The sequence below is a fragment of the Schistocerca americana genome, chromosome X (genome assembly GCF_021461395.2).
Source record: "Schistocerca americana isolate TAMUIC-IGC-003095 chromosome X, iqSchAmer2.1, whole genome shotgun sequence".
NCBI lineage: Eukaryota > Metazoa > Arthropoda > Insecta > Orthoptera > Acrididae > Schistocerca > Schistocerca americana.
This window is the reverse complement of record NC_060130.1, coordinates 607,957,251-608,245,608: the sequence shown is the minus strand read 5'-3', so window position 1 is coordinate 608,245,608 and position 288,358 is coordinate 607,957,251. Positions and strand designations below refer to the sequence as shown.

The following is a 288,358-nucleotide window of genomic DNA, read 5'->3' as shown; positions in this document are numbered from 1 at the left end:
TCGCATGAAGGCGTCGATGTCACGATGTTGGAGTAAGAACTCTGTGACGGAGTTGGCGAGTTGAGCTTTCAGAGGTATACACTTGGATTGTGGACGGACCAAAATGTCACAGAGAGACATGGGGGCTGTAACAAGTGGAGGTGAAGGAACCTGATACCCATGTGCCGAAAGTATGATCCAGCAGCACAGCAGACTGGATGTCTGGTTGGTAGGAGGCCAAAGTGCTTAAAGCAAGGACAGCACTCTCGACATCCACCACGTGGAAGGTCCACAGAATCTTCAGATCAGGAGTGAGCTTTAGCAGCGGGGGGGTGGGGGGGGGGTGGAGGGGGGTGGGAAGGTGATGGAGGGGGGGGGGGGCTGGCGGCAATTACGAGCAGCGTGCCAGACGTTCGTTCGCATAGAACCAACACAGCGGATAGGTGGGGGGAGTGGACAGAACATGAAGGTTCGACAACTGCCACTGCACTCAGGTAGGGATTGGGGAGCGTGTAGTGTGGTTGGTCTGCTGCTAGGTGGCTGTGCTGCTCTGTCGTCTGAAGCATGAGATCCCACATGACTTCTCAGGGTGGACGAGGAGGAGGGGTAGCCATATCTGAAGCAGGACTGTGAACACAGCAAACAGAATCCGGTCTTGCAGAAGTGACGAGCTGGTGGTCTCACGTCACAAGATACACATGATCCGCGTGCCGAAGTCTACATTCTAATGGTTCTGTAGATAAAGATAAGAGTTCTAGTTGGATGTTGTTTGCAAGCTTGACATCCAAGTGGCTCACCAGGCAGTGTCCGAGAGGATGTTAGGATCGACAAGGGCATATAGGTAACGTCAGAGTTGCGAGGTAATCCGGTCGCCAATGTGTTTCACATGAAGTACATCATGAAGCATCTCCTCCAGAAACACACTTGACGATGATCTGCCTTGCGTTGAGGTACCTGGCGGTGGGGGGGGGGGGGGGGAGAGGGAGTAGGAGACGGGGTCTGGATCACATCGCTGGTAAGTTCGAAGTAGGCATGTAAATGTCCAATAAGAGCGTGCGTCATCCCTAGTGATGCCGCTAACGTCCATAACAGAGTCCGCCTGAGCGAACCATGTGAGAGGGCTGTTCTTGGTGAGAGGGCTCTCAATGGAGCGAGGGCGACGTGCAACAGCACTACGGTGCCCGACGTCTTGGCCGTAATAGGGTAGCGCTTCGGTGCGTCAGACATCATAGCAGATGCAGAAGGCACGGATAACATGGGCGCGAATGCGGAAGACACGACCGGCGCGGTACAGATCGTCGTGGCCATTATATCGTGAAAGAGTCCACAATGTTCAAATTGAGCGGAGGAAGCGGCACTGCCCGAAGGCTAAAAAACGACACTAGTCGTGAGGGGTGGATGCTTGCGTGTTGCACAGTATGATGCGGGGATAATAGTCCTGGATCCTGTCTGATCACCATTTGTTCGAGTTGGCCACTCCTGAAGATCCCAAAGTGGCTGCCGCCGACGGGGGGTTCGTGGTTCGGGGGGGGGTGGGGGGGGGTGGAGGGGCGACGGCCGAACCACAACCAGGATCGTGAAGGCGGCGTGGAAAGCGGTGTTGGACATACTTTCGGCGATACTCCGTACTGCACCCGAATATAGAGATTGGCGCGCAACGTCCGCTATGTAATACGACGAGGCACTGGCAGTGGGAAACATTGTTCACAACAAACGGCGATAATCACTCGCGGCACGGAAATGCACAATGATTGTAGGTACTCCTGTACTAAGTCGTAGTAGAAAGTACTAGAGACAAATGTTTCACTCATATACATTTCATTAACAGAGTCTTTACGCAATGCTCGTAGCATTTAAATAACGACGACGTACAAAACATGGTTGAAAGCACACACCGTAAAAAGAAATCAAAGAAGTTCGTCCTCACTGGGACTCGTGCCTAGTCGACTGCCGCCACACACTAATTATCCTTCTTCACAGAAAAAAAGCAGTATGAAGATATTGTTCTTGCTTTCCTCCGAAAAAAGTCCTGTTTCCGGAGAACTTTCTCTTTCCTGAAGTTCTCCCTGCAGTTTTCTAAATGGCTCTGAGCACTATGCGACTCAACTTCTGAGGTCATCAGTCGCCTAGAACTTAGAACTAATTAAACCTAACTAACCTAAGGACATCACATACATCCATGCCCGAGGCAGGATTCGAACCTGCGACCGTAGCGGTCGCTCGGTTCCAGACTGCAGCGCCTTCCATACGTGGAAAAATGTTTGGGTTGCCTATGAAACCATGAATATACCAAGGCGTTCTTCTCCTCGTCCGAAGGAAATCGACGGCCACGAATGTCTTTCTTCAGGCACCCAAAAATATGGAAATCGCGTAGCGGGTGGGGGGGGGGGGGGGAGTACCGGGACCCTATGGAGGATGTGTAAGGACTTCACAGCAAAATTTCTGCATGTAGTCGAAACTACCTTGGCAACACGTGAGCGTGCGTTATTCAGCAACAGAGTGGATGCCCTATGTTAACATTCCTGGGCGTTTGAACTTGGTGGTGCGCTTCAATTTTTGCAGTGTCCACATACTACTGTCCTTTAATTACAGTACCGTGTTTTGAAATTAGTAACACAAAGAATCTACCAGAACTTTCACGAGTAAACATACGAGACGCACACTTCTGGGCCACTAAGTTAATAAGTACGTTTAAAGAAAAGCAAATATTTATCCCATTATCAGTAAGGACGTTTACACAATGTGGCATTCTTAGGTTGTATACGATGACGTAACAAAATCTGGACTGGAGAACACTCAGTCACATTGGGGATAGAACAGAAGAAAAGCAAGGTGATTGGAATTTGTAAGTCCTTTTCCATTATCATGCAGACACTTAGGAACTAAGAAGATAAGAAGATAATCATAAAAAAGAAATGGAGAAAGTAAAACATATTTAACAGTCAAAAACAACAAACAAATTGTTCTTCTACTCAATCACAAAAGGGATCCTCAGAGCCAGTGTGATGTTTTTTTAACATATCACTGTCCAACTTTTAGATTCACTACAGAAGTTGTCACATTTTATAGAAAAATGTGCCTGTACGTCACATTCTTATTCGAGGTCCACTTCTCTCGAGACTTAAAATAAATCCACTGAAATAACGTATCATCCTGCTTCCAGGTTCACTACCTGATCAAACGTATCTGGATAACTATTAATGAACATTAATATAGGGTGTGTCCACCGCTCGCCTTTATGGCGGCTTTAATTCTGCTGGGGACACTTTCAGTGAGTACTCTGAGTGTTTCTGGAGAAAATAGAAATATTGAAAAAGGTAGGAAGAATTTTCTGTTTAGGAAAAGTGACAAAAAGCAGATTTCAGAGTACTTGACGGATCAACACAAAAGTTTTATCTCAAGTGCAGTTACTGTTGATCAGTGAACAAAGTTCAAACCATCGTACAATATGCATTAGATAAGTATGTGCCAAGCAAGATCGTAATAGATGGAAAAGAGCCACCGTGGTACAACAACCGAGTTAGAAAACTGCTGCGGAAGCAAAGGAAACTTCATAGCAAACATAAACACAGCCAAAGCCTTGCAGACAGACAAAAATTACACTAAGCGAAATGTAGTGTCAGGATGGCTATGCGAGAGGCGTTCAATGAATTCGAAAGTAAAGTTCTGTGTACTAACTTGGCAGAAAATCCTAAGAAATTTTGGTCTTATGTCAAAGCGGCAGGTGTATCAAAACAAAATGTCCAGACACTCTGTGACCGTAATGGTACGGAAAAACAGAGGATGACAGACTAATGCCCGAAATGCTAAATGTCTTTTTCCAAAGCTGTTTCACAGAGGAAGACTGCACTATAGTTCCTTCTCTAGATTGTCGCACAGATGACAAAATGGTAGATACCGAAATAGATGATAGAGGGATAGAAAAACAATTAAAATCGCTCAAAAGAGGAAAGGCCGCTGGACCTGATGGGATACCAATTCGATTTTACACAGAGTACGCGAAGGAACTTGCCCCCTTCTTGCAGCGGTGTACCGTAAGTCTCTCGAAGAGCGAAGCGTTCCAAAGGATTGGAAAAGGGCACAGGTCATCACAGTTTCCAAGAAGGGACGTCGAACAGATGTGCAGAACTATAGACCTATATCGCTAACGTCGATCAGTTGTAGAATTTTGGAACACGCATTATGTTCGAGTTTAATGACTTTTCTGCAGACTAGAAATCTACTCTGTAGGAATCAGTATGGGTTTCGACAAAGACATTTGTGTGAAACCCAGCTCGCGCTGTTCGTCCACGAGATACGGGTTCCCAGGTGGATGCCGTGTTTCTGGACTTCCGCAAGGTGTTTGATACAGTTCCCCACAGTCGTTCAATGAAGAAAGTAAGAGCATATGGACTATCAGACCAGTAGTGTGATTGAATTGAAGAGTTCCTATATAACAGAACGCAGCATGTCATTCTCAATGGAGAGAAGTCTTCCGAAGTGAGAGTGATTTCAGGTGCGCCGCAAGAGAATGTCGTAGGACTTCGTCTCCGCCGTCGCCTTCCGTGGTTCACATTCCCCACAACAGGCTACAGCAGTCCACTCACCCCACTGCCGCCCCACACTGAACCCACGGTTATTGTTCGGTACGGCCCCAGTTGAGCCCCCCCCTTCCCCGGGAAAGTCACCGACTGTAACCTCAATGTTTGCGTGGTAGAGTAATTATGGTGTACCCGTACGTGGAGACCGCCGACATGGTGTAACTGAGGTGGAAAAAGGGGAACCAGCCCTCATTCACCAAGGCAGATAGAAAACCGCTTTAAAAACCATCCACAGACTGGCCAGCACACCGTACCTCGACATTAATCAGCCGGGCGAGTTAGCGCAAGGGACCGGCGCGCTTTCCCGTTCGGATAGCAGTGCGTTAGACCGCACGGCTAACCGGGCGGGCTAGGTTACTATAACTACCTGTAGTTATTTTTAACTTAAACTTCGATGATTTTCTCATAAACATCGTTTACATCAAACCTATTATCTGTATGTACGCCGAGAAAGAAACTGAGCATACATCAATGTTGTTTCATTTCGGGTAAAATACGGATCATCTTTAACAGTACGTCTAAAATACGTAAACTGTTGCCAGATTTCGGTACACCGCCTTAAATTCGAATCTAACTTCTTTCCAGACGGCCCCAACATTACTTCCAAGTAATATTCAGGAGAAAACGAAGAAATGTAGTTCATAACAATCATCTTAAGAAAAGTAGTTCCCGTGCTTCTATTAATAAAAGTTGTGAAATAGTTGCTTCTCTCGTTTATTTTTTAGTGATTTCATGGTATATGTGTCGGATCAGAGACATTTTGCAGAGATTATGAAGACAGCAAAGCACAGCTTCAAGATTTCTAACCTGCGAATCACACAAAAACTGTTCTTTTAATTGAATATTCCAGTTCAATTAGTTCCGATAAAATAATATCCAGGGTAAGAGCAGAACAAACACACAAAACTTGAGAGTGCAAGACATAATTGCTCACGGCTAAGATTTGTACATGCTTTTACAAACCACGTTGAGGTGACTGTAGCTTATTCTTCCCATATTATTGTTCTTCCTGTGCCGTAGATTCTCTGGCGCAGGTTTCCTATACACTGCGCAGTATCATAAATGTATATTTTTAATTTTGTTCCATTATTTCCCTTTAAATTTCTGGAGAGTTCTGGCAGTTAATAGCTGCAAATCTTTAGAGAGTTTGTTTACAGTTGCAGTATTTATACAGACATCAAAAATCGTTTTGCATTACCTCGGTACCGAGAGTTCCGGAATCAGTACAGAAAATTGGAATAGAGATCAACATAAACATCATTTCCGCCGTTTTTATTGCTCATGAAAACCACACATTGCATCTTGTACCACCATACACCGAGACCTTTAGAGGTCGTGGTGCAGTTTGCTGTACACACCGGTACCTCTAATACCCAGTAGCACGACCTGTAGCTTTAATGCATGCCTGTATTCCTCTTGGCATACTATCCACAATTTCATCAACAGACTGTTCGCCCAGCTTGTCCCACTTCTCAACGGCGAAGAGGCGTAGATCCCTCAGAGTGGTTGGTGGGTCCGTCGTCCATAAACATACCTTTTCAATCTACCCCCAGGCGTGTTCGATAGGGTTCATGTCTGTAGAACATGCTAGCTACTCTGGTCGAGCGATGTCGTTATTCTGAATGAAATCATTCACAAGATGTGCACGTTGGGTCGTGAACTGTCGTCTATGAAGACGATTGCCTCGCCAATATACTGCCCATATGGTTGCACTATAGGTCAGACGATGGCATTCACGTTCCGTACAGCCGTTACTGCGCCTTCCATGACCACCACCGGCGTATGTCGACCCCACATAATGCCACCCCAAAACAGCAGAGAACCTCCACCTTGCTGCACTCGCTGGACAGTGTGTCTAAGTCGTTCAGCCTGGCCGGGTTGCCTCCAAACACGTCTTCGACGATTGTCTTGTTGAAGGCACACGCGACACTCATCGGTGAAGAGAACGTGATGACAATCCTTAGAGGTCCATTCGGCTTGTTGTTGGGCCAATCTGTACCGCGCTGCATGGTGTCGTCGTTGCAAAGATGGACCTCGCCATGGACGTCGGGAGTGAAGTTGCGCATCATGCAGCCTATTGCCCACAGTTTGAGTCGTAACACGACGTCCTGTGGCTGCACGAAAAGCGTTATTCAACATGGTGGCGTTGCTGTCAGCATTCCTCCAAGGCATAATCCGTAGGTAGCTGTCATCCATTACAGTAGTAGCTCTTGAGTGGCCTGAGCGAGGTATGTCATCGAGAGTTCTAGTCTCTCTCTACCTCCTCCATGTCCGAACAACATCGCTTTGGTTCACTCCGAGACACCTGGACAATTCCCTTGTTGAGAGCCCTTCCTGGCACAAAGTAACAATTCGGACGCGATGGAACCGCGGTATTGACCGTCTAGGCATGATTGAACTACAGACAACACGAGCTATGTACCTCCTTCCTGGTGGAAAGACTGGAACTGATCGGCTGTCGGACCCCCTCCGTCTAATTGGCGCTGCTCATGCATGGTTGTTTACATCTTCGGGCGGGTTTAGTGACATCTCTGAACAGTCAAACGGACTGTGTCTGTGATACAATACCCACAGTAAACGTCCATCTTCAGGAGTTCTGGCAACTGGGGCGATGTAAAACTTTTTATGATGGGTGGATATAGGCGACTACTTTCGAACCTTATAAGTTCATTTTCAAGCCTGGCCTACTGAGGCAACAAAAAGCAATGCATTGTTGCCATTGAACAATGAATACAAAAGTGGTAATGCAGTAAAAAGCACAAATGTAACTGAAATTAATTATTTGAATACAAACACACCTGCACTGACAGTGTCTGATCTTAACAATAAACATCAAAGTGGCAAAACACGCTTTGTAAATGTTTACACATTGAACGCCACAATCCACACATACCTTATACCAAGCCAAAATCAAAATGGAGGTCAAAATAGCTAACAGCACCAGGAAACTTTCGATGGAGTTTGCGTTGCACCTGACATTCAAGTGCACATTCGCAGCCAATGGGCGTGCCTCCTTTCAAAATACTAGTGTCGCGTGTGCCTGTTACATATTCGAACATGAGACAAGCATTTCATGCTCAAGTGCGCGTCCACTACCAATGGACACAACAAGTAGGGGGCATCGCAGCAACTTTATTAATCAGTCACATCTAATATATAGCACAATGAAAGATATCGCATTTGTTGCTCCATTTGTGGAAGGGGGAGGATAAATCAAGAGAAGTAATTTACTATACGGACGAGTGCCTTTGTCTTAGTGTGTAGGGAATGTTGAGTCATCGAAGTGGAATTTACTGATAGTAGCTGCTAATTCAGCTTTTGTGAAATGAAAAGGGAAGAGGGCTTAGAGCCGTGATATGAGAAAATGAAGCGATGAGAGACTGACATATCTGATTTGACGAGAGAGGCAGATTTCACAAAGACTTTTAGGATCTGGACCCGGAAGTTTTTGAAGTTAACAGTGTTATAGGATGCTACGAATATGAACTTTTAAGGGTAGGGCGTTGAGGATGAGACGGCATAAACATGGTTTTCCATGTCCTTGATTTTTTTGTAGGTGGTAAGACAGGAGGTGGGAGCCTAGTATGAGTTAGTTGTGGTGGACATTAGCCGAATTGGTAAAGCATTCGTGTTGTGAAAGGTGTGTGGATGCAGAGGACTAGAGGTCGTGTAGGTATTTCAGACTAGAACTTGGCGCTTTAATTGTACCAACATATGCCTTATTTTGTAGTTTGTAAGTTGAGACCCAGCGATCCTCTTCACGACATCGAGTTTCTGCTTTCCATTTTCAGGGCGTACACAATACGCAATTAAATCTCACTGATGATGCTATTTATTCATCCTGGGATAGGTCCCGTGAAATATCATAGCACGAATTGTGGCAAAGCTACACAATTCTGTCCATGCAACTCCTTTCCGGTTTTGGTCCAAATCTCATACCGTGTAAGAAATATAAAGACAGAACAGGCACTGAATATAGAAGGCATATCTACAATTTAAGGGGGGTAGGACGTCAAACGGGCTGACTTGGAGCAGGAGAGGCATCTTGGGACATTTTAATTTCCAGTGTCTATACTCTTACAAATAAATTCATAAAACTTTGTCAGCATCACCAGGAAGGATTCAGGATTCACACCCATTGCAGTGGAAGTTCGAAAACATAACAAAATAAATTTTTTTACGTGCGAAATTTCATCTTTTTCTCACTTACTAATGGCTGCATTTGTTGCTATAGGTACACTTTTCTTCATAAGTTAGAGAGATTATTCGATGAATTTTGCACAGCATACAACCCATACTGACAGGTGTATGAAACTCTAGAATTTATTTAATTTATGAAAAAGCGAATGAGCTGTTATATTTTAAACTTCACGTTTAGAAAAAACACAAATTTTCTAGTTAATTACCCCAATTTTTACCACAGTTTTTAATAGATTTGTAAAATTCTAGAGTTTCGTACACCTTTGAGTATGGTTTGTGTGCTGTGCAAAATGCATTGAAGAATCTCTGTTACTTATGAAGAAAAGTGTACCTATAGCAACGAATTCTGCCATCAGTAAGTGAAAAAAATGATGAAATTTCACATGTTAAAAAAATTTATTTCGTTATGTTTTCAAACTTCCACTGCTGTGAGTGTAAATTGTGAATCCTTCCTGGTGATGTTGACAAAGTTTTATGAATATATTTGTAAAAGTATAGACAGTGGAAATTAAAATGTCCTGTGATGCCTCTCCTGCTCCAAGTCGGCCCGTTTGACGTGCTACCCCCCTTAAGCCGTTTAATGGCTTCATTTTCAAAATATCTATTTTAACTATAAATTATGTTCCTATTTGGGCTGAAATTGCTGAAACACAATCTTTCACATACATGGAGACATTCACAATGAAATGTAGGAGATTAAAAATTGCTTTTTAAAATCAATTTATGATTTTCCTCATCAGTCTTGTGCATTCTGATTTTTTTTCAGATTTCCTGAATAGCAATTTATGCCCTACAGACTGTTAAGTAACTGTACTAGAATAAGTGCAGTGGAAGTCTCAAACACTGGTTTACTAACAGTCAAAACGTAGCGTTCAGATGTTAAGATTTTCAAAATTCGAATTACATAACAAATGCTTTGCGTTTCGATGTATACTTAGGTTTCAGTTTGATATTAGCAAGAGGGTCACAGTTCGAATCATTTGTGCAGCTATATTACTTTTTAAAATAATTCAACGCAATGTCTCTGGTGTTCTGAATTTATGTGATTTTTAATGTGAAACAGCGTAGAATTTAGAATCTTTCGGTCTTTGGCGAACTAACTTTATGTAATTTGTAATTTGAAACAGCATAAAATTTAGAATCTCGATTTTTTGACATTAGGTCAGCCGACGATACTTTTTAGTAATACATTACTAATCCTTTTCTTTGAACCGGAATTTCCAATTGAATTTCAGTCATGTTCAGTCCGTGTCTAAGTTGTGTTTCTCAAAATTTTAATTGTCTGGTGTTGAACCACTGTACTTTTTGTGTGTGACGATACTTTTACTTATTAACTGAGCGAGGCGGCTCTGTTATTGAGACATAAGCGGCTCTGTTATTGAGACATAAGCGGCAGTGCCACAGTGGTAACACCGGTTACCGCGAGTTTGCCGACATTAAGCGCTGTCGAGCTAGGCTAACACTTTGATGGGTGAACGTCCAGGTCTGCCGAGCACTGTTGGCGTTCGGGATGCATTCAGGCTTTCTGTGACAAATTGAGAAGCTGGTATACTGAGACGTAGCGGCTTCTGTCTGGTAAACAGACAAGCCCGGGAACAGCAGTGCGCTAACCACATGCTCCTCCATACCCGCATTCAGTGATGCGTTTGGACTGAGGATGACAGGGCGGTCGATCAGTACTGTTGGGCCTTCAAGGCTTGTTCATACGGAGTTTAGTGAGTTTTAAGAGTGAGACTGAGATCTCTCTTTGGTCATTTCGATTTAAATTTCCAGCGGTTTCCCTGGATGAAATACGGCGAATGCCGGGAAGGTTTCAACGCAAGTCACCGCCAATTTTCTTTTTAGTACAAGTATAATGACTAAATATTCCTTCTAACAATAACGCTGTCGGTGAACCATTAAAATACTACTCCACTTCCTTTTCTGCTTGGTACCCTATCTTTATTATCTCTGTATACTATATTAATATAATATTGTCCATATTGCACTGTGAATAATTACCACAGAGAAAAGGCGAGTTTAATTTTCCACCGTACGAAAGCAAGCCAGCTGGAATACTATAGAATGGACCATTTTCCTTTTCTTCAATTGCCCCAAACAATATAATATTGTGATACATCTCGAAGGACGTCTCGACAGCGGACACACAGAAAGCTTTGGAAATCAAAGAAAAGCGATCAGCGCTCTTCTTGCTGTGCCAGAGACGTAGCGCACATTTGAACTATATCCGTGCAGGAAGGAAGTTGCCTCGTTCCTGACGTCAGCAGATACGACAATCAACTGAACGAGGCACGGTTCAACAATTGCATTTGTGCTCCCAGCCAGACAGACACGTTAGCGAAATGTGCGGTCAAGCTATTGATTGTGTCAAGATCCCGTGCTCCTCGTTCCCTGCGGAGATCGAGAACGTTGTAATAGATTTTTTTTTTTGCCTATCAAAACCAGCATTTCGGCAGAAGATTAAGCTCATAATGCGTACCGATATGTCTTCTGCATATTTAGTGCTTCACGTGATGTTCAGACTGAAGGCCTGCACATGAAAGTAAAGTCAGCTTATTCGAGATTTAATTGCAAGATTTATAGTGAAGAATGCTAACATTGTTTAGGATGTGATGATAGTCCTTTAACCGATATTTTTGCGAAATATTTAGGGGGAACAATATGCATTGTAGATATTCCATATTACTTTCATAATAATAAAACACAGAAGGTGAATATAATTTAAAGCGGTCGTTCCTCGTATGATACTTAAACCCATTTGAAGTAAATCTTGATAACTTGATGTATTTACTGCCAATTCTTTGAGCAGGAACATTGATATTACTAGTGAAAATTATACCATAAAACTAATTTTGTGTGCCTCGAGAAAATATTCCAATTCAACCGTTAGGGCTTTTAGAAAGTCGTTGAGATGTATTAATCCTTCAAATTCGCCACGTGGGGCATTTAAATACACTATTCGGTTAGTAGTGTTGACGGGAATAAATAAGCTAGTCATTTCTCCAACATATGCAGATACTGGAGTCTCCTTCAGCGCCGCCGCACAGTACATTGTGCGCTATTGGTTAAGACAGTGGTCGGGAAACAATGTAGTCAACTGAATCTACAACATGTTGTTGTTGTGGTCTTCAGTCCTGAGACTGGTTTGATGCAGCTCTCCATGCTACTCTATCCTGTGCAAGCTTTTTCATCTCCCAGTACCTACTGCAACCTACATCCTTCTGAATCTGCTTAGTGTATTCATCTCTTGGTCTCCCTCTACGATTTTTACCCTCCACGCTGCCCTCCAATACTAAATTGGTGATCCCTTGATGCCTCAGATCATGTCCTACCAACCGATCCCTTCTTCTGGTCAAGTTGTGCCACAAACTTCTCTTCTCCCCAATCCTATTCAATACTTCCTCATTAGTTATGTGATCTACCCATCTAATCTTCAGCATTCTTCTGTAGCACCACATTTCGAAAGCTTCTATTCTCTTCTTGTCCAAACTATTTATCGTCCATGTTTCACTTCCATACATGGCTACACTCCATACGAATACTTTCAGAAATGACTTCCTGACACTTAAATCAGTACTGGATGTTAACAAATTTCCCTTCTTCAGAAACGCTTTCCTTGCCATTGCCAGCCTACATTTTATATCCTCTCTACTTCGACCATCATCAGTTATTTTGCTCCCCAAATAGCAAAACTCCTTTACTACTTTAAGTGCCTCATTTCCTAATCTAATTCCCTCAGCATCACCCGACTTAATTAGACTACATTCCATTATCCTTGTTTTGCTTTTGTTGATGTTCATCTTATATCCTCCTTTCAAGACGCTGTCCATTCCATTCAACTGCTCTTCTAAGTCCTTTGCTGTCTCTGACAGAATTACAATGTCATCGGCGAACCTCAAAGCTTTTATTTCTTCTCCATGAATTTTAATACCTACTCCTAATTTTTCTTTTGTTTCCTTTACTGCTTGCTCAATATACAGATTGAACAACATCGGGGAGAGGCTACAACCCTGTCTTACTCCCTTCCCAACCACTGCTTCCCTTTCATGTCCCTCGACTCTTATGACTGCCATCTGGTTTCTGTACAAATTGTAAATAGCCTTTCGCTCCCTGTATTTTGCCCCTGCCACCTTTAGAATTTGAAAGAGGGTATTCCAGTCAACATTGTCAAAAGCTTTCTCTAAGACTACAAATGCTAGAAACGTAGGTTTGCCTTTCCTTAATCTTTCTTCTAAGATAAGTCTTAAGGTCAGTATTGCCTCACGTGTTCCAGTGTTTCTACGGAATCCAAACTGATCTTCCCCGAGGTTGGCTTCTACTAGTTTTTCCATTCGTCTGTAAAGAATTCGCGTTAGTATTTTGCAGCTGTGACTTATTAAGCTGATAGTTCGGTAATTTTCACATCTGTCAACACCTGCTTTCTTTGGGATTAGAATTATTATATTCTTCTTGAAGTCTGAGGGTATTTCGCCTGTTTCATACATCTTGCTCACCAGATGGTAGAGTTTTGTCAGGACTGGCCCTCCCACGGCCGTCAGTAGTTCCAATGGAATATTGTCTACTCTGGGGGCCTTGTTTCGACTCAGGTCTTTCAGTGCTCTGTCGAACTCTTCACGCAGTATCACATCTCCGATTTCATCTACATCCTCTTCCATTTCCATAATATTGTCCTCAAGTACATCGCCCTTGTATAGACCCTCTATATACTCCTTCCACCTTTCTGCTTTCCCTTCTTTGCTTAGAACTGGGTTTCCATCTGAGCTCTTGATATTCATACAAGTCGTTCTCTTATCTCCAAAGGTCTCTTTAATTTTCCTGTAGGCGGCATCTATCTTACCCCTAGTGAGATAGGCCTCTACATCCTTACATTTGTCCTCTAGCCATCCCTGCTTAGCCATTTTGCACTTCCTGTCGATCTCATTTTTGAGACGTTTGTATTCCTTTTTGCCTGTTTCACTTACTCCATTTTTATATTTTCTCCTTTCATCAATTAAATTCAGTATTTCTTCTGTTACCCAAGGATTTCTACTAGCCCTCGTCTTTTTACCTACTTGATCCTCTGCTGCCTTCACTGCTTCATCCCTCAAAGCTACCCATTCTTCTTCTACTGTATTTATTTCCCCCATTCCTGTCAATTGCTCCCTTATGCTCTCCCTGAATCTCTGTACAACCTCTGGTTCTTTTAGTTTATCCAGGTCCCATCTCCTTAAATTCCCACCTTTTTGCAGTTTCTTCAGTTTTAATCTACAGGTCATAACCAATAGATTGTGGTCAGAGTCCACATCTGCCCCTGGAAATGTCTTACAATTTAAAACCTGGTTCCTAAATCTCTGTCTTACCATTATATAATCTATCTGATACCTTTCAGTATCTCCAGGGTTCTTCCATGTATACAACCTTCTTTCATGATTCTTAAACCAAGTGTTAGTTATGATTATGTCGTGCTCTGTGCAAAATTCTACAAGGCGGCTTCCTCTTTCATTTCTGTCCCCCAATCCATATTCACCTACTATGTTTCCTTCTCTCCCTTTTCCTACACTCGAATTCCAGTCACCCATGACTATTAAATTTTCGTCTCCCTTCACAATCTGAATAATTTCTTTTATTTCATCATACATTTCTTCAATTTCTTCGTCATCTGCAGAGGTAGTTGGCATATAAACTTGTACTACTGTAGTAGGTGTGGGCTTCGTATCTATCTTGACCACAATAATGCGTTCACTATGCTGTTTGTAGTAGCTTACCCGCATTCCTATTTTCCTATTCATTATTAAACCTACTCCTGCATTACCCCTATTTGATTTTGTGTTTATAACCCTGTAGGCACCTGACCAGAAGTCTTGTTCCTCCTGCCACCGAACTTCACTAATTCCCACTATATCTAACTTCAACCTACCCATTTCCCTTTTTAAATTTTCTAACCTACCTGCCCGATTAAGGGATCTGACATTCCACGCTCCGATTCGTAGAACGCCAGTTTTCTTTCTCCTGATAACGACATCCTCTTGAGTAGTCCCCGCCCGAAGATCCGAATGGGGGACTATTTTACCTCCGGAGTATTTTACCCAAGAGGACGCCATCATCATGTAATCATACAGTAAAGCTGCATGCCCTCGGCAAAAATTACGGCTGTAGTTTCCCCTTGCTTTCAGCCGTTCGCAGTACCAGCACAGCAAGGCCGGTTTGGTTATTGTTACAAGGCCAGATCAGTCAATCATCCAGACTGTTGCCCTTGCAACTACTGAAAAGGCTGCTGCCCCTCTTCAGGAACCACACGTTTGTCTGGCCTCTCAACAGATACCCCTCCGTTGTGGTTGCACCTACGGTACGGCTATCTGTATCGCTGAGGCACGCAAGCCTCCCCACCAACGGCAAGGTCCATGGTTCATGGGGGGGATCTACAACATAACGACTGTAATATCTTCTGAGTTTCGAATTTTTAAACTTATGCTATATAGTCAGGTACATAATTATTAACTTAATTAGGGTACTACTCACCTCCACTTTGTTAAAAACATGCTCAATCTGACTGATGTACTTTTGCTGAGATCGACCTCTTCCATTTCTCCCATCCGCACTCGTCTTCTATACTTGTTTCGCCTGTAACCTGTTTGTCATCCCTTCTGCATGTCCACACCATCACAACATACCTTTCTTAGTACTCGAAATTACATCTTCTTTCACTCCACATCTCTCATTAATATTCACTTAATAAACTTGCTGCTTAAGGTTTATTTACACTGTAGGTGCGTTGAATAAAACTTGGTATCATACTTAATAACGGTATTTTTTATTGATAAAATTAAACTGGAAGCTATCCATAAAATTAAGTCATAACGATGACTAGCCGACACTAATGTGAACAATGGCCTTGCACGTCCTTGGAAAGTGTGTGTAAGTGAAGTTTGTATGTAGCTGTTGTTAATTTTAGCCGTGATTCCGCGTTCTCATCAGTAAAATAACTTCTCAATTTACTCTTCATAAGGTTGACGCTTGAAATGTATTGTTCGCATGACTATGTAGACATGAATAAGGAAAGAGCGGCAAACGCAATTTTTTCAGCTGATTGTGTAAGTCAAAACTACTATTTCAGGTGCTGAAAATCAACATATCTTCCTTGTCGAGGTCTTTCAAAGCAGCCCACTTGTGCCGTGAAATAACAAATAATTTATTTTTCTCCAATATCCACTACCATACAAAGACAAATTGTAATTTGAGATTGTTGCCAAAAGTCTGGAAAAGTCCTAGACTGATTTACTTCACAATTTTACACGCTACTTAAATATACATTTGAACCGCCACAAGCTACAAATTTTCGTATATATATGAAATATGTAGCCAGTGTCCAACCGAAAATTTATTGCAATATGGTGTAAAAATAGGAAAAATGTCGGTCAAGAGCTTTTCGAGATATTACTAACAATGTTTCCTCTTTATGTATTACATGTATATTTATATACCATATGTACTGAAAACATGTAACCTATGTCAGTCTGAACATTTTGTGGAGTATCGTATAAAAAAATCTGAAATAATCAGTAAAGATCTTTTTTGAGCTTTCTTCTAACGTTTCCTTTTTGTGTATTATATACACACTTCTACATCACATTTATTAGTACATTAGATTATAATGTAAAAATTTTAACTAAACAGGTGAAGAACATTTCGAGACTTTTGATAACAACTTTTCCGCTTTATATATACCATACATATTTGAAAAATGTGTAGCCTACGTCCGTGCGAACATTTTTCTATATACATACTTATGCACTGTATATACTAAAAATATGTAGCCTGTGTCTGTCCAGACATGTGTTAGACTACCACGTAAAAATTTGAAATAAATAGGTGGAGAACATTCCGAGATCTTTGCTAAAAACCGTTCCTTTTTATATTGTACACACACACACACACACACACACACACACACACACACATATATATATATATATATATATATATATATATATATATATTGTACACACACACATATATATATATATATATATATATATATATATATATGTGTGTGTGTGTGTGTGTGTGTGTGTGTGTGTGTGTACAATATAAAAAGGAACGGTTTTTAGCAAAGCACACACACACACATATATATATATATATATATATATATATATATATATGTGTTAGAGATGTGTTAGAGATGTGTTAGACGAACATTCCGAGATCTTTGCTAAAAACCGCTCCTTTTTGTATTGTACACACACACACACACACACACACACACATATATATATATATATATATATATATATATATATATATATGTGTGTGTGTGTGTGTGTGTGTGTGTGTGTGTGTGTACAATATAAAAAGGAACGGTTTTTAGCAAAGATCTCGGAATGTTCGTCTAACACATCTCTGGACAGACACAGGCTACATATTTTTAGTATATACAGTGCATAAGTATGTATATAAAATCTATATTTCTGTATGAAGTTTAACGTTGTTACCAAAGATCTCGACATGTTCGTAACAGATTTACCTCAAATTTTAACACGATAGTTTAATAAACGTTTGCACGGACCTAGGCTACACATTTTTCAAATATGTATGGTATATATAAAGGGGAAAAGTTGTTATCAAAAGTCTCGAAATGTTCTTCACCTATTTAGTTAAAATTTTTACATTATAATGTAATATACTAATAAATGTCATATAGAAGTGTGTATATAATACACAAGAAAGAAACGTTAGAAGAAAGCTCAAAAAAGATCTTTACTGATTATTTCAGATTTTTTTATACGATACTCCACAAAATGTTCAAACCGACATAGGTTACATGTTTTCAGTACATATGGTGTATAAATATATATGTAATACATAAAGGGGAAACATTGTTAGTAAATATCTCGAAAAGCTCTTGACCGACATTTTTCCTATTTTTACACCATATTCCAATAAATTTTCGGATCGGCACTGGCTACATATTTCATTAATATACGTGGTACAAAAATGTATATATAATACATGTAGAGGAAACGTTAGCCAAAATCTCGAAAAGTTCTCAAACACTTTATTAGAAATTTTTGAACGATGATCTCATAAAAATTCTAATAGACACTGGCTGTATATTTTTAATTATATGGAGTATTTAAATACATATTTAGCAGGTAAATCGGAAACGTCGTCAGCAAAAATCTCGAAGAGTTCTTGACTGTTTTTCTCCAAACTGTTACACGGTGCTTTACTGACATTCAGACGGACTTCGAATATACATTTCTTTTAAATAACAATTTACAAATTTTCTGTTAAAACCAACGGCGTGACGGAAAGTGCTGCGCTGTGAAAATGTGTAGTTTCGTTTCCTTTCCAGCAGTCAATTTTAACAGCGATATCAGGGCATTTAAGCAATTAGACAAATTGTTTCTTCCACATGTATTATTTCTCCTTACATATAATACAACAATGTGCTGTTTTGTTTCCTTCGTTGGAGTCGCTCGTAAGTGGAAAGCGGAATGTTGTTTTTAAAGCTTGTCAACTTATGATTAGAATGCTACTGTGCCATGGAATCTAAGCATGTCGAAACTTTGAATTCCTATCCGTTCACAGATTAAAATTTGGAGAAATATTGTTATTGATGCTACTATCCTCGCAGATCCAGCAGATCGAGAAGTATTTCCTATACCCTTCGTATTAATGATACCAAGCGATTTACCCATTCAATTTAAGTGAACTCATTTCTCAATAGAGATTTCGTTTGATATAACAACAAACAAGGCTCAAGATCAGAGAGAGGGGAAGAGGAGATGGACAGAGAGTGGGAGAAGGTGAAATTGGACAGTGAGAGGGGTAAGGAGGAGATGAAGAGAGATTGGGGTGAAAGGAGGAAATTGACTATGAGAGGGGGCGCAGGGGGAGATGGACAGTGGGAAAGCGGAGGGGGAGGTGAAGGGCGAATCGGGGAGAAAGAGGAGGAGATGAAAAAAGACAGGGAGAAGAGGAGATGGACAAATAGAGGGTAAAGAGGAGATAGACAGAGAGAAGACAGGGATGGAGATTAGGACGTATATACAATTCCCATATATATTTGGTAATTGCCAAGCATTGTAGGGTTCGCTAGTATTTGAATATAACACAAAAACATGTTCAAATTTCGACCTCAAAAATTTTTTGCTTTTTAACTCCAGCTATTACATTTCAAAGTGACCAGAGTCAGTATTAAAGAGAGGAAAATTAAATTCTTTTGCAGTAAAATTAAGAGTCTTTTTTTCACAAAGCCTAATATCATTTGCTCTCTCTGAGTTCCTGGAATCTGTTACAGCTTCCCTCGTATTTAAAAGTGTTGTTTCAAAATAGCAAATGTTCATATCAGAATTATTTTCTTCTCGATGTTTCGACAAGTTTCGAAAGTGTATTATAGTTTCTTTTTCAGAATCTACATCAAAGCGAGATAATTTGTTTATAATGAAATAACTTCTTCCGACATCAAAACAAAAAATTATTTCCCCAGTATAGGTTACAATTAAGCTGATTTCGATGAGACATAACGTCTACCATGAACTAAAGTCTTTGTATCCACTGATCATTGATTAGTTCACGATAGTGAACATTCTTCTCAAGGAGAAATGCTTTAATTTCTGTTAATAATGAAGCGAAAAGTTTCAAAACGCTTCCTCTTGAAAGCCAACGTATCTCATTATGCAGCGGAAACTTTACGTACTCACTCTCCTTTAAATCAAAAATTCTGTAAAATAACGATGATCAAGGGTTTGAAGCCTGTACGTGCACGCTTGGACATGGTGTTCCCTGGGAGGGCAACATTCAAAGGGCTGAAGAGCTGCATATGGCTCGTGAGCCGCACTGGGTTAGGACAATAACTCCCGTTTAGTTCAAATCCTTAACGAAAAACCTGATTTAGATTCTGCGTTGTTTCCGAAACTGACAGGTATTACTTCATCCCCTTCTTTGTCCATTCCTAACTTGTATAACGGTTCCAATGACTTCTATGACTAAAGAGGGCAATTTTAGATCTGTCCCTCTGTCATTAAGGCCACGGTCATTGATCCGTCACTAATAATCTATGAGTCATGAAGGTTTTTTTTTTTATCCTAACACGAGGAAAAACTTTCATGTTATGTGAGCATGCAGGAGAAAGACTAAGAGAGCTACTGACTTCATTAATAAACAGAATAATCCAGGAAAATGCCTAATAGCTGCTTACTCCCTTCTTTCAATGTTTCGTTGCGTTTTTGGTGTAAAGGAACATCAAATGAATCCAGAATCCACTGTTCATTAACTAGCGATGGTCAACAGCTACAAAGCGTTGTGTTTGGAAACTGAGAATAGCTGCACCAAACACAGTATTAGTTCAGAGCTATAGTACCTATGATTTAGCATTCTGAAATACCTCGTACGCTTCTCAAAAATGAAAAGGAAGATGAGGTTTTAACGTCTCGTCAACAACACTCTTAGATTGTTCTAAAGATGTTGAACCAAATAGGCTGTTTCTTTTCAGAGGAACCATCCCAGCTTTTCCATTGAGTGACTTAGGGAAACCCGGAAAACGTAAATCTGGATGGATGGACGCGGATTTGTTCGTCGTCCTCTCGAAGGCGAATCCAGTTTATTAACTACTGCAGCACTACGCTCGGTGGTAAGGTTGTGAGCACTTCCTGTAGTGAAGGAATACGACTTCTCAAAGAGCTTAATTACGGTCTGTAGGCAGTGTGTTGCTGCACAAAAATGGAAGCAAACTACAAATTGCAGAAATGCAGAGTTTTTTGAGGTACATCGTTGAACTTAGCAAGATACATGATACTGTCTGGAGAAGGTGTATGCTAAGTGTCAGTATTGGTCTTTGGAAGGAACTACAGGGTATTCATTTACAAAGGTGCTGTGACATAGCAACAAACACAGATGAGCTCCTTGGCATATACCTACAGAATTGTATCTACTTAATCTGAGGCCTGGCGCCTTATATGGCTCGTGTCTAGAGCCTGTGTATCGGGAGAATGACTCATGCGTGCACAGTGCCAGATGGTACGAACCGGATTCAGTCGAGTATGTATCTCTTAATTTTCATATTCTAGAGGACAGCAGTGTTCAGACACAGTGAAGAAAACACTTGACTCGCATTCGGGAGGACGACGGTTCAATGCCGCGTCCAACCATCCTGATTTAGGTTTTCCGTGATTTCCCTAAATCGCTCCAGGCAAATGACGGGATGGTTCCTTTGAAAGGGCACGGCCGACTTCCTTCCCCGCCCTTCGCTACTCCGATGAGACCGATGACATCGCTGTCTGGTCTCCTCCCCAACAACAACCCCAACCCCAACAGACAGTGAAGAAACAGGTCAAGGGAACGTTTTTGTGAATTATTATATTTCTTTCTTGAAAGGTTTTTTTTTGTTTATTTTTGTACAGTTTTGTATATGCCTTTAGTAGTGTGAATGATGCGTGAATGTGGTCTAAAGTAAATATGTAGATCATTGTTCTACTGATCAACGATGTACGAACTGGCGTGAGAAAGTTTCAAGACAGTGTGAATGTAGACGACGGGAATTTTGTATAATAATACGTTAAGTAAATTTATCGTAAAAGGAAAGCTAATTCTAGTGCAAATGATAATATTTAATAACGTAAAGTTAATCAAAACATCATAATGTTAAATATTTATTTCAGGAAAAAGTGAAGTTCGATAGTATGTTATTTGTTGATTGGTTAGTCATGAAAAGCGCGGACTAGCGCAGGACAATAATTTTTCTCTATTGGCCTTGAAGAAAACTGACCAATCAGAATGGAGTATTCTTCGCGCGTCTTCTCTCTTGGAAATATAGTGTTTACAGCAATTTAAAGTAGTCGGAGCGCAGCCTTTCAATGGTACGGTCGTGTGCAGTATGAGCTCTGAAGGAAGTTATAGTTTGCCGGTTTTAGTTTTGCTACATGCCTCAAAAGTGCTTTAAAGTGAAGGCCTTTTTATTCTGGTGGGCCTTTTAGAAGGTACGGATTTTTTAAGTAAATTTTTGTATAACAAAAAGACAGTAATTCCGCGTGGCATATTGAGCAGATCGGTATCCAAAAACTTGAATGCATTAGACACAGATAAACTTAATAGTGTGGCGAGCATTTTCATTTAAGAAGAATCCGTGCTTAGTAGATATTCAGATTTCGGGAAATACGTTACCATAAACTTGCTAACGTGAATGAAAGACTTTCTGCATGACAGTGTTAGGATTATCACGGGTTTGGCAGTGACCGTTTAATTCTTCACTTCAAAATATACCGAAGTTTTGCCAGTATTTTCCTGTTCTTAGAATAGTTACGTTGTATGCAGCCTGGTGCGACTTGCAGTACGGTAGGTTTCTGCTCGGCTTTCCTACCGGCGACGTGTTGCTACAAGTTCAAAGGTAGGTGCAGGTAAAGGACGAAAAGGAACAGCACCGCCGCTCATGGTGCATCTGTGCCAGCAAAACAATTAAAAAGCCGTTGTACATTGAATCCGTGGTTGAGAGAATTTTTGTGAAAGACCGTATAGTGAACGATAGTGAAAAATTTAGTAAATTTGTACATGCGGAATTTTGAACGGAACCCGTTTCGTGTCGCCGTAGAGGCTTACAAGTAAGAAGAAAATGTTAACAGTCACAATAATAAAGACGGCGCATCGAAGCAACAGACGGCGTCATAGCGGTATCAACGACCAGCAGTACGGCAGGGCGAAGCTGCCAACTTACACGACAAGCGGGGACCCTGAAACTGGTACAGCAGAAGAACGAGGTCGGACTCGAAGTTTCAGCACGCTGAGGCTGCAGCATTCAACGAAAGATAAGTTTGTTACAGTTGTTGCGTGTGTGTGTGTGTGTGTGTGTGTGTGTGTGTGTGTGTGTGTGTGTGTGTGCTGAGAGACTGAGTGACATGGAAAGTCATAAAGATTCTGTAAATACGATGGAGGAGGAAGGACTCTCATTCAGTGTAAGTGCTTTACAAACTAGCACGCCTCAACAGAGAAAAGGAGTAGATGTTAAAGTAAAAGAGGAAGTTTTTGATGATATTTGTTTATTTACGGGCAGTAGAGTAGAATCTGCTTCAAGTACGTCAGTTAATGTAACTAGTGGGGTTAAAGTAAATCCTGAAAGAGACATTAAGCATGAAATCGGTAACAACCAATTGTGTGATGACAGTGTGAGTAGTGTTAAGGAAACAAATGTGTCAAATGTGGGTATCAAAATTGACATAGTACCTGTGGAACATGGTAAACAGGAAACATGGAAGTAGGCAAGAAATGTTTGCAGCATTAATAGGTTCTATAAAAGATGGACATACTAATTTGGCTGAAACAACTGCTCAGAAAATTGGAAAGCAAACTAGTTATTTTTATGAAGAAATTGAAAAGCAGACTGCGGTTTTAAAAGAAATATGGAAAAAATGATTTGAAGTAGTTAGAAAGTAAAGTGGATGTCAAAATTTTTCAAGCTGAGAATAGCTGCCAACAATCCATTAAAACTGTAAAAAGTGAATTAACAGATGCCTTGAAAAAAGTGGCTATTGGAAACAAACAAAGGATAGATTTGATAAAAGAAAGTGTGCAGAAAGGAGAGGTCAAAATAGCGACGGTAGGGTCTATATGTGTAAATGATCACAAATTGTTAGACAGTAAAATCAGTTCTGAATATGCCAAATGTATGAATGAAGTAAAAGGTGGGTCTGACCGAGTGGGTGTGCCTGAAGAAAATGTTCTCCAGCTAACTAACCCGGTAGAAGAAGTTGAAAATAAGTTGGAAGACATAGCAGTAGATTATGCCAAGTTGAAACTAACCTCAGACATGGAACTAACAGTAGTGGGTGTAGTTTTGTAGCAGAATCGTCTGAAATATGATATGTCGCTAACAAGCAGCATTTACGTTTTGATCCAACAGGAAATATATATATATGCAAAAGAATGTTGGAATGACTTTGCAGGTGTACTATCTAGTTTGTGGTCGACAGACAAAGATAGGGTTTATTACTTCTGAATTCTTGGGAGAGGCTACAATTTGGGGGATTATCGCTACTGAACAGTAAGATACTGGCGAAACAAAATTACGGCAGCTCCGACGGATGACGTTCATAAATTTATTAGCTATTTGGAGAGAGTTAAGAAGTTGTTGTATGCGGAGGAGCGTGCAAATCTTAATGTCAGACCACCAAAAAGTGCAGAATATAAACCTTAACACAGTTGGCGTGTACCGTGGAAACAGCAGGAGCAGAGGGCAGTGAGGTGGCGCTATCCAGCAAATGATAGGCGAAAGAATGGGGAGCAGGTGCACAATTATCGATCGTTTTCTCTGGTTCGAGAGGATGATGTTGCACCAAGGCGGCAGAAAATGGGGGTAAAGGTACGAAATGGTACAGAATCCCAGAATCCATTACTCTAAATGTCCTCTGTGAAAGGGCTAGCGTTTACAAGACGGGAAGTAGTAATCTGAACCCGCTACCAAAACCCTCTGTACGTGTTAGAAATAAACAGACAGAGATTATAATGTGACGAGCAGAAGAATGTAGTAACAACAGACGAAACGAGCTACATAAAAACCTGAACATTTAACGTAGGTTTAGGGGATTTTTTGGACAGACATAAACAAAATAAGCACTGTATTGCAGACGAAATTGGTGATGTATTAACGGAGAATGTGACAGAACCTGATTGCCAGAAAGTCTTTAGCAACCGAGTTGAAGTCTAGTCATGTTCTGGGGAATGAAAAGTACAGAAGCTGCAGAATTACGGGAAATTAATTATGTCAGTTTAGAAGAAATACTAGCGTCTATAAATAACATTTGTGAGGCTATAAGGGAGAGGCAGGACAATGGTGACCGAAATTGGGGTCAGTCAGATAATTGTGAAAAAAAGGAGGAGAAGGAGGAAAGGCAGAATGGCGAAACGCCGGAAGAAATTTTGAGCGGTCATTAGTGGACAGAATAGTTAGTTTGGCAAAGAAAAGTTCAAATGGTTCAAATGGCTCTGAGCACTATGGGACTTAACTTCTAAGGTCATCTGTGCCCTAGAACTTAGAACTACTTAAACCTAACTAACCTAAGGACATCACACACATCCATGCCCGCGGCAGGATTCGAACCTGCGACTGTAGCGGTCGCGCGGTTCCAGACTGTAGCGCCTAGAACCGCTCGGCCACCCTGACCGGCCAAAGAAAAGTGATGAGGGTAATTCTGGTAAAGAGAAATGGGGGTCAAATTGTAAAGGAGTGAACTGACGGCATAAGTATGTTAGTGTAGGGAAATGAAAGTAATCGGATATGACAAGTGCAGTTAAAAAAAGGAGACTTTGATGATGAAAACTAAAGTTCAGTGGTCAGGAAAATGCGTGTTGTAATGCTGAAAAGGGATATATATAGTGGCCAGATAGTTAAAGGACGTTTAACAAATATGACGAAAAATGTACCTGGATATAGCTGAAGAACATTTATTATGAAATGAATATGAATGAATATGGAAATTATACATACACTGCAAATAAAATTTTGTATTCCTGTTCAATAGTGGTACAAAAATATGGAGAAGAAGTGATGCGAAGAGACAATGTAAAAAACTGCTTTGTGTAAATTGCTTGTATGAATTGCTTTGTGTGGAATGTGTCTTTCACAATTAAAATTTATCCAGTTGAGTTACAGTAAAGAAAAAGTTTAAGTTTTGCTTTCAATAGTAATTCGTTTTATAAAAAAAATCTCATTAAGTCTTCTAATGGAAATAAATTATTGGAAAAATTTTCTAGTGGCTTTGATCTTGCTGATTAAAGTAAAAGAAAAAGCAATAGTCTGTTAATCTATTTTCATTTGAAATCAAGTTAAACGAAATATAAAATCTGTAAATAATTTCTTGTAATAATAAATGCTTGTGTATTAGGATGTACGTAAATAAAGTAGTCTTAGATGGAAGTACGGTTTCAAGGACAACGGTGTATGTAAACCATGGAAGACAAGATATGTGGAGAATGGAGGAATGTTATGGACACTACAGTGCAAAGGTGCCATAATCAAAAACCAGGGAGATTTATGTGACGACTATAGTGATGTGCTTGAACTAAGGTAGGATAAAATACCATTATGAAATGGAAGGATACAAATTTCAGCGCTTTTAAATAAAGAAAGCGAACAAGTACTTAACCTCAAAAGACTTTTATGAAACATAAATTTAAAAATCTTGAAAAAGTTATTAAAATGTTCAAAATTAGTTTCGAAAATTGGCATCAATTTTGTCAAGGAAGAAATGATATTTCATAAAAAAATTAAGAGATTAGGTTGGGTTAGTTGTGACTGCCAATTCCGTGGTACGAAATTTGTGATTTTAGTTTATAAGAATGATAATTTTTTGAAAGATTTAAAATTTGAAGCCACGATCGATAATTTTATATAATTCTAAAATTTTTGAAAAAAAAAAAAACTTTATAATCATAGGGGGTGTGAGGTGTGGCGCTTATATCCCTCCTATCTAGAGCCTGTGTATCGGGAGAGCGACTCATACGTGCAGAGTGACAGATGGTATGAAGTGGGATCAGTCGAGTACGTAGTTCTAAATTTCATCCACCAGAGTACAGCAGTGCACAAAGACAGTCAAGAAACAGGTGTTTTTGTGAATTGTTCTGTTAATCCCTTGAAGGATTTTTTGTTTATTTATGTTTGTACAGTTTTTCGCTGTAGGAGCGGGCGTGAGAAATTTTCAAGACAATGTGAATGCAGACGACGGGAATTTTGTATCATAATACGTTAAGTAAGTTTATGGTAAAAGGAAAGCTAATTCGAGCGCAAATGAAAGTAGTTAATAACGTAAAGTATAAACAAAATATCATAATGTTAAATATTTATTTCGAAAAAAAAACAGTTCGAAAGTGTGTTATTTGTTGATTGGTTAGTTATGAAAAGTGCGGACTAACGCGGAAGAATAGTGTTTCTCTATTGGCCTTAAAGAAAACTGACCAATCAGTACGGAGTATTCTTCGCACGTCTTTTTTCTTGGGGATGTAGAATGCTTACAGCAGTCTATGGCAGTCGGAGCCCAGCTTTTCAATGGTACAGTTGTGTTGAGGTCCGAAGGAAGTTATAGTTTGCCGGTTTTGTTGTGCTACAGTCCTCAAAAGTGCTTTAAAGTGAAGGCATTTTTATTCCGGTTGGCCTTTTAGAAAGTATGGATTTTTTAAGTAATATTGTGTACGACAAAAAGACAGTAATTCCGCGTAGCATATTGAGGAGATCGGTATCCAGAAACTTGAATGCATTAGACACCGATAAACTTAATAGTGTGGCGAGCATTTTTATTTAAGAAATGTTGTGTCTAGACAAGACAGCCTAGACACAATGAGAGGAAGCCGAAAGGCACGCGCTACGCTCACGCAGATGGGCGTGAGGTCTGAAACAGGATACGTAATGAATGCTATAAAGAAAAGTACGTAGCTTCTGGAATACTTAACTTTAATCCATCCTTTTGGTACATCTGGAGATTGTGGCGATACAAGTGAGACTCTTTAGATACATGCAATGTTACTAATGGCGCCTTGCTAGGTCGTAGCCATTGACTTAGCTGAAGGCTATTCTAACTATTGGCTCGGCTAATGAGCGAGGCTTCGTCAGTGTGCATCGCTAGCTACGTCGTCCGTACAATTGGGGAGAGTGCTAGTCCGTATCTCGAGACCTGCCTTGTGGTGGCGCTCGGTCTGCGATCACACAGTGGCGACACGCGGGTCCGACATGTACTAATGAACCGCGGCCGATTTAAAGCTACCACCTAGCAAGTGTGGTGTCTGGCGGTGACACCACAAGAAGAATCCGTGCTTAATAGATATTCAGATTTCGGGAAATACGTTACCATAAACTTGCTAACGTGAATCATAGGGTTTGTGCATGGCAGTGTTAGGCTGACTTCAGAATATACCGGTTTTGCCAGTATTTTCACCTTTCATTCAAAGTTAAGGTCTTGTCCAGATTCTCAGAATAGTTAAGTTGTATGCAGCCTGGTGCGAGTTACAGTTCGGTAGGTTTCTGCTCGGCTTTCCTGCCAGCGATCTGCTACAACGAGTTCACAGGTAGGTGCTGTTAAAAGGATGAAAGGAACCGCGCCACCGCAATTTCAATAAAATAGAAATTATTGTATGATTTCATGATTATGCATTGTCATCAACATTGCATGTAAGTAAACGATCAAGGACCAAATTGAAATTAACGCTGCCGTATTTCGCTACAAACACAGTGCATGACTGCATGATACTCCAGTTTACGCATATGAAACAGCCAGATACACGTACTTTAAAGCACGATATCAACAAATATATTTGGCAGAGGAAGGTTACACTTAAATTATTGCACATATAAAAGTGTAACCCAACTGCCCACTAAAACAGTAACACAGGGATGGGTAGCAAATAATGAAATTTTTCTCATTGTGTGTATAGAATACAATTAAATTTGTAGGTAATATGTTGGTATATAAGATACAAAATTTAGTAGTTGTTAGTAATAATTGAAGTCTATCCGCTCATGGGAGTCCAGTGTGGGCTGTAATTATCGTACTGCAGCAAAACGTGTCAGGTATGCTAATGCGTTAATGCGGAATCGATGTTTCTAGCATAAATCGGTTCGGCATTAACACATTAGAATATGTACAACGTTTCGCTGCCATATGATAGTTACAGCTCACACTGGACCTCTGTGAGTAGCTGCACTTTACTTATGACCAAACGGTACACAGAGCTGACACTTCGGGCAGCAACGATGCAACAACGGCTATAACCCAGCGGGGCCTATAGTCGAACCGAGCTTCGATAACAGATACTGGTAAGTCATACCATGGTGCTTCAACTCTGGTCCAGAGTTGATCAATCGAAGAGGCGGACGAGCGGTTGTGTATCAGTTTCTCGGCAAACTGTGAACAGTAATTTCCAGTGGGGGGAAGCTCTAAAGGACGAAAGCCGAACGCACTCTATAGCGAGGTAATCAGTACAACATGCGGCGTTGTGTCGTCTTGTTGAAAGATAACGCCACGGACATCTGGAAAATGCAGTACGACCACCGGCCTTTGCACATCAGAAGTATAACGACTGCTGTCAAAATTAGTACCTACACCAACCAGAGATTATCGTTAGACTCCAATAGTGACGAAAGGAAGATGCGCGACTTGAGAGGGATACGACCTGTCCTCGTGCCTTATATGACTCGTCAAAATCCACGCACTCTCTTACCCTTTTGGAGAATATATGCGGTATTTTTGTATTTTAGGATGCTTTCCATTATCTGTTGTCGTTTAATACAGAGCTGGCCATTAAATTTTCAAAGCAGGAAAGATAAAAAATAACAGATTTTTATTTAATGGGCGCATACATAGTTGTAGGATGAATACATGATTAAATGAGTATCCGGAGTGCGAAATTTAGTATACAGAGATGACAACTCTGGCTCCAACAATGATTCTAATCATGTTGGGAGTCTAGTTGGACTGACCATGGGTGACTGATACGGGTATGTCGTTCTGTGTCACTTCAGCTTAATGCCAGAGTTTATCAATGGTTGTAATTTGTGAGTGGTGGTGTACAAATACACCCTCACTGGGTAATAAATGTGGAGAACATACCTGGCAGAGCCGGCCGCGGTGGTCTAGCGGTTCTAGGCGCACAGTCCGGAACCGCGCGACTGCTACGGTCGCAGGTTCGAATCCTGCCTTGGGCATGGATGTGTGTGATGTCCTTAGGTTGGTTAGGTTTAAGTAGTTCTAAGTTCTAGGGGACTGATGACCACAGTAGTTACGTCCCATAGTGCTCAGAGCCATTTGAACCATGCCTGGCAGAACAACGGAGTAATATTCTCCGTAGAAATGCAGGTCAGAATTGCACAGGAATATGTGGTCATGCGTTAATTTGTTGAAAATTAACGTCATAAAAGGTGGAAGATAAGGCACAGTCACCGGCCTTAAAACTTGAGGAATGTAGCGCATACTGTCGACATCACCGGCTTTGCAAACCAGAGGCGATCGAGTTGTGTGCCCAGTGGTACCCCATAACATCACACTAGGCTAGTAACGTAGTAAAGCCTTTGATTATACACTGAAGGAAAAAAATCGCAACTCCAAGAAGGAGCTGTTCCACGTAAATGAAAGATAGTAGGTGTGTTTCCACATCTGAAAAATGATGTCTATTCAAATTACGCGCCCGTTGCTTTAGAGTGACGCTAGTAGCGCCTCTATCAAGTGTAAATCAGGATTGCTTTCAATTCACGCTGTAATGGTCGTGAGCGTCAGTTACCTTTGAGTTTGGACGTGGTGATTTGTTGTTACTCAAGAGCGTTTTTAAGGTGACAAACAAACCATTATCAACCCCTCACTGAGTTTGAATAAGGTCGTGTAATAGAGCTACTGGAAGTTAGATGTTCCTTCTGCGATATTCCAGAAACATTTGCCAGGAATGTAGGCACTGCACTTGATTGCTCTCAAAGGTGATCACGAGAATGTAGGTCGCAAAAGACCGGATTCTGAACGGTGACGTGGTACTATCGGGAGGGGAGACCATCGTGTTCGGTGCATCTCATTTGCGCATCTTACTACGTCTACAGCAGCAATTTGAGAAGCAGTTGGCACCACATTGACTCAGTGAACTGTTACAAATAGGTTACTTTAAGGACAGCACCGAGCCAGATGCCCTGTAATGCGCATTCCGCTGACGCCAAACCACAGCCATTTGCGATTTCAGTGGTGTCAAGTGAGAGCTCATTAGATGGCAGGCTGGAGACTTGTCGTGTTTTCTGATGGAAACTAGTTCTGCCTCGGTGACAGTGACGGCCGCATGTTGGTCAGAAGGAGGCCGTTTGAGGGCCTGCAACCAACCTCCCTTTGGCCTAGACACACTGGACCTACACCTGGAGCTATGGTCTGCGGAGCGATTTCGTATGACAGCAGGAGCACTCTCCTGTTATCCCACTCACCCAGACTCAAATCTGTGCGTCAGTCTGGTGATTCTACTTGTTGTGCTTCCATTCACGAACAGCATTCCAGGGAGAGTTTTCCAATAAGATAACGCTAGTCCACATACCGCTGTTGTAACCCAAAATACTATACAGAATGTTGATATGTTGCCTGGACCCGCTCGATCACCAGATTTGTCTCCAATAGAGTACATATGGGACGTCATCGGATGACAACTCCAGCGTCCTCTACAACCAGAATTAACTGGCCCTGAACTCCATCCCACAAACTGACATCCGGCACCCGTACAACACAATGGATGCACGTTTGCATGCTTGAATTCAACATTCTGGCGGCTACACCGGTTATTAACGTACCAGTATTTCACATATGCTTTGGTGTATCTCCATCTCACATTAACCTGTGATCCTGCAATGTTGATCACTTAAATATGTTACGTAGACAAATGTATTCCTCAGTTTTATTACTCAATATTAACTATTTCTTGGTGTTGCGATTTTATGAGTGTGACTACACGAATGTTTCGACTGTAAGCAAAATATTACCTTTTGACGGGTTACTCTAAGTTCCCGTTTCTGTTTTTATTTTTTAGAACAATTCAACTATGTTTCATCTCGTATGTATTTCAGACACTTGAGGATGGCTACAGAGCTGAAACTGTGCAGTAGTAAAGAATCCAAAGTAAAATGATAGTTTAATCGATCTAGCGATGGCCATTCTGAATATTTCTATTTAGTGTAGATTACTGCAATAAAAGAATAATAGCATTCATAACCATTTTATCATGTGAATTATTAACAATCTTCGCCTAATTTTGCTTAATGAAAACTACAAACACTTCAAGGCAGATTAAAACTGTATGGCAGACCAGGAATCGGTACCAGGACCTTCACCTTTCTCAGGAAAATTCTCTGACGATTGAGGTATCCAGTCTTCGATAGCTATTATTCGGTAGAGCATTTGCCCGCGAAAGGAAAATGTTCTGGGTTCGATCCCCAGTTCGGCAGACAATTTCAGTTTGCGAGGAAGTTCGAAGTCAGTGTGTCCTTTGATGCAGGATAAAAATTCATTAACAAGATCTGCAGGAGTTCATCAGTAGCTAAATGACATAGCCATGGACATCATTCGTGGTTTTATAAAATCGCCGCAGTACAAAACCTACGGTCGTTATTTCAGGTTGACCGCCTACCTGTATCCTCGTGTCTTTGTCGTTATTGAAAACAGGGAATGAGGGTTGATTAGTTTGTATCTTCTTTGTCTCGGCACAGCCGACTTTTTTTTTTTTTTTTTAAAGGATTATTGGAGTGTCGTTGTGGCTGACTCCGCAGAACTGACAGGCACAATCCAAACCAAATAGCTCTTACCTTTTATTAGCGGAGAACAACGGATGTACACGCCTACTGGGGTTACGGAATTGGAGGGTTGTGCGCTACTGTCAAGCCGGCAGCGGATTTACAGTAGCGGGCGGCAACGCCGCATTTCACGTCGCGCGCGTTACTGACGTCAAAAGCAGCTATCCGCCTTCAATTTCCGGTGGTACACCACTTTTGTGTCTCGTTTCTGCGTGCTGCTTTTCCAGCAAACTTCGTCGACTGACAGCACTGTGAAATGCGCATACACGCATACACTTAAGTTCATTACATTGAAATTCTCCTGACTTTTTTTGTTATTTTACTCTTTGTGCAATTCCAGGATCCGCTCTGATGCAAATCACTTTTTTTTTACGGAATCTAGTTACAGCTAAATTTCGTCATTTTGAATGGGCTGTTATTCTGAGAATCGCGAGGAGTACAATAAAATGCATTGAAATTAATCTGTTTCTTAGTAATCCTATGCCGATATCCTTCACTAATTTTTCTGTTTATTCAAGAACTATAAAACAATCGACTTAGAAATTAGCATGCCATCAAGAGTATGGTGGCATGCCATGTTATAAAACAGAAAGATATGTTATGTATATTATACTGAGTTAAAAACTCAATAATAATGTGGCAATCGCAATGGAACTACTTTCGGTAAAGTAAGTCGAGCATTTTTTCATCAAAACAGACTCAAAAATTAAGTATTTTTAGTTGAAGACACAGACCGACCAAGAAGAGGCTAAAAGTATTTCATAAACTGGAAATCATGCCAAATTCTGTACTGCCGGCCGGAGTGGCCGTGCGGTTCTAGGCGCTACAGTCTGGAGCCGAGCGACTGCTACGGTCGCAGGTTCGAATCCTGCCTCGGGCATGGATGTGTGTGATGTCCATAGGTTAGTTAGGTTTAACTAGTTCTAAGTTCTAGGCGACTGATGACCTCAGAAGTTAAGTCGCATAGTGCTCAGAGCCATTTTTTGAAATTCTGTACTATAAAAACAAGTTGCAGACCATAAGCTCATCGAATGCGATCTTTTAAGTTTTACATAGCCGCCTCCAAGTGACATCAATGCGGATTTGACTTGCTAGTTGAAATCTCTCTCGCGGCAGGCGTCAAAATCGGAAATCAATTTCAATTTCCGTACTGTGATAATTGTATATCTCGCAGCCGATTCTTCTGGTTTTCCAATCGATTAATCCCTTAATGGAAAACAGAAGCATCCACATACGTGCACACGCTTGTATTTCTGATTAACGTTTCTCCTTTGATTTCCGCACTGTTGTTTTTGGAGGTTTTGTTGATCAGCTTTCCAGGAGTAAGTGGGCACGTTAAAAGCAGTTTGTAGTAACCAGCATATTATTACTATCAGATGAGCTGGTAACATTTCACGGTAACAGATAAATATCTGAACCTGTAATTTCTTTATTGGCTGGAATATCCGAAATTACTTCGTGGAGTAGCATCATTAATTCATATCACTCATGAGCTCGAATTCTTATAGCCCTTGAAATCAGTCGATATGATGACTGAACGTTAATGACATTTTACAAAATCCATCTCATTGAATTTTAAGGCTTATTTGACGGAATCACACGTAAATAGTAGAATAGTAAGAAAGAGTCAGATTTTACTTTCAGTTGTCGTAGAGGAGTTAATAATAAAATATAAATGAAAGTATATACGATAGAATTTTCACGCCGGTACGCTATTTCTAGAGCGTTTAGAACAGTGTAAATCAAACGCCCTCTGACGTTCATCCCTATCAAACTTCTCGTAAACGGTTCCGTAAAGACTAAAAATCCTTTCTTGTACATGCTCTTGCAACGATAATAAAGACAATAATAATAATTGCATATATAATCTTGTCAGCGAGCTTAATTACATTTGAATTTTTGCCCTTTTTTCGACGTTTCCTCAAATTACTTTTTTATTTCTCCTGGTGAAACGTTACATTTACTTAGTGAAAACTGCAGATACCTTTATGTAGATAAATTTATGAAGCTATTTTTCTTTCGAGACGTTTCGACTTACACTGAATCATATGCGAAACGAAATAGAAGAAAAATTCAAGTTTTCACAGCTCTATGGTAACAATATAAAGGACCTACAAAATACGAAACTGACTGTGAGACATTTAATTCAGATATCTGAGACAGCAGACATCATCTTACATTAGAGATGACTACAATGACATGCAATAAGCGTAGCAATATTTAGAAATTAACGATTGCTTTGGTAATCTTTAAAATTGCAACAGTAATTTAAAATATAAATGTCGTCTGTTTTCTCTAAATCTCTACAACTTGTAGAGTCCGCTAAAACTTAAAACTGTGAATACGTAGAAGTTCTAAACTTCAATTTAAGTGAACAATTCTTTTATACAATCACAATACCCTGTTTTGCTGAAGTTACTCCCGTTTCGCTTCTCCACCATCTCTTTTTCTCTTTAGAGACATGTCTCACATTTGCCGAATACAATATGTTCACCATTCGCCAAGTGAAACAGAAAATGTCTGCCTTCTGTTAAGTTTAATGCCTAGCCGGCCAAAGACAAAAGGCAATGACTGCCTCAGTGGATTTGAAAAGAACCCCTTCGTAAGAAAGTAAGTGGTGCTACGCAGTTATAAACACTGAGTTTTACCCGGGCTTGCTTGGACGTCGAGCGGTAGGGGTTAGTCAACTTTTACTGAATTCAAAGTTATACTGTAAAAGGAACTTATCTAACTTATCTAACAGAAGAATTAAACGAGCACTACTTCTGAACTTTCATTCCACACCGTGCAGACTGAGGTGGTCTTTGCGTGTGCTGAGGTAGTTATTTAAATATGACTAGACCCAGCTATCTTCCTGAATCTTCTGAAAAGTCAGCTGGCACTATATCTCAAATAATACAGTTGTAGGAAGAAAACTGTTTCGTAATGGGGACAAACTTTATCGCACATTTTCTAATAAGTCTTCATCAACTACAATTCTGTGTTGCTGTACCTCAGCAGTGTAACTACAGCCGTTAACAAATCTCACCCTACTTTCTCTAAGTCTCTTATAGCATGTTCCCGAGAAACTACATCTCCTGAGGTAACTGTAAGCTGTGCAGACAACGCTGGATTTCGTCGTGATGTTAAAGCCTGATATCGGTCCTTTTGTGGAATGGGTTCTCTTGCTCCACCTTGCAGTGGCGACTCTGCCCACCTCTTATCTCTCGCAAACTTCTACAAACCCTTGAAATGAAATGTAGCACGTCTAACTCTGCTGACAATGCTATCTACGTCTTGTCTGCTGAAAGAAGTTCAACGATTAAACCCTGAAAAACAGTCTATAGTAGGCGTATTTGTGGCATTACGTGTGAAGCTACACTAACAGGTGAATCTCATATCTATCGGAAAGTGGAATGTTTCTTCCATACACGAGAATAATGTTCGTTAGGAAATAATGACGGTAATACAGTGATAGCTCACAGTTTCTCATTTAGTTTTCCTTTTTCCACTGTGCTTCTGACTCTAAGCACTATTTCTGCATGAAATGATCACATCGTCGACAGGAGGTTAAAGCCTAATTTTCTACTAGTGCCTTTTCACTTCAGTTTGTATTCACTAGCGTTATTATTTGCATATGCTTGTTCGTCATGACTGTAATAATTACACATTCTGATGGTAAACAAAATCTGCAACCATCCATTATTCTGATTTGATGTAAGTTTTATTAAAGAAATGAAATCTCGCGAAGATTGAATAGTACGTTTCCGAAATAACACTTTCTCATATACTTTTACGTTATTTTCGAATTAGGCCTACTGCTATTATTATCTCATTACATACATAAACAAAAGAAATGATAAGAACCATAAAATGAAGAATTCCTCAGCATAAATAGCTTTTACCATGAACTTTGAACTTCTCGTTCAGGTAACTGGTTCACGTAATTTGTTGAAAACTAAAAATGTGTGTTTTGCAGTTCATCGACATTCAAAGAGTCTGTCTCCGGAGATATTCGAGCACTATGCGTAATGAATTGTGATGTAAGCCTTCTCCACGCCTCACATTATGTAAGTTACAGTAATTTAGCTCAAAAATAACCAAAATGGATAATCATAACGTACAAATAATTAAGAAATGATTAAGAAATACACAACAAAATTTATAAAGTTTCCGTACGAAGGGCACGCACAATTTTATCTCATATCTTAGGCTGGTGTGGCAATCATAGAAGAGAATTATGATTATACTAAATCCAGAAAACATAGGTGCACATCATGTGTAAACTCTCTACAAGAAAACTACAACAAAAAGTGAGGCAGAAGCAGAGCGAGATAGTCTCAAAAGAAGAGGAATCGAGTACGTTCTTTCTAAACGAAAACGCCTCGCTAAATTATAATGCAAAGTGAGCAATGGGGTACACAACGAAGGTATTGTTTAATATTGAGTGTTCCTAAATGGAGTTACGAACTAGCAGTAACTTCTCCGAAATAATTCTGATGATAAAATCTCTTCATCTGTAAATACTTTATTTATAAACACGAATGTTTCGCAGCATTATAGCTGCATCATCAGTTACAGTAAATCAAGCAACGTTCAGATTAAAAAAGATAATCGGGTGATCCAGCGTCCATAGTCAGCAATTTTTCGCTGTGTATCGGGCGTCAGTTATAAAATAGCATAAAACGACGTAGAGCCCGTGATACGTTGCTTTGACACCAGGAGTACCTGATGAGCAAACAGGTCACCATATATCGAGAAAGTGATCACTGTAGCGTTACATGTTGGTTTATGCTATTCTATAATTTACGTACACTACAGAGCAAAAAAACTGCTGCCTATGAACACGTGGTCATGCCATTCCCTTTTCTAATCAGATCTTGACTTTATTTTATCGCACCTGATAATGCAGCTAAAATGATGCGAACCCGTTGGTGATTATTTAAAGTATTTACAGCGGATGTGGTTTTATCTTCAAAGTGATATATCCAAGCTGTGGCTGGCGTTTCTTTTTACTGTTTATCTATGTATTATTAAGTGTTACAGCGTAAGTTGTATAGCGCGTTGGTACCACTTAGGATCCGTAGATCTAAAGGGCTGATTTAAGTGAAATCGACTCATCCTGATTTATGTTTCCTATAGTTTCTCAAACTTAATTTAGATCGACGCAGTGATGATCTGGTATACGAAATTCCGTTCAGCGGAGCTCTGTGATGGGTGATTTATTTATTGATGAAGCTTTAAACTTAAAAATAAGGAGTTACTAGAACAGTACATATTGTGTCTTCAGCGTTGTTTGAAAGCTGAGAAGTTCTGAATTAATTTTTACTGATACTGAAAAATTGATCAGAATGAGCGGATCTTCGAATTAACAGTCGGAATATACGGGCTCGTTTGTAATAATTGTCACTTCCGGAAAGATCAGTCATAATACAGGGTGTATCAAAACGAATCATCCGATTTGGCACGGCTGTATTTCTTAAACTAATAAACACAGAGAATAAATTTTGTCTTTTGGTGAACGGGAAACTCAAAAAGCTTTTTTAATCATACCTTTTCATAGGTGTTCAGTATACCCCCCCCCCCCCCCCCCTGGGGGTGCACGGCATATGTCAATGCGGTATTCGAATTGTTCCCCCACCGAAGCGAGCATGTCTTGAGTTACAGCCTCCACAACTGCTGTTATGTGATGTCTCAGTTCATTCATTGTTGTTGGTAACGGAGGCACATAAACAGTGTCTTTTATAAGTCTCCACAAGAAATAATCACGTACTGTCAGGTCAGGTAGCCCTGGAGGCCCGTGACGTAAGGCTGACTCATTTGGTCCAGTGCAACAGATCCATCGTTCAGTAATCCTTTAATTTAAAAATTCTCACATTTCCAGACGACAGTGCGGCGGGGTCCCATCTCGTTGGTAAGTGAACTCGTTCGAATCAGTCTCCAACTGTGGAAAAGAAAGTTCTCAAGCATATCGAGATATGTGCTACCTGTAACAGTGTTCTCGGTAAAGAAAAAAAAAATGGCTCTGAGCACTATGGGACTGAACAGCTGTGGTCATCAGTCCCCTAGAACTTAGAACTACTTAAACCTAACTAACCTAAGGACATCACACACATCCATGCCCGAGGCAGGATTCGAACCTGCGACCGTAGCAGTCGCGCGGTTCCGGACTGTGCGCCTAGAACCGCGAGACCACCGCGGCCGGCCGGTAAAGAAAAATGGACTATACGCCTTCTCCTGTGAAACTGCACAAAGTACATAAAATTTTGGGGAATTCCTCTCATGTTGTACAACTTCGTGTGCTTGCTCTGTGCGCATATTCTCACATTTCCATTTAAATGGAGTGTTGCCTCGTCACCAAACACCAAGCGTGGAAGAAAACTGTCATCCTCCATCTAGCCAAGAACGACATTACAGAACTCCACACGTTGTTGTTTGTGACCTTCACGAAGAGCTTGCAGTAACAGCATTTTGTATGGTTTCATGTGTAAACGTCGACGCAATACACGCCAGACGTACTTTGGGGCCATGTTGAGCTATCGAACTGCACGGCGAACGGATTTTTGCCGACTCCTTGTGAAACTATGGCAGATGCATTCGACGTCTGTGTCACACACTCGGGGACGGCCCGGCGATTTGCCTTTACACAAACAACTTCTTTCTCGGAATTGTTCATGCCATCGTCTAATGCTCCATGCTGTAGGAGCATCCACATAATTCCTAGCGCGAAAGTCACGCTGAACAGTTATTACTGAATCGCACTGCGCAAAACGTAGAACACAAAACGCTTTCTGTTGTCCCGACACTACTTTTACTAGAACGGAAGTTGGTGCACACCGTTGCTATTTAGCGGGAACCATGTAAATTTCGAGAGTTTGTTCTTTCCAACAGTACGTTCTTCACGCACATAGCTCAAGTAACGTAATAGTTACGATTTTTTAAAATCGAATGATCTTTTCTGGTACACCCTGGATTTCTGCTTCATTGCATCATAATCTAAACGTAAATTGTTAAGCCAATAAAAAGTTACTGCTCTTTTTGTAAATGTGATATCCAGTAAATATTCGTCTCAGCTTCTCTTCTAGGATACGAATCATGTCTTCAAACTTATACGTTAAGATTCAAGGAATCAGTGTCATCCTTTGTTACCTGTACTGCGGGAAGCAGTCCAGTATTAAATGCCTGGGACCGTAACACTTTTTTGTGGTCCGACTAATTGGTTGTCCGCTATTTGGGCGATGACACCCTCCAAAAAGCCACCACTGATTTCTTTGCACATCCCTCTTCTACTTCATTAGTATATGATGTGGAGTTGTCACGGAGTCTTCGGGACGTTAAAGTTAGCATGTTGGTTTAGGTTAGATACAGTCTTCTGCAACTATAATGAACGTCTCATTAAAAAAGTGCGTTTCGCTTTATTCTAAAGCGCCTTCAGTGCTCGCTGTAACAATACTCCGTTTTCTTACAATTTTGTGCACTAACACACTAACATCATGTACACTCCGCATGCTTTTAGTTACTACAATAAACAGTATTAATTTTTATCGTTACTCACGATTCATGATTTTAGCACACAAATTTGTTAGAAAAAAAGAACGATATTGTTACAGTAACTACTGAAGATGTGAAACTCGTTTGGTCTTAATAAGACTTTCATTGCAATTGCAAAAAACGGTGTTTAACTCATACAACTTGTATATTTGCAACTGCGAAAAAAAAGGCCGAAAAAGAAAGGAGACAACATGTTAAAGCTAACGTTTCTTCTTGTGGCCTTCAGTTCGAAGACTGATTTGGTGCAGCTCTACATGCTAGTCTATCACATGCGAGTCTCTTCATCCCTGTATAGCTATCACAACCTACATACATTTGAACCAGCATCTTATATTCAAACCTTAGTCTCCCTCAACTGCTTTTACCGCCCTCATTTCCCTCCCCTGCCAGACTGACAATTCCTTGATGCTTTGGGATGTGTCCTACCAATCAATTTCTTCAATTAGTAAAGTGGTGCTATGAATTTCTTTTTTTCTCAATTCAATCCAGTAACTCCTCATCTGCTCCTCATCTATCTACTCATCTAATCTTCAGCATTCTTCTTCTTATTCTCTATAGTCTGCAATTTTGTTATTTTACATTTATAAAACTAAGAAGTTCGCTAGTACGAATTAGGATTGACCGTACAACCTGACAGTTTTCTTGCTCTGGTATTTTGTTTGCATTTTAAACAGAAAAATCTTAAAAATGTTTTCTGAACAAGTTGGAGGTGGAAAGGAAACAGAGGAAAGCTAATTCACATTTAAATTACAGTACACGAGGACAAGAAGTAAAGGTGTGCACCCACCCACCTACCATCCAATACACACACACACACACACACACACACACACACACACACACACACACACACACAAACACGTACCTTCCGACAGAGGAAGGCCGTGAGACTGGCCATAGGTGTATACGAAATATATACAGTGTAGCGAAAATGACGATTTGCGGCGGGCTGGGACTTTAACCCAGATTTGCCTCTTATCGCGAGCGGTGCCTTACCGTTAAGGTATACGAGCGCGCTTCACGGCCAGACCAAAACATCATCAGCCATGTGTCTACAACCTGCACTCGTACATTCGTTATGTATATTCCGGTGTAGAAACGACATTTTTATGTAAGTCCTTCCTGGTGTAGTTCGACAAATACAATATTGCAGTGCCTGCGTTGTTCAAAGTAGGATGCAATGTTCCTTCGGACGTGCATGGACGTCCAAAGGAAAATTCCATCACACTTCTGGACAACACAGGAGCTGCAATATCGTATCGTAATTATCACGGTTGCTCTTTACGTCTGTGAAATATCAATGGAAACTAATAATAAATAAAATATTTTCCACAATTATCCCCCTGAGTGACTTTTAGCCATATATATATATATATATATATATATATATATATATATATATATATATAAATTTTTGTACAGTGGTAGGGGGGAGTGTCATGAAAAGCAGACTAGAAATCCTCACTCCTCGGGTCTGAGTGTGGGAGTCGGGATCCGCTTGAAGGACACTTTTTTATGTTTTTCTCGAATAACTCGAAAACTACGGCCTCTACCGAAAACATATCCCAGTACAAAATTTAACTACATTAAATGTCCTGCAAAAAGTTCCTATTCATTTCTTCTACGGGACTAATAGTTCGCATTTAGCGAAGAGGAGGATATGAAAATCTCGGGAGATGTTTTTAAATGTCAGCGTAAAACGACGTCGTTAGGGGCAGCTGAAACAACCTGAATATATATACACTCCTGGAAATGGAAAAAAGAACACATTGACACCGGTGTGTCAGACCCACCATACTTGCTCCGGACACTGCGAGAAGGCTGTACAAGCAATGATCACACGCACGGCACAGCGGACACACCAGGAACCGCGGTGCTGGCCGTTGAATGGCGCTAGCTGCGCAGCATTTGTGCACCGCCGCCGTCAGTGTTAGCCAGTTTGCCGTGGCATACGGAGCTCCATCGCAGTCTTTAACACTGGTAGCATGCCGCGACAGCGTGGACGTGAACCGTATGTGCAGTTGACGGACTTTGAGCGAGGGCGTATAGTGGGCATGCGGGAGGCCGGGTGGACGTACCGCCGAATTGCTCAACATGTGGGGCGTGAGGTCTCCACAGTACATCGATGTTGTCGCCAGTGGTCGGCGGAAGGTGCACGTGCCCGTCGACCTGGAACCGGACCGCAGCGACGCACGGATGCACGCCAAGACCGTAGGATCCTACGCAGTGCCGTAGGGGACCGCACCGCCACTTCCCAGCAAATTAGGGACACTGTTGCTCCTGGGGTATCGGCGAGGACCATTCGCAACCGTCTCCATGAAGCTGGGCTACGGTCCCGCACACCGTTAGGCCGTCTTCCGCTCACGCCCCAACATCGTGCAGCCCGCCTCCAGTGGTGTCGCGACAGGCGTGAATGGAGGGACGAATGGAGACGTGTCGTCTTCAGCGATGAGAGTCGCTTCTGCCTTGGTGCCAATGATGGTCGTATGCGTGTTTGGCGCCGTGCAGGTGAGCGCCACAATCAGGACTGCATACGACCGAGGCACACAGGGCCAACACCCGGCATCATGGTGTGGGGAGCGATCTCCTACACTGGCCGTACACCACTGGTGATCGTCGAGGGGACACTGAATAGTGCACAGTACATCCAAACCGTCATCGAACCCATCGTTCTACCATTCCTAGACCGGCAAGGGAACTTGCTGTTCCAACAGGACAATGCACGGCCGCATGTATCCCGTGCCACCCAACGTGCTCTAGAAGGTGTAAGTCAACTACCCTGGCCAGCAAGATCTCCGGATCTGTCCCCAATTGAGCATGTTTGGGACTGGATGAAGCGTCGTCTCACGCGGTCTGCACGTCCAGCACGAACGCTGGTCCAACTGAGGCGCCAGGTGGAAATGGCATGGCAAGCCGTTCCACAGGACTACATCCAGCATCTCTACGATCGTCTCCATGGGAGAATAGCAGCCTGCATTGCTGCGAAAGGTGGATATACACTGTACTAGTGCCAACATTGTGCATGCTCTGTTGCCTGTGTCTATGTGCCTGTGGTTCTGTCAGTGTGATCATGTGATGTATCTGACCCCAGGAATGTGTCAATAAAGTTTCCCCTTCCTGGGACAATGAATTCACGGTGTTCTTATTTCAATTTCCAGGAGTATATATATATATATATATATAGTTCGCATTTAGCGAAGAAGAGGATATGAAAATCTCGGGAGATGTTTTTAAATGTCAGCGTAAAACGACGTCGTTAGGGGCAGCTGGAAGAGGATATGAAAATCTCGGGATATATATATATATATAGAGTCAGGTTGTTTCAGCTGCCCCTAACGACGTCGTTTTACGCTGACATTTAAAAACATCTCCCGAGATTTTCATATCCTCCTCTTCGCTAAATGCGAACTATTAGTCTCATAGAAAAAATGAATAGGAACTTTTTGCAGGACATTTAATGTAGTTAAATTTTGTACTGGGATATGTTTTCGGTAGAGGCCGTAGTTTTCGAATTATTCGAGAAAAACATAAAAAAGTTTCCTTCAAACGTATCCCGACTCCCACACTCAGACCCGAGGAGTGAGGATTTCTAGTCTGCTTTTCATGACACTGCCCCCTACCACTGTAAAAAAATTTACGACTGCACGAATTATTTCGCACATTCTACCTTTTTAGGCCTTCACTAACTAGCCTTATTATCCCACTGACTTAGTAAACTGTAAAATTGAGGTTTGTGTAAAGATTACCTAACAGTTTTGTGAATTTTAACAGCATAAAATGAAAAATTACATCGTTGTATACGTCAGGTTTCTGACTACGAATCTACAGTGCTTGTAATGGTTAAGTTTGGAAAAAATTTTCGACGTAATTAATTTTGGCGTAGCGTTTACAAAGTCGCTTTCATTACCCTCCGGTGAACGTTTAAATTAATAATGTTAACGGAATAGCCGACTATAGCGGTGAAGTAATAGTCCAATCAACAGAGACTAAAAAAGGTCAAATATCGGGAATAGTTCGTGTAGTCGGAATTTTTATTTTTAAGTGGTTGGAGGGAGTGCCACGAACAACACACTACAAATCCTGACTAGTGAGGGACGAGTGTGGAGATGGACGTGCGTTTTTATGTCGCGCTTGTATGTTTTTCTTGACTTACTCGAAAACCGTGACCTCCAGCGAAAGCGCATCCCAGTACAAAACTTAGCTCCATTGAATTCTCTACAGAAAGGTCCTATTCATTTTTTCTGTAAGACTAATAGTCCGAGCGCAGCGAGCGAGATAATATGAAAATCTCGCGCGTGGGTTCTTAAGGCCACATTTAACATTGCGAGTTGGCAGCGGGAGGAACAGCTTAATTTCCATATATATAGCACAGAGGTTTTCTGCAAATGATAGTAGGCAGAGCGCACGTAAGTTTGTTGAATGTTTAATGCTCTTAACTCATGTATCAATCGAGATTGTGAAGTAAATTTATTAAACGGAACGCTTGAAAAGATGAATATAAAGCTTTTTATTGTAGGCCTTGAAATTTTTCACTGAAGTATCCAAGTAAAGTACTAAAACTAAAAGACAACATGACCACAATCAGCTACTGTGGTATAAACTCCGTTAAGGTGGCCTCCCAGACTTGGCTACGTTTTTATATAGAGCAATACCATGGGCCTATACTGCTAAATAAAACGGATTTCCTCTATTATGAGACATAGGTACAGAGCCATCTACGATTTTTGTAAGTTGAACTAAGTGTTATCTTCCAGCGTATAAGAAACCGCTTTGGAAAACTATTTCAGTTGTGTGTACTTCGCCATGTTTAAGAGAACAGCTTTTGTGATAAGTAGCAAACAATCTAAAAGTTTGATACAATGACGAAGCCTGGCATGAGACTCCCACTCGGCAGTGTTTACACCACAATAATCGATTCCAGCCGCCTTCTCTTTCAGTTTCAACGCATTTCTTGTATATTTTCGCGAAAAGTTTCAATGCGAACACTAACAAGCATTCTACCACTTTAATCGCCTTTTCAAAAAGTTTATAATGCCATTGTAAAAGTATACCGTACCGTTAAACGTTCAAAAAGATTACGTGCCCCTTTAGCTATCACTTGCCCAAAACCTCGTTGCAATATATGAATCGATTGCAAAATAAAAGGGGCGTTACGTCTTACGTACTCACCCTGTATATATATAAATCATCAGGAATAACAACAAGATCTGTGTTTAACATCTTCTTCGTAGTACACATCACGTCAGGGGCTCTAGTACCTGGAACAAGTTATCTGATTTTACAGCCACAGTTCGCCAGTTTCAGTTTCGAAATACAGGATGTAATATGAAATCTTTAACTTAAGTCCAACACTGCCTTCACGAACAGCTCACAGGTCAAATCTACCAAAGTCTCTGTGCATTGTAACAATATGACACTAAATACGGATTACAGAGTTTTAGCTTTTAATGTGTAGCCACGTTACTAAGAGACAAGTTTAGGTCCAGCATTGTCTCAAATCGAGCGACCCGGAAAAATATGACATGTCTGTAACACGTGTCAAGGAACTGATTCCTTATAGCTGTTCGAAGGGTCGCCTTACATACACTCAAATTGCTTAATATGTAAGCATTATGTTTTTCTTGGGGAAACAACTGTTCGAAAAATTTGATAGCAGAAGTGAAAAAAGTCTCAAAAAGTTTTGAAAAATTGGAAGTGTCGGTTGTTGCAAGCAAATTTTTTCTCAAATTCTCACGTATTACCGTCTTTTAAAAGTAAATGATCATTTTTCTCATATGAACGAACAAGCTGCAAATGAAGTCGTGTTAGGATATTTCTAACATGGCATCACAGGGGCATAACTCAGCAACATCATGATGTAATCATTATTCTGTATGTCGGAATATCGAACAACTCATTTTAATTATTCAGTGGAATCACTCCATGCGAGTTATTGATTTGTGGCTACGAAGTGAGAGAGGAATCATAGCTTTCACATTTTTATTTCCGTGAATGTGTACTGGGTAATGGCTGCTCTATCGATGTAGCACTGAGATAAGGTGGGATACTGTTAACCTGACACTAAATAAGTGAGAGGCAGATTATGGCAACCAGATAACATTCTTGCAGAGAAGGCTTCCATGTCGGTGTCATTATGTATTATACAAAAGGAAACATGTCTCATTTTGGGAAGGTTACAGGAATCCGTGTAAAATTTAGAGTACATTATAAAGGTTAGTCAGGAGCAGTTTGTTTGGAAGCAGGCGCCAGCGAGTGCAACACAAAGCCGATGTGACTGTAGCTCGTCGCTCTCGAGCCGAGGTACCCGCGTGTCAGGTATCAGTAGGTAGGGGAATGGGGATTCACCAGTGTGGGTGGCTCCACTTCGACCCAGCCCTCCCACCCTCCTCTTTCACGGAATGTTCGGCGTACGTGAATCTTCCACTCAAACCTGTAGTGCGTAGGCTACGCGAGGGTTGCGGGGGCGCAAGAACTGCAGGCGAGAACGGCGGGTGGAGGGTAGAAACGGGTCGCACGCGCGCCGACGCCGCTCGCTGATTGGTCGCCGCGGGCTTCGATAGCGTCCCGGGCGCTCATTGGCGGAAGCGCGGCGCGGCACTGGGGGTGGGGGGCCGGCGTCGGTAGGGGCCGGCGCAGCGCAGATTATAAAACAATTTGGCCGGAGCGGCGGCACTCGCAAGTCGACCTCCGGAGCCGCAGGCGCAGCGCAGAGCAGCCCAGCCAGCCGCAGCAGCATGGTCCGAGCTTGTGCACAGCTGGCGCTCACCGCCGCCACCCTGGTCGCCTTCTGCGCCGCCCTACCGCAGACTGTCATGGCCATTGACTTGAGTCGCCTGTACGGGCACCTCAGTGCCAAAAGGAACGGTGAGCATCTCCCGCGACAAGCACCACAGTGCACCAACAACGCACAGAAACTACGAGCTCGACAATGATGTATCTTACACTGTTGCTCACTGTTTCACACTTTGTTGGTCTGTTTCTTTCCTTTTTTTCTTTCCGTTGTCTTTTCTTTCTGTTCTCGACGAGCCACCGAGCACGTGGCGACGTCATTTTGCTTTTAATTGTCACTATTTAACGTTTGGAGTGTGATATTTTGTGTTCCATTACTGTCTAATGCCTTTCAGGGTAATGCACACCCTGCGTACAGCACTAGCACGTAAATCTGGTATTGCAGGATAGTTGTATTTTTTACCGATTTGGTACTAAATTCATTAAATATATCGGTAACAATAGGAACAATCCTTATTTAACGCAGCTGAGCATTTATCACTGACAGAGTTTGGTACACACGCAGATTAGATTCAAATGTCTGTTACTGCTACCAATGTACGCAGGGTATCGACACAATACAGAGATAACAGAAAACATGTCAGTAAATTGTGAAGTCTTCACTAGCTGTTATCAATTAATCAGCGTTAATCTTTCGTTTCATGTATTGTGATTTGCTCAACTATCAACTTTTTTTCTTTTCTTCTTCTTTCTCTCTCTTTTCACTATAAAATAAAATAACAGAGAATACATTTATATGTCATCACAACAAATTTATATGTACATAACAGATAAAAGTCTTGAAACACTATTGTCACACTTTGTTGCACTTTTCTTGCACCTCACTGCACCCGTACCCGTTACAGCACCTTCTGGACAACGCACCTCACTTCGCACCGCACATGTGATCGCATGCATGGGAAATGTCTGCAAAAACGATGTGGAACACTTCGTAATTTATGTCCTACAATTTAAGACTTTGTTGCATTTAAAAGTATATATTAAGCATTTTGTGCTGATTGTTATCTAAAGAAATTATGATGCACATTGTAAACTGAATATTTTTGATATCTGTTAAAAAAAGCTTTTCGTGTCTGAGAGGGATAGCCTTTTCAAGATGAGTTATTTAAAACCAAAGAAACAGTATAATGCTGTGGCAGTGCACGGGCAAGTACATTTTGTGCCAGCGAATTTGTTGTAAGTAGCAATAACTGAGATGACTGTTTCCAAATCACATGAGACATTTTCGACCAGCTGGACTGTGAATGGAAGAGAACAACAGGTGCTGGAAATGACAGTCTCCTGCCTTTTACATTGGGATGATTGAATTAAAGAGCTGGTCTAGGGGAGAGCTTCGTCTTAAAGGAGATATGAGTTACTAGATAGCTTGGGAATCACAGCCTCAAGGCGGGGATCGATAGATCCTGGAAAATAACCTGACCCCGGGGATTGCCACGGCGGGAGCAACAGTTGGCCTTCTGCTGGCTGGTCTTCCCGGGCAAGCTCTGGCGTTAAAGTTGATATCCTACTGCCATTCGTTGGCCTACGCATTTCTCTACAAATTCCCTTATCAAATAGTCCCACTTTGACAGCAAATATTGTTTTATATGTAAATGACTCCATACGCGACGACCTGGCAACTCTACGTATCTGCATGAATCGATGAGAGGCTCTGATAGTCGATGACAATTTGCCAGGTACCGTTGCGTATGAAGTCCGACGTGAAAGAACATGTTCAGAAGCCAAAACTGGTAAGTACGAACCAATTTAATTGTAAACTACTGGTAATAATTTCTATACTATTACTTTTTACGAGGAAGATGAGTCAATAAAAGCATTTAGAACGTAATATGCGGATAACTGGCCTTCAAATTGAGCACAGCGTACTATTGCAACGTACATACGTCGGTGCGTTCGCATCGACAAACTAGGGTATTATGATAATTGGTCATCTTTGACAAGCCATTCCTCAGATACTTTAGATATCAGTCACTTTTTTCCTCTCAAAATTTACTCCTGTAACTTGTAATCACGTTCTTGTACTCGATGAAGCGGTTTTTCCCATCTCATTCTAATACAACAAAGGAAAACGTACTGAAGATAGTTAAGTTAGGATGAGCTTATTCATAAGAGGACATTACTTCTCAAAACGTCTCCAGAAAGCTCCGTATCAATACTAATATCTGGTAACATAAAGAATAACCTAAAAATCAATGTCATGTCGCTCATGTGGACGATGGGTTGGCAAAGATGACGAATCATCAAAACATATGCAGCCAGAACAAAACGTCTCGGATAACAAATCAGTTCTGCATAAAACCAAGTGTTACGTTGTAAAATTTGATTTAGGCGCAACAATTCATTCAAAGCTGTTACTTAAGACGACGGATTGCAGTAAGGCCTAATACTTCGGTCAAGCCCACTGAAATATTATCCTACACTTTATGATGTGGTGTAGGCAGTCGTAGACTCGCGAATAACGATGATAAAAGCCGCTTAACGTGCGCGTTCTTGGTTATCTGTCTGAAAGCTAGAATCTGCTGTTGGTCTTGAAGGCAGCTGTAGTTTGGACTGCTGGAAAGAAATTCTGTGACCGGGCCAGTCCTGCTCTGCAGGCTTGTCTTCAAGACAGGCATCAATCGTTATCAGCGAGTAGCTTCACAGCCCACTGAATAATCTTTCTTACATGCACAGGTATCTCTGATACATCGAAATATTACATTGTTCCAATCACAAGTCTAACGTCCACTTAGACACTGAATAACGCATAATTGGCCGTTTCCTCAAACAACTAGCTGTGCCGTTTTTTTCCAACGTTCCAGTTTCCTAGAAATGAAAACCTTTTCACAATTTTCATTGACGTAAGTTTGGTGGAAAAAATAATATGTAGAATAAAAGTACACCTTCATGTTATCTAAGGTCATCATTAAAATCTACTAGTTATATCACAGACGGATATTAGGAAAACAATAATTTCTAAAACATCCATGGGGCTCGATCCGAAACACTACTTAACACTTAGTTCAATGATTTACTACACCAGTATTTTTTTTATTATAATGATCTTTGTTGATCTTCCACGGTTGCTGCAGTTAAGCAAGTACCGCGTAACGGGCAGTTTCATCGGCGATGATGAAAAGTCCCACTCTTTGTATAGTTTACTTTCGTACAGAATATCGAACACTGATGGAGAAATGATGATAATATCTTCCTTCGTGGTGCGCAGCATTAGGTAATTTCACCCTATTTTGCATGCATACGCACCACCACAGGCACTACTACGCACGTACCACTGAAATCCTCCTGGTACATTACGCAAGAATTTGGAGAATGATGCAACCTCTGCTGCAGATGAAAATCCATACTTGATTTATTGACACAATAGAGCTCAGTAGTTCTGGAACAAAATGATCGTCATTTACCTCTTGCACTGGCATGGTTTGCTAACGCACCAAAATTTTTATTGGTAATTTGTTTTAGCATGAATTGCAAAACATTTACGATTCTGTACGATAACTGTACTGATTTCATCCAATTATTTTACTGAAGTGTGCATGAATGGAAAAATTTTAAGAAAGAAATGGTTAAGAAGCGTGAAATTCAATCCTATTTTTCCGTTGGAGATTTTCTGTAAATCATACAGCTATGTTTCAGTGTGTAATAATCAGATGGTTGCCAATTATAAGAGATTAGAAAAGAACGATGTCATAATTACACTTTATGTTTGAATGATATGGCTACTAGGAAAACAATAATTTCTAAAAGAAGGACATGTTATATCAATAGCTTAAAATTCAGTTTTATGTTTTCACAATAGATTCTTTTACCGAAGGGACAATAAAGATGATGTCTGTTAAACACTGGGTTCAACAGTGAGAGTGAGTTACCCACAACGCATCTTCTGTATAGCAGATATTACAGGAAAGAGTTCACACTGTGCATAAAACCATGATATCATTGCGGTTAGCTATACAGGATGTTTGTTTTAACTTGAGACAATAAATATCTCGAAAACGACGTATGGTAGCAAAAAACGATCAAAGGGAAAAGCTAGTACTGCTCGAGCGTTTGGGATCCCTATCAGGTCGGATTGAGGGAGGACGTAGAAGCAATTCAGAGGCGGGCTGCTAGATTTGTTACTGGTAGGTTTGATCATCACGCGAGTGTTACGGAAATGCTTCAGGAACTCGGGCGGGAGTCTCTGGAGGAAAGGAGGCGTTGTTTTCGTGAATCGCTACTGAGGAAATTTAGAGAACCAGCATTTGAGGCTGACTGCAGTACAATTTTACTGCCGCCAACTTATATTTCGCGGAAAGACCACAAAGATGAGATAAGAGAGATTAGGGCTCGTACAGAGGCATATAGGCAGTCATTTTGCCCTCGTTCTGTTTGGGAGTGGAACAGGGAGAGAAGATGCTAGTTGTGGTACGAGATACCCTCCGCCACGCACCGTATGGTAGATTGCGGAGTATTATGTAGATGTAGATGTAGTATTAGTGAAGAGGACATCTGTCTGTGCTATACCACATCTCCGTGTGCGGGGTCAGCTTTGTACGTTCAGATGCGAACTCCCATTTTTTTTTATATATATATATATATTTTTTTTGCATATTCGGATTCTACGCCAAAAAAAAGTACAGTTTACTGAAGCCATTGTTTCCCATTCACTGTAGATGGAGCTGTTAACGACAAATAACTGTTTTCACAATTAAGAACCGACGCATTTGATTCTACATTTCATTTACGATGTAAATGTAAACCTTTATGTCCTGCACTTTACTCCACAATAGCTGAAGAGGCATTGAATCGCGATTTGACTGGGCGCTAGATAGGTAGAGGTGGGCCGGTAGCGTGGCCTGCCAGGTCACACTACCTTACGTGGCTGGGTTTTTTCTTGTGTGGGGTATCTGAAGGAAAAACGGTATGCAGAAGTACCTACGACCCGGCAGCACATGTATCTACATCTACATTGATACTCCGCAAGCCACCCAACGGTGTGTGGCGGAGGGACAGAACGTATCAGAAATGCTTGCACAAACATTCCACCAGACACGATTTTACGTTGTGTACATACATTCCAAGCACAAATTAATAAATGCATCGAAATTGAAGGTCATCAGTTTGAGCATTTATTGTAAGTTACAGTTATGGTGGGAGACAAGGGGACTCACCCAAATCAAGCACTCGAATGGTGAGAGGCAAGAAGACTTGTCGGTATCAACAATCCCGATGGGAACAAAAAACTATTACGTCCATGATGTTGTTCTTGGTTGACGCTAAACGTAGTTTCTAACCAGCCTATTGAAACGGTTAACCATAATGCGCTGTACAATAAAATTTGCAATACTAATATAAATTTAAAATATAAATATCAACTGTTAGAGCGCAAGGTATACATTTACATCGCAAATGAAAAATAGAATCAAATGTGTTGGTTCGTAACTGCAAAAGCAGGCACACTTCATATTTGTCGGTTACAGCGTCATCTACCACGAATGAAAGCAATGCTTTACATAAGCCGTACATATTTTTTGGCGTAGAATTCTAATAAGCTATGAAAATTGAGTTTTCTATTTGGAAATACAAAATTGACCGTGCCTAAGCAGGAGGAGTGGTTAGTAGGTGACCAGTTGTAACACGGTCAGATGTCCCCTTTACTAACATTAGCCTTCCACCTAGAACATCTTTTTCGTCCGATCCGCCGTTTTCGAAATATTTATTTGTCTCAAGTTAAAACAAAAACCCTGTATATTCGACTGACAGCACCATCATTTGCAGCAGCAACTATAAATATGTTTGCTCCAGCTGGAAAGCATCGAAGATACCTTTTTGATGTAAAGGCACTTAGAGAGGTATCAACATCTTAACAATGTTTACTTGTAGTTTCTAAGATTATAATAAGAAATCGATGTATTACTATTTTAACCATGTCTTTTTAAATATTTTCTATTTGTTCAAGTAAGTAATAATATAACATTCTGAAATTCGGATTAATTGTAATAACTTATCAAAATCAACTTTTCCCTAAGTGTTGATGATATATAAAAGCATCTGAAAGTTTCATAATTTCGAACACTCGCCACATCGCATGAGGAAATTTCATTCAGTCCATCATGTAAATATGTTTAGTAGAATCATTTTTTCACTTGCTGTTCATTGCGCTCAAGGTTCACCAGAATTTTCTGAATAAACAAGGCTTCTGGATGTCCCACTATAATAATCCTCATTCCCCTCCTCACTTCACTTGTGAGCGTTATCCACTGTCAATCCTAGCTGTCGCCAAAGATTACAGTGCATTCACATCCATTGTAAGACATTTTAGGCCGTTTTCGTTGCGTTTTCCGACGCGTTTTAATGCAGTAGCCGTATAATCTACATTCCACTGACCACTGATAGCAATGTTCTTGTATTTCTGTAACAAAAACAAAAACTGAAGATATTAAAATGAGAGATAATGTAAATCATGCGAAAAGGATACGGTACCGTCTCAGATTATGAACTTTACCCGGTTTCTGCAATATTTCCCGCTATTTCTAGCTTGTAATGAATATGCTGAACGCCCGGACTCTTCCATTTTTAACCGCCCCATAGCAATTAAGAAATATTTTTCGGCACTGGTCACTCTTTAACCAATTATGTATTTAATGTTCCATAAACTACACAGGGTAAATTTTTATCTGGTGTAGTACCATGTATTACCGCTAGCGATCAGTTGTAGGTGGCGGAAACTCTTAAAAATGTAGGGAACACCTAACCGTCGAGAATTTCTTGAATGATTCTACGATTCAAAAATCATTATCCGAAGCAGTCACATTAACGACCCAAGCGACAAGCAACCGCGACAATTTCTGCAATGTACTACTACATTTAGGCATATAAAATTTACTGTGGTAGCGGTACATAAATTTTGAAGTTCATGGTTATCACACAAGCTCTACGGTAATGCCGAAACAATGATGGGGCTTAAACAGGTCCTTTGCTGAGATGAAAATCACAACCGGTTATTGTAATAATAGGAAACGTCTTGCAACGGCAACGTCCATCTATCATTGTTTCACTTATGCAGACATTATTAAAATGCTTACCGGGCGATATTACACTGCATCGGGTTAATTGAAGCGCAGAGTAGATTTAACATAGTTAATCTGGAAAGAAAACTGAATTTGTCAATGGAAGTTTAAACAGTGGATTGCAAAGTGATCTGTGCTTTATATGGGACACGGTACCGGGGTAATTTTAACAGGAAAGTGAAATGGAATACAATCCTTCCGGTCTACCAACTTTTAGCTCGTTTAAGCATGAATCAAATGAAGTTTTGACTCCGCCCCACTCAGGCTAATGAGAGATGCGTGGAATGAGACGTTTTCCATTAGGGCGAAACCTCTGCTTTGGATATATCGCAGTCGGCCGTTGTTCTAGGCTCTTATAAATACTTTCAGCGGTAAGCCACTCTCTCACATTACACAAGTATCCAATTACAGAGCGTTACATTTGATATATATCATACTAAACTGTATCATTCAATGGTTACGAAGCACCACCTCAGATTTTAGTACCCTGTCTAATAAACATGAAATGTATTCGCAGTTGCGTAAGACGGGAAATCCGGGTTCGAGTCCCGGTCCGGCAAAAATTTTCGTTGTCGTCATTCCCTTATACAGCTTATGGTTTAAACAGTGGATTCATGCATTTCAAAACAGCTGTAGTCACCGCAGGGCCTGTTCTGCGGTTATGCATGTCCGAAGGAACGTCGCATCGCTCTTTTCAACAACATAGTCACTTCACTATCATATTCCTGTCTTTAAAGCGAGCATTCGAGACGAAGCAAACGTTATCATTTACTTTTAACTGAACGAGTTTAAATACTTCTTAGTCCACGTATTATTGAAAGTTGTAGCTTTTATCATAGCTAATCTAGAGCAAATACTCTGAATTAGGGGGGGGGGGGAGGGGGGAGGGGAAGGAAGAAGGAGGAGGTGGAGGGGACGGGATTAACGAATTGGTGAGAAAATTATTAATTAGTCCCTAATAATGGTGCATACCGAGTCTATACAACTTAGTTCGACGGACCCGTCAGTATGTATAAATCTTAAATTCAATATGCACTGTTCCCCTCGTTTCTAATAATTAAACAAAGAATTTCTAATAGAGCGTGAGGAGTGATCGTCAGTTATGTTCATAGGACTGCTTTTGAGAAACCCATTCCTACCTAGAATGACGGTGAAAAGTCTGTGGTAAAATCTAGTAACTTAATAGTCAGTTAAATAAGCTTTTGATAAAATTACTCCAGATCATTTTGTGGATATGTAACTAACATAACCTCCTGCTGCCGTTCACGGATCTAATTTCACTACTTTTCACAAAAAAACATCCGATAAAGAAATACGTAAGCGGTTCCATGTGGATTTAATATGTGGAATAATCAATTTTAAATTTGTGGTTTTAAGTCCTTCAAATGTTTTATAATTTTCATACTGTTATACGTGCTAAGAGGAGTATATAAGGACATCTGTTACCTATTTAACGTATACCTTCACAGCTCGATAGCGAAAATGTTTTATAATTTTGTGGACTAATACGCGCTTCAATATACTAAATGAGATGAAACTGCAGACAACTCCGCTACGTTCCTCAGCGCCGTTTCCATATTTTCCGTAGCTCGAAGTAACTATTTGAAATGTGCTTTGCTGCTGCCATCTAAATTGCGGACTCTAAGTAAATAAGATGCCTCAGGGGAACACAAATTTCTACAGAAAATTAATGTCCGCTTGTGCGTCTGTTGCGCATATATAATTTATTTGTGCTTTCATTGTACAAAAAAAAATTGTAAAGTGTCACATTTATATGATTTTAGATGTTTCATGAACTGTAAGTTTCTTTGTACTTTCATTCTTATATTAAATCCAGTTTTCTAAAGTAATTTTATAATATATCCTCAATACCATTATCAGGGTCATTGCTGCCAAAGTATCATCGTAAACATTCTTTCGCAATGTTTCACACAAATGTATTTGATGTGTCGAATACATGAAGACGCAGCGCATGATATCAGAGAGCATATCATAGACAGCCCAAACATTCATGTTGAAATCTTACTTTCCTTGCTTTGTCCTTTAAGCCACAACCGTTATCTTTCAATTCTCGCTCAGGATACAATTATTTGTATCTCACTTCCGTTCTCTAAAATCTTAGTCATTATGGGAGGAGATCCTAAATGAATAATGCGAGGTATTCTTTGATATTCCATACCGCTGCTGCAACGTCATAACGCTTAAGTGGGTATATATAAAAAAAAACTAAATTCTACAATCTGCTCTCTGTTTTTCCAATTTTTTTTTCTATCTACTCTGCTCGGGGCACTCTACACGACGCCTGAGCCTCGTATAATACGTTGACTGTTGATCATTGTTCACGCAGAGTTATGGCTGCAATGTTTAAAAAATGGGAATTCCTCGAGACTAGAGTAACATTGTTCCAAAATCTAAGTGATCTCCACTACTAACTGCCGTGAGTTGAAAGTTAATCCACCAACACAGAAGGAATAGTGATAGCTAATCTCACGTAACAGTGTAAGTAAATGGCAGAAACATTATATGCATGTTTTTTCATTGTCTGTAGTTAAACTGTACATGACACAGAGGCCACAAGAACTGATGATACATTTTGTAGAGAACAGAAACTGCTAACAGTAAATAAAAAGTTTAAATGAGATCCTGATGGTGAAAAAAAAACTGTTACAAAATTCCTAGTTCAGATTTTCTTGATTCGTTTGACAAATTCTTTAAAAGTTAATGTTTAATAAACCCGTTATCCAGCACAACAGTAGGAAGAAAACAGCAATAGTCATGAAATCCAGCTTTTCAAAGAAACTGAAATCACGGACCTAGAGGCAAACTCTCTGCCTTCAGACTACCAGGCCAACTTCAATCGTGTAAGATCCTTTCTGCACAGTTTATAAAGAGTTACTTGTAGAATAACAATAATTTCATGTGAAAGAAGCCTCAAGTTTCCCTCCTTCTCCTTATTTCGAAAAGTGTACGAAACCGCACACTAAAGGCACGTATCATACTATGAAACATAGGTAGATTGTATCCTAATTGTCGTTGTCAGCATTGCAGGAGGCAAAACGCTTCTTTAGAACAGTGTTTCAGAGAATTTTTTTCTCGTTTGCGTAGGCTTATTTTGTGACACTTCGAATGCAGAGATCGTTTGTTTCATTGTGTCTGTTTTCTTAAATCACTTTATCAAATTATAATTAACTTCTGTATTATTTCCAGTTTTGAATTTGAACGTTTTAGTCATACTAGAATATTACAGATAGAAAGAGTCAGTAGGATAATGATATGGATACACTGCAATACTTTGTGTTTGTCTCATTTACACGTAAAGTGTGCAGTACATGCTTGAATATTTAAGTGCCACATTTGGTAACTTCCTGGCGAAATGCAGCGACACATATGCCCCCCATAAAAAGTGACAAGGCTATACGCGTGAGTTCTCCGCACTTGCATATGCGTTCTGACAGACTGCCTTATAAGGCAAGATCCTGTTGATTGGGGCGTGTTCTTATCTTAATGATACCTGGAAACCAGCATACCCAGTAAATTATAGGAAGATTTAAAGTTTCCCGACAGTGATCAATTTTTTCCTATTTTACTAAATTACAACCAGAAATGAACACTATGTTCAGTGTACGACAAAGTGTTAAGGTGAAGAGGGTATGAACCACAGAAACTTGTCTACTATTTCAACAAAACAGAAACATGAACCAGATATTTACACAGCGTATGATGTTTGGGAACAGAAGAGCAAACCGAAGCAATGACAGTTCCAACATTGCGCTTTTCCTCATCGGCAAAGACGGCGTGTATATAAAAATCCTACAGCTAAATTCCTTTACAGAGTTACTGCTGGTTGCATTATTCCATAGACTACAACATTTTAACATGTCGATATACAAGTGTTGAGAAAATGTAATTCTGTTAGCAACGTGTGTAGTCAAGAATATATATGAATGAAAACAAGTCGAAATTGGATACGTGTCTGCTGTGATACAACCAATAATATTTGTTCCAGATAATATTCAGTTTGCGTCACTCTTTTGAGATATTATAATTTTTATTCTTTGCCTCTATCATGTAGTTTCTCAACATTTTAACATTGTTGTAAACAGGTTCCGCATTGAGCAGGATTTAGATTATGTGGACATAAGATCTAAATCATTTTGTGGGTCTCTCAACCCGTCTTATTGAATTCTGCGGGAATTCCTCATGTGAAGCGGACGATATTTCTTTCGCTGTCCCTGGTATCATCTATGAATATATTATACGTCCTTTAATCAGGGGAATATATAGCCATAAACCTTTCTCTCTTGTTTAATACAGATGATGATCTGATATAAATATATTGAAAAAAGAAGCAAAATCACGCAGTAGCGGTAAACTGACAAGCCGTGACTGAATTGAACGTAAGGCGGTAAATTACAAATTCATTTCGCCGTATGAGTAAACTGACATTTTTAAGTTTCTAGTGGAAAAAGATCTAATTTTTACAATTAAGACGGGATGAAACTGGCATCAGCATAGCCCCTACGTTAATTCCATATTTATTAATTTACGCTACAAAATTTCAGATTGATTAGACTCCCTTTCATGAATATTTTGCCTCTGAATGGGCATCGCTCAGTGGAAAAGTCAATGTCACAGTTCGTTTATATTACACATCTGTCCTTTATTACCAGTATTCTTTCATTTAAAAAAATAACTTTTACTGCCTCACTCCCTCTCTTAATTGATTTTTCAGATACTGTTAGCGCAAAATGTTTGCGTGTACCTTGCACATACATGTAGGAGCGAAACTCGTCCCTTTTAATTATCGTCATATTGTCTATGTGATAGAGTTTCATTTTCTCTTCACAATAAGCTTACACGTGTAATTCAATTATACAGTTTGCAGTGCTAACAATTCATATTGATTACCTTATGACGCTACAAGGGGGAAGCTGTCCCTTAATCAGATACGGTGTAATTTATCAGCTGCGCCTGATAATCTAATTCTTATTGCTGTTGGCTCGTATTCCGCACAGCTATATGGAGAGCTCAGCTGAGGGTACAATCTAACTTCGTAAATGCCACTTACGTAAATTTGTATCCCTGCGTGTATTTCAACCAGATTTTTCGTAATTGGGAATTGGGAATGCCGTTCATTTAATCTGGAAAGGAACAAACGAACAGCGTTTGAATAAAAGTGAAAGGCGTTTCACCCTTCACGATTGCGCGTTGTTTTCGCAGAACCCTAACATTTCATTCACTATTTCCTTCTTGCTCCTTTGTTACTAGGGTTGCTAATTTCCTGTGTGTTCGGAATAGCACGACAGTTCTGTTTCTTGAAATGCGCGAGTAAAGCTACTCTCCTAAAACGAAAGGTCTCTTTTTCTCTTTATTGTATACAGTATCAAACATGACGAACAGCTAAACTTTCTTTACAGGAGGGACACTGATTTGTGGCTCCTTCTACGCTTTTTGACGTGAATGTGGGCCTGGATCGTCCATCGAGCCAGGATCCTCTGACCGAGTGAGCTAGCTAATCACACAGGATCGTCATTCGGAAAGAGCCGAACTGAAAGCCCGTCCACCATCTAGATTCCTCTTTTCAGTCTTCTCCGTCAAACGGTTAAGCTGAATAATGGGAAGGTTGCTTCAAGAAGGTCGCCGCCAATTTCGTTCCCCATACTTGGCTAGTCCATGTCTCCTCCATCTCTAACGTCTGTCGTTGATGAAACGTTTAATCCTAATCAGCCTCCTCTGCCATCCTTTCCAAGCCACTGACAAATGTTCTCACCGTTTCCATCTCACTAAGAGCTCTCAAAATTTGTTCCACTTTCTTAGGTGCCCTGTCAGTTACCTGTGGAAAACATTTTCAGTGAGATCTTTTACCTTAACAGATTTGGCAAAATATTCTGGTTCAAGTCCCCTCCCAGCACGCATTTTAATCTGCCAGAAGTTTCATAATACTGTACACGTCGTTCCAAACTGAAAGATTCATTCTGGAAGTAAAGTTTCACATTCGGTCCGCATAAGGTAGAGCGTCTGCGTGTTGGAACACGACAATGGGACAGAATTCTGTTACTGCGTTCGATACTGCCAGAAAACATCACATGTGACACAAGGGGATTCAGAGTTTTCGTCAACAGTCTGGATTTATTACGATGTACTGATGCTGTAGATATAAACCTGTAATTAAGGAACATCATACACACGAATGTGATATGCTGTATTTGGTACATTTCTAATTAAGTTTCTAATAAGATAGTGCACACTCACATGGCGCTCAGAAGGGCCATGTTCTCGGGGAATAGCATAAAATTCTTCTTGTTTGACGTGCCAATTTGCTACACACGTCGTTGAGAGAATGTATATGTCTTCTGATTGCTAGTCCTCTGCCATTAAATTTCAATGAAACGCAAGTTTATCCAGTGAACCAGGTAAACAATAAACCTGATACAGCCCAAAAGCTTATTGATGCGACATAATATCAGTTCATAGAATGTGAAGCAACTCTGATTATATAGCGGTAATTTTATAGTTATTGTATCAAACTTTAATCAATTATTTATATTCCCATTAATAATTTCTGGTGTCATAATCACTTTCACTCTAAATATTCAGACGATGTTGCAATTTATTTCTGTATAAATGTATTTGTAACTGAATAGTGCTTGTATAATGAAGTATGGGCCAACGCGAAAAATCTTTAATTAAATGAAACAGTTTAACTATCATACACGTCGTCAGGGTATTATAATAATCCCGGCGGAGACTGCTGATATAATAAAATAAATGGCGCCTAAGGCGATTAGAGCTTCCCGGCAGAAGGGGCCCGGGGACTGTCAGCGGTGAAGTATGTGGCGAATGCATTAGCTGATTGAGTTAATACATCGCAGCCCTCTCCGACTTGAGTGGCGGTTAGGACGACGGCTCCCCGCCTCTCCCTTCCAACACCGACGTTTCAGACGTTCAAGTGTTTGACAATTCCTATGAAATCGAACACTGAACAGTTTCTCTGAAGTCAACTACAAACGACGAAGAATTGTATAAAAAGTAGTATTCTTTCACCACGTGATTAATAAAAATCAATAGGTTTCAAAAATGATTACTATCACTAATAACAGAAAAGGAAGGCAGGCAGGAGATCAACGTCTTGTCATCAACGTGGCCGTTACTGACGCAGCGCAAGCTGAGTTTGACAAGGATTGGGAATGTTATCGACGACCTTCCGTTCGAAAGAACGATCCGGGAATTAGTCTGACGTAATTTAGAGATACTGCGGAGTACCGAAACCTGAATCTGGCCATGGACTTTTGAACCCCATTTCTTCCGAACATGACATCTTTCGGAAAATCGACAATAGAACCAAAAGGTGCCATACAACACATTTTATGTGGGATAAGAACAAGTCTTTGATTTTTAAGATGTCTGCCTATAGTAAATATTTACCTCGGTGTCAAAATAATATCATCCTGAACTTGTTCCCGTGGAAGTACCATTTATCTCCCAACCTTCCATTGATTTTTACTCATTGTGCACACAATCCAACGTAATATTATTTCCATATATAGAGAAATATTCTGTATCCAGCAATCTCGCTGATTGAGGTGAGGTAGTGGTTAGCACAGTAACTCGCATTTGACTGGATGACCGTTCAAATCAACGCCCGTAATTCTGATTTAGGTTTTCCGTGATTTCCCCAAATCTCTCTACGCAAATTCCGTGATACTTCCTTTGAAACGGCACCTTTACATCCGAGCTTGTGTCTCTAATGACCTCCATTTCGACCGGGTGATAAATCTCAATCTTCCTTCCTTCCTTCCTTCCAGTACTCTCCCGGTCTGGAGAGTATGAAACATTTCCCGTCTTCATTAAAAAAAAAACCTTGTATAAATAGCCTATATCGTTCATGTAGTTGCGTGATTTTCAAGTTCATATCATAGACTGGCACTATCCCTCCAACTGATACCACAACGAAAATAAATCGACGGCATAACTCTAGTTTTTGGGATAAAACTTTAAAAAAACACTTCCATTGTGAAACTAAACTCTAAATTAAATATTCGTACCTTACTATTCGTAACTGTTGTTTTTATCTAATCTGATGACGTTTCATGAGATAAATGAATTCAAAGACCTCAAAAATTGGTAGTTTGCCGTCTCCAGCATAGTCAACACGAATCATTGTCATTATTCTAAACAGAAATATGTCAATTTCTCAGTCGGAAACTCTCTTGCGGATGACGGTTCAGCCACGTAAAAGTGGTAGACATGGCAAACATAAGCTGAGTTAGCGTCCACTTTAGTAAATGAAATTATCTGGTCGAACAGATTGCAGCAATGGTTAGTTTTCTTAGCACTACTATGTAAATATAGCATACTATGATGCATCTTGAATGTAGTGAATATTCCAGACGGTATCTAATGACTGTCTTGTTTCTAGTCATATTTACTTTAGTATAAAAACTCTGTTACTAAAATAAAAGTGACATTGATTTTATCGTACTTCTCATTCGTATAATTTTCACGAGGTGAAGCTGTTTTATGTTAATGAACGGCAGGTAGAAATTATGTCATCCTTTATCCAGGATAATGGTATATACTTGATAATACGTGCAAAACTGAGTTTGATTTAGGATCAGTGACCATTAATTGACTGTTTTTAGCGTCCCTTGTCTATTAAAAAAAAAAAAAAAACTGACTAAGCAGCTATAAAGTGAGAGTACGTCAGACTGAAATTTATCCCTAGTACGCAAAAAAAAATCAAATGATTCACAACGAATTTTCTGCGAGTAACAGGAAGAGGATTGTATCCTGGTTCCACAACACCCTGACATAGATCTTATGGAGATACTTATATTGTAATAAGAGAGAGCATTGTAAATTAAGAGCCTTAGACCAAATCAACTGGGGTAAAATATTATTTCGTGATTACAAAACATGCCAGAGCTATGTGCAGTTTTAACCTGCCCGATATACTGCTACACTCTGGTCGGACCACGCTGTAAAATTGGAAGCCACATCGTGAATCCAGCCAGAGATAAAAGCCGCTCGTTGCTGAAATTCCAGTGATTCATTTCTGTTACTGTTACAACTGAGCTATATACCCGCCGTGTATACGTAATCAGACTAAAATGCATATCAAGCTACATAAAAGGTGAAATACGCTCTACACGGTTCTATTGTTATTGACTCACGGTTACATGAGCAGATTTGTGATCTGTAATGACACTTCCTTTTGACGTTCAGACAGAAATTAATTTATATTACCTCTCATTCATTTCCCTTCAGCAAAAGCAGGACATATCGAAATAACGTGAAAATATACAAAACATAGACACGCACATCAAGTCGGACACATGATGTTCAGGAGGGCAGTAGTCAAAAGCGAGGCAATATGTCAGCACGTTGTACTTTGTCAAATAACATGACAGTTAGTCGACGAACATGAGTAACGAGGGATGTGAAGCCGACTGCTCGTTTCTTATGCTTCTTTGCCTTTTTTTAGTAAGACTTATAAACTCATCTCGGAAAAGGCGTTTTATACAAATCGGCAAGGCAACAATATTAAATCTCGTATACTGAAAACACCCTGAAATAATATAATACGGAAGACACTTGGTCTATTTCAGACATAAATTACCAATAAATTACGAAGCTTGACCTCGATTCACTGGATGACGTGATTTAAACTAGTATCTCACTAACAGTTTTGTATTACTTTTCGATGTCTGCAGACATTTGGTCACCACAAATCGCGCATAGTATCTTTTACTTTTACTACACGTTTCCTCAACATACTAACTCCAGTGGCCCTGATGTCGATTTGCTTTCCATCGCTTTCTAATGTAGGTCTACGACCTGAATCACTGTACCATTATTTTTGGATTAATCGAAAAATTTGTTGTATATCTGTCGGTTTTGTGTTTTAGACATGTGGTGATGTATACTTTATTGTGTTAAAGCGAACTAAAAACAAAACAGTGAACCCACAAGTTCTGAAGAGGCGTTGCAGAAGGTCATTACGTTGTCACCGGATTTGTCTGTTGTCGTGATATCGTTGGACTTCACTTTTTGGATAGTAAACTTTGATGCGACATTTGCTCTTACTTTAGGCACAAACACTTAATATGGAAATAGTCATTAACGGTTTTAGACTATCTTCAGACTCTATATCACAAAGGCTGCCTTTAGCAAACAAAGCGTTAAAAATATGCTAAATTTAGTACTGCACATCTTGTGAACTCTTTGTTCACCAAGTCCGGTCTATGCCGTATAGAACTTGGTAAGCTGCAAAGTATGGCAGAAATTGGTTATTGTTATTGTCAGTCTACGTGATTGTGTTAAAAATAAAATAAATTTATCTGAGTCAGTCGTTTTCTCTGTAGATACAACAACGTTTTATCTAAAGAAAGTTCGATTTTAGTTGTGCTCTGGTAATTTTACGATCTTTTACAGCTGTCCACATGAGCTTTTATATGGTTTCCGTCAAAACGACGTTGGTCGCGGGGAAACCTTTCATTATTTCTTGGTAGTGCCCGCAGTTTCTTTTTCATCTGGACGATGCTAAAGTTTCTGCCAACTTTATATCAGAAATTGCTGCAGCTAAAGGTTTCTGTCCTTCAGGACTGAGGGTCGAAGGCAGTTACACGGCCTCTGCAACGTCTATAGCGGACGTATACTCACCATAGGCTTTTAGCGTATCCCTGCCGCACATCCGGAGACCGGTTGGCTCGCCTGAAGATCGATTCGGACGTTCGGCTCCGGGGAAATACACGGCCGCAGATAAGAACTTGAGCCCCCGTGTCTGCACCGAAATAGGTTTCTGTGAGTGACGAATGGGGCCTTCCTTGCTGACACTGAAATTCAATGCAATTCAGTTCTTGTTACCGCTGGTCGTCATCAATCTTACACACGAGCATGCTAAACATTGGTGGCATTAATGCAGCGTTCTAGAGTTGGATTTCAAAATATATGCTTCTCACATGTGTTTGGCAGAGGAAGGCAGTAGGAATAAGAGATTCAGCAATCAGTGTTAAGTGCGTGACGGTATCGTGCTGCTGTCGTCGCAATTACAAAATTTGCAGATTATGGTTAGCAGTAATTAGAGTGAATACACCTGCAGAACACAGTAGGAAATTACTTCCAATAAACAGCGTATCCACTGTAGGATAACGAACAATGCCTTTATCGCCTACGTAATTATATGAAACATTATGGACGTAAAAGCTACATTAATTAAGATGAAGAGTTCATGGACCAGGAAGCTTACCCAGGATTCACGGAAGCAACCCATAAAATTGTTCATTTTCAGCAACGATAGTGTTGCTTAGAAATTACTGAACTGACATAGAAGAAATATATGTCACCAAAATCCTTTTCAGCATTAGACTGTGGTTCCTATTTATTTTTATACGTAGACATATGCTAGTTTCCGAAAGAATTTTTGGAACACTGACTCAGACTATGGAAACCTATGAACTTATATAAGTAGAGGAATTACCTGGAAAGTTTTGTGATTTAATTTCCAAAGAAATGGAAACAGTAGACAGATAGAACTTCACATGAAAATTTATTCATATGGTTCGTAAAGAAAGAATGATACACATTGTATTTCGCAAGAGGGAAATTAAGAGCACTGGGTATGTCCTATACATGACTTCATTGAAGGAAATTGGTAACGTACTCTAAACTGTGGCTGAATTAAAATAAATTTAAGTACAATAAAAATGTATAATAAAAAATAGATGATCTTTATAGGAAGGGTGGAGAATCAAATTCACAATCCACAACTGCGGATTACACACTAGGCAAAACAGTAATAATAATAATAATAACCCAGATGAAGCCTAAGACACGAAGCCGACAAGAAGAAAGGACAGAGGACCCGAAACAGAAACACAACGAGCGAATAAGGAAGTTTGGGCAGCAAGGAATGCAGAAAAAGGAATTGGCCGTGTACTTTAGTCTAACTGCGCTCTTTATGAGTAAAACACCAATGATAGTAACAATAATAATAATAACAGGATGTACCATTAGCCATATATTAAGGCTTCTGTACAAAAACATCATACCGAAAAAGAGACAAAGGCTGTCCTCTTGGTCTAAACTATCAGATATCTTAGGTTTTCGGCTAAATTATCTAATTTAATTCATGAATAGCTAAGAAATATAATATTTTAGTATGCTATCATCTTTTGGACTTACGTCTGGGACAGAAATACTCCATGTGCCGATATGTCGGTTGTTAACGTTGCAGCCATCTTCAAGGCAAGTCGGTGGCTGAATTCTGCGTCTCTAAGCGTCCCTATTTATACTCTGAAATGCTAAAAATTACGCGACGCAAAGATATAGTCTATTCTGGAGTAAAATACGCATGCGTCACAGATAACGCAATCAGAACAACAGCACCAGTCACAGATAACACATATGTGTCTAAGACAAAAAAAGTATTAAGCATCAAATTAGCAACACTACAGTGTTTACATAAAAATGTGATTAATTAATAAAATTTGTGATAGGTGTTGAAATGCCAGGCAGCGAAGAATCAGAACCGTAATTCCTTCTACGGCACAGACGTGAAATAATTGGGTTCAATGAACTTTTGAAAAGGCAATCCTTGTCTCAGTTGAGCAGGTTGTCTGCCAATAGTATTTACATTGCTTTCTTGATTGCATACTCCCAATAGGATGAGGCTGTGGCAAGTATCACGACTCTCCAATAAGCCACGGAATGACAATGGCAATAGAACATCCAGCCACTGCATAACTTTTATCCATGCCTGGTGCTGCTCTGCGTTAAACAGTCGAAAAATTGTCTGAGGACCATACGGCTGTTGTTTAAAAGACTCTAACATAAATGAAAATGGCAAAAAAACTTAAATTCGCTCTAGGATGATCGCTTGAGACGTACTTGCAAGAAATCCTTAATCATATGATCAACATTTCATGTAGGAAACCAGCGGAATTCTAGTGAGGTCATCTGAGATCAAAGAATGAACGCCATTTACAGTATGGTAAGTTACAATTTTCCTGGTGACAGTGCGCTAAGCCGTTGAGAAGTGAGTGGCATGACAGAGTAAACAGGTTCGTACGTACCTGTAAAATACGTATAGTGGATACGTGGTGCTAAGAAAGCACAACAGGTGAAAAATAGTCAAGAATCAGAAAAGCCTGAACTACCGGAAATGGAATACTGCCCATGCCGCTAGTTATTGCAAGTATAGAGAGACAGTCTAAGGTAGAAAACCGAAAAACGGAGACTAACGAAAGATATTACAAACATTCTGAAAGAAAAATGCTTCCATACACTGATGTCACACTGTGGGTACAAAGTCAGAAAATTCGATAGGAATTATTCAACTGATGACTTACAAAAAATAATAATTACTGAACTAGGATAAATTTTAACAATGACAACAGCAACAGCCGGGAAACCTTATATCTGACAACAAATATTTTAGATTATGGACTGAATAAGAAACTCTGAGAAGATGGCATCAGACGAACGTTTGTTATATAGAAAAATATAGTATATATGTAACAGAAGCTTAAATGTAAATAAGCATGTAACAAAAGAGAAAAACTGCAAGTACAAATGATAAAGATGATATTAAATTAACGTATGGGATTAATGACATTTATGAAAATACTGAAAGTTATATACAATTACGTTTTAATGCAACGTGCTACCACAGAAATGGAACACAGAAGACAGGTTTAAATCTAAATAAAAATGAAGAGCGATACTTTGCGACATAACTTTGCGACATAACTTTGCGACATAAATAGGCAAACTTTGCCTTTAGGCGTGATGTTCGTATCTCTCAAATGTTATTCACACTGACAGACAACTGAAAAAGCACTAAATTATAGACGAATACGAATTATAGTTAGGTATTAAGCTATTTACAGCGGAGTTTTCTTTACAGAGATTGAACTGAGAGCCAAAGAGATGGGAAAGAACCAATTAATAGTCATATTGTCGATGTGAAATTTAAGTTGTGATTTCGCATATTGATGTCAGTATAGTGCCGCGACGTACCCATTAGAGAATCAGCATCAGTTAAGATACACGATATAAGAACAGAACCTCAAAATTTGACTGAAAATCGAGAACATCGTTTTTAGAGCACAGCAATAGCTCAGTTTGAAAAGTAGTGGGCATAAACAACAACCGTGACAGTTTCCAAGAATTGCAGCGGTCTACCCATTAGAGAATCGGGATTAGTTAGGATACACAACGTATGAACATAACGTCAAACTTTGACTTAGAGTCGAGAACGTGATCTTCAGAGTTGCAGCAATACCTCAGTTTGATAAGTAATGGGTCAAAATAACAAACCATGACACTTTCCAGGAACCGTGATTAGGGAAGCCACATGTGAAAAAATTTTAGGTGTTTGGATGGCGATCTGAAGACCCACCCCTCCGGAATGCAAGTTCGGTATTCACTTCGCTAGATCGTACTAGACGACTATAAAGGAAACATTACTGGTTCGAGGTCTAGTGAATGTAGCTTAAAAGAATAAATTTGAGTCTATACAAGAGTATAACATCAGAATATACATCTAAGTTCATCCACGAAGCTAGTTGTTGCGACCAAGTTTCATCACTAATATCAGCCATGACCTTCTCCATTATTTTCGAAGGAAACCTGTTTGCTGGTCTATAGCTGACAGTGTACAGATCGTGGACAAAGACGTGTTAACACCACAAACGGTACAGACTATCATCCGTAATACACTGTCGGAAACCCTCTGGCATTCAAAACAGCTTCCAGTCGTCTCGGATTTGATAAATATGAGTTATGTAGGCTTTTTTAGAAAATACTATACCATTCTTCTGGCCAAATAGTAGCAAGTTGTGGTAAGATGATGGGGGTGGATAGCGATTACTTACTCCTCTAAATAGACTACAAACGCTCAACAGTAATCTGTTGACTGTGGTGGCAACGGGAGATCCGACAGTTCATCCTCGTGCTCACAAAACCAGGTGAGCTGTGTGAGCAGCGGCCCAGTCGTCTTGGAACACAGCATCAGTCTTGGGGCTGCACCATGGGATTAACCTGATCAGCCGTAATGGTCACATGATAATTGTGCGACCTAGCACAGTACCCATGCGGCCCATGGAATATAATGATATCGCTGTCCAAATCATCAGTGAATTCCCGAAATGTTTCAGCGTTGAGACTTAAACTCGGCCAGGAACCGTGTGCAACCAGACACAACCGACCAATTTACTGTCTTCTCTTGTTCCATACTCTAGGGTTTATGGCTTCACCACCACTTACTCCTGTTACTGGCCTTTACATCACTTATGAGGGTTTTTTGGAATTCCATGTCGCCCAACGGTTCCCAGTTTGTGGAGCTCATTTCGTGATGTTTTTGTGCTGACAGCGTTCATGAGTGCGATATTCAATTTTACTGTGACTTTTGAAGCTATCGTCCTTTTATTTTTCGTAACAATCCTCTTCAGTGATTGGCTCTATCCTGATGATTAGAAACACACTTCCGTCAGCGTTTTCACTTAGCGGGTGATGTTTTCCTGCTTTCCCTATGTGTTACAAATCTTCGATACGGTACCTCTCGAAACACCAAACACTTCGCTACTATGATTAGAAGCACCCATCATTCGAGCACCAACAGTCTTTCGAAGTTTGAATTCACTTAGCGTCTGCATCACGCATTCGCAACTACATAGAACACTGTTCTAACCACGCCTGACAGTTGTAACGTATCGAGGACAGTACGTAGGTGCCGCCGTAGTAAAATATAACAGTGCAACCTGCATGGTGTGCTAGCATCTGCATTTATGTTCAAGCATGCGTTTTTCAAGGTGTTTCCATATTGCTGGCTATGTCCAGGATGTGTTTTGGTAACAGTAGTTTCACAGATGCTCTGTTTTATTTATACACATTTCAATCTTTGCCAAACTAATTTCGGGGTGTGAGTCCCTCTCTCAAGCGCTCATACATGTAGCCCTTCACAGACAAGTTGTCCAACTGGAGACTTTTCTACTTATTGTTTTGCTGTCTAAAACAAATGTTAGAGCATCAGAAATCAGATACGTTAAAAGATATAACTACTTTCGCTTCAAACATAAAGAAAGACACATTTATCACTCAAAAAATGAGGCCGAACGTGAACTTCGTGCATTTGTAGAAAGTGATAAGACAGTGCTCTATCGTGCATGGTTTGAAAAGTGTTCTGAGATACGCTGCACAATTTTTACAATGATACACACTTTAGCGTGCAGTTCGTGCATGTTTATTGAGCTGAAGAGGTTGTTATTCCGTCAGTTTCGAAATATATTCTGCAAGTTACAGATGTGAAGCCTTCAGAGACCAAAGAATGGCACTGACACTTTGCAAAGCCCTTGAGTAGCGAAAACTAGTATTATCGTGCTACAGAATTGAATATGGAATATTTTTTGAAATGTGGGCTGCAGTGTTTCACACACAAATTCGAATGTGGAAGATGAAGTCGTAACTGACGTAAATCCCAGTAGTAACATCCGATGCCGGAAGTATATGGCACTCACAAATTAATTTAGGGCGCTGAGTTCATTCTGAATATCCGAAATCAGAAAGGATTGTCGCGTTGTATCGTTTCTCATTACACATTTGCATTTTTATCTCTCTGAAACGACGTACGCAAATATATAGCCACTAGATGATCCATAATTGAACGATGGATAAGTGATATTTGCGATAAGGATTGGTTACAACATAAGGTTTAGGCTGTCTCATGACAGGATCCCGTTAACAAATAATAGAAGAGAGGTATCTTGCATCTATGACGAAAACCTTGCAATCCTAAAATAAAGAGGGACCGTATTGTGCAAGATATGCCTGAAACTGTTATTATTAACAATATCAGTGTCATTCACATTACTGTACATGATGAGGGATGATCGTAGAAGGTAACTAACTAAAACACTTTTACAGAAAACTTACTGATATGGTATATAGTAACGTCTATATTCAGTGCGATGTGAGAAGATGAAGTTACAAAGCCGTTTGCTTCGTGAAAGATAGGATGGGTCAATTATTATTTAGAGTCAACTGTAGGCGCAAGCTTTAACCAATAACGAGGCATTATGTTTCCGTAGTCTTTTGTTAACACTGTCCCTGTAAATAATAATATTTAAGAGACCCCGTTGTTTTTAATTGTTGGGACTTTGAACTTTTCACTTCAAGAGCACATTTCAGATACGCTACCTACGCCAAATGTATCCAGGAACTCACATGAAATACAGTCAGAGAGGCGAAGAGCAAAATCGATGTGGGCTGTCATCAACATGTGTGAGCGAATGGTGGGTTCCTCATCCCAATAGCGCTCCTCTTGGTAGCTGAAACGAAAACGGCATTATTCGAGACATTAGATGTGAATGGTAGTAACCCGAAGTACGGCGATAGTAGTGTAGCCTGCATTAATTGAACTATCGGAAGCAACTTGTAACGTCTATGTCAAACTACGACGTTTAATCCATTGCTGATGACGAGCCGAAAGTTGGTAGGCGTAAAGGTGAACGTAAACGATCATATATGGGAACAAATTACGTTTAAAAACTAAAAAAAGTGTTGGATGAATATCTCTTCAGATGAGACACAATCTTTACCTTGGTGGGCATTCATTTGCTTGAGATAAGAATTAGTTGAAGTTTAAAAAGGTAAGGACAATCGAAAAGGTCTTCTGTTTAACTGTACCTTGCAGTAATGAATCTTCAAATAAGAGCACACGATACTTTCATGAAAAGAATTACACATACTATACTTCTTATAAAAGTACAGCGTTCCTCCACCAAAATCACCCGTACCATAATAACAGTAACGTCAGCAATTTGTAGTCTGATAACTTTCAAAAATACAAAATTAGTAAATAACATTATTCTATGTTGCGGGAGTTTTGTATTTTTATTTCTTTTCTATTTGATAAAAAACTCGATGAAATATTCTGTTGAGATCAACATTGCAGATGAATTTAGCTCCCTATTTTTACCATGTATTGCTTAACGTATCATTTGTGCCGTTGAAACATATCATACGCCACAAAACTATAATGAATCAATATCTGAATCGATATTTTGTTCCTGGATGTCTCAACCAATACGTTACACAATGCAATGTGCAATCTCATGCGCTTGAAATGTGTTAGAAGCATATTTTACAGAGATTGAAACATTGGAAAGGAATACAATGAAAACCAAATGGGTAGCTTTGAGATATGAAATACTGAAGGCAGCAAAGAAACAAATAGGCAAAAAGACAATCACAGTATTAATCCTTAAATAACACACTAGGTTTTGAATTTAATTGACGAAACGGTATCATATAAAAATGTATTCTATGAAGCAGGCAAAAGGGAATACAGATGTCCAAAAATGAGATTAAGAGACAGTCTAAAATGGCTATGAACGTATGGCTGGAGGATAAATTGACTGCTGTACAATAATGTACGGCGCGTGGAAAGATAAATGTTGTCTATAGAACAACTGAAGTGAGCATTGGAGAACAGCGAAGCATTTGCATGAACATGAAGAACTCAAACGGTAACCCAGTTCTGAGCAAAGAAGGGAAAGCTTACAGGTGGATGGAACGTATAGAAGGGCTAAATAAAGGAAATGAACCTGAATACATTATTATAGAAACGCAAGAGAACGTAAATGATGATGATACGTAAGATACGATACAGCGGGAGGAATTTGACAGTCCACTGAAATACAGAAGTCGAAACAAGGCCCCTGAAGTAAACAATATTCCCTGTGAATTATTGAGATCCTTAGGATGGCCAATATGACATGACTACTCCATCAGATGTGAAAGATTTATGAGTCCGAAGAAATACCCTCCGACTTCAAGAACAAAATAAAAATTCCAATTACAAGTAGGCATATGTTGAAATGCGCGAATTTTACTGAACCATCAGTTAAGTAAGTCATGGAAAAGTTGACTCTATAACTTATTCTCTAGGATGTTTAAAAGGAAGAAAAGCTAAATTTATAGCATTTTCAGATTTAGAGAGAGATTTTGTCAATGTTGCCTGGACTACACTCTTCGCAATTTTGAAAGTAGCAGGGATAAGATACAGCGAGCAAATAGTTATTTACAGGTCGAATAGTAACTAGACTGCTGTTACAAGTGTTGATGAACATGAAAGGGTAGGCATAGTTGAGGAAGGGGTGAAACAAGGCTGTACATTGGGGAAGCAGCGAAGGAAATCAAGGAGAATTTTTGATAGCGATTTAAAGCTCAGAGAGAAGTAACAAAAACCTTAAGGTCCACTGATGACATTGTAATTCTGTCAGAGACGACAAATGTCTTGGATGAACAGTTGGACGGAATACGTAGTGTCTTGGAAAGGGGGTATAAGATGACAATTAAAAACAGAAAATAGAGGGAGTGGAATGTAGTCTGATGAATTAAGGTAATGTTGAGAAAATTAGATTAGAAGATGAGTCACTAACCATTGTAGACTGGTTTAGAGGTTTGGCTGGCAAAATAGTTTAGGATGGTGGAAGTAGAGCATGTATGAAATGCAGACCGTCAATAGCAGGAAAAGCATTTCTGAAAAAGAGGAAATTGTTAACATGGAATATAAATTTAAATGTTGTGGTATGTTTTATGCAGATGTCTGAATTTTAGACCAAACGGAAGTGAGCTATTCAGTTAAGAAGAAAATATAAGCGTTTGAAATGTTGTGATACAGGAAATTGCAGAAGATCAATAGGGTAGGTCGAATAATTGGAGAGGAGGAACTAAAAGGAATTGGGGAAAAAATAAATTTATTGCAAATCCTGACTAATCGAAGGGATCGGTTGACGTTGCACATCCAGAGGCATCAAGGAATCTGTAGTTCACTAATGGAGGAAAGAGTGGATGAATAAATATTGCAGAGGGAGACCAAGACACGAATAGAGTACTCAAGATCAGATGGATGTAGGTTCCAGAGATGAATAGTCTTACCATAGAATGTACTTAATGGAGAGCTGCACTAAACCAGTCTTCATATTGAGGACTATAACAATAATGAGATTTCTTAATTATTAAGACAAAAGCCTTTATATTTCGACGAAAAATAGCGAATAAATTGTAACGTAATGATAGAACGACTGCAGAAATGTTCTGGCCAATCTCTCTTGCAGTTTGAGAACCGAATTATGTACAGTTGTAGTGGGTTACAGGATACGTTATTTTAAACAACACTAAGTGGCTTTTGGTCCATCTAAATGTTGCACGAACATAGTTTTATGCCTTGCGTTCAAGGCTTAAAGTAAAGTTTACATCACTGAAGAATGGTAAGTGCTTTCCCTTTATTGAATCCTGAGGAAAAGCAAAATGTGTGCGACTCCGAAGCTGCATATTTCCAACATAATTGAAAAATTCAAGACAGGCCAAAGTTTCTGCGAAGTTGCGCCGTACGTTTCACAGGGGAAGAGCTACCAGCTTCTGAAATTTATGTTGCGTGATAGCGTAACTTTGATTGCTTCACAAAGAAAATAAACTTAGTTACAGGAATACGCCAGAGTTTCTGTTGGAGAGATAACATACTCGATAGAAAAATGCCACAAGTTTCACTGGTCATGGCACAACAAATAATGCTGGAAGTTGTCCAAGGTCTCTTGGAGCTCCCTGTATTTAAGTAAATCAGCAGAAAAGAGATCGTATTCTTAGCACGATGGGATCATGGACGTAAGAGTTTCATTGTGTTATGTAAGCATAGAAAGCCTTACAATACGCCTATCGCGTGTGTTAAGGTATTTCATACGTAACGGCTGCAAAGGAGAGAGATATTTTATTATAAATGCATGCACATGAACAAATAAAGTATTTTCGTGAAACCTTAACAAACAATCTGATCCCAAGTGCTTCAAATGTGTATAAGCTAATACGAGTCGTAGACTGAAACAGAGATGAGCTGGAAACAGTAACTGCAAATGCCAAGCTTAGAAACATTGTACATAAGAAGACTAGTTCTGTCAAAGATGAAATCCAAATAATTATATTTACAACTACAAGAGAGAATCTGAGAAAAGTTAGTGCTGTGTTCCGGCTTCTTTATCGCTTGTACAGTGCAGCTGATTACACGATAGTAGTGTCATAATTTATAATTGTACCCTTTGCTGTACGCAATTACTCGCTATCTTGAAGTAATTAGTGCGCGGTAATCTATTTTCCGATTTCAGCACTGTGATGCTTTCAGATAGGTCAATGGAAAATGTTTCTGAAGAGCGATAACGGGGAGTTCTGTCCAGAGTCGAAGAAAAGAAGGACAGCTTGTTTCAAGATATCATAATAAGTGAGAATAATATAATCTACAATGCAGTTTAATATATAGAGAGGAAGCATGGGCAACTGCTTTTGTGTGATACTATCTAACGGTAATTTTTCATGTTGAGAGTATGAGGTAACAGCGGATAAAAACAGGTCACTGAAATACACAAGAATAAGTTAGAAATTAGAGGGTATGTTCAGCGTATGTTCAAGTTCAGTTATCCTTATATCTCGACTAATGGTACAACTGAAATACTACAAATGACTTGGTCTTACGTGATACTTTCCGTCTAGTTCATTGCCTACTGTAAGGCAACTCCTTCACCACTCGCATGTGAAACGTGTCAGGTGTGCAGCGGTATAATGTCGGCGAATGTGATGAGTGTATGTAGAGAGTAGTGTGATTTTTATTATCATTATTGTTAATGTTATTGATGTTGATGCAGATTCTGATTTTGTTGATAGTAAAGATAACAAGGAGAGGGAAGAAGCGACGGCTAGTAGAGGCTCTGAGTCTTAGGCTCTGGAAGAGCACCAGAGGACCGACAAAACTTCCCATACGACTATTGTACCACCATCAACAACGCCGACATGCCTTGAGTGCAGTAGACAATGCGAAGCGGCTAGAAATGTTATCCAGTACATTGCGCGCTGCAGGCGATCAGGAACGTTTCATCATCACGTCTCCATTATTTTTGGGAGGACATGTTTTATATCCGCTTACTTTAAGGGCAGGCGGCAGGCCATATATGATGAGAAGAAACACATACGTTTCGTTAGATAAAAGAAAATTTAAGGAAGAAGAAATATATACAACGTGTGAGATACAGTAGGGAAGTTTATACATCGAGGGGTTATCAAATGGTTCAAATGGCTCTGAGCACTATGGGACTTAACATCTATGGTCATCAGTCCCCTAGAACTTAGGGCTACTTAAACCTAACTAACCTAACGACATCACACAACACCCAGTCATCACGAGACAGAGAAAATCCCTGACCCCGCCGGGAATCGAACCCGGGAACCCGGGCGTGGGAAGCGAGAACGCTACCGCACGACCACGAGCTGCGGACGAGGGATTATCATATGACCGTGGAACCCATCGGCAGAAGTAATGAAAGCTTGAAAGAAATACCTCGACCACTTCTTTTGTTCTACAGTAATTCTGTAATATCTGGAGATGTTTGAGAATTACGTATAGACTAAGCCAGTAGCCATCATGCAGTTATAGCTTCCACGGTCATAGATATATGACAGGCTATAGAAATTAGATGGGCAATCAGTTCTGTTACACGTTAAGATGTAACGTTGGTTGGGGTTATGTAGAAGATAGTAAGGAAGACTAGGGTTTAAAGTCTTGTGAAACACAAGGACATAGCGCAAAATGCTCGGACTGGGCAAGTATGGGGAACGAAACTGCTCGGGTCCCTTTCGTAGTCCCCATATCTTAATCAATGTACCACTTCAGTCTGTGGAACTTGAACGGGAATTATGGCACACTTTCAGATTAAAATCTAACGCGACTTTCAAAAAACCTACATGAGGTAACAATGAGGTGTGAAAAACTAACCCTCTTCCATAGTAGTGAACAAAATAAAAGAAGGTTTAGAGACCTGTGTAACCATTATGAGGTAATACGATAAGTGTTAGAGTGGTACTGCAGAATAGATTCTCCACAAATATTCTGAGATATTGAAGCCATATTTCAGGTCACAAAAATTTATTCGCACATTCGATTCGTGACACGGGAAACGGCCGTACGAAATAGCAGCAAACCGACGCGACAGAACGAGACAACATAAAAACTATAGAGAAAGTACTGCATAGTATTTCCAAAAGTATGATGAACAAATGTATACCAAAGTATGTTGCCACCATGCGGTTGTCACACTGCAATGTGTACGTGAAACATAACTAGCACCTTTTACACGTAGTGTTAGACCCTCTAATGTAATTAACCATGTGGCTTTGGTTTTTTTATGACTCTCGAGAGACTTTTCATAGAATACCGTCCATGTCTCTAGTAAGAGAAACAGTCTTCTGCGAACTTCTGTGCGGTTTTCCGTGAAGTTGAGTATCTCTTGTACTTTAGGATAGAGAATCATCCACGCATATAAAAGTAATTTTGGGGGTGGTCAAAGGCAAGACGTATACATTGCTGAATGTATCTCTATGTTCGCTTGGTAACATCAGTGGGACCGCAAATATCATTTTTGGTGATGACTGGACTCTCATTTTTAGGTAGTGTGAGACACTCACGCTAATGGAAACCATATTGTCATAAATAATCATACAAAATAAGTGCGACCTTCTTCTAAATATTAGTATGATGTCAAAAAACCTCTGATCTTTGGTGGTCTAATCAGCTACGGAAAAAATGTCCGTAAGCGATATCGAACTAAATACTCCGTAGGATGTATGTCTGGGAATACTGTATGGCATGTGCTAAACGACCGAATGTCATATCCGTTCAATATGTGTCATGCTTCCCAACGCGTGGTGTAGCGAAGAAAGGAATTCAGATCGTGGGGTCAGGTGTCAACTTATAACATTATTACAGTACAATAATTCTTAAGGTAACATAATTCTCAGATCCTAGACCAGTCTCGAGTTTGACAGCTGCTATTCAGAGTTATTTAATCGGTCCAGAATAACAGTGGCAATGTTCCAATGTAAATGCATTGACGTAGCATACACCATTTATCATCTAATGTGTTTGTAATCGATATTTTTGTTCGTAATAGAGTGATCGATACACACGAAAGCCTGTTAGTATACTCTTGTCACTGTCTCACTGTAACGTTAAACGTTAATGGTTCCCCCTCAAGAGATTCTTCACACTGAAATGTTTACTCACAGTATTTAGCGCGGCTCACGACGTTAGTTCGCGGAAACATGCTGTCTCAGTGCTGTAATGTGGTTTTAACGTTCGGGGTGCTATCTATTCTTCAATGGCATAAGGATGACATTTATCATGTAACGATGTAGGCATATTTCTTATTGCGACACGTCCTCGTGAGGTAGATCATTGTCTTCATTCGTACAACACTATTGTGGTATTATTCACAGAAAAAGTAGCTATGCTACATGAAACTCTTCCACTAGACACATTGTCCAGCCGCCTACGTTAGAGTTCTATAGATGGCTTATAAGATGTCCTATGACGTCGATTACGCCTATCAGTTGTAAAGGATATTTTAAAATCTGCCTGACGACGATACACTATTCCACTGAATCCCGCCCAACAACTAGAGAATATTACGAAGACTTAGACACAGCGTTCGTCCAAAAAGTTCCGATAGCGATTTTATTCCTGGCGTACAAGCGACGTCAGCGCAGTAACTATGGTGGCAACTGACAACTGTAAACAACAGATGTGCATCCGACCACTCAGTTGTGATCAGGTAGTACTAAGTAGTGGACTTGCGATCGTAGTGTGTCTTCGTTGTTGTGTTACAAATCGAAATGCTGAAACACGTTTCAATCAAGTGTTCAAGACATTATTCAGAATGTTTTGAAGAAGAGAACACTGTTTGCAAAGTTTTTCCCGCACATATTTACTCCAGAACAAAGAAACGACGCGTGGGCGCCTGCCGTGACTTCACTGAATTTTTTTCTAGAAAAAAATTATCCCAGACTACGAGAATTAATGTCATCAATTTGAACCTACCACAAAATGACAAAGGGCAGAAATTCACGTGATGGGTCAACGATTTGACGACGTAACCGATGTTCAAGCCTATACGACGCGCGAATTGAAAACAACTTAAAGAACTTTCACATGGTTATATGAACGTTTTGTGCTTTGTAATCAACTGGGGGGGGGGGGGGGGGAGGGAGGAGGGATTGAGGGGAGACTATGTAGAACACCTGAATCATTAAAACCACCATATAAACGTTTATCTGATTTTCATTAACTCAGTCTCGAAACTTTATTGACTAATTACCCTATCCTGCGTTAGTGAGATTTTCCACACTACGTCATGTACTTGAAAATTTTAAAAGCAAATATTTTAGTAGTGCTTTTGGTCGTATTTACAATATGGAGAAGATCCCGTGGAGTAAATTATAAGTCTTTCTGGATGCAGATAAAGAGGATGAGCTTCCATTACCTGCAAGCAGTCATGAGGTAAGTGACCAGTATATATTTCCCATTCGTATCCAACCAACTAAGTAGTTAAATGATTGTGACACTGGATTTGTGTTCACGTGGAAAGGAATCACATCCCGCCAGGCCACTCTCAGTTAGGCTGTTTCCCTATATTAGTCAAGCAGATTGACGAAATGGTTCTTTCAATAACACTATAGGCGACTTGCGTCCCTATCCATGTCCAAGTGCAATTTTGCTCTCTGTTTAGTGACCTAGATTTTGACTGGTCGTTGGAAGCTAGTTAATTCTATTGGTAATCTCTTTCATATTTCATTTGTGCAATGTATCGTAAATGTGACTGCATGCTGAAAACATCTAGGTGAGTTTACACAACAATGAGACATATTTTACTTAACAACAGATGGAAGAATATAATTGTTGTTCAGTGCATGTGCTGCGAGTTAAGAAAATCACTTTTTATATGGAATAGAAGTAACTGCTAGCAAGAAACACTATTAGCTAATCGTCATACATATCTTTGGTCTGTACCAAACGTTTTGTGTCATTAGGAACAGATCGCTTCGGTCTGAAATGAAGCCAATTTTAATTAAGTGTAATGAAGTTTATTTTACCTGTTAGCTTTGCGTTTGTGGCCAGCGTTATCTCTTCTGCACTATAAATCTTCTTTATTTCTCATTTGATACGATAATGTACGTACTGTGATGATACATTTAATATGCAGAACTCTTTTTACAGTTGTCCACAAGACGATAATCACTGAAAACTTTCTTTACCAAGGAAGAGTAACTCTAGAAAATATTTTCGTACGACGGTAACTATCACTAGAATACAGTGATATGCCCAGCGGTTAGATACTGCTGAGCAACATGAAACATGACTAAACGAAAAGTTATTAATATTTGAAAGGAGAGTAATGAGAAAGGTATGACGACCGATTCTTGAAGACAGAGACTAGAGGAAGAGGAAGAACGAGGAAATCTACCTCTTGATCATACAGAGGCTGAAGAGCAGAAGAACCCTCTAGGCGGGACAAATAGTCCATATGCCAGGAAAAAGACAGATGAAGAAGGCACTTGAGTGGAAACCAAACCCTACGTACCCAATAAGACGATCAAGGAAGCGCTGGATGGACGACCCGGCGAAGGACTTGGCACCTCTCGCGATTGAAGACACCAGAGCAGCCAAGTACAAAATAGAAAGGAATGGAGGCAGTTGGTTCAAATGGCTATGAGCACTATGGGACTTAACATCTGAGGTCATCAGTCTCCTAGAACTTAGAACTATTTAAACCTAAGGACATCACATACATCCATGTCCGAGGCAGGATTCGAGCCTGCGACCGTAGCGGTCGTGCGATTCCAGACTGAAGCGCCTAGAACCGCTCGGCCACACCGGCCGGCAGGCAGTTGGTGGAAGCAGTTTCTGGTCTGCAGGCCTTGCGATCACTGGATGTGTATGTATGTACGACGTTACTGAAAAGAAAAGGAGCGAGATCTCTGACATTCGGATCCGTTTTTCAAAACAAAATGTTCAAATATGTATGAAATCTTATGGGACTTAACTGCTAAGGTCAGCAGTCCCTAAGCTTACACACTTCTTAACCTAAATTATCCTAAGGACAAACACCGACACCCATGCCCGAGGGAGGACTCGAACCTCCTCCGGGACCAGCCGCACAGTCCATGACTCCGTTTTTCACCGACTGTTCTAAGGCCACAACGTACTAGATTTCGTAACTAATTTGGGTAAGTGGCTCTATAAACTTTTTATCAGTTTTAAATTTTTATTAATAAGCTAGAAATCATTGAAACTCCACCTTTTGGCAGTTCTTGATCTCTGAATTGCTGAACTCAATGTGCTGATCTATTATTAGTTTTCCACTGCTTTTTCGTCAAGACAGGATGGGTGCTCCTTGCTTTGTATTTAGAACCATTGTCATTTTGAATATTAAAGGTCCAATTTCTAAATTATGAGATACTGTGTGAAGTTATTGTCCGATGAATTTTGAGAAAAACTTTCTTGAATTTTGGTAACGACCAGAACAACAATCCAGTGCCATACCAGGGAAAGCATGTCCACCGAATACCATTGTCGTCACAATACAACGAAGTAAAGCGTGTTCTCCAGCCACCCGTCAAGTACACACATGCCATGTTAACAGCGGTTGTGCATTTGCTCTCACGGAAAGTTGTTTCTGGCTAGAGCTCTGGCTATGAAATTCTGTGGATTATCTCGATAACATTTCAGTGATGTTCATAATTTCCTTGTGGGCAGAAATTATCGTCTTGGTGAAATGTATAACATAATTCAATAAAGACACCATTGAGACCATATTTTGTGGAGTAGAGCTGTCAGACACCACAAAGCTTGACGCAGACCATAGCTTCATCGACGAGAAATGGAGAGTCATTCTGAGTCGGGGATGACGATTCCTAAACACAGTAAACGTTCCTCGTAGGTAAGTAATATTAACCACACAATAACGGGCCAGTATCTGGTTTTAATCGCACCAAAGAATCCAGCGTTACCTGTAAGACATTCAGCTGTAGAGGTCAGAGCTTTCTGAGGAGTTACATACTGTGTACTGGAGATAACATTTGGTCTGTACATCAGAAGTACGACAATGAGTTTTCTGCACGTCGTAGTGTAGAAATGTGGCCAATTATTGTGGAGTTAGCAAGGTATTAGGACGTCTAAAGATACCAATTTAGCGGCCGTGATGGTTCAAGTCTCGCGAAGCATATTATTAGATGAGATACAGAGATTCGCATCTTCGTTGTTGATCGGAAGAATATTGCTAACTCCAAAAGAAATAAGGATACTTTACTTAAACATATAGCTGATTTCGCAGATGAAGACATCCACTCTTGAGATGGCTAGACCGACCTCTCGATATGAATTTGGAAATCTGGGGACGCATCATCAAGAGAAAGTATTGCAGTTTGTCGGCTGTTAACAAGAGTTCTTCCAGATGTCTTCAGAGGTCTTTCATTGTGAGTACAGCTTTTGAATAATGTAATACAGAGTATAAAAGTCTCTCGCAAGCATGAGTTGTGAATAGGTTTCTCAAATGGTTCAAAGGGCTGTGAGCGCTATGGGACTTAATATCTGATGTCATCAGTCCCCTACTTAGAACTACTTAAATCTAACTAACCTAACGACATCACACACATCCATGCCCGAGGCAGGATTCGAACCTGCGACCGTAGCAGCCGCACGGTTCCGGACTGAAGCGCCTAGAACCGCTCTGCCACCGCGGCCGGCCTAGGTTTCTCATACGTATTTTTGGATGTAGATCTTTTATACTTGAATGTTTTGAGACTCTTTCAGGCCGAATACAGGGGAATGTGCGCTGAAAGGTGTGCTTCAAAACACTCGTGCCTGCACTGGTATGTACTTTGTTGTCAGATCTTCTACAGATGGGCCTCTAGCCCTGTTCACACAAAAGGCATTTCTCCAAATTCCATGTTCTGTGACGGGGTTTGATCCTTAAAATCCTTGGCACTTACTCGTAGTTTCACCATCCTTCAAACACGTTGCACAGATTTTCACAACTGTCAACAGTCCACCAGCATCGCAGTTTCCGAGATTCTTATCTCGAGGCGCCGAGCCATAACAATCAGCTTTTGTCAAGTTCGTTTATGTCAGTGGATTTCCCCCATTGTGGTCCGTGTCACAGTCGAAGTGATTCTCCGTTCGACTCTGCTCCGCTTTTATTATTGCATTACGGCGTCACGTGCCCGGAACGCCACCAGGCGACATTCAATCGGTCAGTGGGCAGTGGTCATAATGTTTTGACTCACCAATGTATACAGCTATCAGATGGATGTTTACCTTGGAATCGGTGAGGAGAAGGGTATATTGTAGAAATAATGTGCAACATCTGAACAAGAGTGTTGAAATTAGTTTTGGAGAGGAGTACGTATTGTAGTATTTCTCACTGCAAAGTAAGGGGTGCTGAGTGTAGTAACGGGTTTACACTTTTCAATGGATGAGGAAGGAGACACCGGGAGGAAATAATCATTACAGGTAATAAAATTATCAGAAATAAAAGAATAACCCCTAAATAGGAGTAGGACATGAAATATATTTGTTTAGAGCTTGCATCATCTTATGAGCACCAACTTTAGAGTTTCGTTTGTACTAAAGCATACAAAAATAGCTAATTACTTATTAATTGTTGAAATAATTCGTGTAATGGCGTGCTTCTATTTAAGGTCTCTTAATGTCGCTTGTGATCTTCAGAGGAGTTAAGCTACTTTACTCGAGGGTTGTTTTCCTTATAGCTACTATCTTTGTGAAGGCATTTGCCTGAGGCCTGTGTGGGCCACTCTGAATGATTATCGATGACGCGCAGCAGACCACACCCTGGCATTATCGCGACTTGGGTCAAGGCTGCTGCCAGACCTAAACTGTCCGGTCGACTCACTGGAATCACTGTCAGAACATTCTTTCACTCGTAGTACTGTAATGCAGAAAAAAAAGTACTTACGCAAAACTATTTGTATGTTAACATTTCTCTCACTTCTCGAGCACAGTTTACTTAAATCAGTCGTTTTCCCTATTTTATTAGTTTCTTTTCAATCAAACAGGAAGTTCTAAAGAACAAAAATAATTTGCGCATTGTTATATACTCTCAGATTTGTTGCTCAGATTCCCAATAATTTTACACAGAGAATCTGTAACTCACATTTACGAAATATTTCTTATCTGCACACATTGCGTCTTATATCATGTGCATCTGTTTCATATACACACAGGTGCCGTAAATTTCATATAAGTAACTACTTGTCTTCAGTAAATATTTGTATGCAGTTGAAGAACATTTTTAAATTCGCACTACAAAACCAAACACCTCATCTCAAGAAGCTTTGTTTGCTGCTTCGAAATAATGTAGTGTACCAATCCAATACAGAATAGGAAAGCTTATTGTATTTGGCAAAGTGTACTACTGTTCACTGCTCTGGCTGTCAGAATCAGAAACCGAAATCGATGTTGGGTAACATTGGCTTTTTAATCATGTATTCTTGTACAAAAAAAGTTCTTTATGTTTGCGAAGCGTGAAAACTTGAATTCTGTTCCTCCTCTTCTCCGCTGAATGTAATGAAAACAACAAGCATACTTCTATTTTTATTGATTAACTTGTTATATGTAACTGCCATGATAGCAGTAAACTATAAATATCCGATAGCAGTGTATAAATAATAGAGGACGATGTTCGTAATGACATCAGCGTACCTTTCACAATGTATTTACAGCAAGCATCAGTCAGGTATCAACTCACATCTGTAATTAATTTATTACCTGTGCAGGAGATGAAATATTTTTGATATTACACAAGAGGAAGGTAAGAAAAATTAGAAATCTACGCGAATATACTGCTATCTGCATATTTTTTGCAGCGTACAGGATACTGTGCGGTCTTATTCCAATTTATCTCGCACTGTGATCTGAAGCTTAAGCACAGACACTTACTAGCAATACTAGCAATCGTTCTTCCCATGAACATTTCGCGACGGAAGCAGGAAAATGGACAAGTGATACTGGTACGCTTTTAAAGCAAGTAGCCAATCTTTGCACCACTTTGAATTTTCATCAAAATCTGACTGAACATTTATGCAGTTTCTTTCAGACAACACTTCATTATAGATAACTGCATCATCTGCAAAAAGCATGAGGATACAGTTAATATTGTCCACAAGGTCATTAATGTACAACATGAACAGTAAGAGTACCAAAACACTTCCCTGGGGCACACCAGAAGTCTGAAGCGCCTAGAACCGCTCGACCCCAGCGGCCGGCTCGCTGATACCAGTTTCGATGTGGAAGAAGAGGTCAGGTCTATTTGTTCTCATTAGACCCAACAGATTCCTATCATGAGGGGGATCCAAACTTCGGAAACATTTAAACAATTTTAAGCATTAATTTCGCTGTAACCTCAGAGAAATCTTTATATATTATCTTCTTTACATTATTTTTTTTAAAAAAAGTATTGACAACTGTATACTAATAAGATTGCAATGAGAAGTCTTTGCTGTTAGGTTCATCCCACCCACCTTACATTTCAAGGCAGCGCGTTACCCTGTAATATTCAAAAAATGGTTCAAATGGCTCTGAGCACTATGGGACTGAACATCTATGGTCATCAGTCACCTAGAACTTAGAACTACTTAAACCTAACTAACCTAAGGACATCACACAACACCCAGTCATCACGAGGCAGAGAAAATCCCTGACCCCGCCGGGAATCGAACCCAGGAACCCGGGCGAGGGAAGCGAGAACGCTACCACACGACCACGAGCTGCAGACCCCTGTAATATTAATGAAATAAATAAATAAATAATAAGTTCCAAAGAATCACTCTTAGGTAGCTTTCAGAGAATGCATTTAGTAATGTTTTCAGGGTGTCTTATCACGCCCACCACTAATGAAACTGTAATTTTCCCAATTGGTTTTTGGACGATTAAAGTCCCCACCGCTACATTTACCTGTCATTTACCGTCTTGTAAAGTCATCAGATGACCAAAACGAATTGCAAAATGATTTAGATAAGATATCTGCATGGTGCGAAAAGTGACAATTGACGCCGAATAAAGAAAAGTGTGAAGTTATTCACATGAGCACTGAAAGAAATACGCTAAACTTAGATTACGCAATAAGTCACACAAATCTGAAGGTTGTAAATTCAACTACATACTTAGGGATTACAATTACAAATTCCGCAAATTGGAACAATCACATAGATAATGTTGTGGGTAGAGCCAACAAAAGACTGCGATTCATTTGCAGAACACTTAGAAGGCGCAACAGGTCTACTAAAGAGACTGCTTACACCATGCTTGTCAGCCCTATTTTTGAGTATTACTGTGCGAATGTGGGATCCGCATCAGATGGGACTGACGGATGACATCGGAAAAATACAAATAAAGTACAAGAGATAGTGCCATAGACATTATACGTGAATTGGAGTGGCAATCATTAAAACAAAGGCGGTTTTCATTGCGACGGGATCTTCTCATTAAAGTTCAATCACCAGTTTTCTCCCCCGATTGCGAAAAATTCTGTTGGCACCCACCTACACGGGAGAAATGATCATCACGCTAAAATAAGAGAAATCAGGACTCGCACAGAAAAATTGAAGTTCTCGTTTTTCCCGCGCGCCCTTCGAGAGTGGATCGGTAGAGAGACAGCTTGAAGGTGGTTCATTGAACCCTCTCCCAGGCACCTTATTGTGAATAGCAGAGTAATCACGAAGATGTAGATGTAGATGATTACAGTATACTTAGGAACATTACGTTTTGTTAGTCCACACACTTTTGAACAAACGTTTGCAACGTATGCATTTGAGTCTCTGACTATATTTTGGAAGATGTTTGGATATCTGCTCGTGGTCGTCCTTTTTATAGTTGTGATGTGTAATCATATACTTAAATTTGTGTTCCTTTAAAATATTTCTTTGTAATAGCAAACAGACTATTTAATTCGATGCTACTCTGAGTTTGTCCCTGACATATCAGATGTGTACCAAGGCGAAAGCTTCATTAAATTCTCTTCCAGCTTAATTCTGGACTGCCCTGTGGCAATGGTTATCATGTCATCCATACGATCTCATAATTACGCAGCTGAGGATATTACAGGTATGTAATGACTAGCCCCCTTCTACTAGGTCCTCCACAGCATATTTGATATGAGCTATTCAGAATTTGTTTCGTGTTCATAGTCTGCAACAGATCGTCGTATTTCGCAGTAGCTGTATCAGCAGCCGTCGTACGTGGTTTGCGTAAAGCTGTATGTTGAGATATACAGCGATTACAGGCTCTGCAGACCACGCGCAGCTTCCACAAACTGCCTCCATTCCTTCCCGTTTTGTGCTACGTTCCTGCAGGTCTCTTAATCGCCAGAGCTCCCAGTTCCTTCACCAGGTCCTCCGTGCATTGCTACCTAAATCGTCCAATGGGGCGCCTGGTGTTTGGTTTCCCCTCAAGTGCCTTCTTCACTTGTCTTTCTTCTGGCATACGGGCTACATGGCCCCTTCAGTGGATTCTTCTGCTCTTCAGCTTCTGTATCATTGTTGGCTGTTGCATCATGAGGTAGATTTCTTCATTCTTCCTCCTCCTCTATTCTCCTTTACCTACGATCGGTCCCCATATATTCCTCATTACATGTCCTTCAAATATTAATAGTTCTTCACCTTCTTGTTTAGTCGTGACCCTAGTTGCTGCACCGTACTTGACTTTTGGGCATATCACTGTGTAACACATTTTCATCTTTGTATTTGCTGATGTAGATTTTCAGCTGAGCGTCTCCCGGAGGGAATACATGCATTTCATTCCCACTGCTGTTCTTTCCTTGATGTCGATCCCTATGCCGTTATCACTGGTAAACCAGGATCCCAAGTGTTTCAACTGGTGAACTCTCCTGAACCCCAGGCCACCTATCTCAAGAAACTTTTCCTGACCTGGTCTTCTTCGTAATGGCATGAACTCTGTTTTGTCTTGATTTGCCTTTAGCGCAACCCTCTGTGCGTAATTGTCAATTTTCTCCTACACTCTTTCAACACTTGGTTTGATTCACTTAGAAGTAATATTCTGTCTGTTTTGTGTTTTATTATTTCATTAGGAGCACCTGAGGTAATATTTCTAGGATTTTCCACTGTCCCCTGATCTGAATAGATCAGCGACTGTTGAAAGCCCATCTCTGTTATGAGTAATATTCCAGTAAGGAGCGCCGCTTACTACAGTCGCGGTATTTTTCAGTGGAAAACGTCTAGTTTGTTAACTTTATTACGTACAGTCAACTATGTACCTTCTATAGGGTGCGTAGTTATTTCGCATTAGAGATATTTTTTATGGACAATATCAGTTGTGTGTGAATCTTGGAGAAGCTGGTCGCTGTTCACAAACAGTGAGCAGCTATTTTGAGCACAGTTAGTAGAATTCAGTCTGATAACCTTGGCTTCAGTGTGTATTGAGTATATATGTCAATGGCTGGTATTCCTGACGGATACACGTTTCACATCTCCCGTTCAGTTCATCTGAGGATGAGTACCGGGCAATGGTGGAGTCGCAGGTTTGTGGGTGTAACCCGAGACAAATCGAGTCGCTTCGTCTGTTTGGACTGAGTCTGCGCTTACTGGAAGATCCGCACTTTCACAAATAGAGGTGTTGCGTCTTATCGCTTGAAGTCTCTTGGCTAGGCGAGTAACGCAAGCTGTAATGGAAATAACCAACATGCGAGAAGGAAAAGCAATCTGGGTTTAGTACGTTTGCCGGGGTATATAGTACAAGATCCGTGATCGACTGTAGTCGTTTGATTTTAAGGTGGGAGGAAGGTTTAAACCAGAGATTCAATCGATTCTGTGATGATCTAGAGTGCAGACTTTCTTGACCTGCTCTGTCTGCGGGAGACTTGGTGTTCCTGCTTAATACACTAGGTTTTTAGCGCACCCAGGAGTTAGCAGAGTACATGTAGTGTCAATTTGGGGATTTTTAAATTGGAAAAATTCCTCCATAGGGCAGCTTTTGTTAGTTCACCATAGAGCTAATAGCATATTGTCTACATTTGTTGTATAGGAAATCATACTTTCTTGCGTTGTAAATGTTGCAATTGGCTAGATGAACCGATTTTGGTAACGTAACTAGTATTAGGCTGACAATGGGTGGGATAGAGGTGACAAATGGATTACTAGCCTGTATGACAATGTCCAAACTTGCGGAGCGACGTTGTGTGCTATCATTAGTTGTGATCTGTGCAGTAGGGAAATTATGACTGTTGGTTAGTATGACAGTGTTTGAGACCAATGGGCAGTAAGTTTTATCAGTATTATTCCGTTCATTTCCGCAGTAATCCATGAGAACATAACACTTACGCTTCGATGTAATAGTCAGGCACACTTCCGAAATACTGAACTGCCCAAATGAATGAAACCTATCAGCAACCTAAACCTCACGTACAATATATCCCATTCTTGGTCTTAAAAATATACTTTACATTAAAAGAATGTAATCAAAGAAGAAAGTAGGTTTTTACGTAAAAGTTAAGTCAGACTTTAAAATCCAATATGTGGTAAGTACCATTTGTCAAATTATACTGTAATCTCCTTAAATAAGTGGCATACCCTGTTTATAATGAAGCCGTAGTCTCTTGATTTAACCTTGTTGCGAGGTTTTAAGTGCCCCTTTCAGTAAGTGGTTCTGGAGCGAAGCTTTTAATCTACAGATTATCTCGTCCGCCCATGACAGTCACGCAAAGGCAGCAATGTCGACGAAATGACAGTAAATTATTTGTGAAACCTTTCTATCAGAGGCCTTCCGTGGAGCTTTGCTGCTTTGAAATTAGACATCTGGCAATGTAAAGCGTGACTATGTCCGCAATTTAATTTCATTGCACACCATTTTGTACTGCACACTTCGATCAACACTAATCTATCCACTTACGGAACATCTAAAGGAAAAGGTATTTTTCGCTTTTTATACGAAGCTCGATAACGATATGTTGTGATGTGAAGTCATCTCATCAATATTTATATCATGCTGAAGATATTTCGTCATGATCAGTGAGTTATATAGAACAACAGCTGGACAGAAAAAGTTACATTCATAATTGCTTACAACGAAAAATAGATTAATATTTATGGAAGTTTCCTATTTTACGGATAGATATACAAGAATCTCTTCAGATCTAGGTGCAGGCAACTGTGGCTGTTACGAAGTACCGAAGACACACGCACACACACACACACACACACACACACACACACACACACACACACACACACATGCGCAAGCACGCACACCCACACAAATGAACAGTAATGAACCAAAACATTTTGACCACCTGCTTAATAGTATGTTGATCAGCATTTATAATGCGCTACAGCTGTGATTGTACGTGGGATGGATTTGTCAAGTCCTTGGTAGGTTCAAGAGGCCTATGCACTAAGCACACAGTTTCAATCATTTACAGGCCGGTGGTTTATTGGTATGGGTCTGGCGCCCGATATCGTCCAATCAGTGTTCCGTAGAATTTAGATCAGACGTATCTAGTGGCCGTTGACATCAAGACGACTTCATTATCATACTCTTCAAACCACAGCAGTATAAATTTGGTCTTATGATACGAAGAGTTGTCCTGCTGGAAGACGCCATCACCGTCGGTTAAGATGTCACGCATGAAGAGATGCATGTTGTCTGTAATAATGTTCAGGTAGTACAAAGTTGTCATGGTGCCCTCGATTACTAGCACAGGTCCATTGGACATCCAGGTGAATGTTCGCCATAGCATGACACGTTGGCATGCGCCGTTCGTGCAGTTCTAAAAGCTGTTCGCCTGTATGACGGCGTATCCGGACAAACGACCTAGTACAACAATAAAAGTGATTTATCCGACCAAACGACACGTTTCCACAGATCCGCAGTCCAATCTCGGCGATATTATGCCCACTGCAATCCTAACTGACGATGTCGTTGCGTCAACATGCCAACACGTACAGGCCATCTGCTACAGAGCGCCATGTTCAACAATCCTTACTGCGCCATGAGTTTGATACGTGTGCTTTTTAACACAGAGCTACAAAAAATGAAGTATAAAAATCTAAGAAAACTAACATTATCTTAAAGAATGAAATATCCTAGGTATTCTTCCTACACTATCTGGATTTTCGCTGACTACTCTGTCAGTTGTTTAGAATACAGATGGAAAGTAGCATCAGCAACTGATTTTCGTAGTTGGCATTAATATTATATTGCGTTTGACAATACACGAAACAAACGTCACTAATAAAGGTACAAACAAATATGAAAATTTTCTGTACTGCATCGCAAGGAAATTAGATTAGGATACGTTATGCATAATTTCTGACGCAGCCTTCTAACTTCTGGAGACAAGAAATGCAAAGAAACTCACATGAATGCTTTGCGAGGCTTCGTGAAAGATAAGATGGTGAAACTGGCACGAGTCACTAGTTTACGTCATATCTAGAACTGCAGAAAAAATTTTCGTTACATGCATTTATAGAAATATTAGAGATAATCCGAAATTATGAAGCAATGACGACTCATAAATACCATTTAACACTCCGGTTCCCAGAACTCCTGAAGATAGACGTTGACTGTGGATATTTTATCACAGACACAGACCTTCTGAGTTTTCATAGATGTCACTATACCCGCCCAATGATGTAAACACCCACGCATGAGCAGCGCCTATTGGACGGAAGGGGTCCGACAGCCGATCAGTTCCAGTCATTCCACCAGGAATGAGGTACACGGCTCGTGCTGTCTGTACTTCAACCAAACTTAGACTGTCAATACCACGGTTCTCGTCCGCATTGTTACTTTGTGCCAGGAAGGGCTCTCAACAAGGGAAGTGTCCATGCATCTCGGAGTTAACCAAAGCGATGTTGTTCGGTCATGGAGGAGATACAGAGAGACAGGAACTGTCGATGACCTGCCTCGCTCAGGTCACTTAAGGGCTACTACTGCAGTGGATGACCGCTACCTACGGAATGTGGCTCGGAGGAACCCTGACAGCAAGGTCACCATGTTGAATAATGATTTTCGTACAGCCACAGGACGTCATGTTACGACTCAAACTGTGCGAAATAGGCTGCCTATGCGCAACTTCACTCCCGACGTCCATAGCGAGCTCCATCTTTGCAACCACGACACAATGCAGCGTGGTACAGATGGGCCCAACAACAAGCCGAATGGACTGCTCAGGATTGGCATCACATTCATTTTACCGGAGTGTCGCATATGCCTCCAACCAGACACTTGTCGGAGACGTGTTTGGAGGCAACCCGGTCAGGCTGAACGCCTTAGACACACTGTCCAGCCAGTGCAGCAAGGTGGAGGTTCCCTGCTGTTTTGGGGTGGCATTATGTGGGGCCGACGTACACCGCTGGTGGTCATGGAAGGAGCAGTAGTGGCTGTACGATATGTGAATGCCATCCTCTGACCGATAGTGCAACCATATCGGCAGCATATTGGTGAGGCATACGTCTTCATGGGCGACAATCCGGATCCCCGTGGTGCACATCTTGTGAATGACTTCCTTCAGGATAACGACATCGCTCGACTAGAGTGGCCAGCATGTTCTCCAGACATGAACCCCATCGAACATGCCTGGGATAGACTGAAAAGGGCTTTTTATGGACGGCGTGACCCCCAACCATTCTGAGGGATAGATCTCGAATCGCCATTGAGGAGTGGGACAATCTGGACCAACAGTGCCTTGATGAACTTGTGGATAGTATGCCACTACGAATGCAGGCATGCATGAATGCAAGAGGATGTGCTAATTGGTATTAGAGGTATCGGTGTGTATATCAATCTGGACCACGACCTCTGAAGTTCTCGCTGCATGGTGGTACAACATGCAGTGCGTGGTTTTCATGAGCAATAGAAAGGGCGGAAATGTTTATGTTGATCTCTATTCCAGTTTTCTATACAGGTTCCGGAACTCTCGGAACCGAGGTGATGCAAAACTTTTGATGTGTGTATTACCTAACACAAAGAAAACTGCAAAGGATGAAGAGCATCAGACTTTTAGATTTATAGTAATCATTTTCGAATGACTGCACATAATAAGTGTTAAACTGAGTTAACGTATACTTGAAATACTCTTGTCAACGAACATTATGCAGAAAAATGATAATGCATATTTCTGTGACTCTTATAAGATTCATAAGAATTACGCGCCATTAATAATATGTACTTCAAGTTGTAGTTTCTTCAGTAATTTGTCAGCTGAGTAAATGAAAGTGGATCCCAAAAACTCCTTCAGCCCTCCCAGTAAACCTTGCCTAGTTGTTAATAAAGGTACAGAAAAATGTGTTTCTGAAGAATGGGGATCTTGCAGAAGAAATTGGAACGAAGGAATGTTTAGAGATTAACGTCCCAATGACGATGACGTCATTTACAGAGGGACCCCAAGTTCGGGTGGGGCTTGTATTTTATGAATATTCATTATATTCCTAGAAATAACGAGCCGTGAAATGTATCTAATGAGTATAGAAATTAAAGTAAAGAGTACAGAAGTTAAAACATATATAAGCGCCAAATGTTATTTGTACGTAATGTGGAAAAAAATATTCAAATGTGTGTGAAATCTTATGGGACTTAACTGTTAAGGTCATCAGTCCCTAAGCTTACACACTACTTAACCTAAATTATCCTAAGGACAAACACACACACCTATGCCCAAGGGAGGACTCGAACCTCCGCCGGGACCAGCTGCACAGTCCACGACTGAAGCGCCGTAGCGCGACGTAATGTGGACGTCTGTAATATTTCATAAACGGTTCAGGTAGTGTAATAGGGCTTCAAGCAAGAGATAATTCGCAGTTGAGTGACAGACTTACCTTTTTTACCTTCTTAGGAAGCTTTTTTTAAATAAAAGTAGTTCTTTTCATCATTTTTTTCGAAGCTCTTTCTCAACGGCATTTGAAGTCTCTTGAAAAGAGGGACATCATTAATAATGACTGTTTGCGTGGAAAACTTTCGAGAATTTTCCTCAATGAGTCGACCAAAGTTATCGGCACAGCGTAGTTTTTATCACATTGTGTGATGTTTACGTGACACTGGTAGTGCAACTGGGATGGGTTGACACTCGTTGCCTTGTTTTTAGTACATTCGAAGCGCATTAATAAATGTCATATCACGTCACTCATATTTTCGGGAAGTCTTGTCTTAAAATAAAATTAATCATTCTATAAAAAGGAAAGAAAGTGTGTCTTGATTCATAAAAACGGTATAGTTAGTAACCACAGTGAAAAATCTTGAACCCATTGCGTACTATAATTTATGGAAAATCGTATTCAACTTAGGAAATATTATTGTTGATCACATTACATGCATTTGGAAATTACCGGTCCTGGGAGACACGTATATTCTTCATTTGTTTCCACATGTTTTATACGATATACGTTGTATATATATATTACAGCTCATTACTTGTAATGCAGGTACCTTTGACATTAGCGAACTCGATGAGCTCGGGAGAGCGCTTACTGAGTGTAGTGTACAGGTCACAGGAACGCTCTTAACTAGGTCGTCGTTGTGTCCCTGGCCGCATAGAAATCATCAGAATTTTTCCACCGAGGTTCTCTTTTAACTTCTTATGCAAATGGCGTCGCTTGGTGCGAGATCTGAGCTGTGAAATAAATGGGTTAGAAGTTGCCACTCGAGGACCTGCAACGACTCCCGTGTGACGCGGGTCGTTACAGCCCCTGCTTTCTTGCCATTTGCATGGCTCGCCTCAAGTTCTGCAAGCCCTCAGAAAACGCGCTAGCGCTGGAAACCAGACAAGAAGCACTGTCATGCTGATAAATAAAAGACCTCGTGGATTTTTAAAGTTAATATCAACGTTCCAAATTCGTGTTTCGCAGATGCTGATTTTATCATCTTTTTTGTATCGTTTAGCTGTCTTCTTCTCCTGCCTCTTCGACGTTTGGCCTAGGGCCTATTCCGGTCTAACCATCTCAAGTTATCGTATTGGTGACAAGTTGTGTTGTTTCTGTCGTCCTCATCTTCAGTCTTCAGGCTGGTCTGATGCAGCTCTCCACGTTATTCTGTCTTGTGCAAGCCTCTTCATATCCGAGTAACTACTGCAACGTACATCCTTCTGAATCTGCTTACTATATACATTCCTTGGTCGCCCTCTACGATTTTTAACCCCCTCACTTCCCTCCAGTACTAAACTGATGATTCTGTGATGTCTCCGAACGTGTCCTATCAACAGATTCCTTCCTTCAGTCAGGTTATGCCACAAATTTCTTTTCTGCCCAGTTCCATTCAGTACCTCCTCATTAGTTATGTGATATAACCTTCTAATCTCCAACTCCATATTCAAAAACATATATTATCTTGTTGTCTAAACTGTTTATAGTCCATATTTCACTTCCATACATAGATACACTCCATACAAATATCTTCAGAAAAGATTTCCTAGCAATCACGTCTATATTCAATGTTAACACATTTCTCTTCTTCAGAAACGTTTTTCTCGCCATTGCCAGTCTACGTTTTATATCCTCTCTACTTCGCCCATGGTCAGTTGCTTTGTTACCCAAATAGCAAAATAAATGTACCACTATAAGTGTCTCATTTCTTAATCTAATTCCCTCAGCATACCTGATTTAATTCGACTACATTTCATTATCTTTATTTTGCATTTGTTCATGTTCGTCTTGTATCCTCCTTTCAGGACATTGTCTATTCCGTTCAGCTGCTCTCCCAAGTTCTTTGCTGTCTCTGACACAATTACAATGTCGTCGGCACACCTCAAAGTTTTTGTTTCTTTTCCCTGACTTTAATTCCTACAACGAAATTTCCTTTGGATTCCTGTACCCCTTGTTCAGTGTACAGATTGAATAACACCAGGGATAGGCTACCACTCTGTCTCACTCCCTTCTCAACCACTGCTTACCTTTCATGACACTCGACTCTTAAAACTGCCATCTAGTTTCTGCACAAGCTGTAAAAAGCCTTTCACTCCCGGTATTTTACCCCTTCAACTTTCATAACTTCAAAGACAGTGTTCCAGACAACATGTCAAAAGCTTTCTCTATGTATACAGATGCTACACACGTAGGTTTGCCTTCCCTTAACCTATCTTGTAAGATAAGTTATAGGGTCAGTATTGCCTCAAGTGTTCCTATATTTCTCCGGAATCCATACTGATATTCCCCAAGGCCAGTTTTTACCAGTTTTTCCATTCTTCTGTAAAGAATTCGTATTAGTATTTTGCAACCATGACTTCTTAAATTGATATTTCTGTAATATTCACACCTGTCAGCAACTCCTTTTTTTTTTAATTGGAATTAATCTGTCTTCTTGATGACATACGAAGTACACGTTCCCTCCATTTTTTGTAAACTGGATTGCCTTTTGGGTTATTGGCTGCTTCCGTAATTTTTTCCTTATTACTTCGTTCCTAATTTTGTCTTTCCTATTGCTGCCTTTCACGGTTCTTAGAAATTTCCTTTCTGCTTCTTCCAGTTTCCCTAAATCTTTATTTCTCAGCGTCCAAATGTCTGCCCCATATAATATAATGGAAACATTCAAGACTTTATAAAATTTCAGTTCTGTGTATTTTCTTGTTTTACCCTTAAGTATTCTCGTTATTGTGCCACATATATGCTGGTATTAGTTTTTTTCTGTATGTCCATATCTTGATAATATGATATGTCACATTTTAAGAAGCGAAATTGGCCCTTTTACGTACAATGCTGAGGAGTGTTCTTTAATGTTCTCACTAATCGACAGTGGAAAAACACTAAAATATTTACAAGTAAGTTTTAGCTGTGTTACATAAACAGAATCGTACCATTAATATACGAGGGCTATTCGGGAAGTAAGGTCCGATCGGCATGAGACGGAAACAATAGTGAGAATCCTATGAAGCTCTCCACAGATGGGTTGTGCAGTATCTTTAGTATATTTGTGGATCGCTTCACGTCGCTCTTCTCAGTTCTGAGTGTACAGTGAGCACGTACAGATGCCTAGAAAGTAGTGTCTCCCACCTTGTATGAAGGCCTGGTGAGAGATTTCGCCTGATGTTATGCAGCCCACACGCTGCCATGCGTTTCCTTCTCCATGACAATTCTCGGCCGCACTCTACAGGGGCGTTGAAGAAGCTACTGCAGCGTTTTTGACGGGAATGTTTGATCACCCACAATACAGCCCGTGATTGCCCCCTCCGGGTATCATCTCTGCTCACATGAAGACAACGTTCTGCCCAATATATCTATATTATGAGTAATATTGTAATCCCATTAATCCCACAACTTTATCACGAGAGACTAATCTATTTACAACTGTACTAATCTCCTACACACATGCCATCGGTGGCGCAGGAACTATTTTCAGAACAAAATGAGATTTCACTTCTAGATCGGTCATCTTCAGCACCAGACATAAACCCTACTGAAAACGTATGGACGGAAACCAAACGGACCATGCGATAAAAATCGCCCGACCCAGCGCCACGAACCAGTACTGACCTCTGGAACACCATCATAGCTGCCTGGGAGGAAGTGGCTAAAAATGATATATTAACCACCTTAGGGATTCGCATCTTCGCAGACTGTAGACAATGACTGAACCTGAATGCCTTTGGCAGAAATATTGAGTGGTAAAGATGCCAGATATTGTGCGCTTTTGGGGGCCAAAATATCTTAATAAGAACTGTGAATTGTTCGTTCTACTAATTTCGTGATTTCTACTGATTAATCAAAGTAATGCAAAAATTGCACCAGACGAAATGTCATAGAGATAACATAGAGAACTTCGTTCCGTGATTCCTTTATCGAAAAGAGAACTTGTTTCTTCGAGGGCTATTCGGAAAGTAATGTCCGATCGGTCGTGAAATACAAATCATTGTAAAAATAAAATATATTTTATTTGCAACAGTTTGCTACACCTTCCAGCTACTTTTCTATGTAGTCGCTGATCTGACTTAGACATTTGTCGTAGCGTTGTACCAGCTTTCAAGTACCCTCGTTATTGAAGGCAGCCGCCAGTGCTCTGCGCCAATTCTCTATGCTGGTCTACTCGTTGTAGGAGATTGATACTGTTGTAAACAGAGTAGTCTCTCTTTATAAAGTTGTAGCATTAATGGGCTAACGATATTACTCGCAATATAGCTATAATGGGCAGCATCAAGTCGACCTTCTATCCCGTGAAGTATTCCAAGTCAATGTGATAACAGCCAGCTCCAAAACTGCCACAGACACACGGCCACTGTGAGATGACTCATGGTTGTGTTTGGGGTTGAAATGGGCATACTGCGTCCTGTACACTCCTGCTTGGCCATCATTCGCTGAAGACAATCCCGATTCGATTACGAATGTCATTTTTCGTTAGTCACTATAGACGTTGTCCTCGCAAACACTAATAGGTAGAGTCGATGATCATCACGAAACCTCTCCTTGATGGCCGTACGTTTTCTGAGTGTTCCGGTATCCCGGAGCCGGCATCAGACAGTATACAGAGACCCAGGAAACGTAGTAGTATATTTTAATTGCACAGCGTTTGAAAAAGAATTTTTCAGTGACGTGCTGACAAGTTCATGAGCCTGGCCGGGTGTTGTTACACTCCAAAGTCGAGTTACTACACGCCTAGTGGATACTCCAAAGTCTCGAAAACGTTTTATCCATTGTGGTGCTGTGCGCTAAAGAACGCCATACCGTTCCTGGCCTCAAACGCCGTCAAATTACCTGTCTTCACAAGAGCAATGACGCGGTCACGAAACACTCTTGATGATGAGGTATGGCCTCGATTGAAAGGGATGTCGTGTGGGTAAATAACCTTACTCTTGTGCTGTGATTCGCTGCTGTAGAACAAATGGTGTGCTGTGGAGGCTTAACTCGCCGCAGCAGACTGTCAATCTGTTAGCGTGTAAAATAAATAAAACGGTGGGAATAATTCTCACTTATTACATTAAATAGAAGTAGTAAATTTAACTTATAGACTCCATGGAGGTCATTCTCCACCAGAAGTGAATCTCACTGATTTAAAACCAAAATCCCGTGGAAAATAAGCTGCAAATCAATTAAATTCTTATAGACAACAAATTGTTGGACCAGAAGAACGTGTCACTTATGGCAGAAAAAAATCACATGGATTCGAACATGAGACACCTTGCATATAAAACCTGCACGTTGTTTATTCAACTACAAAAATCATTTACAAGCTTTTATCTATTCAGTTATATGCACTATATATATATATATATATATATATATATATATATATATATATATATATATATATATATATATATATATATATATATCATCACAGATTTGGAATACAGGCAAGATCACTTCCCTGTAGTATTTCCTCGTCTTCATGTTCCCATGTTAAACAGAAAAATATGGTATGTTGCATTTCATTCCCGTCAGTGTTGTACCGGACTAAGTCTGGCTATTATATCCAATGGCCAATTTTTGTGCTGTTAAATATACAGTGCGTGGGTCGGATGTCGAACTTATAACAGAAACCTCTTAGAAAGACGAGTGAAGATCTTGAGCAAGATAGAAGATCCTTGCAATGAATCTAATTACATCCGGTCCACCATGAATAAGAAGCTATCTGTTTATCGCATCATCGGTCCTTCTGCGAGGGCAAATATTTACTGACGGTTGACTAAAATACATCTGAAATAATACTCACGTTGCTTAAAGGTAGACAGAGAATGTGAACAACAAAATTCGTATGAATTAGCAGTCGAACATGGTATCAGTAAGACACTGGTACTATAAGTATCGACTAGTATGGGTAAAAGAAACTTCTCGGTTTTAAAGTATGAACTGTGCAAAAAATGTGGCTACAGATCGTATGACACGTGGACTTTTAACAAAGGCAAAGCCAACCGCATCGTTGTTCGCCATCTGTTAAATGCCTCACTGTCCACCCACACAACTGTCAGGTGCTTTTCGGATCGACATACAATTTCCCGGTTTCGTTACGTTGAACGTCATTGACAGACATCTTCCGTCTCCTCAGCTTATAGCGCTTTCGTGGAATAGTACACTGAATAGCGACGTACTAGATTCATCTCGCCTTTAATGAAAAATCTTGCGTTTGCTTAGATCCAGACAATAATCATATGAATGACGCGAGCTACAGTAGTGTGTCCATTCATGGTGATATCGAATGTCGCCCTGAGGACTGAGCCGCTATAACATCCACCTCGAGATCACCTAGACAGCAGTGATCCCAGAAACAATAAAATAAGCAAAGAGAACTCAAAAAGTGGCGACTCATTGTGACGGAACTTAGCCAAAAGTGTAGAATTCAAGCAAGGTATGAAAATAAGTAAAACAAGAGTTTATTTTCAGAGTGATGATGTCTTTGAAATGTCTGCGTGAAAGCGGAGCTCCTTCCAAATACAAAGACTATACAGTGATGTGCAACTCTGCGTATGTGCTAGCGCGACCAATACAACTGTCTCCTTGTGTGGCGGGTAGCCTGTGCGGCTAGCAGATTTACCCATTTACAACCTACATAAATCTTTCTGTACTGTTTCGATAATATTACCGTGCAGATGGCTGTTACAAGGGCAGGTGGAAGTTGGGAAGGAACTGATGCAAAATCGAACAACGACATGAATTTTAGGTCATGGACATCCGTAGCTGAACCGTAAGAATGACGAACTTTAATAATATATAATTGCCACAATCAGAGAACAACAGATAGACGAACATGTAAATACTTGGTCATCTCAGCCTTGTATCTGTTCACAGATGACCTAAGTAAAATGGCGAGTCGAGAATGTTGATTCCTCATCCTCCTTGCTTATTTCATTCATTTGATTGCGGACTGCTTCCGGACATTCTATGGATCTAGGCATCCCCACTTAGCTCTTTCTTTTAACGCTGCCTGCAAATCAATGACTACAGATAGCATGACAGTTCCATTACTGACTAAGCAATGTGATTTGTCATAGGAAGAAAGATACACAGATACTAGCCTAATATCGCACTAGCAATTTTGGACCGTTCTTTCGAATCGGTATATAAAAATTCCGTTACAGACATTGCAGCTTTTTGTTTGTAACAGAAACAACCACACAAATGTTTCTCCACTGACACTGGCTGTCGCTTCACAAGGACGGCTCATCTAGTGTGTCAAGCGACATCCAGTGCAACGGAAATGATCTGTATGTTTCCGTTGCAAACAAAAAAACTTTAATTTTTTGTAACGGAATTTTTATATATGCCGATTCGATAGAAAATTCAAAAATTAATGTAGCGCGATATTAGACTTAACGAAATATTTAAACAGAAAAGGCAAATAACTAAGAATAACGACTACTCAGCGGCAACCTAATAGCGTTTCTGCAAGACGGAAGCAGAAAGTGCGATAAGGCTCTGAGCACTATGGGACTTAACTGCTACGGTCATCAGTCCCCTAGAACTTAGAACTACTTAAACCTAACTAACCTAAGGACAGCACACAACACTCAGCCATCACGAGGCAGAGAAAATCCCTGACCCCGCCGGGAATCGAACCCGGGAACCCGGGCGTGGGAAGCGAGAACGCTACCGCACGACCACGAGATGCGGGCAGTGCGATAAGGGACGACACGAGACGGGGCAAGTCGGACAAGGAAGACGCGGCGAAAAAGTTTGTAACGATCTCTCCATGTCCATTGCTATTTATACACAACAGGATTCCATGTACTTCCATTAAAAATAATGTATTATTTGTGTCAAATTAATTGATGTGGAACCACACTACGATTTCAAATCCACTGAGTTCTGTTTTACACATTTCCAGTTGTGTTAATGTTTCTGACACCCGTTCGCTATTCAGTTTGAATTGTTTGGTACTTTCGTAATGTCATTAAAGCACGCTATGCAGAACTCCATTATTAAAGTCGCGTTTTTTCTTCCTAGCGTGTTAAACTAAATTAAATTGCCTGCTTCTGACAAGTGAGGGAAGGTTGTGCGCGCAGACAGTACTATACGCTATATACTGCCAGCGCATTATTTCATTAACTTGACGCGTCACTCACATCCATTCCATAACCGTTAGTTAAGGTCCACCATCCACTGCATGAATGTGGCTACGATGTCTCTAAGTCTTATGTTGGGGTTTAAAAATTCGAATACGTCAGGAGCTTCCCTAAATGCTTACATTCAAACTTAATTGGCCATTCTCATAATCTCTGATCATGCTGTACTAAAGTAACATCCATATCCGATCGTTTAACTTGTTAACTTTAAATATCTTTGTGAATGAAGGTGTACTTAAGTATCGAGAAATTAGATAGGCAGTGAGCGCTTGTCTCCTTCGGAAATAATTTATTTCGGAAGATGTGATTTTTGAAATATCTAATAACAAATGGGACACTTTTCCTTAACAAAGTACTAAAAAACCCTTTATAAGGCGTTTATCTCGTCAGGGCAAGGGAAAGGGAAAGAATCAATGCCACAGTCTACAATGGATCTACATTTTTCACTTCTCATTTTACACGATCTTCGAAAAGTTGTTGAGTAATGTTTAAACGTAATGCATATCATTCTATAAGTCATTTTAAGATAGAGTATAATACTTCTAGAAAACTTTTATCAGAAAATATTTCGGTAAATCTATCACGGTTGCTACGAATTACAAGTGAATCTTAGGATCATAGGAGAAGCGTACGTGGTTTATTTAGTGGTCAATACGAGTTCAGTTCTCCAGCTCTGAACACCTATGAGTGCTTACTAATCTGGTACAATGCCTACTTATGTTGTTGTCGATCCATTATATCTTTTTATGTCGGCTGTGTCTACGCAAATCGAAGATGCGGAGTGGTTAAAAAACTGCACTCCACGTAAGCGCGGGCGTGTGTACGTGTGTATGTGTGGAGGGGGCGGGGGGGGGGGGGGGGAGGCGGGCCTCAGATCAGTATATGAACAAGTAAACGTAGATTATAAGAGGTTTACTTTCACCATTTCAGATGAACGATACAATGGGTCGTTTATATCCATTCCATGTCACCAATAGCATCTTTAGTGACATCGTCAGCACTACACATTAATGTGTAACATTAGCTATTACTTTCCAGTGAATAATAGGAAGACTGTGTTGAACAGGGTAGAACTTACCCACTTTTGTCAATTTTGAGCTTGTGCGTCGCCTTCACTACATCGTCGTCGGCGGCTCTTTAAACCAAAATATTCCTTCTTCCCTTCCAGTTTGAAGATTTGGATGATTCCTTCCATTTATGTACAGATGCTGGCACTGGAGTTCGTTAGAAATTTAAGCTTTCTGTCGAATTTCAATATGTATCTTCGTATATATTCCACAAGCCACCTAATGGCGGAGGGTACTTTGTGTACCATTGTCAGTCCTTTCCTTACTTTTTGTATTCACGAATGGTCCGCAGGAAGAACGACAGCTAGTAAGCCTCTGTGCTGATATATCTCTAATATTACCTTCATGACCGTTTCGCGAAATATGCATAGGAGGAAGCAGGATACAGAATGACTCGTCTTAGGATTTTAACAGTCAACCATATCGTGATGAATAATGCCACTCTCGTAGCATCTGCCGCTGGAGTTGGTTGAGCAACTCTGTGGCGCTTTCGCGCTTGCTGAACTGACCTGTGAAAAAACGCGCAGATCTGCTTAGTAAGGTTCGCTGACTGACGAGCAATAGTCAGGTATCAATAAAACTATAGTTTTGTAAGCTACCTCTTTCTTGAGTGGACTACACTTCCTGGTGATTCTTCCACTGATTCTCGGTCTAGTATCTACTTTTCCTACGTTTCATTTCATGTGATCGTTACACTTTCAGTCACTTCGTACACAATTCTCAAACCTTTAGCGCATGTAACTGTTCCCAGTGTTTGTTTAGCAATCTCGTAAGCACGCAATAACAGGTTATTCCGTCTATACATGCACAATACTTTACATGTACCTACGCTGAGGATCAAGTGTCAGTCCCTGTACCAAGCGTCGGTTCTCACCACGTCTTCCTGCATTTCGCTACAATTTTCTAACTTTTTAGCTTCCATATATACAACAGTGTCATCCATGTACAGCCTCTTGGAACCTCCAACTTTAGCTGCCAGGTCATTTATGTGTATTGTGCCACAGTTTTAAGAAACGAAAAAGAAAAGACAAGAAGAACTGTACAGAGTATGAAATGGAGTGCTGTCGGAAGTTGCCAGCTATGACTCGGGGAAAATGATAGTTCGACGAGGCTAAATAGAGCTTTTGCTGCTTCTGCGGACACAATGCCGCCATTATCTACAAGTATCAGTCTTACAATGGCTGAAGTCAGTTATAAACTTTCAGTATAATACACCGTGCGCTGCAAGACAAGCAGTAATCTTTCACCCCAACGGTAGAAAGCTTTGTTTATCCTCGCTAATGAATTTCGCAAATCTCATCCGAAATGCAAACAGCATTCCGTAGAATCACTAGCAAAACAATAGCAACCGAACAACCCGATATTCAGTAGGCAGTTGTGCAGTTGTGAGAAACAGTCTAGGAAATCAAGGTAGTCTACTCTTAAAAGTGGCATTGCTCTGACCAAGATGGGACCACCGTGTTTCACAAAGTAAATCTTGACAATATTTCAGGCAATACAGATCACGAAACATAGTTAACGAAGCAGCACGCGGTACCCAGCGTCAGTCGTCAAGTTTTCCCATACCTTGCGGTGCAAACACCACATGATTTTTCCTATAGCTTAACATAGATAGAGCTCACTTACTGGAATGAGGGCATAGAAATGAAGGAGGAAATCAAGCAGCGGCGTTTGGCCTCCAAGAAAACAATTCTTGCTTCATTAACATCTGTGGCGCGTCAGATGACAACATAGTCTCCTTTGACGGTAAGGAAACTCGTCGCCACAATCGCCGTGGGCTATGGAGAAAAAAGTAGTGGAATGTCTACAGGCTGCAAAAAGAACAGTAAGTTAAAATATTACAGGATGAATTAATTTTGTCTTTCTCGAATTCTGAAGATGACTTACTCTATGTGGAACGTAAACGCAGTTAAACTCCTAAGTAAATACGTACATTTTTTCCCTGTGAGCGTGACTGTGGATAATGATTATTTGACGTCGACGAAATTCATTACGAAATAGGCTTCGTATTTTAAAAGAAAACAAAACTTCAGTGTTTCAATACTAAGATTATTGTCTCAAATCTCAGGAGTAAAAATACTGGTTTCCGTTGACGAACTCGTCTGCAATAGCAGTACTAATATTTATTTAATATGGACATACGAAGAATCTGTGTAGGAGCTATGTATCTTTGTATGAAAGTGTGCCGGCCGCTATGGCTGAGCGGTTCTAGGCGCTTAAGTCTGGAATCGCGTGACCGCTACGGTCGCAGGTTCGAATCCTGCCTCGGCCATAGATGGTTGTGATGTCCTTAGGTTAGTTACGTTTGAGTAGTTCTAAGTTGTAGGGGACTGATGACTTCAGATGTTAAGTCCCATAGTGCTCAGAGCCATTTGAACCATTTTGTATGAAAGTGTGAAGTTAAGTATTCTCATTAAATTAAGCCTGGAACACAGAATGTCAGTAGACAGAAGATATCAATGAGCGACGCCCAGGGCTACTCTCGATTCGAAGATCGTAAATAGGAGGACACAGCATCCACAATGCTCCTTAACGTGGGCAATGGCTCTTAGTCAAGGGACCATTCATTGCTTTTGGACTGGTTATCGATAAGACGATTTCATGCTGGACTGACTTTACAACTCACCACTAGGATCACAGTTGGGGTAGCAGTACAGGATGGAGAAAATCAACCTGGTAATATGGTCAAAATACGGGAGGAGATGTAGGATTGAGCAAAGTTTGTCGGACAACCACAGGTCAGAAACGCACCGTAGTGGATTTGCGGTTGTACATCGACATACAATCACCGACCAGCGCTAGGAATTGCGTGAGTTTAAATTAATTCTACCCAGCTGACATCTGTTACACCAAAGAGCGCAGTTATTAACACAATCATCTACAAATAATCATTTCAGCTGAACAGTCACAGGTAGGCGAAATTTAAATTTCTATCCGTTACTAGTTACGTTAGCAACAATTTTTTGCGGTGTTTACTCCGTAAAGCTAGACTGTTAAACCATCCGCCCAAAATGTCCGTTATACCATTAACTGTTTCAGGTAATACGCTATACTGCGGTAACGCCACTGCACTGTCATAGTCGATGTGTGATATTACATGGTGTAATGTCATTAACAGCGAACCGTAAGGGTCAGTTATTTTAATTATAGCTGAAGTACAGAGAGAATGAATGAATTCTAACTGCAGCAAATACAGTAGACTAAGAAGTGTGTCTGAGACAATGGTGAACAAGAAAACAGAAATGAAATGTTAAACATTGTTTTGTTCTCAAACCACACTTTTTACAGCAAACGCTCAATATTCCTGCCTCCAGCATTGCTGTAAGGTTTACATCACCAGAGAAATGACTAATGCACTTGAAATCTTACCTTTCAAACTTAACGATCATTGCTTTGCTCGCTCAAGTCACCTTCCTTGCTTTTCCATTAGTGATAAGGATGGAATAACAACTAAATACGGCTCGCTGAATGAATTATCTGATTTCGCGCAACGGAATAACGTCTTATTAGCAGACAGAAGATGGAAAGTGACGTAACGGAACACGTACAACATTCGGCTGCGGTTGGATTACCAAAAGGAGATTACTACGCAGTTCCTGCTACTGTTTCGTATTACACGAATTGGGGTGTGGGGGAAGTATCGGGAATTCTGAGGATATTGTTACATAAACGGTGATTTACACTTGTAAATTTCAAATAAAGCCTTTTATTTCTTTTCTTTTTTTTCAGAACAAGGGTATGTGATTCAGCACGCCTTTACATTATAAACCAGAACATTCACTATAAACGTCAAGTGGCCCCTAACACATAATGAGTGAGACATTAATTTGAAGGGAAATTCAGTCATCGCCAAGGGAGTGAGGTAATCGTTTGTGATAAAGCTAAGGGGTCGTATTCCCTCCTATGTATCGAAGATACAGGGTTATTACAAATGATTGAAGTGATTTCACAGCTCTACAATAACTTTATTATTTGAAATATTTTCACAATGCTTTGCACACACATACAAAAACTAAAAAAAAATTTTTAGGCATTCACAAATGTTCGATATGTGCCCCTTTAGTGATTCGGCACGCATCAAGCCGATAATCAAGTTCCCCCCACACTCGGCGCAGCATGTCCCCATCAATGAGTTCGAAAGCATCGTTGATGCGAGCTCGTAGTTCTGGCACGTTTCTTGGTAGAGGAGGTTTCACATAACCCCACAGAAAGAAATCGCATGGGGTTAAGTCGGGAGAGCGTGGAGGCCATGACATGAATTGCTGATCATGATCTACACCAAGACCGATCCATCGGTTTTCCAATCTCCTGTTTAAGAAATGCCGAACATCATGATGGAAGTGCGGTGGAGCACCATCCTGTTGAAAGATGAAATCGGCGCTGTCGGTCTCCAGTTGTGGCATGAGCCAATTTTCCAGCATGTCCAGATACACGTGTCCTGTAACGTTTTTTCGCAGAAGTAAAAGGGGCTGTAAACTTTCAACCGTGAGATTGCACAAAACACGTTAACTTTTGGTGAATTGCGAATTTGCTGCACGAATGCGTGAGGATTCTCTACCGCCCAGATTCGCACATTGTGTCTCTTCATTTCACCATTAAGAAAAAATGTTGCTTCATCACTGAAAACAAGTTTCGCACTGAACGCATCCTCTTCCATGAGCTGTTGCAACCGCGCCGAAAATTCAAAGTGTTTGACTTTGTCAGGGCTTGTAGCAATTGTAAAGGTTAAGGCTTCTGCTTTAGCCTTTTCCGTAAGATTTTCCAAACCGTCGGCTGTGGTACGTTTAGCTCCCTGCTTGCTTTATTCGTCGACTTCCGCGGGCTACGTGTGAAACTTGCCCGCACGCGTTCAACCGTTTCTTCGCTCACTGCAGGCCGACCCGTTGATTTCCATCGCCGAATGGAGTTAGCAGTTGGTGGATCTTTGTTGAACTTCGTCCTGAAGTGTCGTTGCACTGTTATGACTGATGTGAGCGCATTTCAAGCACGACATACGCTTTCTCGGTTCCTGTCGCCATTTTGTCTCACTGCGCTCTCGAGCGCTCTGGCGGCAGAAACCTGAAGTGCGGCTTCAGCCGAACAAAACTTTATGAGTTTTTCTACGTATCTGTAGTGTGTCGTGACCATATGTCAATGAATGGAGCTACAGTGAATTTATGAAATCGCTTCAATCATTTGTAATAGCCCTGTACAAACTGAAGGCATGTCATTCTATTATATACTGTTTGCTACGGTAATACAATGGTGACAGAGTGGTGATGGAGCACTATTTGGGGAATACTGGGAGTTCCACGAAACTCTTAGAAAATTCCGAAAAATCGCTATTAGGCCGGAAATCTCCCAACGGAGTTTCATGCACTGTATCGTGATCATAAGTAGCAGCGTGAGAATCACCACAACACGACGGTGACTGATGCCAACACAGAAACCCGTTAGAACGAAAGAAAATCAGCCTAAGCGTTTTCACACGTAATATTGATTAATTTGACGAAAGTTGCAGTGATGGATCTCAGTCAATAATTAATTACAATAGCATTACCCACACACAGCTGGTTACTGTGATGATCAAAGCTCACCTCAAAACATCTTCCTAGGTACGCCAAAGTACCACCAAAAATGGAATAAATAACATCACACATTTCACTATGATAATTAGACTTAAGTAAAAGGAATTAAAAACAGCAAGTCACTAAATAAACACATTCCGGTATTTTCTTCGCAAGACCAGATGGGAATGCTCCAAGAAGAACGTCTGTGCACTTACGAGTCCAGCCAAGAATATTTGAAAACCGCCCCCGCTAGAGAAACAGCTCCCTTCCTTAAAAAAAGATGGAGGGGTATGATCTGTTGAGTTGGAAGTATTCAATCAAATCTCTCACTCTAGGTTTAGCTTTTTTTTATCCTTACAAGGGGCTGTTGCTTCCATTTCGTGTCGATAACGATGTCAATTATAGAGCAATTTTCAGTGTTTAAAAAGTTGGGGGGAGTGTGAGGGGATAGATTCGTTGAGCTCAAAATGCCCAAACATCTCTCTCGCTTCGTGTCTGGTTCTTTCATCCTTCTCAGGATCCGTTCCCTTCTCTCTTTTCTTCTACTTCTTTTTTGGAAACAGCCACTCCATCATCCAACGACAAATACAAGGTGAAGGAACAATAGTATGCATAACTTGGTAGACAAGAAGGCGTTATAGTTCCACGACATATACAACGTATCGTTGGTGCACATCCCACTGCATGTACACATACATTTGTAGGCAAATTTTGTATATTACTGCCGTCTGTTTGCAACATCTCATGGGTGATATCTTCCCACACAAGAAACGGAATAGGATTTTACTATAAGGCAAGTATCCATACATATTCTAACCGAAATTCAAGTTGTTCTGAATTCTTAATTATTGCAACTGATATTTTAAGCATATACCGGACAACCAGTGTCTGTGGTGGAGAACGAGAAGAGAATGGAAGGGAAGTTTTTCAACTTTTGTCATTGAATTTCTATAATGTACACTGCAGCTTGATGTGCCAGTGCCACGTAGCACAGCTAGCAGAAACTTGGACCGTACGTAGATAGAACTTATTCAGTATTGCACAGAGAACTGAAAGAAATAAGCAATGAGATGAACAGAAACGACACTTTTATTCAAAGGCAGTAATTACACTAAAGTCACACCGACCATCCTGTAATTGTCAATCGGGCTGGTGAAAGAATGCAACACCTTACCAGAAGAAATTCTTTCCAAACTTCTGACCAGCTTAGGAACACGTTGTAGAGCATGCACTGCCATCCGTGCTGATCACACACCCTATTAAGAACTGTGTCCCACTTTTGTAATACCACGGAGATCACCATAAATAGCGATGACTTCAGTGTAATTATTTTCTTTGAATTTGCCTGGAAGTGTCATTTCTAGTTGTATAATTCCCTACTTATTTCATTACATTATACTGCATTTTAAATTTACTGCCAATTTGGGACATAAAAAAGAGAAGATTCAACATCCTTTTACTGCCGTTTACTATTGTATAGATCTGAAAACAAAAACAGCCGCCACGTTTTATTTATTTTCACTCCTGTTGTCGTAACGGATTCTTCATGCACAGTGAAAACAAAACCAGTAAAACACTAATGTGCAAAAGCGAGTAGAAAAACTGTTTTGTAAACTATAAAAGAAACTTCTTGTACAAATGATGGAATTTTTGGTCTCATTTCCCAGTGTTCTTAACTATATATTTGATTACTAACATTACTTACAATTTAATGAAGCGTTATTAAATACCGACACCCGCAACACAAAACACAAACTTAACAGGTATGATACCCTGCATACTTTTCTAGGGATAAGAATGAAATTCTCGTACTGTATTCTGCCGTGATGAACGATAAGAAACTGCCTACAAAGAAGTGGCAAGAAATTAGATTCGCTGTAGAGGCAAAGAAAAAAGGAAGTTCCTTTTACTGATTGTATGGTACTTAACATACGAGGATAAGACATATCTATTAGCAACATAACAGTAAACAATGAGATAAAGAGCGTGTTGATATATCGTATTACTTGAGAATGATTAACACACTGATTTCACAGCAGTAGCCAAAAGGAAGCTATTTGTTATATCCGGAAAACTATCAGATTTATGAAGCTCAAAAAAAAAAAAAAAAAAAAAAAAAAAAAAAAAAAAAAAAAAAAAAGGCTGTGAGCACTATGGGACTTAACTTCTGAGGTCATCAGTCCCCTAGAGCTTAGAACTACTTAAATCTAACTAACCTAAGGACATCACACGTATCCATGCCCGAGGCACGATTCGAACCTACGACCGTAGCTATCGCGCGGTTCCATACTGTAGCGCCTAGAACCGCTCGGCCACCCCAGCCGCGATTTATGAAGTACAGGTTTGATTGTTAATATAATTACATTCATTTATAGCGTTTCTTACCTTAAACAGAATTAGCATATTGACAGTAGTTAGTCCAGTCTGCAGGAATGATTTCCAGAATTACATCTCTTCTGATATGTGAGGTAATATCGGCTGAATCGGTCAAACTTTTGAAGTTAGGAAGTTTGTGGTAAGGTCTCACGGGACAAAACTGCTAAGGTCATCGGTCCCTAAGCTTACACACTATTTAATCTAACTTACGCAATGGATGACACACACACCCACGCCCGAGAGAGGACTCGAACCTCCGACGGGGGGTGCGGCGCGGACCGTGAGAAGACGCCTCAGACGCAAGGTCAAAATTTGTTAAAATCTAAATATAAGATATATTTTTACGATAATATTTAAGCGTTAGGTCATTTTGCCCAAAAATTCCAGTATATAAAACTACATAGATGTTGTTCATAGTTTCGCAAAATTAATCGAAAGAATGTGGTGCGTATCCTATTTTACACTCTTCAAATAAGGCGATCGGGTCATAATTCCGGCGAATATGAACAGTACAAAAATTGTATATCTCATTAAAATAACAATTCATTTTTCACTGCAGCAACACATTTCTCATGGCACCAGTCCATGAAGTTGTCTTGACACTGAAGTCAGAATTTCGCCGATACTGGATCGCCGTAGTGTGATCTCCTCTTAGCCTGACGTTTCTTCGAACACACTGGCTGAGAATACATTTTTCTTTTGTTTTCCAATCTTTTTCGGGTTTCATTTGTATTTTACGTGGATGTAAGAAGTAGTGATATCTGTTTCCTGACTGACGCTTTTGGTATAGACTTCTTTGGAGACGACAATAAGTTGCGAGATGAAACGACGACTCGCTAGTGTCATTGCCGTCATGAAGTGCGATAAAAGGAGCTGACAAAGGCTGAAGTTCATTTTAATCTTGTGTGTTATCTTGGCTCGACGATGTACTAGACGGCAAGGACTCATGTACAGCCACCGAGTGTGCATTCAATGGAAAAACGCATTCCTTTCTCTGCAATCGCCGGTGTTGCCCCTTTCATCCATATGGTCTTGAAAATGTTTACAAATGTCAATTTGTTGAGCTTCCTTCTCCGTTGATCTTCCTTGCTCTTTACTAAATATTGTTTGGCCGCCTATTACCTTTGCCGGAGAGTCTTTTATACTTTGCATTCTTCTTTATACACAGCTAAGGGGCACCCAAAATAATACCGCTGCGTGACTTTGACTTCTGTCCTCGCGGTAAGCTTTAATTGCGCTTTGCTTGACATCATTGGCCCACAAAGAAAAAGAGTTTCATGTATACTTTCACTTCTGCAATACAAAATGAAAGCAAAATAACAGTTTCAATTAACTAACGTAAGGACATTGACCCTTTTGACGCCTAACAATGACTCGATTAGCGGGAAATGCCAAATAGTTTCTTCCTTAAATTGGTATTATTGCACAAGGATACTAACTCGCCGGTAGCACCATACTCTCATCCCAGTATGGAAACGTTCTGTGCTAGAAATATTTAATAAATTACAAGACGAATTATCCGAGATATATTAATTTAAATCCAGCACTATTTCACAAAGTAGAATATTTTCAGAGTTTAAGACAAACAGCAAAATCTCCCCCAAGCTTTAATACAGTAATGAAGCGGCGAGGAAGTGTTTTCTACATTTCATCTTACACACCGGATTCCTACAAGAAGCGCTATATGACAATATTTTCTTTACCACATCGTACGTGACAGTCAGGAGGAAATTTCAAAAATTAACCACATCCACTCAGTTTGGTGGATCTTATCCTACACCTTGACACGGTGTACATATTTGAGGTTACCTTTGGTATATGCTGTATTATTAATTAGTGATTTAATAAATGGAAGGTGACTAGACACTGGTATGTTTCTTACATTAATTAATATGCAATAAATAAAAGAAAACGCGCTGCATGAATCAGTTAGTGCGGATGATAATCACGTTATAAAATGAACTACCATATAGACAATATAGAGAGCACCAAGTATGGAGCGCTTTCCAAAGCAGAGAGCAAGCCCGATAGCAGTGAGAATTTTTGCATGCTGATGTCGTCCACAAACTCTTGCGATGCCTCTGCTGCGAAAGAGGCGCACAATTTCGTCGACTTCGTGACGTCACTTTTTCTTCGGCAACTCGTGCAAGGCCCACTTCCCTCTGACAGCGGCCTCGTGAATATATTTCGCGGCTTTTCAGCCCTTTGGGGGCCGTGGGAGCAAGGGCACTCATAACTGAGTACACACAGCATATCATCCACCGCTGGCGCCCCTATTCATTCATATTCACCTACGTTACTGAAACTCTTGAACACTTCAATGTGAATTCCGACAGTCGTTATTCTTCGAAGATATATGTTAAGCGTGCGCCTCACAGCGATGCAGAAAACTAGTAAAATAAATTTTAGTTGCAACCAATGTATTCACGCGACGACATTGATCATTTAAGTCATTTCGTAGTTCACGCAACATCTTTGACGTGGTATTGGTGCAAGCAACGCTGTGTTCTCTGGTTTTCTAAGCATGTCATTTAAGGCATGTTACGTATAAACATAATGGTTGGTCAAGACGTGTACACTGGACTCGCATTCGGGAGGATCACGGTTCAAACCCGCGTCCGCCCAACCTGAGTTCGTGGTGTAGGGACTGAAACTGACACCATGGTTCACAAAATGAAGACATACCTTCAAATGTAAAAACTATAAAGTATTGTGTGTTTCAGTACTTTGGTGACATCTAGAGTTCGTAAGATGATTATCTCCAGAGAGGAGGTTCTGTGAAAAAATATCAGGAATTTCCAAATCTCATTGACTATAAGACGTTTCACGACAATCAACACACGAAACAGTTTCATCTAGTACAATAAAGCAATAAAGATAAAATGAAATAAAAACATATAAAGAAAGTGTGATCTATCAGTAACACGCTCTGGCAAGAAAAAGACGAAAGAACACAAATCATGTCACTACGAAACGGGTTTTAGTCTCAGGCGCATATCAGTAAACGGGTTTATATGTATTTCACTAATCAATAACGCTGAAAAGCAGTTGCTCTATGGTTTAAGTGTATCTAAATGGATTTTTACACATATTCCAAAAATAATACCAGCATACTAATTCAATTTTACGTAGAATATGCAAAAGAACTTGCCCTTCTTCTGCCGGCCATTGTGCCTGAGAGGTTCTAGGCGCTTCAGTCTGGAACCGCGCGACCGCTACGGCCGCAGGTTCGAATCCTGCCTGGGGCATGGATGTGTGTGATGTCCTTCAGTTAGTTAGGTTTAAGTAGTTCTAAGTTCTAGGGGACTGATGATCTCAGATGTTTAGTCCCATGGTGCTCAGAGCCATTGTCCTTCTTCTAGCAGCAGTGTACCGTAAATATCTGGGGGAGCAAAGAGTTCATAATGATTAGTAACACGCTCAGGTCATTCCGGTTTCCAAGAACGGTCATCGAAGAGACGCACAGAACCATAGATCCGTATCACAGACATCTATATTTTGTATAATTATGAAGTTTATGGAAGCCGATGATCTTCCCTGTAGAAATCAACGTGGATTCCGAAAACAACCATGGTGTCTTCGTCCGCGAGGCCCAAAAAGCAGAAGTTATAGGCGCACGGACAGATGCCGTGCTCCTTCACTTACGTAAGACTTTAGATACAATGCCGCTTAATGAACAAAACACGAGCGAACGGAATATCAGACCTACTGTGAGATTGGACTGAAGAGTCTGAAGCAAACAGAACACAGCATATGATTGTGAACGGAGAGAGGTCTTCAGGCGTCCAAGTAATTTCGGAAGTGCCCCAGGGGAGTTTTATAGGACCATTACTTTTCGTAACATATATAAATGACCCAGTAGATAACGTAGGAAGTTTCATGAAGCTTTTTGCAGATGATACCGTTGTATACAGAGAAATAGTAAAACTATGAAAGAGTAGCGATATGCAAGAACACCTTCAGAAGATCGACACTTGGTGCAGGGAGTGGAAATTAACCTTCAACGTAAATATGTGTAGCGTGATGCGTATACATAGACAGGAAGAACCTCTTTTCTATGATTACACAATAGCTGAAAAATCACTAAAAACAGTAACTTCCATAAAATATCAAGAAGTGTGACCGCATAACATTAATCGCGGGTAAGGCAGACGCCAGAGTGGGATTCGTTGGAAGAATTCTTAGGAAATGTAGTCCATCGAAAAAGGAGATAGCTTATGAAACACTAGTTCGATCGATACCTGAGTATTGCTTATCAGTCTTGGAACCGAACCAGAGAGGACTGATAGAGAAAACAGAGAATATAGATAGAAGAGCAGCACGTTTCATTAGAGGTAGATTTAGCAAACGCGAAAGCGTCGGCTAGATACGCAGCTAACTCCAGCGGCAGACGATGGAAGAAAGGTGATCTGCGTCACGATGTGATTTACGGTAAAAGTTCCGAGAGCGTTCGTTCCCGGAAGAGCCAACCGATATATCGCTTCTCCTACGTATATCTCTGGAAAAGATAGTGGAGATAAAACTTGACAGATTCGAGTCCACACACAGGCTTATCAGCATTCGTTCTTCCCGCAAACCATTCGCGATTGGAAAGCGATATGGGGGAAGCGACTCTGCTACACAAAGTTCCCTCCGCTACACACCGTAAGGTGGCTTAAGGAGCACAGATGTAGATGTAAAATGCTTGAAGTTACTTATCACATCATGTTTCTTCATGAATAAACGAAATGTGAATATTTAGGAAATGAACGTAAAATAAGGCAAACAACGAAAGTTGAACTATTTATGTGAATTACATCACGGTTTACCACACTTACATGGCGCAACAAGAGTGAAAGTTATCTTGGCTCTCCAGTATGACCACATCCCACGCCACCTCTGCCTTATTTCTAGAAAATGTTGTCATGTTTGACACCACTTCGGACCAATCGTGTTACACTTGTCAGGGCAAAGGAAACAGCTGCTTTGTTTTTGTGCCCGCCCGTTCATTGATTTCTTCGTTGGATGTGTGTTGGCTTCGCGTGGGTCTATAATTCATGTAGATGCACCTTGCTACATATGTGGTAATAAAACCACAGCAAAAGAGGATAAAGAAAGCGAGATATTACACCTTTCGAGAAAAGTGCTGATGTTCAGTACTTCTGAATGAGTGTAACATATCAGAAGAAATTGTAGGACGCTCAAAATGTGATCTGTGCATATTTTGAGGGGTTGAGGAGTTAGATAAATGGAAAACGTATTTCGGTATCAGACGATCTATCCCTATAATCACAAATGTCGGTAAAAGCATTTTTTCACATCTGCTGTTTGATCCTTAGAAAATGTAGATTTACTTCTACACATCATACTTAGATTGAGGCAACAATGTTTAACAGCTTAAAACAGACACCGTAAATGCTATCAATGTCTTGATCTTATGTGGCAATAGCCCACATCTAAGAAATTAAAATTAATCTTTTACAGGGATATAAATCTAAATTGGGAATGGATAACGTATTAGAGAGAACTATAAGTCAGTGTGAATTGCGAGCATGAAGTACATTTAAAATTTTAGTACAGAACCTTTTGACGAACAAGAGTGTAGCAAATAACATCATTTGAGTCAAGAAGATGTTCGAATTTTACAAACAACTTGAATGTGATAGGGGTGACAAAACTCGCTTCCTTCATCCGCATGTAAATTACTTTCCTGAAAATTTTGGTGCTTTTGCATGATGTGCACTTGCAATAGGATTTTAAGTGATGAAACGTAGATATCTTGAATGTGGAGTTTACGTATAGTGGTTGACTACTGTTGGATGTGGAAAATTATGTACAAAGGTGGACACCGAAGACAATCCAAGAATATTTACTTTCAGTAGGAGGCCAGTGGTAAATGTTAGTTTTATATTCATTTACTTCTGAAACGTTCATTCTCTAGAACATTTTCACTCGTTACAAACATTCCGATATAGCAACGTCCGTAAAAATTACGTTTCTTAAAATTTTCACATTTTCGTGGTTTCTGGAAGAACCTGTCATGAGAGGGAAGTTTCGAATGTAATTTTTTTAAATATAGTGGAAAACATCCACGGTGGTACACTTCCCCATTTAAAATCCAGAACAGCTAGCATATTCTACAAAGTGGCAAAAGAAACCTTGTCTGCTTTGTAACGAATAAAGGTCTGTATAAAAACAGTGGCTCTCATTTATTTGGTTTTCTCTGTCGTTACGTCTGATTATCTTTAAACGAACAGTATCTCCGATGAAAGTGTTTTCGTCTACTGATAGGTTTTATTCCATAAAATGTAAGATATTTTCCGTGCCCTACTCACTGGGATTTGTTTGTGGGGAACAGCTCAGGTGTGTCCGGTCCTCCTACGTGATGAAAGGGGGCCTTTTCAGAAGCGATACCTCTGTTCCGGCCCTCTTATTGTCGCCGGAGCGGAAAACAAGCCTTCCACATGAGTAAATACGGCCAAGACTCAGATGGCTGTCTGTAGCAAACGAGAAGCAGTGACTGCACAAGATCTTGGGTATTACTTGTAGTCTTATTATCGGTCATATCTGAAACAACCTTACTTCAGATTGTGGTCACAGGGTGTCTTACTTGCACACTTTTTGCTAAGAGCTTGAATATCCTGAGAGCTTTACCACACTTACAAATTTTAACATGAAGATCAATAACCATGAAAAATAGGGATAATGCATTGAAAATCAACAAACCAGAGGACGATAAAGTTACAAAAGCTGTAAAATAATAAACTTACCTGAAATGTTTCTTCTGCGTTTATCTGTATTAAGTAAAGTAATTATGACTGGGCTCCATATTTCGTAGAATTAGAGGTTGCTTCATAACAACGAAATGATTTCTGCCAAACAACGAAAGTCGAAAAAGAATAACATCTGGAAACACAGATTATTTATTATATGTTGGCTGTGAACTTGTAGTTATGTTTATCCACTGGCTTTCAGACAGATCGAGATCGCTGTGAATGGTGACTTATAGCTCAATATTCGAAACAAATTATAGTAAGAAATGATACGTTCATACGAAATACAAATATTAGTAAAAACTTCAATATTTTCTGAAATTCTTCAATCAATGCTACAAATTGATTGTTAACAAGCGTTTATCCTATGGTAGTGGTAAATTCTGGTACCTATCACATCGTTTAAGTTACATTAAGAAGAGACACTAAACAGGATGACTAGATGAAATTTGTAGTGGAAGTGACGGATGGAAGATTTAGATTTGTTGGACGTATTCTGGTAATTTACTACACATATTAAATAGAAGCCGCCTTCAAAAAGCCAGAGCAGCAAAATATAGGGTACTACTTTACCGTTAGAGGTCAACATGAAGTCAGCAAGACGCCAAACATCGGAGTGGTGCTGCTAGGGCCGTATCAGGCCCATACAGATAACCCGAAAGATGTTGATTTGCATGGTAACGTGATGTCAAGTATACTCGTCGCCAAAGTTCCGGTCGACCACGTGAGACTCCCACTAGGAAGGATCGCCGTATTTTGCACCAAGCACACCGTAACCCTTTCGCATACGCGGCTACCGTCCGAGAACAAAAAATAGAGTCCCAGCAACAGTCTGTCTCATCCTACGCCGTTGGTCGGAGACTAGCAGCAGCTGGACTATGAAATTAATGTCCATGCGAAGACTCCCGTTAACATAATAACACAAACTGCTGTGCATGGAGTGGTGGCGTGACAGAAAAACAAGGACTGCTGATGAATGGCGTCGCATTGTATTCAGAGACGAATCGTTGTTCTACAACACCTTGGATGACCATCGTCGGCGAGTATCCCGGCGACCTGGGGAGAGGTCAAGTTTTTCTAATGTTTAGGAGAGGCAAATCATTGTCACTCCTGCCGTTATGTTGTGGGGAGCCATTTGGTTTGACTTCGGGTCAATCACACAGGTATTCCAAACTGCATCAGGGTCCACTGCAGGAACTATGACAGTTAAGCGGGAGGAGATAAAACTTGGATTTCAATGCTCTTCCAGGCATGGCACGCGTCTCTATGAACTGTCTGCGTCATGTTGAGGTTCCTCCGTGGCCTGCAAGATCCTCATATCTCTCCCCGATAGAACACGTTTGAGAGAAACTCTGACGCCAACTCTGTCACAGTGTCAGTATCCAGGGTATCCACGACCAAGCCGCGCGGGGCAGCGGAGCGGTCTCAGGCGTCTGGTCACGGTCCGCTCGGAGGTTCGAGTCCTCCCTCGGGCATGGGTGTGTGTGTCGTCCTTAGCTTAAGTTAGTTTAAGTTAGATTAAGTAATCTGTAAATTCTTTAACAACAGTTTGTTGACGAATATACAGTTCTAATTCACAGCTACTGCATCGGAAGGTTGTTATAAAATGTCATCATAGGAATTGCAGTCAATTAATTTCTTCTTAATTCCCGGCAGTAATTAAACATATTTATGTTCAAGAATAATAGAAGGATAACTGTTCATAAGAGGAAATCAAAAGTAAAGATAAGCAGCAAATACAACCTATCAAAGCGCCTGCTTATGCAGGTCAAAGGATAATATGAAAGAAAATAAAACAAGTTAATGGAAAGCGTAATTTTTATGTAATTTGATGCTTTCAGTGACATCAAAAGTTTACCTCCTTAATCACTGACTGAAATATGTGATTATCATTTCGATGCCACAGAGTAAGGCAGTAACATTGACGCTTTGGTGGAAATTGTGTTCAAAGCAAATAAATCTGTTTCTTAATAACGTAATTTACAAGTCAATGTTCTCAAATACATGGCTAGCTGTTGCAGCGTTTTTATTTTATCACTGGAAGAAACTGTTTTGCTGCGTTTGGTGAAACGACTGTGTGTGGAAGTACACCAGGGATTTGCGGCTCTCGACCAGGCAAGTGGATGGACAGACTCCATTCGTTCTCGCAAGCCAACGAAATTAAACTTCTTTCCATATTTCTCGTAAGCTTCTCCTGGGAAATGCTTCAACGGTTTTCAGACAAAGTGGTTATATTCCCTTCCGCTGCCGTAAAGGCGGACAAAATTCTGTGGCGCGTCCAAAAGCCGCAACCACACGAAACAACTTGCGGCCACCGCCAATATACGGACACCACACATATCCTCGTTCTGACTAAAAACATAATTCACTGTACGCACTTACGCGCCTTTGACTGTTGTATCTCAGAGAATATTAATCCTTAACTACAATCGCTAATTAGACTGGCGTTTGTAACTTTGTGGGGTATCTTTCTAATCCAAAAACAAAAATCATCTGAAGCCTATTTAATTCTGTATTTCTGTAAACCTCTATTAAAGAATCAGTAAAAGAAAGGAACTATTTATGAGAAATCAGTCCTTATCAAAAAAAAAATACACAATCTTACCAACAATTTAGGCTGGTCTCTTAAACCGACATTTTAGAATTAACTTAAAACGCAAAGGAAATCTACTTCATCAATGTTCAGAAACGTGATTAGAGATCAAATAATGATACATTAAGTAAACTGCAAAAAAAAAGACTATTAATAAAAAATGACAGCAGGGACATGAAAAAACCAAATTAGCATTTATTTTCGTTCATTACTGCCAATTCATATCTTTGGCCCAGTGGAATACATGTTGCAAATGCATTTTTTACATTTGGAACGTGTTTTGGCAGTTTTTGTGCTTTTAAGTCGTGGAAGCCGGCCGCTGTGGCCGAGCGGTTCCAGGCGCTTCAGTCCGGAACCGCACTACTGTGACGGTCGCAGGTTCCAATCCTGCCTCGGGCATGGATGTGTGAGATGTCCTTTAGGTTACTTAGGTTCAAGTAGTTCTAAGTCTAGGGGACTGATGACCTCAGATGTTAAGTCCCATAGTGCTTAGAGCCATCTGAATCATCTAAGGCGTGGACACATGAGGCAGGGTGACACATTTTACTTTATTGGCTGACTCGGTCCAGCTTGGACTTGCACCGCAGATTCGACGAACCTGCTATCATTTTCACAACCTTTGCAACGAACTTTCTCCATTGCGGCCTTCAAGTCCCTGAAAAATTTCTGGAATTCATTCCTGTCTGAAACATTTCAGTCCTGTGAAGTGTGTGGGCCACTATGATTATCAACATTGAGAGATAGTTTCCCAAACTGTTATTTCGTCTGTATCGAACTGGATATTACTAAAAGTCTTACTTGATAAAATTACCTCATGCATCAGAACAAGTACTACCCGTTAAGTCAATAATGTTTAACGTTAACGGTACCTGTCGTTTCACATTTCTGTTTTCACTTCCGAATCTGAAGATAGGTTTCCATCGACTGCAGCGTACTGCTTTCTGTGTTTTAATGTGTGCAGTCAAGTTACAAACACATCTCAGTGTTTTCTTTAGCAAGCGACATTCTGATATGGAATTAATAGTTTCTATTGGCGCTACAAAGGCCTCATGAAAATGGTTATCCCTGTCCACGGGTTTTACGACGTCGTGTGCGGCGGGAGTTGGATTTTTCTTAATGTAGGGAATACGTGGACGGTTCCAAAAATATCCTTTCGTCTCACGTGTTGTATAAGTTTGAAATCAGACGTAGAGGAAGACTGTTCGATAAAAAGTTCTATGGCTTATTTTGTTGATGACTGCGGCTTGTACCCGCTTCCAGTTACTGAGAACAGATCTGCGTTCAGGTACCTTCGTGCTCTGGGACCTACGGCCTTGTTGAGGTTTCTTGATTTCAGTGTTTTTGAACGTCACTAGTACGTCTTCACAACGTAACGGTAATTGAGGCTGAGGAAAATTCGAAATTTTCTCTTGAAAAGGGACATTTTAAGACAGAGATCAACAATTCGATTTACTATAATCTGTTTCTCCTAGGCTCGTCTTCAAGTGTCTGGGAGCTTTGTGCGACTGCTAGATTTAACATAATCGACAAAGTTTACTGCGGTATTTTATAAAGGCTTGACACACTTCATTGTGATACAATATCGGTTTCAGATTATATTTGCCTATCTGTAGATTTGTACATACCTTTCAACTTTCTGTGCAGTAGGCGTAATTTTTTAAGAAGTTTCCTGATGTCGTACATACATAAAACGTGGCCTCCAACACCTGTAATTATCCTTTTATGTAGATAGTTGTCCAGTTTGCTCGAGTATTCGACTGAATGCTAGCAGTAATTCCACTACATTTCCAAATCAAAACTCTTTCTTCTACCTGTCAATAAGATACATTCCTTCTCATTTATTGTGGTGAAATATTAATGTTTCGTTTAGTTTTGTAGTTCTTTCAATCTTTCTAACCACTGTTGCCACAAGGGTAACATTTCCATTAATCTGAGTCTCAGTGTAAACGCATTCAAAGAGACTGAATTTGTTCACCTGATATCTTTCCAACGCGACCAGAGTTCCGAATTATCTGTGCTAGGTAAGTTTAAGAGAAAGCTTTTATAACCACTTCACGAAAAGTTTTGTCTCGTCCCTCTGGTATCGTGGCTCAGCGCATTTGAGAACCTGCGGGAGAGCTTTAAAATGAATCACCGAGCGAGGTGGCGCAGTCGTTAGCACACTGGACTCGCATTCGGGAGGACGACGGTTCAATCCGGCGTCCGGCCATCCTGATTTAGGTTTTCCGTGATGTCCCTAAATCACTCCAGGCGAATGCCGGGATGGTTCATTTGAAAGGGTACGGCCGCCTTCCTTCCCCATCCTTCCCTAATCCGAGCTTGTGCTCCGTCTCTAATGACCTCGTTGTCGACGGGACGTTAAACACCAATATCCTCCTCCTCCTTTAAAATGAATCTCAGGTGATAGGCGGAGAATCTAAAATTGCCCGCCGTAGCGTCGCCTTGTCTCGGCGCCACATACCATTCTGCCGGCCAGTTAGAGCTTGTGGCTACCGCCGTACAGACACACAAGACTCGCAAGGAAATATCACCAACTCGACCCCGTTTTTCAGGAGGCAAAAGCACACGTGCAAGATATGATCCCCAGCAGTCGATCACGGGCGAAAACTAGGGCCGTTATTCTGACAGTACGCAATTACGACCTTCTGAAAGTACAGCTTTTAAATATGTGTGCACATCGCTTGCTTGTCACTCTCTCCTTCTCCACTGCACCCACTTAATGGCCGAGCTCAAAGTACTGTACGGTGGAGTAACAGGTTGTATTTATAATGTGGGTGAAACAACAAGCGACAGTGCGGTATCTCCAGGAGCGGTACGGAATGACGGCAAAATTGCAACGTTTAAATGTCAAAGAATGACAGCTCCTGAATGTCGTTACTGGTAAGCATAATTATATGTGTCTGTTCGACCATTTTTATACAAGGAAAACGAAAGCTTGTGGGGCTTATTTTGTGCTAATATTCATACCTTTAAGTTTCATTGCAGAAATCATAGACAACTTTACGAAGGAAGACGTTCTAGAAGAGTTGCACTCTACCAAATCTATGGTTTACCAAAATTACGGTTCGGTTGTTTTGGTACATTACATAAATGAAGTAGTAAATGGTAGGATTACCGGTAGTACTGGTAGAATTGGTAGGGAAAGAAATATTAATAAACGTGAAAAAGAGAAAATGGGAGCCAACGACTTCTCTTTGTTTGGTTGTTTGTTTTGCACATAATTAGAACCGCACATCATCCAGTATTAGACCATTGAATGTTTTGTATCCTTATACAATAAAAATTGCATTGTTTAAGTCATAAAATTTAATTGATAGCATAACTTCGACGCTTCTGTATAACCAAAGCGATTACTTTTCACGCAAGTTCAATTTAAATGCACAAATGTAAAATCTACATAGTTATTACTGTTATTTTGTACTCAGTAGAGCATTCACGAAAGAAGGCAAGAGTTTCTTGTTATTACTGACGAATGCGAAAGTTGTTTATGAATAACAGAAACATTTTTATGCAAGTCTGACGAAATATTGAAGCGATGTATGATATTTTTTTGTTTGTTTTACATTTTTGTTGAGGAAAATTCGTTTTCTGTCGCGAAGTGATAAATATGTATTATTTTCTTTATTTTTCTACAACGTCCCTCTGTTCCACGTTAAAAATCCACAATTTTCGAATAAAATCTTAATTAAATATTGACAATTTCGGTTTTTCTATAAATACTGTTTATTCTTCTGTAACAGACAGGAAGCTAACGATGTAGAACAAAAATTTTCCATAGGTTACCTGGCCCTTTATATATCCTCACGCAGATTCCAGACGGTTCACCTTTTCACCTTTTCAGGGGACCCTAGTAAGACATTGGTCGCATGCCTAAGGAAACTGATCGTCACGAGGTAGCGCCCGATAAGTATCCGACACACCCAACGTACTGGTAATGCAGGTATGGCCTAACTGACCAAAGCTACAAGGCAAACTACTGTAGTTTACGCTTAATATGGTCATCTGCAGTAGCCTACGGTAGTTTTACAACTCTTCCTGTTATGTATAGAGTACGATGGTCAACTGACGTTCGTGCTTATTTACTAGAGGATGACGATGACGATGACGATGATGAGGCTGTCCTTTGACCACAGTTGCATTCATCGAACAGCGTCAGTGGTACAACGGTATATGGATGTGAAAACGAGGAAGTAAGTTATGATGAAGCCTGCTTTGAGGATGTAATATCGATGGATACCACTTTACTCCTGCCCATAACAGAGGAGTGTATGAAACGAGATGTCGCCTTTTTAAAAAGCCGAAAGACTGGTAATCTGTCTTTCAGGACCGTCAAGGAAAAAAAAAAACTGGAAATTTGTGGTAAGTACCTATGGGACCAGACTGCTGAGGCCATCGTCCCTAGGCTTACACACTACTTAATGGAACTTAAATTAACTTACGCTAAGGACAATAAACACACACACACACACACCCATGCCGAGGGAGGACTCGAACCTCCGACGGGGTGAGCCGCGCTAGCCGTGGCAAGGCTCCTCAGACCGTACGTTCTACCCCGCACGGTGACCGTCAAGAGAAAGTTTAAATAATTAAAACAAAAAAGAAAGATATATATCTGGAGTAGAATCTTAAAGCCAGGGTACGCATCAACAAAAGCTTCCGAAGGTTAACACATTCCGCATAGGTAAATTTAATAATGCATTCACGAAAAAGACGACGCTCCATGATATTAATACACAAGTGTCCGAAATTAAAGCAACAAACTGCTACTTCTCCGTCCTGTGTCTAATTCACAATATAATCACACAAACTGTAAAATGACGCCGGCCGCGGTGACCGTGCGGTTCTGGCGCTTCAGTCCGGAACCGCGGAACTGCTACGGTCGCAGGTTCGAATCCTGCCTCGGGCATGGGCGTGTGTGATGTCCTTAGGTTAGTTAGGTTTAAGTAGTTCTAAGTTCTAGGGGACTTATGACCTAAGATGTTGAGTCCCATAGTGCTCAGAGCCATTTGAACCATTTGTAAAATGACGTCGTTACGATCGTGTTCTGCACGACAGATATTCCGCGATCATCGGATAACCACACCAGCAATGACGTCAGGGTACCTATCAAGCGGGGTAGTTTTTGCAGGGTAGTCCCACATCCACAGTCGCTGTGTAAACAGTCAGAGAGGGTGCAGCATAGCACAGAGAAGACACCGACAGACACTCTGCTGTGGAGGGCCATAGGGAGAGTGGAAGCAGGAGAACCCGCAAACTTATGTAGCCCAATGGGTTAATGTGGATGCTTCTGTTGTTTCAGGCCGGCCTGTGTGACCGAGCGGTTCTAGGCGCTTCAGTCTCGAACCGCGCGACCGCTACGGTCGCAGGTTCGAATCTTGCCTCGGGCATGGATGTGTGTGATGTCCTTAGGTTAGTTAGGTTTAAGTAGTTGTAAGTTCTAGGGGACTGATGACGTCAGATGTTAAGTCCCATAGTGCTCAGAGCCATTTGAACCATTTTTTTGTTGTTTCTCGGATAAGGTGACAGTTTATAAAGACCAAAACTGTATCCCGGAGATCAGGGCAGGGCCGACCACGTGTGACCTAAGGAAGAGTGGACCGTTATTTGGCTGTAACTGGCACGTTGGTGCCGCCTTAGTACTGCACTGCAACCGGCATCTGACCTCGCAGCATCCCCTGGCCGTGTTGTATCGAGGCAAACGGTGTACAGAAGGTTTCAGCAAAGTGGCCTTTCTTGTTGGAAACCTGCTGTATGTTTACCCCTGGCGTGCCTTCACAGAAGGGAACGTCTAGAGTGGAGCCATCAACCTGCTTTCTGGACGGTCGAACGGTGGGCCAATGTTCTTTTCATTGTTGAGACCCGATTTGGTCTGGCAACTGATTCTCGACGGATTCGCATCTGGTGGGCACGTGGATCTCGATTTCGGGACCCAAACATTTTGGAAAGAATCCCTAATGGCGTGGACAAGTATTATGTTGACCACCGGACACCTCTTCATGAAATTGTACGGGTGATTCAACAAGATTTTAACTAATTTAACTACTATCATATACCGTGAGGAATTCCTGGGATCTCAAGCGTGGTTGTTGCGCAGTGCTGTGAGCCCAGAAGACGTCTTCATGGACGATAATGCTCGACCTCATAGAGCCCGGGTGGTTGTTTCTTTTGTTTTGAAAAAACATAAGATATTTCACGCATGGTGTGGCCAGTTCGCTCTCCCAATTAGAATCCCATGGAGCATGCCTGGAGTGCACCATGAAGACGGGTTGCATCACGTCAGCATCCATCGACCACTCTCCGACACTTGTGAGCAGCTCTGCACGAAGAATGGGTGTTATTGCCTCAACATGAGATTCGTGATATTATTCACAGCATGTCCCGTCGGTGTCAAGCCTGTATTGGTGCCAGAGGTGATCACACCCCATACTGAGCACATTAACCAATTGTCAGAATGAGTATGCAAATCCGTTAGATTCGGAAAAACGAAGAAAATTTTTCTCTACTGTTATACATGATGCAGTTGATTATTTTCTCGTATTCTTTACATTGTTTTTACTTTATTATTTTTTGTTTATACTGTTTTGTAGCAAAATAAACGCAACCTCTCAACATTTCCGTTTATTGCTTTAACTTTGGACACCAGTGTATACAGCAGTGAAGGGCTTAACCGGCGGTGAAGGTGGGACTATAAACGTTTAAAGCACTTGCTGGGTGGGTGTACGCTCTCAAGATGAAACATGGTACTGTGTTACGAAAACCAACCCACTTTATTACACTTAAAAATCTGGGTAATGAGACAGCTATACATGCTGCAGGTAAAGAGCTTTTCGCTAACACCAGAGCCATGATGGAAACAGTCAGTGTATGGAATGTGAACAAGATGGATCAGAACGGTTTTAATTTAGAAATAACGTCCGGTCGATCTCTTGCCAAAAAGGGGACGATAGACGTCGACACAGCAGTGCAGTCCATTAATAACACGACGCATAGGTACACAATAAGGCCAACGCTATCTGGAGATGGAAGTTTGCTGTCACCTCTGTTTGTAGTTTAAAAAAAGCCGACCGGGACGTTTGAGCTGCGAATCAGACAAAGTATGCATTATGCTGGCGGTACTATAGCAGTCGCCTCATATTCTAGAAAAGTCAGCAGGGAACATTTACGGTTGAATCATCGCACAAGATGATAGTGGAACTATTTTAATCCTGGAATCATTTTCCGGCCACAAACGCTTCTCAGTTCATGAACAGAACAGAGAAGAAGACACTACAGTTTCTGTATTGACGATACCACCAGGTGGAACAAGATACTGTCAAACATTGGACATATTTGGCTTTCGCATATTCAAGGGGTTTATCCGCAGGTGTACCAACTCGACACCACTTCTAGACGTCGATATGAACTTGCACCAGCGCAACAACATGCTTCAAATGCAGTCTGCTCTTTACAAGAAGTTATCTGCACCAGTATTTCGGCCAGTATTCCACTACGCTAGGTATCGTATCAACTACACCGTTGATCACCCAGATCACTTTTAAATATCCAGTGAAACACTGTTTTGACACTGGTAAAGTGCTTTGTTCATTGAACCAAAGTTTGCGGTTTCTAACATGTAGGTGGTGTCAGGGATCTCTTTGTTTCGAACATTTTCATGCTACAATTGACAAACGCAGTGTACATGAATGAAACAAATGAATGTGCAGCTAAAGGAGTGGCGTAGCACTATTTAATTATTAACATCGCCGTTGTGCGTTATTTTCATTGGATTGTTAAGCTGAAAGTGTTGAAGGAAAGTACATTAGGAGGAGGTGTACTGTTATTCAATAGAAGGGCATTAGCTGTCACTGTGCTATACAACACTTCGCGCTCGCGTATTTAGTGGGTGCAATGAGACGTAGCCAGTGACAAATAAGCGATGCTCGGGCTTCTCTAAACGTTGTAATTTCAGGTCATAGCCACATACTGTCAAAATAATGGCCCTCATTTACTAATTTACTCGCGGGGTCGATTACTAGGGCTGATATCGCACACGTCTGTTTTTCTCTACATAAGATACGAGGGCGAATTGGTGATATTTCCTTATCAGTGGTGTATTCGCTTCGTTATCGTCTCATTGTCATAAAGTACCATTGGTCCTGGTGTCCATTTTCACTTCATATCATATTTCGTCTCTCCGGATTACACATTCGACTTTGTTTATCTGTTGTGCCATCTCCACTTTTCCATTTCTTATTTGTTTGTCTGACTGCTCGCGAGCCGCACGTTGTAGCCGTGCGGTCTCAGGTGCCTTGCCACGGTTGGCGTGGCTCCCCCCGTCGGATGTTTGAGTCTTCCCTCGGGCATGAATGTGTATGTTGTCCTTAGCGTGTTAGTTTAAGTTAGGTTAAATCGTGTGTGAGCCTAAGGACCGATGACCTCAGCAGTTTAATCCCATAGGAACATACCACCACCATCTAATTGTTCGCACTCGGTTATTCGCTGCTGATCGCCGCAGAATGGTCGGTGAGGCCTCTTCACGTTTCTATAGAGTCGTTCCCGACAGTCAGTCGAATCTCGCTCACAGTTGTTCCGTTGTCTGAATTTTCAATTTTCGTGATCTAATGTGAAGTAGTGAATGAATACTCTTACCCTTCCGCCCTGACATACAAACATTTACAGGGTTGTCCCTCCAGTGTCGTCAGAGCATTTTGTATAGTGTTTTAGCAGATATTTGCACTTTCATTTTTGTTGTGTGTAGCTGGAGTCGGAATAAAAAAATACTTCTCATGACGTTTTTCATGCGACTGCTCTAGCCCTCGCCGACTGCTACCGCCATGCAGCAGCGCTGCGCGGTCTCTCCTGGACTACCGGCTATCCTTCGTGTTTTATTGTCCCTGCTAATGAATATCGATTAAACAAATATAACACTAGACTAATATTGGACTACTGTATTCAATGGGCAGGTAAAATTCTGCTTTAAAAAATCACTTTGTTTGTAACGGGAAACATACCGACGCTTAACGTCGACACTGGCCGTCGCGTGAAAGACGCGATGAATAGTAGGTCTACTTTTTTGGGATGAATCAATCTACGAGCACACATTGCATAAACGAAACTGCAAATATCTTCCGAAACACCAGAGAAAATTCGACTGTCGATTATTAGGAGGGCCATTCAGTGTAGTAATGAACAAATATTTTTCAATAACGTCTAGAGATATGGTTGAAGACAAGTCTGGTTTACGATAATAAGGACTACTTAATTTGTACTATTTTTATCTTTTTATTGACTTACATTTGATTGGCATTCTTTTCTACATAAATCCACATGTAGACTCTGTTTCTATATTACATTCCAGTTCACTGTCACGAACATACTACCTCTTATTATATGACAGTTGTCTTTAAACAGATTTGATCTCAAGACTCTACTGTAAGGGATATCAACATATACTGTAACACGAAGAAGCGGCGACATGGCATCTAATAATTTTCAGGTTAATTATTATCGTGACAGAAAGGGAAAATGCTGGGATTATAGTGGCGTCGGACGTTATTTGTCATATAAGCAATACGAATAAACACGATAGGAAAGTAGGAAGTAAAGAATCTTGCTGCTAGGTGGTAGTCATGAAAGGGATATAGGCCAGATGGTACAGGGCAAATAAGGGACAGGGCACTAGGTCACAAGTAATTTTAAGCGAAATGCTAGCCTTAGCCAGGTGGCAGGGGACATAGGGAATCTGTGCAAAGGTTTTGGCAAAGAGGATCAAGTTATTATACACTCCTGGAAATTGAAATAAGAACACCGTGAATTCATTGTCCCAGGAAGGGGAAACTTTATTGACACATTCCTGGGGTCAGATACATCACATGATCACACTGACAGAACCACAGGCACATAGACACAGGCAACAGAGCATGCACAATGTCGGCACTAGTACAGTGTATATCCACCTTTCGCAGCAATGCAGGCTGCTATTCTCCCATGGAGACGATCGTAGAGATTCTGGATGTAGTCCTGTGGAACAGCTTGCCATGCCATTTCCACCTGGCGCCTCAGTTGGACCAGCGTTCGTGCTGGACGTGCAGACCGCGTGAGACGACGCTTCATCCAGTCCCAAACATTCTCAATGGGGGACAGATCCGGAGATCTTGCTGGCCAGGGTAGTAGACTTACACCTTCTAGAGCACGTTGGGTGGCACGGGATACATGCGGACGTGCATTGTCCTGTTGGAACAGCAAGTTCCCTTGCCGGTCTAGGAATGGTAGAACGATGGGTTCGATGACGGTTTGGATGTACCATGCACTATTTAGTGTCCCCTCGACGATCACCAGTGGTGTACGGCCAGTGTAGGAGATCGCTCCCCACACCATGATGCCGGGTGTTGGCCCTGTGTGCCTCGGTCGTATGCAGTCCTGATTGTGGCGCTCACCTGCACGGCGCCAAACACGCATACGACCATCATTGGCACCAAGGCAGAAGCGACTCTCATCGCTGAAGACGACACGTCTCCATTCGTCCCTCCATTCACGCCTGTCGCGACACCACTGGAGGCGGGCTGCACGATGTTGGGGCGTGAGCGGAAGACGGCCTAACGGTGTGCGGGACCGTAGCCCAGCTTCATGGAGACGGTTGCGAATGGTCCTCGCCGATACCCCAGGAGCAACAGTGTCCCTAATTTGCTGGGAAGTGGCGGTGCGGTCCCCTACGGCACTGCGTAGGATCCTACGGTCTTGGCGTGTATCCGTGCGTCGCTGCGGTCCGGTCCCAGGTCGACGGGCACGTGCACCTTCCGCCGACCACTGGCGACAACATCGATGTACTGTGGAGACCTCACGCCCCACGTGTTGAGCAATTCGGCGGTACGTCCACCCGGCCTCCGCATGCCCACTATACGCCCTCGCTCAAAGTCCGTCAACTGCACATACGGTTCACGTCCACGCTGTCGCGGCATGCTACCAGTGTTAAAGACTGCGATGGAGCTCCGTATGCCACGGCAAACTGGCTGACACCGACGGCGGCGGTGCACAAATGCTGCGCAGCTAGCGCCATTCGACGGCCAACATCGCGGTTCCTGGTGTGTCCGCTGTGCCGTGCGTGTGATCATTGCTTGTACAGCCCTCTCGCAGTGTCCGGAGCAAGTGTGGTGGGTCTGACACACCGGTGTCAATGTGTTCTTTTTTCCATTTCCAGGAGTGTAGAAACTAGAGCAGGTAACAGCCTGACTAAGAACAGAGATTACTGCATTAGGCGCAACCTGGATGAAGTAAAAGTAACAACTACACATCCAAGTGTGAACTTCGTGTAGGCCCTGCAGTGCGGGGAACAGCCTTGGTTAAACAATGCTGCGAGCCGTGTGAACACTGAGTTGAGCACGTCGCTGATGACAGAAACGAAATCTCATATGAGTGCAGTGCCAGTTGCGACGATTTGGAAATGGGAATATACTAGACGTTGCCAACACCCGAATAAGAGATAGAAAGATAGGTTGACTAAGCTTCTTGCAGATAATATACTGAGGGACACCATCACACAGAACCTGTGGTTACTGGTGTCAGAGGGCCATCTTTTTAATTTAGAACCAGGATTCAGATACCCTGTTTTTAAATAAGTGAAAATAACAGAAGAGCCCCACAAAATGCTTAATAATGCACAGAAAACTAACGTTAGCTTACTTCATCAATATATTAGAGGATTAATTAGTAGAGTAGAAGAGCGTTTTGTCAGTTTGGAAAATTTAGAGAGTTCTGAAAGATTGACATCCTGTGCCAGTCTGAGCATCACATGGCCACAAGGTTAAATAAGTTACGTATAAAAGATTACACTATTGCAGCTTACTCATGCAGAAATAACATGGGAAAAGGAAAAGTTCTTATATAAATTAAGACAGAACACAAACTCAAAAACAACGAGACGAGTAGATTTTTAGTGATCAGCACATAAAAGTTTGTGCTTATGATATAATGCTAAAAAAGGGTTTAGGTTTAATTGTAACAGTACACGTATTTCCACTGGGAAGTTTTGAACTATTTGTGAGGAATCTGGTTTCCTCACTGTGCTATGTGTCAGGCAGCAGCAAGCACTTAATAGGCTGTGGTGACTTTAATGTGGATTTTCTCAGTGCTTCTCATAGCAAAATGATCTGGAAAATGTATTTGGACCCTACAATCTGATGCCAGCAATTAACTTTCCAATACCCGTCGGTAAAAATAATGGGACCTTAACTGATAATCTTTCCTTTGATGAAGCTACAAGCAAGAAAATAACTATTTACCCAGTAACAAATGCTCTCTGTCATCATGACGCACAATTAGCTAGGACAGATAACATAGCGCTTTACAGCATGGATACTCCTCAGGGGAAAACATTTAAAATAAGTAATGACTGCAGGACAAATGTTTTTAAGAATAGTTTACAGGAGAGAACATGAAATGTAATTTATAAGTAACCAAATGTTAACACAAAATTTAATCTATTTCATGATAAATTCATATCATTAGTTGAAAATAGCTTTCTGCATAAGGTAGACAGAAAGGACACTAAAGAGGCATGTAAAAAACCGTGGATCACTAGACCAATCAAAGTATCTCGTGAAGGGAAAAATGTATCTATTGGCAAGATGAAGTAGGAATCTTGCAGTAGTTGCACACTACAAAAGCTACTCAAAACTACTAAGAAAGGTTATTAAAAAATCAAGGAGCATACGCATGATGTCAGAAATCAGTATTTCCAACAACAAACTCAAGGTTACGTGGAATGTCGTGAGACAAGAGACAGGATAACCAGCAACCGAACAAGACAACATCGCTATTGAACTGAATGGAAGGCCTATAAATGATGAGTCACAGGTAACAAATGCATTTAATAAACATTTCTTAAACTTAGTAAAAAGCTTAGGGATAAATAGTTCAAGAGTGGAATCACACCAGTATGTTGAAAATGTAGCTTTCGCAAAATTCATTCATACTGTATGAATGTATGACCAACTTCTCCTTCTGAAATTAAGTGAATTACGCATTCTCTCAAATGTAAAAGCTCATCTGGTTTTGGTATAATTAAATTTCCTTGAGACATTTGAGTCTCATCTTTATTTACCATAATGAAGGCAACAGAAGAAATGAATTCAAATTTTTGCCATGGCCAGGACATGACACAGGTCTTCTTGATAACTGGGCACAGGTGTTAGGTATCACACTGCCACAGCATTATAGCTATCATAGCTGCACAGGCAACCCTAGTCCAATGTCCTCCCTATACAAAGCTGAAGATGTGTACTGATGATTGTTTTAGGGAGGGCATTCGACTGGGGTAGTCCATGCAGCTATATAAGGTGTAATGCTGTGGTGATGCAATGGCTAGTATACCTGCCTAGTAAGCAAGTAGACCTGGGTTCAAGTCCCAGCTACGGCAGAAATTTTAATCCATTTCTGCAGCTTCCATGATTATCATCTAGTTTTGATAGTATTTCCAATAGAGTACTAAAAATTTGTTCCCATGTAATGAGCCTAGTGTTCTCTGAAATATGTAATGCATCAATAATTCAAGATATTTTTCCAGAAACACTGAAATATGACATTGTTAAACCCCTCTTTAAGGAAGCTGATAAGAGAGATGTCAATAATTACCAACTTGATTCATTGCAGATATCGCTTTCCAAAATTTTTGAGAAAGTTATGTATTCTAGAATAGTATCTCACCTTAGCAACAATAGTATCCTTAGCAAACCACAGTTCAGGTTTCAGAAGGGTGGCTCTACTGAGAATGCCATTCACACTTTCAATCACCAGATTTTACAAGTACTAAATAATAATAGAGCACCATTTAGTATTTTCTGCGACCTCTCTAAGGCATTTGCCTCTGTGAATCACAGTATTGTCCTAGATACATTGATGTTTTATGGGATTGATGGTATAGCGAACCAATTGATAAAGTCATATCTAACATAAATAATGCAGAGAGTTGTGCTTAGCAATTCAAGCAATATAGTCTAGAGACATAATTCTGACTGAGGAGAAATTTAATCATGTATCGGGTTCCCCAACGTTCAGTCTTAGGTCCACTACTTTCTCTCATATACACACATAAAAAAAGTTTTGCATCACATCGGTTCCGAGAGTTTCGGAAACTGTACAGAAAATTGAAATAGACATCAACGTAAATATCATATCTGCCCTTTTCATTGCGCATGAAAGCCACACATTGCATATTGTACCACAATAAAGCCAGACCTTCAGAGGTGGTGGTCCAGATTTCTGCAGACACCGGTACCTCTAAAAAATACCCAGTAGCATGTCCTCTTCCATTGATGCATGCCTGTATTCGTCGTGGCATGCTATCCACAAGTTCATCAAGGCACTCTCGGTCCAGATTTTCCCACTCCTCAAAGGCGATTCAGCGTAGCTGACTCAGAGTGGTTGGTGGGTCACGTCGTCCATAAACAGCTATTTTCAATCTATCCCAGGCATGTTCGATAGGGTTCATATCTGGAGAACATGTTGTCTACTCTAGTCGAGCGATGTCGTTATACTATGTGCACAGTGGGGGCGCGAATTGTCGTCCATGAAGACGAATGCCTCACGGATATGCTGGCGATATGGTTGCACTATCGGTCGGAGGATGGCAGTTACGTATCGTACAGCCGTTACGGCGCCTTCCGTGACTACCAGCGGCATACGTCTGCCCCACATAATGCCACCCCAAAACCTAAGGGAACCTCCAACTTGGTGTACTGGCTGGACAGTGTGTCTAAGGCGTTCAGCCTGATTGGGGTGCCTCCAAACACGTCTTCGACGACTGTATGGTTGAAGACATATGCGACTCTCATTGGCGAAGATAACGTGATGCAAATCCCGAGCGGTTCATTCGGCATGTTGTTGGGCCCATCTTTACCGCGCTGCATGGTGTCGTGGTTTCAAAGATGGACCTCGCCATGACGTCGGGAGTGAAGCTGTTCACAGTTTCAGTCGTAACACGAACTCCTATGGGCTGCACGAAAAGCATTATTCAAGATGGTGTCCTTGCTGTCAGGGTTCTTACGAGCAATATTCGGTAGGTAACGTCATCCACTGAAGTAGTAGCCCTTGGGCGGCCTGAGCGAGGCATTTCATCGACAGTTCCTGTCTCTGTGTATCTCCTCCATGTCCGAGCGACATCGCTTTGGCTCACCCCGAGACGCCTGGACACTTCCCTTGTTGAGAACTCTTCCTGGCACAAACTAACAATGCGGACGCGATCGAACAGCGGTATTGACCGTTTAGGCGTGGTTGAACTAGAGAGAACACTAGCCATGTACCTCCTGCCTGGTAGAATGACTGGAACTTATCGGCTGTCGGACCCCCTCCGTCTAATAGGTGCTGCTCATGCATAGTTGTTTACACATTTGGGCGGGTTTAGTGACGTCGCTGAACAGTCAAAGCGACTGTGTCTGTGATACAATATCCACAGTCAACGTATATCTTCAGGAGTTCTGGGAACCGGGGTGATGCAAAACTTTTTTTGATGTGTGTATGTAGACGGTCTTCTGCCTAATATACAACATGCACAATTAGTTCTTTTTGCCGATGACACTAGTATTGTAATCAGTCCAACCATACAATACCAGAAGGAAGAATGACATTCATTACTTCGTATTAAGGTTTTCTTTTGCACGAAAAGAAGTGCACAGTGGTGAAACAAAATTTTTGGGTAAGTTATCCAGTGGTATAATATGTCTGACAAACTGGGAAGTAAAATTTGATAACAAACTGAGAATGTTTCTCTTTGATAACTTCTTCTCTTCAGTAGAAAAATTTCTGTTTCTGTATCTCTGTAATATATAAAAGATGGTGGATAGAAATTACTAAGTCACAAAAAAACCTTAGAAATGTTCAGAATGTAACAGTACATATATATTAATTTCCAATGTGAATGTATAATGACTCGTTCCACATCATCACGATCTATCGTGCAAAATGACCCATGGAACGTGTGACTGATTAACTAAAATGGGAAGGGCTTCCTCAGCTAACGTCTAAATACGCTTTAAACTGTAAGAGTATTCAGAAGTTATGTACTCAGAGGTTACGTTTTTACTGTTTAAATAGACTTGTTTATGCAAGTGACGTCTATAATAATGCAAATACAATGAACAGTTTCCAAGACGTGACTCACAGTAATCATCGTTTGTGACTAATGTTGCTCACGTAAAATTTCTGCATCGGGTCAGAACTTGGTGTTCGATCCTAAAAGCATGGCCAAGCTGCGTGGAGCCAAGTTAATTGGCCGTAACACGCCATACTTCCTCCCTTCCAAGAAGAACCGAGCACACAACCTGCCGGAGTACGCCTGTCGGCTGTATATAGAGGCTTATGTGAATAATGGTGTGTCGCTTCATTACCTGTAATGGAAGTTATATCCGTAAAATAGGCGGCAAACTCAATGGCCGTGGAGTGCAGGCGGCGCTTGAGTGCGCTCACCTTTAACCTTTGTGGAGCCGCTGGCCAGCGTCCCATCGCCCCTGCTGGCGCAGACACACCTAGGCCAGCCGCCCCTAAACGACTCCTCTGTGCGGAGCCGGCCTCCGTCTCATCAGCGCGACAAACTTCTGTCACCTCTTCTTGCATAAGTTTTCACTTGCGGTCCCTGTGCGCAGTATTAAAATAGTCTACAATGCGCCACGGCCAACAGACCCTAACCTGCGTAGTTCAAGATTGACAAGTACCTACGGCGCGTACAGTCTACACACTGGATTCGGCCGAACGTTTGTCGCCAGTGCATTGGCGTTCGGCTTCTCATCCTCACCAAACTAAGGGCTTAAAGCAGAAGGATTCGGCCACGTAAAATTGCAACTGGCTGTTATAAACTGTCGCCATTGCTCCAGTTTTGTTGTTGTTATAAAGTAGTATTTTAATTACAATTTCAGAGGTCGATATTATGAGGGAAGAAGAGGATTTACCAGTAGTAGCATGTGCATCATTTATTTTACTGCACGAAGCTGATCATCAGAAAAAGAAGAAGAAGAAGAAACTATGCTTATGGACGACCTCTCTTTTAAAAAGTGGGGATCAGTGTGCTGGAACAAAATTAATATCTGCCTTAAAGCTGGATTGGAGTATGGGCTGTTTCATAATTTTTCTCCTAAAGAAAGCTACAGACTTCGAGTTTTTATTGAATTGTCTAAGCCCTAAATTTTCCAAAAATGACACCTGTTGTAGGAGTTCTGTACCTGCAGCAGGGAAGTTAATGGTGACTCCCAGTTTTGTTGGTTTCTCTTTGTCGTTCACGGCGAAAAGATGTCAACAAAAACTCCGATTTCTATTTCACATTGTGCACATTTCTCTCTAACGGCTCACTTATTTCAATCCAAGTGTCTAACCTTGTCAATTTATTTCTGTAATTGCTGCTCGTATGGACCGGTAAACATTCCGGTTCACGAAAAAACTCTATCAGCCTTAATGCTCTCTCCGTAATTCCACTCCATACTCCAGTATTTTTAAACACATTAAATACACAACGTTAACAAGGGCAGACATTGGCTGCAAGGGAAACAGAGAGCTTTTCAGGGCAGACGCTAGTCACATTCAGTATGTTGTATTGATGGGTTTCGTTCTTGAATTAACTCTATAGTTTCTGAAGATGCTCTTGTTAAGTTAAAGAGCGAAACCGATCAATAAAACATAGTAAGTGTGAGTTGTGGCTGTCCTAAAAAACTGAAATACACACACATTCTAAAGAGGCAGCAAATCGCTACCAAACCAACGAACATTCGACCCCGATGTTCACACTAGGAGAGAGGTCCCAAAGCCAACCAACCGCTAACGCTTTGATGATACCGCCAGCACACCGACACGCTTCGGTAGCTCCGATTTGCCGTCCGTACATGCTAGCAAATATAAGCCGACGAAGGAGTTGGCTGTCGTTTGTTGCCCTGTTTCGACGTGGTGTTTATGTACCTTAAGACACAGAAGATGAAATGGTTCACGGAGGTCGACAAATTAGAATGTGAGGTTCTCGCTGTCGGTGTGTAGCCGAGAGAAGAGGTACGGTGCGTTATTTACGGTTTACAACTATCTTTGATTCACATGATGGACTTATTAACCAAATGCGCATGCCGAGTCTGGATAAACTGCTCTTGCTCGTAATTTTTATCCCGTATACAGTGTCCGAATTAGTTTTCCGTTAACAATTTTAAATCTTTTTCAGTTTTCATTAGAGAGTATTAGAGGACTTGTGGCGTTCTAGAGTTTATAGTATCAGTCGTAAGCCGCGAAACCCCAATATTTGCTGAATTGTGGAAGGTACCTAAAGAAGCTTCTCAAGAAGTGACAGTTAGTGAAAGAGCAAGTAGATTATAACTACCGACTTACAAAACCAACCACGATTTGTTTGAATCGGTGTTTGTCAGAATTCTCTCTGGTGTGATTGGAGACGTCAATATAACACAAAAAACAGCCACGTAAGACCCATTTAAGCAAGTGGAAATAAAAAGTAAGTTTTGGGATGCATTGTCGGCGTCATCAGTGTATGGGCGAGTTGGAATGGGCCTGAGTTATTGGTCTCCGGGAAATGAATTTGTCTTGGTACGATATTTTGGCTCTTAAAAGTTGTACTGGTATCACATTGATGTACACATGGATGTTGTTGATAGAAGAGTTTTGTACACAGACCCGAATGAGTACTGGATCTCCTAGTGTGATCATAGCAGGGAGTAGGTATCATACGTATAACTGTGACGGAGCACACAATGTCAACCACAGTGTTGGCTAGAAGCTGGATACCAGCAAGGGGCATGGGACAACATGAGGCTGGTGGACTCGTGCCATGGAAGCAATTGCGCTGTTTTCCTTCCTCTTCAAACCAAAAGCGTATGAAGCAGTATTCATAATGTAAATGGCACTTTTGTCTTTTGTTCAGCGTTGATAACATACTTGAACTCTGCTGCGGTTGGGGCATTCTGACAGCATACGTTGTTGACCAGCATACATACATAAATAAAGTGTAGTGGCCTCAGGCATCATTGAACATTATGTTGAGTCCTATTACTAAGAGCAATCTGTGCAAGCCTTGTGGAAAAGAGCGGTTACCATTTTTTTCCCTGTTCACTGAAATGTAGTCCATCCAACATGTCTGTCATGTTATTGGTCCACAATTTGTTCGTCATTGTCGTCCAGTAGTCATTACAGATGTTGACTCACATAAAAACCGAGTGGAGTGAGATTCCCTGTAAACATTTTTTTACCTCGGAATTAATATCAAGATGTTTAAAGTGTCTTACAGCAGCGCTTCATACTGTCATATCAGATTTTCGTAAAGAGTATATGCAGTTCTGTAACACTAATCATCTATATATTATCACGTATCTCGAGCGTGTCATGAAGTTCACGACGGTTACCAGCTTCCTTACTATTAGGAACGTTAGTGTACATGATTAGCAACGATCCCAATGAATCTTCAATTTATATGCCAGACGATTCATTGATTTCGGAAGATTCACAGGGTAATGCTGCAGTATACGCTGAAAAGTCTTTTTTGTGAGCTATCAGCAGCCATCTCTTGCAATGACGAGTTCTTATAATACTCCTGCAAGACACTTAAGGTGTCTCCAATCGTTTTACGTCTCTCAACCGGATATCGCCACAATGAACTTGCATTAGGGAGTCTAATTTTCTGATATGGTTGTAAAACTAGCAAATATTCTGAGATGTGTAAATTTGGATGTAGTAATAACTAATATCAAAGCGTCAGTGTCACTAAATGTTAATGCAAGGCTTGTGCTCCGGCGACAGTATACTGTTTTAAGCACGAAAATTCATAGATACAAATTACATCAAGAATGGATGACTGCACACGCCTACACAAGTGGTAGTGTGCGTGAATCTTAACTGCACAATTTTAAGAAACAAACGTGCTGGTGACTGTCTCTAGGTTCCGGAAGACTTCTTGTGAGCAGGACAGCGTTGTGGTGACACATTAATAAACACTGATTTCTTATTTCTAAGTATTTTAGTCAGTCGAATCTACTGAAACTACAATTACTGACCGTTTCCATATACGAAGCATAGTGAATGGTGGCAACAACAATAGTACTTCTGTTCGCAATCCTTTGTAAGTCTAGAAGTTTCCTACTGGCCTAGCAAGGTGGATCGTAGTCGAGATACCGCACTCGCATACCTAACGACCATAGTTCAAATCAGTCCCACCCAGGTTTGAATTATCCGTCATTTTCATGACCAGAGGAAGGATGATGGGACCTTTAAGTCCATATTCTATTGCTCCTTGCACATTTCTGAAGCTGAATGAGTGGTATATCTCCATTAACTTCCTCCAAGATCATTACTTCAATAAGCAAGTGACTCTTCAGTGTCTAATAAGACCGACAATGATGATCGTTCAGCTCCAGCTATTACAAAGCTTCAAGGACGTCGCTCTCGAGAGTAATTAAAAAACACAAAACCAAAGAATTCTCCAAGGCATGGGGTATAATCTCACCATGTTCGACAGATAACGATGAAAAAAGGAATACTGTCTCTCAGTTGAAGACCTGGAATGTCTAGAGGACGCGGCATAGACTCAATGGTCATCTAGGAGAAATATGAAAACATGAACTCCGCAGCTGTTATTCTGAAAATAACCACTAGGATGTCAATAAACCATATTGTGCCATTTTGTTTTTCCATGGTGTGCTACGCAAGAAATTTACTCTGTCCGAAAGTTAAACATAAACCACACCTCCTGAAAAAGATGTCGAAAAGAATAAAAACGCAGTTAGCTTGACCAAAAGTTATTTTTCATACAACAGATCCAAAACACGTAACTGGATCAGGGTTATAAATGAAAATAATCAAAAATATCGTACAGTCTCACCGTCTGAGCGTTAGCAGTAGCCCTCTGACCACCAATGAAAATTTGAAGTAGCGTACGCTCCTTAAGCACGATTTATTCATATACCAGTAACCATTCTTAGCATTAACGTCGTTTTCATCCTCCCTATCATCATCGTCGACATCAACATCAGCCATTAATCTACTGCCGCATAAGGTCGTTTCCAGGCTTCTCCTGGGATTATGGTCTTTATGTGGGGGGTGAATCGATGTTGTTCCTGTTTTCTGATGTTATTAACCCACCTACCATCAGGTAATCGTCTCGATTATTTTTTATCTCTTGGACTCCAGAAAATAATATCTACCAACATTTCATATTCAGCGTGGTTGTAATTACTTCTTACTCTCCATTCTCTCACGTAACCAATTTTTTATCCATATTTCTTCATTTATGGCCGATGAGCCCTCAGTTTTTGAATGGCTTCGCACTAGACATCCACGTACTCTTAACGAAGTCAGAATGAGTAAAACACGTCCATTGTAATATTTCCATTTCAGACATCCTGCGTTCTTCTTTCTGAATACCTTATGTAATTTGCCGAAAGGACTTGCTGCCATTTTTTACTTTTCTTGTTATTTCTTTCCTGTCCATCCGGTCTTTGTCGTAAACTGCCCTAAATACAGAAACCATTAATTAGTTCTATCATTTCATTGTTAATATGGACTATTTCCATTTTGAAATGTTCATTACATATCTTTCTAGTCTTATTATTTCCAGATTTACATTAACACTAGCACTATGAAGTTCTTCCATGAGTCACTTCAGTTCAATAGTAGTAGAGGAAAACAGTACAAATGTCGTCACGGAAACGAAAGTGTTTCGCTTACATTCGATTGACACGTATTCCACAGTTTAGGGTTCCCAAGACATCCGATGTCGGTCCTGAGAACAGTTTCTGTCGTATGGAAACTCATTACGTGACATTTCTTTCAATTCTGATTTTCTCGTCGTCCTAATGAATTCTTATGGAAGCAATGCCGTATGCATTTTCCCTATACTAATAAAGGCTGGATAAATACCCTTTTTCTTAAGGTACTTTCACACAGACTTTGTTGAAATTGCGTCAGTGACTTTCTCAACATCTGTGGATCCCAAACAAAGTGGTAATACGTACCCTCTTTGGTCTACAGGAATGCACTCTGGATCTCGGGGTTCCGGGTTCGATTCCTGGCTGCGTTGGGGATTTTCTCTGCTTGGAGACTGTTGTGACAGTTGCTAGATTGGATTGAGTTAAAAATTGGTGTGTAAAAATTGGGACTTTATACGGGCGTTGTCCGAAACAATAGCATCATCACTCGTTACCCACGTGCCTCTTTTCAGGCGTGCATTCTGTCTTGACTTCATATTTATGGACGACAGTGAGCGACTGCATAGCACAGCGCAGATGGGGAGCCTTTGGAACGAGTGGGTATTCTACTAAAGGACTGATCTGCCCGTTGTCCAGACTTAAATCCCATCTAGGACGTGTGGGATGCGTTAGGAAGACTTATTGCAGCACGTCCACGTGCACCAGCGATCATCCAGCGACTGTCAACCGCGCTGGTAGAAGAACGGAGCATCCTGTAACCATTGCAGAGTCTGATAGGCCCTTCGTGTTGATCACACACCCTATTAAGAACCATACTTCACCTTGTGAAATGCCCAGGGGATCACCATGAAGAGCGATAACATCAATGTAATCATTGTCTTTTATTAAGAGTGTTATTTCCGTTCGTCTCATTGCGGATTTCTTTCAGTTACCTTGTGTACTATTTGTAACAGTTCTTTCTGTGTATGGTACAAGTTTAATCCAGCTACGTCACTTGACAGTAACGCGTCATGCGATATTTACCTTTGTCCGTAAGTTTTGCACACCAGAGTACTTTTCTCAAACACCGTCTGTTTCATTTCTTGTGAGATGAATAGTTACAGAGTAGTTTCCGTTGCAGGTAATTATCTTCTACCTCACACATTTTGCGCGATATAGATTGTCATACGACCATAACCTAATAATCAGATACACCGTTTGCAGGGAAATTCCAATAGCTCACTGCAGACAGTTGCCTTGCAGGTATCGTTGGAATTCGTTGTGGAGTTAAAGCACGATATCGGTTTCTTGCCGAGTGGCTCCTCGAGGGTGACCTTACATTGGTCAACGACCAACATATCTGGTATATCAGAACCGTTTCCATAACCGCGAAATGACAGTGTTTGACATGTTCAAGACTGTTTAGACCGCAGACTGTTTATGGTATACTTCAAATAGTCTAAACACTCTGACCGCCTGAACAAAATCCAAATTATGTCTTTTCTGTTGTATATTTCAGCAAGAGGCTACACCATCCTCGCTACGAATACGTAGCGTTGGGAGTATAATGCACGACTTGTTACCTTCGATTCACCCGCCAATGCAAAATAGAGAGTCGCTTGGAATTATTTCCATTTCCCTGATCCATTTATCATGGTTACCTTTCTCACAATAAGCATATAAGTGCGCTTACGTGGCTCGTATAGTATGGTTTGGTTTGGAGCCCCTATTCTGTTATCTGTCAGGAAGGTCCCTCGAGTAAGATTATAGGCAGTTTGATTGCGTGCATTAGCCGGTCGATGTGGCCGAGCGGTTCTAGGCGCCTTAGTCTGGAACCGCGCGACCGCTACGGTCGTAGGTTCGAATCCTGCCTCGGGCACGGATGTGTGTGATGTCCTTAGGTTAGTTAGGTTTAAGTAGTTCGAAGTTCTAGGGGACTGATGACCTCAGATGTGGAGTCCCATAGTGCTCAGAGTCATTTTTTTGATTGCGTGCACTACGGTTGTTTCGGATGCCAAACAGACGGACGCAATTGAGTTTTCAGCTAGGGAATCATTGTTAGTGGTTACATGTGCCCAGCTGTGTGGAAAGAAGTGTAAGTTGGTGTCTTTGGGTCAGAAATATGGTTTGAAATGGTCCACTACGATTTCTATGTTAATCAGTTCATTCGCTTCTGTGCCTCGTTACGTAATGTTTCGCGCCTTGCTGAGTTCTCTTCTTAGTACACAGCGTTCTCTTTCTTATATTTTTTTGCTGGCTACAGACTGATTCGTGCAGTGGGGGAAGGGTGGTGGGCGAGGTCTGCATTTGCCGGTATCTGCCACCGCCTGTCGTCGACGTTTGAATGAGCCAAATTACAGCGCCGGTCGTGTTGCCTGAATTTTCTTTCATTGGCGCCCCAGGTTGTTTGACACGGTTTAATTACTGCAATTAACTTAGCTATTGGAGGCAGTAATGGCGGGGCATTATCCGCTGAAACTTGCCCACGTTTAGTCATCGTGTAGCGGAATACGGCGTAGCAGACTGCGATGAAAAATGCAGTGTACCGTATATTTTCCCGACAGGCTGCATAGACATCAATTACATACACAACGATTCCAGCCGAGCGAATTAGCACGTCAATATATAAGGGGTGTATTTCTATGAACTTCCTTCTACGTACGCTTACTTACGTTCCGTGTGAAACACTTGAATAACTCGGTATAAATGGAAGGTCGCTGAATATTTTGTTGCAGGTCCCACATTAGACCTAATGAAGAACCTTATCTTCCATCACTATTGTATATCGTGGACGTGTTCTGAAATGAAATGAAATGAAGCAGAGCTTGTTCTCGTAGAAAATATATAACTATTAAAAAAATTAACTTACATTCATTCATCTTCTTTATCATTCTATCATTTTCCCACTTTATCAGGGTTTGCTTTTTCGCATCCCGGGACCCTACTTTTCACTGGTTTCTTTTATCGCCTAGCAGTCAGTACAGTCATATGGACTACAGTTTTTCATAATTTGTCTTTGTGTCTATTGGCATTTGTTTGTTACACAGGGTTCGGGCGAATTTAGACTTTAGCATTCGGCCTATTTAGATCCCAGCGTGTTTGACACTACTTATTCTTGCATGAATTTGTTGGTAGACCTGAAGTTACTGGAACGCATACGACTCTTGCAGATTTTTCTTTTCATCTGGAAGGTTTCAGAAGGACAACTGGTTCCCAGTAGTCTATATTCAGGATCTTCAGCGCGAACTGTTGCACTTACTTCTGTACAATTGATTAGTTCGTCTCCAATATAAGCAACAACTACGACAACAGCGTGGACCAAAATCCAGATTAGGTTCTGCCAGTGCGACGATTAAATAAATAACAGCAATGTCAGTTCTGAGCCTTGAGGCACAATAATTTATTGTCACTGGAATGCTGAGCGATGGGTCAGATGGACAACGCGCAATATTGTTTATTTTCCCGTACTACATTTCGTTACAGTCTAAGTAGTCTGTAAGAGTGTACTAAATAAATAAATGTGGAATACGGTCAAAGGCTTTCTCTAAATTTTATGACTCCTGGTGGGAAATTTTAATGAGTTAAGGAGCAGTAAATATTACACTGGTTATGCCACGAGAGTTAATAATACCATACTGGTTAGCAAGCAACAGATATGCCGGTGAGATTATCAATGTCCCCTCAAATATATTTACTGTTTGTGAAGATTAATTATGTGTTAGTTGAGATGTTCGTCTGGTAGCAAAGTTTTGATTTTAGAGATGCATATTCAGACTTTCCACGCAAGTTACGAGTGGTAAGCAGATGCATAGCGACAAACATATGATGCTCCTATGACGTTTCAAAGTAAGTGGTGTCAGAGGCGATGGGAACTATTAAGCGAAAGAAAAAATTATTGGCCCGAAGAGTCCTGAACGAAGAATCTTTCCATTCCGACGATACAAACCATGTTAAATGGTATCAGGGATCTGTCAGTGGTCACAGAGGGGCTCCCGTTCAATGTTTTGGAAACATAAATGACAATTTCGTTTTTGCTTAAATTATACTAACCAGATGAAAATCTTCGTTGATTCATTATGGATCGTGGGACGACGACTGGCATGAACTTCTTGATGCAATAATTTACCAACATCCGTATGTGTTGTAGAAATTTATTTTATTTAATGAATTTCTATGTGCTACCAGTTTCGGCATTACATTGATGCCATCTTCAGGCCCCACTCGTCATAGTCGTAAAATCGCTGCACATGGAAGGAGCCATATAACTGGATCCGTGAATCAATCGTCCTGCAACAGCTCTTGGTGGCCAGGCGACACAGACTATGAAGAGTGGGGCCTGAAGATGGCATCAATGTATTGCCGAAACTGGTAGCACATAGAAGTTCATTAAATAAAATAAACTTCTACAAATCATACGGCTGTTGGTAAATTATTGCAACAAGAAGATGAAAATCTCTTTCTCAGTACTTTTCTTGACCACAGGAAGTCACTGTGTAATGCAAGATAACGCAAATCAGCTTCTTCTGTGAAATTCAGCAAAGGGCACTGTATTTCCCATATGAATGGTACAACACGTTGTCTCTACACTATTCAGTCTGTCTACGTGCACTGAGAGTTCATTACATGCTTAAGCCGTGCGCAAGTTGTCAATTTACAGAATGAGGGGTTATTAGTGTTGTAGATACACTTCGTCGCCAAGGTGTATGTTGATAACAAACACCGACGTGTCGTGGACGTCAGTGTAAACAGGGGCGTTATTTACAAACAAATACCAGGTGTACATATCTTCAGACACAACTGAAATGCCTACAGTTCTGTTTCATAGAAACACATTTATTCAATGGCACTTAAATACTCAACTTCAAGAGACAGCTTTATTATGGAAACCGGGAAGTAATAGCGTTACTCACATAAAATTCAAACAGATCAATTGTTAATAAGATTTTATTTTTAATCAATCATGTAATTACCCTCGTCATCAACAACCTTTTCCTGCCCAGTGCGCATTTATTCACTCTGGAGATGGCAGTGTGGACAACATCCGCAGTTTCCAATCTCCTGCCACATAGAAAGTGTTGAAGGTGTCGGAATAAATGGAAATTCGATGGCGCAATATCGGGCGAGTTTAGTGGGCGAGGCAATACCTCTCTTCCCTATTCGTCAATTTTTTCCAGCGTTCTTCTTGCGCAGTACGGTCTTGCATTATCGTGTTGCAGAATACCGCCAATCACTGGGCACTTTTCACTTAATGATTGATTTACTCGATCTAGTTGTTCACAGTAAAGGTCTCCATTTACAGTTTGTCCAGGTTTCAGCACTTCAAAATCAACGAATCCGCAAATACTCTGCCACACACACAAGCTTAGGTGTACTTAGCTTAGCTGTACTTCGTGGCGATTCATTTGGAGAGAGCCACTATCGTATACGTTTCTATCACAGAGGACACTTGTTTCATATCCAGTCATCCAGCGATCACAAATGCTTCTATATGGTGCCGCAGAAGCAATAAGTTGCATGTGGTGAATCGGTTAGCTTTGTTTATCTTTATCAATCCACTGCAAATCTTCTTGGGTGGTTGACCAAGGTTGGTTAAGAGTATTTTACAGCTCCTCAAATGAATCACAAGAATTTGCTTTTACTTCCACCCTTAACTTGTCATTGTGTACAGTTAGTTGTTGGTCTTCCTGATCGATACGTCAAAGCGATAGGTGGATCAATCCTAAATGTCCTGACACTCTGTGACCAAAATGGTACTGAAACAGAGGATGACAGACTAGAGGCCGAAATACTAAATGTCTGTTTCTAAAGCTGTTTCACAGAGGAAGACTGCACTGTAGTTCCTTCTCTAGATTGTCGTACAGATGACAAAATGGTAGATTTCGAAATAGACGACAGAGGGATAGAGAAACAAGTAAAATCACTCCAAAGAGGAAAGGCCGCTGGACCTGATGGGATACCAGTTCGATTTTACACAGAGTACGCGAAGGAACTTGCCCCCTTCTTGCAGCGGTGTACTGTAGGTCTCTACAAGAGCGTAGCGTTCCAAAGGATTGGAAAAGGGCGCAGGTCATCCCCATTTTCAAGAAGGGACGTCGAACAGATGTGCAGAACAATAGACCTATATTTCTAACGTCGATCAGTTGTAGAAATTTGGAACACCTATTACGTTCGAGTATAGTGACTTTTCTGGAGACTAGAAATCTACTCTGTAGGAATCAGCATGGGTTTCGAAAAAGACGGTCGTGTGAAACCCAGCTCGCGCTATTCGTCCACGAGACTCAGAGGGCCATAGACATGGGTTACCAGGTAGATGACGTGTTTCTTGACTTCCGCAAGGCGTTCGATACAGTTCCCCACAGTCGTTTAATGAACAAAGTAAGAGCATATAGACCATCAGACCAATTGTGTGATTGGACTGAAGAGTTCCTAGATAACAGAACGCAGCATGTCATTCTCAATGGAGAGAAGTCTTCCGAAGTGAGAGTGATTTCAGGTGTGCCGCAGGGGAGTGTCATACGACCGTTGCTATTCACAATATACATAAATGACCTTGCGGATGACATCGGAAGTTCACTGAGGCTTTTTGCAGATGGTGATGTGGTGTATCGAGAGGTTGTAACAATGGAAAATTGTACTGAAATGCAAGAGGATCTGCAGCGAATTGACGCATGGTGCAGGGAATGGCAATTGAATCCCAATGCAGACAAGTGTAATGTGCTGCGAATACATAGAAAGAAAGATCCCTTATCATTTAGCTACAATATAGCAGGTCAGCAACTGGAAGCAGTTAATTCCATAAATTATCTGGGAGTACGCATTAGGAGTGATTTAAAATGGAATGATCATATAAAGTTGATCGTCGGTAAAGCAGATGCCAGACTGAGATTCATTGGAAGAATCCTAAGGAACTGCAATGCGAAAACAAAGGAAGTAGGTTACAGTACGCTTGTTCGCCCACTGCTTGATTACTGCTCACCAGTGTGGGATCCGTACCAGATAGGGTTGTTAGAAGAGATAGAGAAGATACAACGGAGAGCAGCGCGCTTCGTTACAGGATCATTTAGTAATCGCGAAAGCGTTACGGAGATGATAGATAAACTCCAGTGGAAGACTCTGCAGGATAGACGCTCAGTAGCTCGGTACGGGCTTTTGTTAAAGTTTCGAGAACATAGCTTCACCGAAGAGTCAAGCAGTATATTGCTCCCTCCTACGTATATCTCGCGAAGAGACCATGAGGATAAAATCAGAGAGATTAGAGCCCACACAGAAGCATATCGACAATTCTTCTTTCCACGAACAATACGAGACTGGAATAGAAGGGAGAACCAATAGAGGTACTCAGGGTACCCTCCGCCACACACCGTCAGGTGGCTTGCCGAGTATGGATGTAGATGTAGATGTAGAAAATCCGCTTTGGCATTTACGAACGTATAATGCACTTGGATAAACATCCCAAAAAGTTTTGGTAGCAACAGTAGCGTTACTGTCCTAGTGGAACACAAGTAGCATAAGATGCCGGTTATGTACTACTTCTGATATTTGGCAGGCCATTTTACTGTAAACTGCAAAAAGACACAAAATTGAAGTTAAGCTAGTTACGAGTAAAAGGGCCACTCTAACCTTAATATGGCTTTGACATGATGCTGAAGTACAGAGTTAGCTGATAAATGGCAAACAAACATCGACATGCAGAGAAAGGACATTACTTTTCCGTGACCCTGCTACGGTGTTCCTAGTCTGTGAAAGCTTTTCTCTGAGTCCAATTGTTGCACACTGCAGTCTTCTACACATCGTTAGCACTGCTTTGGCGGTTTCGTGCGTTGCGGAAGAGCGGCAGATCCTTCTTCGGATAGATGATCTGCGATGAACGGGAGATGGTACTCCGATTAGCTCATGATGGAACTCTCTCAGGAACACTTCCTCGAACGCACTCTGCAAGAACTCTGCTCACTGATGCACTACGTTACATTCTGAGTATCGAATGTGTTCGGGATCCACGATTTGGTGCTATGCTACTTTCACACCTTTCCAGTCGTCTATAAGTATAGCATATACTTATATAGAACTATTCTTATGCAGAATGTTGTACAACCTGATAGCTAGTAGCGTTAGTCTGACTCTGCAGGAGAGGGTAACAGGAAAACATAAACTTCTCCTTCTGTTTATCAACGAGGCCTTGCAGCACAGCCTCTGGAAACTATAAACCCCGTAGCGGACAAGCGGTTCCAGCTTGTATCATAAATTTTGTCGACATAGCCGTTTACGTACTGGAATAACGGAGTCCCGAGTACGTACATATTTCTGTCAAGTGTAATTCGATGCAGTAGCAGAAATGTAACAAGCTTCATAGAGACGTGAAAAATGACAAAAAGTCATTAGTAGAAAGTGATTAAGGGATCTGCGAATGTTCAAGATGACATACTAACGTGAGCTTCATAACACATTGACCTCTGCTCCTTTTACCTAACTGGTTGGTTGTGGGAAAAATATGATAAATACGTAGCAGTACTGTAGAAATTTGTAAAAAGAAATATCCACTTATGTATAACCTAATGATAATCTTTGTACACCGTAAAACGAAAGAGACCAGTAGCATATTTGTAAGCGAGGGAACGCTAAATACTTGTTTCTTCTCTGGGAACGTTTTTAAGCAGTGAATCTGTGAAGCTCAAATGCACAGCTCGCTATGAAAGTAACTAAGATGCACAGGGCTACACATTTGCCAAATCAGTTCCAAAATATTTCGTCTTACTAATCCACCAAAATCATTTTACCATCCGTGCGATAATTTTAAAGGATTCTAGATATTTCGACTTCCTTTATTTACAAAAGCGCAACGCACGTAAGATAAACACGGGACTCCAGCCTGATGATGCAGCATAGCCCCCAAAGCATGTCGTACATAAAACCTTAATGTACAGTACCCGGTTACGTTGCGTTATTTATTTAATAGACAGTCACAGAAACTGCCTACTAATCACGTCTATGAGTAAACTTTCTCATCTGTTATGTGAACTTATCTGTAAATAGTCAAGATGTAGCCACATTAAAATGCTAATTAAAGTTACAGCTAGTCAATTGACTCGTTACACGGAATTATGGCGCATCGGTAAACTTGGAACTAACAAATTAACATGAAAAGTATTTGAAGTGGGTTGAGTAGTGGCACATTATGAATGTAGCTTGGAGTTAAGCTGGCACGTGGTGCAATGCTATTACGGTCATGCGTGTGTGGAACACGTTGACCTAAAATTACCGGACGAGCTGTGGGCCTGGCAGTGAATCACGAAGTGTGACGTCAGCACGGTGTAACAGGCCCGTCACCACGTCCCACTGTGTAGCCGTAGAGGACCCAGAAAATACGTGTCCGGAATACAAGATTATGAGAGCTACATATCAAGTTTGGAATCTCAGCAATTAAAGAGTAAATTTCTATGGAAATTTAGTGTTGTTTAACACAAGCTCAATATTCAATGAAAATCTAAGGTACACTTTATTACTCGCTATTACCCTTAGTGAGAGTCATGAAAATTTTCTTTTGAATCCAAGATTTTCTCGAGGTTTGGCTCAAACTTAGCCTGACTTACTTACTTAACCGGCGATCAGGGACCTTGGAGGTCATGCGCCGACCTTACAAACTGCATCCAGCAGATTTTGCCCTGCGCAGCTTCTATCCAGTTTCATATGTATCCTTGTCTTTTGTAGATCTTTTCGTAATCTATCCTCCTATCTCGTTCTTGGTCTTCTCCGGTGGTGCTTCCCTCTGACCTTTGTACCAACACACTTTCTGTCGTCCTCGCAAAATGTCAGGCCGATTGTTGTCCTTTAGCCTTTACTTTCCTTACAATATCTATCTGGTTCAACGTAGCATATATTTCTTAATTTTTCAGTTACCTCCACCCTCTTTCTACCTTTACCGGCCCAAAAATCTTTCTCATGATCTTCCTCTCAAACAATATCAGTTTTTCACTATTTCTCTTGGTTGTACTCAATGCTTCTATGTCTTAAAACAGTACTTAGGAGTTATTGTAATATACGCCTTCATTTTAACTTTCACTTAAGATTACCTTTGATTTCATCATTGTTTTTAGGACTGTTATATGATCTGGAAGCATTAACGATTCGTTGGTTTACTTCTAGCTGGACATTATTCCTTCAGTTGAAGTCTGACCCCAAGTATTTAAAGTTCTCAAATATCTTCAACTTCATCTCTCTCACCAGTAAACCTCAGTCACACTGTGGTTCAGCCTTGTACTTAATTCCATCACTTTTGCCTTTTCTGGTTTGATTCCCATTCCCCCCTTACCCGCACCGCGGTTCAGGTCCTTCACTGTTCCCACAATTTTTATTTTCTTGACTCTGATGCAGCTGTCATATAATCTGCATAACCCGGCATTTGGAGATTTACATTCAGATTTATGCCATTGTCTAGTCTCTTCATTGCGCGTGCATCTTTCTCAAGGACAAAGTTAAGTAATATGGGTGACAATGCTTCAACTTGTCGTATCCCAGTTCGTACCTTCACTTCCTTTGACATTCCTTCATGTTATTCTACTTACTTTAGCTTTACTTTCTGTTATACATGCTTTTACTAGAATGATTAATTACTAAAGTACTCCCAACACTCTTAGAATCTAGCATAGTCTCGCTCTATGGATTCTATCTTACGCTTTTGAAAAATCTACAATTGTAGTGAAGAGTCGTTTGTTAAATTCGCAATATTTTCCCCATTCTTTTCTAATATTAATTATGTGGTCTTTTGTATATTTTCCTAATCTGATACCTACTTGGTGATTACCTACTATGGCTCAAGTATGTCCAGAATTATCAAGACTAAAAACTTGTATTTCGTATTAAGGACTGAGATCCCTGTACAGTTATTACAGTTTTTTTTATTTTCTTTCTATGGACTGATACAGTGTCGGTTAGCTTCCATTCTGTTGGCGTCTCTTCCTTCTTCCACATAGTTTTGATCATTCTGGTCAACTTTTTAATGAGGTTTTCACCTCCATCCTTGATCATCTCTGATGGTATTTAATCTTCTCCTGGCAGCTTCCTCCTCTTCAGAGCCTTTATTGCAGCTCTCACATACTCTTAGCAATGTTAACCGTTTCATTGTTCTTTTCTTATTCTGTTTGCTGAAGCATCTCCTCTGTGCCCTCCTTATTTCATAGACTAGCTAAGTATTCTGCCAATTTTTCTACGATCATTTCTGTGTGAATTTCCATTTCTCATTTTTATCATTAATGATTAGAGACTCGTCTTGTCTTCCGCTTCTCACTTGATTCATATTTTGGAACATCTGTGTGCTGTGGTTTCTTTGTCCTACCTCCTCAATTTACTTCAGCACGAAAGTTAGGAATTTTCTCTCTCCTGCCCTCAGTGTTCTTGTTGTCTCTCGCTTCACTTATACGAATTCTTCATTATTGTTTCAATTGTTCCATTGTTCGGTTTTGTCTAGAAACTATTCTTTAGCTGTAACTGAAATGCGCCTTCTAATGTAATCACTTCAGGGACTGGCTTAGTTTGTTTCGTGATTTCATTGGCAATTCGTAATGGCTTCACTTTCATAGACAAGTTTACTAAACACGTGTTGAGGAAAACAAAGCACACGTTTCAATTTTTTCGAGTTTATGTTTACGTACCTTTTCCCTGAATTTATAAAACTGTGCACGATGATTTTCTCGTAGCGATGACCAATAAATATTATATTCCTTAAGAACAGCAATAATTTCGTTACAGAGAACACACATTGGTTGGTTGTCTTCCTCTATAACTAAATATTTCACTGCCAATGTTATAATGAGGATACGGAACTTATTACTCACTTTTCTCTTTTTAGTTTCAACGGACATATTGTACACGGATCCACTTTTCTGGTTTTAGTTTCAACGGATGTTCGAAATAAAGAGTACCTGAAATACATAAAAACACAGCAAACACAGCCAGGAAGTGACTGCCAGTTGCATGCAGAGTGCTCCAGTTGCTATCTGTTATTTGTGAACAAGTGAAGTCAATGTGCCAAGCGATTAGAGTTAACGAACGGGAAGTATTGCGCGCTGCTTTAAAAATCTTTCACTGAAGAGCGTGTCGGATAAAATCCCTTCGTGTCTCGAAGGAGGCCCCTGATCTAGACTCTCCACTGCACTTCTGTAAGATGGTGTATTATATTTACAAAAATTCTCACTGCCAGACAAATGTTAAATTTCAGATAGGGCGAGGACAAAGATAGTGCTGCACAAGCAGAAGTTACAAGTCTAAGGCGCTGCAGTCATGGACTGTGCGGCTGGTCCCGGTGGAGGTTCGAGTCCTCCTTCGGACATGGGTGTGTGTGTTTGTCCTTAGGATAATTTAGGTTAAGTAGTGTGTAAGTTTAGGGACTGATGACCTTAGCAGTTAAGTCCCATAAGATTTTACACTAAATTGAACATTTGAGAAGTTACAGCTTTTGCAGGGGTTAGAGCGGGCGTTTGATTTAATTTGTGCTAACAATACTTTGGAAAGAATAAATCTTATCTATGTGCATGAGGTGTTTAAGAAACGTGTGTAGTAAGGCTGTAATTTCAGATATAAATGATGAAAGCACTTTAATAATCATTAGCCTATGCGAATGATTTAGGGAATACCAATTGCTGCTGCTTTGAAAAGGTTTTGATACCAATATACTCTGATGAATAAGAAATACGAATGGCCAGACTTATCATCTCCAATTTATGCGTTAATTTATATAGTCTATATGGACTGCAGAAGAATTTGAATAGGAAATGAAAATCCTGAAATGAGCATGTGCGGAAAAAAAACCGTGTGTGAAATCTTGTGGGACTTAACTGCTAAGGTCATCAGTCCCTAAGCTTACACACTACTTAACCTAAATTATCCTAAGGACAAATACACACACCCATGCCTGAGGGAGGACTCGAACCTCCGCCGGGACCAGCCACACAGTCCACGACTGCAGCGCCTGAGACCGCTCGGCTAATCCCGCGCGGCTGTAAGGTAAACTAACGTATTATCATTATGCAGGGTTTGTTAAGTACTTAATTCTTAATTAGTTACGTGTCCTGTGTATTGTAATTACGACCAGTCGGATGTGGATCGTGTCAATTATTTTGCAAGCGGAATATGATTTTAACACAAATTCCCATGAGGACTATGGCAACAATCTGATAGAGCTAACAACGTTTTACTTTACAATTGATAATCCTACTTACTCTCTCTCAATCACACATATATTCTCTCTCTCTCTCTCTCTCTCTCTCTCTATCTCTCTCTCTCTCTCTTTCTCTTCCTCTCTCTCGCTCCTTCTCTCACTCACAACACACAACACACACACACACACACACACACACACACACACACACACACACACGCACATACATACACGGACCCAGGCACACGCGAACATAATAATATTCAGAAGTTTTGTGAGAAGTAGAAATGAACTGAAAGTTTGCAGTCAGAATTAACAAAAATGTTATAGAACAAGTTGTTGAGTTTGTGTACTTAAAACAACTGAAAATAGAGGGATGGACATTGAAAGAATCACGCAAGGAAGTGACTCGGCCAGTAGATCAAAACTTTAAAAGTAAATTCGTAGATTGACTGACAAGAAAAGCCTAATACGGAATAGGCTAGAGAGGGCAGAGTCTTCATTGACTCTGGAAGTGACTCGTAAATTCAGATGGAAAAAAATTGGAAAGCAAGTTGAAAGTATATTGCGCAAGGAATCATTTCGGCATTCGCGTGCAATAGTTTGAGACAAGATGTAGAAAAACAAAATCTTGACGGTTAGACGCAGATTTCAACTTCCATCTTTAATGATTTTGTCGTCGATCTGATGTTAAAATCTAATCTTCATTCCTCTTGCATATGGGCTATAGGTCATAAGATCTCCGTCGCTTTGCACGTCATGACTATCTTGGTATACAAAAATCCAAACACACAGAGAAGTAAAAAGGGCAATGACAAGAAACATGCTGAGCAGAAACAAGTGAGACAAAGAAAAAAAAATTCAGAGTAAAAAATATAGAATTTTATTTTGCCGTTAGGTACGTAGCTTAGTGGGTAAGTACTAGACTACATATCCTAACATCCTCTTCTTAATCATAGTCATTTCAAGGATTGTATCTGTCACTTATTTCATCTTTCGCTTGTGGTACTGAATTGTAAATGTGACAAATACCGATTGGCACTATGATTCTGAATCCCCATTAAACTATTAGGACCAATGTAACTAGCTTCGGTAAGTCAGTTGGAATGTCATAGGACATCCAATAGAACAACTCATCACACACGCACACGAAATTACAAATAATGGATAAGGCTTTTCTTTTAAATCTCTCTTGTACGAAATGACGAAGATGAATAAAGAGCAGATATGATGACAGTAGGGAGTGGGTGAAGAAAATTAAACGATTAAAGCTGAAGATCTTAATATGTGTAAAACTGTGGTAGACCCCTTAAAGAGCAACTTTACGAGCTGTCCCATACTGGCGAACTGCCATATCTGTTTTATACATACGTATTAACACGGTCATTAAAACAAGAAGAGTAACCAGTACTCCAGTAGCGATGTAGCAGCGCTTCTGCTGGCAGTAGCAATCAACGTGGGCCAGAGCGATGCTGTCGCTGATGGAGTGCTTGTTATTCTTCGTGTTTTACTGTCTCTGTTAATACACATCGATGAAAAGCGTATCGCACTAGACTAATTTGGGATACCTCTGTCGAATAAAATTCCATCATTTTGATTGTTACGTTAAACAAACCGACACTTTCGACTGACGTTGGACGTCACATGAAAAACGTGATGAGCAGTATTTGTTTGGGCTGACTCCAGCTACACGTTGCAAAAACTGAACTGCGGGTATCTGCCAAAAAACCGAGCTAGATGGCGCAGTGGTTAGCTCACTGGATTCGCATTCGGGAGGACAAAGGTTCAAGTTCGCGTCCGGCCATCCTGGTTTAGGTTTTCCGTGATTTCCCTAAATCGCTTTAGGCAAATGCCGGGATGGTTCCTTTGAAAAGGCACTGCCGAATCCCTCCCGTCCATGCCTCATCTGATGTGACCAATGACCTTGGGGTTTGGGCCCTCCCCTCCAACCCACCACCACCAGAGAAAATACGTCTGACGACTCTTAGGAGGGAGTATATGTATGTACACGCCATATTTGTACCAGGTTGAGAACGATTTAAAAAAAGAAAAAAGTGTGTGAAATCTTATGGGAGTTAACTACTAAGGTCATCAGTCCCTAAGCTTACACACTACTTAACCTAAATTATCCTAAGGACAAACACACACACCCATGCCCGAGGGAGGACTTGAACCTCCGCCGGGATCAGCCGCACAGTCCATGACTGCAGCGCCTGAGACCGCTCGGCTAATCCCGCGCGGCGAGAACCATTTCCATTTCCTTTGTAATCCGTACGTGAAAACTGGTTCGCCTGCAATATTATGGGTTATCCGTTTGTTATTTGATGGTAAAAAACAGAGTCACAAAGTTTCTGCGAAGCTAAATATTAATTTCTTTCTCTACGCGAAGCGTGGGGAACGCAATCCGTGGATGTGATTTTGAGCAGAGAGTTCCCCGCTAAGCCGAAAAAGGATCAGAAAGTGCTGAGCGTGGCTGCGGGCGAGGGCAGAGGCGCGGCCGGGACAAATCCCGCTCGCCACGGCCGGTAAGGGCCAATTTGTTGAACGGCTGCAGCTGGAGCGTGCGGGCCGGTAATTGCCGTCGCTGTCGCCGCGCCCACCCCACGCTGTTGTTTAATGTTCCGTTCGCGTCTGCCATCGAATTACTGCTTCTCTCTGACGAGACGCTCGCCAATGGACACAGCAGGGCCTTTGTTAGGCAATCGCCGAGCCTGCCATTTAATGGGGCCACAAGGAACTGGCGCATCCGAGCGTGTAAAGTGATCGACCACGCGCAGGTGGGTGTATTTAGGTCGCAGGACGGCGCTAGAGTTTTTTATGAGTTTTCTCGCTCCATATTGTCCCCTGCCTCGTTCAGAGATATGATAGTAAGCCGTTGGATATAAACATCCGACAACAAATCCTAACCCCTTAGAGTTAATCATACGAGATACTGCTGTTTTAAAGCCGATCGCTTAAGGCAGCGAGGTGTCAGTATGCAAAAGCAACACAGATGAGTTTTTCACAAATATTTCTCACCGTGTAATGTTCGGAAGATTAATATTTGGTCACAGAGAAATTTTCTACGTATATCTATGGCAGAAATGCGACTAGTTACAAACGGATGTGTCTCAATACAAATTGACTTCGTCTGAAACATTTTAACGCGTTTTCTATTCAGAAGGGTTATCCCTTGAATATTCATTTCAAACGCACACATTGCAGTAATACACAGCATTCATTGTTTCTCAGTTGTTTGATTGAATAAGTCAGAAACGTAAAGGTGAGTAGACGTCTATGTTGAGGCACTACACAAACTGCAAATATTGTCAGTGCTTTGTGTGACACGAATGAGACGAAATATGTATGACTTAGGTTCTCCTTTTGCTGACGTCCAGATGCCGTTGAATGCGTGGTGCCGGCCGGGGTGGCCGAGCGGTTCTAGGCTCTACAGTCTGGAACCGCGCGACCGCTATGGTCGCAGGTTCGAATCCTGCCTCGGGCATGGATGTGGGTGATGTCCTTAGGTTAGTTAGGTTTAAGTAGTTCTAGGGGACTGATGACCTCAGAAGTTAAGTCCCATAGTGCTCAGAGCCCTTTGAACCATTTGAATGCGTGGTTACCACAATTACCCTCTTGCTCACGTATCTAGGTCATTACATATGGAAAGTAGTCCGAGTGATCGGATAAAACGCCCATTTAAATTCCTCGTCGTCTGAGATACGTTTTGCTCAACGTAGTTCGGTAGCATATTTAGAGATAAACTAAACAACCTTGTGGATCAACAATTTAATAAAAACTAATAAAGTGTCGCATGTGGGATAGTTTACTCGAATATTACCATTTTGTTATTTAGGTCTTGAAAGCCAGTTAACGGGTACTAGTATACATGTTTAAATACGGTATCATAACTGATGAATTTTTTACGGCCAAGGGTCCGAAAGCCATATGGTTAGACAAGGTAAAAACAGAGATGCATGTATTATTCTGTGAATGAGAGATTAGAGACACCATTTTTAAGACTATCTATAGATTCAGTTCGCTAGTACGCATTCAGCTCATAAAAATCCTTCAGTGAGCTTTCTCGACTTCGCTGATGTTTCAGCCAGATGCATGGTTGTTTCCACGTATCAGTCGAGGCCGTGTAGTAGTAAGATAAATGTCATATATGTTCTATATTAAACAACAAATTAATCTCGGTCAATCTGATCTCGTGGCCGGTCGAAGTGGCCGAGCGGTTCTAGGTGCTTCAGTCAGGAACCGCGCGACCGCTACGGTCGCAGGTTCGAATCCTGCCTCGGGCACGGATGTGTGTGATGTCCTTAGTTTAGTTAGGTTTCAGTAGTTCTAAGTTCTTGGGGACTGATGACCTCAGATGTTAAGTCCCATAGTGCTCAGAGCCATTTGAACCATGTTTTTTTATCTCGTGCTTGGGATCCTCAATCACCGACTACATGAGAGCCACGCACCTTTGTGCTATCTCTCTCTTTTCTCTCTCTGTCTGTCTCTCTCTCTCTCTTACAAACAAGCTGTCGATTGGGCGTGAAATCAGAAGAAAACTGTACTTATTTCGCTGGAATAAAGAGCAGTTTGTACACTAGAATCAACCGTATTCATTCAAATGAAGTCAAATTCCTATCCAGACTTTCTGAGTACGGTTTGTCTTAAACAGTTCAGCAGAAATATTCTTCGACATGGTCAAAGCTCTTGTCCACAGGTGCTACTACTCGGTCCCTATTAATACTGACGTATACAGGACAGCAAAGTCTGCCTACTTTTCATTTTTTATGTGCTGGAGGCGATATATGTTGCTGCCATTTTGTGGTACATTAACCCAGGAACAGGCTATGTGCTGTAGTTGCTTTGTAATGTTTCAGTACCGTACATGCTAATCGTTGAGTAGGGCCCATTTCTACACACCGAATCCACACGCGCATCTGTGTTGTATCAGAATGCCGTATGCCTGTACACGATGAAATATCACGGTATGACAAATACATTTCCAGGATATGATTGTTCTTTACTGTTCCAAAGGTCTTACTTGCTGGTATTGTGACTTCCGACATCGTAGATGAGTACCGACATACCCTCGCTCTCGCTTCGTTTGACGGCTCTTCATTGACTGAAGATGACCGTTTTGGTGCTGCAGGCTACCTCTTTGATGTCTAAAACTTTTATTGCCAATGCACTGCTCTACACATCCGTTAAATTGGGACTGATACTTTCTGACTGTTGTGGCAGAGCAATGGTTCAAATGGCTCTGAGCACTATGGGACTCAACTGCTGAGGTCATTAGTCCCCTAGAACTTAGAACTAGTTAAACCTAACTAACCTAAGGACATCACAAACATCCATGCCGGAGGCAGGATTCGAACCTGCGACCGTAGCGGTCTTGCGGTTCCAGACTGCAGCGCCTTTAACCGCACGGCCACTTCGGCTTCGCAGAGCAATGCAAACGTCTTTTTAACGACCAAATTCTAGAGGCATCAGATCTGAATTTTTGTTTAAATTTAAGGTAATCCAGTATACTGATAACTTTTTCTTTTGAATCATATAACTACAACTGAATGAAACACAATTTTCTTGCCATAGGAGTTTCGTCTTTATTCTCTGCAAGATATCTTCAGTGGACTGTAACACGTATATATTTTTATTACTTAGTTTACATTTTGGGACAATGTATATATAGGTTATAAACAGTTTTGGTGGTTCGCTTTTCTATGGAGTGGTAATATTTTAAATTCTACATACATTTAGTTGTAGTTAGACGGTCCAAAAGTAAAAATTATCAATATGCCGTAACATCACACGCAACTGAGGACGACAGAACTACAAAAGTTGAAGATGTTAATGTAATCCAATTTATGACCCAAAGGTGTGTAATGTTTGACAACAATGTGTCCACTGGGCTGCTGACAAGGCTTTATTGTAGTATTTTAAGAGCATGATACGTCTGTAAACTCAAAAATAATGTGAAAGGTTGTTTAAGCAAGATATGTAGAGAGTGGGTGCAGTGGTTAGCACAATGGACTCGCATTGGGGAAGACGAATGTTCCAATCTTCGTCCGGCCACCCAGATCACCGATTTCCATGGTTTCCCTAAATCACTTAATACGGCAAAATCGGGGATGGTTCAATAGAAGGGGAACAGCCGATTTTCCCCTTCATCCTTGACACTGTCTGATGATGTGCTCCGTCTCCAATAACGCCGTTTTCGATGGGACGTTATAATCTTCCTCCCATTTTTATTTCGGAAAGATATCTGTAGACGCAATATCCACTAATAATTTTCATTGCTTAGTTTTCTTTGGCATTTAATATCTTTATAACCATATTTGCAGCTAAATTCCGGTCATACTGCTAAGTTTTCCTATCTCTTTCTCTTTCTGTGTGTTTTCCCGTAACATCACTATCTTCAATGTTAAAAATCGTATTTAAGCATAAAAGAACACTCACTAGGAGCACGAGATTTAAAAGTAACAAAATGCAGTTAGCATTATCGTCCATCTATTCAATTACCTCATGCCAATATGATAAATGTTTTATCTCTGTTTGGACATGTGGGTTTATAATGAATAAAACTGCAGTCAATATCAATACACCATGAACTGATAAGCTTGATTTAATTATTTCTGTTCGAATGGGTAAACACAAAACAGATTAAGTTTCCAATCGAAATTAATTACGGTTAATTTACACAGTCGTATTAAATTCTAATTACTGTTTCAACCTTTTTCCTTGTGACACAAATTTTGTAACATTTTCAGTATGCTACCTCCTGATAGATGAAATTATACCACTATAGGTATGACTTTCAACTTGATAAACAAAGAATGAAAATTTTATCAATTGCCACGATACTGAGAGTACGCACTGTCAAGCAAAGTATTAGACTTAGATTTGGAGCATGGCCGTTGAACGGCGCCGTCTGAACTTCTACGTTAGGTGCATATTATTGTTTTGTAAGCCAAGAATATAATGTCTATAAAGTAGTGTGCAACCAGTACGTGCTACTGTGTGTATTATATTTCTTATTTTAGTATAATCAGAACTGTCCTTCTTCATTACATAAACAGCATTGGTCTTATTATGTAATGGTGTTAGGTCCTAGACGGGACCTGTTTGTTGTACTGCATTTTGTCATTTCGTTGACTGTTCGGTCTTTCTTATAACTGAGGCCGTTTATACGTGGCCAACTTCTGAATCATTACACACCAATGTTGCCTCGGACTAACATGGAAGCCCTATGTACTGACCATTCAACAGAAAGCTCACTTTGCACTAAAATTACTAAGACTATTAACCGGTCGAACATGAAGCCTGCACCGTTCCGCGAGCCTCCAAACCCATAAATCCCTTATCCCAGCCATTCTCTGCTATGCAAATGCGGCATGGAGTTAAGCTCATTCCTCTTTCTAGCACGCTCAACAAATCCTGGAACGCCACGCACTACGCTTAGTGCTTCGTATCCGCTTAACCTCCCCTACCCGAATCTTCTACCAGCTTATACACTCCTGGAAATTGAAATAAGAACACCGTGAATTCATTGTCCCAGGAAGGGGAAACTTTATTGACACATTCCTGGGGTCAGATACATCACATGATCACACTGACAGAACCACAGGCACATAGACACAGGCAACAGAGCATGCACAATGTCGGCACTAGTACAGTGTATATCCACCTTTCGCAGCAATGCAGGCTGCTATTCTCCCATGGAGACGATCGTAGAGATGCTGGATGTAGTCCTGTGGAACGGCTTGCCATGCCATTTCCACCTGGCGCCTCAGTTGGACCAGCGTTCGTGCTGGACGTGCAGACCGCGTGAGACGACGCTTCATCCAGTCCCAAACATGCTCAATGGGGGACAGATCCGGAGATCTTGCTGGCCAGGGTAGTTGACTTACACCTTCTAGAGCACGTTGGGTGGCACGGGATACATGCGGACGTGCATTGTCCTGTTGGAACAGCAAGTTCCCTTGCCGGTCTAGGAATGGTAGAACGATGGGTTCGATGACGGTTTGGATGTACCGTGCACTATTCAGTGTCCCCTCGACGATCACCAGTGGTGTACGGCCAGTGTAGAAGATCGCTCCCCACACCATGATGCCGGGTGTTGGCCCTGCGTGCCTCGGTCGTATGCAGTCCTGATTGTGGCGCTCACCTGCACGGCGCCAAACACGCATACGACCATCATTGGCACCAAGGCAGAAGCGACTCTCATCGCTGAAGACGACACGTCTCCATTCGTCCCTCCATTCACGCCTGTCGCGACACCACTGGAGGCGGGCTGCACGATGTTGGGGCGTGAGCGGAAGACGGCCTAACGGTGTGCGGGACCGTAGCCCAGCTTCATGGAGACGGTTGCGAATGGTCCTCGCCGATACCCCAGGAGCAACAGTGTCCCTAATTTGCTGGGAAGTGGCGGTGCGGTCCCCTACGGCACTGCGTAGGATCCTACGGTCTTGGCGTGCATCCGTGCGTCGCTGCGGTCCGGTCCCAGGTCGACGGGCACGTGCACCTTCCGCCGACCACTGGCGACAACATCGATGTACTGTGGAGACCCCACGCCCCACGTGTTGAGCAATTCGGCGGTACGTCCACCCGGCCTCCCGCATGCCCACTATACGCCCTCGCTCAAAGTCCGTCAACTGCACATACGGTTCACGTCCACGCTGTCGCGGCATGCTACCAGTGTTAAAGACTGCGATGGAGCTCCGTATGCCACGGCAAACTGGCTGACACTGACGGCGGCGGTGCACAAATGCTGCGCAGCTAGCGCCATTCGACGGCCAACACCGCGGTTCCTGGTGTGTCCGCTGTGCAGTGCGTGTGATGATTGCTTGTACAGCCCTCTCGCAGTGTCCGGAGCAAGTATGGTGGGTCTGACACACCGGTGCCAATGTGTTCTTTTTTCCATTTCCAGGAGTGTAAATTTCCCCATCGTACTCTTCTACCTTCAGCATCACCGAATATCCTACGTTACACGAAAACTCGTTATTTCCCCTCCTGCTTCCTGATCCGGGTACGCTCCCGTGCTTACGCCACCACATTCCCCCAACACTACACCTCCCCACTCTCCACATAAAACTTCAGTCGTCTCTCCTTACACGACCATCAATTCCACCCTTCCTATCAGATCTAGACCCCACTTCTCCTCCCCTTGTCAGGGCTCCTTTCCTTGACGGTCCCATCCGCCCGCGTCCTAAGGCTGGATTCGGAACTTCATCCATCGTCAGTCTCCCAAATCGCTCCACCAAATATCCACCCACAAAAACCCCTTCCTACACAGAACCCCAATTCCTACAAATACCATCATGCACCTGCCTCTGATAGTCTACATAAAGTCATCACTTCATTTATACCTGTGTATATCTTAATCAACCAAAAATTCAGGTTTTTATCTTTTAATTTACACAACTGAATACACGAATTTCATTTTGTAAAACATTTATTTTTCAAACGTCGTATAAATTTTTACCATGCTTTAAATTTTCTAACTTAGTTTTGCTGAAGAATGGCGAAATCTAATCGCTGTCAGTCCTCTCGCTGCCCATATGAGGCGTGCAGGATGAGAGAACAATAAGTAAAAAAAAAAATTATAATTCAGTATCCCTTGGAAATGACACGCCATAGTCTGAAAATACACAGCCCACCAAAGAGTCATATATGCAGTGGTAAAACTAAAATGTTCTGTACTGATGATTTCTGAGGGAAACATAGCCTAAATCTAGATGGCCGGACGGGGATTAGAACTTCCGTTCTGGTGAGTGCATTTCCAGCTTTTTACAACTGCTACCCTAACTCGGTGATCTCCGCAGATTACCTAACGTTTGTGCTAGATAGTATATCACGTATAAACGGACATCAAGCGCGCATGTGCCCCAGATTGCAGAACCGGACCACCGGGATCCTTGTAGACTACCTTATTCGGAAATAAATTACATTACTTTAGAATCCTTTCTTATGAACTTCAGTGAGATGACATAAAAGGATCAAGTGAAGCTACACTGAATAGATCCCAATAACACGAATTTATATCAGGGAAACCCCTTTCAGAAGTTCTGAACCTGTAATGTAATCTATAAGTAGTGATAAATACATATATGTTCCAGACTTGGATCCGACCACAAACCATCAACTTACCAACAGCAATCGCCTTAGCTAGTTCAAGCCACCCGACAACGCTGGAAACACCCGAAACTTAAATGCCACTTACGTTTCTCTGTTAGTTTTCCGAAAAAAGATCATAGATTTTACCTTAGGGGAACAGCACCATCAAAGGATTACATATGGCGGAAGACCGTGGTTTAGGCTGTCATACGCATACGCACCAGTTCATTCGAATTAAAACAAAATGAAAAGAATGTGGTCATGGATATGAAATGAATGAAATTCAATGCTGTCAAATGGTACCAGTGAATTTCAAGTAAACTGTTAAGAAAATAAATCAAGAAGTTACAGTTAGAATCCGTTAAACGATAGTAACGTTCCTAAGAACCTCAGAAATCTGAATTTTGCTGAGCAATGATTTAACTATCTCGATTGGCAACTACGTCCGTTCCTCTCGAATATAAATTTGCAACTGTTATATTATTTGAGAAGCTACTTGAAACGGCTGCCCATCAGTAGATTATGAACATTCCGAACTGTCCAGGAGGATTACATGAGGGGCCTGTGACGCTGTTATTCTCTTCAGATAGTTTCCTCTTACAGATGTGGTGTGCTACGATAAGCTTTGTATGAAGCGATATTTTCAACTTCTAGAATAATTTTTAACCGCTTTTTCTGTGCCAGTAGGTGACCAGCATACATTATCTGCCCATCTGTTTTCGTTTTGATCAGATTTTGATTTTTAAGGAAATATAGTTGTTTTGTGCATATCAGACAAACCACGTAAACGAGACACTCTAGCTTACTTGCTCTAACGCGCTGGGTTTCGTTCCAGACCAAAGATAGTTTGTGCGAAGTGAAACAGACTACGATTTCAGTTACACTATTAAATTTCTCCGAAGAAGCAGCTGCTGTACAGTAGTAGCTGAAGTTGGACTGTACTACAAGGAAAACATCAGTGGTTTGGGGGGTAGGGAGGGGGGAGAGAGAATGATGGTATCGATACTGTAGACTCCGAGCTGCCTTTCACTGCATCATATATGCACTTTCGTAATTTTACTAAACGCTTAATGGATAAACTGCTGCCAACAGTCCCGCAAGTAAGAGCCAGGCATGTAAGCCTGCTATCGCACTATAATGGTATCTACTGAACTCTTCAGGCGAACAAGACGTACCCAAACCCAAACCCAACGAAATTTCGCTGCTGCAGACTACTGCTCGACAACAAACCGGAAACTCCATGGCACTTTCTAATCAATACGCTATAGCTGGCACCGCCTCGATACCGAAACTTGAGTCATCATGTAAGTGAAACATCGACGTTAGTCACCATAAAACAAATGAAATTAGGCTGTCTAATTCTGGTATAGTCTCTTTCCTTCTATCTATATGTCTCTCTCTCTTCTCCACTTCCATCTCTCTCTCTTTTTTTCTCTCTCTCTCTTTCTCTCAAACAAACGCATACACACACACACACACACACACACACACACACACACACACACACACACACACCACACAACATGTTTTATAAGTCGGTAGTAAATTTAACATTTCCTAACGAAACATGGTACACTGAAGAGCCAAAGAAACTGGTACACCTACCTAATACCGTGTAGGACCCCCTCGAGCACGCAGAAGTGCCGCAACACGGCGTGGAATGGTCTCGACTAATGTCTGAGGTAGGAGGGAACTGACACCATGAATCCTGCAGGGCTGCCTATAAAACCGTAAGAGCACGAAGGGGTGGAGATCTCTTCTGAACAGCACGTTGCAAGGCATTCCAGATATGCTCAATAATGTTTATGTCTGTGGAGTTTGGAAGCCAACGGAAGTGTTTTAACTCAGAAGAGTGTTCCTAGAGTCACTCTGTAGCAATTCTGGGCGTGTGGGGTGTCGTATTGTCCTGCTGGAATTACCAAGTCCGTCGTAATGCATAATGGACATGAATGCATGCAGGTGATCCGGCAAGATGCTTACGTAAATGTCACCTGTCAGAATCGTATCTAGATTTATCAGGGGTCCCGTGTCACTCCAGCTGCACACGCCTTACACCATTACAGAGCCTCCACCTGCTTGAACAGTTCCCTGTTGACATGCACGGTCCATGGATTCATGAGGACGTCTCCACACCCGTACACGTCCATCCACTAGATGCAATCTGAAACGAGACTTGTCTGATCAGGTAACATGTTTCCAGCCATCAACAGTCCAATGTCGGTGTTGACGGGCACAGGCATGGCGTAAGGCTTTGTCTCGTAAAGTCATCAAAAGTACACGAGTGGGGCTTCGGCTCCGAATGTCCATATTGATGATGTTTCGCTGAATGGTTCGCAAGCTGACTCTTGTGGATGGCCCAGCATTTAAATCCGCTGGAATTTGCATAAAGGTTGCACTTCTGTCACGTTGAACGATTCTCTTCAGTCGTCGTTGGTCCCGTTCTTGTAGGATCTTTTTCCGGCATCATGCTGTGTCCCATCGCTCGTGCGCCGACTATAACACCACGTTTACACTCACTTAAGCCTTGACAACCTGGCACTGTAGAAGCAGTAACCGATATAACAGCTGTGTCAGACACTTTTTGTCTTAAATAGGAGTTGCCGACTGAAGTGCTTTATTTTGGCTGTTTACATATCTCTGTATTTGAATACGCATGCCTTTACCAGTGTCTTTGGCTCTTCAGTTTACACTTTCTTTGAGTACTGCTGCTCTTTCAAAAACGCTATCAAGTATCAGAACCAGATAACACACTAGTCTCCAGTAGCTGTAAGAAATATTTTGTCGTACAACAGATTTTCTCAGGTAAAAGACACCTCCTACCAAGCGCTTCACGCAACAGTAGATGATGATAGTCTACTGTTCTGTTGTTTCTCTAGCACTTCGGTTAGTTGGCTGTCTCATTTCCTTAACTACAACATTAGAAATCTATCTCTATACATATTATATTCACCAGCTTTGAGGTTAACCACTTGACTATAAATGAATGAATATTTTAAGTTTTACGGTGTCCAGTGTAGGACATTTCATTAAATGTTATATACAGAGTGTGTGAAGTTTCAACACCAGTGGACCCTTTATATTAAATGGTTCAAATGGCTCTGAGCACTATGAGACGTAACATCTGTGGTCATCAGTCCCCTAGAACTTTGAACTACTTAAACCTAACTAACCTAAGGACATCACACACATCCATGCCCGAGGCAGGATTCGAACCTGCGACCGTAGCGGTCACGCGGTTCCAGACTGAAGTGCCTTTATATTAATACAATAAAAAATTGTAAAATAGCGTAGGCCTCGATTTGTTTAATTTATCCATACGCAGTGCCTCAAAAAATGCGTAACACTCATTGTAGTTAATGCCGTTTGATAGGTTCCTCAATTTGCGCACGGACAGAGACGATAGTCGAATACTCGTCAATTGTCATTTGTTCTCGCAGGTAGTTGTAAGGCAATAGCTTCCCAACAACAGCTCCGCTCGGCTCACTGTAGCTGTGACGCATGTTACAGTCTGTCGGCACCTGGTACATTAATCCACAATAGCGTTGATGGTAAATGGGGAGAGTCAGACCGATCGATTCCTTGGCCAATACTTCCTCCTTGCATAAGCAGCCCGGATGTTTATCTGCGCGAGCGTGGGGGGCCCGTGGCGTATTTCACCGTCGTTGCTTGTGAACTATTTCTCAGATTGGGCGTTTTGACAGACTGCCAGACGGTACAAATTACATCAGACATTTCTCATCATCTGCGGCACACATACGATGACGAGCAGAGGCTGGATTTACGTTGGAGGAGGTCCCTTTGAGTATTTACTCCGATACGTGTTCAGTGTAACAAATCGGGGTGTTTGTGTACACTCAGCAATGTTCTCTACTATACAATTATAATCCTCCGAACTAATGTATTAATAAACTTTTCACGGTCTCTGTGTGAGGATTCAATTCAAACATTAAACCTTCCTGCTGGGTACCTGATCACACACTTTTTCAACGAATAAAATCTGTGTTGCTGTGTACGACTGCAGCATTCTCTGAGAAACATATCCTTGAAAAATTTTCTGTGAGTGCTACTTTACTTCAAAATGATTTCAGTGTTTTAGTGTCAGAACTTACATTCTCTAAGTGCATGTGAATGATGGCGTTTTGCGTTTAGTAACTGATATTTACACTTTCCTACAAATATAACATATTACAGAGAACAATGCCGTAACGTAGCCCAATGATAATTAAAACGCACATATTACAGGTTGGTGTTAGGAAATGTGCTTATGAAAGGCTGTCTCAAACTATTCATCATTTTAACAAACGTATTCAAAACAATGAAAACCTTGCTTTCTCTGACTGAAATTGTTGAACTAAGCTCTATTACAGCGCCGAGGCGTTGGCAGAGGAAATGCGGCGTGAAACAAAGAGCGATAAAGAAGGCCATGGCTAAAAAACGTAGCAGAAGAGAGTGAATCGCAAAATGCAGTGCATCGATTCACTCGCGATGTGTGACAATAGAATGGGGATTACAGAATGACAACGTGTCTGCAAGAATAATAAGGGCCAGGCACATGACGTTCCAGTACACTAGTCTGCGTGTCGAACGCTCAGAACAACGTCAATGACGTGTCAAATACAAGTGTAAAGCTTAGACATTTGTGGTTCGAGAAGAGTGCGTAGCTTTGGTTGCAAGTTTAGCTCTTAAAAGCTCCCGAATTTCGAAGAGAATTCAGACTTAATGAGTAGTGCTATCAATTCCATGCTGAGGAGTATGTGCCCAACTGAAAATATTAGTAACCTGATCCACATTCGACTTATCTGTTACGGGATAGGTGACACTAGTAAATAACCACTCAACTTATTCGCAAGTATGTGTAATATGGAAAAAATTTGAAGAATTACCAGATGCAGAACTGAAGCCTGATTAGTCACGAAGAGAAGAGTGCAAAGTGTTCATTGTATTTTCTGGACGAGTAATGTCCTGTGTGAAAGCGTCTCCAGAAACGATTTGGAGGAAGGATATCTATTCGGACTAAAGAAGTTCAAAAGCATAGTGGTCGCTGTTGGGAGCACTTAGGATTCACAGCAACCAGGATCGTTAAAATAAAAGCCGGAAGGCCTCACCACGCTTTTTTTCTATGCCAGAGAGTGAGATGGTGCAGTGACGTATACAGTGCACTCTTTATCGGGAGGACTGGGGGTCAAATCACTATCTGGCCAGCCGGAGTAAGATGCCTTGTGGTTCCTGCCGGCTCGTCTAGGCGCTCAGTCCGAAACCGCGAGACTGCTACGGTCGCAGGTTCGAATCCTGCCTCGGGTATGAATGTGTGTGCTGTCTTTAGGTTAGTTAGGTTTAAGTAGTTCTAAGTTCTAGGGGACTGATGACCACAGATGTTAAGTATCATAGTGCTCAGAGCCATTTGAACCATTTGAACCTGCCGGCTCGACCGCTACGGCTGCGCTCCTATCTAGCGCTCCGAGTGCAACGGAGAGTGGGACGAAGGGTGAGGATGGAAGGTTTCAGCCGGGCGCGACTAGAGCTAGGCAGTAGCCTTGCCACATGCCAAGCAATTTGCGAAAAAGGAAGTACTTTACCTTTCTTATTGTTTAACGGCCGCACATGGTGATTCAAACGACATCGTACTACTATGAACTGGAAGAAAACGCTCTTTGCAACATCATTGAAGCACCAGCCACAAAGACGATATGATTTACGACAAACGTTAAATAAACAATACAACGCATTTTTTTCACAGCGATTTTCGGCTGAAAATATGCGGAATTTGTTGTGGGACATCGCGAAATATTCCCGCTTCAATCCGTTTGGTGGCGGCTCTATACGCAGTGTTCAAAATGGTGTCTGCAACGGAAGTGTTTTCCGAGCAGAGAGCTGTCATTGAGTTTCTTTTGCGGGAAACCTGAGCTTCGTAGATATTCATAGGAGCTTGCATAATGTCAACGGAGGCCTGGAAATCAACAAAAGCACGGTGAGTCGTTGGGTGAGGTGTCTGCAACCATCGCAACACGGTCGTGCAAACCTAACCGATCTCCTACCTGCCGGCTGGGCATACACAGTTGTGACTGCTGCAGTCTTGGAACGTGCGGACACTCTCATTCTGGGTGATGGACGGATCACAATCAAACATCTTGCTGCACGACTGGAAGTCTTAGTACTGCTGACAAGTATTCAAAGGCCTATGCCCGCTGGGTTTATCGCTGGCTAGCAGAAGACAATAAAGAGGTAACGAAGGATCATCTCTGCTGAATTGTTTGTGCGTTACGAGGATGATCGTGACAGTTTCTTGTCGAACATCCTCACAAGCGATGAAATATGGGTTCACCACTTCGAACTGGGAACAAAACGGCAATCCATGGACTAGCGCCGCACCACCTCTCCTCAAAAGCTGCGCCTTCTCATGTTGACGGTGTTATGGAACTCAGAAGGGTTTATTCTGTTTGACACCCTCCCTCATGTTACAACGGTCAAGTCTGAAGTGAACTGTGCTACCGTAAGGAAACTGAAGAAACGACTTCAGCCTGTTCGTCGCCACAAAAATGGAGGCGAACTTCTTCTCCATGCTAACGCAAAGCCTCAAACAAGTTTGCGCACCCGAGAGGAGCTCACAAAACTTCGTTGCACTGTCCTTCCTCATTCCGGATCTCGCACCTTCCGACTCCTATCTGTTTGGCCTAATGAAAGATGCATTCCGTAGGAAGCAGTACGTGGATGATGAGGAGCTTATTGATTCAGCAAGACGTTGGTTTCGACGTCGATCAGTAGCGTGGGACCATGCTAGCATACAGGCCCTCCTAGCAAGGTGGCGTAATGCCGTCGCACTGAACGGAGTTTATGTTAAAACATAAGAATTCGTAGCCAAAAGAGTGAGGAATGATATGGTGTATTGGAATCCTGAACAAAACCAACCTTCTTGAAAAAAAAAAAAAAAGTTTTGAATTACTTACTGAACGACTCTCATCCTTGTTTTCTGACGAATGACAGTGAATGCGTGCTGAACTGAAGGCTGCCATCAGGAAAATATCCGAATGAAGGGTAAGTGAGGTAGTGGCAAAATCTTACAAGACTGTGACCCCAAGACCAAAATCCTTGACTGCACTGACGAGCGGCAAACGTTTTTCAGTGTCTGGTTCAAAATGTGTATGTGAAGGTATTTTTTGTGTTTCGAAAGGGACAAGGTCCCATCAACGCCCATCTTAAACAGATTCTAATCTGTGTGACTACAGGTATTTAACTGTATCAGAAACCCAGATACATTACATGTTCTAAACCTGAAATGTGTGTGGCCGGCCGAAGTGGCCGTGCGGTTAAAGGCGCTGCAGCCTGGAACCGCAAGACCGCTACGGTCGCAGGTTCGAGTCCTGCCTCGGGCATGGATGTTTGTCATGTCCTTAGGTTCGTTAGGTTTAACTAGTTCTAAGTTCTAGGGGACTAATGACCTCAGCAGTTGAGTCCCATAGTGCTCAGAGCCATTTGAACCTGAAATGTGTTTAAATTTATGAACATCACAACGTAGTGTTAGATGTCTGTGTGTCAAACTTTTTGTTTAATATAAACGACGTGTAGTTCTGCTTCCATATTAACACTATCTAAAATTAAATAAGTTATTGTTTCGGTCCTATCTGACTTTGTGCTCAGTCCCTAACGAACTCCTCGTCAACGGGACCTTAAATCCGAACCTTTCAGTCCGCAGCTCGTGTGCGTGCAGTAGCGTTCTCGCTTCCCGCGCCCGGGTACCCGGGTTCGATTCCCGGCGGGGTCAGGGATTTTTCTCTGCCTCGTGATGACTGGGTGTCGTGTGATGTCCTTAGGTTAGTTAGGTTTAAGTAGTTCTAAGTTCTAGGGGACTGATGACCATAGATGTTAAGTCCCATAGTGCTCAGAGCCATTTGAACCTAATCTTTCATCCTTCCTCCTTTTTTATGCTATTTACAATTTGTACAGAAAGCAGATGGCAGTTATAAGAGTCGAGGGACATGAAAGGGAAGCAGTGGTTGGGAAGAGAGTGAGACAGGGTTGTAGCCTCTCCCCGATGCTATTCAATCTGTATATTGAGCAACCAGTAAAGGAAACGAAAGAAAAGTTCGGAGTAAGTATTAAAATCCATGGAGAATAAATAAAAACGTTGAGGCTCACCGATGACATTGTAATTCTGTCAGAGACAGCAAAGGACATGGAAGAGCAGTTGAACGGAATGGACAGTGTCTTGAAAGGAGGATATAAGATGAACATCAACGAAAGCAAAACGAGGATAATGGAATGTAGTCGAATTATGTCGGGTGATTCTGCGGGAATTAGATTAGGAAATGAGACACTTAAAGTAGTAAAGGAGTTTCGCTATTTGGGGAGCAAAATAACTGATGATGGTCGAAGTAGGGAGGATATAAAATGTAGACTGGCAATGGCAAGGAAAGCGTTTCTGAAGAACAGAAATTTGTTAACAACGAGTATTGATTTAGGTGTCAGGAAGTCGTTTCTGAAGGTGTTTGTATGGAGTGTAGCCATGTAGGGAAGTGAAAAATGGACGATAAATAGTTTAGGCGAGAAGAGAATAGAAGCTTTCGAAATGTGGTGCTACAGAAGAATGCTGAAGATTAGATGGGTATATCACATACCTAATGAGGAGGTATTGAACAGAATTGGGGAGAAGAGGAGTTTGTGGCACAACTTGACTAGAAGAAGGGTTCGGTTGGTAGGACATGTTCTGAGGCATCAAGGGATCACCAATTTAGTATTGGAGGGCATTATGGAGGGTAAAAATCGTAGAGGGAGACCAAGAGATGAATACACTAAGCGGATTCAGAAGGATGTAGGCTGCAGTAGGTACTGGGAGACGAAGAGGCTTGCACAGGACAGAGTAGCATGGAGAGCTGCATCAAAACAGTGTCAGGACTGAAGTCAACAACAAAAACAACAAATATGATTTCCTTAGAAATAATGTTCAGTACAATATATACACGGAATCATTGTTACAGCAGACGCTGGTGATATTTATGAGCAGAAAAAATCTCCTGCGCTGTTCTCTCGTTGAACCCGAAAATGTACGACCTGTTCTGCCAGGTGGTGGAAGTACCTGTCATTGTGTGCTTATGCAGTATTTCACGATCCGCTGCTGGGTTTACGGCTCACCTGGTTCTCTTCAGTCTATATCTTGAGCACTTACATTGCAGCACTGCAGTAGTATTATGCCCCATTACGGCTGCAGTTCCAGAACAATATGGGCCAAGTTTACAAGAATTCGTCAGCACTGAGACCGCATATCATGAGTAAATGACATTCTTTCTTGCTGATGTGAGGCAGGGTATCTCTTTCAAGATTTACCACTGACAGATGATACTAAGCCGGCTGTTCTTAGCCAACGCACACGTTATTTGACTATAGTTCTCTATATTCACACGTCATATAATATTTTGTATGACAAGTTAAAAGGGAAATACAGTTATTTGCAAGAAATCGCTAATATGGAAAATAGTTTAAACGCATTTTTATTCTTATGTTGTAATACTTGTAATGTAGGCTGTGATCAGATTTCTCGGTTCAGTAAATTTTAACAGATGTTTCCCCCACTTTTAACTACGATTCACGACCAGAAAAATTTTCACGTCTGTATGACTTCGTGTCTTATTTCTTGCCAAAGCCCACCTTGGCCAGCAAACGCACCGGTTCTCTACCCCAATTGAGAAGGTTTGGAGCATTATGGGCAGAGTCCTCCAATCAGCTTGGGATTTTGAAGCTCTAACTCGCTAGTTAGACAGAATTTGGCACGATATCCTTCTGGTGGACATCCAACATCTCTGTCAATCAATGCGAAGCCGAATAACTGCTTGAATAAGGGGCAGAGGTGAACCAATACTTTGTTGACAAGCTCTTTCTCTTGAATGAATTATCCAATTTTTTAAATTATAATCATTTCTGGACACACACATATCTAACGATTTCCGTCCCAATACGGATAACTCACTCGTGATGCGTCTTTTTTTTTTTTTGTCTTAAGAGTGTAATATCCGAAACCATTGACACTGCCCAGGCATCGAAACTGCTAATCACCATAGCACATTTCGAGTTATCATCCACAGCGTTGATTTCCATAAACTCAAAATCCAAAATCACGAACCACAGTTCCTGCTTTTTTGGTACGAACTTCGCAATCTGCACCTTCATTCGATGGGTGGAAACTACGTTAGATTCAGCGGGGAAACTGCTTGTCGTATTTCCGTACTGTCACGTCATTTGGGGAGATAATTTCCTGTCCTTTCGTATCAAGATTCGAATTTAAAGGTTGTCAATTCGCTTTTTCAGATTGTGTTGCAATTGTAAAGCTGTGTCTCCGTCTGGACCAGTTTGAAGTCGTGACGTAAAGTCACCGTTTGACTTGGCACACTTCCTGGGGCCTCAGCGCTCTTTAGTATTTCAGGGGTCACCAATTTACAGAATTTCTGCATAATTCACACGGTAATAATTCAATGTCTTAACAGTTCTTGAATTAAATGTTTTCTATTCTTACAATTAGAAAAACGCAACTTGACAACCGCAAGGGAACACATGATTGTCAAGCTTAAAGCAAAGAGAAAGCATCAGTAACCAGATCGAAAATTTAAAGAAGAAATATACGCTTTTAAACTCTATCAATAAGGTACAGTATACTCTAGGTACAACACTCTCCTCTATCTGCAGATGCTTATCATCTCCAAGGTGCATTTTAATATCTGACTTGCGATTTTCTTGATATGACACCCGAAAGCATACATTTTGCTGCCACATAGTGGTTCATGACAGGGATACATTGAGATATCGTCAGTGATCACAGTTTCTACAAATTATTTGCATTCAGAACGTCAACAGATTTCTTAGAAAGTTTAGAGGATACAGCAATTCCCATTTCATCACAATGCCCCAAACGTCTCATTCTAAATACACTGATCATACAGAACATTATGAACACCGACCTACTAAACCCCACCAGGCGACAGCAGCGTCACCTGGTGAGGAATGGCTGTCAGACACAAGCACGGTGCATGTAGTATCAGTGAGCGTGCTATCCGTCTGTTGAATGGGGAAGGCGAGCGATCTATCTGAGTTTGACCGAGGGCAGATTTCGATGGCCCAGAGGCTCGGCAAGAGCATTTCGGAAACTGCACGACTAACCACAGACTCTAATGCTGGGCAGAGTAGAAGTGTGTCTGAACACACAGCGCACCGAACACTCCGCAGCCGACGGCCCATGCACATGCCAATGTTAACACTACGACGTCGGCAACTCAGACTGAAATGGACAGGCGACCATCGACACTGGATGTTTGTGTAGTGGCAGAGCGTTGCATTTTCTGATGAATCCCGATACCTTCTTCATTATGCCGATGGGAGGGCGCGAATCCGTCGTTTTCGAGGAGAACAGCTCCTTGACACCTGTACTGCGAACGGAGACAAGCTGTCGGCAGCTCCATTATGCTCTGGGGAACATTCGTGTGGGTATCCATGGGTTCAGTGGATCTCGTGGAAGGCACAATGACGGTCAAGGATTATCGTGCACACCTTTTCACGACGTTCATGTTTCCCGACGGTAGTGGCATTTTTCAGCATGATAATGCGCCATGTCACAAGGCCAGGCGTGTGATGCAGTGGTTCGAGGAACACAGTGTTGAGTCCCAATTGATGTGCTGGCGTGATCAGATCTGAACCCGATGGAACACATCTGTGATGTGATTGAACATGAATTCAGAGCTCATCGCGCCCTCCCCAAAATTTACGGAAATTAGGGGACTTGTGTATGTAGATGTGGTGCCCACTCCTTCCGGCGACCTATCAAGGCCTCATTGCTTCCACGCTGTTGTCGGTGCCAGAGTTGGACATAGCGGCTATTAGGTAGGAAGTCATAATGTTCTGGCTGATCAGAGTATGTAAGGGCCAACAGCATGATGGCCAAAACCTCTGCATTTTACTCACCACAGGATACACATTTTCATCTCATCTGTTCTTTGGGAGGTATGTCATCGAGTATCACTTAAGATATATGCTCACTCAGAATCATGGCCTGTAGCTTGCTCTACCACAATATGTCACTGAACTCTGAACTTCTGTCTAAATATCCTGAGTTTAAATGTTCTTTCAATTGACGTCCTGAATGTAGACTCTTAATAATAATTCGTGAAAATACTGACAGTCTGGCAGTAATTTAGTCGTGTAACTCCGAAAAATTAATCATTTAGGTATACGGGCATGAATACTATCCGTGTAGGTATTTAATGTCATTAAACGATGTAGGTATGACAGTGAAAGATCCTGCAACTATGCTGCCTGACAAACAATGTTAAATACCAGCAAGGGGAGTAGGAAAGGAAACGAAACTTCATGTGACGTTATTGCAGTGATTACAAAAATGGTTCAAATGGCTCTGAGCACTATGAGACTTAACATCTGAGGTCATCAGTCCCCTAGAACTCAGAACCACTTAAACCTAACTAACCTAATGACATCACACACATCCATGCTCGAGGCAGGATTCGAACCTGCGATCGTAGCGGTCGCGCGGTTCCTGACCGAAGCGCGTAGAACCGCTCGGCCACTACGCCCGGCGCAGTGATTACAAGATCAAGTCAAAATTACAAAGAAATTGGTAGTATGAAACCAGCCCCTCCATCCTGGATGCATACACTGATTCGGTTGGCAAGAGGTTCATATAGCCGTTGCGCCTGCTCCTGAGGCATGCTGGCCCAGCTGTTGTAACTGGCACTTGAGATCCTTCACACTGGCACTGAGACGGAGTCGACGTCAGAGCTGGATGCCACACATATTATATTGGGGACAGATCTGGAGATCTTCTGGCCACGCGAGTACCTCAACATACAGACAGTTCATAGAGACATGTGCCATCATCGGCGAGAGTTGTCGTATTGAAAAATAGACCACGATTCTCTAACGTTATAGGCAACGCATGAGGATGCAGAATGTCTGCGACATACAGTTGTGGAGTCTGCGTTCCCTCAATCACTACTAGCCGTGACCTGAAGTCGACCGTGAAGGTTCCCGTGCCATTACGCCAGAAGCAGCACCGCTGCGCCTCTCCCGAACATCGGGAGATTGGGACCTCTTCCCAGGTCGCCACCATACTCGCCGACGATGGTCATTCAACGTAGTGCACAACCGCGATTAATCGCTGAGCACACTGCTCGCAATTCATCAGCAGTCCATGCTTCCCGGTCGCGATTGTGTTTTGGAGTTACGGCACCCTGCGGGCACTACTGTCTCTAGTACCGCTGCTGATAATGGTTTTGGGTGGCATAGAATGTCGTAGGGAGCCCATTACTTGTTCTCGGTTGATAGGCGCTGATTTGAAGGTTTATGATGTGCTAGTGCACAGTACAGCTACTTTCCCTTGTGGTGGTCAGACGTGGTTGTCCGGAACAGTGACGATGAGTACTCCTAGCCCCATGCCCCCATGTTGCTGAACGTAAGGCAACTGTCGCATCCGAATGCCCCACACACCTGTATATTGCACGATTTGACCAGCTGGACAAATGGAGACGCTCACTGAGGCCTCTTTCAAACTCTGTTAAGTGCTGATAACGCTTTCTCAAGCGCATACGTGGGGTCTCCGTATCCTTCACAGTGATCACGCAACATCTGATTCTGTTCACGCAACTTACATACCATACCATGCCTAAAAACAAGCAAAACTAATATACTCCGGTGGTCATTCTCCCTGTGATAGAGAATTAGAAATCTATTCATTCACGTAGCCGCCGATTGCGTCTACGTGGACGAAATTACACTGACATCCGTCTGTATCTTCTGGGTGCTTAAATTTTTTTGTCAAGCTGTGTTTATTGACGCACTGAACAGGTTAGTATGTAATTCCTACATATAAAAATATCGTGTTTTGTGCCCATGCTGCTATTGACTTAGAGTGCCTATTTTATGTCATTATATGTGTGGCAACATTACATTTTACATGTAACTTTCTACTGTATGTGGAGCGGTACCAAGAGTAATGGAATTTGTCACAGGAGAGGCCTGTCATCCATACGAGCCATTCAAATGTCCTGGTGGTGAAGGAAAGGGCATCTGCATCTCGATCCAGTATCTGTGCGATGGCGCTCCAGACTGCCCTGACGGATACGACGAGGACACACGGCTCTGCACCGCAGGTAAGGACTAGGTTCTAGGCACTAGGCGTTCGCTGGCTACTGGACGCCACGCGACGTTACGTCACGCTCACAGCCCCTGCATCACGCAAACCGCCACGTGTGTTCTTACGGAAGCTCAACCAGCAATCAACTTTCCTATTAGTATGCAGCGATACTACGCAGCTACAACAGAATGATGGTTCACGAAAGTTCATTCCTATATTATAATGAAAAATCATTTTGCAAGTGTACTAAATATACAGTTGAACTGGAAAGTTGTCTGACGGATTTCAAATACAAGAGTTCCATTTACTGGTACAGGAGCACGTTGTTCTAGATTCTTGAACCTCAGCTACTTCACTTACTTTTTTCCATGGACTTATTTTCTGTGCAGAAGAAAAACTTCCGGTGATTAGCTCACACTTATTGAGAAACTCTGATCAATTTAAATGCATGTGAAGGAAGTAGGCGGAGATACGATTTTCAACATTACTACTATAGCAGAAGTTTTATGCAGTCGGGAAACAAATTTCATTGATTAAGAGAGAAAAGCTGTTAAAAGTTAAAACTTCGTGTCCCCGTGTATTAGATGCTGTTCAGTTTGTCAATAAGCAATTTATACTGACGATGAGAATCACATCTGGGGGTTGACAGGATGCAGGGGATGGTCCCTTGGTTGCATGGAGCGTCTTTATTGGACTACGCACGATGTAGACTTTTAAGCACAGTCGTATGGCATTCACAGAATTGTTGTCTTGCACTTGCTTGCTAACTGTTTCTTCCTTCCACAGCAAGGACGACAGAAGGAACTACGTCTAAGTTTCTGAATTCATTCCGGAGTCCGACGTTTTCGCAGTCTTTCATTCAGTGAAGAAATATTGTGCCCTTATGGTGCAACGTCAGTAGCGAGAGCTTTGAATAATTGAAGGCAGAGATCGATAACTAGCTCTGAGCGCACGCGATCACGACATCAACTAAACGCGAAAATCCTTCACCAGATTACTCAAACATCACCGCACACTCCACGTAGAAGTGCCACCCGAAGCACACAGAAGGCAGTTTTCTGTCACTAATATTAACAGCACATGTAACTGGAATGTGACTGCAGCTGAACGTCTAGTATTCCTATTCTTTGCATAAAGATTTAAATCCATCGGGAGCGCAATTTATTGGACTGGTAGTACACTACTTTGACTGAATTTTACACGACATAGAATCCCTTAGGCTATTTGATAAGACTGAGAATTTGGCTTTGTGAGCTTGCATTGTGATTGTTTAAGATGACTCAGATGTTAGGAAGAATTACTGTTTCGCTTGCTGTTATTGTGGTGGGACTGCAGTGTACTGTTTGACTCGGAGAGAATGACGGACGTCACGGAATGATTATTAAGACGATGGCCACAAACGTCGTATGGCCACTGCTATATTTTTCAGTTTGGAAGCAGAATAACTGACTGTACGATCCATAGTGAATGAAAGAATGGATGAACAAAGTCGAGAAGTGCTTCCACTGATTTGTTTCCTAAAGAATTTGGTAATCAGGGAGTCTTAGAAAAATGAGTTATTTTAGGCAATTTCAAAGTGGCACTGGTACTTAAGTATTCGTAGGGATATGCGGAACTTCCGTAATGTGACTGAGTCGTGCGTGAATCTCTTGTCAGGTGATCGCAGATCACTTAACTGCAAATGCGATGTACTGCAGCGTTTCTGTTAGAAGAAGAATATAACAATAACGAATTATTTATGATTAGTTTACAGTTAATTAAAGTACGGTCTTAAGTAAAAGAAAATCGAGTAATTCGAGAAGTTTGTAACGACTTTGTGCAAGGATCTCTTTGATCCAATGGGAAATGTTCAGCGAAAGTACAACGGAATGGAACGTATTCTTAGGATCAATCTAACCAGATTCATTATTCTTTATTGCGACATGCCCACAGAATAAATGAAATTTGTATACGATAAAAGGCATAGTACCTTTTTACACAGCTTTTCCTGTGTCTAAATAATAACTGCTCACGTAGCAAGCTGGTAGCCGAAATCATCCTGTGACTCTCATATAATTTTATTTGTACTTCTCGTTATAGCGTTAGAGGAGATTACCAACATACCTTCCATAGTATGAGAAATTTCAGATTTGCTAGCGAAACATTTAAGAACACTAATATACTAGGAAATGAACTTTTACTACTCGAAATTCGGCTGGGCTCATTTTCTTACGGATATTATGGCACATCTGTGACAGATTCGTAAACGTTGCACCAAAGGCCAATACACAATGAACCAAGTATCTCCAATTCCAGCAAATCTTATAACACTTAATAGTGAGATAACTTCCGGAAGAGCGTGGCCTGTTTTACACACCTCACCCTTTGTACGCTAGTAGCTCACTTCTCATCTCTGTAGACCCATCCAGTCAAAGTTGAATGAGGAGAAACATGGAGGTCCGTGGATCCACCTAGCCTAGAGCAGTAGCAAACCCGCTGTGCCCCTCCAGAGTCAAAAGATTTGATGCATTTTCTGACTGAAAATAACATGTATTTGACTCTTGTCACATCGAAAACGTATCCCGTGAAGAGAACCGTCCTATCTGAGGTGTAAGTAAGGGTACGTGTTGATGTTCCCACTCAAGAAGTTCCTTCCTTTGACTTAATGAGTCTTCTTGGCTCTGCAGTTACTGCACTTCTACATGACACTGTAACGTAGTCTTTTCCTTTTTCAGACATAGCAGCAAAATTGGTCATCATGACCCATCATTGGCCTCTACCGTCCGTAACGGAATCTTGGCGGTGCTGAAACTGTGGAACTTAAGAACCAAAGAAGCATAATTAGTTGAGCCCAGGTAGTTTCTTTGTGGATTTGAACTGCCTCCAGTCTACTGGCGGCTATGAGCTGCAGATCATCCAGTAAGGGATTCCACCATCTCACTCGACCAAATTGAATCTTGCCTATCTATAACGGCATCAGATGCTGTTCCCCTTGCAAACATGCTGTTGTCTGTTGTACACAGAGGTTACAAAAGTCGTGGGACAGCGATATGCAAATATGCAGATGGCAGTAGCATCGCGTAGACGAGGTATAAAAAGGCAGTGTATTGGCAGAGCTATCATTTGTACTGAGGTGATTCATGTGAAAGGGTTTCCGACGTGATTATGGCTGCACGACGGGAATTAACAGACTTTGAACTCGAAATGGTAGTTGAGCTAGGCGCATGGGGCGCTCCATTTCGGAAATCATTAGGGAATCCAGTATTACGAGACCCACAATGTCAAGAGTGTGCCGAAAATACACATTTCAGGCATTACCTCTCACCACGGATGACGCATTGGCCGACGTCCTTCACTTAAAGACCGAGAGCAGCGCTGCTTGCGTCGCGTTGTCAGTGCTAACAGACAAGCAACACTGCGTGAAATAACCGCAGAAATCAATGTGGAACGTTCGACGAACATATCTGTTAGGACAGTGTGGCAAAAAATTGGTGTAAATGGGCTATGGCAGCAGACGACCGACAGCATGGCATTGCTTACAGCGCCTCTTCTGGGCTCATGCCAATATCAGTTCGATGCTAGGCGAATGGAAAACCGTGGTCTGTTGAGATGAGTCCCATTTCAGTTGGTAAGAGCATACGGTAGGGTTCGAGTGTGGCGCAGACCTCACGAAGCCCAGGACCCAAATTGTCCACAAGGCACTGCGCAAGCTGGTGGTGGCCCCATAACTTTGTGGGCTGTGTTTACATGTAATGAACTAGGTCCTCTGGATATTCGGGTACTTGGAGGCCATTGGCAGCCATTCACAGTCGTTATATTCTCAGACAACGACGGAATTTTTATGTGTGTTATTATACGAGAATGGTTTGAAAAAACACTCTCGACAATTCGGGCGTACGGTTTGGTCACCCAGATCGCCCGTCATGAATCCCATCGAAAATTTATGAGACATAATGGAGAGGTCAGTTCGCACACAAAATCCTTCACCGGCAACACTTTCGCAATTATGGACGTCTATAGAGGCAGCATGACGCAATAATTCTACAAGGAACATCCAACGACTCGTGAAGTTTATGCCACGTCGAGTTGCTGCGCTATGCCGGGAAAAAGAGAGTCTGGCACGATACTAGGAGGTGTCCCACGACCTTCGTCACATGAGTATAAAAACAAACCGATTGAAGTACCATTGGGGTAATTTTCTGCAGTACTAATGCTCCTGGCGGTTGCTGCCATTTTAGCTAGTCTCTATTGTTTCTCCTAAACTCTGGATACGAATGCACATGCGTCGCATTGTGAAGACCATCTGAGGCAGTGAAGTTAGTTTGGCCACGTCTGATTAGGATGCGGCAAGAGGATTCGGTGACTGATGAGACAGGGCTGCTATTGTGGGAGACGAGCCAGCTGAAGTAAACAGCTGTCGAGTGGTCGCATGACGCAACGCCCTTCGCTTCATTATTCATAAGGCGGGGCGCTGTCACATCGACCCACACACCTGCGCCCTACTTGCGGCGTTACACGAGCGCGCTGCCGGCTCAGATTTGTTAAAAAAAAGTGTACCTCTCCAAGACCTGCTTTTCTCAGCAAGCGACGGACAGGCGTGTTTGTCAGTCAGAAAAACTTTTCAGAAACAATGCTTCTAAAAATACGAATTTCCAGCGAATCCTCGAAGCTTTGATCGATAATGCGCTGCACTGACAAACCGAGATACCGGTTCTTAATGTTCGAAGTCTCTAAACCAATCATTTAAGGAAACTAACCATATTTTTGGCGCCTTTGTTATTTTTATGCTCCTCATGTATTACTTTGTATCTTTGTAAAAGCTATGCCAGCTTAATTCTCATTATGAGGACCTAGTAACATGTGAGAAAAGGAATCTCTCAGAACTCTACCGAGAACAGCAACGAAGTACGGGTATTAATGATGCATCTTCTAACAGAGTGCACGCTGTAATGAGTCGTCACAAAAGGTTTCAACTGCTGTACTAGTATTCGGAATCCCATTTTTCTCTTTAGTTCAACGTTGTGACTATCTGAGGCATCCAACTTGTGCTACTGCTCAGAGTGTGATTCAGACTTTCAGTCTTCCAAAATCTAACTTTACCTTTCAAGCTGCAGTATACCAAAATCTATTTCAATCTCTTTCTGTACTTTTCTCAGGTGGTAATACAGTATATGTAAAGACTCTCTTTCCTGTCCCGGCTCGGCGGAAAGATATAATCTCTCAGAAAGATTGACTTGGTGTCTCCTCCGTTCGTCACAGAACCCATCCGTATGAGGTACTTTCCTACAGTCATTCGCTGGAAATGGAAAAAAAGTAAAAAACTGTCTTTAATTTGACAGATACCTTTGTAGCAATTAAATTAACACGTTATATGACAACGATATGTCTCATACGATAAATCGAGTTCGCCTGGACGACTAACCAATGTTAGATACAAGAAAAACTAAGAAAATTTCCATTTCTAATCACCCACATGTAATTCGTTTGCACAACAAACGGAGTATTAAAGTGTCTTTGAAAATCGCTAATCATTTTCAGCTACAGTGTAATTTATTTTCCGATATTTAGAAGGCTTTGTGGTCTTAACGATACATCCACTCGTAAGCGGCCACGTGTTTACGAAGTAAAACTGGTAAAGACTTCTGCTAGGTTACACTACGCACAATGCCTAAGAGGATGAAAATCAATGTGAAACCCTTACTAAGTATTTACGTCTGTACTGTAAATAATTTACTAGCGTTTCTTCTCTTCGTGAGATATAATACACCTACAGATATTGTGTTATAGGCTACAATAAGTTATTCACGCAAGATGTGAAAAGTCGGCAACTGGCGGAGCCGACCTTTGAAATACAGTTGTGGCGCCAGAAACTTGTTTGAGCAAAGGATACGTAACCTACCAGTGGAGCTGTACCTGTTGGTGTGTCTCCACCTGTTGACCTATCACCTGTTGAGGCAACAGACTTAGCGCTTGGCCATCCATCTGCTGTCGTGGTTGTGTTGGGCGCAAACGGTATGAGAGTGTTGTGTTCGTTCAGACAACCAACTGCATGCATGGGAACTGCAGTGTGCAGCCTGATCAGTCATTAGATAGTTTGTGGTACAATTCAGTTACACGCTTAACATATGAAGTAGAACCCCAATTTACTATAACAGAAATCATGGAAGTCATATTTCAGTGTTACTAGTAACGATGCCTGGCTGCATGTGACCTTATAACGTTCCATTCCGTTGGTAAAACTTCCTACTGAAAGAAATTCTGGTACAGTGTTCCAAAAAATGTACAGGCTGATTTATGAAGAGAAGTTTATATTCGTGGAAGCAATAGTACTAAAAGTCTGAAGTGAAAATAGTCATGTTAGATTGGTTTCAATGTCTTTATAAAATTGAATAAACCCCATAAACAAAATTTCTATAATTTTGTTACAGAACCATGAGAGACTTATATGTTTCAATGCGTTATTAAAATTTACATCGCCTATATTGATATATTTCGGCTCACATGCCAGATCATAATTTTTTTATGCGGAAGTATTAAATACGTGGCGTATTCGAAAAATAAGGTCTAATCGGTCGCATAATTGAAACCACTGTGATAATCGAAAATGTTTTATTTGCAACTGTTAGTTACACCTTCCAGCTACTTCTCTACATAGTCGCCGCTCAGATTTAGACATTTGTCGTAGCGTTGTACCTACTTTCCCGTACCCTCGTCATAGGAGGCAGCCGCCTGTTCTTCCCACCAATTCTTTAAGCTGATTTACAGCTCGTTGTCTGTGCCAAAACGTTGTCTTCGTAGCCAGCGGCTCACGTGAGCAGAGATGAAACTCAGGGAGAGTCAATTACGGGCTCTATTGTGGGTGATCAAACACTTTCCATCGAAAATGCTGCAGGAGCATCTTCATTGCCCTTCAGACTGCGGCCGAGAATTGTCATGCGGGAGGAAACGTATGACAGTCATGTTATGTGGGCTGCATGACATTAGGCGAACTTTCACACCTGTCCCTCATCCTTGGCGGGAGACACTACGGTTCTAAGCATCTTTACGTGCTCACTGTGCGTTCAGAACTGGAAAGAGCCACATGATGTGATCGACAGGCATACTAGAGACACTGCCCAAACTATCTGTGCAAAGATTCATCGGATTTTCACTGGGGTTTCCGTTTCGCACCCCGTCAGGCCTTACTTTCCGAATAGACCTCGTATATATCTATGTTAATGTCTTAACTTCTTTTATTCAAATGGTCAGTCAAATCGTCACTACGTCACCTTAGAGTACAAAAATTAGCAGCTGAACAAATCACATGGATAGAAATCTTAACACATGCTATTTCTCGACCGGTGTGCTCAGGGAGGAAGACAGTCATGTCTCTTCTACTATCTCTTCACATAAGAAGAGCAGCGATCCATCATGTTGCATGTGCCTGAGGACTAAGGCTACATTTTTAAACCGTTGTAATAGTTAGACACAAATTAACGATTGGTTAGTTTCTCTTCTCAAATATTCATCTAAAGCAAAAAACGTGTACCGAAGTATTTTCATGGAAAATTTAACTTAAAATATTGATTCCGGCAGTTTTGTGAAGGTTTCTGCAAATCCAAAAGATAAGCATTATTGGTAAAGGTATGTTCACATGATCTTTTTCGCTTCAGATCATCAGTACTATTACTGTCCTTCGTTTTGGAGTCTCTTCTGAAGTCATCCTGTATGCCTGAAGATATTATCCTGTTCAGTTCCTTTACTCCTCACGCATAATATCATTTACTCCTGAATCTTACTGCCTCTCATCTTTACAGCACTGAACATTTGCAGATATGTTTATATCATTTTGCTTTAGGAGGCCTCTCATTACTCTTCTCCGCATTGATAATCAGTAACAAACTATCATACATACCAACCTACAGGGGATAGTAGAAATATTGTTGACTAACGCTTGAGGTGGAATTTCATGGATGAAACTAATTCTCTGCATTTAATAAAACAGAAAAGGAGATATTCCGTAGGCATTCCGATTTCACAAGATTTTACAGAAATATTAACAAAAATATGAACAAAATTCTTTCATCATGACAAACAAAACCCTTAATTTAGATTAATTATATTCCATGGGTGTACAACTACGAAACGTGATTAGAACACCTTCTGCTCCAGTTTTATACTTCAATATTTAGTAACTGGAAACAATAATTCCCTACAGGAAAGTGTTTCAAGAACCACTCCGTACTTTTCATGCCCAGGGTTTGAGAACATAGAGAAAAGACCTATCTCAAAGGTAGAGCCGACAAGCACGCACTGTTAGCACAATTGGTGGCTCACTTTCCACCTAATACGGTTTGGAGCCCAGATCTGGCAAACAAGTTTACTGTATTTTAGGTACTTCATCACTGCGTGTTCTCCACTATGGAAGTAAAGGGTCACTTTTTAAATTTTCTTCTGCAGTAGCTGGTCAGCAGGGCGCTGGAGAAAATGGCACAAGATTTCTGGTCATAGGAGGATGAACAGATATTCTGTGTTAAGGCGAAAATCGTTTCGCAGTATAAGAGCATGCAGAACCATTAAAAGCGATCCACCAGTTGGATGAGGACAGAAACATACACCTTGGTGCTGTTCGAGAGTAGTACAGTTAACGTATGTACAGGCAACGTGTTTTACACTCTCTTTTTCCCTTTATCACTAGCAACAACACAAATACGGCACTACATTCTGCACGTGATCATCAAAGTGATCACACTACAGAGCTACACGTTTACATCTAAGTCGCCTGGTTACCATCCCACAGAAATGTTCGCGCCAGAAAATGAGCAACAAAATACTCGTAATTTCTGTGTGCGCTGTTCGGGTCCGTTTCGTAGAGTTTTCGTGTAAGCGACGGGAAGAAATCATAACAAGGGTTTCGTATTAATATTTAATTTAGTAATCAGTCTCTTTAATACGATTTTTACATAGTACAGTGGTTACAGAATAAATAAATTACAAGTGTGGAGTGACGCTGACCGTTGCATGCCCGATGAGCCAGTTATGTAAACGCTTTACGTCGCGTTCTTCAGTTCCTTTTCGATGCTGCCATAGCTCTTGCACTCACTCGGTACTGGACATTCTAGGGCTTTTTGGATTCCTTTCGACGTAAGATTTTCTTTGACTCTAGTTTTTTTATAATTCCGAGCATATTTAGGAGTCATATGATATGACATCTTCCATTATTTTATGATTTTGCATTTAATACTGAGTTTCACTTATATCTCTGTGAATATTTTTATTGTCCCCGCTTGGGTCCTAGTAGTGCGCCGTATGCTCTTGGCAGTTACATCTGCATCAACGTCATAGCTGAAAGCGTTTCCACGCTACACGAATTTATAACTTTACACAGAGCTAATGCGCCTACACTGGTACAACGATGTCACAGGCAAAACAAATACTTCGCGGCAAACACGTACAAACATGATCTATCTGTTGCGGGCTAAACCACTGTTTACGCATTATTAGTCTCGTAGCCATGAGCGATTCAAATCTGACGGTATTTTCTTACACACGACAGCTCGAACGACGAGCGGATAGACGTTTTCACGTCAAAAAGTAAGGCAAGCAATGAGCAAATGATGTTTCTTTGCTCTTTACGAGACACGTTTTTCAGAGTTTGGCGCAGAAGTCGTACCACAGTCTGTGTAGCATCAGAATGTAAACAGTATTTTGCCCTTGTAAGTATCTTAGGAGTATCGAACCAAACGAATCAATCACGTGGGTCTTATATTTTAAGTAGGCCCAATCTTGTAGAACTGAAACAAATTTACACGCTTATCGTAGAATTGCTGTAGCTCAGGAGATGATATATGTGTGCACCGCATGGTTCCTCTCCTGCATGCCCGGTCCTGCCCCCTCCCTCCCCTCTCCCATTTCCCCCACCTCCACCCACCATCCCGGCGGGAGAGCTCAACACCTCCTCGTGGTTCCCGCTGGGCAGGGTGAGGCGACCACTGCACTCAAGCACGCCACGAGCACAACCACGACCCTTCACAGCACTTATCATGTACTTGCCACACGTTGCTCCTCCTTTTGTTTCAGCACCTGGTGTTCCTTAGTTGGCAGTTTATTGCACAATTCTATATCAAATTACTGATGATGTCTTTTGCGTGTCAAAGGGAATTTCTCAATGTATTATGTTGTTTCACTGATCTCAATCTCTCACATACTTTGAACCAAGAATTACACCTATCAGAACGTTTACCAAACATACGTTCTCAAGCCTTTCAATTTCTATAATTGCTTTTTGATTCACCTATTTTTATACTACACAAACGAGAAGAAAGAAGTAATTTATGATTCTAACTTTCCAGCAACGACAAATTCGTCGGAGATGGACCACAAATTTCCATCGGGCAAAGATGGGAAAGAATATAGTCCTTATCCTTTTCAAAGGAAGCATCCTGGCATTTGCTTTAAGCGATTTAGGGAGATCATGGAAAACTTAAAATTGGACGTGTGGCGTCGGGGTTGGAACGCCACCCTCCGAAACACAAGTCCACTATCTTACCACTGTGCCACCTTACTCAGTCCAGTAAAGAAACAGTTATAAGAGTAAGTTTATATTTAGCCTGCCCGGCTAGCCGCGCGATCTAACGCTCTGCTTCCCGAGCGAGAAGGAGTGCCCTTTCCCGGCACGAATCAGCCCGGCGGGTTAGTGTCGAGGTCTGATGTGCCGGCCAGCCCGTGGATGGTTCCTAAGGCGGTTTTCCTTCTACGTCGGCGAAGGCAGGCAGGTTTCCCTTATTTCGCCTTAGTTACACTGTGTCAGCGATTGCTGCGCAAAATGGTTCAAATGGCTCTGAGCACTATGCGACTTAACTTCTGAGGTCATCAGTCGCCTAGACCTTAGAACTAATTAAACCTAACTAACCTAAGGACATCACACACATCCACGCCCGAGACAGGATTCGAACCTGCGACCGTAGCGGTAGCTCGGTTCCAGACTGTAGCCCCTAGAACCGCTCGGCCACTCCGTCCGGCGATTGCTGCGCAAACACCGTTTCCACGTACGCGTACACCATAATTATTCCACCACGCAAACATTTGGGGTTACACCCGTCTGGCATGAGACGTTCCCGGGGGTCCACTGGGGGCCGAACCGCACAATAACGCTGAATTCGGTGTGGGGCGGCGGTGGGGTGGATGGACTGCTGTGGCCTGTTGTGGGTTGTGAACCATCGAGGTCTACGGCGAGACGAAGCCTCTCCGTCGTTTCTAGGTCCCCAGTTTAATACATACATACATACAAATTTATATTTGGCAACATGAGGAATAACGATACTCAATAATATCAATAATAACTATAATAATATCAGATGAGATGATAATAGCAAAACAACCTGAGTAACATAAATGACCCACTCAGAGATCCGCAAGCGTTGGCACAGCTCTTCCGTAACTCGGGTAGGACCGTCGGCCCCCGGTCGAATCCGCCCAGAGAATTAACGACGAGGGATTGTGGCCCGGACAGATGCATGTGGTTTTCAGGCGGCTTCCCACTTCCGCCTAGGTGTATAGTGGGCTGGTACCCACGTCCTATCTCAGTTGTAGACTTCGCGAACCCATTGAAAACGGTCTCACACTTTCACGTGGACTTACACCAGACGTAGATAGATATGGTACACAAATTCCGACCTGAGTGGGAAGGCGAAGCGACAGGAAATGTATCCCACTACCACTAACATTGAAAAACCCATATTGACATGGCGACCGGTCGAAGATACGGGATAAGGCCAGAAACAAGGAGATCAGTAATACAAATAAATCAGTAATTGTAATGTTTTATAAGGCATTGTTTGCATAGTGTGAAGCACAAGAGTCATAATAGAGAATAATTTCGAAATGGCGGCGATAGCACCTGTTGAGAAAGTGTAAGATTGTTTCAATATAGGATTGTAAGGGCAAGAACGAGCAGAATTGGGATAGTCATAAAAGAATGAGCTACAGACAAGGAAAGGAAAGATTTTATATTTTAACAGGATGTGCGCCAACAACCGTATTGTGAAGCTGTAAAAGTATATACTAAGTCTGAGTTTTTGGGAATATCGTTACAGAGTCACATCGCCCACACGAAATTTGATTTTTAAAAATTAAATATGTTGTGGAGTGAAAAAGATTTGATTCTGCGTTAATGAGGATGAATATTTCTGTTATGTTGTTCAGACAGCACTGCTATCGTCGAAGAAATGTAAGGAGAGATCATGAAATTGTACAGGTATTAGGGTAATTAGAATAATAGTCCCTACGCTTATGGTCATGTAAGCAAAAGAAATGTTAATAGGGTGAACTGAAAGGTCAGAACAGCGAAGATCACTAGCATGTCACACACAAACATTCACTACGACCTCCTGACAATGTGAACTCCCATGTGGAAGATCTTATAGAATATAGACGGCATCATCAAGAGATCGATGTACTAGAAGTTGACAATGAACTGGAGGAATTGTTCAATAAAATATTTCTACAGTACCGGGAGAGCTCACAATCCTTACGTACAATGTTACGTATCTTGTTGAACTCCGTGCCTGCGGTTTAAAAAAGGATTATTGACAGAGAACGCAGTTATCCACAAATACTTTTAATAAACGCTTATTTTATTTCGTTTACCATCAACAGTCATTGCTTACATATCAAATGCAGACACTGGTATAGTCCAGTTCAAGAGACGATGTAGAGTTGAGAGATGAAAAAGTTACTTATTTACAGTTTAGAATTAGAGGCGGAAGGGATTCTCTAAATGTAGGGTCCTTTAGAGGTTTCAGTTTCGAGAATCGTAAACAAAACACAAACACTTCTCTTCTTTACCAGCGGAAATAAACCAAACTTCTGTCAGGTCGTAGCTCACCTGGTTTCTTACAGTCTGACTATGTCATTTTGTGAGGCTATAGTGCATCACCTGTTTTACGTGTGGCCCACACTTCCTAAATTAAAGATACTGCCTACCCGACGAACAATGTGATTCAACTGCCTCTACCTATGGGGTTTACACTACCTGCAATACCTTCAAAACCATGCATGAGATTTTCGTATTCTCTTGATCGCTATGTGCCAACTTTTCGTCCTGACCTTTTTGTACGAAATTTAACGTACTGGAATTTGTATTGGGATACGTTCTCACTGGAGGCCACAGTTTTAGAGTTATTCAAGAAAAACGAGTTTGAAGGTCTGTTTCGTACGTTTTTCTTGAATAATTCGAGAACTATGCCCTCTAGCAAAAACATACCCTGGTACAAAATTTAACTACATTAAATTTTCTACAAAAAGGTCCTGTTCACTCTCACTATGGGTTTAATAGTTTGTCTATAGTGAGTAAGAGAATATGAAAACCTTGCATATGGTACTTGATGGTTCTGCAGGTTGCATAAACATACAGGTAGGTGTAGCTGAATGACCCTGTACATACCGTTAGTATCTTGCATTACTTGTGATCTCTAGAACACACCCTGCACAAACTGCATCTGGCAGCTAAGTAATCCAGTACCACACATCGGAACACTGGTACTGACTTTGCTTAGTGTGTCAATTAACACCATAATTCAGTTCTAAGTCTACAGGTAAAACATAACGTAGCTGTTAAGTAGCCACGCACTCAAACAATGCTGAAAATCCACTGAGACTCCTAGTCCCGAAACAGAGTTGACATAGTAGACCCTGGGAATCTTTCGAAAAGGGCAACTCGCAGTTTTGTGCCTACAAATATAAAAACGATGCTGTAAAGCCATCATTTTACAAACATAAATATTTTTTGAAAGTGAGTTCTTCTCTATGTGCTAGAATGCTTTGGAGAATGGCCCACAGTCAAAGTATACCGTCTAGTGTAAGTCGTAAAGATAATTATAAATGGAAAATGTATCAAAAGTAGCGCAAAAAAGTAGCTGCGGCTAGTAATTACGACTATTGGAAGTCGAAACGACAATAAAATAATAAGATATGAACCAGAAGATCACCAATGTAAGCTCACATGTAAACAGACCAAGAGACCAAGCGACGGCGCGATGTGACACAGTGGATAAAACAGTGGAATCGCATTTGGGAGGAGTGTGATTCAAATCCCCCTCTAACCACCGTGCTCGCCCTAAATCATTTAAGGCATATGCTAGATTTATTCCTTCCAAATAGGCTACCGAGCGAGGTGGCGCAGTGGTTAGACACTGGACACGCATTCGGGAGGACGACGGTTCAATCCCGCGTCCGGCCATCCTGATTTAGGTTTTCTGTGATTTCCCTAAATCGCTCCACGCAAATGCCGGGATGGTTCCTTTCAAAGGGCACGGCCGACTTCCTTCCCCATCCTTCCCTAATCCGATGAGACCGATGACCTCGATGTCTGGTCTCCTTCTCCACACAACCGAACCGAACCGAACCAAATAGGTTGGACTGATTTCTTCCCTCATTCTTGCCCAGCTGGAGCTTGTCGAAAGGACGTTAATCCTCAACATTCTTTAATTCCTTCTTTCGAATAATAGAAATTAATATTTAAAAAGTAATAGTAACCTTTCTCATTGAAAACGAAGTGTCTGTCACTCGATTCAGATACATAGATAGATATACACTATGTTATTGGACACCCCATCAGTGATGATGCTGTATTATACACTGTCCAGTCACATTAATGTGAACCTACATTTTGCAGTGTAGACCGCAACAAGACGTACAGGAAGCGAGTCAGTCAGATTCTGAAAGGTACCAACTGGGATATGGAATCATGTCAACTCCCCTGCCGTGGCCAGCTGCGCTAGGTTTCTCGGTTGAGGATCAATGGCGCGAACAGCACAATAGATGTGGTCCCACGCATGCTAGATTGAGTTAAATTCCGAGGAGTTTGGTGGTCATGGAAATACAATAAGCTCATTCTGGTACTCTTCGAACCACGCACGTTCACTGTAAGCGGTGTGATACGTTGCAAAATGGTTCAAATGGCTCTGAGCACTATGGGACTCAACTGCTGTGGTCATCAGTCCCCTAGAACTTAGAACAACGTAAACCTAAGTAACCTAAGGACATCACACACATCCATGCCCGAGGCAGGATTCGAACCTGCGACCGCAGCAGTCGCACGGTTCCGGACTGCGCGCCTAGAATCGCGAGACCACCGCGGCCGGCGATACGTTGCATTTTCCTGCATGTAGATACCAACGTGCCAAGGAAAACCAAATGCCTGTAGTGGTGGACACGGTCCCTAAGGGTAGACGCATAGTTGTGTTGATCCATTGTGCCTTCCAGGATGACGAGATCACCCAGGGAATGCCACGAAAACGTTCCACCTGTCATAATGCTCCTTACTGCGGTCTGGTTACTTTCTTGTATTATTGCGGCATGTTCGCTTTCAGTCTAATGGATCATAAAACGTGATTCAACTTAAAAGGCCACCTGTCACCATTCAGTAGTGCTCCAGATGCGGTATTGGCCTGCAAACACCAGCCTTTGTCGCCGATGAACAGCAGTCAGCATGGGCACCTGCTGAGGAAGTCAGGCACCTGCTGAGGAAGTCCATACGTAGCAACGTTCGCTGAACACTCGTTGAGGAGACATTGTTGATAGTCCCTTGGGTCATATGGGCGGTCAGTTGCTCAGCAGTTGAAGGTTTATTCGCCAGTACACATTTCCGCAACAGTCGTTCACTGCTGTCATCTATGACCCGTGGTGCGCCACAGTTGCCTCGGTGCTGAGTTTGGATAGCGTCATTTTGTGGAATACTTTAACCACAGCGGCGTGCGAACAGTTTACAGTCTTAGCCGATTCGGAAATACTTCCACTCCTGTCCCGAAAGCCAATGATCACGTCCCTTTGGACGACAGATAAATTGATTCGTTTCCTCGTTACGACAGCGACTGCACTGGAATGAGATTTTCACTCTGCAGCGGAGTGTGCGCTGATATGAAACTTCCTGGCAGATTAAAACTGTGTGCCGGACCGAGACTTGAACTCGGGATCTTTGCCTTTCGCGGGAGTACTTCTGTGAAGTTTGTAAGGTAGGAGACGAGATACTGGCAGAAGTAAAGCTTTGAGGACGGGGCGTGAGTCGTGCTTGGCTAGCTCAGATGGTAGAGCACTCGCCAGTGAAAGGCAAAGGTCCCGAGTTCGAGTCTCGGTCCAGCACACAGTTTTAATCTGCCAGGAAGTGTCAGCGACTGCACTGTATCCACGTCCTCCCGACGAACTATACCCTCCACTGCTAGTGTCGCCACCGACCACTTGTGTATGGTTATTGCACGGCGACGCTGAAAATAGGTGGTGGTCACGTTAATGTGACAGGACCGTGTATTTTCATATCACTGGCGGAGAAAGAAGAAGCATTAGTACACGTGTCAGCACAAACAGAAATCGTTGTAAGATGTTCGGAATTGGTAATGTAATTCTTTAGCAGGGAATGAAAAGCTAATTAATTAGAACCCAAACTATATTATCTGAAAGCATTTAAAGATGCGAATAAGTTCATGAATTTTTTAAGTACTACAACAAAAAATAAAAAAATGTAAAAGGCATAATCACGCAATCCTGTGGAAATTGCAGAACTTATTCGGAACTGTCACAACACAACGAGACGTACGTAACACAAAGCAGAACATAAATATCGCCAGTAATACAGAACTGCATTGAACGTGACATTTACGACACATATCGTTAGGTTAGGTAAAAGAAAATTTTACCTTAATTAGTAATGTTTATCTAGTTTCGTATTAATATAACTGCGAACACTTACCTCCACTTATTTCATTAGTAACTTTCGGGAAATTATACATTAGTTGTGGCTAAATGTTGCAAAATGTTTATATTAGTATAGTAGGGAGTGAACTGCAAAGAGTTCGACACAGTGATGATAAGCTAGATGTGGCGTCCACGATTGCCAGTTCACTTTCAGATTGTTTTAATGAGTCACCACTTGTAACTTAATTTTTTCATAGTAACCTTACAGAACTGAACCAAATGATTCGAGCTCTATAACTTAATTTTTGAATAATATAGAGAGAAATTCCCTTATGACATCTCCAAAAGACCAATCACAAAAATGCGCACTGCAGTGTAGTTGACACGTAGTGTTGAAACAGCATGGTATTTGCACTTAAGTGGAAGTGGTTGAAACACCCTGGCTAAGTTTGAGCACTAACCTTTCTTACACACCTTTCATCCTAGTTCAGGCACTGCATCCACACGCTGCACAACTGCATCTGCACGTAAGTAATGGTACATTTTTTTATTTAGTAAGTAAGTAATAATATCAGTGTTACAATTTTTGGAACTGTATTTGCTAGATATAAATGATTAACAGTTTCACTAAGGGTATGGAGTCTTTTTATAATGTGTTATGCTATTTCGTCATACATGGATGGTAATACGATAATTATAGTGTTTCAGCTTCAATAACTCCAAACAAATGAACTGTATGGTTATCAACTAGACATCACATGATAATACTGTGATAGATTGCTTATATTGCCATGCTAAAGGGAGACGGCTAGTTTTTTTTCTTAACAGAAGGTTTCCATGTTATAATACATAATTAAAGCTCAAAAAAATCACATAAATTCTGTCTTGTCACAAACACACAGTTTGAGAAACGTGACTGTACTGTATATGTAAAGATTAAGACTTGAATCCAGCAATCAACCACAAGTACGGTATAACAAGTGTATTTACATTTAACCAATAATGGTTGAATGTGAATTATATTTTTGTACTACAGTTGGACAGGTTGCTATATTCAAAGTATAATCGTTATATTCTTATAAATGTTCAATGAGTTTCAAGTCATTGGTAGTTAACTCAGTAACTGGTCCACTGTTATTCAGGAATAAAGCATAGACGATGGACTAGCGCTCATTCAAATTTCGGCTCTTCTTCAGTGATAGACAGCTATTACACGACGAGAAAAGACTTTTCGCAAACTGTCATCAGATGTAACAAGATAAGATAGTCGTGTTCACATGAAAAATGAAAAGGAGGAAAGAGAGTCTTCCTTGCGTCTGTTGAGTTCATAGGCTAGGAGACCGGCAGGTGTTTTTTGAGTACTTTCTCTGACTTTAACAATAGCACCTGCTGTTTACGGTGAATCTATCTCATGTCTTAACTATATCTGTTTTGACGTAGATTCTTATGATGACTCAGTTTAATTTACATTACTCTAGATGTTGGGGAACCGATAAGGTAACATCCGTCACCAGCAATAACCTAAGCCCCTGGGTGCTCAGGATAGATTTGTGATCAGCCTGTGACATTGATGGGCAGTTTGGTGAATACCACAAGGTCTCCTTCCTTTCTGGGCATTGAAATATTATTACACTCTAGCTGTGAACCACCTACGTCAATATCGAGAAACACCACACGAACTTGTGTTATCGGCGTGGGGTACGCTAGTGGCTTCCTTAAGTCGAAAGAGGCACACTGTTACGCCCCAACTTCTAATGTCACTAATAGTTTCTAAGCCCTCAGGATTCCCTCAAAGCAAATGCTGAGCCGTGATTCAACGTGGCGTATAGCGTTTGACTGCTTTTCTTAACTACTTTGGCAACAGTGTAGACACTGGTTTAGGTAGCGGCATGTATGTTTACATATAATACGTTTCTTGTCAACCGCTGTGCTAGGAAAACGATTCTCATGCTGAATAGCCATTTAAGTAAAACAGTGAAACTGCCAAAATATGAAATAGCCGTGATGTTAAGAAAATACAGTGGAAAAACGTGAACTCCTTGTAGGTGAAGGTTCGACAAAACAATTTTTATGTCCCTTGCGACGCTTGAGCTCACTGTTTCTGTATCGCTATTGTTGTGTGGGTTCAGACCCACGCCCGACATTCCAGACTCAGGTATCCGTTGTTTCCTGCAGTTAATCAACGCCGATAGCGAAAGGCTTCCAGAAGCAAGAATACGACTAACTCCATTAATCATCTTTGCCCTTCGTCTCTAATGGATTTGCCATCAATCCAGTATCGCATTAATTCATATTTCCTTCTATTTCCAGGTGGATCTATCTGTTATATCAACATCTATACTCTATAAAGGATAGGTTCCCTTGTATCAGTTATTAGGGCGTTTTCCGGTTCCATTCACGTATGGAGCGCTGGAATAATGATTCTTAAATGACTACATGCGCACTGTTTTGAATCTAATCTTGTCTTAGCGATCACTGTGGGATCGTTATGTAAGAGACTCTAACACATTCCTAGATTCAACACTTAAAGTTTGTTCTAACAGCTTTCTAAGTAGGGTTTCACGGGATAGTTTGCGTCTATATTCAAGCGCCTTCGTGACACTCTTCCATGGATCAAATAAACCTGTGACCATTCGTGCTGCCCTCCTTTGTATCCGTTCAGTACCCCCTGCTAGTCTTATTTGGTACCGGCCTCATACACGTGAACAATGTTTATGAGTGGGTGGCACGAGTCTTTTGTGAGTGGTCTCCTTTATAAGCTAGTGGAATTTCGCTAATATTCTACCAACGAACCGTAGTCTGCCACACAGAAATATGTTCACTTATACGTCTAACAACCTGCAAAACAGTAGGCAGAACATGCGTTCTATTGTACACGACATAAGAGGCCCGAAAAGTGTTATACGAATCTTAAGCTAGGCAACAAAACTTAAATGATCTGGGTGTAATGTAACTTGGGTTGCCCATCTTAAGGTGCATCAGATATTTTCCGGGCCATTTTATTCTGCCTACCCTGTAGGGTACTAGGTAATGGGCTATCATGCAGAGTACATAAATAAATAAATTAATAAATCTGGAGAGAATACTAAACTGAGCATCCTGGGGTAAAGAATCAAAATGGGCGCAAATAAATATTTCAGGCGGTGCAAGATGCTAAGAGAGCAATGTGTGTGAGGCAGATGTTTATGAACTGATTAGGCTCTGCATCGAGTTTGGAGTGGCTACCTTGTCAACACAATTTACAGTTGACTGTGATATTTTTACGGTGGATATTTTTCCTGTGGTCGTTGTCGTATGACACTACGGAAGATGCGGAAGACGAACTTATTGGTATGGTCTTAGCTGCCTGTCTCATTGTATACCAAGAACGACATATTGCCTAAGGTTTTGTGCTTCGGCTTTTACATCTGAAGGCTGTTTGTTTGATGATGTGAAGTTTCGCCAGCACTTGTAGGAAGTATTTCCAAAGAACAGTTGTCAGTTGCTTGTGGAGGACTGACGTTGAGCTAAGCCTTGCTGGGTATCCTTTCCCCTATGCCTTCTTCTTCTATTTGCGGGTTATTGTCTCTAGTCCTATTGGCTAAAATCATGGACGCTTTGAACAAAAATAAAAACACGAATGCTCAAATCTATCTCAGATGGTTAAATCTACTATCGGTGGCATTTTCCAGTGAGCTGGTCTTTACTGACGGACGAGAGGAGGTTATTTGTAATCGCGGCAGCTTTGACCCTGGGTCCCATGCGCCGACATTACTGGCGTGCCTTCTCACTTGGCCGGCCGGAGTGGCCGAGCGGTTCAAGGCGCTACAGTCTGGAACCGCGCGGACGCTACGGTCGCAGGTTCGAATCCTGCTTCGGGCATGGATGTGTGTGATGTCCTTAGGTTAGTTAGGTTTAAGTAGTTCTAAGTTCTAGGGGACTGATGACCTCAGAAGTTAAGTCCCGTAGTGCTCAGAGCCATTTTGAACTTCTCACTTGTTACCTGTGAAAGTCGTTCTCTGTAAGACAGAATACAGCTTCCACCTCGTCTGAGGCTTTCCTCTTCCTTGTTGAACTTGTTCCATGTTTGGAGATCTAGATGCCGCAGAAGAGTATCATAATAACTTTCCACAGATAGAACTTGAGCTTTGTCGAATTTTATAGAATGTCCGACATATTCAACAGTGGCCGATTTCTCTGTCTGTTCCAGCCATTTGTTTCATTACGTACCTCGGTCATGACATTAACAGATCATCCGTTCATCTCGATATACATTTCGCGGCGACCGCCTGGTATTTGGTAAATCCCTGCTGCTGTGATTGGGTCATCTTTGTCTTAACACAAACTGCGTTACTTATTGATTATCTTGGTCTTTAAATGGTCTGTACACCGTGTTTTCCAAATAATACGGCTGATTCTATACGTGTACCTGGAGGTGTTCAAAAATGGTTCACATGGCTCTGAGCACTATGGGACTCAACATCTTAGATCATAAGTCCCCTAGAACTTAGAACTACTTAAACCTAACTAACCTAAGGACAGCACACACACCCATGCCCGAGGCAGGATTCGAACCTGCGACCGTAGCAGTCCCGCGGTTCCGGACTGCAGCACCAGAACCGCTAGACCACCGCGGCCGGCCCTGGAGGTGTATAACAGAAAAACCGTGTCATGAATTTCTCTCTTAAAGGCGTCATTTCGTCGACTTTTGGTGTTTATCACTCTTCCGCTATCCTTAGTGGAATGTCCGTTGCTGCTTGGGACGCATTATAAATGTATTGTAATGTCCGTGGTTAACACATTCTTTTAGAGAGTCTTCAAAGGGTTTCGATAATGCTCTTTAGGTTTGACACATGATGTATGCATGGACGTGATGAATGTAGCCCACAGCAATGTATTGGCTGTCAAATAGACATTACACTCTAATGATGTCTTTTGTATATCTTGTATATCTTGGATATGTACTCGTATCCTGTAATACAATGATTGCTTTATTAGACTAGACATTGTTGTTGTTGTTTTTGTTATTGTCTTCAGTCCGAGGAGTGGTTTGATGCAGCTCTCCACGTTATTCTATCTTGTGCAAGCCACTTCATTTCCTAATAACTACTGCAATCTACATCCTTCTGAATCTGCTTACTGTATGCACCTCTTGCTCTCCCTCTACAATTTTTTCACCTCACACTTCCCTCCTGTACTCAAGAGGTGAGCCCTTGAAGTTTCAGAATGGGTGCTATTAACCGATCCACCGTCCTTCTCTAATGGCACTGCAAGTAACGACGGGTAACGTTCTCGAGGCATTCGCCAAACCGAAACCCAAACAATTCCATCGGTTTTCCACAGAGTAGAGCGTGATTCACCTCTCAAAATCACTTTTTTCCATTTATCCACTGTCCAATGGCGTCACTCTTCATACTACGTCAAACGTCACTGACCAACGGCTACAAAAATGGATTTGTTGCTTAGGTGACATCCACTTAAAAGTCCAATTTAGAAGTCAATAAGCAGCATTGACGGACCCATTCTGCTGCTATTGCTTCTTTCTCTGCTGACAACGCTATACCCGCAGCCTCCTTTCATAACGGCTGGTCCACTTCTCGTGACATGCAGTGGTCAATTCTGCGTTGTATAGCGGTGTCCCAATATCTTTGATCAGATAGTGTATGTGATAATAAGGCCTTATCTCTGTGTATCTATGCGTTATTAGTAGTTCTCCAGTCAAGAATGGAAATTCAAAGGTCTGTATTCCCATCCAACGTAAGACCTCCCCACACCAAGAATCTATCATCGGAAATTTTGTTTGGTGTATCATATGATCCTGTAATTGTTCTGGCCACCGCCTTCCATCTAGACGGATGTGTGATAAGAAATAATAATGCAGCAAACTGAAGAGAGATTCTTCTGCGAATAGTTCATTTCTTTATTCATTCATGACACTGATTTCTAGATAAAAGAGTCTAACTCAGCATTTCTCTCTTTTAGAGTAGTCGGCCCATTACCATTCAACTACGAAAATTTACTGTCTCTGAATCGACGCTTTTTTTGTTAGAGTCATCTTTTGGTAGAGCCGGCCGGGGTGGCCGAGCGGCTCTAGGCGCTACAGTCTGGAACCGCGTAACCGCTACGGTAGCAGGTTCGAATCCTGCCTCGGGCATGGATGTGTGCGATGTCCTTATGTTAGTTAGGTTTAAGTAGTTCTAAGTTCTAGGGGACTGATGACCTTAGAAGTTAAATCCCATGGCGCTCAGAACCATTTTTTTTTTTTTTTTTAGTTTGGTAGATATGTGTCTATCCGAATTGCAGAAACTATTCGACCACTACTTACAGTGATTGATCACCTGTTCAACTTCCGGTTACCTCTTTCTCCCATTATGTCACACTTTTGGACTCTGCTACAGCTTCCTTTGCCTATTGCAGAGGATACAAAAGTAAGTTATTAAAATTTTGTTTAATTTACCTTTCAGTTGACGTTTCGTCTAGGACTTCACTATGAAAGAAGTCCGTATTTTCTCATCAGTTAATTTAGCACAAAAGGTAGTAGTGTCAGAGAGTGCCAAAAGACCTAAATCTACCTCAAAATCATAGCTGATAATGTGGCGCTCTACCAGTGGCCAGCGGTTAGAAACTCCGATGCCCTAGGGACTCTGTTACGGCAGATCATTCAATCAGAGTCCATTCACAAACTAGATTCTGTTCCACGTCTGATCAGATTTCACATTGCTCCGATCAGACGCCAATTAATTGGCTGGATGACCATATCTCAGTCGCTCTAATATTGCTATTCACTTACTATTGAACATACAGGAAAGATATTATTTTTAAGTGATGGCTTCCTTTTCCTCTGGACAAAGTTCATTTACTTCGTGTTGGCGTTTTTATTATTTTTTCTTTCCATATTTCGTATTATTTACAAGGAATAAAATTCTGCTCATCGATCCACTACTGTTCTTATTTCCGTTGTTGATTTATTTAGAAGTCACCAAAAATACAAAGATAATACCTTCGTTTCTGCAGTGTAATTTATACAGGGTGTAGCTGATTCCCCCTACAGACGTTGAGGACTTGTAACGGGGACCAAAACAGTTACGTTTAGCAGAGGAACTCATGTCCAGAAACGTGCCGTTTCCCCGCGAAACGCAAAATACCACAATAAGCGTTCATATCCTACGCATTTTCGGCGCCACTGACTAACGTATTACGTACGTCATTCACCGACGACGTGTTGTCCCACATCCACTACAGGTTTGTTTACGTGCCATCCATTCGAATTTGTGATCTGCCCAGAGAGGTACCTGCTATTGTGCTTGTGGTCTTTTTTTCGTACTTTACTACTGTACAGCAGTAATCATTCACTACTGTACAGATGGCAAAATTTACCTACATTTCATTTTTTATGTGTTCCTGTTGACTACGGTGAACTACACGTTTGCGGAATAGGCCGACATGATGTTATTGTTCGGTGAAGATCGGTGCAATATGAGGGCTGTATGCGGAGCGATTCCCACGCAGCTAGTAGCCTTCGCACTCCCTCTTTGCTACCGAGTATCAGTTGGCCTCGGAGAGGACTATATTCACCACCAGCACAGCCGATTGCGCTGCTCCACGGAGGCGCTGCACACTCGAGTTTGTGGAAGACGCCACGACGATACCAGAAACATAGCAGACAGACTGCATGTGGATCACCAAACTGTCTAGCATGTTCTGCATGAACAGCAGCTACACACGTGCCACCTCCAGAAGGTACAGGCAACGCAGCCATAGTATTATGCGACACGAGCCCATTCCTGCAGGTGGTTCTTGCACCGTCAAGTGGAAGACCTCGACTTCCGTAAATGGTTCCTTTTCACGGATGAAACCAATTTCAACAGGGGAGGTGTTTTCAGTTCCCACAATAGGCAAGTGCGGGATGATGGAAACACACATGCTGCACGCCCCAATGCGTTTCTGTGACTACACGGTCTCAACATTTGTGTAGGATTCCAGGATGGACGTGTGACTGAGCCATAGCTTCCACCACATCTCAATGGTGCCGCGTACTTGCGATTCCTTTACGGCACACTGCTTGGGCTGTTGGAAGATGTGCTACTGATTGAACGTCAAAACAAGTGGTTCCAGCACGATGGGGCACCACTTCATTTTTCACGTGCTGTCCGAGATCATCCGGACCAATGATTTGGACAACACTGTATAGGGCATGGTCGCCCAAAATTTTCGCCTGTACGTTCTCCTGATTTGGACACGCTAGACTACTACCTGTGAAGTCACGTGAAATGCTTGATTTACGAGACGCCTGCAGCATCCGAGGAAGACCTACTGACGCAGGTTATGTCTGCGACGCACGCTGTAGGGCGAGATACTGGTGGTCGTGTGTACCGGAATATGGTACAGAGGTACTGCATCTGTGTTGACGTCGGTGGTCGTCACATCTAGACCTACTGGTAAGTTGATCCTAACGACAGGCAGCAGGTGTCAGAGAGCAACGTGTGTTGTGGTATTTTGCGTGTAGCTAGAAAACAGTACGTTTCTGGACTGAGTTCCTGTGCTAAACGTAACCAGCTTGATTCCCACTAGAAGTGCTCAAATTTTGTAAAGGGAATTTAGTTGTACCCTGCATAACTTTTCATTATTCTATAAAATTTGCGAAAATATTCCCGAAGTAAAAATAACATTTAGTCATTTCGTATAGTTTTACTAGATTCTACACAATTCGACTCCAACAGATGTCGAATTCTGGATGTAATGCACCACGAAAAAGACAATTGTACGGTTACCATCAGCATCACTTTCGTCAGAGCTGTTTAACTGGTTTTTGTGAAGGCACGGTGGCAAGTTAATTACAGTTTATCTTTCCAAGATAAAAATAAAAATTGACTTAAACGTATCTACATTTTTTCCAATTCATTTTCATGTCTCATACTAGAGCTCATGACATCTTTTGCTACAACCCAGGGGCACATTATTTAGATTCTTTGCGATTTTGTTACATCAGTCAATTACCAAAATTAAGCCGCATCTCCCACATTTTACTTCTTTCTCGCTCGATATACGGATGTATGGTTATCTTGAGGTGTGATAGAACTCCGCTCGTTTCATGGCTTTCAAACAGCTTGCTAAAATATAGTATGGTCTCTTCGACCTCTTTGATTGCAACATCGTTAAAGTCAAGCTAAATGTCTCTGCCGTCAATTTTTATTAAGGGTTTCATTAAATTTCACTCGTGTGTGTGCTCTTTACTTTGTACTTCCTTTGTCAATACAATGTGGGAATCTTTTAATAAAATTTAGTCTACCAGTCATTTTTGCATTAATTACATGAAAAAATATTAATCTTAAGACAGATTTGTTTATATTTATGTGGCTCAAGCGTCCCTCTTTATGAATCTGTTAGTCACAGTCATTTCCTGTTGATTACGGTTGCAAGAAAAGTTATAATGCTCAGTATTATCACAAGCGACCTCAATTTTTTCCTATTTAACTAACAGTATTAATTATTTCTCAGTTTATTATGCATTCTTTGTTCTTTTCTTTCAAATACTTCGTTTTTCTCCACTTTTCTATTTCCTGGTTTAGTTTTGGTTGAGCTTAGAATGCTTGCCGTCAAAAATATTTGCAACCATACAAGTTTCGTGTCGGTCAAGTGAGCTTAAATGTTATAAGAGTCCGTCCTTTCAATACGTAAAAACAATAACAAAAATCAACCTATAATGATAAACACTCAATAATGTATTAATTTTTTTTAAATTGCTCTTTAATAAATAGGCATATGTGATATCCGATATAAAAAAAAATGAAGACAGACAGTCTCACCCACTAAAATTAGCGCCCCAGTAACGTGGGATAAGTACTGACGCTACAAAAATTTGAATGCGTACCTTACTCTGGCCCATCTGCATAGGGATGCTGTCGTATCAGCAAATAAAAAAAAAAAAAAAAAAAAAAGAAACAGGATAAGAACCGTATGGCGTACCGAAAGTCTCGATGTCCTAAACTGGTATGTATTCACTACAGCATATAGAAAAATAATTGGTAGCAATTAAGTAGTTTTCCATTCTCCTTTCTGTGAGTAGATTTACCTGTTTATCTGACGCACTTATAAGAACCTGTAAAGCGGTTAACTGGTGCAAGCCTACTGCTTTGTATCAGCGTACGGTATTCTCGCCCCCACCGACCTGCATTCCGATAATCCGTAACAAAGTGAATATGGCATAGCACGATACTAGTGTACTGGTTCATGGTGACTCAGGCACGTTACAACATATAGCCGACACAGCACCGTAAATTGCTAAAAACTGAGTCCGAGAAAACCGCCCAACTGGATGCACACCGGAAAAACATCTTTGCGTTGGTCACTAGTTGGTTGCTGTTTTGTAGGTGTAGATCATTAACGGTTCACTTCCAGTTTAAATTTACAGCGGTGTCCTTGATAGTGCCGTGTTCCTTGACTCTTGGAAGGCGTTTGATACAGTATCGCAGTTCACTTAATGAACAAAATACATGCTTACTGAGTATCGGACTGAGTTTGCCATTGAACTGAGGGCTTCCCAGCATAGAGAACCCAGCACGTGGTCTGTAATGTGAGATGGCATCAGATGTGAGAATAACTTCGGATACACATTAAAGGAAGTGTTAAAGAGATGTTAATGCCCACGGTACGTATGAATAAACTAACAGGTAACGTTGGAATCTCCTTGAGGATATATACGGATATTGCTCTTTTATGAAGGGATTTCACAACTGGAGAAAGGTTGCAAGACGCAGAATGTGAAGCAGGAAGCAGGGTATCAGTGGATTGCGCAGGTGTTAGCAATTAAACCTTGAGATAACTTGATGTAACCTGTTCCGTGAAAACAGAATAAACCCTCTTTTTTGTTAGTAAAATTACAGCAAACTTTCGGAAAACTTAAACCTGAGAAATTTAAAGCTGAAGAACCACGTAAAATTGGATCTAGTGGAGACAGATGCCAGACTGAGATTCGTTGGGAGAGTGTAAAGGAAATGTACCCAAATAATGACAGAGGTAGTTCATAAAACCTTCTTTGGATCGATTCATGAATATAGTTCGTCAGTTTGGCACCCTTAATAAGGAATTTCTCCCACCTGTATCATGACACATTACAATGACGAGAAAATCAGAGAAATTCGAAATCACAGCGCCACTTATTGGAAACTGTTTTCCCAGCGCGCTATTTGCAAATGGGACATGAAAAAGTGGTGGGGGCAGAGGAGCGTGTGAGGTGATGGAAATACCGACTCCCAGAGACCGTAATGTGGTTTTTGGAGTTTGAGAGGTCATGTAATAGGACATTTGACAGGGTTTGATTAATTTTATGCCTCCTTCTCGTCTTAATAGCAAGTGTTTCCTTCTGTGTCTGATATTACCCTTGCGTGGAAACGATATTTACAACATTATTTGATCTTAATAAATCCTTTACGTACCCTAGATCAGTATTTTGTTCCTTCACGGTGAACATGCTATTCATTGCCTTAAACATCGCTAATAGATGCACATTATTTACGGTGACAACAATGCTGACAACCAAATGCCGATGAAGGTGTCTCGCTCCGCATCACTATCATATTGTGTAAGGTATGGTCATTAGCTCCGGTCACGATAACTGACGACGGCCAAGAGAGCGGTGTGTTGACCATATGCCCCTTCATATCCTCATCCGTCAGCTGGGGATGACAAGGCGTTCGGCTGGTACCTTTGGACTTTCGGAGGTCTGTCCGGAAGGAGTTTTAGAGCTTTTTATGGTTATTGGCTTCCGGTCCGCATGCGGAAAAAATGTTCCTGCAGCGACGGTCCTCTTCTCACAGTAGCTTCTTTATCAGTGACGTTGAACAAGTCTGGGAATAAGTTCCCGGTGAGTCAAAGAGAAATCTCTCGCGTAATCGTCCAGAATACCTGGAAAGATCGATGCAAACACCGCCGACTCAGAGTCCCCCAGTGCAGTTCCTAGAACACAACCTGTTACATGTCTGGGGCGACAGCTAGTACGACACGGTAGGTGAAGTCACCACTGGCGGGTTTTAAAAACAAGAGGGGAAAAAAAGGAAACTTGTGGTTTATCTCTTGTCGACGCCGAGTTTTTATAGAAATGGCACACGAACTCGAACAGAGCAACGATAAGAAATTATTCCTGAGGAACCATCCCACGATTCGCTTTAATCGATTTGGGAAAACCGTGGAAGGCCTAAATCTCGAAGAGCACACGGAAACGTGAATGCTGTTTTGCCGAGTGGGAACCCCACTTGGTAACTGGGGGGTCAAATCCCTTGGTCAGGGCGGGTGAACTAGTCCTTTTTAAATTATTTTCAGTCAAGGTTACGCTATGATCCGTCGCATTCAACGCCGCGTAACTCGATTACAGTGAAAAGTGAGAAATGGAGTCAACCCATACCAAAAGTCGTCAATTTCGTTTCTCTGCCCAAGTTTCTGTGTTATGTTCAGCATAATTTCCTTAAAATATGCAGGTGAATGTTAGGATGGTTCCCTCTCTGCAGCCATGGCTCACTCTTTAGTTTAATATCAGAGTTAGGAGCCTATTTCTAATGACAGCGTAGTTGATATACTCTAGTCGTAAGAGAAGAACGTTTCTTAAACATGCCGTGTGGTGAATATCACTATCAAAGGAACTGTGCTTCAAAATATAAGTGCCAGTGACCATCATACTCCTTATTTCCATACCGCCACAGTGGTAAGGTACTAACACTTCTTCAATCAAACTCTAAGACTACTTGTTCTGAAATTATGTATCGTGTTAGCCGTATCTTTTACGAAATAAATTAAATCTTTTATTCGCAATAATGTTGTGTGTACAAGATTCGTAATTCGTTATCTGAGATGAAGAAGCAATTGCCCATGTCTCTGCCAATTCTGTAAGATTAACGAAAATATGTACTGCAGCTGCATAACACACAGAAGCCTACGTAGTCATACAAAATCTTCTGCAAACAGGAACCAGTGAGGTACGAAATGGAAATAAACGCTACCTCTTCTCAGCAATATCAAAACAAGAAAAACTTATTAAGAAATAAAAAGGAAGCAGAAGATCTTTAATCAAATTCTTTACCTAGCTGATTTAGTGAAAGACGGAAATCCACCAATAGCATCAATCCGTCTTCTCACAAACCTCCCAAATTACAGATGCCTCCAGATCTCGACATGCGAATGTACGGAATTTGCTATTAACTGGTACTGGAAAAAGTTACCAAAAACTAAAATACTATCGACAAGCCACTCAATCAAATGGCTAAACTATGATCGCAAAGGAAGGAATAGAAAGCTTGAATCCACATACCAACTCTACAAGAGTATCTTCACTGATGTAAACAATCTGGTAAAGTTACATAAAACAATGGTGGAATAAAAGTCAAAATACTAAGAGTTTGAGCATGATTTTCTCGAACATAATGTATTTCCTAGAGACAAAACAAAATCTATCCATAACTCAGTATGGCTTTATAAAGCATCACTCGTAAGAAACAAAGTGTGCCTTGTTAAATCGCATTTCGCAATCCGTGGATGAAGGCCAACTGATACAAATATTCCTACATTTCCAGAATGCCTTCGACTTGGCATGACACTGTAGTCTGTTAGTGAAGTCCTAGCACGTGGAGTATATTCTGAAATAGGTGGATGGCTCGGAGAATATTAGAATAACAGAAACTAGCTCGTTTTTGTGGACGGTAAATTTTCATCAGAGAAAACCGTAACGTCAGGATTGCCAAGAAAAGTGTAATAGGACCAATAGTGTTGTGCATAAAAGATCTGCTCCGAGAGGGTAGATAGGATTCCTTGGAGGGAAGAAGGTGATCTTTTCGCGAAACATTATTGAAGAAGTTTAGATTGCGAGCATTTGCTAGAGACTGCAGAATTATTCTACAGTCCCCAACGTCCATCTCGCTTAAGGACAAAATAAGGGAGGCAGAAGTTGCACGAAGACGTAAACGTAATAATTTTTTTTGGCTACATTACAATAATCAACCGAACCTCGTACACATTCCGGTAAAGACGTCCCATATTCTTTGTGTCTATGAAGTTTAATCACTGTGAGATTGTACACTACCTGTGAAAAATTTTCAATACGTGGACGAAGATTAAATAAACAAACAAAACAATAAAATTGAGAAACGGACGAAAAATATGCCTGGAGCTCCTAAGAAATTGAGAAAAGCTTGTTAGTTTTCGAATTGAACAGAAAATAGCTCATTGAGTGGATGGAAAAATGCCTCCCCCCCCCCCCCAAAAGAAAAATGAAAGTTGAAGAAGCAAATCATCAGTAACATTTTTACTAGTTCCACGGTTCCCAGAACTCGATGATGAAGAAAATACTGTTCTAATTAATGTGTAGTTGTGGAGATTTGTGCAACTTACTAACTAGAGAAGTTTTTTGTTATTGTTTGTAGTCTCTCCACCAAATATTTCAATACTTTCCAACTTAATGCGTCTGTCAGCTGTTAGACTTATATGTGAAGGTGGAACTGCAACACTAAAACGTCAAGCTAGGAAGAATTCATCAAGATGTGGAGACCATGGAGTGTTTAGGAAGATGGTACTTATAAATTCCAAAAATTGTGGTGAAATATCGTTACTTGCTGTGCATCAAAAAGTGTATCACGCATCAGAGCTAAGATAAGTAGTATCCTGTGCAAAGAAGCTATTCAGAAATGAAACGTTGACTCTATAAATATGAGCTTTATTCGCTTCGGTGCACAGCAATAGTAGTGTATATTCGTACCGTCCGAGACGCCCCGTGAACAGGTTGCTGACTGTAGAAGCAGAAGATGTAGATAGAGACGTACGGTACTGAAACATGGATCACGGCATAACATGAAGGGTGTTTCAGAGTCATTGAGGAAATTATCTTTTTTTAGAGGCAAAATTTTCGAGGACATTTAGCATACGCCGGCCCTGTAACGACAAGATTTCACTGAACATGCAGGGTCTATTAACAACGTGTACAGCATACTACCTAACCTAGTAAATTGATAGAACGATTTTCAACAACAAAAATATGAGAATGGGTCTCTCTAAGTGGAGAAAGAAGTTTTAGAAGTGAATGAGGAACTTCAAGTGTGATCAGCCTAGTGCCTTTCACATGGGGCTGATGACTGCATGATAGGCGAAACACATTACATACCTACGGCACAGAGTGTTTATGCCTGCTTCGTCAGAGAAGCATAACCGATTACAAATGACGCCTATCGTCTACGGAAAGGATCAGAGAACAGTTTGACTTCAACATAAAGTGTTCCCCATGACGTGATCTACTACGCAAGATCTGCCGCAAAGACTTTGAAACACACTGTGCAGTCGCATTATGCGAGGTTTTCAAAGTGACAATTATTTGGACCACCACTGACCACTGTGGTAATTCTATACAGCTTTGCATCACAGTGTGGAAATATTACCGTTGTCCTGCAGAGTGGCTGCCATTGCTGCGTTCGTGGGATCTTGTTCAGCGTTTCCGCCTCAGTGCTGAGGCACTGCAAAGATACTAGTGACGGGGTACTCCGCTACTGGCTAGCAAACATCTTATCGTGTTCGCAATGCTGTTAATCATTTCCTGCCGCAGCGTTATGGTAAATATGGTCACCTACCTGGTACGCATGTGGATATGTAGATTTTAAAGTGATTGGGGACCAAACGGTTCCGTTACAAAAGAATCTACCACCACCCCAATCGTGTTAAGGCACTGACAAGCTTAAGGAATAGCTTCGTTTTCCCAACATAAAATGTTCCTTCAAAGCGTATAGAATGTAGTTGGGCAGAGAAAAATAAATTTACTGTAAGATTATCTAATCTATATTCCACAAGTCATCTTGTGTGGTGGGGGGGGGGGGCATTTCTTGTGTCTTTACCTGACCCCTGTTGATTGGTTGGTTGATTTGGGAAGGGGACCAAACAGAGAGGTCATCGGTCCCATCAGATTAGAGGAGGATGGGAAAGGCAGTCGACCGCGCCCTTTCAAAGAACCATCCTGGCACTTAACTGAAATGATTTAGGGTAATCACGGAAAACCTAAATCAGTAGGTTCGGATACAGGTTCGCACCGGCGTCCTCCCAAATGCGAGTCCAGTGTGCTAATCACTGTGCCACCTAGGTCAGTCCATTCTCTGCTCCATTGACTAATTGTGCGTGAAAAGAAAGACTGTCGATAAACCTCCGTATTATCTCCAATGTCTCGAATTTGTCGTCATCATCAGTTCGTGAACCGAACGTTGAGAAAACTAAGCCCCTCCAGGTTGGCGAGCATCTCCATAACACTCTCCCGCAAAGTAAACGATCTCGTGACGAATCGTCACAATCCTCTAGGATCTATCTGCTCTCTTAGTTCAACCTGTTAAGGTGCAAGACTGATGAGCAATACTCAGGAATAGGTTGAACAAGTGTTTTGTAAGCGACTTTTTTCTGGGATGAATAACATTTGCTTGAGATTATTCCTACGAATCTGAGTGAAGTCGCTCCGAATGGCTGCTTCTAGATATTTTACAGTAAATACTGTATCCACTGATTTGTTGTCAATAGTGCAACAGTACAATGATGGAGTTCTTCTACTATGTACCTGCCGTATGTTACATGCGTTACGTTTAGGTTCAACTGCCTATGCATGCACCGTTCACCAGTAGTCTGTAGAGTCTTCTGGGGTTGTTACCTTCTTATAGTCAACAACATCATTTGTAAATAGCTTGATCGGACTTCTGACGTTCTTCACTGGATCATTTATATATACTATAAACAGTAACAGCCTTATCACTCTTTCTTCGGGTATTCATGAAGCTACCTTTATATTTCTCGACTTCGTTCCATTAAGAGCGACATGTTGAGGTTTACCTTCAAGGAAATCCCGGATCCACTCACAAATCTGGTCCGATACTCGGTAAGCTCCTATTTTGTTCGTTAAAAAACAGTGTGGAACGGTATCCAATGCCTTCCTGAAGTAAAGTAAAAAGTAATGGGCTTCATGTACATTTACATCTACACTTACGATCCTGGCAAAGGGTTAACCAATACACCTTCACACTAATTCTCTGTCATTCCACTCTCGAACAGCGCTCGGATTAAACGAACACCTATATCTTTACGTGCGCTCTCTGATTTCCTTTGTTTTGTTACGATGATCGTTACTCCATATGTAGGTCGGATCAACAAAATATTGTCGCTTTCGGAGGAGAAAGTTGGTAGTTGAAATTCCGTGAGATGAGTAAATCCTGCCGCAATGGAAAACGCCTTTGTTTTGATGATTTCCATCCCAAATCCTGTATCATGTCCATGACACTCCCCTATTTCTCAGTAGTACAGAAAGTGCTGTCCTTCTTCGAACAATCTCTATGTACTCCGTAATCCTATTTGGTAAAGATACCACGCCACGCAGCATTACTCCAAAAGAGGACGGACAAGTGTAGTGTAAGCAATCTCTTTAGTACATCTGTTGCATCTTCTAAGTGTTCTGATAAAAAATGCAGTCTCTTGTTCGCTTTCCGCACAACATTTTCTGTGTGTAATTGTAATTCCTAGGTATTTAGTCGAATTTACGGTCTTTAGGTTTGATTCATGTATCGTGTATAAGAAATTTAACGTATTTATTTTAGCACTCATATGGATGACCTCATAGTTCAAATTATTTAGGATCAACTGCCAGTTTTCGCACCATAGAAATATCTTAACGAAATCGTTTTGCAATTGGATTTGATCTTCTAATGACTGAACTAGACGATAAACGACAGCATCGTCTGCATAGAACCTAAGAGTGCTGCTTAGCTTGTCTCCTAAATCGCTTACATAGATAAGGAACAGAAGAGCGCCTATAACTATACCTTGGGGAACGCCAGAAATCGCCTGTGTTTTACTCGATGACTTTCCATCAATCACTACGAACTGTGGCCTACATGACAGGAAATCCCGAATACAGTCGCATAATTGAGACGATACTCCGCAAGCATGCCATTTGATTACAAGACGCTTGTGAGGTACGGTGTTAAAAGCCTTCTGGATACCTAAAAATATGGACTCGATTAGAAATCACTTGTCGATAGCACTTATTACTTCGTGAGAATAAAGAAATAGTTGTGTTTCACAAGAACGATGTTTTCTAAATCTGTGTGAACCATGTGTCAGTGGACCGTACTCTTCCAGGTAGTTTATGATGTTCGAATACAATATATGTCCCAAAAACCTGCTGCATATCGACGTTGATGATATGGGCCTGTAATTTAGTGGATTACTCCTGTAGCCTTTCTTGAAAACTGGTGTGACCTCAGCAAATTTCCAGATATTGGGTACGGACCTTTCGTCGAGCGAGCGGTTGTATACGAGTGTTAAGTATGGAGCTATTTCACTAGCATACTCTCAAAGGAAACTAATTGGTATACAATCTGTACCGAAAGACTTGCTTTTTAAGTCATTTACATTGCTTCACTACTCCGAGAATATCTACTTCTAAGCTACTCATGTTGTCAGTTGTTGAATCGCATTCTGGAATATTCACTTCGTCTTCTTTGTTGAAGGTATTTCGGAAGGCTGTGTTTCGTAACTCTGCTTTAGCAGCACTGTCGTCAATAGTATTTCCATTTCTGACGCCAGAGAAGATATTGGTTGGGTCTTGCCGCTGGCATACTTCATTTCTTTGGATTTTCTGCCAGGTTTAGAGACAAAGTTTCGTTGTATTAACTTCTCTCATTGAAGTCCGCACTAAATTTCGAGCTTCTGTAAAAGATCGCGATTCCTTGAGATTCTGCTTTCGTTAAATTTGGCATGTTTTTTTTGTTGTTTCTACAATATTGTTCTGTACCTGTTTTGCGTACCATGAGGGACCACCTCCGTCTTCTGTTAATTCATTTGGTGAAAATCTCTCAATTGCTGCCGATAGTACTTCTTTGAATTCTAGCCACATCTGGTCTATATTTCAGTTGTTAATTTGGAAAGAGTAGATATTGCCACTCACGAAGGCGTCAAGCGAAATTTTATCTACTTTTTTGAATAGACAAACATTTGTTTTTATTTTTTATTTTGGTAGTTTGGGAGTTACGGTATTCAGTCTCGCTACGACAATCTTGTGTTCACTATTTCCTGTATCTGTTTTGATCCTTTATTATCTCAGCACCATTTTTTGCTAAGAGGTCAAGTGTCTTTTCACAACTATTTACTAGTCGAGTGGTCTCATGAACTAACTGCTCGAAACAATTTTCGGAGAATGATTGTATCATAATAATTTTACCTGACAGCTACCTGGGAAATATGACAAATCTACAGTTTAACTGAATAGATCATCAGTGAAACTTATGTACAGTGTAGCATCTAATTTGAAGTAAATATTAGTCATCTTGACGTACTTCATGCTAAGAAAAAAGAAGCTGTTGGGTTCTTCCCTCTTCTACTCAAAACAGTATCGTAAATCTTCAAAACTCAAGTGTGTAGACGTCCATGTGTTGTGTTTTCCTTGCTTACTTCTCTTTTTCCACAATACAGTAGTAGCTATTTTTATTATTTCCGCAAAATACTTCTGTTCTATTTCACTGTTTCCAGTTCGGCTAATATATCCACACATTTGAATACAGAATTGTTAATAAAATCTGTCATAAAAGAAAAAGTACCATCCGTAGGCACTCATCTACTAAGCCAATCGCCAGGCAATCCAGCGTTCGCAGTATTTACGCAGGCACTATTTGGCAATGTGTAGCGGGTGACCAAAGACGCATTAATGAAGCAGCGTGCGTGGCGAATACCGCTGATGCCTGCTGTACCTGAAGTACAACTTTTATACTATACGGACCACTTAAGCACACACTTACACAGTGATATTCCATTTACAGCACTCCACACACTTGTAAACCCATAATGTCAGCAGAAAGACAAGACAGAGTAGCCATTTTTTACTGAAAACTGTTGGAACTAAGTTTGTATGCGAAATCATCCTGACCAAAAGAGACACGAAATTAATGATTTCCGAGGAGTCATAATCATGAACGTCTTGGCTGGACCTAAGTAGTACCTTCCTTAGTATAAAGGAGACTAATTAGAACGTGCGACCTGCTCGGGAGGACGCCAATGCAATTCGCAAAATGGCTTTGGTACCATTCTGTAAGTAATATGAATTAGAGATGTGATGTCAATTTCTTGAAAGCCTCGTTAGCAAATGAAAGCACAAGCTGAATGCAGTTCTTTCCTTGCCAAGCAGGCGAAAGTTCGTAAATCGTATCTCTATCAACGATACGTGTTCATCTCAGTATGGTCAGATAGTGTTCATCATTCATTACAAGTAAACACTAACTAAGCGGTACTCTCATGGAGTCCTGAAACATTCTAAGTTATACGTATTTCTATAAGCAGATTTGAAAATTGTTGGTTGCTATTATTTTATGCGAGAATTTAGAAGAAAACCAATCAGTGGCGCGAGGGCCTTATGTCTTTAGAATACTTATAATGCGCTGTTAACTCTTGATTTAAGTTGATAAAGCTTTTTCTGATTGTGTTTCTGGCAACCTCATTTCCTTGTCTTAAGAACAAATTTCACGGCATTAATGGCGAGGGAAAAGTTCGGCGAGTTCTCAATATTCGCCGCCAAACTCTGCAATTAAAACAGAGCAAAGGGCTTTTCTTTGTCTATTGCGGAACGAATAACAAGGACGATAATCCGACTATGTTTCACCCACGTCGTTAATCACAAGAAATTTTTTTTTTCGCTTCATTTGTTGCCATTCATAATTCGATACGTCCTATATGATTTGGAGAAAGTACTGAGATTAACCTCATCTAACGCTAAAACGACGCCCATAGTTCAGAGGCAACTACTGTCTTAGTAAAAGAGACACCATCTGCGCTAGTATTACGATAGTGAAAAATCTACCATGCTGGTTTCCTACACAGTATACTAATGGGGTGCCATGTCATTCCCCGACCCGCCTGGATAGCCAAGCGGATCTTCGGAAACCGATGGGGTAACTTTTAGATTCGGAGACTGTAGAAATCACGTAGTTTTGAGGCGAAGAAATCGTCGAGCCATGTCCTGATCGCATTTTCATCCCAAAAGGAAGTTCCTTGAAGGTTGTTCGATAGAGAGCGGAGAAGGTGAAAATCTGAGGGCGCACGATCGGGTAAATAAGGTGGGTACGGAATGACTTCGGAACGCAACCTCTGTATGGTGTTTTTTTGTCAGTCTAGCAGAATGCGTGCGAGCATTATCGTGGAGTAGTATCACTTCACGCCGTCTTCCTGGTCTTATTCATGGATTGCGTCTGCAAGACTTCTCAATTATTGTTAACAATAAATGTTAGCAGTTATGACTACACCTTCGGGAAGCAATTTGTAGTACACCACTCCGTCGCTGTCCCGCGAGATGCATAACATTATCTTTTGTGGATCCGCTCTGGTCTTTGTACGTGGAGTCTCTGCTTTGTTTGGTCTCAATCATTCCTTCTTATCCCCGTATGTTAGCATAAAGACACCATTTCTCGTCATCAGTAACGATATAGGATAGGAATGGCGTGTGTTGTTCGCGATCCAATTGATGACGAGCAAGCAGAGATGCACAAATGGCAACTTGCTGGTAATTGCGATTTTGTTTTAGAGCATGCGGTACCCACACACCCGATTCTTTTACCTTACACATTCCATGCAAAATTGTGCACTATGTGGAATGATCACAGTTCATCGCATTTGCGAGTTTTCAGGTACACTGACATGTGTCATTGTGGATTAATGCGTTTGAACGATATTCATCAAACGCCGAAGGTCTCCCTGAGAGTAAGGTGTGTCACGAATGCCAAAACGATCCTCCTTAGGACGAGAAAACCATTTTCTTGCCTGGTTCTGTCCAATGGAGTTATCCCCATACACGGCGCAAATGTTTCTGGCTGCCTCCGTTGCTGTTTCCCGTCTCTGTAACTCAAACGTCAGAATATGTTGGAAATGTTCCGATTTCTCCACTTGGCGCTCCATTTTCTAGTGTCAACAGCTCCACTCACTATCACCAAATGACAAAATGACAATACATTAATTCAAATAGCAACAGTGAACTAGAAATAAAAAAATGATAATCGATAGCTAAACCGAGAGCAATTGGAATGCCAACATACAACTCAAAAACGCTACGAACTTATAGCACCAACCTAATAATCATGCGAAAACAACTGTTCAGGAAAATCCAAACACAGTCTTGTGCACAATACAGCACCTGTATAGAGAACGATATTCAGTGAAACTAAATCACGGAGATGTATTTTTAAAACTGCTAAAACAGTTAAGGAAAGCTTTTGACTGTGTGCTGGGACTCATGTATCACTGTCATAGTTTTGCGAAAAATGGGGAAATCACTGAGATGTGGAAATATTATTTGCAATAATAAAAAAAATTATCCATATTGTATGAAATACAAAGTATTTAATACGAATGAAGAGAAAATTGTACTCAGTACCAGGAATAAAAACGAAATTTTCACAATTATGCTACAAAGAGTGCGAGTAGAAAACTAAATATCTTAGGTTACATCTTAGGGCTTGAAAAGATGATTAAGCGCAGTAGAAGCACTTCATGAAATCATGTCTGAATCTGAAAAAGAGAAAAGTTTTATACACGCCGTCCGTCCAAAAGGTTCCGCGACGCTTTTAATTTCTGACGTACAAGCGACGTCAGCGCAGTAACTGCGGTGGCAAACGTGCATTCGATCAGTCAGTTTTAGAGCAGCGGATGGACGTGCACCCGTGGTGTGTCAGCGTTGTTGTGTCACAAATAGCAACGCAAAAAGGAACGGAACGTCTATAAATCAAGGGTTCTAGATATTCTCCACAACGTTTGCAGGAAGAGAAAATTGCTTGCAAAATCTAACCTGTACACCTCGAGATCCCAACAAAAGCAACGAGGCATCGGCGTCTGCAGCAACGTGATTGAAACTAAAAAATGGGAAAAATCATCACTGGAGAATTGACTTGTTGTTACCAGCACTAACCTACCAGAAAACGACGCAGTGCGGAATGGCTCTCTGATGGTTGACCAAGACCGAGGAAGGTGCGACAATGACGCACATGTTGAACAACATACCAAAGAAGTACTACGGTTGCCCAGAAAGTAACGCACGGGATTTTCGTTCTCAGCCGAAATCAATGCTACGAATGCGGAACGTTACGTTACGCTGAAGTCTCCTGGGTGGGCGCGCCAAGTTTCCGTCCCTTCCGACAGATAACGTAGCTGCAGGACAGTTTCAAAATGACGTCTTTAGGTGAGCTACGCTACAAGCAAGGTGCCGTCATTGAATTTATCGCTGCAGAAAAAGAAACTGTGAGGAATATTCACAAACGCTTGTGCAAAGTCTATAGAGCATCTGCTGTCCACAGAAGTACAGCCATTCGCTGGGCACGGAGGGTGAGCTCAGAACACGGCAGAACACGATTTGCAGCGTTCGGGGGAGACCATCCACGGCTGTCACACCTGAGACCTACCACACCTGACCTAGCCTCTTGGGACTTCCACTTGTTTCGGCCATTAAAGGATGTCATTCGTGGAAGACATTTTGAGGACTATGGAGAGGTGACTCACACAGAGAAGCACTGGCTCCGACACCAGGACAGGGATTGGTACCGACAGGGGATACACGCCATTGTTTCACGCTGGAGGAAGACAATATAACGGTATGGAGATTACGTGGAAAATAGGGTGTATAGATAAGACACCATTCTTTCATGTGTGTAATTCTCATTATGTTCAATAAAGAATCCTCGAAAAAAAAAACGAGGACACTACTTTCTGGGCAACCCTCGTACTATTCGGATAGTTTCTCATGATTGTATGAAAGCTCTGTGTACTGTGCTGATGTAGGGGAAGACTGTGTGGAACAGTTGAAACATTGAAACGAACATCTTAACTTTCCTCTACTTTTTACTGAACCTGTCACAGAACTCTTTGAACTGAAGGGGTAGACCCCGAGTGACATACCAATTATGAGTTATTGTCATTATGAACATCATTATTATCATCATCATTGTCAGCCATTTGACTTCCAGTCATGTGTAATAATGTGCTCTGAACCTTTTAAAGAATTACAGCTTTCAACCCTAAGAATCAGTGTTGTTTCCTGATGTTTCTAATGTCATTAAACCACCTGCATTTGGTCGTCGTCTTTGTCGTTACTGATCGCTTGGCATCAAGCGAAGAACTTCCTTAGTCCATCAATCATCCGTTCGCCTATCTACAGTTTAACCATCTCCATTTCACTCTCATTACGGTTATAACCACATCCCATAACCCCGTCTGTTCCATTATCAATTTACATTTTTTTCTGTCCCTCCTGGTAATTTCAACATGCATATTGCTGCTGACCGCTCATCAACGTTCAATTTTGAGATGCTCTTCTCTGATATGCTAAAACTCATAATATGCATTCCTTGCACGCTTTTCTTTTCAGACTCATCGAAAGCTTTGTTTTCTTTCGCTTTCTTCTCTTGTTTACCCAGTCATTTGCATCCACAGCTATTAATATATCAACTTCTCCTCTGGGCCTCATTGTTAATTTGTGTTTTTAGTTATTCGAGATGACTAAATGCTACATTACTTTAACCTTACTTTTATCTATTTTCAAGAAATATTTGAAACTAACTGAACTAAGTAAGTCCATTGGTGATTAAATTTTATCCACTCTTGACGCAAACAGTGCAGTGTCATCCACTACATAAAGATGGTTCAGGTACAACCCACTTACCCGTATTCGCTGCTCAGTTTCCAGTGTAAAATTTCCTCTAGCACTGCTGATAGTATGAGATCTTCTTGCATGACTCCTCCATCATTTGTGAATTTCTCACTTTGTTGATAATGTCTAATACTATTTTTAATAACAGTAATGTTTATATTCTTCGGAACAGTAACATTAGTCGAATTAACGCCTGGTTTCTCAAGCGCTGTTAGAACAGGTTTTCTTGAAAGTGAGTCAGTCTATTTTGCAAAATCTGTATATCCCAGGCTAGGTAGTAATTCATACCACTAAACAATCTTCGATATTCCTTTGTGATGCAGGGCCATAGAATTATAATAGTGACATTTTGAGGGAAACTGACAAGTGAATTATGGAAGAAATTAAATAAGCTAGCTAAATCTAAGGAAACAGTATAGTGCGACGAAGCCCTACGTCAGTGAAATTATTCATGATGGGGGCTGCTGCAGATACGGGGAGGAAATACGAACAACGAAGAAGAATAAGTTGGTAAATAATTTGAAACTCACTGAAACCCTGATATCACTAACACCAGTCGAGTAAAATATCATGGGTAATAATACACTGAAGCGCCAAAGAAACAGGTATAGGCATGCGTATTCAAATACAGAGATATGTAAACAGACAGAAAACAGCGCTGCGGTCGGGAACGCCTATATAAGACAACAAGTGTCTGGTAGTGTTGTTAGATTGGTTACTGCTGCTACAATGGCAGTTTATCAAGATTTAGGTGAGTTTAAATGTGCTATTATAGTCGGCGCACGAGCGATGGGACACTGCATCTCCGAGATAGCGATGAAGCGGGGATTATCCCGTACGTCCATTTCACGAGTGTATCGTGAATATCAGGAATCCGGTAAAACATCAAATCTCCGACAACGCTGCGGCCGGAAAAAGATCCTGCAAGAACGGGACCAACGACGACTGAAGAGAATCGTTCAACGTGACAGAAGTGCAACACTTTCACAAATTGTTACAGATTTCAGTGCTGGAACATCAACAAGTGTCAGAGTGCGAACCATTTAACGAAACATCATTATGGGCTTTCGGAGCCGAGTACCGACTCGTGTACCCTTGATGAGTGCACGAAACATTGCTTCACGCCTCTCCCGGGCCCGTCAACACTGACAAACGATTGTTGATGACTGGAAACATGTTGCCTGGCCGGACGAGTCTCGTTTCAAATTGTATCGAGCAGATGAACGTGTACGGGTATGGAGACAACCTCCTAAATCCATGTACCCTGCACGTCAGCAGGGGCTGTTAAAGCTGGTGGAGAATCTGTAGTGGTGTGTGGCGTGTGCTGTTGGAGTGATATGGAACCTCTGATACGTCTAGATACGACTCTGACAGGTAACACATACGTAAGCATCCTCTCTGATCACCTGCATCCATTCATGTCCACTGTGCATTCCGACGGACTTTGGCAGAACAATGTGACACCCCACACGACCAGCATTTCTACAGAGTGTTTCCAGGAACACTCTTCTGAGCTTAAACACTTCCACTGGCCACCAGCCCCACCAGACATGAACATTATTGAGGAGATCTGAGATGCCTTGCAACGTGCTGTGCGGAGGAGATCTTCACACCGTCGTGCTCTAACGGATTTATGGACAGCCCTGCAGGATTCATGGTGTCATTTCCTCCATCACTACTTCAGAAATTAGTCGAGTCCACGTTACGTCGTGCTGCGGCACATCTGCGTGCTCGCGGAGGCCCTACACGATATTAGGCTGGTGTACCAGTTTATTTGCCTCCTCAGTATATATTAAGTACCTACATTCGTTGTTCATCTACTCTTGCATAAAACTGACTTTTTTGCAGTGAGGAGTGACATTAATGCAGCTGTATACTACACTACCAGTATAGCGACGCAGCGTAACAGCCACCAGCCGCAGTGACCGCCGACAATATCATTAGAATTATCAGCCTCAAAAATCTACTTCAGTTTAGTAAGTGGTTACACTTCCTGCCCCAAAAGCGAGCATGCCAGACTTGTAACATTCGTGGTGTAAAAAAATCAACGATAAATGTAAGGAAAGTCCTTGCTGTGAAGTGATGGTCACGAAGTAACATACCTTCTCACGCAAAAAGTTTCAAATAAAGCAGAATATGTCGGAAACCATAATTATATGGTAATATGCAAGAATCTGACTTTGGGTTATTACAACAAAAGACAAGAATCAACAACAAAACAAAAAATAACAGAAAACGCAAATACTTATCTTATTACTAATTTCAACTGAAATAAAATGACAAGTTTATTCGGTGTATAAATAAGTCGAAATTAAAAAAAAAAAGATACGAAAGCCGAAAATACCCTCGAAAATGTACAGTACGCAAACAGTAATATAAAATTAAAAAAGGTCAGTTTCACGAAAGAATAAAAGCATGACTTGCACAGCATAGCTTAAGAAGATGCAAATGCAAGGGTTGGACAAAAATGTGGAAAGCAGTGAGAAATGAATGCTCGAAAATAAATGCAGATGCTAGAAAAACCTATAGGTTGCGCTATTGTATTTGGACACAAACGGCTCCTCTCCAGTGTCCTCATTATGCTGGAAGTGTCAGTCACGGCCACAACAGTGCTCTGTGTAACTGGCCGTGAATCATGTCGGAGCTAAGTAAATTGGAACGTGGGGAAATTGATGGTGCTCATATGGTGGTTGCTTCCGTCACTAAGGTAGCCGAAGCGTTTGGTGTTTCAAGAGGCACCGTATCGTAGATTTATACCGCATACAGGGAAAACGGAAAGACACAGCGTGGTCGAATGTGAGTACTGAGTGGGCATGACGGTCCGTCATTGAAGAACATTGTGACGAAAAGCAAAGGACAACAGCTGCAAAATTTACTGCAGGACTGCACTCGCAAACCATGTCAGTAACAAAACAATGCGAAGGGAGCTCCAAAAACTGGGAATTGTAGGGCGAGATGAAATTACAAAACCACACATTGGTTATGCAAATGCCCGTAAGGGGTAAACTTGATGATGCGGTCGTCAAAACCTGGACTATGGAGCGACAGAAGAAAACAATTTTTTCGGGTTGAGTCCTGTTGCACACTCTTTCCCGCCTATATACGAGTTTACACCTCAAGAGTGGAATATGGCGAGGTTTCAGAGTTGATTTGGGCAGCCATATCGTAGTACACCATGGTTACTCGGCAAAGTTGAAGAACTGCCAAGAATTATGTGACTGTGTTAGCTGATCATGTCCGGTCCATGGTACTACGTTTGTTCCCCAGTGGTGATCCTGTGTTCCAAGACAGCAGGGCCCTGTTCACACAGCTGGCATTGTTCATTGTTTGTGAGGGCGAGGCTGATTTTTCGCGTCCTCCCTAGCCACCACACTCGCCAATCTCATTGTTATTAAGCCATTACGGTCTACTTTGGAGAGAACGACGCGTGATCGCTATCCAGCTTCATTATCGTTAGCCGAATGTGCCATATTTTTGCAGGAAGAAAAGTATAAGGTTCCCTTGAAAACCATACAGGTCCTGTATTTATTCATTCGGAGACGACTGGAAGCTTTTTTGAACGCTAACGCTTCTGCTGCACCGTATGGGACATGATAGTGGTATGTGTTTTTGGCGTTTCTATATTTCTTTCACCACAGTATTTAACCTGTGGTGCAAAGATAATTTCAGTCAGAATCCTCTCTGTTATTGCATTTTTCACAGAGTCAGTATGCATCTCCACGACTTTATAGTTGCAAGATAGGCAGCTCCCGTTCGCGCCCAAATCTTCCACATTTCACCGATGTCCTGTACGACGCGAACTAGTTGGGTGTGACGTGGCTAACGAAAACACCAACATAAACAAGTTTTTGATGGAATATAGACTAAAATACATTGTTAATAAAAAAAAGCAGAAGTTTTAGCACTAAACCACAAAAAATGTCAATTTTATTGCAAAATTTGGACATATGATCAAATTGTCGCGTATATTGAGCAAAATTCGTTGTTGCTCAGAAAGGGAATGGCTCACTATTCAGCAACAGAAGAGACTATTGAAGCAACAATGTGAATCGTACTTCATTCTTATCATTCCCCTTATCAAATTACGCATAGCTGCCACGTACAATCCCTCTATCAATCCATTCCTTAGTCTCCCGAAGATTCTTCTATGCTATGGTTGCTATGTAAGTATTCTCTCATTCATATAGTTTATTTATGCTGTGTTATCTGTATAGTTTTCAGTTTCTCGGCGAATATTTTCAGTTCTCCTTGGAATGTGTCATTGCTTATGTCTCATAGTTCCATTAACTCCTCAAAAAATTCAGTCACATAGATTCTAGTGTTTCTCTTGGCTTACCTTCTTCACATTTCACGACCTTAAAAATGTATGAACTTTATATTTCATTATTGTTTCTAACTGAATCAGTGATCAGACAACGATGACTTAACGTAATTATAGATTTGATAACACGTAACATCTGTGACGCTGTAGCACATTAAAAACAGATGGATACACACATGTTGCTAATTATGAATTGATACCAAACACAATAATATAGCAGCAACGGATGCATTCCACAGTTTTAGTGGTTTGGAGCATTTGTAATCCATGAATTGGTACTGGCGCTAGTTGGTAAACTGATAACTAGTGGGAAGTTGAGTGTGAACGTAGGGTCGTATAACTCGTTCATCTACACTAACCAGCATATTGTTACGTATCATCTTAACTGGGGATTTGTAATGATTACAACAGAAACAGATTGCTGTTTCCAGCTGCAACAAAATTTTCGACTCTTACCGATTACGACCATCAACTACAGATATTAAGATGTATCAGTGTTATAGAACTGTTTCTTTACTTTTTTGCTTCGTCCCGTACTAGTGCTCCGTTTCTGATGAGGCATTCACAATCATCATGTGTCTCGGTTTCTGTGGCCAAATGTCTTCCTTGTCATGAAAAGTCATTTTTCGCTTTAAAATATAAGTTGTCTGTCTCTGAATCGTATCATCTGTTGACGTTGTGTGTGTGCGTGTGTGTCGATATTTTACTGGTTTGCATATCGTGTGTATTACAGCGAATCATCTCGGATGTATCCTGACCTAACATGGAAAGCTGCCTAAGACCCACACGCTGATCTGCCGATACTCTTCTGATCTTGGTAACCTGTGTTTACCGCATTGTGTAAAACTATCAAGTCTACACTTTACGTACAAATTGTCGAAACATTCCGTTCCTGTTAGCTTTGAATTAGTATTATAGGGAAGAAATAAACTGAATCGCTTCCATATGGTGTGTTCTGACAAAATAAGAAGCTTTCATCACGCCCTGGAGTATAAATACAAGTAATAATATTTTACGGTTGAAAGGTAAGCGTGTGAGCATAAACTCCTTAGATTAGAGCTCAGCATAATAATTCAAATGCACGGAAATTCATTAGAACAGGCGTAAAAACTCCATTCCTTTCTGAAAACGTGAATACAGTATCAATAATCTCTTAAAAAACGATTTATGAATAGAAACGGTAAACTGATACGTATAAATTTCGTGAAAACAAGTATATAAATAATTTTGTGTTCCATTCTTTCTTTTGGAAAAATCATAGATAATATTTTGAAGAACCGAGTGTTGACAGAGAGCCATAAATTTTGGAAATTGCATCATATGTCACGACGGTTGCTAGGTGCAGTACTCATAGATAAGGCGACTACGTAAATAACAATAATAATGTATACTTGTACTCAAATCAAATGTTAAAATCATGTCACTGTTTGCAGCAAAGCGACCACCAGTTGAAGAGACAGCATCCTTTCTACAGTCACTTCTAGCGAGCCACGGACCAAACTACCTTGAGAAACTCTTTGGAAACAAAGCCAGAGACGCCCTGGCACCACTCGGAGGAGTCGAGAAGGTCGCTATTGCTCTTTCAGGTAAGTTTATTTACCTCCTTGTTTCTCTCGTCGTTGCACCATATTCTGGTCGTCTACAGAAATATACTTTAGGTTCACCCAAATTTACTATGAACCTTTTTAAGGAAAAGAGCTCTTCCCTCAATTCCTATACGTAGAACGCCTTCATTTACAGGGGTCGCGTAAGACATCAGTAGTGGCAGCTACATCGCCCTGTATAGCCATATACAACACAGTAATCAATTGAATCTACAGGTTCCTTCCCAGACTCCTGCACGTGGAACACTGGAATTTCTAAAACCGTATAGAATACAGTAATTAAATTAATTCATTTACTGAAATTCCATTCATCTACAGCATGTCTAGGCCTTCAGCTCGAAACTGCATCAATACAGATGGGATTCTTCACCGAATCCGATAGTTGTTCTGAAGTATGTAGACTAAGAAAAGAAGATAAGAGTAGAATTTACCCATCTATCTATGTGATAGGACAAATTGGCCACTACATACATCACTAGAATTACTGTATCAACTGCTTTACTTTTTGTGATACAAATTACTTTGTATGAGGCCCTTAACGGCTGAGATGGTAATGTAGCTGGAGGAATTAACAACTCCAGCAACTGTTGCAAATGCATAGTCTCCCTGCAGCAATTCATGTTATTACAAATGACCACTCTAGAAATTCTATAGAAGTTAATACAGTATTATTATTTTCAGACACTTATGTAAATTTGAGGCCGACATTGATAGATTTAATGTATACTTTGTAGAGTCGACAGCTATTCTTAAATACATCAAATGAATTCGCGATTGCGCATTAGGACTACGATCAGCTGTAGAATGGAATGAGGACAATGAAAATTTGTGCCCGACCGGGACCCAAACCCGTATTTTCCACTTATCACGAGCTGTCGCTTTGCCATTTGGCTATCTGTGCATGACTCACGGCCAGACCAAATTCCACATGTCGTCAACCTTGCGTCTACGACCTGTACTCGTACATCCTTTATACACATTCCCGTACAGGTCAGACGTTGCATTTGAAAGTCGCTCGCCTGGTATCAACATACAAATACGATATTGCAATGCCTATGTTATTGTGATTACGATGCAAAGTTCCTTTAGACATGCGTATCCAAAGGAACTTTGCATCGTAATCAGAATAACACAGGCACTACAATATAGTACTTCTTCTCTTTATTGAAACTGCTCTCCACTTATAGGCGACTGAGAGGAACGACCATTTATCCACCTAATAATGGACACTTGTGTTTGTTTTTATAGTCAGTACTTTTCAGTTTAGTTTCTTGGGTGAACTGTTAGCAACTAGACTGCTCTTTCATTGTTGTTTCCAAATAATAACTAATATGAAATATAATCTAGCCAAAAAATGAAAGTAACAATGAAATACTGGTAATGTGGATTTTTCCCATGATGTGGTTGGTTGGTTTGTTGGGGGAAGGAGACCAGACAGCGAGGTCATCGGTCTCATCAGATTAGGGAAGGATGGGGAAGGAAGTCAGCCGTGCCCTTTGAAAGGAACCATCCCGGCATTTGCCTGGAGCGAGTTAGGGAAATCACGGAAAACCTAAATCAGGATGGCCGGACGCGGGATTGAACCGTCGTCCTCCCCATAATGTGGGAATGGTGTCAGTGAGGTCTCCTAGAAGTATTTTGGCGGAGTGTATGTATATGACGTACTAGTATTTCATGTGGAACCGGATGTGGTTCGTGTTTGAGGGGAGTGAAAAGTGGACGAACTGAAAAGGGAATACGTAAAATTGTATTAGTTAGGTATGCACATTCATCATAACAGACTGGGAACAACAAGAGGTAGATGAATCGCAGTTGACTGAAATGAGAGATTTTCGGAACTCTTATACACCTACATCCATATCTACGAGGGGCCAAACTGTGGTCTTCCGAGTGCGGGATGGCCCTTTCGGAGAACTGCCACACAAGTTGGACGTGCTGCGTCAGATGTACAACGATGCTGAGCAGTTGTCACGTAAACATTCTCGCACCCAAAGACGATGTTCAGGACGTCCAGACTGCACAGACGCCCGCCAGGCTCCGGCTCTTTGTATCGTAAGGGCAGCAGTGGCAGAACGTACGGCTACCACAAAACAGATGAGAGTACTTGTGAGCCCAGGCGTGTCAACACGAACTGCTGGCAACTGGTTGTTAGCAGTGTGACTACAGGCACGCACACCTCTAGCCTGTCTTTCAGTCGCGTCACAGCGTCGAAGCTCACGGCTGGACTTGTGCCATCAGAGGATAACTTGGAAGATGGAATGGTACGCCGTGCTCTTCAGCAATGAAAATAGATTATGTGTGGACGCAAGTGATGATCGTCTGCGCATGCGATGTAGACGTGTTGAGTGCAGACTCGTAGAGTGCATCCGTGCAAGACACACTGGCCTCATCCGTGGCCTTAATGTCTAGCGTATGATAATCTACAATTCTCTTTCACCTTTCGTGTTTCTGGAGGTGACGATAACCAGCGTTCGCTACATGCAAAATATTGCTATACCCGTTCTTTTGATGTCCGCGCAACAGAAAGGTGATGTGTTTTCCAAAAGGATAATGTTCACTCACACACTGCCCGTGAACTAGCTGAATGTGCCCTGCAAGAAGTGCAGTGACGTCATTGGCCATGCGCAATCTCCAGACTTGTCTCTAGTTGAACACGACGGGTTGTGACAGATTTGACTAGTGCGGCTCATCAGGCAACAACTCTTACCGAACTACGTGAACAGGTTGAGCAGGCATGGCATAACGTATCCCAGCACAATATTCGTAATCTGTTTGATAAACTGGATGCCAGAGTCAGCGCCTCCATCGCCACCAATGGAGGCTACACCAAATACTAGTGTGGGTGTTTCAGCATGTGTTGATACCTGGAAGCTCAGAACCGCTTGTACCGCTGATCTGTAAATATATTCATTTCATGTACTCCATATGCACTGCTGCAGCAATACATCTCGAATGAATGGAAACCTCTAATGGTGTGTACTACTTGTTTTTTTTTCCTGCAGTGTATAGTGCAGATAAGGCCAGTGACTGAAAAAATATTTAGTCGTTTGAAGAAATAATCCTGTAAAAGAACAAACACCATTAATTTCATGAAAGAGCATGAAGGATGCAACTAGCAGACTGTGAATGTTAAAGCTGCACAATTAAACCTAAATGTAAATTAAATAGCTTTACGTCCCCCTTAGCTCGGTGGCTGCATTGCCAGCACATGCTTACCACTCTTAGACGGAATGAGAGTGGAAGATGGTTGCAGCGGTGGCTGGAAATTCCGAGCCCAACCCGGCCTCTGTGCTATGCTCTAAGTCGGAGACATCTGTCTCTGCAGCTGCCTAAATTGAAGTGTATTTTCGACGATGCACCTGAGGCAGCAGTGCTCATCGATCTGTTGGCAGTAAGTCTGTTCACACTTTGTTCCCTAGAACGTAGCTGTATCTTGCCAGCCAACTGCAGCAGACCTTGCGAGATCCGACCAATAATCAGTTTAAGAAACAAATTTCACAAGTTCCTACTCTCACGGATACTGTCATTGTTAACCAACAATGGTGCCAGGCAGAGAATCTCTCCCATTACATTAGAGGTTTCCAACACTGACCAACCAAAAGTCTTGCACGCAGACACATATGGGATAATACGTCTTCTACCAAAATAATTATTGTGAGCCAATCACAGCCACTGTTACTCAGATTTAAACGAACATTCTTTTGTGGCACAGCCACGGGCAACTTCCAGTCCCACAGTCTCAAGTTATGGGTGCTTTACCTGGGTTTCAGATCTTGATTTCGCTAAAAACGATTCCTTTTATTATTTAGCACAACAGAGTTTTATGGAAAACGGGCTATCCTCCTATCCCTGCATTGTGGAGATGCGACAGCGTGACTTCCTGTTATTTAACTGTTCGAGGACTGTTTTCAGTGACAAACAGTTTTATGACACTCTCGTCCCCCTTTGTTACCTTACTTGTCAGGAGCCAGCTAAAGAAAGCTCCCAACGCTATAGAAAATAACACGAATTAAATAATCGACTATAGTCTACTGGGATATGCATATTACAATATAAAATAAGTTAGATGACAGTCTGGACATAAACTGCTGTGTAATAATAAGACCAGAATTTCTTCGCTTCGCATTTAGTATTGTTTCACAGGGTGGCTTGTCATACTCACTACGAGTAAAACTCTAATTATCCTAATAGACTGTTGGTGAATGGTTGAAGTCTCATCTGGTGATTAAGTCCCCATTACGGTCGGAGGAAAGCAATGGCAAACCACCTTCTCTAGGACCTTGCCTAGTCGGCGGTGCGGGTCTCCCTTATCGTCCCCTACGCTCCTCGAGGTTGGGGCCTCATCATCATGATAATTAAGGTGTGACTGGGGCAGTTATGTACCAGAAAACTCAGGTTATCTCGTAAGTTTTCAGTTACATCAGAGGGTGATTTTAGTGGTCAGATGAGGGGTTCATTATTTTTTTGCAGTGCTTCAAACTCTGGCACATTGTTGCGAATGCTGTGACAAATAAACGCTAGCGTTTTATATGGATCTTACATTGATACTTTCGGTTTACTGCAGCTACCATTATCTGTACTGGATGGAGAGTCTGTAGCTACCTCACCTCACTGTCTCTCACAGCTCTTACAAACCCAGACGATGAAAATGAAAGGCGTTTTCCCCCATCTTCGTGTGCAGTAAATTTTAACCTGCTGCGACAGTTTTAAATTGTTTACCTATCCAGTTCCAACCATGTAAGGTTTGGGAGCGTTCCTTCTTGCAGGAGGTCCCTCATTTGTTGGAAAGGTTGGAAAGGTGGGAGGATATCACAACTCTAATAACAAAGAAATAAGGTACAGAAAAATATTACCATATTCTTACATTTACTTTTTACTTTACATGTGGCAAGGGCCTTATCGACCATACGCCTGCTCTATGAGCCTCTTCCACTTCTGCCTGTCCAATGCGCTGTTTGTCCAGTTGCTGTTGCTGTTCATCCTAGTTGTGTCCTCCCGAATGTTATCCCACCATCTGATTCTGGGTCTCCCTCTTCCTCTCGTTCCATCTACTGTTCTGCTGAATGCCATTCTAGGTAGTCTAATCTCTGTCATTCTTGCTATATGGCCTGCCCAATTCAACCTTCTCCTCTTGAGAACTTCGACGATGTTACGGTGTTTGTACAGTCCTCTTAATTCTTCATTTCTTCTTATTCTCAAAATGGTTCAAATGGCTCTGAGCACTATGCGGCTTAACTTATGAGGTCATCAGTCGCCTAGAACTTAGAACTAATTAAACCTAACTAACCTAAGGACATCACACACATTCATGGCCGAGGCAAGATTCGAACCTGCGACCGTAGCGGTCACTCGGCTCCAGACTGTAGCGCCTAGAACAGCGCGGCCACTCCGGCCGGCCTTTCTTATTCTCCATTCAATGTTATTTTCGTCGTATACAGGTCCAAAAATTATCCTTAGTATATACAGTAATCATAATTTAGCAAAACATAATATTTAGCCAAGGGCAGCCTTTACTGACATTACATAATGCTAAACTACAGAGAGCACTTGTATTGAAACCATAGGTACGTGCACTGAACTACTAGGGGTGGATGGGAGGGGGGGGGAGGGGGGGGGGGGGGAGCGGGAGGGAGGGTGGAAGTGTGCTGAAACATGGGCGCAGATCAATGTGCCAGATGTGACGATTCTGATGAACTGTATCTTCACGCAGGCGCCAATGGTTTGCGGCCGTAGCACGAGATACATGAATCTGACGAATGGACGGAGCGTCGTGCGAACTTGAGCGCCGTTACAGTATACTGTTCAAAATGACTGCAAGACACTTCCATGACAGCGACGAAGTTGCAGCTGCAGGTCCGTCTTGAAGCTCAAATTGAATGGGCAGGACGAGGTGACAGACAAATCTTAAAAGGCTTAGCTGGTGTCACACTCCTGTCAGATTCGAACTTCAAAAGTGCATGGGTCAAAGCCTGCCTACGCTGACATAGGTGCTGATAACGTCTTTTTCCGATAGAGGTTTCCTTTTCTGTCTTAGTTCCAACAGCTGGAAAGGTGGTCCTCACTGCATCCCTATGACCATACAAGAAAGTAGAACATCCGTTTAAAACTTTGTTGGTTTTTAAGAGTTGCTGCAATTTTGAGTAGATTATCACTTCCTCTCCAAATGACGGCAGCCTAAATGTGTTTCCAGATTTTGGTTCCACAGTATGTTGGGAGTCATTGTCATTAAATTTGTTTTCTCTCGGAAATTTCGTTAAAATTGTTAGGGAGATTACGAATGGATTGAAGGGTCCTGAATACATCGTCTGATTAATTGATTATTAATTCCATCACGCCTCTTTCTTTGTTTGCACATTCGCGTGGCTGCCGAGGCATTCGTCTTGCCAACTGACGGTCCTGGAAAAGTTTGTTGTGTTAGATGTTGTCTGATCCAAAAAGTACTTGTGTGCACCCGACACACAATCAATTACCTGCTATGAAGTGTAGTGCATACCTGACCCATTTAGAGTCACTGTACAGTTCTCAGCCCTATTGTGTATGTCTAGGAAGTCACAGCCTAGCTTGTTACAGAACATTCGTAGTATCTTTCTGAAGCTCTCCATGCGACTCAGATCCAGGAGGCCACGATCACTTGTGGAAACAATGCTGCAAATTGTGAGCTTTGTTGAAGCTCTGTGAGAAAGGCTGAGGTTCTCAAACATATCTGCCAGTCACTGGAACGACCCAAGTATGAGGTCGGAGCCCAGACGACAGGCATCACTTGTCCTAACTGGCGCCATAATATGCAGTTGGATACACCCTGTTGTCTTAGTTGCTTCTGAAATAGTCTCTTCACTCCATTGAACGAGGACACCAGGAATACAAACTCAGTACATATTGTGTTCCTTTCCATCCTTTGCTTCCAATTCACCTAAAGGGTACCATTCTTTGCCACACATTAAAGCTGGCATATGCGTTTTCGTCCCATTTACATGACACTCAGAACGTTCCCATCAGATGAAGTGGGTCATTGGCTTAGTTTCAGTTTCTGTGGGATATAGCTCGTCGAACGTGTTGTTTAGGGGCATTGGTATACACATTGACGTCTCCGTTGTTCCTGTTTACCGTGTGCAGGGAGCTTAGACCTACCATTGACACTCACGCCACTCACAGACAAGTGTACGATAGGTAATAGCTCCCGTACATCCTGTAGACGAGACAGTGTCCGCAACAGCGGATAGTACTTGAGGGAACCTTTGGTATGTCTGGTACACAAATCTCGGTTGGCCTCACGATACACCCATTCACAGCAGTTTCTAACTGCTTGGCCTTAGTCAAGGCTATTTCAAGCTGCTTAAGAGCACTAACAAATCCCCTGCACGCGAACGATATCACACTGATGTGAAGAGAATGAGTATCACGTTATCGTGTAAAAATATACTGAAACGTAATGACTGTGGTGGACTTGGTGTCATTTACTAGGTGATTATCATCATCAGTACAAGACACCTCCTATTTTTGTAGCTGTCTCTGCCACAGGAGAATGGCAATGAACCAAGGTAGTGGTGGCTTTTCGGTGTTGCAGCAGGATCTGTAGTAATTCCAGTGTGCGACGACTCTTGTTCCCATTGAACCAGCGGCGATTCAGAGAAAGTACAAATGGGCATTCAGCATGAATTAAATTACCTACCTACCCCGAATTTCATAGATCATATGTGGAATATTATTGTGGGACGTTCTATGCAGATGCCACCCGCCCATTCTGGACTTGCATATCACTTTGAGGGCACAACGTGGCACCACACATACGGAACTTCCGAAAATACTCGTGGAGGGTGTGTACTGAATGATAATTCTTGTCATTAACCGCTCCAAGCATAGATTTTTGATCGTCCTGTGTGTCGATACTGGGTAATAAATATGGTGAGCGGTAAATGAAGTGGGCAAATCTTCTAGGTCTTCGTATCCTTGTGCTTTCTCACAGTAGTTTTTCTAACAAACACTACATTTCAACATGCGAATGTTCCTCGGCTACCGCTCCATCACAAGCTACAGTCAAGCTATTACCTCTGTTTCTATAAGTCAAGTATTAATGCTACAGCTACAGCAATACTTTTGTAACTTACCTGAAGCAGATTGGCAATCAATTTCATTCTGATATCAGCCTAGGATACGAAAAATGTTCGTAATTTAAGTGCTAAATTAGCTCACAGTTGTTTTGTCACAATACTTAATCGTCAGTGAACGGGACTTTTATCAACACCTTTACTATGGCACACAGAAATACGAGGAAAATATCACGGTTACAAATGTAGCTGATGTTGTAATGTTTACTACAAACTACTAGAAAGGAAGCAAGTCGTATTTATTTCATCTGAGCAGGTTACATAGGACCAGGATTTCACATAAACAATACTTTTTTTCAGAGTAACTTAAGGAATGATAACAATTTTAATATGAAAACTTGTAGTAAAATATTAGTAGCAGAACTAAAATTATTTTTAAACGAGTTTTGCATGTACATAATGCCCCTGGGAAAAACGGTACTGACTAAGCGCCAACAAGAATAACACGTCCTTATGGTACAATATAACTGCTGTCCTATAATAACAATTAATAAAAATAGAAGTAGCAGATGCAAAATGTATTTACTGGTGTGAAAGAGTGACATAGACGAGTTCTGATGGAAAGAAATTCAGATAAACGGCAGTTGCTACGGGTTCTGCGACGCAGGGAACGGTTGATGGGAAAGGAAGGTACTTAGTTGTAATAGGGAAAGGGGTGCGTACAGAACAAAGGAAAGCATTATTGTTATTTTAGGAGATATCTCATTAGCTGAAGCTGAAGATTTTATTCAGTTCTCTTATATAATGAGGGCTATGATTACAGAGTCGGAGCTGGCCTAGGTGACCGAGCGGTTCAAGGCGCTGCAGTCTGGAACCACGCGACCGCTACGGTCGCAGGTTCGAATCCTGCCTCGGGCATGGATGTGTGTGATGTCCCTAGGTTAGTTAGGTTTAAGTAGTTCTAAGTTATAGGTGACTGACGACCTCAGAAGTTAAGTCCCATAGTGCTGAGAGCCATTTGAACCATTTTTTGAACAGAGTCGGATTCCTGCTGCTACGAAGACCTTCGAGAAGGCAGCTAACAGATGAAGTGTTTTTTCTGTTGGGATCAAGTGTTTCTGCTGTGTTGTTCGAACAAGAGCGTTAATGTCGAAGAGTGGTATAAGGGACGGTATACTTTGGAAATGGAAATGAGCGTTTGGCGTCTTTGACCGGGAGGCCCCTTGCGGGGCAGGTCTTATTACATTCAACGCCACATAGCGTCTCTGTAATCGCAGAAGTAAAAGTGCTTGTACAACGTTTTTTTCAGATCGAAAGTAATTACTCTTTACATTTTTGCGGGGGACGGAGAGTTGCTGACGTTTTCTCGTAAACCGTAGGCATGTGTTCGTCTCACTTTAATTTTTCATCTGTTATTATTACTAATCTCTTTGCTGAGGAAGGGTGATTTAGATTCGTCCCATTTACCATTAAAAAGGTTGGAAATACCCGAAATTTCAGGCTAATGGTCAACTAGTAATGCTTCGGTTTTGGATGGTTTAGTACATAGGTATAACAGGAGATGATATACAGTGTAACAGCTGTGATGACGCGAAGCGACGATGTCTGCGAATGTCAGGCACGAACGAAATCATTACACTGCTATCGGAATCAAATTTAGGTTGTTCATTTTGTCAAGTAAAATATCGAAGTATACAGGTTCAGATGCGTAGTTAAAATCTAGAATACACATCATAGTTTGTCTCTTATTTGTCTATGTCTAGCTTCAGGTCGTCTGTTACCTTCATTGAAGCAGATATTGAGCTAGACTGTTTAAGGAAGCCCAATTGGTATTTGCCTACAAGGGTGTTTTTATAAGCAACCAGCAATGGCCTAATCACAATTTTATCAAGTTTTCTGCGTCTTCCCTTCATTACTCAAGTCGCTACTACAATGACCTGCAAGAAGGTACCCCTATTTGCGTCTCACAACAGCCCTTGCGTATCATATGTATTTATAACACCACTGGCTGAACACTAATAAGTATCGAGGAATGGCAGCTGTGCTACCGACCTGTTTCTTTAAACTATAACTCATTTTAATTTGTTGATTTGTAAACCGATGAATTCAATAGCGCATTATTCTTACTATTTATAATAACCCGTTATTAGATATAAAAATGTTTGCTAAAATGAATTTCAGCATCTCGATTAAACTCATTCCGTATTAATTTACAACATTACAATACATAGATTTAATATTTTTATTAATGATTTAATGGTTAAGGAAGCTCCTGGTGGAATCTGTGGGAAATATTCGAGTACGTTACATGTGTTACCTTCCTGCACCATATTGCGATTTCCTGAAAGTCCCAGAGTACGATGCTGATTTCGGTACGGTAAAAGGCAATGAGGTATTGCTGAACTCTTCAGCTCAAGATTCACCAGACCACACGAATGCGAAACTTGGTCTCCAAAGTCGTTCAGTCTAGGCTCCTCTTCACAATACAGTTAACGGTGAATCATGAACAGCTCGATTTAGAAAGTCACCACCACCGTCTACTTCATAAGTTAACATCGTGCAAACTATATTGATCGCAGACGTTTAACATGTTGAAAAGTGAATCTTTGATATTATGCCAACCACCCTACTTCAGAGAAACATAATTTTGGTGGTCATTGACCCTCATCCTACACGTGTATGTCTGCCAACTGCCATTCGTTTAGCACAGAGATTCAGAGATTAGATTTTGCGTAATAATACTCCCTCTGAAAGCTTGACGCATTTTATATGGTAGACGGAACTGACACCATGAATCCTGTAGGGTTGTACATAAATCAGCAATAGTACGAGGGGGTGGAAACCTCTTCTGGAGAGCACGTTGCAAAGCATCCCAGATATGCTCAATAATGTCCATATCTGGGGAATTCGGTGGCCAGCGGAAGTGTTTAAACTCAGAAGATGTTCCTGGAGCCACTAGGTAGCAATTCTAGACGTGTGGTGTGTCGCATTGTCATGTTGGAATTGCACAGGTCCGTCGGAATGCACAATGGACATGAATGGATGCAGGTGGTCAGACAAGATGCTTACGTACGTGTCACCTATCGGAGTCTATCTAGACGTATCAGGAGTCCCTTATCACTGCAACTGCACAAGATCCACACCATTACAGAGCTTCCACCAGCTTGGACAGTCCCCTGCTGACATGGATGGTCAATGGATTAGTTAGGTTGTCTCCATACGCTTACGCGTCCATCCGCTCGGTACAATTTGAAACGAGACTCATCCGACCAGGCAACATGTTTCCAGTCATCAACAGCCCAACGTCGGGGTTGACGAGCGCAGATGAGGCGTAAAGCTTTGTTTCGTGCAGTCATCAAGGGTGCACCAGCGGGCCTTCGGCTCCGAAAGCCATTATCGATGATGATTCGTTGAATAGTTCGGATGCTGAAACTTTTTGATGGCCCAGCATTGAAATCTGCAGCAATTTGCGGAAGGGTTGCACTTTCGTCACGTTGAACGATTCCCTTCAGTCGTCTTTGTCCCGTTCTTCAAGGATCTTTTTCCCGTCCGCAGCGATGTTGGAAATTTGCTGTTTTACCGGATTCCTTGAAATGATCGTACAGGAAAACCCCACTTCATCGCCACCTCGGAGATGCTGTGTCCCATCGCTTGTGCACTTCCAACTCACTTAAATCTTGATAACGTATTATTGAAGCAGCAGTAACTTAACAACTGCGCCAGAGACTTGTTGTCTTACATAGCCGTTGCCGACCGTAACGCCTTACTCCAAATGTTTATATAACTCATGCCTATACCACTTTCTTTGGTGCTTCAGTGTAAATATTACTGCATAAATTTTTGATACTGTCGAATTTTAAGACCTTTCTGAGACTAGTATCAGCGAACGGTCGTGGTCATAGATTATTCAAAGTTTCAGATGTCCTCTGGAGTCCACACCATAAAGACAGACTGTAGTCTCCGAGGTGAAACGGATGCTATACACTGCTAGAAAGGCGGTTACAGTTAGAGAGGAACGAATTTTAAGGTTTTAAATCATGTAGACATCGAACTCATTGATGAGAGGTCCCTAGCAGAACAAGATAATATCTGGGAAATAAATAGGTCGTTACTTATTCAAAGGAACAAATCTGTAAGTTGCATAACGAATTACGTTAAAACTCAAATTTTGATGTTCTGGCAGGAACTGGAGGTTCATTACATCCTTACGTTATTTCTGTTTCTTAATCATTGCACCACTATCTTGGTATATCTTTTTAAACTGCCATTTATAAGACTTATGAGGTGTGTGAGTAAAGTAATGGGTGTGATCTTCGAAAATTTGAAGCAAGCCTAGGGGAAACATACCTTATCAGGAGAACAAGTTGTTCGCTGCACAGATCATTTTTGTAAGGCCGAGAATACGTTGAAGATGAAGCTCGCTCAAGGAGAAGGTCAACTTCAAAACTTGTCATTTAACAGTAGCGATATCGTGCAAGGCGAATCGAGTGAGACCGGACACTGCGAGCGATCTGGAAACACAGTGTTTTTCTAGTTGTGTAGAACAGTACGTTCATTCCTTCCTGCCGCTCAGTCAGAGTTTCCGCTCCGTATGGCCATCACGTGATTTTTGAGAGCGCCATCAGTGAAGTTTTGTTTTTGTTCTGTGTTACGAAAATGGAACAGACGAATTTGGAGCAACATTATGCCATCAAATTATGTGTTAAGCTTGGAATATCTGTGAGTGTGATCTTTGAAACGTTGAAGCAAGTCTTTGGTGAACATTCCGTATCAGGAGCACAAGTTTTTCGCTGGTGCAGATCATTTCTGGAAGGCCGAGAATTCGTTGAAGATGAAGCTCGCTCGGGGAGAAGGTCAATTTCAAAACATGACTTTTGACAGTAGGGGTATCGTGCAACGTGAATCGAGTGAGAGCGGACACTGCAAAGAAGTGGAACCTGCAACATGATAACGCCCCATGATCTCAAAAGGCGTGTAAATTGTTCCACAGCCCCGTTCCACAGCCCCCCAACCCCTCCTTTCCCCCCCACCCCCCACCGTATTTAACTGATCTGAGTCCTTCCGACTTTTTTCTTTTCCAGAAATTGAGAAAGTCTTGAAAGGACATCGTTTTTGGCCCCTGGAGAACATTCAAATGCATGCGAAGGACATGTTAAAGGACTTACGAGTTGAAGCCTTACAGCACTGCTACCAAGACTGGGAACAACGACTCTCCTGAGGGAACTACTTAGAAAGGAAGAATATTATTATTGGGAAAAAAAATAAAAAAAAAACTTTGATCTCGTTACTTTTCTCACGCACCTTGTACTCCCTGAGTCTGAACCAAAAGTGGAGTAAATAAAATGAAGAGTATGTGAACTTCAATTTTTAACAGAGAATTTTCAAATCGAAGTTAGATGAAAATGTGAGGTTTTTCGGGAGCTTAATCTTAGTTATTACGCGTTGTTTGCGTGCGGCAGTCGGTAATCAACGAAAGATCACTGCTGGAATGTTAATACGCATCATCGTGGGAGGTAACTGACGTAAAGTGGATATATAGCGTGAAGTGCGGTAGCGACACATTAATTACGGCACAGACCACAGTTTACTGAAAGCAGAACTGTTAGTGAGGTACACCCTCTTTTATGCGGTTTAATCCGTCCAAACGAGGATGGCATGTGTGGGATGGCTGAAAACGGAAGGCTTTGTACCTCCTGTTGGCAAGGAATCGGGTGGTGGCTTTTTCAGTTAACATTTCCTGTGCACACGTCAGCGGCTCTGTTTGGACTGTTCTTCGAAGCACAAAGGCCTGGCGACAGTCCGCTCGTTACGCCGAAGCGCTGTTGTGCACATAGCAATTAAGTCGCGCAACCCGCAATATCCGTGCTGAGAAATGGCAGGAAATGGTGTTCTTCGTAAGGAAAGCATTTCACAGTCCCCGCCCGTCAGCTATAAAACCTGACACAGGGCAGGAGATGGGCCTGTCACGCTATAAACTCAGATACACAATGACGACATTTTTCTGTTTAATTCTGGGGTAGTTTTTATATTTTAAAAATGTGACGAGCATATCATTTCATGGAAGCACTCACCCAAACCTCTTCTACCTTATCTTATCTTCTCTCTCTTCGTAATAAACTTTTAATTTAGGAAAAAAAACAAAATAAATCACCATACTTGTCAACAAAATCAGCAATACTTTGTAAACCTATTACTTGCTTAGATACAGTTGAACTAAATGTTTAGATGTCAGTTCCGGGATACATAGCCGATATTATCAAGAATAACCAATTCATTTCTACTGGACAGAACTGGAAAATGACATGGTCAAAATGATGAGTATATAGGATGACCATGCCAGTTAAGAGTTATAAAAATAATTTAAAAAAAACACACGTATACTTCAAGGTCCATTGCTGCAATCATGTCTAGCGTTCTCGTCTGTTTTAAATGTATCAGAAAACATTACTTTCTATCTTAGAATGGTGAGATAAAATAAATTTTTATAGAGCAGTGCAATACTGTTTTACATTTACGGTATCTGCACTGAGGGTTCCCTTGTATCGTCTTAAATTTTGGTTTAGTGAAGCACCTGCAGCTCCACAATTTTCTAAATTTTCTGTAACACTAACCTATACACTTTCTCCTCTGAATGTATTTACTGAATGAGATACAACTTTTACGGCTGTGGAACCGCTAACGGCTGGATGGGATTGAAATCGACGACCAGCCATGCAGATTTATGTTTTCCGTGGTTTCCCTATATCACATGGATAGTTCCTTGTAAAAGGCCTTACTTGCCCTAGCTCAACCGAATGTTTTGTTAGATGATCTCGTCGTCGACTACGTGTTAAATGCTAGAAGGAAAAGGAGCACGGGGAGTGTTAAGTATATGTAAACTGCAGTGTGTCCAGCGGTTTGTGAGCCTGTCATACATTTGTAGGTGAGTTGTATTTGGCTCCAAGCAAGCATTCTCACGCAGTACCAGTCAGATTGCCTGTATGTCTTTCTCGTCTTTCATTTACGCAACGGTTCATCATTAAGGTAAGCTGATAAACCGAAAGCACACGATAACACTGTCGATCGACATCACGCTCTGTCTAGTAATCCTATCAGTATACATGAACGAGGCTGGAATTGAAACCACAATTATAAATCAAACGGATGCTCGGAATGTGAAGCTTATTAAGACGACCCAATATTTCGATTAGTCTTTTGACTTAATGCAGCCTCACAATAACATAAATGATGTTAAATATACAATTATAAGATTTAGAAGGATCGACGGATTAGTTGCAGGTGTGCATAAGGGCTCAAACAGTATATAAAACTTCCCTGAGTCACTTCTCATCGACCACATACAATACAGATATGTGCTATGTACGTACGTCTGCTTCCTAGCTTGGTGCGTGACGAAATTACCGCGTATGGGCCAGCGTATACACTCCAGCCCTCCAATGCCCATCCTAGTTCTGTGGCGGTTGTTTGAACCTCGAAACATGGTGAATACTGATTCGCAAGGAATTCTGCACGCACCGAATGTTCGAGCGTCAAGCAGGGCTCAGTACCGTTATAAACAATTATTACTGTTTGTTTCGTTTTAAACTTATTTCAAATAAAGAGTATTTTTTATCAGAGGCGTTGTCCTTTTTATGTTTAAGGCGTGTTCTGTGGTTACTGTGAAAATGTGTGTACATAATATGTCTATGAATTTCGGTATTTGTAGATTGAAAACAGTATTTCCTTATGAAACTGGGTTATAATTTACTACGATGTTCTTCTCTTGTTTGTATATTCTGCGAACCACAGCTTATCCCTTCATTGTTAGTGGATGTTGATTTCGGAATAATCTTGGTAGCTCATGCACTCACTGCAATTTTTCGATCTTTTTTGAATCCATTTTTTCCTACACTACATTGGTGCTATTTAAATTTCAGTTAGCTTTGTTGAAAGTTCACAGAAGAACTAGTGCTGTTGTTTCATGAGTTCCACACTCAGCATAGTGTTTAAGTTTATTTATATGTTTTTGGTATCTGTGTGTGTGTGTTGGGGGGGGGGGGCTGTCAGAGGGGGGCAGGGGGGAGTGGTCGTCTCTGAGCGTGTGTGCGTGCGCGCGCGCGTCTAAGTGTAATAGTAATCGATGTCAACCCTCAAACTTGAAACATTACTCCCCCAACCCTCCTGCACTCACATCTCTGCAAAACATCTAATAGATACTGTTACTAATTTACAGATTTGCACTCACTCATTCACAAACACACACACACACACACACACACACACACACACACACACACACATACACTAACTCCCTTCTCACGTGCCTCCCAACTACTTAGCAGTGTTCACTTAGTTTGTCTTGTAGTGGTACACAGCGTGTATCCAGGTTTTGCGGGTGTTCGAAAGCAACTGCCTCCATAAATGTTAGCCAGTGTCCTTCTCTTTGAAGACTATTAAGCTACTGTGTAAGCGGGAAGTAATCGCTACTATTTGGCTACCCAAATATAGTAATAGAGGAGCTCTATTAGCAGCTTCCTGCGGGACTTACTTGCATGTGCAAGTCCTCACACGCTATACAAAATTTCGTCTGTTTATTAAGGACTGTTGCATTCCATCTAATTGCGATCAAAGGGAAAATCACGAGTCGTTGAATGCAGTCAGTCACCATAATGTGCAGTTTGTCATCTGCTACTGTATTCACCCATGTCCTCGTTCTTATTCTCTACGGAAATTGAGCTACAGGCCAAAGACAAGGCAAAGATATTATAACAAATTTATTACTGTTCGCATATAAGGTCTGCGTCAGAATCAAGGTCACTGCAGGTTGTAAACGAGCCCATTTAGGGTAACAGGTCCAGGAACTGATGTTCTAGTCGTTGAAGGAAACATTCTGGCCTTCGCCGAAAGTTATTTAACAATTTTTCCCTCACATTTCTTCTTTCTTTTCCATAGCATTTTTCCCCTCAAGTACGAGTCTGCTTCTTTCCGTATTTAGCTAATTTTATTTCATTATTTCACTTTGTGACCGGATCCCCTTCCTTACCCTTCCTTACGCCACAGTCGCCTAAGTAACCTAACAGAGGGAAGTAATCATCGCCATCTGTCTGTGACTCATGTAAACTTTGTTCTGTATGCTATTCTGTTTTAACTGTTTGTGTATAGTACCCGCTGAGGTAGAATTTGCACCCCAGCATTTGCCTGAATGAGCGTGGAAAACCGTCAAAAAACCACACTCAGGTAGGTATACCGCCACGCTCGTTCATCTGCGCCTGGATTTGCTTTGGGTATAACCTAACTCCTCGTCTCACAAGCTAGCACACTGTGCCTTACGCTATACGAGCAGGCCTCCATCAACTAACTAAATGGACTATTTTTTGTACATTACATTTTAAAACAAATTATACAAACTTAAGATACATTTTTGCCGCTATTTTTTAGAGTAAGTAATAAATACCTAGTACGGTGGTGACAGAAACTCTCTGTGGTGAGTGTACTCCGTATGGTTCATCTGCGTTTCTCGGGTGCATTTGGCCCAACATCAAGTGACGCATTACAAGTAGTATTTGGGGCTCTGTCTCTCTTGATCTGCATGTCACAGAGAGAGCTGCCATCTTCTTGATGAAGAAAAAAATGGCCACAAGAAGGAAATAAAATACTAGAAAATACTAGGGACTCGTAAAGATAATCGCATCTTTACCAGACAGCGTATTACGGATTTTTAGCAAGAGAGATGGGACTCTTCTGCCACTGACACGCGAAATTATTGCGTCTTCTCAATTGTCAGGTATATAGAATCCAGAAGAAAGAGTAAACCAGCTGTGAATTTGGAGCCATACATATATCTAACCACATCCTACGGGAATGTCCTGCTTCTGAGTCGTTAATGACAGAAGGGAGACAGCAGCATAAGGCAATCGTATCTACGAAGTAGTGAATAATGAGGTGAAATTTACCTTCAGCTTTTCACAGAGAACCAAAAGAGAGCAAGCACACCAACTACTGCGTGTCCAGGACGGAAGGATATGACATGCCGTGGAGGAGGGTAATGGTTCAGTATCAGGACAGGAATGTACAGAGAAAGGTTTAGTAGACCGTCAGCTTCTCCGAGTGGTCTTCGGATCTGAAGGCAAGTCTAAAAGGCGGAATGGCCCTTCAGAACCTCACTTAGTACGCAACTGGTTAAATGGCAAATACTCGCCAACGCTGTCGATTTGCTTTTGGATCCAAGAGACTCCTAAAGGTAGAGTGAAAAGGAGACTGGATAAGGAGTACAAAATGGCTCTGAGAACTACGGGACTTAACTGCTATGGTCATCAGTCCGCTAGAACTTAGAACTACTTAAACTTACCTAACCTAAGGACATCACACACATCCATGCCCGAGGCAGGATTCGAACCTGCGACCGTAGCGGTCGTGCGGTTCCAGACTGTAGCGCCTTTAACCGCTCGGCCACTCCAGCCGGCTCAGTTGGTAAGAGCTGATGGTAGGGATTAGAGTTGTAACGTTGTTACTTTAATTTGTGGCGTGAGCGGAACTGATAGACAAGACCATAAAAGTGGGTTAAAAGCTGTGAGCCGTCTGGGGAAGTTAACCTTGCATTACTGAGCAACTGTTTCACCAGGCATCCAGTCTAGCTTACCGAATTACCAACCAGACTAACATTAATTATATTCTTTTAATAGTCATACGACAACCGGTGATATATATATATAAAAAGAGAATTTAAATAAAAAGAAATAAATCAGTTTATATTTGGAAATTTATTTTGCCATTGATCACTGAAATTTCAGCGTATTAAACGTGAGTCATAACTAAGCTGGTGCCTTATTTAGGACTGTGAAAATGTGAGTTTGTAATCTTACGGAACACATCAAATAGGGAGCCAAGATTGGGAGACTACATACAACACTGCATTCATAAAATAACACACAAAGAACGTTGTAACATATGCAAGAGGAAATTAACCACAACCAATCGATACAATTTTCACACAAACAAGTTACGTTCGTAGCACAATCCTGTCCGTCATGTAATTACCACACACTGGTATACTACATTCATACTAACTCTGTGTCAAATCTTCCCGAAAAGAATAGCTGAGGGCTACTTTGATGAATACACCACATGCTTCACGTGGTCAACTTGGTTTACACAAAGAGTGTAACTCCACAATAATTTTGATAATTAAAATAAATTAGATCGAAAAGCAATTTACAAAAGAAAAACCTCGAACTGGTCACTATCGTCTTACTATTAACCTGCTGGGTCAAACAATTGTATAAGCACGTGGTACTGGTCTCACAAAGTACGCGCCACGTGGGTTGAACATAAAGAAAAGTTGCTATATTGAAAACTATTGTCAAGACGAAACGTTATAATCACACGAGCATTCGCATTTAAGATTGATGATCTTAGTTAGAGTTACTGATCAACACGTGGTTCCACCTTACTCACAAAGTAGTGACAAAGCAACTACCGGAATATATTCTGAACTTCACACGAGAATTACACTGCGTTGCAATTTAAGATAACATTAGATATTTTAGAGCTAAACCTGAAATAAAGGTGATTAAATTTTCAGTTAGGCTGAACTTAAGAAATCCATTGTCCTACGGACTTAGCAGACACGCGCTTAGCCGGAGATCTTACCACTTCAGACGCTCGCCACGGACAGACTGACCTGGTCCCTTTCTGAGGGTGGTTGACAAATACAAACGGAAGTGACCAGATGGGCAGCTTCCTATACCAACATGACAAGAGACGGACAGGACCATACTAAGGATAGAAACCTCTTTGCTTTTAGAAAGCGTAGCTACCTGTTCCGACGTTAGTCCTACTGTTCTCTAGCAGACAGGCTTGTCTGCTACCCTCAAGCATGCAACTAGAAATACATTTGCTCATTCATCCTCTCACACAGAAGGGAAGGGGGATGACAGTATCTTATCATATACAGTATATAAAAGAAAGCGGATGTAGGTTCAGTATGCGACTGTGTGACATGAATTACATATAAACTGTGTTTTAAAGTGTAGTAGTGTGACAGATCGTTCTTGTTTATGTGTAAAAGTAACTCGTTCCACTACTCAGTCTCCTCCCAGATAGTCAGCAACACCACAGTAAATTTAGAAGAGGAATTTATGCCGTAAATGACAACAGATTTAAGAAATTAAACATGAAAGGAATCCAACAGAGACCTTTCAGAGTGTGACGCAGACTCCACGAAGCCATGGACTCAAGTTGTCAACTAGACATTGTGCAAGCTGGTGGTTACTCCATAATAGTGTGGGCTGTGTTTACACGGAATTAACTGGGTTCTCTGGTCCAACTGAACCTATCAATGACTGGAAATGGTTATATTCGGCTATTTGGAGACCCTCTGCTACCATTAATGGACTTCGTGTTCCCAAACAACGATGGAATTTTCATGGATAACTGTGCGCCATTATCACCGGGCCATAATTGTTCTGGACATTTCGAGCGAATGATTTGGCCACCCAGATCACCCGACATGAATTTCATCCAATATTTATGCAACGTAATCGAGGCGTCATTTGGTGCACAATATCATGCACCGCCAACACTTTCGCTATTATGAACGGCTATAGAGGCAGCATGGCTCAAAATTTCTGCAGGGCACTTTCAACGACTTTTTGAGTTCACGCCACGTCGTGCTGCTGCTCTATGCCGGGTAAAAGGAGGTCCGATACGATATTAGGAGATATCTCGTGACTTTTGCCACCCCAGTGGAAGTTTCTTCTGTTACTTTTTATTAAGGTCATTTTTAATGGAAGTCATAACGAATAAATAAATAGCTTATAAATAATTCTTAGCCAAAACAAGTGCAGCGTAACTGTCGTCCTCCAACAGTAACGAAGTAACGAGGATGTACGAATACTGCAGGCTTGTAAGTGATGGTAGCACCTGGTTCTGTTCTATGATCTCTCCAACTAGGAATCTACTTTGTTTACCGTAACGTCATTGTAGTTAGAAAATATTATGGCTCAGTGTCTCCCATAAGAAATTGAGCGAAATTCTCGTGTTGGTCATTTTTCATATTCAGTGTGTGCCCCTATATCTAGCCTAAGTTCTAACTTTCCTGTTGCATACTTTCGACAAGTTGTTACTTCTTTATGGCTTTCTCCGATTATCTGGCATTTTACTTCTTGTTGTAAAATCTGTTATTTGACTCTCTACAATAAGTGAAAATTTTAGTGTTATCATATAAATACTTTAAATCAGTGATAAATAACCACACTTCCCATTCAAAGAACGGCAAGGTCACACATTCAGACGAGTTTCTGTTAAGAGTGTGCAGCATCCAAATCCACGTAAATTATGTGAAACCGGTAAAATGAGAATATATCGAAGTTTAAAACCGTAAACTGGTGGCTCCAACTTACTTTAATATTATTAGCTAACTACCTGGAACTTTTCTATTAATCTACGATGAAACAGTAACGTAGGTTAGTGTTCTGATATAATGTACCCCTACGGTACATTCTAAGATATTATTACGTTTTGCAGTAGCGCTTTAAGAGACAGTACCATCTGTAGAAATATGGAAATTTGTGGTAAGGAGTATGGGACCACACTGCTGAGGTCATCGGTCCCTAGGCTTACGCACTACTTAATCTAACTTAAACTAACTTACGCTAACGACTGCACACACAGACACATGCTCCAGGGATTTCTCGAACCTCCGATGGGGAGAGCCGCGTGAACCGCGACAACACGCCTCAGACCGCACGGCTACCTCGCGCGACAGCATCACTAGACCCTAAATCAGAACGACAGGGATCGGGACTCCAAATTACGTTCTTCTTATGGTAAATTGCTCCAGGATGATACCTCATAGGATGCCGAATGCCTGATACTACCCTGTGTTCAGCACTTCATCTCTAATAAACTCCCTTTCCTTCTTTGACGTGAAGACAGAGAATGAGAACCCGAAATCCTACAACAGGTTTTAATGGACACGTTTTTCGGTACGTTATTATTAAATGATTTTTATTGTCGCGTTAAACGTTACTTAATCAATGCTCGTTGTATATACACTATTGGCCATTAAAACTGCGATACCACAAATATGACGTGCCACAGACACAAAATTTAACCGACAGGAAGAAGATGCTGTGATATGCAAATTATTAGCTTTGCAGAGCATTCACACAAGGTTGGCGCTGGTGCCGACACCTACAACGTTCCAACCGATTTCTCATACACAAAAAGCAGTTGACCGGCGTTGCCTGGTGGTACGTTGTTGTGATGCCTCGTGAAATGAGGAGAAATGCGTACCATCACGTATCCGACTTTGATAAAGGTCGGATGGTAGCGTATCGTGATTGCGGTTTATCGTATCGCGACATTGCTGCTCGCGTTGGTCGAGATCCAATGACTGTTAGCAGAATATGGAATCGGTGGGTTCAGGAGGGTAACACGGAACCTCGAGCTGGATCCCAACGGCCTAGTATCACTGGCAGTCGAGATGATAGGCATCTTATCCGTACGGCTGTAACGGATTGAGCAGCCACGTCTCGATCCCTGAGTCAACAGATGGGGACGTTAGCAAGACAACAACCATCTGCACGAACAGTTCGACGACGATTGCAGCAGCATGGACTATCAGCTCGGAGACCATGGCTGCGGTTACCCTTGACGCTGCATCACAAACAGGAGCGCCTGCGATGGTGTATTCAACGACGAACCTGGGTGCACGAATGGCAAAACGTTATTTTTTCGGATGAAACCAGGTTCTGTTTACAGCATCATGATGGTCACATCCGTATTTGGCGACATCGCGGTGAACGCACATTGAAAGCGTGTATTCGTCATCGCCATATTGGCGTATCACCCGGCGTGATGGTATGGAGTGCCATTGGTTACACGTCTCGGTCACCTCTTGTTCGCATTGACGGCACTTTGAACAGTGGACGCTACATTTCAGATGTGTTACCACCCGTGTCTCTACCCTTCATTCGATCCCTGCGAAACCCTACATTTTAGCAGGATAATGCACGACCGCACGTTGCAGGGCCTGTACAGGCCTTTCTGGATACAGAAAATGTTCGACAGCTGCCCTGGCCAGCACATTCTCCACATCTCTCACCAATTGAAAACGTCTGGTCAATGGTGGCCGAGCAACTGGCTCATCACAATACGCCAGTCACTACTCTTGATGAACTGTGGTATCGTGTTGAAGCTGCGTGGGCAGCTGTACCTGTACACGCCGTCCAAGCTCTGTTTGATTACCGAGCGAGGTGGCGCAGCGGTTAGCACACTGGACTCGCATTCGGGAGGACGACGGTTCAATCCCGTCTCGGCCATCCTGATTTAGGTTTTCCGTGATTTCCCTAAATCGCTTCAGGCAAATGCCGGGATGGTTCCTTTGAAAGGGCACGGCCGATTTCCTTCCCCATCCTTCCCTCACCCGAGCTTGCGCTCCGTCTCTAATGACCTCGTTGTCGACGGGACGTTAAACACTAATATCCTCCTCCTCCTCTGTTTGATTCAATGCCCAGGTGCACCAAGGCTGTTGTTATGGCCAGAGGTGGTTGTTATGGGTACTGATTTCTCAGGATCTATGCACCCAAATTGCGTGAAAATGTAGTCGCATGTCAGTTTTAGTACAATATATTTGTCCAATGAATACCCGTTTATCATCTGCATTTCTTCTTGATGTAGCAATTTTAATGGCCAGTAGTGTATCTATGAGACATAGTCTCTGCTGTTAGTAACATGTAATATTCATGTAGATGGCGAAACATCTGCCAATTGACAACAATATTTATTTCTATTGCAGCTAATACCATGTACTTACGCTCAGACAAGAGTCATGAGATACTACCTAATACAATGTCAGACCTCCTCCTGCACGGCACAATGCAGCAACCCGCCGTGGCGTGGACACAAAAAAAGTCGTGGGAAGTCTGCTGTAGAGATACTGAACCAAGCTGCCTCCATAGCCATCTGTAATTTGCGAAAACATTGCTGTTGCAGAATATTGTCCACTAACTGACCTCTCGATTATGTCCCATAAACTTGCGGTGGGATTCATATCGGATGACCAGGGTGCCCAAATTATTCGCTCTAACTGTCCAGATGTTCTTCAACCCAGTCGCGTTCAACTGTGGCCCGGCGACGTGTGGAATTGTTATTCATAAGAATTCCATGGTTATTTGGGAACATAAAGTGCATAAGTGGCTACAAATGGTCTCCAAGTAGCTGAAAATAACCATTTCCAGTCAATGATCGGTTCTGTTGGACCAGCATAACCATTCCATTCCATGTGAACGCAGACCACACCATTGTGGAGCCGCATCATCTTGTACAGTGTCCTGTTGACAACTTTGGTACGTGGTTCGTGGGATCAGCGCCTCACTGGAACCCTACCATCAGCTTTACCAACTGAAATCGGTATCATCCGACCACGCTACGGTTTTCCAGTCGTCTAGGATTTAACCGATATGATGAAGAGCCCAGGAGAGACACTACAGGCTATGTCGTGGCGGTAGCAAAGGCACTCGTGTTGACCGTCTGCTGCCACAGACCATTAACGCCAAGTTTGGCCGCACTGTCGTAACAGATACGTTCGTTGTAGTCCCACATTGATTTTTACGGTTATTACATGCAATGTTACTTGTGTGTAAGCACTAACAGCTCTAAGCAAACGCTGCTGCCCTTTTATACCTTGTGTACGCAATACTACTGTCATCTGCATATGTGCATACGGCTAAACCATGGCTTTGTCATCATAATGGATAACAGTTAATCACTTTAAGACATTCCACCGATGCAAGATGTAAATATTATGAGATGTACTATTTAACGTGGTCTTATTATAACTCAACGAAATAAATGTCCTTGTCAGCTTTATCACAGGGGCTATTGACGTAGTGATCCGTCGATAAATAGCGATGAACATAAAAACTGCCACCATAAGTGTGGTGTGAGTCCGTGGGTAGAAAGTGGAACTGAGACGGGCAGACGCAACTCAATACAGCGACGGTCGGGCGTGGCCGACCGCTCCTCTCGACCAGTTCGCCAGACGAGCCCGCCTGTGAATACATATCTTCAGAGTGACAAAAACAGCACTGTTTTTTCCGTGGGGGAGTGAAGTTTTTACGGTGTGGTGGGCTACGGTACATGATTTTGCACTCAGAAGGTCGCGCGTTCACATGGCGGATGCCTCGCGGACAGTATTAATTATTCGACAAAGCCTAGTGAAGTCCGGCCGCAGAGCAAATTAACTTTATAACGTAACGGGATGCATTCTTTTTCCAGCTCTAACTAGTGCATGTTTTTGCCTCTGACTCACAATGAATTAATAGAAAATGACGCTGGAAATATCCACGTGGACCGTAACAACAGCTTCCTATTACAAATATTACATTCATTGGCCATAAGGGGGAGAAAAGCATGACATTGGCAACTTAGGAGGGGGTGAAACGTGATAACAATACCTTGTATTTCAGTAAACCGATTACACGTAAATTTTGGAAAAAAGGATACGACGCCAAATGAGTAGGATCAAGGGTCCGTTCTGAATAAGAAGAAGAAATGAGAAGGAGGAGGAGGAAGAGATTAATGTTTAACGTCCCGTCAACAACGAGGTCATTAGAGACGGAGCACAAGCTCGGATTAGGAGAGGACGGAGAAGGAAAGTGGCCGTGCCCTTTCGAAGGAACTGTCCCGGCATTTGCCTTAATCGACCAAGGGAAATTACGGAAAACCTAAATCAGGATGGCCGGGCGCTGGTTTGAACCGTCCTCCTCCCGAATAAGAAGAAATGAGATGATCATAAGAAGTACTGGACTTAACGATATTCAGAAATGTAATATGGGACATCATTTTCTAGCATACTGTTAAGAGTAACTCATCTAGTTTTCACAGCTTTTGTCACACAAAATTATCCTTCATTGACAATCAAGTTCACAGAGAAGTTATTCTATTTAAAGATTTAGGCTGTAAAAGGTACCAAGTTAAACGGATCATCACGTGTGAACGGTAGTAGGCAACTAGAAAAAATGCGCACTACAGTTGATTTTTGCGGCACGATGGGACATCAGAATCCTAAAGACAAGTGGTTTATTTAGACACAGCGTACAATTTTTGCACGTTACAGTGTAAATAAATGTAGTCATCGTTGTAGTGTGCAATGAGTCTTGTGGAAAAAAATGGAGATCAACATTTAATTTCAGAATGAGTCTTTCGCTCCACTAAAGATTGAAACCAACCCTTAGGCTATGCACTAAAGAGTGAAACCAACCCTTAGGGTGTGGCTAGCCTCCTTTACTCCAGGAGAGCTAGCCCAAAGAGGTACGCTCGAGATCTTCTGTTATGTTTTTGAAGGACAACAGTACTGACGGAAAAGAAGCTTTCATTTACTACTGGGAATAACTATTCAGAATCACACTTTATTTATTTGCTTATTTTGTCATAATTAATTTCGTGAACGAGCACTTAAGTCAAAGGTTCTATGTCTGTAACTAGGGAGCAGACACATGTTAGATGTTCTGATTCTTGTGTGTGCCGAGTAATACGATGACAGCTTACGTCTAGCTTCAACAAACATGGGCACCTAATAATAGGGGTTAGGCCTTGAAACTAGTTGAGGTCAAACAAGTAAATATACTTACGAGACAAAACGTTATGACCACCTGCTTAATAGCTTGTTTGTCCGTCTTTGGAACGAAATACATCACTGGTTCTGCGTATCAGGGATCCGGCAGTTTGTTGATAGATTTGTGAAGGTGTGTGGCATTAGGTGTCTATGCAAGGGTCATGTAATTCGCGTAAATACCGAGCCGCTGATTTGTGTAGGCTGTGATGGCGCCCGATAGCGACCTAGATGTGTCCCGCAGGATTTACATCAGGCGAATTTGGTCTCGGAGACATCAATGTGAGTTCACTGTAATACTCCTCAAACTAATGTAGTACGAAACTTCCTGGCTGATTAAAACTGTGTGCCCGACCGAGACTCGAACTCGGGACCTTTGCCTTTCGCGGGCAAGTGCTCTACCAACTGAGCTACCGAAGCACGACTCACGCCCGGTACTCACAGCTTTACTTCTGCCAGTACCGGGCAACTGTGAGTACCGGGCGTGAGTCGTGCTTCGGTAGCTCAGTTGGTAGAGCACTTGCCCGCGAAAGGCAAAGGTCCCAAGTTCGAGTCTCGGTCGGGCACACAGTTTTAATCTGCCAGGAAGTTTCATATCAGCGCACACGCCGCTGCAGAGTGAAAATCTCATTCTCTAATGTAGTACGGTTATGGCTCCGAGACACGGACGTCTATACAGCTGAAGGTTGACATTAAGCATGAAGGGATGCAGGTGGCTCGCAGCTGCCAGCGTGCCTTCGATTCCTACCACAGGACACAGGAAAGCTTAAGAGAATACCTTCCATAGCATTATACTGCTCCCACCAGCCTGCGTCCGTGGCACGCTGCACGTTTCGAGTCGCCATTCACCTCGATGACGCCGTTTGTGGAGACGACTATAAATCTAGTGTAGCAAAAATCTGATTTACCCGAAGAGCTGAGAAGTTTCCATTATTCGACGGTCAAATCCAGATGGTCCCGCACTCACTCCAATCAAAACTTACTATTACGTTGTGTCAACAAGTGAACACGTAAGGGTGGTCTGCTGTGGATCTCCATGTTCAACAATGTACAATGAATGGTGTGCTCCAAAACACTTGTGTGTGCACCATCATTGTGCTCTTTCGGCAGAGATGCCATAGATCATCATCTATCCTGTCCGTCTGCTTAGCACGGTGGTAACATGTTCGCCTCCCATTCGCCGTTTGCGAGATGCTCGTTCACTGTCTCTGCATAATAATAATCTACCTTTTGTCAAAGTCGTCTATCTCAAGGTATTTCCCCATTTGGAGCCCATATATTCGCTACGGTCATCCCCCGCCAGTGTCTGCTCCACTTACATACTTTTGTTACCGCGTCACGTGCCTGAAACGCTACCAGGCGGTGTCAAACGCCACGGTGGACAGTGGTTATAACGTTTTGGCTTGTCAGTGAAAAACAGTAGCTGTGGAACAGTTATTTCTGGAAATATTTAAAGATATTGACCCACAAAAAATAAACTGTGTACAACTGGTGGAGATTGTTTGAAATGTAACACTCACAAATAGTTCAGCCCAAACTTATGAGAGTACCGAAGTGTACGCTCTAGCTACTTTCGTCTCATTCTCTCCCAGGCGAACACTAGCGAATGGTGCTATACTTTTAGGGCGTTAGTTTGCTTTGCTGCCGGCCGCAGTGACCGAGCGGTTCTAGGCGCTGCAGTCTGGAACTGCGCGACCGCTACGGTCGCAGGTTCGAATCCCGCTTCGGGCGTGGATGTGTGTGATAGCCTTTGGTTTGTTAGGTTTAAGTAGTTCTAAGTTCTAGGTGACTGATGGCCTCAGATGTTATGTCCCATAGTGCTCAGAGCCATTTGAACCATTTTTTGCTTTGCCAGGTGATAAATACTAAAACTCATCATGTTTGAAACTGATTGTTTGAGGGTAATCCACTAATTGAGATTGAAACTTTGTGTCGTATCGGGAATGAAACTCAAACACTTGCTTATCACGGGCAATGTGTTTACGCATTATACAATTCTGAGAGCAGTGAGTGACATCTGTAAAGTATGTAGGCCTGTAGGGGAAGATCTACGCATTTCGAACTTAGAAGAGTGCAGAAGTATACTACTGAAGACGTTTTGTGAGAGCTGCCTGAACTCCACAGTCGGCAACATTTCACATCAGATTCAAGGGTTCAATTTTTACTGGTAGTCTACCATGGAGTCTTAATCTATCTGGAATTTGTATAATCGTCACACTGTAAAGATCCAATTTGTGAAATTTTTTTAACATTACACACGAATTTATTTACTTCAGCTGTAAATACAAGTGTTGAGAAGTCTTTTCAGAAACTGTTTGGCTGGAGTGTAATCTTATACGAAAATGGAACGTGGACGATAAGCAGTTTTGAACTGTCGAGCTACAGGATAATGCCGCAAAGATAAGATGGGGAGGTCGTGTTACTAATAAAGATATAGCGTATCGAAATGGTGTGAAACTTGTGGCACAACATGAGTAAAAGTTTATAGGATTCATCCTGGACCATCCAGGAATCGTCATTTAGGCAATGGAGGAAAATGTGGGGGTAAAAACGGTAGAGGAATATTAAGACTTGAATACAGCACTTAGGTCAGATATATGTAGGTAGTAATAGTCATGCAAAAATGAAAATGTTTTCAAAGGGTAGACTATCGTGCAGAGATGCAGCAAACCAAAATACGGCTTGAACGCCACAATAACATGATAATTACAATGTACTGTTCAAAACGAAAATACAATGTTCATATTCTTAAATTCCAAAATTCTCTGATGATCTCAACATGTGGTGAACAGAGCTGAAATGAAACTGTACAGGGAAGGACAACGGTTTGCTCCCTTATTGTGTCCAGGCGGAATGCCATCCCCGGAGAATGCAGGGGAGAGGCAAGCAACTGTGTCGTCAAGTGCGCCGCTCCCCAGGGAGACTCCCACCCCAGGGAGACAACTTTTCCAGAGCTGGCCAACTCCGGCGAGGTGGCAGTGCGACGCTGTGAAATACAGACCCCTGTGGCGAGCAAATCTGCTATCATGTCAGGAAGAGCCGCCTGCACTGTGTCTCTCACTCTAAGGTCCCGTCTCTTACATTCAGCTTCTGCATAAATTCTACAGAATATTGGTTTTCTGAAATCGTGAGGTAGAAATCTATGTAAGCCACGTAAAATATGTTCAACTAGCTTTGTTTTTCACCCGCTTAACATATTTCTTTATTTACCGTTTGATAGTAGTCGTATTTTATGTGTTTCGTACGAGCTACCTGAACAGTATTTTTTCTCTATCGTATAGCTATTTTCACAAGATGCTGTTCATTTACAAATCACGTTTTTACTTACATTCTATGTACCAGCTCTTTAGCACGAATCAAAGACATCTGCTGATAACACTCATGTAATTATCCGTATAAGAACCGTCGTAATCAGTATATGAATTTTGATGTTGTGCACTCGGTAAAGTCAACGTCCGTTGCATCCGTAGGTTATTTGTGAGTTGTTGTTACCATAGACTATACAATTTCATTACTGAATTTTTTCATTCGGATTACTGAACTATCTAGAACAAAGAAACATACTTAACGACTATAGGTTTACAAGAATATCGGTGAAATTTTCGATGACTTTTTCTTATGTCTCCCTTTTAGCTCAATATAATGTCAGGATGTTCCGCCATATAAGTTAAAATTTTTATTTCGTCTAAAATATTTAGCAGGTTGACATTTTAGGCGGCGTGAAGAATTGATAGGCATTATTTTATTTGTGTGTCTGTGTGTTTTTGTTCTTTAAGGTGCAACTAACTGAAAATTGGTGCGTGAAGTGAGTTTATAATGTTATGAGAAAAAGAAAGCAGTCACATTAACTGATACAGAAGTCTATGCGCTAGATATTAACGTACTGTAAACGTATTTTGTCTTCTTTGATGCAGATGTCGCTCAAGATGAGCGTGGGGTTGATACTGCTGTGGCAGTAGCGTAAAAAACGAAAATGTATATTCTACGGAGCGTCTTACGTATCTTCCAGAACAATATTTCTGGGAATGAGTGTACTCACGGGACATAATAGGGAAGGAGACATCGGTCTCAAAATATTTACTACGACAATGTTTCTTGAGACAGAGCACACACAAGGATTGGAAAAAATGGGAAGGACATTTTGTCCTCCTCACCTGAACCATCACAACATTTAATCGATTTAGGGAAATCACAAAATATTTAAATATGGGCAATCGGGCGGAGATGCCCAGAACGGCAACCCAAAACTACTGCGCCACATCTCTTGGTCAACGAAATACGTCGGACGAGATGCACTGGCCTAAGGGCAGGTACATTAACACATAAGGAGAGTGTTTCTTCCCCAGAAACAACATCTTTCTTTGTCTAGAAAAGACGTTTTTATCTTGCTCTTAAAAGTCATGTAACTTAGTTTAGAGTCTCCTTATAATATAACGTCTGCTACTACAAAATGAATGGATCCCCTCTGGTTAGGATGGATGCAACGAATAGGAAATTTCAAAATTCTTAAGTGTCCATATTGATGAGAATTTTAATTGAGAAAAGGACATTTTGGAACTCCTGAAACAGCCTGGGTAAGCTATATTTGCACTTAGAATCACTGAAAATCTTGGGTAGAGAAAAACCAGTAAGTTGACATATCGTGCACATTTTCATCCAGATATTTCATATGGATTAATTTTCTAGGGTAACTCAAGTTTAAGATAGAAAGTCTTCATTGTTTATAAATGTGCTATAAAAATAATATGCGGTGTTCACCATGATCATCTGGTAGACATCTTTTTGAAGAGTTCTGCATTCTGACTGCTGCTTCACATTACATTCATATTTATTCCCTCATAAAGTTTGTTGTAAATAATACAATGCAGTTCGAAAGGGACAATTATGTACATAATTACATTACCAGAAGGAAAAATTACATCCTTCACTCAACATTAAGGCTGTATTTTTCAAAAGAAGTTGTGTACGCTGCTGCAACTAAAGCTTTTGGCCACTTAACCAGTGACACAAAATGCCTGACAGACGGCAAAATAAAATTTGAAAACAAATTGATAATGTTTCTCCTTGATAACAGCTTCTGTTCCGTAGAAGAATTTCTGTTATTGTAATGTGTAAAAACGTGGGGTGTAGGAGTTACTAACTCTCATATGTATGTTATGAATGAAAAATTTTACAAAATTTTAGTATGTAGCCCTATTTATAAATTATTTTGGAGTGTGAATGTAAAATGACCCGCTCCACATCATTACGATACATTGTGCAAAATGATCCATGGAACATGAAACTAACTAAACAACTAAACAACAGTCAGGCAGCAGTAGCCGGCAGAGACACAAGCAGCAGCAGGGAAGTAACCGATTTTGTGACTTTTACGACTTCCTAACCAGAAGCGAATTTGATAATACCATCTGTGTGCTTTAATAATTAAGTTTCTTGAGTTTCTGCATGTTTATTTAATATCTAATAGCCATAGGTCTCGCGTTTTCGTTTGCGTCGGAAAGTAAACCTATTTTTTGACATATTACAAATTCCTAATCAGGGGCGAATTATTTAGTTTCACCTGACTGCTTCGGTAGTTAGGTTTTTGAATCTCTGCGTAGTAATCTAATTTATTAGACACAGTTTGTGCGTATTCGTCAGGGTCTACAGTAGAGTCGCGCATCACTTGCTGTAGTCCGTTTATCTGCAAAGTTTATTTTTCCTGAGTCTTTAGTTTGAACAGGGACTGCGATTGTTGTGTGCAGACGCAAGCAGAGTTGGTGACACTTTGCTCTCAGCTTCAGGCTGATGGCTTCGGTTACACAGCCCGAAGCCACAGTGGATGGGCACCACTGTTGTAGGCCTGCCGTGGGGATCCAACGGACGTCCAGCACGTCAGAGTCCTCCGATCGGTCTTCACCGTTAGCCAGCACAGTTACTGCACGCACTGAGTCTGGCCCCTCACCTGTGGTCGAATGGGCCCTGGGACGTAGCAGGCGGTGAAAGGCTTCCCAAGCGGCCGCACGTAAGGCCTCCCCGCTTTGTCTGACAAACAGGTTCCAGGTCCTGTCTGTGACTGACATTGTCACTGAGCCAGATCCTATCGCCTGTCCTGTTACAGAGGAAACCTCTCAGGGTGCAAGATCCGGACAATCACAAAGGGTGGGATTATTGATAGTTGGGAGCTCCATCGTTAGGCGCGTTATGCTGTCCCTTAGGGAAATCGCTGCCAAGAAGGGAAAGAAAACCAATGTGAACTCCGTGTGCATACCAGGTGGGACATTTCAGATGTGGAATGGATCCTCCAAGATGCCATGAAGAGCACAGGCTGCAGCCAACCGCAAATGGTTGCTCACGTCGGTACCAATGACGTGTCTTGCTTTGTATCAGAAGAGATCCTCTCTGGTTTCGAGCGGCTAACAGAAGTGGTAAAGGCTGCCAGTCTTGCTTGCATGATAGAAGTAGAACTGACCATCTGCAGCATAGTCAACAGGACCGACAGCAGACCTCTGGTACAGAGCCGAGTTGAAGCTCTGAATCAGATGCTCAGACGGTTCTGTGAACGTGTAGGCTGCAGATTCCTCGACTTGCGCCAAAGGGTGGTTGGGTTTCGTGTTACGCTGAATAGGTCAGGTGTCCACTATATGCAGGAGGCGGCTACACGGATATCAGGGGCTGTGTGGAGAGAACTGGGCGGTTTTTTAGGTTAGAGTGTCCTGGGGAAACACAAGAAGGGCTTCAGTCACAAAGGGTGCAGGCCGAACACAGGAAGAACAAAGGTACAGAAACCATTGGTATAACAGTTGTAAATTGTCGTAACTGTGTGTGAGTGTGTGTGTGTGTGTGTGTGTGTGTGTGTGTGTGTGTGTGTGTGAAATCTTATGGGACTTAACTGCTAAGGTCATCAGTCCCTAAGCTTACACACTACTTAACCTAAATTATCTTAAGGACAAACACATACATCCGCACAGTGCATGACTGCAGCGCCTCAGACCGCTCGGCTAATCATGCGCGGCCGTCGTAGCTGTGTTGGGATAGTACCAGAGCTCCGAGCGCTAATATAAAGCACTAATGCTCAAATCGTCTTAGGCACTGAAAGCTTGCTAAAGCCGGAGATAAGCTTAGCCGAAATTTTTGCGAAGAACCTAAGGGTGTTCCGAAAGGATAGGCTAAATACGGTTGGTGGTGGCGTGTTTGTTGCTGTTAGAAGTAGTTTATCTTGTCGCGAGATTGAAGTAGATAGTTCCTGTGAGTTGGTATGGGCAGAGGTCATTGTTGGCAAAAGTATTAAAATAATAATTGGATCCTTTTACCGACCTGCCAATTCACATGATACTGTTGCTGAAAGGTTCAAAGAAAACTTGAGTCTGATTTCAAACACGTACCCGACTATTACGATTCTAGTTGGTGGTGACTTTAACTTACCCTCGATATATTGGCGAAAATACGTATTTAATTCCGGAGGTACACACAAAACATCATGCGAAATTGTGCTAAACGCATTCTCTGAAAATTATTTCGAGCAGCTAGTTCATGAGCCCGCGAAAATAGTAAACAGTTGTGAAAACACACTTGACCTTTTAGCAACAAATAATCCTGAGTTAGTAACGAACATCAAAACGGATACAGGGATTAGTGAGCTCAGGGTTGTCGTAGCGAGATTGAATATTGTAATCCCCAAATCCTCCAAAAAAATCGAAAAATATACCTATTCAAAAAACTAGATAAAAATTCACTTGACGCCTTCCTGAGAGACAATCTCCACTCCTTCCAAATTAGTAACATAATTGTAGACCAGATGTGACTTGAATTCAGAGAAATAGTATCGACAGCAATTGAGAGACTTATACCAAACAAATTAACAAACTACGGACCTGATCCTCCTTGGTACACAAAACGGGTCAGAACACTGCTGCAGAAACAACGAAACAAAAATGCCAACTGTAAGCAGACGCAAAATCCCCAGGATTGGCGATCTTTTACAGAAGCTTGAAATTTAGCGCGGACTTCAATGCGAGATGTTTGTAACACTTTCCACAACTAAATTTTGTCTCAAAACCTGCCAGAAAATCCAAATAGATTCTGGTCGTATGTGAAGTATGTTAGCGAAAAGAAACAATCAGAACATTCTCTGCGCGATAGCAATGGAGATACTATCGAAGACAGTGCTGCCAAAGCAGAGTTACTAAACGCAGCCTTCTGAAAAGCCTTCACAAAAGATGACGAAGTAAATATTCCAGAATTCGAATCGAGAACAGCTACCAACGTGAGTAACGTAGAAGTAAATATCCCCGGAGTAGTGAAGCAACTTAAATCACTTAATAAAAGAAAGTCTTCTGGTCCAGACTGTATACCAACTAGGTTCCTTTCAGTGTATGCTGATACATTAGCTCCACACTTAACAATCATAAACAACCGTTCGCTGTCCCACGCGAGTTTTCTACAAAAATCCACTACTTCATCCTTCTGTCTGTAGTATCACCACACATTTATAAAATGCAAAATGTCCTGCCGCAACACAGCAAGCGTTGAACTAGTAGAGTCTAGGACAGAGTGAGCGGCAGTTTTAAAATAACAGTCTGGTCTTATAGCTTGTGCGGATACTTCCGTCGGAAAAAAAATCGCAGTAGTGTAAAATCATGGTCGAAAACAATCGCAAACCAACATAAACGTCATAAAGTTTTATTTATAGTACTTTCTAAAGAGATAAAATTGAAAGCTATTTTAATTTCTTAAATGTGATTGGAAATTCCGAAACACGTTAAAACACGTGATAGATCTGTTTCATGCTTTTAACTGAACACCAAGAAATGTTCGTATCTTTGGTTCGTTCCTTCAAATAACAAGACAGGTGTTCAGTACGTTTCCGTTCTCCCCATATTCTGTAAAACCGAGTGTTGCTATTTAGATATTAGGTTCTGTAAACTCTATATCAAGTCATGTCAAAAACACGAAAGAGTGGTTTAAAAATTAGACTGTTTATTTTAATGTAGTGTTCACTTTCACATCCGCTACGAATGTAAAAATTGTACTTACCTTTCGTTTTTATTTTTAGGGAGTGTTTACTTGATGGTCCACAAATGAAATAAATAGCAGGGCAACTGTAGACTACCTCAGCTCAAATGGCATTTGCTCAGGTGTTTTGCATTATCTATACTATATATCCCTCAGGTCAATATCTCTCATGATGTAGCTCGTCATGGACGCAAAACGGCATCTACAAACCATGACAGCTGTGATGCAAAACTAATTTAATGTGGGCCTTCTGACACAAAGCGGTGAGCTGTATGCTGCCTGTAGCACTCAATTTTCATAATGTGAGAGTTTGTCCAAAGTGGCGCTAGCGTTAAGTAACTAGATTCGTGTCGAGTATATCCGAATCCTGGTCCCCCCATCCCCACAAATAAGATTTAAATATGCCACGGTTTCCCTAAATTGCTTAAGGCAAATGACCGAAGGTTCCTGTGAAAATGTCATGGCCTATTTGCTGCCCTATCTGTGTACAAAATCGCATTCAACTCCGTTTGTGATGATCTTGTTGGTGACGTAAACCTGAACCCTAATATTACTTCAGTCTTTTAGAAAAGTGATTGATTTTTCATTGATATAAACACCATGCCACTGTTTTTGATGTTGTGTACAGCATAAAGCTATGAAACATTTGCTAGAATTTCTCTCTCTGGTGTAAATTAATTAATTAGGAAATTCAAAAAGTCACATGTTGGTATATGGACTTTTCTAAGTATATGATAAAGTAGATAAAATGAATTTATCATATTAAGTACTAAGCGCTTATATTTTTCTGTTCATTTGCAATCAACAAGAAATATTTTTCGCGCTTGTTGCTGTCGAGAACAACAAATGTTACAAAAGTATTTTTGTAATTTCAGAATCACAGACCATCGAGGACTTCGGGGCGGCGCTACATCTGATGAGATCGGACTTGGAACACCTACGCTCAGTCTTCATGGCTGTGGAGAACGGCGATCTGGGAATGCTCAAGAGTCTTGGAATAAAGGACTCAGAGCTGGGCGACGTAAAATTCTTCCTGGAAAAGCTCGTCAATACCGGATTCTTGGACTGAAGTGACCTACCGTGTCACAACAGTGGCTCCCCACCAGTGTTTGGCGTTTCTCAACCTCACCACAAGCTAAATTTTCCTCTATATACTGTTTCGAAACATACTTAGACTCCTATGCTTCACGTATTAATAGCCTGCTGTAACTCATGAAACATATCTTTAAATTAGTTGTCTAATATTCTCCTCTTCAGAAAATTGTTACAATGTGTAATACATAGAGTTATAAAAGTCGTTGAAAATTATTTTACAAATAGAGGTCGTAATAAATCACCATGCATGATTATAACAGTTTCTATGCTTTTACCTTTTCATAATTAATGTAACATGTAGTGGAAAACAAAACTGTGTGGGACTAAGGTCATTTCACCTTGTTATTTACTTTATAATAAAGGTGTATGCGGTCCAGTCTTAGAATATATTTCTACATTGCAATTTTATTGTGAAAATGTCCCTATTGTATCTCGGGTTGAGAAACACTGACGTGGTGTTTTATGCCAGAATTTGAAGTACGCACCATGTTGCACACATTACTACAATAATGCATTTCGATTACCCAATGTAACCAGAAATAGTACATCATAGAGGTCAAGAAGGTGAACAATAAAAAATCCATGTCAGAAACACATTCCGTCATGAGATGTTTGTTTCACACAGATAAACACATCCATACCATATGAAAGTATCGCCAGAACAGGATAAATTGCTTTTACCTCTTTGTATTGTAAATGTTACCATAGTTCGGTGATGATTTTGGAAAACATCCACCAGCCAGCACTACATATTCAATTTGTTGTAGTTTTATACACGTAGGAATGAGTAATGTGATTAACATGCTAAACACCACATCTAAAATTATATAACTGCGTGGTCCTTCTGCACTGAGATACTCTACTGACAGGTCACGTAACTGATTTCCTCTCTGGTGCGTATTACTCAGATTGTCAATGATATTTCTCTTATATTGTATCAGTCGTTTTCTTCTACACTGGGAAAGGGTGTCCTAATGATTTGATACACTTAAGGAGTGACCTCTGCCAAAGTTGTCACGCTTTGTAAATATGGCATAATGGAAATGTCTTAGTTTCCTTGTCTCCATGAAGATCTATTCAAAATTACTTATCGTCTAGTAACGTCTATCAATATAATGTATCATGTATCATCCTAATCATCCATTGTCTGGAAGTCTACTCAAGTTCACAATTATAATGAATATCTTTGCTGTGGCCATTATGTGTGTAGTCGTTCTTAGTAACTAATGTGTATCTAGATGTCACGCTTATCGTATCAGAAATATGTATTAAGTGCATGCATGTGGTACCTTCTAACTGTACAGTTATAGCCTTAATTCTTCATGTCATTTGAACATAACTGTAAAGGATGTGTAGTACAAACGTACATGAATCCTTCTGTGTGAGTAAAGACAATGAAATAGATCACTGGAATGTTTCTCTCTAGAGTAATATCTCTAGCCATGGTAATGTTCCCTTTGCGTAGAATGACAAAGCTTGAACGTGAAACAAGCATGTTCATTTTATTGTGTTCTGGCTGTGATTTGTAGAACAGGAAGAACTGAAATCGCTACCATAAAGTAGCATATTTTACGTTATGTACAATTTGGAGAATATTCTCAAAACATAAGAGAGGAACATTGACTGCTAACCATGTAGAACATGTATCTTAACTGTAAATTCGTGTAGAGTTACTTTTGTTTAGGAATGTCATGTTCATCAAATCTTTTGATTTTAAGAATTTTTCTGTAAGGACAATACGTGTTCTGTCAGAAAAAACTGGGAAGTTGATATGATATTTCAAACTGAAAAGTGAATGTATCACACTCTTTATTTTTTACTTTGCTGTAGTTCCGCAACACAAAGTTTAAAGCAGTAGATGTAACGTAGACACTAGACACTTCACATTTTCTTTGCTTCATCAGCTCTACACTGTGTCTAAGAATTTTAATGAAAACTCGGCGATTTACGTTACATGTTACATGATTAATTGTGAAAATCTGAAATTTAACCACTATGATACAATTCCGCACATTACCTCTATTAACAGAAACTGTATTGACTCATCTTCGTAATAACATTCAAATCGCATTAGGAGCTAATCCAAGATATCTTCTAGCATTAGCTGTTATCCATTGATCCTGTGTGCTGTTAACTACATAGTTAACCAGCCTTGATCTCCCACATGAGTGAAAGATTAGAGTGAATGTGCGACCCATTTTACCTTGAGGGAAAGAAAGACAGTTTCCAGTCTTTTGGATAACCAAACTTGATCCATACCCAGCGTATGTCCTTTATGAAATGTATAACCAAAGGAGAGCTGCTTACTACTAACCTCAACTGGCAGTAGCCAGATACTTATAATAATGTTATTTTGGTTTGGTATTTGAAGGTCACTCTTACGATAAACTGTACTGTATCTCCAATTAATTATAAAGTGACTGTATATATGTGTGCTTGTTCTTCGATGTTATTTCTTTTCCACTTGTAATTTATTGAGTGTACTGGCACTAACAATTATAAGCCAATGTATGTAGATAAATGTATTCTAATTATAACATGACTAATGACTATATTTCAAACGAACCTTAACTGAAACTTTCGTAGGAAATGTGTGTATCATTCTTTAAAAGATAATCTATTTATTAACTAGCTTGCTTGTGCTGTGTTGAATCCATAAATCATCACCGTAAGGAAATAACTTCCTTTCAGGATTGAATCAAGACTGGCAGAAGTAACTATGTCAGAAGCACTGTTTTAATTAATCAGAAGATGGAATGAACATGATTTTACGTATGTATATTTTTGAAGTTTTTAATTCAAATCTAGATAACGACCTGACACAATCCAACATCTAGTACATTGCGTAATCTGTGTACTATCCCTCTTCTGATTTAGAATTTTATTGATGAACAACAAGGCTCTAATTAATTTTCTAGCTCCTTACTTTGTCTTCCCCTTCCCAGCACATACCAAACACATCTCAGTGACGTTTTCGTATCATTCACATATGGCGTTTATGAATGGAAATGCTGTTAGCAGGATTCTACTTCGAAGGTACTTGGGTGCATGGAGAAATACCAATTTAGATTTAATTTAAAATAAAACCAACATATAAAATATATTTTTTTTGAAAATAAATCGTGTAATATGCTAAAATTATTCTGAACTCATTTATATTTCTAATTATAAACAGAATTGGGAACAACATTAATTCCAGTTTTCCTCCAGTGTGTTTAAAAGTGTTTGCAAGATGATGTCTGTTGTAAATTTCACATTATGTGTAACACGAATATTCAGAATTCTTAGTAACGATTAAATAAGGACATTTAAGATTTGAAAGGGATGTTATAAATGAGAATAAATAATACAAAACATTTTCCACAATATTTAAATTACATATAATTGTCAGTTTTGTTCATTGTGACATTTAAGTCTTATGAATAAAGAATCTAAATTTTTAGCAAATGCGCTAGCTCTGCTTCCTTCATGTATTCACTCAGTATTATCCTCATGTGTCATCAGTCATCACGGAAGTTCTGGACTCTTGCAGGAAATTGTAAGATGGTAAAGAGGATGTATCATTGGGTGAGAGAGAAACAATATATTTGCTGCAGGTGGCGTCAAGTTAGTAGCACCCCTGCCCACGGTGTGTTGGTGCGGCGTATAGGACGACGAGACTAGCTAGTAAAAAATTTCTGTTCAGAAAATGTCCATGGCTGAAGCCAAAATCATTGAAATGCTAAGCTTGTAGGCAGTTTGAACAACACAAAACGAATGATTGTAACAGAGGTTACAAACAAAATTTTCTGGAGCATGGAAACCAAGTGTGTCCCAACGTAAATATCGAGAACAGTTATGGGTTCAGATAGTGCGGTTTTATGGCACTTAGCAGCGTCTTACGCCTGTATTTTTCGTTCTGTTAAATCTGCAACTGTTTCAATGATTGCTTGCCAAATTCTTTCCTGCCAAGAAATTCGACGCACCACGAAGCAACTATCTAAATGGGACAGAAATCACTAGATGTAATTTACGTGTACAGACAAGCAAATAATTATAGTTTCAGAAGAAATGGATTAGTTATTCAAGAGAAAAAGCTTCACGAACTGAGCAAGTCAGTAATGAGTTCGTCCATCGCTAGCATTGATTAACAGAGTTGTTGGATGTCCACTTGAGGGGTACCGTGCAAAAGTCTGTCCAATTGGAGCATTAGATCGACAAAATCTGAAGATGGTTGGAGGGCATTGCCCATAGTGCACCCAAAGTTGTCATCTGGGAGAGAGCCGACGACCTTGCTGGCCAATGCAGTGATTTTCAATCACAAATACAAGGAATAGAAGCTCTAGCCGTGTGCGGGCGGTCATTACGTTGCTGTTTAAGTAAGCCTAGGATGGCTTGCCATGAAAGGCACAAAATTGGGCATGGAAATAGTTTTCAAATGTGTCTGAACACCATACAGTATAACACGGAAACAAGAGCATGCTGGAGTTAATCCACAGGAAAACATTACGTAACCGTCAATAACTTCATTCATCGACACAGAGAGAAATAAGAAGGTTTAGAAACAAAATCTTTATTTGCAACAGCTCTTTCTCACACATGAGAAACTGGATATCTCTGCACGTGCTATTATGAATATTCCACTAAAATTTTCAATAAAAGACAGAATTCAGGAACTGTATTTGTTAACATGGGTGAAAGTCGTCCTGTAACTTTCCGTTTCTTTGCCAACCGCCTTTTCATTCATCTATTCCTGGAAGAATGTTTAGATTTCAATAAAGGTCATGAAAAAAGTGAAACTGGTCAGCGAATTTCAACATGATACTATTGGCACGCACCCTTCTCCCCATGGCAGCCTCTTTTCTTCTAAATAAGCAATGCGCACTGTTTATGGCGGACTATATGTGTTTCATGCTTACCGTTATTATGTTATGTACATGTGCAAAAGGTTTCTCCAGGTCTTCTGTGGTAATGAATAACACAAAATAATCTTCTGTCAGTTTCGAAACAATCTGAGATATAATTTCTGACACACTTGCCGCTGCGAGCTAATCGCAAGTCACCTCTACAGTGTTGCTGCGCATGAGGCCTTGTGTGTAAGTGCACCGTTGAGCATTACTGAGCAACTGCTTAACAATGTCGGTAATGCGCAGGAAAGGCATCAAAGCAGCAGGCAAATGCATTTTGTCTCATGAACGGGAGTAGGAATCAGGATTAAAAATTACGTTGCTAAGTGGCAAAGTCGTTATACTTCTATGGCCTGTGGAAGTGGTGGCGGCTGTATATAAAAATATACATATGAGAACTTGGAAACACAAGACCGCACACTATAGCAAATGCAAGCAGCTGTAGTGACTATGATTGGTAAAATGTAAAAGTAGTGTGACTAGGTCCTCCCGTCGGGTAGACTGTTCGCCGGGTGCAAGTTTTTCGATTTGACACCACTTCGGCGACTTGCGCGTCGATAGGGATGAAATGATGATGATTAGGACAACACAACACCCAAGAAAATCTCCGACCTAATCGGGAATCAAGCCCGGGCCCTTAGAAGTGACATTCTGTCGCGCTGATCACTCAGCTACCGGGGGCGGACACTATCATTGGTTGAAATGCAATTAGGTGGTCTATGAACTAGTGCAGTTTGCAGTGTGAACTGGTGAATATCTGAACCAAGGTAAGCTGCCATGTTGGAGAAACAACACTCCCGCATCTTAGTGTATACAGTGTTTCAAGGTGTACTTGTCCAGAATGTCATCAGAAATTGCTCTATCTTCGTGAGTGACAGAGGATGGGCAAAATAGGAAATTTCAATGTCCCTAATGGTGGTCTGATTATTACTGTCAATCTCTTCTTTACTCGCTAGGATTTTAACGGGGCGCTGGGTTACGTGTCTACTATAAACATTTCCATTCAGTTAAATCCATCACCACCAGGACCAATGGTCCTAATGAATAGCGTTCGGATTGCAGTGTTAGACGTATTCCAGCTTTGGCACTGTCTTTCATGACCACTTGCACTGAGAAACGCAGGAAGAAGGCATTTACACTGTTGTGGAATCCGAAACATTACCACTGGACACATGTAACATGAGAGACCGCCATTTGCACTAATAAGGCGTGATAGATACAGGTATAGTCCGATGTTTCACGAAAAACATAAAGTTATCAGTTCTTCTAGTGATCAGTTTACACTTTAGGCTAGTAACGATATTCGCGTCTACAAAATTTTTCATACAGTGAGAAGCGGCTGCTGACACGTCTCTCATTGTCCCTTGGAGATGAACGACACGGAGCTTCCTAGAAGAACACAGAGACAATTATTTTCATCTCTCACATCACACAACAGACAAGTAAGCAGTTGACGTTGTTTAGGTTAGGAATATGCAAAGTCTAGGTTGTCTGTGGTCACATAAAATTCTTTTTTGTTGAGTAAGTTAACAACTTGTACAATCATTGAGTCAGTATGTCAAAATGGCAGTAAAAGCCATTAGATAATGTACTTTTAACCATGACCCAATAAAATATCAAAGTATCTGAAACTCTCTCCCAGGTCTGTGTGACTGACTGTCCATAAACACAGAAATTTCGAAGGACCCAACCTCTAGAATGCATTAAATCTTTTGGATGTGTGTGTGATAACACTAACAATCTCTCTCTCTCTCTCTCTCTCTCTCACACACACACACACACACACACACACACACACATACACACACATACACGCACGCAGCATTCTAAAATACAGATAATTTCATTTACAGAAATGCAGATGTGTATGGTTGCTTAATGACGCAACATATAACATAATCAAGCCATCCTGGAACACATTGAAAACACTGTCCTTATATTTTAGGGAGGAGTTCTAACAATTCACAAAAGACTAAAAATACTGTTATTATTTAAGACAGAAGGCAAGTGCTCATTTAAACCTAAGATCATCCTACAGTCAACCAGCTGAAATAGTTTTCACTGTCATCTGTTCTTTACAAGCCATACAAATAGCTGTATCTTCGTACTGGAGCAGGTAGGTAAGTGTTAAAGACCAATACGCAAGCCACTTAACAAAAATTTATCTCTTCTCCTGGATGAAAGTAGCCCATGGTAATGTCTCCAAGTTAGCATGACGATCAGCTTCAAAGATAGCGTATTCATTTCGGACACGAATTCTGAAATCATGGTCAGGGAAAACGACTACACTGTCTAGGACATCCCCTTGCTAAGACTCGTTTACTAACGTTGAACTGAAGTGTGAACTGGACCCAGTTCGTCATTAAATAATTTAAAAAAATCCTGTATCATTCAAATAACGAGGGAGGAAACATACTCAAGGCCTGAGATAAAACAATTTGCCTACATCTACATCTACATCAATACACCGTAAGGCACCTGACGGTATGTGCTTCTGGTCCCACTAAGTGATGCTATCATCCCTGTTACGTTCGCGAATGGCGCGTGGTAAGACTGATTGTCGGTTCACCTCTGCATTAGCTCTAATTGCTCGAATTTTCTCGTTACGGCGAAGCGTATGCAGGAGGAAGTAATGTGTTATATGACTCTCCCCGAGACGTACATTCTTGGACTTACAATAATAAACTTCTGCATGATGCACAGCGCCTCTCTTGTAGCAACTTCTTTGAGGGTCTCTGTAACGCTCTCTCACCGACTAAACGATCCTCTGACGAAACACGCAGCTCTTTGTTGGATCTTCCTTGTCTCTCGTATTAGCCCTACCTTCTAATGGCCCCAGAACGATAAAAAAATATTCAAGAGCCATTCGAACAAGGCTTTTATATACCATTTCTTTCGTCAATGAGTTATATTTCCTTAAGATTCGTCATAGGAATCTCAGTCTGGCATCTGCTTTTTTCTACGATATGTTTTGTGTGGTAATTCCACTTAAGGTAGCTCCGTGTTGTTACTCGTAGATATTTTACGGTAGGTACTCTTTCCAGAAATTTCTCATCTATTGTGTAGTTGTATAGTAGCGGATTTCTTCTACTCCGTATGCGCAATATGTTACTTTTACTGACGTCAGGGTCAATGCTAATCGTTACATTATTCATCAATTCTCTGCACATCCTCTTTCAAATCGCTACAGTCTTCTGGCGTTGTTACCCTATTATAGAACAAAGCATCATTTGTGAACAGCCTTAAGGAGTTTCCAACACATTCTACTAGATCACTTTTATAAATTGTAAACAGTAATCTGCGTCTATATCTACATTCACGCCGATACCTGTCAAGCCAATTGACGGTGTGTGGTGGAGGGTACTTCTGTTACCACTAAGTAAGTGCCCCCTTCCCTGTTCCATTCGAGAATGGTGTGTGGGAAAAAAGATTGTCGGTAAGCCTCTGTCTTCACTGTAATTTCTCGAATTTTCTCGTCGTCGTAACTACGCGAGAGATATCTGAGAGTATGTTGTCCGACTCTTCCCGGAAATCAATATTTCGAAATTTGAATAGCAGACCTCTACGTGATGCACAACGCCTCACTTGTAGCGCCTGCCAATGAAATCTGTTGAGTATGTCTGTATCGCTGTCGCGCCGACTAAACCATCCCGTAACTGTCCTATACACTTCCTTGGGATACTTTTGAAATTAGTTTGTGATGGTGTCTACAGCACTATGAATCTCATGGAGGAACAAATCATGCTGAGTTTCGCAAGATCTGTGTTTGGGGAACCTACGTTAATTTTTATAGAGAAGATTTTCTTTCTCCCGAAACTTCATCGCACTTGAGCGTAAAGTAGGTTCCATAATTCTACAACCGATTAACGTCACCCATGTAGATCTTTAATTATGTGCATCTGTCCTACACCACTTCTTGGAAACAGGAGTGGCCTGCGCTTTTTCCAGTCGCTAGGTACCCATCGTTGCTCCATTGACTTACTTTAAACAGCTAGTAGAACGACAGCAGGTCTTTTCGCATAATCTCTGTAGAACCCTGTAGGTATTCCATTTGGTGCTGATGTCTTTCCACTACTAAGCGACTGAAGTTCTTTTTCTATTTCACGATCACTCGTCCAAATTCCCTGCCATTTCGGCATTCGTACGATAACTGAATGTAGGGAATCCTGCAGTGAAACACTTTGGAAAAACGGAAATCCATATTTCGTCCTTCTCTCTGTCACTTTCCATTTCTGTAACACTACGGGAACTGAGTGAGTGATTAGATGATTTAGATATGCTTGCTGATCTTACGTAACATCAATACCTCTTGGGGCTTTCAGTCAGACCGGTTGGCAAAATTTTACTTTCAAAGCCATGTAACACATGTGTCACTGCTCTCCTTGTGCTTATTTTTGCTTCGTTCAGCTTCTGTTTGGTCGCTACGATTTGACTTCTTTTGAATCTGTGATGAAGCAGTTTCCTGACACAACTATCTTCCGTCCCTTAACACCATGCTCAGATCATCGTTATCTAAGACATACTGAACGATGTTTCTGAATTTCTTCCCATTTGTGCTCCTCATTTTCATCTTCAGCAGTGAATATTTGATGTTTACTAATCAGTTACTCAGCAACTTGTATCCTGTCAGTCTTGCGAAGCAAAAATATCTTCCAGACGTTCTTAATAGTCCTTGTAATACCCATAGTCGTAGACGCTATCACAGCCTTATGATCACTGATAACCTCCTGGAAGTTAACTTATTGGAGAAATTCAGGTCTGTGTGGTGCAAGGGGGTCTAAGACGTTATCTTCAAGAGCTGGTTCTCCAATATCTGCTCGAAGTAATTTTCGGACAAGACATTCAAAATAATGTCACACGAATCTCTGCCTCTGGCACAAGTTCTGATCACATGACCCCCTGTTCTATAGCTGGCAACTAGAAGTCATCCCTGTTATAGTAGCATGGCCAGCAGATGCTTCGCTTGAGTCGGAAATGCCCTCACAGCGTTTTTGTGCCATGTAAGTAAATGTTCTATAAGTTGACGGGAACTGAGAGATGCGTAGAAATTGGTCGATGGAATTACATTTGGAGCCATGACATATGATGAGAAGCAGTCTTGGGATCCCTAATGGTGGCTCGTTGCCTCAGAGCAAGTACGGGGAATGTGGATAGTTCTTTACATCTCAGTAGCCACACTTATACTCTCTTAAAAGATTGTATGTAACATGTTCAGATATGAACATCGAGCAGATCCATTTACGATGCAGCCACAATCGAGGCGAGAATGAAGGAAGCGTGCACAAAATTGTAGCATGTCTGTACTGTCTGACTTTTAAGTTTTTCCAAATGGTTCAAATGGCTCTGAGCACTATGGGACTTAACTTCTGAGGTCATCAGTCCCCTAGAATTTAGAACTACTTAAACATACCTAACGTAAGGACATCACACACATCCATGCCCGAGGCAGGATTTGAACATGCGACCGTAGCGATCGCGCGGTTCCAGACTGTAGCGCCTAGAACCGCTCGGCCACTCCGGCCGGCAAAGTTTTTCCATCCAGGTATTTTAATATATCAAACGGTACAAGTGACCTAGCTCCGAAATCTTTCAAATGTGGCAAATAAATATGTCTTTGTAAGGTGTACGGTCCAAGGTTCTCACCAAATATACAAAGCAAGTGTGGTACCAATCAAGTGTAAATCAGATACGACAATAACACCCCATTAGCGACTAAAATTGACGAACACTCTTTTATCAGTATACTTCCTACGCATTGCTCTAAGCTCTTGATCCTCAGCTAAAGTTCACGACACATTCTTAAAAGAGTGGGGACTGAGAATAAATTAGAAAAATTGTGCACATACAACAAACATTTCACAGGAAGTTTTACAGTCGACGAAAAATGTTAAAAGAAACGAGGAAAAGGATAAAACATCTGAGAAGGATATTGGCACTCTGCATTTGAAATATCAACCACTTACATAGGAGGGTCTCGTGTGGATAGCCACACGCGTTACAGCGCCGCTTCTGCGATTTGGGGAAGGCGTGCTGGCCCCGGATCGAATTCTGTCTGTGGATTAACAACATGGGCCACTATGGCGGCCAACAAGGAAAGTGGATTTTATACACATAAAAGTAGAAAGGAGTGCTACAGTATAGTACAGTACAGTACAGTACTGCACAGCACAGGACAGCACACTACAGAAAATAACTGAAAGAGATTCACAATGACACGACAGAAACGACACTATTTGTTGAATACAATAATGACACTGAGGTCAACGGGATTCATGATGGTAACCTGCAGATTAAAAACGGTCGGACGTGGTTCTTAATAGGATGTGTGATCACTACGGGCGGCAATGCATGTTCTGCGAAGTGCTGCCATGCTGACCACAAGGCTGGTAAGGATTTCTTGAGCTAGGATGTCCCATCACGCCACCAGTACAGTTGACAACTGCTGGATGGTCGTCGGTGCATGTGGACGTCTCCCCAACGTATCCCACACGTGCTCGACGGAATTTAAGTCAGAGGAATAGGTCGGCCATTCCATTTACCCAATACTCACTCGCTCCAAGAGCTTCTCCATCTGCGCTATTCGATGGCGTCGCTCATCGTCATCCATAATAACGAAGCCGGGACCGAATGCGCGCCTAAAAAGACGCACATAGGGAAGGTGTACAGTGTCATAATAACGTTGACTGTTAAGTGTGTTGTGTTAGAAGATTGGTGATTGTTACGCCAATGCAGCATTATGCCTGCCCACATCATCACACCTCGACCACCAAAACGATTCACCATATGAGGATACGTCCAACAGGGTCGAACATAGTTATTTTTGTGGTCCAGATGGAGGAGTTTTTGAACGAGAAAACCGGGAATGAACAGGCCAGTCCGTTTAGACGACTTAAATTCCACCGAGCACGTGTGGGATCCGTTGGGGACAGGTACTGCAGCACGTCTACATGCAGCAACGAGCATCCAGCATCTGTCAACGGCGCTGGTGAACGAATGCAACGTCACGCCACGAGTAATCTGTACAAGAGTTATGACCATATAGGAGCACTTTACGGGACATACACTGCTGTCAGTGGTGATCACATACTCCATTAACAACCAAGTCTCGCCTTTTGTAATGTCCATGGGACCATCACCAATTGGCATGACTTCGGTGTAGAGACGCGGGGCACTTAAAGCGGTCATTTGCTTCATTACGTTCTAATATTGTTATTAGGGCATTTGGTAATGACTGTCTTCTGATACAGCTTTGCTGCGTATTCCTGAAATCACGCGAGCAGAATTCGTTCCTTCGCTGCCTCGTGAAGGTTATAGGCTGTGAAATTAAAGTGGTAGGTGGAAAATGTTCCGAAGTGCTTTATTCTGCCGGCCGGTGTGGCCGTGCGGTTAAAGGCGCTTCAGTCTGGAACCGCGTGACCGCTACGGTCGCAGGTTCGAATCCTGCCTCGGGCATGGATGTGTGTGATGTCCTTAGGTTAGTTAGGTTTAATTAGTTCTAAGTTCTAGGCGACTGATGACCTCAGAAGTTAAGTCGCATAGTGCTCAGAGCCATTTGAACCATTTTTTGCTTTATTCTGGAGGCGCTGCAATTTCACTATATGTGTGTTGGCGGCAGTCCACACCCACCTCCCCCCCCCCCCCCCCTTCCCATTCTCACTGGGCGGTCACAGTCTGTGTTAGTACGGATTGAGGGTCCGTATAGCCGAAGGCCACACTGCAACCACAACGTAGACCGTTCATTCAACAGGGATAAAGAGCTCCTAGCAGAGATGACGCATTCTTCCAGTTTCCGTCAACATGAAGCTTCCAGGCCAACTGCTGGTCAGTGGTGACTCCCAGGTATCTGGCTTTCTGTGCCCAAGGAATGGGGTGTCGCATTACGTGATATTGTCCACTGCCATATGTTGTTGTCTCGTAACTGGTAGTGCCTGGCTCTTAGCAGCATTACACTGAATCCTCTAGTTAGAAACCAATTCCTCAATGTCACTACTGCCTTCTGCACGCTGTGCTTGGTCTTAAGTACCCAGCAGACTGAAGTACAGGGCTATTACAAATGATTGAAGCGAGTTCATAAATTCACTGTAGCTCTATTCATTGACATATCGTCACGACACACTACAGATACTAAGAAAAACTCATAAAGTTTTGTTCGGCTGAAGCCGCACTTCAGGTTTCTGCCGCCAGAGCGCTCGAGAGCGCAGTGAGACAAAATGGCGACAGGAGCCGAGAAAGCGTATGTCGTGCTTGAAATGCACTCACATCAGTCAGTCATAACAGTGCAACGACACTTCAGGACGAAGTTCAACAAAGATCCACCAACTGCTAACTCCATTCGGCGATGGTATGCGCAGTTTAAAGCTCCTGGATGCCTCTGTAAAGGGAAATCAACGGGTCGGCCTGCAGTGAGCGCAGAAACGGTTGAACGCGTGCGGGCAATTTTCACGCGTAGCCGCGGAAGTCGACGAATAAAGCAAGCAGGGAGCTAAACGTACCACAGCCGACGGTTTGGAAAATCTTACGGAAAAGACTAAAGCAGAAGCATTTCTTAAACAGGAGATTGGAAAACCGATGGATCGGTCGTGGTGGAGGTCATGATCAACAATTCATGTCATGGCCTCCACGCTCTCCCAACTTAACCCCATGCGATTTCTTTCTGTGGGGTTATGTGAAAGATTCAGTGTTTAAAGCTCCTCTACCAAGAAACGTGCCAGAACTGCGAGCTCGCATCAACGATGCTTTCGAACTCATTGATGGGGACATGCTGCGCCGAGTGTGGGAGGAACTTGATTATCGGCTTGATGTCTGCCGAATCACTAAAGGGGCACATATCGAACATTTGTGAACGCCTAAAAAAACTTTTTGAGCTTTTGTATGTGTGTGCAAAGCATTGTGAAAATATCTCAAATAATAAAGTTATTGTAGAGCTGTGAAATCGCTTCAATCATTTGTAATAACCCTGTACATCCGCAACCACGTGATGTGGAAGGTACTTGTTTCGCCGACAGCAGCGCCACTGCGTTTCTGATACGCGCTCTGCTCGGAAGCGCGGATGGTTCCCTCTAGTGGCACCTGTATAAGACAGTGTATCAACGACTGTTCACATACAGCAATGTGTCCATGAAACGTCTGATGACCGTGTCGTATTGGAAAATATTCTCCGGTGTGCCGACGCCTGCGCGTGTCGGGTAGGCAGACCCGCAGAGCGAAGACGTCGGACTGGCAGCGTACGTAGTTAACCTACGGACGATATACAACATCCCTTTCTCTTACGGAGATGACAAACCCATCTCCAGGGAGCGGCCATGGTTGCAGCCGCGTGACATAGGTGCAGAAGGACGGAAGCAGCGTTGGGCGCTGTGATTGTAGGCGGGCATGGCTGCTGGGCAGGACGACACGGGTGATGACCCCTGGAGCTGAATCGTGTGGACTGTGGCAGGAGATTGAGATTCTCGCTCTGCAGCGGAGTGTGTGCTGATATGAAACTTCCTGACAGATTAAAACTGTGTACCGGACCGAGACTCGAACTCGGGACCTTCGCCTTTGGCGGGCAAGTGATCTGCCAACTGAGCTACCCAAGCACGACTCACGACCCGTCCTCACAGCTTCAATTATGCCAGTACCTCGTCTCCTACCTTCCAAACTTTACAGAAGCTCTTCTGCGAATCTTGCAAAACTAGAACTCCTGGAAGAAAGGCTATTGCGGAGACATGGCTTAGCCACAGCCTGGGGGATGTGTCCAGAATGAGATTTTCACTCTCCAGCCGAGTGTGCGCTGATATGAAACTTCCTGACAAATTAAAACTGTGTGCCGGACAGAGACTCGGCACTTGCCGGCTAAAGGCAAAGGTCCCGAGTTCGAGTCTCGGTCCGGCACACAGTTTTAACCTGTCAGGAAGTTTCATGGCAGGAGATGGCGCAAAGCCATCAAAGACACTGGAGCCAGAGCAGGAGATGCTGGAGACTGATGAGGAGGCACTGGACGAGCCCAGACATATAGACAAGCGACACTAACCATGAGTGACGAACCGTCTTTCTTGACATTATTTTACCACAGACGTGGACATCTCTCTTGAGATTCTTTCGCCACCGTGAGTGATCTCCAGAAACTCTACGGAATCAGGAAACAAACAACTGGCATGCAAGTCCACAAGCTTGGAACAGAACCAAAACAACATACGTAACGAAAGTCCGTGAACTGACACATCTATGAATAAGAACGCAAAATACATTGAACAAGACTGTTGAGCATTGGGTTTAGAACACATGATGTTTGATACGGATGAAGAAAAGAAACTGACAAACATGGTAACTTCCAAAAGCTCAGCGAAAGGCACAAGAATATATTGAACTAAGCCATTAATTAACACAAGAAAATGATCCCAACGGAACACGCATGCCTTGTTCTCGTACGGGAATGGCAAGTTGCCTCCCCACACGACGACGGGGACGGTCGAGCGTCGGGGGCTTGCTTCGAACTTCTGAGGCAGGCGCAACCAAAGGCTCGGAAGAAGATAGGACGGGATTGTCAGCGCTGTCGGCAACTTTGGGGCAGCAACTATCCAAGTGGGCGCTTGAGCGGGCGTCGCAACGCCAGTGGGGACGACAGGGTCAGCCGCGGGAATGGCGATGGCGGCGGTGACGAGAGGACTGCCCGTGGCAGGGCCGGCGATGAACGCACTGACAACACAGCTCGCGTCGGCGCCGACAGAGCTGGCGTCGGCAGGAGGACCGGCCGGAACAGGGCCGGCGGTCGGAAGACCGACGAACCGACCGACATCATCGCAGACAGCCTGGGCGACGACCGAAGGGCGGGCCGGAACATGGCCGGCTGTGTGCGGACTGATGACGTCGCCGCTGGCATACTGAGCGATGACAGGAGTGCCGGCTGAGACTCGAGGATTGGCTGTGTCTTGGACACGGTTGATGACAACTTGAGGACCAGCAGAGACACAGCTGTCGACGTGCGGACGGACGATATGGTAGATATGCCTGCCGCATGACTTGGCCGAGACAGGAGAGCTGGTTGTAAAAGGACTGGCAACGGCAAGAGTGACGCCGATAACGAGATGGTCGGCGCCCGATATCACCACAGGCAAGTACTGGGCCGAAAGAGGCGTAACAGTCGCCAACAAAATAGAGGACCGCATGGTACAACAACACTGGAAACATTCAGACTGAAGGTGGCCTGGCTTGCTACAGACAACGTTCCTGGCCCCCTGCCAGGACACTATTCATGAACACGCGCACTCAAACACTGCGGCGGAGTTGGTCTGCCTGGAGCCCATAATGACGAGAACAGTTGCCTTTGCTGGAGGCGATTGTCACTACAAAAGTGCACATCTACCTGTTCCAAGAATCAGTCATGCACTATGTCCTGCGGACGAGAGGCTTGGAAATGATGACAACACAAGGGAAACCTTTCTACATCCGCACTTGCAACGAGGCGAGCACTGCTCTTCGTACCTGGTTTTCCGTATGAGAGAAAATGCGCCTTTAACCGTTGACGATCTGTGTCCCAGTCCTCTTTCTGGCCGTCAAACAGCGGAAAATTCGGTGCAGATGTGGAAGTGGTTTGCCGAGATGCGGCTTTCGCACTCAAAACCTCAGTGAGCTGCAGCAATTTCTTCATTATGACCCTGTAACGGAAGAAATTGAGTCAACGACAGCTCCAGCGATAGAACACACTTATTGTAAGACGACGCTCAAGCCATATGCGCAGATACACTGTCAGTCCGGTAACTTGAACTGTCACAGAAGTACAAAAGAGGCCTTAAATAACCACTGAAAACAAGATACATAAACAGGTTAAAAAATGGCTCTGAGCACTATGGGACTTAACTTCTGTGGTCATCAGTCCCCTAGAACTTAGAACTACTTAAACCTAACTAACCTAAGGACATCACACACATCCATGCCCGAGGCAGGATTCGAACCTGCGACCGTAGCTGTCATGCGGTTCCAAACTGAAGCGCTTAGAACCGCACGGCCACACCGACCGGCAGATAAGCAGGATCAATGAACAGAAGTACTTTTGCAACGACATACGAATGGACCACCAGAAAATAGAACTGTCAAGAACTCGTGTTTGGAACATGGATCGACTGGAAAGTTAGACACTATGTGCAAAAGCACTTCAAACGACCATCTCCTGAAAGCCAGACAAGCAGAAGTCTACAGGTTGAACAGCATATTTCCTTTACTAGTTTCATTACGACATATATATACCAATATAGGCCCAAGATTAAAGCTTAACAGTATTAAGCTGTGTATCTGAAAAAATACAAAACTCTTTATGATCAAATTTAGTTAAAGATTTTGAGAATTTAGAATTTATTGTTTTTAATTATTATTATTAAAAAGTTGTTTATGAAGGGAAAATTTATGTTTTTCTTTTCTGAGGTGGTAATATTAAATAATTTTAATACTAGTAGGGGTATAAGGCAACTATTACCCACACAGAAACTTACGTGGTGCCTCGCGCGTAGTAGCCAGTATATAGACAATATGAACACACTATTGCACTTTCTCATTGTTTCTCCCTTCACTGTGAGGAATTTTTATGCGAATTTTTCGTTATTATAGCTGCTGTTTCGTTCTCGCCTAAGTGGATATTTGAAGCTACGGATAATACTCTAACTCCACCTAAACAGGCCCAACTGTACCGACCGGCCGCCGTGTTATCCCCAACCCACAGGCGTCACTGGATGCGGATATTTAGGGGTATGTGGTTAGCGCACCGCTCTCCAGGCCGTATCTCAGTTTACGAGACCGGAGCCCCCACTTCTTAATCTAGTATCTCCTCAGTTTGCCTCACAAGGTCTGAGTGCACCCGCTTGCCAACATCGCTCGGCAGACCGGATGGTCACCCATCTAAGTGCTAGCCCAGCCCGAAAGCGCTTACCATAGGTGATCTGACGGGGAACCGGTGTTAGCACTGCAGCAAGGCCGTTGGCACGGATAATACACACATGAAAAATAGTTTTGCATCACCTCGGTTCTTAGAGTTCCGGAACCTGTACAGAAAATTGGAAAAGAGATAAACATCACTTCGACCCTTTTTGTTGCTCATGAAAACCACGTCTTGCATGTTGTACCACCATACAGTGAGACATTCAGAGCTGGTGGTCCAGACTGCTGTATACACCAGTACCTTTAATACACAGTAGCACGTCCTCTTGCATTGATGCATGCCTGTATTCGTCGTGGCATTCTATGCGCAAGTTCACCAAGGCACTATTGGTCCAGATTGACCCATTGCTCAACGGCGTTTCGGCGTAGATCCCTCAGAATGGTTGGTGGATCACGTCGTCCATAAACAGCCCTTTTCAATCTATCCCAGGCATATTTTATAGGGTTCATGTCTGGAGAACATCCTGGCGCCTTCCATGACCACCAGCGGCGTGCGTCGGCCAAACATAACGCCACCCCACAACAACAGGGAACCTCCACATTGCTGCACTCGCTGGATAATGTGTCTAAGGCATTCAGCCTGACCAGATGGCATCTAAACACGTCTTCGACGATTGTCTGGTTGAAGGCATATGCGACACTCATCGGTGAAGAGAACGTATTGCCAATCCTATGTGGTCCATTCGGCATGTTGTTGGGCCCATCTGTACGGCGCTGCATGCTATCGTGGTTGCAAAGATGAACCTCGCCATGGACGTCGGAAGTGAAGTTGCGCTTCATGCGCGCAGTTTGAGTCGTAACACGACGTCCTGTGGCTGCAGGGAAAGCATTATTCAACACGGTGGCGAGCAGTAATCCGTAGGCAGCGGTGCGATCATCCACAGCAGTAGTAGCCCTTGGGAGGCCTGAGCGAGGCATGTCATCGACAGTTCCTGTCTCTCTGTATCTCCTCCATGTTCGAGCAACATCGCTTTGGTTCACTCCGAGACGCCTGGACACTTCCATTATTGAGAGCCCTTCCTGGCACAAAGTAACAATGAGGACATGATCGAACCGCGGTATTGACCTTCTAGGCATGGCTGTAAGTGTCGTGTGACAGAGGCCTCCCGTCGGGTAGACCGTTCGCCGGATGCATGTCTTCGATTTGACGCCACTTTGGCAACTTGCGCGTTGATGGGGATGAAATGATGATGATTAGTACAACACAACACCCAGTCCCTGAGCGGAGGAAACCTCCGACCCAGCCGGGAATCGAACCCGGGCCCTTAGGATTGACAATCTGTCGCGCTGAGCACTCAGTTACCGGGGACGGACTAGGCATAGTTGAACTACAGACAACACGAGCCGTGTACCTCCTTCCTGGTGGAGTGACTGGAACTGATCGGCTGTAGGACCCCGTCTGTCTAATAGGCACTGCTCAGGCATGGTTTTTTATATCTCTGGGCGGGTTTAGTGACATCTATGAACAGTCAATGTGATTATGTCTATGATACAATATTCGCAGTCAGCGTCTATCTTGAGGAGTTGTGGGAACCGTGGTGATGCAAAATTTTTTTTGCTTTTCTCCACGTCGAACAGTCTTATCACAAACACGTCAAAAACTTGACAACCTGATGTTTTCTGCACGGTCATACTGCACCACTAAATGGACTATGCCTGTCAGTGTACACTAAACGTTTCTCGTCCACATTGCACGGCCTGACGTGGTAACAGGGGATGAGTAGCCATTAGCGGCTTAATGTTGCCACATGTGCTTGGAGATACTAACCAACCTAAAAACATACGATCTGTAATGAGTATAGTCATTAGTCTCCAAATGACGTAATGTTGTTCAGTTCCGTCCTCAAAAAATGGTTCAAATGGCGCTGAGCGCTATGGGACTTAACTGCTGAGGTCATCAGTCCCCTAGAACTTAGAACTAATTAAACCTAACTAACCTAAGGACATCACAGACATCCATGCCCGAGGCAGGATTCGAACCTGCGACCGCAGCGGTCGCTCGGTTCCAGACTGTAGCGCCTAGAGCCGCACGGCCACATCGGCCGGGTATGCATTAACAGTTCCACCGCGTCACTTGCAGGAAATCTGGAAACTGCACCGACACGCTCATCACCATATGATCCGAGCAAGTGCTAAAGTTGTCACAGCATACCAACGGACTATTTACTGTCTGCCCGCAGGTGGATGCGCTTAGCATTAAGTATCCAGCAGACAGAAATAAGACCGCTACCACGTGATGTGCGGACGGTACTTGTTTCTTGGATAGCAGCACCCCCTGTTTCCTGATGCACAAGCCGCTCAGAAACTCGGAAGCATATACCCTTTAGTGGCGCCTGTAACAGACAGTGTGTCAACGGCTGTCCGTAACATGCGATGCCCGTGTTCTATTAGTAAATATTCTCGAGAGCAGAATAGCCTGCGTGTGACGGGTAGGCAAGCCCGCATGGCGAAGACTTCGAACTGGCTGCCTACGACCGATACACACTATCTACGCCGTGAGACTTGTAGGTCCTTGCATTTCCTCTCAGTCTCACCGTGTGTGCATATGATGACACTATCTTGCTGTCTCTCATCCCTGCAATCAGCGGAGTCTTCAGTCTACCGTCCTGTACAATAAGACTTCAGTGTCCTCCCTTATGGTTTATTAAGTAATATTCTGAAGTTCTTATGAAGGTCCCAGAATCACATACCGTTTTGGGTGAGAATAAATAACCGCCTTTTACATAGGTATGACATTATTTGTTATTAGAATCTCATGAAAACAATAACAACTCGACAAATAAATAACACAAAATAATCTTTTTACCATAGTAGTGCTGAATTAAACTATTGCACAGAACCAAATACCATTGCAATAGGGTTATGTCTTTAGTACGTAGCAGGCAACAATATTACTAAGAACAAGATGATCGTTGATGTATGAGACAAGACAGTTGGCTTTTACATCTTCATCGACACACGGTTTATGAACGTTTAAGGAAATGAAGGAAGTAGAATATCTTCTTGCAGTGACAACTAAGTCTTTAATAGTACTATGGAAGAACAGGGAAAAGAATCTATCTGAAAAATTATCCATGGATTCACCCCTGGCTATTTAGAAAGCCACAAACACCTATGTCTGGATTACCAAACGCCAGAATGGTGTTTTAATTGTTCTATCACGTTACTTAACATGAACACTGCAACATAACTTTGACAGTCTTTATTGAGTTATTGTGGCTCCTGCTATTCTATCCTTTGACGTAAAATGTATAGACTGAGAGCGAAAACACTGTAGCAGTTTTCGAAGTTTTATCACGTTTTATTTAAGAAACAGAATAAGAACACAAAAGCGCAAGATATTTAGGTAGCACTAACGTTTACAATTTACAAATATCACTCTCAAATATTTGCGATGAATTAAAATTTTAACTTGTCATAAACAAATCATCGGTACATGTACTCCACAGTGAATACAACAATTATGTCATTGTTATTATTATTACAGTTGTTGTTACTGTTACTAAAAATGGTTCAAATGGCTCTGAGCACTATGGGACTTAACATCTATGGTCATCAGTCCCCTAGAACTTAGAACTACTTAAACCTAACTAACCTAAGGACAGCACACAACACCCAGCCATCACGAGGCAGAGAAAATCCCTGACCCCGGCGGGAATCGAACCCGGGAACCCGGGCGTGGGAAGCGAGAACGCTACCGCACGACCACGGGATGCGGGCTGTTACTGTTACTATTATTATTATTATTATATCTTATGAAACGTGTCACTAATGACTAGAGTTGTAAAATTACTGTAGGCTATGGTAGACTATCATAAATAAACGTGGACTACGGTAGTGTTCCTAGTAGCCTTGCTCAGTTAAGATCGTAGCCGAATTAGCAGTACGCTAGGTGTGTTGTATACCTATCGTGAGGTACCTCATTTCTATCGCTTTGTATGCGTATTTAGCCAGTATCTTACTATATTCTAATAGAAACGGGGATCAGTGAACCGCCTAGAAATTGAGTGAGGGTTCTATAAACCTATGGAACATTTTTGTTCTACATAGTTTTACTACTGTTTGTTACTTAAAAGTAACTATTATTTATAGCAAAATTTAAATTTTCAAGGCGTAATTCTGGTTTTACTCGAAAATTGTTAATTCGTAACGTGAAACAGAGGGATGTGCAGTTATAATTCAAAAATATACATATTTATCACAAAGCGCTAGAAAACGTAGTTTCCTCAATAAACGCGCACTATCTCTTACGCAGAGAGTCTACCACAGGAATTGGAACATCTGAGAACTATATTTCGAAAAAATGGGTACTCAGAGTGGCAGATTCAACGTGCTCTCCGCCCAACCACTATAGCACAAACTGTGGAGATGGATGAAATCACGAGGGAGGAGGTAGGCACTGCGTTTATTCCATATACAGGCGCACTCTCTGGGAAAATCGCCCGCATTTTGAAGAAACACCGGGTCGGAACTGTGCTTTGTCCTCCGAATAAAACTCGTGCACTGGTGGGGAGCACCATAGATGACCTCGCTTTGAGGAAGGCCGGCGTGTACCAGATTCCGTGTCAATGTGGCAAGTCGTATATTGGTCAGACGATGCGTACCATCGAGGATCGATGCCGTTAACACCAGAGGCACACTCGACTGATGTATCCGAGCAAGTCGGCGGTCGCTGAACATTGTTTGTCGGAAAATCACGCTATAGAGCATGAACGCACGAGGATTCTGGACCAGACGTCGAGATACTGGGACAGCGTTGTTCGAGAAGCCATCGAAATTCGCTCCAATGACGACCTCATAAACCGTGACTGTGGCTATAATCTTAGCAAGGCTTGGGAACCAGCGATTGGGCTAATCAAGAGTAAATCGAGCAAACGTATAATTGTGACGACCACGGCGGACAGAGCCATCACACCGACGTTATCTCAGACGCCGTCGCAATCTGTTCCACCGCCCGACCGTGGCGCGGGGCGCGGACAGCGGAGGGAGCGCGCCGAGGGCGGAGGGTATTTAAATCGGCCGCCGCCGCGACCGAACCCAGTTCCCTCTGAGCAGCCATAGCGTACGGATCTCCGTGCCGGCACGTTCACAGGAGCTCAGTCCGTCAGTTCACCTGATGATGGCGACATGTATGATCGCCGAAATATTGTGCACGTTGGACACTGTAGACCGGCAGTACACCCGTGGATATTTTGATTATCAAATACGCCGGGAGAAACTCAAGAATCACAATAATTATTTAGATTATTTCTTGTTTGTTTGTGCACGTAGGCTGTACTTGAATCAAAAGTAATTGCTTTGCTTACATGAAAGCACAGAAGTTACGTGATCTGCTGATTTTTATTACTTGTTAAGTTCTGTTTCTATTTTGTAAGGATATAAAATACACAGTGAATCAACACTGAGCGGTAAGTGGTACCAGTTATGTGCAAAACAGTCAAACAAACAAAGAGAAGTCGTCGGCTCCCATTTTCTCTCACACACATTCATTTATGTTTCCTTCTCTATCATTGCTACCAGTACTACCGGAAATCCTACCATTTACTACGTCATTTACGTACTGTACCAAAACTATTTTATCGTAGTTTCATAAGATCTCATCTCTACTAATGAGCATCATACTACGTTTGATCCATTGCGTGAACGCTGAAGGGAATAATAAGAGATCGCGGAATTTGACTCAACTGCAAGCATTCACTTGTTCTGATCGGATATATGACCAGTTCAACATACATTGGACAGGAAAACTTATTCCTTCTTTCCGAATGTAGCAGAAGGTTCTAATAACCGATTGAAACAATGAAGCGTTCGAAGCGATTGGAAAATGACGTTATTCATTCACGTTTCTGGGAAGGATTGTCAGAGAGGTGTATGTCCCTATGTGGTTATACTGGTGGTGCCAGCCTGCTTTAGAATTATGGAGCACTTTTTATAAGCTCATATTATGTGTTTTGAAGGTTGTAAGATGGCAGAATAAATGAAGGTCAATGCTTTATACATCGCAACAGGAAGGTGAATATGGCACCTAACTTAATTCGGCGGTAATGAGCAAATTTGCTTAGCAGTATGTAATGCAAAAAGGGATGACATTCAATTGATGGTAATTAACACACCGTTCCTATAATGCACGTTTGAGGAGAATGTGAAACAAGCAGCGAGAGGCGTTTTAGTTTGGAATTCAGAGGGACGACGCAGAGGCAAGGCCTCGCTACAGGGAGTACCACGAAAACCACTTAAAGGGGAGCCCCAGGCGGAAAGTCAACGACCGTCCAGGTGACTAAGGCGGGAAGAGCGAGTATAACGGCCCATCTGAGGAAGGACAGGAAAGAAATCTTTTAGAAAACTGCATTTCGGAATTCCAAGTGGATACGAAACAAGACCAGTGACTCATTTTCGATCACATGCCCAGTGAGTGGTACACACGTGAGAGAGTAAATGTACACATTTAGGAGCCTGGAACGAGCACAAAACATCCGATTGGTGGAAACGCGCTAGGAAGGAGAAAAGAGCCAAAGTATCTACGCACGTTAATGGTAGGGGCTGTGCGATTGGTAGAGAGAGTTTCCATAAACTAAGAGGAACACTCCTATTGGTCGAAAAAAACCGTGACGTGAAGAACGAAAGAACCCAGGTGGTGTGAGAGTTCGGCTATGAGTCAGACAAGACGGATTTTTTCGGGGACTCTTCTGTGAACTGGCGTCAAGTGCAGAAAGGAACGCATAACGCTCTGTACGACGCAGAGGAGTAATTTGTGTGAACACTGCGTTAAGAGCGGCTGATATCCAGCTAGAAATTAGCTGTAGCATCGTTTATCTCCGACTGTGGAGAAACGAACCAGCTAATTAGTTAATTGTTCTTGCGAAAACTAAAGGGCATTATAATGCACGCTGCTCCAACAATGCGAGAGTATATCGCCACATTCTAAGACTAGGGATGAATACATGTTCTCTCACATAACGAGAAACATAGGGAAAGTTTCTGCTGGAAAATTCAGCAAAGGTGTAATTTGTTTTATAGGAATTTCAGCGGAAGAGAGCGACGTAGCAGACGACAGCTCAACGCAGCTTAAGGTAAACACCGCATGCAGAGGCGTAAACTTGTTGGTTCACCAGCTTGAGTACACTGTAATCTCGAGCGACCTTGGGTAACCTTTTGCTCAATTTTGTCGCATAACTAACCATCCACCTTTGACTTGATTGTCATCCTAAAAATAGTACCAAACTTTGAATCGGAATCGGACGATTTTCGTTGTACTGACCGACATCGTAACGTAAGTGTAGGAACAATTTTCTAAAGAAACTTCTAGTTAAACTTCAATATTGTCCTGTTTAGGAAAATTTAACCTTCTGAGAGTTAATATTTAATATTGTTGTGTTTAGGATTATTTCACTTTTTGATGTTGACGAGATGCGTTAGCCTGACAATTTATTTTTGTTGTCACATTGAAAATTATGTAAAAGCGTGTATTTTTGTGCTAATAATGCGACATTTAACATGTCATTTCAACTTACACAGTTTTCTTCAATCCGAGAATAAGTAAACCACAAATATTGCACCTTAAAAGGTCAAAGATCTTTCCTGTTTGAGTCATAATTCATTCCACAAACAGGCATTATGTGAAAATTAACTTGCTTTATCTGTCTATGAGGTACAGAAAGCAGATATAACAGCCTCTGGTATTATGTCGTTTTCCTTGTCGTCCAGAAGACATTCAATACAGTTCACTTACCTACCTAGTGAACATAATAACGACATATGGGACACTGAACTTTCAAGGAACGTGAACTCATTACGTCGTTCTCAACGAGAACAAATCATCAGATGTGAAAGTAACTTAGGCATAGCTCAAAGGAGTGTTATTTAGACAGTCGCAATTGTTAGTATACAGAATTTGATCAAAAGTATCTGGGCACGTCTTTGTAATGTGTCATTGACCACTAGATGTCACGAGAGGCGGACCCGATAGTATAAAAGTAGGCGGGAGGTGTTGTGTTGT

At 41.6% G+C, this 288,358-nt stretch overlaps 1 protein-coding gene across 2 annotated transcripts; it reads left to right on the top strand.

The window, feature by feature from the left end:
- Positions 1-46,220: 46,220 nt before the first annotated feature.
- On the top strand, positions 46,221-262,952 carry LOC124555075 (IDLSRF-like peptide). Of its 2 annotated transcripts, none has more exons than XM_047128863.1 (4): positions 46,221-46,416; positions 178,487-178,624; positions 225,668-225,820; positions 262,348-262,952. In XM_047128863.1, the coding sequence occupies exons 1-4, from the start codon at positions 46,287-46,289 to the stop codon at positions 262,539-262,541; spliced, it is 615 nt and encodes a 204-aa protein (XP_046984819.1). In that variant the 5' UTR covers positions 46,221-46,286; the 3' UTR covers positions 262,542-262,952. The 2 variants fall into 2 exon arrangements, with proteins under 2 accessions (XP_046984819.1, XP_046984818.1); XM_047128862.1 differs by having other exon boundaries at positions 178,484-178,624.
- Positions 262,953-288,358: the final 25,406 nt, after the last annotated feature.

Excerpts from the sequence above, each read along its gene's own strand:
- LOC124555075 (XM_047128862.1), top strand. The coding sequence starts at position 46,287 with ATGGTCCGAGCTTGTGCACAGCTGGCGCTCACCGCCGCCACCCTGGTC. Across the intron at positions 178,625-225,667 it reads CACACGGCTCTGCACCGCAG|CAAAGCGACCACCAGTTGAA; the intron begins GTAAGGACTAGG and ends CACTGTTTGCAG. Across the intron at positions 225,821-262,347 it reads GGTCGCTATTGCTCTTTCAG|AATCACAGACCATCGAGGAC; the intron begins GTAAGTTTATTT and ends TTGTAATTTCAG.